Raw genomic sequence first — 218,474 nt, forward strand, 5'->3', positions numbered from 1 at the left:
AGAGAGAGGGTAGGTGAGTACAGGGGTGCTCATAGGGGGCTGAGGGTGTGTGTGTGTGTGGGCACATGCGTGCATGAATTCATGTGAGGCTGTGCTGGGTGGGACCCACTGGCTGAGTGGAGCCCAGGAGGGGAACGCTCCCACCCCACCCCGGTCCCTACTTAGCTGAGACTCCCAGGGAGGGGTAGAGAGGAAGAGACCCAGAGAAGGGAGGGGGAGACTCACTGGACCCCCCTCCCCAGGGTAACTGAGCCCCACATTGTCCCGCAAGATCTCGTGAAGTCCCATGAGATTGCACAGGATCTCGTGGCACTCTGTGGGAACTCCCCATGATTTTTAAACTAGGCCCAGCCATAGTTCCACTCGTTTGAGCCTGCTCCCCAAAGGAGATGCATGAGTTCACACCCATTGTGCCCTCAGGAGCTGAAGACCCAGACCCAGATCCCCCCAGTGAAGATCCAAGAAGTACCTCACAGCCATGACAGTGACCCACCATGCCCATCAACTTCATCTTCTCCCCACTGAGACCTCCACCCAGACAGAGCCCTGGCCCTGGCCCTGGCTGCCTCGTACAGCAGCAGCTGCTGACACCCAAGCATGGGAGCACCCCCAGTTGTGGGATATGCTCCTTAGTGGAGTCCCTCAAGGGCTGAGTGTGGGAGCTTGAGAAAGAGGTAAGCAAGCTACATCCTATGCAAGCTATACAATAAAGACTATATCGACAACTACTGCCAGGCCCTATTCCAGGGAAATGGAGGAGAGAGGAAGAATGTGGAGAAGGGGGAAGAGGTGGCCACAAAGAAGACTGGCCACAAAAAACCCCCCTAGGGATTACCTGGAAAACAGTCATCTCCAGGTCCAGAGCATGCAGAGCTAGGGCCACTCCTCCCCTGGCACTGCATAACAGGTATGCTCCCCTCTCTATGCATGAGGAGGCTCCAACAGAGACATCAGAGGAGGAGGTAAGTATTCAGGAGATAAGTATTCCCACCCCTAGAAGAAAATGCCAGGTGGTGGTGGGACTCTCTCCTGAGGGGTATGGACAGACCTATCTGCCATCCGGACCCCTTACCCCCAGAAGTCTGCTGTCTCCCTGGGGCCCACATACAAGATGCTGTGGAGAAGATCCCCAGGCTGGTCTGTCCCTCCAACTATTACCCCATGCTCCTCATACAGGGCATAAACGACACGGTCTGGCTGGGTCTGGGTCATGAGTGACTACAGGGCTCTGGGGGCTGGGCTCAAGGGAGTAGGGGCTGTTTTTGAAAATGCTAACCAAAAAGTTCTCCCACAGTGTTGCAGGAAACCGAGGGTGTCAGTTGGGAGCCTCAGCTGCCTGTACACCAATGCCAGGAACATGAGAACAAACAGGAGGAGTTAGCCCTCGTGCTGTCCAGTGGGCAATATGACCTGGTAGGGATCACGGAGACCTGATGGGACTCCTCTCATGATTGGAGTGTAGCCATAGAGGGCTACACCCTGAATAGAAGGGACAGAGTAGCGGGGAAAGGTGGAGGAGTAGATCTCTATGTGAGAGAGCAGAACACCTCTCTGGAGCCTGACATTGGCTCCAAAGATAAGCAGATTGAAACCCTCTGGGTCAAGGTTGGGGAGGGGGGGAAGGGCAAAGTGAGAGAAACCTAACCATAGGCATTTACTACAGGCCAACAAACCAAGGGGAGGAGCTGGATCTGAAGTTCTGTCGAGAACTGACAGAGGCCACGCATGCAAGGAACTTCAGTTGTCATGGGTGACTTCAATTACCCAGACATAGATTGGAAGAAACACTTGGCTAGGTCAGATCATTCACACAGTTTCCTTACTGTGATCAAGGAGCTCTTCCTGACCCAGGAAGTGCAAGGGCCAACCAAAGGTAACGCTCTCCTAGCCTTGGTCTTAGCCAAGGGAGATGATCTGGTGTGTGGATTGAACATTGGGGGTAGCCTGGGTGACAGCAACCATGAGCTCATCAGGTTTACTGTCCACCTCAAAGTTGGCAAATCAACTAGCAGGATTGTAGTCCTGGACTCCAACAGGCTCAGGGCATTAGTAGGGGCGGCAGTGAGGGACCAGGGATTGAAAGCGAATGGGGTGCACGAAGAGTGGTCATTCCTCAAGGACATGATTCTTGAAGCACAAAAGAAAACCGTTCCCATGAAGAGAAAAGGTGGCTCAATAGGGACATCAGGGTCCTCTTGAAAAAGAAAAAAGAGGCATACACACAGTGGAAGCTAGGGACAGTCCTCAAGGAGGCTTATACAAAAGTGGTCCACACTTGTAGGGCAATGATTAGGAAAGTTAAGGTAGTGACTGTGTTTAAGTTAGCCAAGGGAGTCAAGGACAATAAGAAGTCCTTCTTTGGGTATGTAGGGAGCAGAAGGAAAACATGGACCATGACCCGCACATCACGACGAGGGACATGCTCAGCTGGGATGGGCTTCACCTGTCCCCCAAAGGTAAGCGTGTGTTTTCTTCTAGGTTGGCGGATCTCCTCCGGCGGGCTTTAAACTAGGCTCGTCGGGGGGAGGGGAGTACGAGGGCAGGGGAAGCTGTGGACCACCAAACCATGTGGCACCCACAAGGACAGCCCAGCCTGAAGAAGGAGAACATTGGGAACCTGAAAGCCATGGGGAGGCCAGCACAACAGAACAGGTAAGGAACAAGAAGGTAAGAAACAATGGGCCCCATGGGACTGGGAGCGGGGGGGCAGCAAAGGCACCAGTCGCAGGGCTCAAGTGCCTATATACTAATGCTAGGAGCATGGGGAACAAGCAGGATGAACTAGCGCTCCTGATTGCACTAAACACCTATGACTTAGTGGGGCTAACAGAGACCTGGTGGGATTCATCCCATGACTGGGCGGTACATATTGAGGGCTATAGATTGTACAGAAAGGACAGGTCGGGGAAGAAAGGGGGGGGGGTTGCATTTTATGTCAGTGAGCAATATACATCAACCCTCATCAAGACAGAATCCAAGGTTGAGGAAGTAGAAGGATTGTGGGTTAGGCTACATGGGGGGCAAGGAGAAAGGGATTTGGTGGTAGGGGTCTGTTACAGACCCCCACACCAAGGGGAAGAAATAGATGCGGGGCTCCTGAGGCAACTCTCGGAGACCATAAAAGCTAAAGAGGCGGTAGTCATGGGGGACCTAAACTACCCGGACATCTGCTGGGAGACGCAGACAGCAAGGTCCCATCGCTCACGCAGGTTTCTAACTTGTGTACAGGACCTCCACCTGACACAGGAGGTGTATGGTCCCACTAGGGGGAATGCCATACTGGATCTGGTATTGGCAACGGGAGATGACATGATAGGGGACCTCCAGATCGGTAGCTATCTGGGAGACAGTGATCACCTTATGATAGAATTCAACATAAGACGGCGAGTGGGTAAGGTAACTAGTAGGGTGAAAGTGCTAGACTTTAGGAAAGCTGATCTCATTGCACTCAGGCGATTAGTCAAGGAAGCACTGCAGAGTAGGAGTTTTGATGGGATGGGTGCCCAAGAAGGGTGGCTGTGCCTAAAGGAAACGATCCTTTGGGCACAAAGCAAGACGATCCCCAAGCGAGGCAAAAGAGGGAAAGGGGCCAGGAGGCTTCCATGGCTGACCAGAGAAATCCAGGGCAGCCTAAGGGCCAAAAGGGGAGCACATAAAAAGTGGAAACAGGGTGAGATCACTAAAGATGAATATACCTCCTCTGCTCGTGCTTGTAGGGAGGCAGTTAGGCGGGCCAAAGCTACCATGGAGCTGAGGATGGCAACCCAAGTAAAGGACAACAAGAAATTGTTTTTTAGATACATAGGGAGTAAAAGGAAGGCCCAGGGAGGAATAGGACCCCTGCTAAATGGGCAGAAGCAATTGGTGACAGATAGAGGGGACAAGGCTGAACTCCTCAACGAGTTCTTTGCCTCAGTGTTCCTAAGTGAGGGGCACGACAAGTCTCTCACTGGGGTTATAGCGAGGCAGCAGCAAGGTGCCAGACTTCCATGCGTAGATCCTGAGGTGGTGCAGAGTCACTTGGAAGAACTGGATGCCTTTAAGTCGGCAGGCCCGGATGGGCTCCATCCGAGGGTGCTGAAGGCACTGGCCGACGTCATTGCAGAGCCACTGGCGGGAATATTCGAATGCTCGTGGCGCACGGGCCAAGTCCCGGAGGACTGGAAAAGGGCTAACGTGGTCCCCATTTTCAAAAAGGGGAGGAAGGAGGACCCGGGCAACTATAGGCCGGTCAGTCTCACCTCCATCCTTGGTAAAGTATTTGAAAAAATTATCAAGGCTCACATTTGTGAGAGCCCGGCAGGACAAATTATGCTGAGGGGAAACCAGCATGGGTTTGTGGCGGGCAAATCGTGCCTGACCAACCTAGTCTCTTTCTATGACCAGGTTACGAAACGCCTGGACACAGGAGGAGGGGTGGATGTCGTATACCTGGACTTCAGGAAGGCCTTCGATACAGTATCCCACCCCATACTGGTGAACAAATTAAGAGGCTGTGATGTGGATGACTGCACAGTCCGGTGGGTGGCGAATTGGCTAGAGGGTCGCACCCAAAGAGTCGTGGTAGATGGGTCGGTCTCGACCTGGAAGGGTGTGGGCAGTGGGGTCCCGCAGGGTTCGGTCCTTGGACCGATACTCTTTAATGTCTTCATCAGCGACTTGGACGTGGGAGTGAAATGTACTCTGTCCAAGTTTGCAGATGACACAAAGCTATGGGGAGAAGTGGACACGCCGGAGGGCAGGGAACAGCTGCAGGCAGACCTGGATAGGCTGGACAAGTGGGCAGAAAACAACAGGATGCAGTTCAACAAGGAGAAATGCAAAGTGCTGCACCTAGGGAGGAAAAATGTCCAGCACACCTACAGCCTAGGGAATGACCTGCTGGGTGGCACGGAGGTGGAAAGGGATCTTGGAGTCCTAGTGGACTCCAAGTTGAACATGAGCCGGCAGTGTGACGAAGCCATCAGAAAAGCCAATGGCACTTTATCGTGCATCAGCAGATGCATGACAAATAGGTCCAGGGAGGTGATACTTCCCCTCTATAGGGCGTTGGTCAGACCGCAGTTGGAGTACTGCGTGCAATTCTGGGCGCCACACTTCAAGAAGGATGCGGATAACCTGGAGAGGGTACAGCGAAGGGCAACTCGTATGGTCAAGGGCCTGCAGACCAAGCCCTACGAGGAGAGACTAGAGAAACTGAACCTTTTCAGCCTCCGCAAGAGAAGGTTGAGAGGCGACCTTGTGGCTGCCTTTAAGTTCATCACGGGGGCACAGAAGGGAATTGGTGAGTATTTATTCACCAAGGCACCCCCGGGGGTTACAAGAAACAATGGCCACAAGCTAGCAGAGAGCAGATTCAGACTGGACATTAGGAAGAACTTCTTCACAGTTCGAGTGGCCAAGGTCTGGAACGGGCTCCCAAGGGAGGTGGTGCTCTCCCCTACCCTGGGGGTCTTCAAGAGGAGGTTAGACGAGTATCTAGCTGGGGTCATTTAGACCCAGCACTCTTTCCTGCTTATGCAGGGGGTCGGACTTGATGATCTATTGAGGTCCCTTCTGACCCTAACATCTATGAATCTATGAATCTATGAAATGCAAGTGTGGGGCCGCTGCTTAACACCTCAGGACAGCTGGTAACCAACATTCAGGAAAAAACTGAACTCCTGAATGGCCATTTAGCTTTGGTATTTCACCGGACCAAGGGGAAAGGTAAGTGAGATAAAGAACATAGGGGACATGCCGGGACTGACAACCTTCCCACTGTGGATGCTGAGCGGGTGCAACATGAATTAGAAAAGCTAGACATTTATAAGTCAGCAGGACTATATGGACTCCATCCGAGAGTGCTGAAGGATCTGACTGAGGTCATCATGGAACCCCTGGCAAAGGTTTTTCAGAATTCGTGGTGCACAGGGGAAATCCCTGAGGATTGGAAGAGGGCTAACATTATGGCCATCTTCAAGAAAGGGAAGAGGGAGAACCAGGGCAATCAGCCTAACCTCCATCCCAGAAAAAATCCTGGAAGAGCTCATTAAAGAATCTATGTGTGATACACTCATGGAAGGTAAGATTCTGAACAACAGCCAGCATGGCTTTGTCATGGGTAAGTCTTGTCTTACCAATATCATCTCCTTCTATGACCAGGTGTCTCACCACCTGGACACAGGAGACATGGTAGACGTTATATACCTAGACTTCCAAAAGGCTTTTGATCTAGTATCCCACAATATCCTTGTGGGAAAACTGGAAGATTGTGGGCTCAGCTGCTCAATGGTTCAGTGGGTGGGAAACTGAATACAGGGTAGAACCTAGATGGTTCTCATGAATGGATCTGTGTTGTCCTGACACGAAGTGACCAGTGGTGTCCCTCAGGGGTCCGTGCTTGGACCGGTGCTTTTCAACGTCTTTATCAATGATTTGGATGGGAGAGTGAAAAGCTCGCTGGCCAAGTTGGTGGATGACACCAAGTTATGAGGCAGTGTGGTCATGTCAGAAGATAAGTTGCAGATACAGGCAGACCTGGACAGGCTCGAGACTTGGGCAGACCAGAATCAGGTGAAGTTTAACACTTCCAAGTGTAAGGTGCTCCATCTGGGAGCAAACAACACTCAACATACATACAGGCTCAGTGGTGACAGCTTGACTTGCACCATGGCCGAAAGGGACCTAGGGGTAATGATTGATCATCGCATGAACATGAGCTGTCAGTGCGAGGCTGTGTTCAGCAGGGCAAACAACATGCTGGCATGCATCAACTGGTGCATCTCATGTAAAACTAAGGAAGTGATATTTCCGCTGTACTCAGCACTAGTAAGACTGCAGTTGGAGTACTGCATCCAGTTCTGGGTGCTGCATTTCAATAAGGACGTGGAAAAACTTGAGAGGGTCCAGAAAAGAGCCACCCATATAATGGGCCTCTTTAGCCTAAAGAAGAGAAGGTTGAGAGGGGACTTGATAGCAGCTTACTGCTATATAAGAGGAGTGCATCAGGAGCTTGGTGAACAACTGTTCACTAGGGCACCCCCTGGGGAGACCAGGACCAATGATACAAACTCCTCGAAGGCTGCTTCAGGCTTAATACCAGGAAAAACTCCTTCACAGTCAGCGTGTCCAAAGTATGGAACAAACTCTCTCCAGAAGTGATACATTCACTTACCTTGGAGGTTTTCAAGAGGAGACTAGACAGTCACCTCTCTGGGGTCACCTAGCTCCAGTTGTATTCCTGCCTAGAGTGGGGTGGGGAGGGGGCTGGACCCGATGATCTGCAAGGTCCCTTCCAGCCCCTAACAATCTATGAATCTATGGTTTTCTTGTGAGAAATGTCACCCCACATGTAATTGGGTATTCTTGTCTTTGATCGATTTTTAGTATGCATTTATTCTGGTACACAGTTGTTTGGTTTCTCCTACATATTTTCCATCAGGACATTTAGTTCACTGGACGAGATAAATTACATTTCTGGACATGCATGTGTAAGCACCAGGAATTGTGATGTTTCTGTTGTGGGGTATAGTTATTGTGGGGTGATGGAAATATATTGGCAGGTTTTACATTTCTTGTCATGGCAGGGTCTGGATCTATTCAGTGTGTTTTGGGCTGTAGGAAATTTCCTTCTGGTGATGCATTGACTGCATCACCACTCACCCATTGATTGCCTCAGTTTGCAGTTTCACTGACTGGCTTTCTCACATGCATACTGGGCTCTGGCTTCTGCTCCATCCAGGAAGAGAACAGACCAACTGCAGATGCTTCCTCCACCTGATGAAGGGTGTTTGTCCCCAAAAGCTTGCAAAGGAGAATTTTTCCTACTATTTTAGCTGGTCTAATAAAAGACATTGGATTTACCCAAAGAACCTTGTCTGCTTATGTCCTTAAACCAACATGACTACAAGCAATACCTTTGTAACAATATAGAATTTCAGGAGAGCGTTAACAAAGGGTTTCTGATATATTTTCAGGTACAAAATAGAAAACCCTTGTGAAACCATAATAGGAGCTGAGAGTACTTACCAGCTGGGAAGGAAAGAAAATACAGCCTGCAGCTTTCAGATCAAAATGGCTGACACAAGGGCACAACTGCTTTCCACTCCCAAATTTAAGAGGCAAGGCACCAGAAAACCACTGTGGGAAAATATCAATCAACACTGGGAATTTCAGGGGTAAATTAGCGATCACAGATTAAGGGTAGTGTTTGGCTTGTTTAATTTGCAGTATCAGGATGGAAGACACCTTTCCCAAGCCTGTGTGTTCAGAATAGTCACATCTAACTGTTCACTTCTGGTATTAGACTACCTTTAAAATCTAGAGGATTGTTGAATTTCAGTTCCCTCCTGTGATTAAGTTGCTCTATTAGTGTAATAGTCCGTTTGAATTGACGTTTGATGCAATTTGGAGCAGACTATGGATTTGGCTCCATATCACTCCATATCTTCTGAGCTTATTTAACCAAAAGTTAACAGACTAACTGGGACCTTGGAGGGACAAACATAAGTTTAAGACAGTTTTTCAGACGTCCCCCTCCGAACTTTGGAAACTGCATTTTAACCTTGCCGTTGTCTCTATGATAGAACAAAACAAAAAAACCCACACATCCCTTACTGGTGTGTCTCATCAGAAAATGGAGGGCACAGGGAATCCTGTTAAGAAGTTTAAAGCTAAGTACAGCTGTGCTTCAAAAGAGGAAAAAGTATGTAGGTAAATGATTACAACACGTATGTAGTGTACTGGTAAAAACACTTTAAGATTTTTGGATGAAAAACTGAAGAAAAAGGCTAAGAATCATAATTGTTTGTTATTTAGCAAAACTGCTGCAATGTTAAGAAAAAGTTAAGTGATTGCATATTAGTGTTTATAAACCAGTTGATTAAAATGTATCCAGATTCTATAGTCTTTTTAGTGGGTAGGCTGTTCCATGGATGAAGTACATGCTATTTTCTAAACTGTTTATAGATTCACAGATTTTTAAGGCCCAAAGGGACCAATATGATCATCTAAATGGACCTCAACTATTTACAAATCTGCTATTCAATAATAGCATGCAAAGCCATTGTCTCTCTTGAGCTAAGATACATCACACAAAATGGCTACATTACCATCAATCATATGGCAAAGGAAGAATAGTGTTATTGTTATAGCACAAAATCAATATCCCCTACTTTGAAAATAAATCTCATTTCAATAAATAGCCTCGGCTACAGAACAGCAGACTATTACACTGTGAAAATATTCTATACTGTTCAAATTATTTCTTAATTAAAGTTTATGGGTTTTCTGTTAAGAAAACAGTTGGGACAGTAATATCTTCTGAAAAACTCCAACTATGCTAGCCTTAGAGCAGGGATGTGGAAAATGTAGCCTCTTTTTGCTGGTTGCTCTTGGTGGTATAAATGTTAACTGTTGAATCAACTAAACTTCTGAGGGGTGCCAATCTGAATGATGCTTTTTTATATTTCTAGAGATATAAATACCCCTGTTTTCTTCATTAAGCCTCCCAGTTAGATCTGGCCAAGTAAAGGATTTTCATTCACACAATATAACATGATATTTCAAGTGGGGAAACGAGGGGAGAGGGTTCATCCAAAAAATAATTCATACAGAATTGAAAGGACAAGAGAAAATGTCAAAAATTTTATTCAAAACAGAAATTAAAAGTCATTTTGGTTTAATCAAAATATTTGGTTTTGATGATTTTATAAGATTTTGTTGCAGTGAAGACTCCATTAATTTTATATATAAAGTAAGTCTGTGATTGAAAAGTACATTTTGAAATACAATGCTAATACTTCTTGTTGTTAACTATTGAAGAGGAATGTTCAAACTATATTTTTACTTTTTTTTTTTAATTGAAAAAAAGGTGACAAAACTGATATATTTGTAAATTTGCTTTCATGGAAATGGCATGTTTGCTCTAACATTGATTTTTATTTATTTATTTATTTTGGCCAGCTCTATTCTCCCTGGGATACAGTAGCAAAATGGTTAAGGTTTCTTGTTATGACTCTAAAGATATCAGTTCAAGCCTTGTTGTATGTTCATATCAAAAGTTATTTTAATTTGACCTAGGTGTAAATTAGCACCTGGTCATTTAGGTAGTTGTGTGTGATATTAACCACATGGTCCTCTTGCTTGATCTTTGGTAGATACCCTCAGCTGTCATAGAGACTTCCTTATTTCATTAGGCTTTGGATCAGAACTAATGAGATTATTATCCTATCATTTTTCCAATGTATCAATTGCAAAGCTAAAAATTTAATCTAGGATGACATCTTGACCTCAAGGAAATCAATGGTGAAATTTTCATTGATTTTAATGGGGCCAAGATTCTACTCCAAGGGTCTGGATTTCCATTCCTGTGTTCTGATCCCTTACTAGACCTTCACTGTTCAAAGCCATCCTTTTTTTTTTTTTTTTTAATTCAGGATACCTTTGTCACAAAATACTCTCTATTAAATTATGCATCCATAACAGTTTATAAAAACAAGATACTCTGGTTCAAATCTTTAAAAAAAAAGGGCAATAGTTGGCCGAGACAGTTCTCTCCTTCATAGGAAATCCATACTAGGCTTGCAAGAACAAAAAATAAGCATAATGGCATTTAAATAACTTACATTAATGGCAATTTGCTCAAATGCTGTGTCTTTGAAAATTTAAGGTTACTGGGTATGTCTATACAAGATGCTTTACTGTGCAGTAGCACAATTTACTATGCAGTAAGCATGCACACCTACACATGCACACACTTACTGCACAGTAAACTTCACTACTCATGTGTGAATTTGCTACCTGCAAATGCAAGTAGCAAATTTACTTGTAAGTAGTAACTGTGCAGTAACACATGTGTAGACTCCAACTAGGATCAAATTTGCTACCAGTCAGCTCTGCCACTAGGGGTCCAGCCTTAGTGCAGCCCCAGGGCTTCTCCTGCCCCAGAGCTTCGCCATCTCTATGGCAGCGTCATCTCCAGGCCCTTAAAAGCCTGCAGGCATTTTGAGCCCTGTGACACATGTGCAGGGAGCCAGCTTTGCCAGCCTGCCTGAACCCTGATGGTGCTCCCTGGCACCACAGTGCCACTCATGGACTGTCCAGCCCTGCAGGGTGCTTCAGGCTCCTGCCAGGCCTGCCAGCACCCAGGCCCAGTTGTAGCCATCCCACTGCGGTGAACTCCAGCTGGCCTCAGCCAACTCCCAGCAGCCTGCCTAGACCCTGAAGATACTGTGGAGCCTAGCCTTACCATGTGACTGCCAGTCCTGCACCATGCCCCCATGCTGGGTACTGCAGGCAACTGCCCAGGCCCAGCAGCAGTGGAACAGTTGCACAGAGACCTGATGACATTGTTGCTGATGCCACACAGACCTTCCCAGAGCCCCAACTAGTCACAGCAAGAGACTGGTGACCTCATGGGGGTGTGGAATGAAGCAGATTTGCAGCAACAGTTCATGTGGGGCAGGCATTCCAACGCTCACATGTATGAGGGGCTGTCAGGCCAAATATGGGAGTACGGACATGACTGGTCGGCACAGCAGTGCTGCATCAAGGTCAAGGCCTTGCGGGCACAGTGGGTCACCATCACCGACCACAACCAGAGGTCGGGGAATGCCTGCAAGTCTATGCCCTTTATGCAGCAACTGGACTCAATTCTTGCACCCTGGGACCCATGCTGCAGCAATGTTGTGTATTCCTGCATGGGTGGCCAGCCTGAGCCCCTGCTTCAGCTTGGCACCCATGGTGACATGTCACTGGAGGAGGACTCTTCAGGCTGCCAGCAGCCCATCTCACCAAACTCCCTACCCCCAGGCTCCTCCCACAGCTCAAGAAGCCTGGGCCACTGCCTCTCCTACCAGTTCTGTGACCTTAGCCCCAACCACAAGGCACAGCCAGCCATTTCACTGCTGGCCAGCAGCAGCACCAGTTCCTTCTTGTGGGGGCTCTAACCCATGCACCCACACACTGTGCCTCTCTGACTGAGGAGTCCACTGGGAGCCACATGTGGTTGCCACCAGATGAGACAGACTGGAGCCACTGGGCATTCCAGCCCCACCTACATGGTAAGCCCTGCACTGGGGATGTCTCCCTGCCCCAGCCCCTGCACCCAGCACCTGCCCCCCATCCCTGCCCAGACTGGGGGGGGGGCAGCAGGCTGCTTGTGGCTTGCAGCCCACCAGCTCTTGGGGAGCGAGTGAGGATGGGGGGCTTGGCTGGTGGCTGCCTGGGCCTGCCCAGCTTACTTACCATGGTCTGTAAGCACTTGTGCATGCATGACCATCAATCTGAGGCTGGGCAGTGCATGGCCCCCTGGTACAGAGCATCTTATCTCAGAAATGTTGCAAACTGTCACAATCAGCTTCTTTCTCATGGCTCTGCAGGTCCTACAGCTGAACGTGGGGGAGCTGGGACATGCTATCAGGGTCACCGCCACCAATGGCCGGGGCATTGCAGATGCACTAGCCCTTTAGGAAGAAGACCCAGGAGTGGACCCTCCTTCTGGACCAGCTGGCGATAGCCGCAGAGGACTGGCAAACAGATGCACAGGTGTGGTGGGTGGAAGACATCACCCACCAGGACAGAATGCGTGGTACCAGGCAGACCAGGAGTTCAGAGCAAAGCTTGTGGCCTTGGAGTCACGGCACATGGAGGCCCTGCAGCAACAGGCTTCAGTTGTGGCTAGGGCAGTGGAGGCCATGGAGAAAGACTGCCAAGTGCTGGACACCACCCTGGCCCTAGTGGTTACCTTTATGCCACCTGCTTCTCTGGTCCTGACCCTAGTCCTGCCTGGCCCCTGGCAGCCACCCACCACCCAGTAGCAAGCCCCCTCATGGGCCTGGGTAGAGGTCTAGCACCACGTACACTGGCCAGGAGCCCCTGCCCCTACCCCAGCCCCCACCCTGGGTCCGCCAGTTGTGCCCAGTCTCACCACTCACTCTGGCTCCACATGGATTTGGAGCAGGAGCTGCCTGCAGGGGGCCAGCACCATGCACTGGCCCTGGGCACTGGCTGCAGGAGGGGGAGCTGCCTGTGCCAAGAGACCAGCACCCACCATCACCCCTGGGTGAGCCCCCCACCCACTGGACTCACCACAGTCTGTGCACCCATGAGGGAACAGCCAGAGGCTGGGGTGCTGTCCACCTGCCCCCAGGCTCCGCCCCCTGGGTGCCCCCACCCCATGGCCTCCCACCAGGAGACCACACACTGTACATATTTTGCATGGGGAAGAAGGTATTTTATTGTTGGTGGGTAGGATGGATGGGTGGTGGAGGGGCTCTTTTGTTGTTGTGAATGAGGGAAGGGGTTCTGGTTTTGGGGAGGGAGGGGGGGTCAAGGGTTTTTTTGTTGTGCAGGCAATAAATTGTTTTTTTGAGAACTGTCTGCAGTGAACATAGTGCTGGAGGTGGGCAGTGAGCCAGCGGGTCCATGGGCAGCTGCCCAGGTAGGCTACAGTGGGAAATGCAGAAGGAGGTGATCATCCAGTGCTTCTCACACCTGGTTCCCTGGCTGGGCAGGTAGGTCCAGAGGTAGAGGGGCTAGAGGCCTAGGAGGGCATGAATGGCTGCAGGGCATGGACATCTGCAGTTCAGGAGTGTGTTAGTGGTACCACTGGGTCCAGCAAATCTGCTTTCAGATATTCATGAGTCCTGATTTCTCTTTCCATTATACAGGTTTTCTCAAGTGCTTAAACTGCGGCAGGCCAGTAGGGGGTACTCCTGTATTGAGACACCCACCTCACTGAGTCCAACCACCTTTCAGGCTCTGAGTGCCTCCTTGGGGGCTCCTCACGCCCGGCTGGCCCCCTTTCTGGAGCACACCTGCAAGCTTGGGGATAACACCACCAGCACCCAGGGTCTGGATTGATCTGGGCCCTGTGCCCCTGGGAAACAAAGGCCTAGCAGTCTTGGAGGGTACTTGACCCACTGCAAGAACTTGGGGTGCTTCCCTCAGTCTGAAGCACAAATAGTGGTGTCCTTTAGTCAGACATAATCTAGACTCTCTCCCAATAAGTCTCCCACGCTAGGTACAGAGGAGAACTTTATAGATTACAAGGAGTAGGTTTGGAATAGGGTAGAGGGTACAGCAATATCAGAGAAATACCTTAGAGCAAACTGTGGCATGGTAGCCTTTGATCATGCATCTGAGTTACTGCAAGATCTCAAGTAGCTTACTCACAAGTACCATCCAGAGGCAAGTGGAGATTCCCTCTGGAGGCAAGCAGTTCACTGAACATAAGTTTCAAGAGAGAGAGCCAGTTTCAGATGGTCCAGCTTCTCTGAGAGTTCTCATCATGGATGCTGCCCCACCTCCTGGGCAGTCCTTAACTTACATAGCCCTTATGACCTCATTTACCTGATCCAATGAAGGCCAGCAACTGTTGGCTGCCAGTCAACCAATTTGACATGCATCACTGGTTGCCAGGTAGACTGGCAAGGTCTCTAGTCCCCTCCCAGTCATGATGAAATTGCTTAGAACAATAGGGAATATAAGCCCCCACCCAGGTGTGTGAGGCCAGTCACATAGGCAGAGGGAGCAGGTTTCCCCCTCCCTCAGGAATGTATCCAGCTCAGGTTGCAACTCAAGGTTATCTAAAACCAATGGGGCCAGGTATGTCTGCAGTGACCATGGTAACCAAGTTGTCAGATTAGGCATCTGCCCGATCGCAGAGTTTGGGGAGAGACAGAGATGGCATTCTGTCACATAGGCTACCTCCAGTGATGTTAAGCTGTTATGAACAAGTGCTCATATTGCATCCCCAAAGATTGCAAAACAGCTCTAATTGATTTCAGTGTGAAATGCATTCAGCTCTACACATTTAAAATGAAGATTCTCAACATGTTTAACTAGAGTCAAAAAGAGTCTGGTGAAGAAAACAGTCAGCCTAAGGTTACTCTTCTCAGGAGAGAGATATGGTACAGCTACAATGTTGGCTATAAAACTAATTTTAATAAATGGGGATTCGTGTAGATGAAGAAATTCGTTAATACAAGTGATGCACTTCAGGAGTCAGGACTTAATTTGAAATAAGAATGATAATTTTGAGATTTTTAAAGTTTCACTGTAGCCCACTTTCCCCAAAAGTACCAGAAGGTTCAAAAGGTTCAAGAGTTAAGACCTACTACACAAATACTGTCCAGAACACATCACTAGACTTTCTTGTCATTGCTTATTCCAAGGAATCATTGGGCAAAACTTACTAAGTATGAAGACAGAAATTATAGACGGTTACTTCCAAAAAGCAGTTGCTTGCTCTACAGTAGTGTTTCTCAACCTTTTTTGTACCAGGACCCATTTGCAAAAATCGCTGGCTTGTCCAGACTCACACCCCCCTGGGCCCTGGTGGTGCCTGACACAGTCCCCCACCCGCTCTGCCCTGCTGCAGCCTCAGCACCCAGCCACCTTCCCCCAGTGCTGACAGGTACCTACCCACCCCCCTACACACATTGCCCATCCCATCCCTTCCACACATGCACACATATATACATACGCGTGCGCGCGCATGTGTGTGTGTGTGTGTGCGCATGCACACGTGCATGCATATATATGTGATGTGAAGTAGAAAGCAGGGTAAATTTGCACCTTATAAACCAGGAAAAGTGCATATATCTGAGGTGCAAATCCATGCTGCCTTCTGCTTGCCTTCAGATTAACATGGCTAAGTACAGCTCTCTGACTTCAGCCTAACCTGGCAAGTAGCCTGTTTCTAAGCCAGTGATTCTCAATCTTTCTGGACTCCAGGTATCCCTCTCTGGACTCAAGGCTATGTGGCCTCATAACTATAGATACTAGCACCTAGCTGCTTGCAGAGGGGCCCAGCCCTGGGGAAGGCAGATCATACAGGTTAGGAGAAACCAAAGCCTGCACTTTTTGACTTAGTTGATCTGCTCTTCTCCTCCCACCCCATTTATCCCCTCACACCTCAGAGCTCCTGAGGGTGACCCTGGCTGGGACCCACTGCTCTAAGCTTCTGGAGACACCCTCAGGACCTTGACTGGTGGAATAAAGCAGCAGATGGCATGGGGGGGGCAGGGCTGCTGGCACAGAACCAGAGCTCCTGCTGCCAGGGCAAGGGAATGAGTGGGCCCCTGCAGCACAACCCAGACTGGGCATTACCAAGTGCTAATTGGAGCTGGGCTGACAGCTGGAGGGTGGGAGTCAGGGCCCTGTGATGAGCTGCCCACCCAAGCTGACCTCTGCACAGCCAGTGGGAGCAGCGCGGCACCTGCACAGTGGGGCAGCCAAGCCCCCATCCCCATGGAGAGCACTGAGGCTGCTCAGCTCAGCACCAGCCATGGGTGCTGGGAGGACAGCCCCCTGCTGCAGTCCCCCAGAAACCCTGTGGCTGAGCAGCATGGCCAAACCACAGTGGTGAGGGGCAGGTGGGCTGGGTTTGGGCTGAGGCAGGTGGCAGTGCACTCACCTGATGCCGGCCACCGGGTTGGGGCAGAGTGCAGCTGGGTGCAGCACACACACTGCCTTTCCCCTACCCCAACAGTTCCCAAGGCCTGGCCCTTCCCCTGCTCCTCCCACACTTACCTTCATCTGGCTCCAGGGACTGCTCCCACAACCCTGCCTGGCGGCATGCTGGCCATGCCCCAGACATCCCCTTTCAGGCTGGAATGCTGCCAGAGAGCAAGGTGAAACCTGCGCTTTTGCATATTTTTCTTCCACTTGCTCACAACCCTTTGAAATATTTTTGTGACCCACTTTTGGGTTGTGACCCACAGGTTACGAAATGCTACTCTACAGTAACTGAAATATTTCAAAATGCGTTGTCGTATGCACATTTCTCTGGCAGAACGGATGTACCAAAACTGATTTTTTTTTCTTTTGGCCAGCAGTGCCCTTTCAATTCACCCTGCTGCTGCTCATACAAGAACATAAAGGGTGAAACATGCCTACCATGCCTCACTTTCCTCTCAGCCATGGAAAAAATTAAGCATGCCAGGCTGAGGAAGATGAGATAGAAGCCAAGATTCCAGCCAAAGTTTATATGGACAACCCATGTGAAAGAACTCCAGTCACTGAGTGATTGTCAATCTGCAGGTTTTTTTTCTGTGGGTGGCTTCAAGTAGTGCCAAAGTCATTTAGTTGGGACCTAGGAAAACAATTACTGAAGTGCTGAATACAGAATCTGATTTGGAGTCATTAAATTCTACCTAAACAAATACATCTTTCTATATTTTTCACAAAACTTCATGCATCCAGAATGAAGGCATCACTTACAATTATTATATATGTAGAACCAGATTGACTTTATCCACCTTAACGGAGGTATAGGCCATTATGATCAGACAGATCAATCTGGAAACGTCCATTATTATCCTGTTCATCGGTAAAAAACACTTTTTTCCATTGAGGCCAAGTGAGAATTTCCACAGGTGTGTATGTTGGCACCTTAGCTTCTTGTTTCAGGATCTGAAAAGTGGCCATCAGACTCTTAACAAGGACTTCAAGTCCTCTCAAGTCATTCAGTGGTATACTCAAGATAACCGCTATTTCATGTGTGGAGAAAGAGGATGGAGTAGTATCCCCACAAACTATGAATGGCACATGCCCCCGGGAGTTGGGGGGGGCATGGCTGCGCCACCGGTGGCAGAAGCACGGCAACAGTAGCCTGGTGGTGGTGAGTGGGGAGCTCCTACAGATGCCACCAGCAATGTTGGTGGCAGTGGAAGAGGGGTGGCGAGAGGCGACCAGGGGTCAGCAACCACCAGCAGGCACCACCAGCAGTGGCAGCCAGGGGCAATCATGGACCACCCACAGGCGCCAGCTGTGATGCTAGTTGCAGGGTGGCGAGAAGTGACCACCCACAGGCGCTGCTGCCAACAGTGTCAGCGGTGCCTTTTTGCAGGGGGTGCACCACCACATGCAGGGGGCGCATGTGCAGCCACATGCACCCCCTACACATCACCTCTGCCCCAAACTCGAGTTTTATGAGCTGGATCATGGTCTCTGCTGCATTCTTTTGCCCTGCATATAGACTAGCCAGTGACAGCACCATGAAATCTGGTTGCCCTGCTGTGAGAGAATGTTATGGGTCCCTTGTCTCTCTCTGGGTCTTCCTGGGTACCCTTTAATGTGCTGTAGCCTGTGCCAAATGCATCAGTATTATAATGGAAATCAGTGCTCTTCAGTCATCTATGGCATCTGGTCAGACACTAGGGCTGTACGAGGCTTCGGACAGAGCTTTGGATCCAGAGAAGCTTTGGATGCTTTGGGGTCTGAAACAGCACATCTGAGTCGAAGCGCTGGCCTCGTTCAGCTTCCCGAAGCAGTTCCGAGATCCCAAAGAGCTTCGGAGCCAACTCAGAGCTGCCTTGGAGATCCAGCCATAGGGTATAATGGGGAAACAATAAAATCTCTATAACTTTATTGGTTTTTGTCTGATTTGGATGAAAGTTTCAGGGATGGTATACTCTGCAGAGAGAATTAAGTTTGCCAAGTTTCAAGTAGATCGATCCAGGGGTTTGGGGAGAACAGCACCCTAAATTCTTGAAAGCAAAACTCATGTCATGTCTAGGCGTTACAACATAGTGGGGTGAAAACTGCAGGGGTGGTAGCTCTTGCTTGAGGCCACAAAGCCTGACAAGGTTCAAGAAGATCGGTGCAGAGGCTTGGGGGGAACTGCCCCTCAAGCTGCAGACAAGCAAATCTCGTGCCATGGGTGCTTGTGGGACTGACTGTCTCTGTCTTGGGGCGGGGAGGGGAGACACCGCTGCAGGCCTGACTGCTAAGCTACTGTGTTATCAGTTACTAATCAATCCATCAATCAAGATTCACTCAGGGACCAGGGACTCAATACACAGGACCTAGCTACTACATAATGACTAAACGAGCATCAATTAGCACCTACAAAACCAGGCTAAGGAGAGGAAAGAATCAATACGGACAATCAACTGCCCCAAGACGGACACAGTCTTGGCACAAGTTTTGCCTGTCAGCAGCTAGGGGTGCAGGGCCCCAGAACCCCCCTGCACTGATCTCCTCCACAGCTAGCAGGCATCATGGCTGCAGCAGGGGCCACCATCCCTGCAGCTGTCACCCCACTGAGCCTTAACACACACAGGGTCACCCATGGCACGAGTTTTGCTTGTCCACAGCTTGAGGGGCAGTTCCCCCCAAACCCCTCCACCGATCTTCTTGAAACTTGGCAGGCTTTGTGGCCTCTGTAAGAACTACCACCCCCTTGTGTTGTAACACACAGCTGTGACATGAGTTTGGCTTTTCAGAATTTGGGGTACAGTTTCCCTCAAACCCCTAAACTGATCTTCTTGAAACTTGGTACGTTTTATGCTCTCAGCAAAGGCTACCACCTCAGCAAGTTTCATCCAAATCAGACAAAAAACAACAAAGTTATAGCTATTTCATTGATTCCCCATTATACCGTATGGCCGGATCTCCAAGGCGGCTCTGAAACTTTGGAGCCACTTCGGATGGATTGAGACCGAAACCCAGCCCAGAGCTCGAGATTGGATCAAGGCCATCCGAAGTGGCCAGATCCGAAGCTGGATCGGATCGCTGCCGACTCGCACAAGCCTACCAGACACTGATGAAGCCAGGACTCAGCAAGAAAGGAGAACTTCAGTTGGGCTCTTTCTGGGATATCCTCATGTCTTTGTTTTACCTTATTGGACACCATTTTCTTCCTGACTTTAAGAGTGAAGATCTGCATGGTAGGAAGCCGTCATTGGTGCCGCTAGGTGGGGGCATGTGCAGGTAGGTTGTGTACCTTTGGATCTGAGTTTGGCCCCATGGATTTGCCCAAAAGGTATATCTGGAACCTTCATTTCCAAGCCTTGTGAGCCTGGGAACTGAGGGAGTAGGGAGGTGAGGGTGAGCACTTCCCTAAGATGTAGGAGTCTCTGAGGTAGTTGGAAAACTTTGAGTGCTTCTATTAGGTAAATCCCTGTCATATAGAGGATAATCATTGAAACTAGGTCACTTTAGGGAAACCATTTGTAGTTCAAGGTATGTTTGTTTTCCCTTTTTTATTTCCTGAAAATAAACATGTTGACAACAAGTAACATGGCAATGAACCCTGCTAGCCTATCTAAATAATAAGATATATAAAGGAGTTAATGGTTTGCTGAAGTCTGTAAATTGACATCAAGAAGCTCCATCAACTACCAAGAAGCAGTTGAGAAGGACTAAAGGATGATAAGCTCACATTTAGGCACAAGACCTCCCATGGAGGTGTTGCTGGCCAAAGGAATCTATGAATCTGAGCACAGAAGCTGCATGCACACCAACAGTGGAAAGTGCAAATGGATAATAATCTGAAAGAAGAAAATATTGAGGCTAAAAATTGTTGTATTTGGGCTTCTCTTTCCTGATGCCAAAAGACAAGTCGCTTCAAGTTACAGCAGGAGAAGAGAAATCAAGATTAAGCATGTTTGTGTCTTGTTTTTCTTTTTGTCCTAGAGAGTGCAGGCTATGAAACACATATTAATTTTCTATGTGATGTCAGGTATGCTCAATTCCCATTGTCTTTATAAGATATATGAACCCTCCCCAACACTAGGACTGTAAACAGAAGGAGTGAAATCAAAGATAATCTGACAGAACACAACCACAGTTTTTGCCTGCCTGGAACAAAAGTAATTGTGGACAGAGGATGAAATTCCTTTGAGCAGGGGGACAGTACAAGAGCTAGGTACTATTTAAATTTCCCTTAAACTCTATGGGAAGAAATACAATGATTTATTTTAGTTAACTCACAAAAGGTGCAGGACTGGGAGAGGCTACCCCAGGGCTTCCCAGGTCTGGTCTTGCTCCACAGAACACCCAGAGGTATGGACCTTTTTTCAGGTCTTTTGGGTTCATATATTTCACTCAGGAAAGTCCTGGAGCTTGTGGCCCAACATTTTCTGTGGTAAATCCTTTAGCTCTAGGATTCATTGCCTTTTGTGGTCCATGAGAGTCCCATTTTGGCAGCTGCTTTTACATATAGGCCACATTTATTAAACCTGGCATTTTACAGTTCTGGGAGATGTACTTCTGAGTGGGTGTGGCGAGTAGGTGTGGGCTGCTAATGGTGGGAATAATTCTACCACCTAGGGTGAGTAGCATTTTTATATGTCTGTCTGTTTATTCTATTTTATCATTAACAGATGCCAAGTCAACGGGTAAAAAAGCAGCAAGCGAGTATTTATTTCCTCTTTACACATTCCTTTCTAGCATAACTTGTAGTCAGTGGACTTATAGCTTATATCAAAGTGTTTTAGTTCTATTGCTCATTAAACTGAAGGAAAGGTCTCTTTTGAAACTTTTTTGAATATGCCAAGGAACTTCCCTTGTAACTTCTTCCCAAAAGAAACACAAAAATATACTTTTAAGAAGGAAATGCTGTCAGTCTCATTTTACTCTCTTGCTCTTATGCACTTGGCTGGCTTCAGCTCACTAGTGTCTCACAAAAACCTCTTCAGGGTAATGGTAGCCTAGTTAAAAGCTCAAAGATTTATTACAATTGTTTAGCTAGATGGCAATAATGCATCATGACAGGACCAATTGTTGGAAAAGTCAGCTATGATACTGCTCCTTTATGAAAAAAATTGAGTTTGAGATAAGCAAAGCAAAAAAGAAGTCTGGTGAATATTATTATTATTTGTTGGAAATTATCCTTAAAAGATTTGCAGTTCCTCTATAGAATATAGCCTGGGTTCATTGATCCACAGACTGTCATCCTGAAGTACAGATTAAAAACAGATGGCCACAGATCTGCTATTAGCTACTTATCTCAAGGAGGAATGAGCAGGAGTACAATGGTAGCTGGCCACAAATGAAACTACAGGATGCCATCCTCAGGGTAGTTGCAAGTCCCTGGAGGCCCCTTCAAAATTCCCCTTTTTCCTTGTTCACTCTGGGAACAGTCTTCCCTTCACTCACCTGCTACCTCTTGATGTCGCTTATGGTTTTAAAGAGGAGGCTTCTCCAGGGCTTCCCAGGTCTGGTCTTGTTCTAAGGAACACCTGGATGTGTGATGGATCTCTTGCCTTACAGGCTAATTGCACAGCTCCATACCATCCCTGTACCATGCCCCTTGCCTCACATATTTTGAATCTCCAGTCAGGTGGGACCCTTGTCCCAGCCTATCCAGGTCACTCCAGGCCTTTCTTTTTCCTTTTTGTTGGGGTTTTAGCCTTCCCAGATGCTGCTCCTCTACTCTGCCTGGTCCCATAGCCCAGGCTCACTGCTCTAAGCCTTCCTTCTGAGTCCCAGGCCTTGCTCTGCCTTGAACCTGCCCCAGTAGGGCTCAAGACAAGCATATACCCCTGGGGATACTAATGGGACCACCAAAACCCACCCCTTACAGTCTTAGCCCAAACCACCAATTTAAACTGCAATATAAACACTAAGCCCCTGAGTTGTAACGTAAGAAAAAAATGAAATCTGCATACCTGCTTGCCCCGTATCTTTTTCTCTCTCTTTCTGAGTCACTCTGTCTTGTGGCTCAAACCCAGGGCTTATATATCTCTGGCCTGAGCCCTCTCCTAATCATGTGATGCCCCAGTCAGCTGACCTGACTACAGGATTGTCTTTTAACCCCTACTCTGCTGGCTGTCTGTGCTCTAAAAAATCTGCCCTTAAAGGAATTGCACTGCTTTCTCATAATAGGTTACAATTGGACCAATTTTTTTTCCAGTTTTGATTTCCCTAGTTTTTAATGGAATCTATGCTACTTAGAATTTAAAGCATATTAACAAAGTGAAAGTATGCAAAGTATACTGAAAATAAACATTATATAAAATATACTTAAAATACACTATACAGGGTTTCTAAAGGGGAGTTGTTAAGTAATTCTACTGCAATAGTATGTCAATGGTGAGAACATGTTTTATGTAAACTGTATGGAATTCATGCTGGGATTTTTGCTGTACTGAGTCAGGTCAAATAAAGTGCAAGAATAATTCATATATCCTCATAAAATGGTAAATATAAACCATAAGATAAGGGGATAATGAGGATTGTTCCCTTTAATATGTTATATAAAGTGAAAATCATCTTGTTCATTTTTTATTTCCTATGCCCATGTATGCAAAATCACTAGCATCATACATCCATTAATAACACGTGTAACGTAATTTTTATATATGTATAATTGATCTCTCTTGCTTGGACATACATTACATTTGTAGTACTATATACTCCCTTATAGGTCTAAAAAACCTAATATGCCTATGTTTAGGATGTCTGCAAGGCTACAGAATTGACCACAAAAATGGTGGGTCCACCACAACAAAGTTCCTGTTTCAAATATAAACCTTTTTTAACATTATCTTTTCTAGCACCACATGCAACATGTGGATAATTATATGTAGCACTACAGGGGGCGTCTTGAAACTGCAATATCCCAGAATTCTCTATTCTCTCTCCTTCCCACTCCAAGGGGGAAGGAGGCTGGCTCCCTGACAGGCCACAGAGAGCAGAGCTGCAGCTTTGCTTGCCTTAGTAGAGTCACTAGAGCCCAATCAGCTGTTACTGCTAGTAAGGCAGCAGACAGGACTCCCTTTGCTATGTAGGCAGCCCAACCAGCTGTCACTGCTTGGCATACACGAACATAAAATTCATATAGAACATTTTCTTAAAATGTTATCATGTGACCATTGAAATATTTTGATATGATGGTGTTGAACCATTTTACTCTGACAAAATGTTTTGTTTTGAAACAATAAAAATGTGTCATTTCAGTAAGGTCATTTGTTTCAGTTTCATTTTTTTCATTTTTAGCACATTCATTTTCATTTTATATTAAAATATATTGCATGGAAAATAAGTATATGACTGTAATTTAACAATAAAATTAACCAAAAGGATAGTAAAAACAGTTTTACCTCATTGAATAAAGCATTTCAATTTTATGGAAACAAACAAAGAAAGACCAAACAATTTTTCAACAGCTGCCCTGTTGACCATAGATAGAGTTAAGCCAATAATTCATAACAATAAATGTATCTGGTAAATTTAGTTTCATTTTTTGCTCATGGAATATCATAGAATCATAGAAAATTAGGGTTAGAAGGGACCTCAGGAAATCTTCTAGTCCAACCTCTTGCTCAAAGCAGGACCATCCACAATTAGATCATTGCAGCCAGGGCTTTGTCAAGCCAGGCCTTAAAAACCTTCAAGGATGGAGAGTCCACCACCTATCTAGGTAACTTGTTCCACCAGCCTCCTAGTGAGAAAGTTTTTTAATCTAATATCCAACTTAAACCTCCCTTGCTGCAACTTGAAACTGTTGCTCCTTGTTCTGTCATCTGTCACCACTGAGAACAATTTAGCTCCATCCTTTTTCATAACCACCCTTCAGGTAGTTAAAGGTTGCCATCAAATCCCCTCTCAGTCTTCTCGGGTGCTTGTACACATGACAGGGTTTAATCCCCAAGGTTTTTTACTATGCTCCCTAAATTGAAACAGTGGGACATAGAATAAAACCCTGAGGACAAAACCATTTAAATTTTTCCCATTGTGTTACAGTGAGGGAACTGATCCTGTTTTCTTTTTATCAGAACTGGAACCTGCTCATGGTTGGGGGGAAGCTGCTGGTAGGCTGAGCAGCTCCTGAGCTGCAGAGCACCCTGGTCCTTCCCTCCATGCCAGCCACACCTCCTGGGACAGTCCCAGCTAAGAGATGCTGCCGCAGCTCAGAGGCTGCACCCAACTTTATCCAACTTTCCCCCGAGCCTGCCTGGGGAGCTATACCCAGCAGACTTCCAGCAGATGGGCTCAGGGAACAGTTGGACAGAGCCAGGTGCTGCCTCCAAGTTGGGGTACCACGGCAGAGGGAAGGTCTGGGTGCCACCCAGGCAGAGAGAAAGCCCAGAGCCTTCTGCAGCTCTGGAACCACTCAGCCCACCAGCAGCTCAACCCCTGACTGTGGGGTGGGAGGCTCTGCAACAGCAAGGATTCAGCCGTTCACCACTTCTGCTTGAAAATAGGGTCTTGTGGTCAGCAAGATGCCTGTGGCAGCCTGGGAATGGGCTGTCTTGCCCCTGGAGCAGTGCAGGAAGGCAGCAGGAGGGTGGCTGGGTTTGCTGGCAGCTGGAGCAGGTGGCAGGGACAGTGCATGGGGTGCTGGAAGCCTGGGCAGGTTTGGGGAAGTGTTGGTTTGGGCACCTCTGCACTTGGGCAGGACCTGGCCAGCTAGCAGCCTGCCCAGTCTTCCAGGGTCCCATGCACCATCTCTGCCACCTTTCTCAGCTGCCAGCAAACCCAGCTGCCCTTGTTCTGCCTTCCTACACTGCCTCATGTAAATGCATTACTTGTGCTTAAATGCATGTGTAGCTGCACCCATTGAATCCAACAATCCAACCAGCTTTCTATCTACCTTACAGTCCATTCAATCAACCCATACTTCCTCAGCTTCCTTGCAAGAATGCTGTGGGAGATGGTATCAAAAGCCTTGCTAAAGTCAAGGTATATTACATCCACTGCTTTCCCCACATCCACAAAGCCGGTTATCTTATCATAGAAGGCAATCAGATTCAGCAAGTGTGACTTGCCCTTAGTGAATCCATTCCTTGGTGAATCTATCCATGAGCAGATCACAGATTCTTCTATTTGTTATGTAATATTATTCCAATTTTCTGTTATTAGTAAATGATAAATTATTTGCCAGGGGCTTCGTTTCCTCTTTTTGTCATTCAAATGGATTGGTTAATATAACTGCTCAGAACAATCAAACAGCATTGTTTCTGTTTTTATTGATGAGTGAAAGGGCAAGGACATGCTGGTCTACCATAGGGTGAAGAACTGGGACCAGGGAAAGAACCACCACAAGAAGTTGATATGTTGTCTCCTGAAGAGGGCAGGATAGAATATGCCAGAGCTTGCACTGCCCATCCAAGACAAAGGCATAATTATCATTTTACTGACACCAAAATGAACTAGTTCTGATTAAAATCGAGTTAACTATATTTCACTAAAATTTCCAAAAATCACTTTATTCATTCATTTATTCATTCATGCATGCATGCATTCATTCATTCTATTTGAATGTTCTTCTAGAAAAAAATGTTCAATATAAAACTTCTTATATAAAAGAGGATGGAATAATTTCAAGGCAATGGAGTTACATTGGGGCAAAACTGGTATAAATGAGAAGACAAAGGGAGTATACAGTTGTTTGCCACACCCTGCCTATGTTAATGTGGTTCACTTTAAGGCATATGAATATAGGCTGGAAGCCTTTTGCCAGTCTGGGAAGCTGTGCAGGGAAACCAGAATAAGTAACTCAGGGTGAAGGGAAGGGCAGACAGGACCCAGGGGGCTAACAGGTCCAGGGTGGAGGTGCTGGTGGATCTAGGTGGGGAGTGGTTCCTTCGGGTGGGAGGGCTGGGGGTCAAAAAATTAGCACAGTCAGGGTTATGCAAGAGGAAAGGGGTAGGAAGAATGCAGCCCCAGGACTGGGGTGAACAGCTGGGCTTTTCCCACTCTAGATCTTTACTCTGAATGTATACAGGTGTTTGATAGGTTGGGCTAACCTGTTCCCTATGTTAAGCCACGTTCTCAGTGACCTAACGTAGATCAGGCCTGCCATTTTTGCCCAATTTAACCTCCCTGAACACCTGTATGATTAGGTATTTAGATCAACCTTACCCTAGTTGGGTCGAATGAAATGTAACACCTGTACATACCTGTCATGTTGAGGAAGAGTTGGTGAATTTTCTAAGAAGCAACAGTAAAAGAGACAGTTGAGGGATAGATCCTAAGTAACCCACAAGTCTGGATTACATATGGTCTTTGAGTGCTTGAACACAAAAGACTTGGGAGCATTTTTCAACAGTTCCTGCCATGCCTGTCTGGCAGCTAGACTGCATCTTCATTCCTGCATATTTAACCATTCCAAGAGATACTAGTGGAGGCAGACTGTGAGGGGGCTGACTCTAGACAATGCAAAAATGCTTCTCGCATTTAAACAGACTGAACCATGAGGAAATCTGTAGTTTCAGCCTTCATCAATGATCAACGGCAAAATCTAGCTGTTGCATACATCTGCTTTAAGAACACTCAGTAATCACTCACATTTTAAAATATGTTCCATTATAGCTGTGCCCCATCTGTAATTACTTTCCATCAGCATTTGAGCAACTGAATTTTATCATGACTTGTGTGTATGAACACAAATATACACTGGTGAGTATTCATACAAGAACTGTTTGTGCATTTATCCAATCTGAGAACAGACCAACCTTCTAAACTTCACAGTGATGGAGAAATTTAGTAATTGCACCAAATTCCAGAATACAGTTCATCATGGATTTTCAGGCATTAAGATGATTTTTGAGAGAATTGTCTAGGCACTAATGTGGATTTTAGCATATCCATTGAACAGACATCACCTGTGATGTGAAAACAAGTGTTCAGAAAACTTATGGAAAACATTAAAAAATCCTAGGCTTTTCTAAAATGTGGAGGATGGGAATGTCTACACAGTCAGGAAATGCTGGGTAATTTGAAGTAAGTGGGATGTATGAAGAGGATCCGCTTGATTTATCCAGTTCAATGCACTTGTGCTAAGGGAGTTTATTCTGATGAATTCATCATAAAACAAGGTTAATATTATTTTCATCTTGATTAATCAGGTTAGGACTACAGTTCTAGTAATGTAAACATGAAGAAGTCAGCTATCTCAGCTGAATAATATCCAAAGGATGGAAATTCAATAGCTTATAATCCTTTGGGGTTTCCTATGATAACCAGGTCCAGTCCTTCAACATTAAATATTAGTTATTTTGGAATTTACATTCACAGTATATATACTTTTGAACTTTATTATGAAGCTGGACAACAATGAAGGTCTTTCATTAAATCAACTGTCATCCAAGTTCACAATGATTCTTTGATTAGCAAAAACGGTTTTGCATGTTATGCCTTGGGATGTTTCTTTGAGTTCCCTTTTCTCCACACTTTCTATATTGGGCTTCATTAACTCTACATACACTGATTTTTTCAGAAGGCACTATGCCTCTCGAATTCTGTTAGCTACAAAATCTAAACATTACAAAGATCCTTGTGGCTAAAGCAGTAAAAATCTCTTTAGATTTTGTCACATTTTATGTACTTTATTGTTCATCTTTTAATACGTTGTCTTTCTTTAATGGATAGATTGATTAACTATTGTACTTTTACTGCACATGTATTTCCTTTTCGGGACTAAAGATAGGGCTGAGGGTGAAATTCACCTACAAATCTAGTTTTCCAAAGATTCAGACTCTTCTGATCCTCAGTATTTGATACAGACCTATAATTGAACAGCACAATTCAGACTCACATTAAACAGAACAGTTAAGTATCCTGAGTCCCAATTATGAAGCTGTTGTTATATAATGAGGAACACGTAGAATCTAAATAACTGAGAAGGAATGGTTAAAATCCACTACTGTCTCACTGAAATTAAATATAATAGCCACTGTTTATCTATGATCTGCAATGTTTCGTGCTCTCCAAAGTCAGCCAGCTAGGAGCGGGAACACATGTTAGCAAACAGACCCTATCCCTGGAGGTCTATTGACATCACTGATGATGCTGTTGCACAAAAAGGAAATTCTCAAAACATGACGGAATGGAGTCATGTTAATATTGAATTAGTTGAAAATATGCCAGGGGACAGACAAAAGGAGGATGAAGATGTGCTAAATAAAAATGGGCAGCAAAGGGAACAACCAAGTACAAGATCATGAAGAGAAATTGCAAATGATAGTAAAATATTTGTTTAAATGGACTGTATAAACTGCATTATGGAGCAGTTTACATTAAAGTCAACTGCCAATACAGGACTGTAGTGGCCAAACCTATTACCATCCAATGGCTTGGTGATGAACTTAATGCAGTTCTTAATGGCAAAGTGGACACATCTCAACATCTGCTACCACAAGTGGTACAAATTGGTCACCTCATTACCAATCTCTGCACAGACCAGAAGGATTGACTGTGCCAGGATAACAGGGTCAAGACCTTGACCAGGAGTTTGCCAGGGAATTGGCTGAGGCCGCAGGCTCCTGGTGCATAATTGTCATGGGAGACTTTAACTACCCAGACAACTTGTGGAAGGAGCACTCAGTCAAATCCAAGCAGTTGCAAACCTTTCTCTCATGAGTGAAAGACCTCTATCCGATGCAGGAAGTCTATGAGCCAATGAGAAGTAAAGCGCTGCTCAACCTCATACTGGCAACCAGGGATGACCTAATCAGCGACCTAACAATTGAAGGGAAGCTGGGTGACAGTGACCACAAGCTGATCACCTTCACCATCTGCCAAAAAGCTGGCAAGTCAGTCAATAATACAGAAGTCCTTGGCTTCAGGAAAACTGACTTTGACAAGCTAAAGAGGCTTGTCAGTGAGGCCCTAAAGGGCCACAACCCAAAGGGGAGGGGAGTTCAGGATGAGTGGTTGCTCCCCAAGGGAGCAATCCTGGATGCACAAGCAAAGTCCATCCCGTTTCGGGAGGAATGGCAGCAAAAGGGCACAACAGCCCCTGTGGCTCTCCAAGGAACTGGCAGACCTCCTGTGTCTTAAAAGGAAGACCTACAAAGGGTGGAGGACTGGATCTACCTCCAAGGAGGAATACCCTGCTCTGGTCCAGACCTGCAAAGAGCAAACCAGGAAAGCCAAGGCTGCGATGGAACTCCAGCTACCTACAAATATCAAGGATAATAAAAAGTCCTTTTTTAGATATGTGGGGAGCAAGAGGAAAAGCAAGGGCAACACTGGACCCCTGCTAAACCAGATGGGACAACTGATAACCGATGCCCATGAAAAAGCAAACTTGCTAAATGGGTACTTTGTGTCAGTTTTTCACCAGTCCCATGGGACGCCAGTGCCCACTGTGGGTCAGGGAGGCCTGGGTGAGGGAGATTCCTTACCCTCCATTGAAGCTGATCTCATGAAGGAACATCTTGACAGGCTGGATACCTTCAAGTCAGCTGGCCCTGATAGTTTACACCCAAGGGTACTCAAGGAGCTGGCAAGCATCATAGCTCAGCCCCTGGCATGGGTCTTTGAGAACTCCTGGTGCTCTGGTGAAGCGCCTGAAGATTGGAAGAAGGTCAACGTCATGCCAATCTTCAAGAAAGGGAGGAAAGTAGATCCAGCAAACTGCAGGCTCATCAGCCTAACCTCTATCCTGGGGAAGGTCTTGGAAACGATTATCAAAGAGGCCATCCTTAACAGACTAGCTGACAGCAATATCCTGAGAGTACCCAGCATGGGTTTGTTTTGGGTAGGTCTTGCTAAACCAATCTCATTTCCTTTTATGACCAGGTGACCATTCACCTGGACAAGGGAGAAGAGATAGATGTCGTATATCTTGACTTTAAAAAAGCCTTTGATCTGGTATCCCATGATCACTTCTTGGCAAAACTGGCTAACTGCGGCCTCGACCTCACCACAATCGACTGGCTGGGGAATTGGCTCCTCAGTAGGACCCAGAGGGTGGTGGTTGATGGAAGCCAATTGTCTTGGTGTACAGTCACCAGTGGGGTCCCTCAAGGCTCTCTCCTAGGGCGTATATTGTTTAACACCTTCATCAATGATGTGGACATTGGTGTCAGAAGCGGACTGGCCAAGTTTGCTGACAACACCAAACTCTGAGATAAAGCATCCACACCTGAGGACAGGAGGGCGATCCAGGCAGATCTTGACAGGCTCATGAAATGGGCAGATGAGAACCTGCTGGTGTTCAACACTGAAAAATGCAAGGTTCTCCACCTTCGGAGGAAAAACCTGCAGCATGCTTATAGGCTCGGCTACGCTAGTTAGCACTACAGATGAAAGGGATTTGGGGGTCATGATTGACCACAAGATGAACATAAGCCTTCAATGTGATGCTGCGGCTAGTAAAGCAAAAAATGATGGCTTGCATCCATAGATGCTTGTCAAGAAAATCCTGGGACGTCATTCTTCCATTTTACTCGGCTTTGGTGAGGCTGCAGCTGGAGTATTGCATCCAGTTTTGGGCTCCACAATTCAAAACGATGTGGAGAAACTTGAGAGAGTGCAGAGGAGAGCCACACACATGATCAAAGGTCAGGAAAACAGACCTTGTGATGAGAGGCTGAGAGCCATGGGACTCTTCAGGCTAGAAAAGCGCAGGCTCAGGGGTGACCTGGTGGCCTCCTATAAGTTTATCAGGGGTGCTCATCAGGATCTGGGGGAACATTCATAGATTCATAGATGTTAGGGTCGGAAGGGACCTCAATAGATCATCGAGTCCGACCCCCTGCATATGCAGGAAAGAGTGCTGGGTCTAGATGACCCCAGCTAGATGGCTATCTAACCTCCTCTTGAAGACCCCCAGGGTAGGGGAGAGCACCACCTCCCTTGGGAGCCCGTTCCAGACCTTGGCCACTCGAACTGTGAAGAAGTTCTTCCTAATGTCCAATCTTCCAATCTAAATCTGCTAATATAAATCTGCTAATCTAAATCTGATCTAAATCAATTCAGGCTCAGGCTTTTTGAATGTCTGCCCCTAGCCTCCGGGTTCCAACAAAAGGGGTTTAGGACCCAAATCTCCAAATATTCAGCTATTTTGGTTTCTAAAAAACTAAGTTACAGCATGGGGGAGTTTATATATACTGGCTTGAATGAGTCAATGATAATAATCTATCTGTCCAGTGGTGCTTCAGAATACAGTCCACTCAAAGATTTTACTGAGCATTTCGGTATTTGATCCCTCCACTGTGGAATTTTACATAGGCGTCAATGGGGAGCTGCCTATTGAACTATCTGAGGATAATTCAGACCCTGCTGGAAATGGTCTGATGATAATTTCCTCTTTCTTAAGATGTTTCTAGTTTCTGTTAAAGAGGTTTAATGTATATTATTGAAGAAGTTTTGCAATGTTTGCTTCATGCTAGGCATTATCCCCAGTCGAGGACAAAAAAGGTGCCAGGTAGAATCAAACTCTTTGACTTTGCTGAATTTTTGTATGGTATCTAGCATCATGGAGGCACAATTCTGCTTGGGGCCTTATGATTATATTGTAATAAAATAAATACATAAATAATAATAATAATAAAATTTTACAACTGTTGAAGCTTTACAAAACTCTCAAAGCTAATACAGCATAATTAAGATGCTTATACAATAGTCTCATGGCCAATGTTTTTCAAATCTGGTGTATGTCTATATTGCATAAAAAAGGTACTTGATGGCCCTATAAATTAAGTATTTGGAGACGCACACAACAATTAAGAATTGAATATATGACAACATTCTTAAGGAGGCTTATTCAAAATCACCTGATGGATTTTGAAGCAAAAAATCCCATTGGAAATCAGTTAACTACTCCCTTTTAGTGGATTCATATTTATGAATAGGACATTATGAGATCTACTTCATCACTGAGATTCATTTGGTTAAGCTATGCTTCTTCAGAAGAAAAATACAATAATTAAATGAAGTTTAAATTGACATAGGCTAGACACATCTGTTCACCAGAGCGCCCCAAGGGATGGCAAGATCAAATGGTCTCAAAGTCCACCATTACCGATTCAGGCTGGACATAAGGAAAAACTTCTTTACTGTCCAAGGCCCCAAAGTTTGGAATAGACTGCCACCGGAGGCAGTTCAAACACCCACTTCGAATGCCTTCAAGATGGATTTGGATGCTTATCTTGCTGGGATCCTATGATCTCTGCTGACTTCCTGCCCATGGGACAGGGGGCTGGACTCAATGATCCTCCAGGGTCCCTTCCAGGTCAAATGTCTATGAAATCTATGAACAAATCTCCTTTTCCTTCAATTGATTTTCCTTTCTGTGCTGAGGCATTGTCACAGTGGGGAATACCCCAACAAGCAACATCTGGGTGGTGAGACTCTAAGAGACACCACTACCAGAGATTGAGGATGGGGTGCAGATACCATTCAGCCATCTGGGGACTGGGACTTACGTGCAGGGCTGGTGGTAGTCCAGACTGGTAAACCCCAGGCACCGCATCTACCCCAGTTTACAAGTTCATGCTGGATGCAGATTGGTCAGCTCTCCAAGATGTACATCACGAGATCACACCCCATGGTGGCAGAAGGGGGAGAGAGACCTTGGACCATAGCAGGTGAGCATGGAGCCTGGCTGAAGGATGCTCTGGCAGGGGTGAAGTGAGTAGAAGAGGAGCCTGCTCACCAGACTAGGGGCTTGGAGGAGTCTCTAGCCCTAGGGACCTGAGCCCCGTGGGAAGTGAGCTATGCCCTGGGAGAGGCCCCAGAGACAGACACCGCCTTCCCCAGTGGGACCACAAGCAGTGACTGTGAGTTTGTTGTGGGAAAGGATTCAGGACATGTTATTGTTTTGAGCTCAGCAGTCCTTTTTTTTGTTTGAGTGTGTGGCATAGCACCTTTGGTGCCTGCCACTTTAAGGGCCAGAACAGGCAGCAAAGCAGCTGGCAGGTGTGAACTAGTTTAATGAGGTGATCACATGACTGCAGGAGGGCCTTGGGATTGGAGGAGGGGGCTGAGCAACCTCCACATTAACCCAGGCCCTCAAAGATGAGCTAGCAGTTTACTGCAAGCAGCCAGAAAATGAACACTGCCCGGCTGGAGCTGCTGTTCATAATATCTTGGAGGTTCATGGCAGGAACTATGGGGATGGCAAGAGGTTCCTGGTCATGGGGCATGCCCTAAAATTACAGCCTGCTAGGGTAGGATGGTGTGGTGGGGCTGTCTGTGGTGGGGTGGTCCCTAGGAAATGCCACACCAGTTGCCTCCCTAGTGAAAGGTGAGAATGGAGTACCTTATAGCCCCAGCCCCCACAACCTGGTGGGTAACCCAGTAGTAGGGACAGAAAAGGAGCCAGACATGTCTCATGGGACACTTGAGCCCCATGGGGTGTAAGGTCCTGGTGGCCCCAATGAGTGGGGCAGTAGAGTGGCCCCAGTGAGGGGGTGGTAGAGTGACCCCAGTGAGGGGGTGTAGTGAGAGAAGAAGGCCACACAGAATAGGGTGTGCATCAGTGACCTGAAGGGCTGCACTGAGTGGGTACAGAGTAGGATTTGTGTGGGCAGGTCTGAAGGGCTACACAGGGGCATACAGAGTAGGGCTGCAGGAGTGGCCTGAAGGACTGTGCACAGGCAAGCCCCAAAGAGTTTAGTGAGCAGTTGATCATCCAGTGAGAGGGCATAAAGCCCTAGTGAGAGGGCATAAGATGGAGGCCCCAGTGAGGGGGCATAAAGGCCAACGTTAGTCTTCAGATGCCTGAAGCCGAGTTTGGGCCTGAGGCTGAGTGCAGCTCAGCAAAGGAGCTGGGAGATTTATAGTGGGTAGTGTGAACCTATGGCCTAGTACTGATTTTGGATGCCATCTGCGAGGCTTGGGACAAGGTATATGGAAGGTCGGAATCATGTATAATGCCCTAGGCTTTGGGGCATTTAATGGGCAATCTCCCATATTTTATATCAGTTTTAGAACAGCAAGATGTGGCAGGTAAGACAGGGCAGACTTCCCTAGACAGGTGGGCAGTCTGACATCAGGACCGGCCTCATGATAGCTCCCTGTCAAAGAGTTAAAGCATGCCAACCTGGCCCCACAGGTCATGGATATTGAAAACTAAAAGAACTGTGTTGATGGATGAAGCTGCTAATCCCCTAGAAGACTGAGATAAAAGGGGACACAATTTAATGGTGGGCCTCAGGGACAGCAAACGGGTTGACATTGTCAGGCTGTGCCAAGAAGGAAGAGACCTCAGACACCTTGTGCAGGGCCCAGGTATGGACTGCCTAGCCAGTGGACCTATAGAATAGATCAATAGGAGGTAGTAGCTGTGCTACAATTGACAAGGAGTGTCGTGACCCAAAGGGTGCACAAACCCAGGTTCCCCTAGGTGAGTGACTTAAGAAAGCTGGAAGAGATTTTTCAAGTGGTCAAGATTACAAGCCATAAATGACCATGGCTAATTGAGTGACCTGCTAGCTGCATGATCCTTCTACTAGATTACTCACGACTTAGAGATCCTGTAAGACCTGGTTGGTGCATAGATGTGGTGTAAGGAGAGGAGGAGCCCCAAGGGCCAGCGATGCAAAATACTCGTGAAAACAAATATAAATAACCAAGATCCTCACTTTCTCCTAAAGGCAGGAGAGGTGGAGGGTGTGCCCTACAAGTAAGAGTAAGCAGAAGTCAAGCTGTTTGGTCCTAAGAACTGGTGCTCAACAGATAGGAGTGCCTGTTCCCAGGGACAGAACCAAGTTGGGCACAGCCATCCACAGGTGTGTTGGCAGTGTAGGGTGGAGGAGCTTGCACTGATCTTATTCTTGTTGCATCTGCATGAATGGTAGACTTCATTTCCACCCCAGTTGTTAATAAGCACTAAATCCACACACAGGCAGTTCCCTTTTTAAGGGAAAACTCCTAACAGCTTGATTTATTGCGAGCTATATTTCACCCATTTCAGACCCATTTTGCCTTTGAGAAGTTGCATGAAACAGTGAACAAATAAAACACCTGGGAGTTTATGCATCAGACAGAAGCCTTCTCATTACCAGTGCTTTGGTTTAAATATAAAAAAAAATTAATTGCCCAGTTAATTTCATTTCTGCTTTGCAGATATGAAATATTACATGGCAGTTTTAGAACTTCTCCTTCTAACTTGCCTGTCTTTATTTGTACATTTATTGACCAGATACAAGTGTCCTGTGCAATAGAAAAATAAAAACATTTTAATGCTGTTTCAAATATCCAAAGGCTTCACTTGGAATGAGAAGCTGTCTGAATATATTTAGTGTAGCAAACTATTCATAAAATAATGCATGGTATGAAACCTAACTAAAATCTTGCAAGATTATACAAGGTTCAATCCTGATAAGCTATTAGTCACAAAGAAGTGCCATTGATTTCAAAAGAAGATTCAATGCATTATATTTTGCAGAACTGGAATCATACTGGAACCTGCCTCTTTAAGAAATCATAAATCTGTAGCTGACTGAACGAATCATTTGTCAAAAGCAACACTTTGCTGCCCATATTCAAACTAACCTAACACAACATAACATAACATGATATATACACAGAGATTCTTGTACATATAGTGGATTTTGCATAGAGGCTGATGGCAACACATTTTATTGAGTTTCAACTAATATGATTTGCCTAAAGAGACCTATTAAATATTGATAAATAACCACCTTACTGTATGGAGCTGAGACATGGATAACTTACAGGTGACATCTCAAGTCTCTAGAGAAGTACCATTAATACTGCCTGCGGAAGATCCTTTGATTTCAGTGGAAATAGAGATGTACCAACATTAACATCCTCTTGCAAGCAAACACCATAAGCATCAAGGCAATAATCATCCAATATTACCTTCTCTGGGCCACATGATCCAGAAGTCCAACTCCATATTCTCAAACCAAGTTTTATTCTCTCAGCTCAGTCAAGGCTCAAGAAAAGGGCAGAGAATGTGTTTCAAGGATGTCTCCCAGGCCAACTTGAAAAAATGCAATTCAACATCTGTCCATGGGAGACTATCACCAAGGACAACCCCAAATAGAGGAAGAGTTTCTTGCAAGGATCTCAGTACTCTGAAACCTTACAAATGGAGATGAAAAAGCAGGAGCGGCAGAAACAGTGTCTCATGGACTGAATCAAGAACCCAGAACCACCCACCTTATGTGGAAACATGTGCCCAAGCTGCAACAGAGTCTGGATGATCCTGGAAAAGCCTTGTCTTTGAACCCACAGACAGGACAATCATGGAAGATAATCACCCTCAACTGTGAGAGATTGCTGATGATGGTAAAATAGCCACTACAACATAAATACTAAAGTAAAAATCTTATACAATCTCATTAAAAGCAGGAGCTTCCAAACAGACAAAATTTCTTTAATTTCAACTCAGGACAGAAGGTATATTTGAATTTACAGACATGCCAAATGGTAATTTTGGCCTCAAATCTTTGAAATGCAGCTCCTGCAGTATGGGTAATAGCAGCATATGCTCTTTTCTGAGTCAGTCTGTTGTCATAGAAAATATCACCAATTAGTTATCGAAGGCATTTACACAGTTTAATTATGAAGTGAGGTCTATAAAATATAAAGTAGGCAGGCTCATGAAGTACATGCAGTTCTTTAAACAAAGGTGAAATTCAGCACTGAATAACTAAAACAGTGAAAATAAAACCTTAAGTGACAAATCAAAGTGGAAAGTGGGTTGCTTTTTCCTTTTAAATATGTCAAAGGACTGTGTATTTTGGCAACCTCCCTTTAAGTGGTTAAGCCTGAGAGAATTAAATGAGACATTTGGCCTTTGCGGGTCTGTGTCAGAACTTGTATGTCCTGAGGAGAAAAGTAGCTGTTTGAGAAGCTGTAAAGGAGCGATGAACAGGCAAAGACTTGGAATGTCTGAGTAAAATTTTATGGAACAGATGTTGTGTCCCAGAGTGCCATGGCAGCCTCAGGCTTTGTCTAGTGTCAGCTTGTGGTAAATGGATTTTCTTAATGAATTTAGTTGTTAATTGACACACAAAAATCTATGTTGAAATAACATTAAGGGACTGTCTTAAATAGACAAAAATCAGGGTATTCAGGATAAAAGCACTGAACTTGACCCTGATGGAAAGTTACCTGATATATCAGAGGTAGTGAAGAAGTCTCAAGTACTGAATGATGTTACATGCTATGACATTAATAATCAGTTGTGTGTTGGGACCCATTAGCGCTATAATCCAATACAGCACTTAGGTGTCTACACTGGGACTTAAGTGGAAAACAGTGCTCCTGAAAACCCTTGCTCAGCTGCTGTTTCACCCCAGAGGTGCCTAAGTTCTAGAGGTGCTTTACTTTTTCACTCTGAATTTCCCACATTGTGGCGAGGGGCGCAGTCTCCACCAGGCAGTCTGTATTGCTGGTGCTCCCCACACTTGCACAGTGTGGGAGGGAAGGCTCAGGCAATGGAGCCAGCTGCCTTCCTTGACCCCCAGGGGAAGGTGCCTGAGGCTTCCCTCCCATGCCACGTAGCCCTGGCAGGGAAGGCAGCCAGCTCCAGCACCTGTGGCTTCCCTCCTGTGCTGTGCAAGTACAAGAGCTGCCTGTGTGCGTGGGGAGCACTGGTAATGCAGATTGCCTAGCAGAGGCTGCACCCCTTGCCAGGATATGCAGCTATGGTTGGCGCTGCACCCTGCAGGGTACCTGCACTGGGCACAAGCACCCTGAGTGCCTCACCTGCTGCTGCTGCCGTTGCCTGCCAGGGCTGTGCACCATGCGAGGAGTATGCCTGGGTCCCCACATCTCCCACCCTCCCTCACACCCATATGCTACCCACCTGAGCTCCATGCTACCACCAGCCCCCTGGGTGTGGGCTCCACATTGCTGCCAGGCCCTGCCCCATGCTCTGCGCTCCTGCCCAGCTGCAGCCACACTCTGATGCTCCCCTTCCTGCTGCCCAGAGCCAGCAGGAGACTGGGGAAGTGGAGTAGGTCCCTGAAGGCTGCAAGCAGTGCAGCAGCAGCACCACCTGGAAGCTGCATTATGGCCAGGCCAGGCCCTTCCACCCATGAAGATGGGAGTGAGGCACAATAGAGTATGTTTGGGGGTTTATATACACGTGACCACCTCACTCCTACCCTCATGGGTGGAAGGGCTGGTTGTGACAGCTGAAAAGTGTGCCTGTGTGATAAAGGTGCTTGCTGAAGGCTCTATGAAGATTAGACAAAGTGTTTTTCTGTATTTGTTAGATATTAAGCTATATGTTGTTGCTAAAAGCCTAATTCAAGTTTAAGATGTAGTGAGGCCTTGTATAAAGTAAGGCCTAGTAAATTTAGCAAAGCCTAGAAGTAGTAAGGCCCTGTGGTGCAGTTAAAATTACCTTATCAAAGGAATGCAAGGCTTGTACTGGTAATTGGTCAGTCTAAGGACAGTTGAAGTAAAAGGAATATGAGTGGTTGTTCGCTATCAGTATCATTCAGAACCTATAAATGAGCTAGAATATTTGGAAACCGTTCAGAAGGAAAAGACAGCTCTGTGAAAAGAATTAGTTAGGTGTTGCTTGGATCAGTGGGCCCGTGGACCTCGAAGAGCCCAAGAACTGCATTCCAGGGTCCTTTCCGGTACCCCTTTGGACAGTGTCGTTCAGGGATGCCTGACTTCGCTGAACTTTGAGGAAAAGAAGCTTGCTGTGTATCAGGCATCAGAGGGGAGTGCCGATAAGTTGCCAACGCAAATTGCTTTTGTCTATCATTGTTTGTTTTGTTACTACGCGTAGTTGTGTTTTTGTTAAGTCAATAAATCTTTCTTACCTTTCTACCCCCAACCATGCTCTCAATCCCGAACCCTCCGCAGGCAGTGGCTGGGACAGCTGGTCAGGGCACAATTCATTGGTGGGTGCTATGGGTGGGATGAAAGTGCTTGGCAGGCCAGGTCTGGCCCATGGGCCATATTTTGCCTGTCCCTGCCTTAGTCTATCAATCAAAGTACTTTCCCAGTTGACTGCATGGTAAACATCTCAGCTTCTACACATGTGCCCACATTAGGCTGGAGTAAACTAATTTACTCTGTAGCAGCATATGTGTACATGCTGTCCAGCTGGCTGCGTCACAAGGGTGCTTTAATGCAGGGGGCTGTCTGCTGGCTACCTATACACTGAATTTCCCTTGTGCCCCAGACAGCCCCTCCACAGTACGTTGAGTAGGGGGGCAGCCCTGGGCTAGCAGGCTTGCCCATAGGGCCTCCTGCCAGCCAGGGCTGCTCTGCCCGGGCTTCATGTGCTGTGCCTGAATAAAATGTGGAGCTTATTGCTCCACAGTGAATTGCTTCTGGGCACACGTGCAAACAGAGCGACCAGAAGCAATTAATCCTGGGGCAATAAGCTTTGCAGTTTATTCAGACACCATAACTGCACAGGTAAATGTGCCCTGGGGGTTCATGCCTACCTCTCCTACCTTCTCCCAGGACAATGGCCTATCCACAAGGCTATACAGACTACGTGAGATGCAAGTGAAACCCCACCCCTCTTGCTGAAGCTGTGCCAATACCAGGAAAGAATTCAGGATACACTAAGAAAAAGAGTGCACACAAGAAAAAGCTGGCATATCTCTGTACCCTAGTAGTTAGGGCAGCCATGTAAAGGTGGAAGCCCTATTTCTGGTCCCTCTTCAGGATTGTTTCTGTATTTAACATTAAACAGTCATTGGAAAAAAATGCACAAACAGTCTGGGGAACAGAACCCAGGATGCCAACTAATTATGTGCCCAAACCACTAAGCTACAGTGGCTCTCTCCCAATGTTCTCTCTTTTGCCCAGTTAATGAAACATGGCTAAGTTGCCATAGTTTAATTTTTACATACCAAGGGGTGGTTGTGGGCAAAGGGACACTTACCACAGAAGTTGCAGTTTGGTAAGTCACTGTCTTCTATTAATTGTGAGCACACAGGACTATTGCAGGGTCAAGGGAATGACAAGCTCTGTGGAGCTCACAAGCCCATTTTAGGAGCTCTGGATCATGAAGTATAAAAGAGGAATGTCCATGGAGCCATGAGTTTAAGTTCTGAGGAAGAGCAGGCAACTAAGCTTACCCTGGTGTCTAGTGTTCCTTTTGGCTAACTGCTGGTACCTCCCTGCTCATCACTCAGATACCAAGGATCTGGGAAGACTATGGATCTCCAATTGACTGCCTTGGAATTCTAGGCACCTAACCCTGTCCATTTGGATCACCATCCTGGGACAAGGCACCTTGTGAGTTTATGTGAAGGTGCCTCCAAGATGCCAGCTCAGGGATATAAATGTATGTGTTTGTCTGTCTGTATGTATGTGTACACACACACACACCCACACCCCCCCCCCCCATAATTCTCTGCTTCAGAGTATGAATCATTTATCAAGGCCTTACCAAGGGTTCACCATGTGTTGGTTGTTTTGTTGAAACTGCCAACCTGAAGAAGAATGCTTTCTCAAATTTTATCCCAACTATACAGTTGGTCTAATAAAATATATCATCCCAGAAAAGTCCTTGCCTCTTGCAAAAATTCCCGACCATCATAGCTACAACATATCGAAAACAGTAGTAATTTACGGGCACTTCTCCATGTGACGGGGATTTAGTCCTTGGGGTTTTATTCTATGCCCCCTAAATTGAAATGGTGGGTTTTTAACTGAAACCCAACATTTCAATTTTTCTGTCACATTACAGTGAGGGGCCCAATCCTTTTTTTTTTTTTTTTTTTTTTTTTTTTTTTTGGCAGAGCCAGAGCCTGCCCACGGCTGGGAGAGTCCTTCCCTCCGTAGTGGCAGCACCACCCCCACCCCAGGCAGGCTGCTATCAGGGCAGGTGCTGCCCCCACTCAGAGGCAGCACCCAGCCTGATCCAATTGCTCCCCAAGCCCACCCAGGGAGCAGCGCTTGGTGGGCTTCCAGAGGGCAGGCTCAAGGAACAGTTGGATCAGGTTGGGTTCTGCCTCCAGGCTGGGGCAGCAACCAGCCTGCTAGCAGCCTGCCTGGGGGTTGCTGCTGCCACAGAGAGAAGGACTGGGGCCCCTGCAGCTCAGGGGCCACTTGGCCCACCTGCCACTCACCCCTCCAGTTGCAGGAAAGATGGGCAGGCTCCACCCAAAAAAAAAGGAGTGGGCCCCTCACCACTTCTGCCTTCAGTAGGTACCTGCTGAAGGCAGCAGCAGCAAGGGGCCGAACCTTTCTTTCTGCAGAGCCTGCCCACCTCTCCCACAGCTGGGGGGGGGAGGGGCCAGAGGGGGCGCAAGCTGACAGCTGCATCATTGCAATTTGAAACTTAGCAAACTAAATTACATCTGGATGTAGTTTAGTTTACAATGATGCAAACTCATCTAAAACCCTCAAAGCTGACACGTGTAACATATGATGCCATTAAGCCACAAAAATAACATTTATGTCATGTGTATATTGTGACAACAATCATGTGTGCAAGCACCCTATTACTCTGTAACGGAGCACTACCATGGTTTAGCTTTCACTTACGCTGGAGTAAGAGCAGGCACTTGGACAAATACTTTGGAGTCACAGATGTTTACCTGAGCCCCTCATTGCTTGAAGAAGTAGAGAAGTAGCCTCTACTGACTCCTTACTTTTATTCCAAATTTAGCTAATTGCACTAGTACCACTGCTGCTAGCATGCTGCATCCACTTGGCTTCTAGCCAACAGAGGAAGTTTTGATTATAGACCTCAATGCCCAGCTGAGGTCTCTAGTGAATGGTCTAAGCTTTTCTGCTCACAGACCTGGAGAACAAAAGTTAAAGTCATTACTATCACTAATGCTGCTGGCCACTTGGTATTAAATAAAGGTTTCTCCTCCTTTTCCTTTGACAATGTTGTGTGTCACCTGATTAATTTATTTTAGGGCCCACGGTGACAATATGCATTTTGCATATTGGCTTCTATACTACTCAGGAGAGCACACAAACACCAACAGACTCTCCTTATGCCTGAAGAAGGGTGCTTGTGCCCAAAAGCTTGCAAAGAACAATTTTTCCAACTATTTAGTTGGTCTAATAAAAGATATCACATCTTCCCAAAGAACCTTGTCTGCCTATGTCCTAGACCAACATGGTTACAACAAACAACCCTGCAGTGACTAGAGAGGTTTCCAGACTAGAAGTCTGGAGGCGTACACACATAAAAGAGGGTAAGAGGTTGCCAGATTGGCTTCTATTTACCATTTCCTACTGAGTTCAGTGAAATTTGAGATTCCTTAAGGGACTGGGCTCAGAAGTATTCTCAGTGAAGGAACAGGTCTTCTATGAACACCAGTAGAGAATAGAACTCTAACGGCAATAACTGTACCCAAGTTAATATGAAATCCTCATGGTATTTTTTTCATAATTTCATAAATTAATTGCTGATCATCTTTTATTCTGTTTTATTTAGATCTTCTCTGAGCTCCAAAATGTCTCTCGCCTATTCTTTTCTGGCTTTTACTACATCCTTTATTCTCTGTTGTTTTCCAGCATCACATTTGCAGACTGATACTGAAGAAGAAAGGACTATGATGCTGAGTACTGTAGCAAGGAAATTAAATGCCTGGGGCAAGCCCATAGCGGCAGCCTGCTCTTGCCCCACACACAGATCCAGGGGGCACGTGTCCCCCCATGCTTGCCCGGGAGTGCACACAGTGGTGGAAACCGCCATCCCCCCATCCCCATGCCCCCCAAATGAACCACTTATGACTCCATCCCATGCCCTGCCCTAGCTAGGCAGCACCTGTTGGCACCCCTTTGCTTCAGTACTTAGGGCGGTTGCTTCACTTGGCACCCCCTCCCTGCCTTTGCTATGGTAGTGATGGTGCTGTGAACAGAAAAATCAGCATTGTCATAATTTCTGATTCCTCTTTTTATGGTATTTGTAATAAGTACTCATAAGAAACAGATCTAGAACACATGCCTGTTCCTCCTTGGGAAGTGTCACCAGAATATAGCATATAGGATTGAAATGAAGCTGTGAGTTTGGTCTTATATCCATTTCACAATGACATTGATGAAACACCTGGTAAACACTTCCTTTTGTCTAAAAAAAAAAGCCTGCTCCAGAACCCCCCCCCCCGCCCCTTCTTTGTTTTTTACTGCAATGAAACACTTTACAGGCTGGTAAAAACTGCATTAATAGGATCAATGGAATTGATCAGGGAATTTTACTTGTGCCAATTAGAAAATATTTCAGAACAAAATAAAACCACATACTTTCTGAACCATTACAAGCCAATTTAGTAACCTAGAATTATATATCATATGTATACATTTATTTATTACATTAATAGAAGTACATACTAAAAGCTTCTTTTGAATAAATATATAAATATTCTTTTTTTTTTTTTAATTGGAATGCATGGGGCTAGATCGCAATCCAGTGAAAAGTATAGAGAGAGCTCTATCAACATTGATAGCTATTCTATGCTACTCTGGTGCTTTGGTTTTCATAGAATTATAGAAAATTAGGGCTGGAAGGGACCTCAGGAGGTCATCTAGTCCAAACCCCTGCAGAAAGCAGGGCCATCCCTAACTAGATCATCTCAGCAAAAGCTTTGTCTAGACGGGTCTGAAAAATCTCCAAGTATGGGGATTCCACCATCTCTCTGGGTAACCTGTTCCTAGTGAGAAAATTCTTCCTAATATCTAACCTAAATGTCCTTTGCTGCAACTTGAGATCATTGCTCCTTTTTCTGTCATCTGCCACCACTGAGAACAGTCTAGCTTCATCCTCTCTCAAACCCTCCTTCAGGCAGTTGAAGGCTGCTATTAAATAGTTTCCATCCTCTCTTCTCTAGACTAAATAAACCCTGTTCCCTCAGCCTTTCCTCATATGTCATGTGCACAGCCTTCTCACCATTTTTATTGCCTTCTGCTGGACTCTCTCCAACTTGTCCACATCCTTTCTGTAGTGTGAGGGGAAGGATGGGGGCAAAACTGAACACAGTAATGCAGATGTGGCCTCACCAGTGATGAATAGCGGGGGGTAATCTGCCATTGATAATTGTAATATTCTGATCCCCTGAAAAAGGTAGCTTAGAAAGATAAAACTAGAAGCAGGTAGACTGCATAACACTTTCTCTTTTCTGTCAATGGCACTTGCCTACAAGATTTGTGTGAGTAATTTTGCAACTGCTTCCTTGCACGTGATGTTCCATATCTGGTTCTGTATGATATATGTTCACATTCAGTTTCTCTAGCATAGTTACCAGACAAAGAATCTGAACAATGATCATCAGATTTAAAAGTGAATATCACTAATGAAAATACCATGAAAATGATCTCAAAGTTGGAATCACCAATGTCATACTTCAAGTCCTAGCTCAATCTTGAAACCTTTCCAAGACCAAGAATGTGTTGCTTCTTATTTGGCAAGATTGTTTTCGTTTGATTTATTTCCAAAACCATCATCCTTTTATAGGTGTTCTAGATTAAAGATGTATTCGATTAAGAATGTATTACATATAGAAAGCAAGAACAATGAGAAGAGCAAACAAAAAGTACCAATGGCTTAAACATACTGGCGGATTGACAAAGAAGGAAATTGATTTTAAAACAAAGAAGATGAGATTGTCTGTTACACTTACTGTAGTTCATAAACAAGTAGTGTGATCATTAAACCCAGTGGAACAGGTGATTTCACAATCTTATTTATAGTTACTTCTGCTATAACCTCCTTTTTTAATAAAGATATTAGAAAAATCTAATATCTGGTCCACTAAGGTGTAAGGTCTACTAATATCTGGTTCACTAAGATGTAAGGTTAGAGACCATAGTTTGGCAGCACAAGTTAAGTAAGGGTCCTGCTGTTTTAAAGTCCAGTGCTGCCAAGTGAGCAGCAACCACAGCTGCCACTGCACTTCTCATTGGTAATCCCTTGATTTGAAGATGATCTGTACCACGGCTCACCGATGGGTCTTAAGGTGACTTACAAATCCAGTCCTTGAGCCACAGATTCATCCACGAAAAAAATACAGAAGAACATGTTGTTTCTTGTGATAAAAGCCGGCATATGACTGTTTGTTGTGAGGAAGCTGGTACACAGAAACAGTAACCATGTGATCTTGACAAGGTGGAGATGTAAGCCTAGTGGCAAGAGAGCACCCTAGATGACAGGAGACCTCCATCTTGCTGCAGCCTTCTTCCATCTTTGCAGCCATTAAAATCCTGATAGTCTTCTTCTACCTGATCAGCTGTTGAGGACTTGGGGTTGGACTATTGTTTGTCTAAAATGTTCCCTCAGGCCTCCAAACGAACTAAAGGAACTAAAAACATGAGAGACACTGCACGCTCTTTAGCATGGAAGCTGGATAAGAGACATGGAAAGCAGTTACTGCTTGCTAGGTTGAATCAGTGAAGACAAAGAAAATGTCTGCTCCTCTCAGCTCCAGCTTTCCTTATTTGAGGGATAAGAGATTTTACCCCGTGCTATACTCCAGAGGGACGAGACTATACAGGATGATTGGCTGCTCAACACTGTATGTAGAAGAGACTGAGAAAGCAGGGGAAGGTACTGGCTGATGGGTATGTGTAGTGATTTGCCCATAGAAAAAGTCAGAAGCTGTTCAGAAGCCACACTGTGCAAAAGACCATCCACAACTGACAATAACTGATAATCATATTGATTATCTCAGCAAAGACATATACTAAATTGGCATGACAACTAAACTCCTTTTAGCTTTAGATGTAACAAACCTATTTTGCTCCCCCAATCTCAAGTATACAACAAAGGTCAAAACAGTGCAAAAAATGTGCATAAATAACATCAGAATCAGGCACAAAGACTCCAAGGCAAAACATTTGAAATGAAAAAAAAATATGATGCTGTTGGTCCTGCCTAAAAAAATCCAAAACATTATAACTGCTACGCTGCTCCTGGATTGGGGGAAAAATCATGGCATTCTTCATTCGAAGTATTCAGTTACAGAGCTGTTCTTTCATCTATTTAGATGAAAAATGACTTTTTAGAAAATAGAAAGTATGAAACAAACTTCTGTTTTCCTGGAAAAAATGGCAACTGTCAGTGAACTACTGACAAAAATGGAGATCTTGAAAAACCTTTTCAAAGAAAACCCAAACATATTAATGGAAGAATAAGAAAATCATTTCCTGACCAGCATTAATAATGGTGCTAAATCTCAGATATGTGATAACTCTTGGCAAGTGGGGATATTTTACTGGTGTCCATTCTACCAGTTTTGTGGATAAAATGACAGATATAGTTTCTCAGCCTGTGGGACCAGACTAAATTCACCCCCAAAATGATGATTTCTACTAAAAATAATGCTTATCAGTTATCTAGATTCTTTAGTCTCACAAATTCTGGAATCTTTCCTTTGGGACACTGTGACAGAACACCTTTGGGTGCCTGTCACTTTAAGGGCCAGAGCGCTCGTCAGGGCAGCTTGCAGGAGTGAGCTGGAGTAGCAAGCTGGTCAGGTGAACTCAGGAGGGCCCTGGGATTGGAGGAGGGGGCTGAGACGCCTCCATTTTAGATCCAGGTCCTGGGGGCTGAGGCAGGGGTTTGATGCTGGCAGTTGAAAGAGCAACACCTGGCTGAGTGGCTGCTCAGGAACACCTTGGAGGTAAGGGCAGGAGCTATGGGGATGGCAGGAGGCTCCTGGTCCTGGTCCTGGTCCTGGTCCTGGTCCTGGTCCTGGTCCTGGGTATGACCAAAAACTGCACCCTACTGAGGAAGGATGGCCTGGTGGGGCTACCCATGGCAGGGTAGCTCCCCAGAACTGCCCGACCAGTTGCCTTCCCAGTGAAAGGTGAGTAGGGGCACCTTATTACCCCAGCCCCCACTACCCAGTTGGTCATAGAGAAGACAGTGGGGCTAGGCACGCCTATTGAGAGGCACCTGAGCCCAGGAGCTGTAAGACACTGTGACTCTAGTGTAGGGGGTGGAGTGTTGGTCACAGTGAGGAGGCAGCAGTGGAGAGTAGGGCAGCAGGGGGTGACCTGAAGGGCTGCACAAGACTGGTAGTAAGAGAGCTCCAGTGAGGGTGAAGAGGTAGCTTCAGTGAGGGGGTGGAAGAGAGTTTAAGGGCCAAAGGCAAATCTGAGCCTTGGCGATCAGGCACATAGTGCATGACTGAGGATACCCGGGCAAGCAGAGCCAAAGGCTGAGGGTGGCTAGTAAGAGGCCAGGGGAAGTCATAGTGGGTAGTTTGGTGCACTGTGTGGTGGAACAGTGATGGCAAGCTCCAGGGGGAAGTGAGAGTTCCAGTGAGACCCTGGAGCACAGGTCACAGTGAAGGACTGTGCCCTATGGATGTCACCTGCAAGACATGGGACATAGTAAGGAGAGGTCGGAGCCATGTGTAAATCCCTTGGCATCAGGGCATTAAAATGGGTATCCTCCCTTTTAATCCCAACAATTCATGGCAGACAAGACTGGGCAGATTGCCCTAGATGGAGGGGTGTCCAGTATGCTGACCAGCCAAAAGTAGGCTCCTTCATCACAGACACACAAACTAAAATGGGAGAAAAGCTAGCTGATAAATGTAGAAACACTTCAGTAGTTTGCTGCCTGAAAAATTGAACGAGTCTCTATTTTCTGAACTTTTAACAAATAAGGTTTTAAAAAATGACCAATCATGAAAGAAGCTTTGTCAGGCACTAAGAGTTAGCTATTGGCAGAGACAGCTTCATTTGGCAGTATACAGCTATAGGATTTGCATGAATACCCAGGGCTCTGCTTGGTTCACCACAGTGAAGCTTTTAAGGTCTAGTTTTCCTAAGGTTTGGCTAGGCTTCAAATTGTATCACAGAACTGCACTCCAACTGCAGTGGGGACATCAAGTATATAGCATCAGCAAGCAGACCAATGTACTGGCAAAGCAGGCCAATTGACTCATGTGATGGTCATGATATCAATTTTTCTCAGCTCTTCAGTTGGAGTTAGATGCACATGAATCTCAATTGCCTTGAGAGGCTCCACAAAACACTTCTGTTGTATGAAAAGAAAATCAGAAAATACAGCAAGACTATCTGGATATCATGCTGGCCAGGGTGGCCTGTCATACAGACTAAAATGCTTCATCAAGGAGGCAATTTCAGAGCCATGACCTCAATGTTTGTTAGGTGCTGTGTGTTACAACCCCTATATGTGTTGCTAGGCCATGTTGCTATTCCACACGCTGATTCTGGAGCCAGAAGAGTGTTTAGCTTTGTCTTTGAATCAGGATTAGTAGTTTCCCTACCTCTTGCTGAACAGAGTACAATGTTGTACTACAGTTCAGAAAAACAAACTTTAGCATCAGGAAGAAACAGAGGGGGCTAATCAATAGTTAGGAGTTTATTCACTACCATATTTCATCTCCTGAAGCCACTTGCACCCATGAAAAATGAGTGTAAAGTGCTACCAAATCAGAATGGTTAGGGCTTTTCACACATTTCACATGAGTATATATGCCTTAAAAGATTGTGTGGTATGGAAATTAGCTTCTTAATCTCAAAGTGACAATTTTTTAAAGAACCTCCATTTGTAACATGAGGTTTTTGGTACAATTTCCTCTATCTATGCAGATCATAGATTTAGATATGCAAGCCCCACGAATACCCAATAACACACATGCACATTCAATAGTGCATAAAGAGATGCACAAAATGATTGTACATGTAAACTGTGTAAATGGAGGCCAAATTTTCTTAAATGCTGCAAGATTAGTATATTCAGCTATATGGAGGTAGAAATATGACCATTTCCTGATAACCAACAAAGAAGCAAGACCTCTGATTATAGTATAACTCTCTTTTCTCATTAATATAATTTCATATGTTATGAGGTTGGAGAAGGAACCATATATCATTATAGACTGTTTAGTACAGTGCAAAACCTGTTAAGTATTGAAATAATGAGGGAATTTATCACATATTTCAATTTATTTCCATATAAATTTATTGTTGCATATGCTAATAGAAAGAAGTACAAACAAAAAAAGAAACAATTAAATGCATTATAAACCATATGAAAATGTGGAGATCTTTACTAAAAATCCATCTTAACAATGAAAGCACCATTTAGCATCCAGTACAAAACTGGATTCATTCACTCATTCATGAGAGCATTTTATCTAGAAGGAAAGAAGTATCCTTCCAAATACATGAACGCTATATTTTCAAGACATACAGTATTTTTATTTTGGTAACCAGTAAATGTCACTCAATATCCATAGCCACTACTGATGCATTAATGTTTTCATTAAACAATGAAGATACCTTTCCTCATTACATTACATATTTATAGCATATGGATCTGTCAAATAAATTATGACAAGGCAGATAAAGCCAGACCTTGTGACACTTGAATCACAGAATCAGGGCAAATAACCTTTAAAATGAAAGACATATGATGAAAATTAGAGACATTTAATTTGCATAAATATAATGTTAACAGTCTTCCCCTTATTGCATATTTTATACCTAATTTATAATTGTCACCACATTCATTTCTTAATGCCAGTTTGAATTCTTTTTTTTTCATCTTCACTTGCTTTGTTTTTGAATGTGTACTATGTTAACACTTTAAGAAGCATAGCCTCACAGATAGGTTTTTATATTGGTGTTGAGGGACACATTTGAAGCTGACAGGGGAAAAATCAAAATTCATGATGGAGAACCTGAGTTTGGGACTGATTTCTAAAAAGTAAGATGATAGCCAAGTGAGAAAAGGAATATGACAGCTCACAAAATATTGACCATCTTTTGACAGCAAATAAGAATAAGTGCCTTCCTATAAAGTGATAAACATAACAAATACTGTATTGCTCATGTTCATGTGCACATAATTCAGAAGTAAAACTACTCATTTCCAATTTGGGAGTATAAAGTTGGTCAACTAAATCAACATTGAAGCACCTCAGGAAGTGCCTTGATTTTCAGAGGTGCTTAGCACCTAACACCCCCAATGCTGCAATTAGTTCATGCCTTCTTATTTGTTAATTAATGTAAAGCTTCCTCAAACCTGTTGTTGTTAGGTACTGAGTTGCCCCAATCCCTTCAGAAATCAACAAGACCTAACAGAGCTCAGAACCTTGCACTGATAGTACAGGACAAATTCATTTATGCAAGTCACATTTATCTCAAGACCCCAGGTAGGACAAGAGCAAGAACATGGGCATTTTAAAGGTGTTCATATAAATAACACAACAAAATGTAAAGGTGACTAGTTCAGCAACCAACACCCCTTAATCCAGTGGGGTCACACTGATCCTTGTGCAAAGGGTCAGTGCAAAGACAATACATACTTAGGAGGGAAGTAAATGGTGCACAAATTTTGTTCTAGCTCTTTCTTCACAAGCGGTCTGTTTAACCTGTTCTATCCTGCTAAGTCAGCTGAGTAACTTTGGCAAAACTCATTGGCAATCTAGTGCTGAAGTGGTGTTAGGACACTTATCTCTTAGTCCTGCTACATCCTGCTGAACCAACTGCTCAGGGTTCTTGAAGTCCATGCTGTGTGTCAATGGCAGATGCCCAATATATCTAAGGTTTATGGTACTTCCAGCAATTTGTGCTTTTAGTCAGTTTTCTCTACATGCCTGCATTCTCATGGGAGAGTTCTTGATTCAGAACACAGCACGCCAGTAGGCGTGCATATGGTAGAGTTAGGCAAGAAGCCCATCCCGTGACAGCTACAACTGTCATCTACAACAGATTCACAACACATTGTCAGTCACACAGCTGGGAGTGATATCTGAAAAGATGGCACCAGATCACCCGTAGAAGGGCAACGTGTGGGTATGGCACCAAATGAGACACAACCCTGCCTGCAAAATGCAAAACCTGTCAACTCATCTTTACTGCTACAACAATCAACACACACCACAATGAAACCAGCAGAATCCACATATCCTACTCTTGTCTATCCCAGTATGTGGTATACCTCGTCCAGTGCACCAAGTGTCCCCACAGAAGCTACGTGGGTGAAACTAGACAAAAACTTCACCAGAATGATTGCAGAAAAAGATAAAGGACAGAGACACTTGAACACAAATGAGAAGAATGTTATTCACAGAAAAAAAAACACTCCCTGACTTCAGTCTTCACACTCAGATAGAATTATAGATTCCCATTCCCCAAAGTCTTGCATTAATGGGTTAGCCAAGGAGAGCAATGAGCTTCTCTACCTAGTAACAAGAAGGAAAAAGCCTTCCAAGCCTTCCTCTAGGATAGACATGCAAAGGGTCAAAAATGATTGGGAACCTCTAGTATCCTCAACCACCCAATGCATACCTATAGAAAACTGCCTCATCAGTTGGAAGTAGCTGATTACGGTGCAGGAAGCAGGGAAAGTCTAGCCAGAGTCACTTCCATTGGACACTGCCTTTGTTCTTGCTAACACTTTCCTATCTGAACAAAGCAACCTGGCAATTCTTTCTTCCCAGCACGTCCAATTTGACCCTTAGAAGTATAGCTGTTCACTTCCATCTTAATCCCCTAACCCCTTTGGCTAGGGGCAGAAATTACACATAAACTGGTATAAGTGATCATAAACTGGTTTAAATCTGTAACATAAAAGAAGTTCAGTTCACATACACTGCTTTCAAAATGGCCGAACCCAGTTTAAGATAAACCTGGATGGATGTAGTATCAGACTTAACTGATTTAGGTTGAATCAGTTTACTGGACTTCTGTCCCAGATTCCCCTCAAGTTAACTCACAGTCCCCCAGCATCCCAAGATGCTTTGCACCTCCCCTACAAGCTCCCCCTCCCAGGGTGGGTGAGCTAACTTTGGCTCAAGCTGTCTGCTCCAGACCAGCAGGGAGGGCTTATCAGTTCAATCTATGCAGTTTAGACTAACCTGCAAAGACTGAGCCAATTCGGTCTCAGGTTTTTTTTGACTGTCTGTGCTTTAGATCTGTGTAAGGGAAGAGAGTGCAATTGGCATGCACAGTTCCCTGTTTCCTTTTTCTCCTTGGCTCATGCTTGATTCTCATATTTCGATGCTGTTGTTTCACAGATCACCAAATACAGAGGAAGAAACCAACATACATACCTCTAACCATAAATAGTGTAACCCATATGGTTTTATATAATCTGTATTACAAAACAATTGTTTGAACTGGTTTCATTGAGCCCTTTGGTAAGCATGCATACAGTTTTATGAGCTGTAGATATGGAAATATCTGGCACCACTGTATGTTGTAAAATTTAAAAACCAGTTCCCATACATAACATATTGTGTTTTGTATTATAAGGTAACTTTTGTATGATGGTTTTGACTGCCAGACTTGCAGATTCCAGTGGCACTAAAGTCATGTTAACCATCAATATTCATGTTGCCTTATTTTAGGGTATTTTGGGGACTTACTGGCACTAAGATTCAGCTTTAGGAAAATGAAGGCAGTTGTCAGAACCAGATAACATGTAGAATTTCATAGACTCTCATTATGACTTTATTTTTTTAACAAAAGAATATAATATAGCAGTTCCTCAATTTTACAGACTAGCAGAATAACATGTGTACTTTGGCTGCTTAGTCCAAATCAACCCACTTAGGCAAAGCAACTACTATGTGCTGGTGAACCAAGCCTGGAATTTATAAGGGCAAACTTTCAAGCTGTTGCCCAAGAAACACAGAAACTTCTGCTTGCATGTACAAGACCCTCAGATATATGTGTAATTGGATGGGTAAATACAAAATTATCCCATCTGCTCATGAAATTGCTCATTTACCTACTGAAATATGTAGGTCTTGCACAGGCAATTTTAGGTTTGCTTTTGATTTCTAGTACAATACAGGGCTTTGGGTAGATCCTCAGCTGTATAAATGAATGCACATCCAGTAAACTTGATGGTGCTACCTTGAGTTACCATATCTGAGGATGTACAATGGCTGGGAATATGGATTGAGATATTGTTACACTAAATGTACTCCACTACCACCATAGAGGATCAAACCTGGAATCTTTGGCGCTGAAAGTGAAAATATTTTCCACTTGAACTAAAGGATGCCTCTAGCTCTTAAAATGCAGCAAAATGGAATCATGGCTAGTGCTAATAAGAAACATGATCACACACAATAAACCACTTTATTTCACATACTTTCTTGGCACACCCAAACTCCCATTTACTTCAGTGGGTGTTTGAAGGCATACAGGAAGAATGTGCAAAAATGCAGAACTGTGCTAATTACACAAGAATATGCTGTAAGATGTTACTGTACATGGTTGATTTAATTAGAGAAAGGATAAATACAATGATCTGAAACATATACTATATCAGTTAAAATAGATCATTTGCAAGGATTCGTAAGGTCTTTTTATCCCATGCACAAAAGTATAGTTTGTGCATTACAAATAAAGTGACTATAAAATAGTGTTAAATCAATATACATCACCCTAATAAAGGTCAATACTCTGTCTTCTGCCTAATATTTTGTATCTAAGTGAGTATGAAAATATTGTATAAAACTACTACCGAATAATCCAACATAGGGACACACTTTGATTGATGGTACTTGAGAAAAGAAACTTTTGACAACTATAGATCAAGAAAAGAATAACTGTCATAACGGACTCTATTAAATAAACCTGGCATACAAAATATTGCCTACAGGATCTCATGAAAAGTTTAAGGAAAAGGTATGGCATAGCTTAGTCTGTATGTTAGCAGATCAAAATAGCCGCTCAGCAATATGTCAGCATCACACTTCACTGTGTTCATTGAGTTTGCTGAAATTCTGAAATTGAAGAAATAGAAGAGTCTTATTGCATGTTACTATATTCTCACTTGCACTGTGCTAGTGTGAGGACATGAAATAGCAGCAGCTAAAGCATTGCTTTAAAAATAAATAACACTGTAAAGACCAAGAAATCAAAAAGGGATCAAAACAGCTCAAGATCAGATGAGCAATAAGCTTCTTGCCATTATAAACAAAATGAAGCCAATGTGATATTAGCACTGGAGACCAGACACAAATAGAAGATTCTTGGTAATTTATAATGATCAGACTTAAACATGGAAAGGGAAGATCATGCCAGCCTGCCCACCTCTGTGACAGGGCTGAATTATTTCCCACACAGTCTCAAGTGGAAAATGAAACAAAGCAAACACTTTCCATCAGGTCCACTTCCTTATTTTCCCATTCATGTGTTGTTTTCCCCATTTTCCCTCCACTGCCATCTTCTCCCATTCAGGTGTTATGGGCAAGGAACATATCAAGCAACATGAATATTCCAAAGAGTCATTAGCAGTTCATATCAAGGGGTAGGGGAAGTTAAAAAAAAAGGGAATAGCAGTGTTAAATTTAATCTAACTTTTAGTGTCTCATGAAATCCTTTTAGAGAACCTCTGAAATTCTGCAGTTTTTGTGTGCACCATTAGAGGACGATGGCATCAGGGATGGTAATTCAGATTTATCGGTTCTCTTCTCAGTTTGTCACCAGCTATCACAATGGCTTTGGACAGTGAACTACGCTTCTCTTGCCTCAGTTTCTCCATGTATAACATGGGAATAATATTACTTAATGAACATCTGCATGTGTAAGAGAGTTATAGTAGCATAACTGAAGGTGGCGTGACTAGAGCACAAAAATAACCATCCCCAGCACTGCCACTTCCTAGTATAATGAGGGTTAATTAATGGTGACGGGAATTTGGAGAGTCTCTAATGAAAGCTGCCAAGTATTATGTTTTAAAACATAACATTCGTGTGAAATTTTGTATTTGGGCAGAATTGGACACAATAACAAATAATCATCAGAGTTTGCAGTGTCACGGTACATTATTTTTGCCCTGCTGTTCTCCATTAAGAGTTCTGTTGTTGGATGAAGGGTAATATGCTAAGTATCACTGAATGAGCCATATTTCCCCTGTCCTGTAATTGACTGAACAAGCACATTGATGCACCTTTATTTGAGCAAATCCAACAAAGACAAATTTTGTCTGGGAGCCAAAAAAGAGGCACTTCTAATGTAATTAGCAGAAAGTGCTGGCTTGTAATAACTGACAAAAGCATAGTCCATTGACTGGTTTAATGTTTTCTGGAGAAGCTGGACTCTGGCCATCTCTGAAGTCATGAACAAAATTATGGGAAAATAACTAAGATCACAATGGAAGAAGTGTCTATAGTTATGAGCACTAACCAGGTTTATGACTCTTCTAACAAGGAATGAAATAACTGATTTTTACCAATAAAACTTGATGTTTAACTTGGCACTTTTTGTATCAAATCAAAGCTGATTTAAGCCTCATTTCTCAAATGAAGCTTTTTTTTCTCTTTGCAGTTTTTTCTTCCATTTCTCAAGATTTTTCTGCTCTCTCATCTACAGACTTTCATGGAAGCAAGATCTACACTGCCCACTGAAATGCAGTATAGAGAGCATGTCTACATGGGAGACTTACTGCACATTGGACTAATAAAACTGTGCAATAGTATGTCATAGTCAAAACCATACTAGGAACCCATCTGCCTGCACTACTGAACAGTAGCTTTAGTTAATGCACATTTAGTTAGTACTTTAAGGAAGTACTAAACTAAATGAGCAGTATCTAAGGTTCATTAAGGAACGTGTAGATGTGTCCAGACCGTCCTAAATGAGCTTTCAGGAAACTAGATGGCAGCACTCTAGGCGCACATCTAGTACAGAGCTCCATGCCGATTAATTTACCTTGCTTCTAGCATGAGTATCCCTACACAACACTGCACAATGCAGTGTAGACATACCTTAAGCCTCTTTTTTCTGTAAAGTTCCTCTGCTTTCCTCAGCCTTTTAGCTCCATGTTGTGCTTTTAAATATGAGTTGAGGAATTCAGCTTCCTCTGGGCACCTTCTGCTTTGGCGTAACCTGTACCATGACTATACCTGTGCTGTGGAATAGATACTTGAGATACCTGTACAAAAAGTACTGTAGGCAACAAGAGCGCAACTCAGTACAGGCCACTTTAACCAGTCAAGAAGCTAGCTCAGATCGACAAATGAATAAGACTCACAAGAAGATTAGACAAATTCATGCCTCATAGCCCCATCAGTGAGGATTAAATGTAGTAGTAGGGCTGCAACCTCCAAAATAGGATTTTCTAAGCTTCTAAATGCTGGAAGCTGTAAGGGAAGAGGAGCAGGGGACAGATGAGTGTGGATATGCCCTACATAAATACTCTCCCCCTTAATATTTGCTCTGTGCTACTGTAAGATAGGACAGTAGCTAGATGGGTCTCAACTTGGACCCAGCATGGTATGACTTATGTTTTTTATAGTCTTATCTCCACATTATATTGTAATTGGAACTGTAGGCACACCCCATATTATGTACCAGAGCACAGCAGGCCTAGAATCCAGGACAAAAGCTACCAAGATATAGAGGTTATTGATAAAAGAAAGAGAGAGATAATGAAAGAGTAGGACTGTCAGATAACTCTTCAGTTGAGCCTGGGACAGCAGCCAGTGGGCATTTATGGGCTTGAACAATCCATCCTTAGAACCAGCTGCCGAAGATACAGAAGAAAGGAAGCTCACTGACTATGCAAGGCCTCCACAGAGTAATAAAGTCCTATAAATAACCAAATTCAGCCTTTGAGACTTTTGATTTCATCTATTCAAACTCACCCTGTTAATCTGAATAGCACCAACTGCAGAGGAAACAGATTCAAAGAAGATAGGATTTTCAGATCCTAGGTTGTCACTGTACTGCATTGCTTTTATCAAGGAAGCTGTAATAAAATATACACATTAACATTAAAAAGTAATGTGGGCTTTAACTCATTCTTCAAAACTTTTCTTGTAAATTGATACTTACCTTTGCAATGTGCTAGCAATACATTAATGTTCTGATTTTTACAATCCATGTAAATCTAAATGAAAAAAAACCCAATGAATTTAGCAAAACTATTTGAAGGATCGCAAGAGAATAAATCAAGCAAAACCAGGTAAGAAACATACTTTAATTCTATTCAAATTACATTGAAAACTACCACTAGAGGGAGCCATTCTATAATCTAAAAACAATGAAGTGTGTTAGGACTGTAGTGGGCATGATTAGATTTTTTTTTGGTATTGCTTTGTTTTGTTTTTTGGAAACCAGTAAATGTGGTTGCAACTGATCTGAAACATTTTTTAAATTCAACATGAATTTATGAGGAGGAGACCGTGGTGAAAATAGTGATGTTTCCCTTACCCACATGTCCTGGGATTACAGCACTAGCCCAAGATGTAGAAGACCCTTGGTTCAAGTCTCACTTGTGTCTGAGGGGATTTAAACCCCTGCCTGTCACTCCCAGAAAACTGCCCTCACCACCATGCTACAGATAACTTACTGGAGGTTGCTATCTAGTTCTCCTGTTGAAACTGTGCTACCATGCATGGAATACATAAATAATCATTGAATCAGTAAGTGAGTTAAGAGAAGAAATGAGAATGACTATGGAGACATTTTATGAGGGCACTCCCTGGAGAGGTGGGACCCCAGGGGTATAGTCCCTGATTCAACAAATACGCGTTTAGTCCATGCAAAGTAGAAAAGCTCTGAGAGGAAATATTCAGGAAAGCCACCTCCAAATACAGAGTCTCCTGATAGTTAAAGCACTCATGAGGGGTTGGGGAAAACCCAAGTTCAAGTACCCTCTCTGCTTGATTCAGATCAGGAATCTGGACCAGCTCTTGCCATCCCAATGAAGCCCATGCCAAGTAAATAAATTTCAATAAATTTAATTCTAACAGCAGTCATATGATTTAATTTCTAAAAGTAATTTGGGGGCTACTATATAGAGCTGAATTGCTATTATAATATTATTATTTGTACTTTGGTATTTATAGTCACATGACTGAACTTTGGGTCAATTGATATGCAAGGTGAATACAGACTTGGACCTAATTTCCAGCACATACATGCATGATGTCATAAATACCTGCAGAAGCACCGAGACTCCAGTATAGTCAAATAAAGTCAGTCCACTGCAGTCTAATATGAAAGCACATCTCTCATTAGGGCATGGCTCTACGGATGACTCACCTAGATATTTGATATGAAATGAGAAAGAATCTTCAGAAAGAATAACAATCACTCATCAAAAAATAAACAACATACTGTGTTACAAAACACTTTGTACATTGGGAAATACCAAGCAAGGGAATGGCTTATTCAAAAAGTACAACAGAAACAGTGATGGGGTAACAGGATAAAACTGAGAACCAAAAAACAGGAGGTCTGGGGAAAACATCTTTCCAATAAAACATACTTGAGTAGTGGAATAATCTCTCATCGGAAATGGAGCAAGCCTTTCTAACTCAGGTTTTCAAAACTAGTCTGGACAAAATACTAGCAAATGTAGGAAAGTATTCTGTTCTGTTCTGCTCAGATTCCTATACCTGTATTCATCACTGCAGTAGTATCTGAATGCCTTTCAATAGTTCAACATAACTAATATTTATTTCATTCTTCTCCTGGGGGAGAAGCGTGTGTCCACTCTTGGTATGTATTTCTCATTTGGTTTCTTTCCGTTTGTTTTTTAATTATGCATGCTACTGTATATGAGTTGAGAAGGTAGAACAAAGAAACGCGTTTTGCAATTTCTAGCAGAAAATGGTGAAGTGTGTAATAGTCTGTATTTCTGAAGGAATCGATTCTACTACCTCAGACCAATCTCACAGTGGTAAGGGGCAGGTGACCCCAGCAAGACCTTACAATCTATGAAAAGGAATGGATCACCTAATAATTCCTGTCCATTATAACGAGAGCTGTGTATCTCTACAAAAAGTCAAAGCAACATACAGACATCAAGGCCCCGATCCAGGAAGTAACTTAGCAAATGCTTCAGTTTAAGTATATAAGTATATAAGTATCATTGAGATCACATGCTTAAAATTAAGCTCATGCATAATTGCTTTGCTGTATCATGGCCTAAGTCAAGGATTCCAGAACTTTCCTCACAGAGAGCACTGTAAAACAAATCTTATTTATGCCACACTGTGAATAAATATTAACATTAAAGTTAGTAAGCACAAACTGCAAAGCACTCAGAAAGACATGGTGGTGGGGCAAGGGGTTGAACGTAAAGAAGCGTTAAGCTTAATAGTTCTGAAAATGCAGATAAAAAGATTTTCAATTCTTGAGAGGGCTTACAGTTCCAACACAGTGGGGATTTATACTGGCATTAATTCCTTCCTCAAAGTAGACTATGATCAAAGTCCACTGGACTTATAGCTCTGGGGGTTTATTGGCTTTTTTAGCTGTATGTTAATAAATACATGGCAAACAAAAATAAAGAATTTCAAAAGAAAGCTCCTGCCTGATACTCCTGCTATAGAAATCCAGCAAAGATTTATGAGGATGACTGGATGGTTCACTGAAGTCTTTTCTATATCACACCAATATTTCCAAAATAAAAGCAGTTTCTCTTTGTGTTTGTATTGAATTATGTATAAATAGAAATGTAGAAGATAGAGTTTTTATATAAACTATTTACATATAAATATGTATACATATATGTATATATAGAAAATCATTATATACATCTATATAAAGGGGAGGGGCAGGTTATGATTAGGACCTTGTGTTCAGTTTGCTTCCCCTTGCTGCTAGTACAGACCAACAGCAAACTACTACTCTCACAGTAAGAAACAGAAGTAGTGTATCTGAATCAAAGTGCATTCCAGGTCCACTCCTGGAGTGATGCTTAGGTAAATGTCTAAAACCAAAAAACCCACTGAACTGTTTAATAAGTAGTCCAGTCCAACTTTCTGGAAAACTTCTGGAGTTACTGTTGGTGTTTAATACTAGTACTGCCAGAAATTCCACTATTAACCCAGTTTCTGGAAACTGTCGTCCTTCTCTCTCGTAGTTTTATCTAAACGCACCTAGGATGAAATTCACCACTGGTAAGAGATCTATCACGAGCAATATTGACAATTGAACAGTGGCATAACTGGGGCAGAGTGAGCAGGGCATTAACCCTGGACTAGCCCTAGACAGGGCATCAATATAGGGCCCTCCTCCCAGGAGTCTCTGCCATGGGCAGGTGCATCCTTTCACCAAACAGTGTATCGGGGGGGTGGGGGGTGGCAAGGATGGTCACTGCACACTTTGCTGATGCCTGCTGCATACCTTGCTGTTGGAGGCACAACCCTGTGCCCAGAGAAAGAAAAGGGCATCAGGAGGAGCCCCAGGGAACCCAGGCTGCTGCCTGTTTCTTCAGAGCAGCAGCAGCATGAGCCTCTGCTGCACAGCACTAGCAGCTGTCACCTACAGAGACCTCTGTCAGATAAGACTCCGCGCCTCACCCTCAGTCCCCTGCCTGCTCTCCAGTAGCCAACATAACACCCCAAACCCCATGCCCCAGATGCTGAAAGTGCTCCCTATGCCTATACCATTTAAGGTAGTGGTGGACAAAATATGGACTGTAGACCGCATCTGGCCAGCTAAGGGATTTTTTTGGCCTGAGGAGGTCCCCTTAGCCCTGCCTGCCCCAGGCATAGGGGGCCGCAGAGGCCATGGTGCATGTGGTCAGGCCTGCAGCCCCAGGGCACACAGCAGGGCTGGGGCAGTGCTGCAACCAGACTCACTTCCTGGCAGCCCCTGCAAGAGCAGCTCCTTTCAGCTGCTGCTGCCAGTCTCTGCCACCACCACCAGACCTGGCCCCACTGGCCTAGGCATCCCATCCTACTGCTGGTGGCACTGGATGGGGCAGGTGGGTGGGGGCTCCAAGTAGACCAGCTTGGGACCCATGTGAACAGAGTGCACTTGGCCAGGCAGGGAGCAGCATCTGGGAGCAGGATGGGCAGTGGGGCTGGGGCCAGGACTAGGATTGGGATTTGGGGGTGGTGACAACACGGGGCCAGGGCCTGGGCCCAGAGAAGACACACTATCCACTGCCCACATGCCCCGGTGATGGGTGCCGCTTCTGCAGGAAGGGGTGTGCAGGGAGCAGATCATGGCCCTGTCCCAGGCTCCAGCCTCATACTGTCACCTCCCCATGATCCCAATCCCAGCCTCAGCCCTGCCTGCCCATCCCACTCCTGAATGCCACTCCCTGCTCCCTGCCCCATAGTCTCATCCACCCAGCTGGGCACGGCCTGCCCATGTGGGTCCTGGACCAGTCTCCATGGAGACCCTGGGACTGCAGGGCAGCTACAGAGTGGGGCCTGGGCCTAGGGCAGAGCCACAATCTGCTCTCCAGCCTGCAGAACCAAAGCCCATCGCAGAGGCATGTGGGGAGTGGATCACAGCACTTCCCTGGGCCCCGATCCCATGCTGTCATCGCCCCATGATCCCAGGGTGCCCCAGCCCCAGCCCTGCCCACCAGTCCTGCTCCCAGATGCCATTCCCTGCCTGTCCATGACCCCATCCCATCTGCCCAGCCGAGCACAGGGCAGAGCCACTTAGGGAGATTTGGTGAATTGTTGTGGGGGGAGAGGGGTGCTGACCCAGCCCTCAACAGCTCACCAAAACTCTCTAAGTTGGCCTCCAGCACAAATAATTGCCCACCCCTGATTTAACGGCTCAAAGTAAGATTGGGTATGATACAAGTGGTGCTCAGACACTGTGAAAGATCCAGCCATCCAAATGAAATCAGAATTTTATTTTGGTCAGTGTCTCTAACCATCTCTCGAGCAATGCATGGATTTTACAGAATATTTTTTCCCTTTACTAGGAGTAGTGTGTGTTGCAATACTTTACAGAGATAGCTACAGACTCCATCACCCTCTAATAAAACAAAGAATGTAATCCCTTAAAGTCATCATAAATATAGTTAATGAATATAAACATTCAGCCAATGGTCCAAATTCAGATTCTTAACTAGAACTTGAATGCTTATAAGTTTGTTGAATAAATGTTATATTTGAACTCCTTCCATGATTTAAGTTACCTGTATAAAGTATCTCCTGAAAAAAGTCACTCTAGTTACCCTATAGGAATGTATGCACTACATTCTGAGGTATCCAGGTTGTAGCTGTATCGGTCTCAAGGAAGAGGCACTCAGGACTCGTAGTAGAGATGATATTTTCTGCAATGATGCAAATTACCTTGAAACAAAAGTGGGAGCTTTGTTTCAAGGTAATTTGCATCATCACAAATCCTCACAGGAGGTGAAAGGCTCCATACTAGCTATGAACTGAATGCCCAGAGGAATTTTCCACCTATTGATTCCTCTGTGAGATCATATGAAATATGAACTTTCATTTCTACCCTGGAGAACTTTTGCAATCTTTTCTCCAATGCCTGATGAAGGGTGTTTGTGCCAGAAAGCTTGCAATCAAAGAATTTTTTTTTGCAAAAATCTTGTTGGTCTAATAAAAGATATCGTCTCTACTATGAGTCCTGATTCCCTTTTTCACTGTTTTGCCATTTTATTAGGTGTATTATGAAATAATTTATATATTTTAAATCTCAAATAAAAAAATAAAACTTTATTTAGTGTCCTTATTCCATACTCTGAGGTAAGGTGATATGGATCATTTTGAGTCATTTCAATTTTCTTAACCTGTATTGTAAATAGACTTAAAAGCCATACAAATTTGATATAGTGTTTCTATTTTTAGTTTTACTTACTGTCTATGCTCCAGCTCTGCAGTAAGCTCTGACCAGGCACAATAATCCACGCAATGCTCAGTTCATTTCATGATTAGGCAGTGTTTCTAATAAATCTGTTGGGTTTTGTTTTCGTTATTTTTAGTTGAGGGACTAAAACCAGTGATTGTCAGCTGGGGTCCCACAACACCCTGGGATGCTGTGAGATCCTTTTAAGGGTGCCACACAATATTAGCAAACACCTACACATGATTGACATGATAAACCAAGAGCTTCCCAATAGGAATTCATATTGTCCAAAGCATTGTGATCTTCCTAGGTACTTTGCAACAGAGTTGCTTTATTACTATTCTATAGTACAAAAATAAGTTAAATTAGTTTTTGAATAGATGGGGTGCCACTAAGTTCAGAAAAGTTGTGGAGAGGTGCCTTGAGTCTAAAAAAGGTTGAAAACCAGAACTCTAAAGTATGTCAGGTTCTTAGTTCAAATCTGGACTAAGGCATGGATAATATAATTTCTCTGCTGTCTCATGAGTAAATTATGGTTATGTGAAATATGTTGGTACCCTCTGAATATTTCCTAGATTCAAAGCTGTAAATCTCTATCAGCAATCTCAAAACGTAGGTTAAGAACTCCATTAGCCCTACATTCTCAACTTAAGAGGGTTGAGAAGCCCTCCAGATCAAAGGCAAAGCATATTGACAGGATACTATAGGGAAGATGGCACTGCTAGTGTTCAAGCTTTACTTGGCATGCGGAAACACATTAGTTTCTGGGCCATGAACATTCATGTAAAAATCAGGAAACATCTGACATACCAACACCACACACTCCATCTTCCTTTCAATTTGTTTCATAAATGCTAAACTCACCATGACAACTGCCATTGGATAATGGATTGAGCAATGTGTTCTGTTCACACTGAAACAAAAGGAAAACTCAGTGTAAGAACTAAGGAAAAACCATCAATGCCTTCTTAATTCTGTCTGCCAATATGGAATTTTTCTATTCCCTTCTAAAGGAAAGCATCAACATTTTCTGTCTGTGAAAGTCTTGTGGATCCTTTTAACATGTGAAATAAATTCAGCAACATTTGTTTAAAAGTTATCTCAACCTATGCATTATTGTTTCACTGCCTCACTTTGGCTTTCTAGGCCAATCTCTAGCCTTCATGAATTGAGATCCATTTTAATCTCCTGGGGGCTACACAGAGCTGATAAAAGGGGGAGGGGAGTAAATGAATAAAGTTCAAAATGTCAACCTTGTTTACATTACAAACAGCTGAAAATATATTAGTTTTCTGTTCTAGGCAAAATAGTCTATGTTAATTGAAATATTTGCTAAAATAATTTCAAAATTATTCATTTACCAAAAACATGTTTTATTTATTCAAATGTGGCTTTTAAAAAATCTAATATTTTGATAATGATTTTGATAAAATATTAAATGTGTGGTAATAAATTATAACAGATATAACATAAATGTATTAAAATTATAAATATATAAATAAAAACCCACAAAGGCATGAACTAGTTTTTGCAAAAAAGTTTTGCTTTTGAATAAAGGTAAAAAAAAAGAACCCCATACTGTGCAAAAAAAAATTTAGCAAATTGTAGAATTAAGCACTTCCCAGTACATATAAAGGACAAAATATCCACCCCAAAGAACATTTAAATTAATTTCTGGCAAATCAAATATGTTTATCTCTACCAAGTTATTTATGCTGTCTTCATCAGAGAATGTCTCCATAGCAGTTAAAGCAAAAAAAAAAAAGCAAAATCAAATAGACTTTTAATTTTTTTACTTGATTATTTGATATTGTTTTGTTTTATCTATTTTCTGTATTATCATATACTATGTTGAGTATCATATCCTATGTTCTCATCTGCAGGGGAGAGGAGTCAAGGAGATCTGGTTGTATTTTAAAGAAACCTTACTGAGGGCTTAGGAACAAAACATCTCAACGTGCAGGAAAAATAGCAAATATAGCAGGCAACCAGCTTGGCTTAGCAGAGCACTCTCCAGTGATCCTAAACACAGAAAGGAAGTTTACAAGAAATGGACGCTTGGACAGATGACTAGGGAGGAGTATAGGAATATCGCTTGGGTATGTAGGGATGAAATCAGCAAGGCCAAAGCACAATTGGAGTTGCATTTAGCAAGGGATGTGAAGAGTAACAAAAGGGGTTTCTACAAGTATGTCAGCAACAAGAGGAAGATCAGGGAAAGTGTGAGTGGTGGAGGCAACCTAATGACAGATGAGGAGGAAAAGGCTGAAATACCCAATGCCTTTTTTACCTCGGTCTTCACAGGCAAGGTCAGCTCCCAGACTACTGCACTGGGCCGCAGTTTGGGGTGAAGGTGAGCAGCCCTCAGTGGTGAAAGAACAGGTTAGGAACTATTTAGAAAAGTGGATGTGTACAAGTCCATGGGGCCAGATGCAATGCATCTGAGGGTGCTGAGGAAGTTGGCTGATGTGACTGCAGAGCCACTGGCCATTATCTTTAAAAACTCATGACGACTGGGGGAAGTCCCGGATTATCAGAAAAGGGCAAATATAGTGCCCACCTTTAAGAAAGGGAAGAAAAAGGATCCAGGGAACTACAGACCAGTCAGCCTCACCTCAGTCCCCAGGCAGATCATAGAGCAGGCCCTCAAAGAATCCATTTCTAAGCACTTGGAGGAGAAGAAAGTTATCAGGAACAGTCAGCAGTGGACATTATATACCTTAACCTTAGCAAGGCTTTTTGATACCAACTCCCACAGCATTCTTACAAGAAAACTGAGGAAGTATGGGTTGGATGAATGGACTGTAAGTTGGATGGAAATCTGGTTGGTTCATCGGGCTCAGTGGGTAGTAATCAATGGCTCTATATCTAGTTGGCAGCTGACATGAAGTGGAGTGCTCCAGGAGTCGATCCTGGTGCCAGTTTTGTTCAATATCTTTATTAATGGTTTGGAAAATGGGATGGAGTGCACCTCAGCAAGTTGGCAGATGATACCAAGATGGGGAGAGTAGTAGATATGCAGGAGGGTAGGCCTACGATTCAGAGTGACCTAGACAAATTGGAGGATTGGGCCAAAAGAACTCTTATGGGGCTCAACAAGGACAAGTGCAAAGTCCTGCACTTATATTGGAGCAATCTCATGCACCATTATGTGCTTAGGAACAACTGGCTCTGCAGAAAATGCAGAAATGCAGCTCTGCGGAAAATGACCCAGGGCTTACAGTAAACAATATGCTGAATATGAGCCATCAGTGTGCCCTTGTTGCCAAGAAGGCTAACAGCATACTGGGCTGCATTAGTAGGAGCGTTGCCAGTAGATCAAGGGAAGTGATTATTCCCTAGTACAGGACTGGTGCAGGCCACACTGGTGCAGCACTAGTGAGGCCACATCTGGAGTACTGTGTCCAGTTTTGTGCCCCCAGTACAGAAAGGATGTGGACAAGTTGGAGAGAGTCCAGCAGAAGCCAACAAAAATGGTTAGGGGACTGAGGTACAGGGCTTATGATTAGGACAGGCTGAGGGAACTGGGCTTATTTAGTCTTCAGAAGAGAAGACTGAGAGGGGATTTGATAGCAGCCTTCAACTACCTGAAAAGTGGTTACAAAGAAGACAGAGCTAGACTATTCTCTTTTGTGGCAGATGACAAAACAAGGAGCAACGGTCTCAAGTTGCAGCCAGGAAAGTTTATGTTAGATATTAAGAAAAACTTTCTCACCAGGAGGGTGATGAAGCACTGGAACAGGTTACCTAGAAAGGTGGTGGAATCTCCATCCTTGGAGGTTTTTAATGCCTGACTCAAGAAAAACCTGGCTGGAATGATTTAGTTGGGGATGGTCCTGCTTTGAGTAGGGGATTGGATTAGATGACCTCCTGAGGTTCCTTCCAATTCTAATTTTCTATGATTCTATGTTCTGTTTTAATTTTGTTTATGCTAATAGATTGTGCAATCTTATTGAATGCTTAGTAACCATAAACTATATAAGTTTATTATTATATTATTTATACTTTTATTGTTCATTTTACTGAATTGTTTTATCAAAAGCTGTAAATAAATTACTGTTAAACAAGAGCAAACTCTGTCTAGCCTTTAAAACTATAATAGGTATTGGCAGGTATACTAGAATAGTCAAGATGTCTGTGGTGAGTGTCCCTAAAGCCAGTGATACATTTTTATTATTTTTATATCCTCTATTTATTGATTTTACCAAAACTATGATAATCACTGTAAAAACTTAAGGAGAAACATTACTTTACAGTATTGTTCCTCAATTTTACACCTGTGTAACTTCCTGTTGCTTTCAAGTTAATTACCGATAATTACAATGGCATAAGTCTAATTATCAGAGCTGCTGAAAAACTGTTGCTCCCATGGACCTCCGTGGCAGATATTCAATCTGTGCACATCTACATGTGCATTTATGGTGCATTAAATTTACTGTACAGTTATTTACTACACAGTAAATGGGTTTAGGCTGGCATCTGCACGTGCAGGTGTTAAAGCACCATAATGCTGTATATGGACCAACTTGAGAGTACAGTTAGTCCCAAGTCAGTACATGCACACAGTGTTGCTGTGCAGTAAGGTGTCTATGCGTGAGTTACTGCACAGTAACTACTCAGGCATAAATTTGATACCCACATGATGCAGGTATCAAATTTATACCCAAGTTGGCATAAGTCAACATATTTCTTGTGGAGTACAGGCTTGCACATGTAGACACCACCTGTACTGTGGAGTAATTTTCAGTTACTGTGTAGTAATTTCAGTTACTGCAGTTAATATGCACATGTAGACATGCCCTCTGTGATGCAAATAGGCCTTTATATACCAAAGCCTGTGGAAGTTCTCCCATGAATTTTTGTGGTACTGGATTGATTCATTAACATCTTTTGTTGAATTACATAAATACATATATTAGATGTATTCCTTCCAAACAGTGATGGGAAAAACTAAATAGATTGAACTTGATGAAGTTTAGGTTTTAATTTTATTATATGGTAAATTGATCATCTATGGCATAATGTGATTTTCTACTGTATTACTGATTGAGTGCTGTGAGATTTGATGGAATGAACATGAGAAAAGCACTCATTATCATTATTGCCATCATTACGACTGATGAATGTAGCATGTCCTACCTTGTTTATATCATCATATGCCTGGTTGCTTGCATTGTCCTTCTGGATTATCTTTATTAAATCAGCATGGAACTTCTTGGCATTCAGAAAGACAAGTGGGTTGTTCACCGAAACTATCTTTACCTGTTGCAAAGATTCCTTTGGGGTGAAATAAATAAAGCACTGTGAAGGTTTGACTCATTCCCTCAGATTTAAAAAAAAGGAAAATATTTTTTAACAATCCTACAAAATATAAATTACTAGTCTTGTGAAAAGATGCTGGGTACCATGGTGCTTTAACTGGAGAATAGTCTTCTCCCTTGACTTGCTTAAATCAAGGAAAATGTGATTAGTTAAAAGGAAAAACAGAAACAAAACCATAATGTTTGGCATGGCTGATCTTAAGAATGACAATTTGGTAAATAAAATGACTGACCTTTTCTGTATTTAAAATTATAACAAATGAAGGAAGCCTGAACTACTCTGAACCAAAGCTGAACAAATTGTAAACTGCAGAAGTCATTTCTGATCTTCTTTCTTAGTACTATCTTGCACTAAGGAGTATCAAGTTAGAATATATAACATAAACCTATACACAGTCCCATGTATAGGAACTTAGAGAATTAAGTTTTCAGGAAATGCTTATTATGAGACCATCTTCTGCAGACAAAAAACCCCCTGAATGATGTACTAACTTCATGCTTTCTGACTCTTTATACTTACACATTGGGTGCATCTACATGAGCTATTGCAGCTCAATAAACTCCAGCATAGTTCACAGCATAGCTCAGCTGCTCCCGGGCAAAGTATCTTCACATGTGCCTGGGACCAAACCAGTCTGAGCCGAGGCAGAGCAGCAGGCTTGGGCTGGGCCTGAGCTAGCAGCAGGCTTGGGCTGGGCTCGGGGTGTCAGCATTAGGTGGCAGAGAGGCTGACTGGGTCACAAGAATGCTGAAACTGCAGCCATGTAGCTGAGCCTGCTGTCAGCCTGGGGCTCTCCAATCTGGCTCAAACTGCTGCGGTCCTGTCAACTCCATAGTAAAATGCATATGTAGATGCAGCCATTGTGTCAAAAGAGACTGAAGTTCTACAGGTATCTGAAAAAAAAAACTATAAAATTGAAACAGGAAAAGAAGAAAATAAGACATCCTATTAACTATGAGGGGCAAAAAGCTGCCACATGTCCAGCAACACCTAGGGATGGGAACAACAGACCATGAAGATCCAGGTAAATATCCTAGAAAGGCTTCATTGGAATTTTCAATCCATGGAAAATGTCATCTATGAAAGGCATGTGTCCAACAAATCTAATCAATCCTCTGAAAAACCAAGAAAATCACAAGGCAAAATAAAGTCTGATTTACCAAATCTAAAAGGTGAAATAATTTGTCACAAATAAGTAATATAGCTGAAACATGCTGGAGCTAAAAATGAGAATACTCAGACAACCCACACTAACTCTTCTGAAAGCCAGGGACATGTGTAAAGCTGGAGAGTAAGTTCACTATGCAGAGTGTAAGTGGAGTAGGACATAGAGATAATTGGTAAGTAGAACAGGGAAAGCATTAAATTACAAAGAAGATGCACAGCATTCTTAGTAGACCTTGGAGCAAAATAAGAATGGAATTTTCACCACAAACCAGACGGACTACCCCATTTTGCAGACTACTATTCAGACTTCTGGGAACTAGTTTAATCAGTCAGACATGACCATAACTACTAGGGCTGTGCAAAAGTTGGGTCCATGATTCAATTCAGAGAAGATTCAGCCCGATTCAGAGGCCAAATCACCAAATACAAATCGAATCAGGAGAAGATAAAAAACCTCTGAATCGATTCAAAGGCTCCGAATCGATTCGGAAAAGATACAGAAAAGACTCAGAGATTCGGAAGACAGTCTTTCAGGGGAACAGAAACTGAGAAGAGGGAGGAGGAGCAGGGGGAGAAAGACTGACATCTGTAGCTGGCCAGTGACTGTGATCATTCCCTGACTCCCCTTCCAATCACAGTGCTCTGGGGGAGGGATGTAGAAACAGCATATAAACCTCTGTCTGCAGCCTTTCTGTGCCTTTTGTGAGCTGTTTCTGCCTGAGCAACAGCATCTGAAAGGTACTGGACTGGCTTGATGTCCTACCTAGTCTGTCTCCTGCTACTTTTTGTTCTTAGAAAGGATTGGATATACCTTACTAACTAGAATCCCTCTACTTATCCCTATCCAATCCATTTTTTTCAATTTATATTTGTTCTTGGTCTTTTTTCCCAACACTTTTTAAGAGAAAGCTGTGTTTTCCCTGGCAGTGTGATCCATCACTGTGCAGGGAAGCACATACATTACGCACACTCATACACATACATCATAGAAGAAGTCAGATATTATTACAACACAGAAGAAGTCAGACATTCATAGAAGAATAGATTATATATAGTTATTAATATTATTAGTTATAGTTACATACAGACTAAAGACAACACAGAAGAAGAAGTCAGAGATTCAGATTAACACAACGCAGAAGACAGACCGAAACAGAAGAAGAAGAGAGCATTTTAGTTACACGCACAACAGTAAATACAACACAGAAGAAGTAGTCAGGGATTCAGATTAACACAGCAGAAGTCAGAGAGTCATAGAAGAAGAAAAGATCAGATTATATATAGTTATTATTACTAGGTATAGCTACAATCAGACTACAGACAACACAGAAGTCAGATAGAGATTCAGATTAACACAACACAGAAGTCAGAGTGTCGAAGAAGAAGAAGAAGAAGAGATATTATTTTAGATACGCACACAACAGTAAACACAACACAAAAGAAGTCAGACACAGCCATACATCAGAGAAGAAGAAGAAGACATATATTATTAGCAGGGATCTTGGTTTTCTCTGATTTAAAAAAATCCCCAATTTTCAGTTTTAAAAAAGTAACCCAAATCCACATTTTTCCATTGTGGGAAAATGTGGATTTTTTGTTATTTTTTTAAACTGAAATTTGGGGATTTTTTTTTTTAAACAGAAAAAAACAGGATCCCTGATTATTAATTAGTTACACACACAGACACATTTTCCAGCACAGGAAAGATTAATATGAAGTGTGTTGGAAAAGCAGGTGCCAGGTCTTCTGGCAGGGGAGAGAGAGAGGCTAGAGGAGGTAGGGGGAGAACTAGAGCTGGAAGTCCCCCCTGCCCCAAACATAGACACATCCACTTGCCTGGAAGCCATGAGTCTTCTGCTGCCAGTGGAAGCAAGGAGGTGGGAGCAGTACCTGTCCCTGTGCCTGCACCCCCTCCCCTAACTCCAGAAATAGGCACTAGCAACAGAATGACTGTCTTCTCCACCCCAATTTCATCTCCCAGCATGAGCCTTCCCCTGCCAGAGGAGGAGCTGGATCTGGAACCAGGGGACCTGAGTGCACTAGCTAAAGAAATTCTGGGGAAACTGAGTTTCAAAGTTCACACCTCTTGAAGTTCCCCTAGACCCAGGTCTCCTTTTCAGAAAGGCACCTCAGAGGAGGTTGTGGAGGCAAGTGGCTCAGCTGAGTTAGCTCCTCCTGTTGTTGTGCCTCTGCCTGCTGAGGAGGGGGATAAGGCCCCCTCAACCCAGAAGTGGGGGAGTAGTGTAGTGTGGGATCATTTTGAGGTGGCAAATCCCAGGTTGCTATCTGCCAGCACTGCCAAAGGCAGATCAGCCAGGGCAAGGAGGTAAAAAACTTCACCACCACAGCGATGCTGCTGCATCTGAGGAGGCAGCACCCCCTTGCCCTTCTTCTTCCTCAGCCTGGCACCAGCAGAATCATGCCCAAAGGGAAGTTCCACACTTGCTTCAAGCCCCCATCCCCACAAAGCAGAGGCAGGCCTCCCTGGAGCAGTGAGGGAAAGCCACACACAAAAGGGAGCATGTTGCAAGGGCGAGCGAGATCACTCAGAGCATTGGGGAGATGCTCTGAGAAGATATAACATTCAACAACTGGGTTAGACTCCACAATAGTGTTTCTATTTAGTGTTTTAGGATTCTTCCCTTTCTCCTATATTCTTGTTTTCAGTCATGTCACTCAGAACATTTCAGGATGCCAAAACAGGAAAGCCTTTTGGGTAAATTCTAGCTTTAAAACCCAAGATATAATTGGGTGCGAAAAAATAAAATATCTGGATGGGAGAGCTTCGTTGACAAGTTAATAACTAACAGATACACTGATCACTGTGTCACAACCAAATTAAGTAGTGCCCATGTCACAAACAAGTAATAACCATTTAAAACAGTTTTTTCTGCACTACGTTAACTAAGGGTTAACAATAATGATAGTAACCGCTTTTTTCTGCGCATGTCAAAAAGAAATTTATTGCTGCACCACTAACAGAGATAAAAACTTTTGCCTTCTTTGCTTTATATAAATCATTATAATTGGTCAAAGAAAACAAGGAGTAACCCTGTGAAAATAACACCCTAGCAAAGACCACTAGATAATTGGCGATTCTAATTAGATTTATGACGTGGCGAAAAACAATTGGCTATCATACAAACAAAACCCGCTTACATTTTTCGCAAAGTCGAAGACAACTCTGCCCACACCTTGGAGTAAATCTGACAAATTGATCAGTTGTCAGCGTCTTCCCGCCGCGACCTCCCTGGCATACCCTTGCCCCGCATGCCCGATAAGCCGACCGCTGGCCCGTATATATATATCTGCAGAATGACTGAACAACGATCTCTAAGCTGTAACTAACTAAGTATCTCTGACCTCCGTCTTACACCACCTTGACGTGAGTAAACAATCTTGATTTGCAACCGATAAGCGTCTGCCTAATTAATTCCACTCCAAGCGTCACAAGTACCCGCCTAACGGCCTTCTAAGGCCCCGGACCCTTATCTGCCCGGGTGGGAGTCAGGGAGAGCTGCTGGCCAGCTGCCCTGGGTCCCGACACACTGAAATAGTAAGCTATATAAATATTTGAAAAGTAAGGTGGACATGATAAAAGAACCCATATTGGACAGTGTTGGACTGATGTTGTGATGGTCCAGGAAATATGTGAGGGGCAAAGATTTTTGTGGTTGATGCCTTTTATTGAACCAACTACCTGGTTGAGATAGACTTAGACAAACTTTCATATGCAATGCGTTCTTCTTCAGGTCACCTCTCACATTATTTCTGGACCATCAAGGCTACAACATCACTCTTACACTAAACGTAGGTCTCCTGCCCCCTAGTCCAGTGCTCTATGCAATAAACCTCATTGCTTCCACTGGCTGCAGTTATAAAGTGATCATATAATTGAATGTTAGTGTACTGACTCTTACAACTTCTATGAAAAAATTATGGGAAATAAAAAGCTATAGATTAGTAATGGACAGAAGAGTAAATAGGAGTTAACTTACACAATTAGCTTCTGTTTTGAATTTACACTCCGCTTCTTTCATATTTTTCAAAATCAGTGTCTCTGCTCTGCAATCAATACATAGAGAAAAGTAAACAAGATAGTCATTTTGAATTAGGGCAGGCAGAGGTGCCATATCTAAATATAGGATAGAAGGTACAGTGTTCTAACAATAGGATTTCTAGGATTTTCTGCACATTTAAAGCATTATTTCATACATTAAACAGGAAATAAAAAGAAAGGAATGGGCTTTTTGTGGGAAAAAAATGTCCTTCCAATGTATAAAAGCTAGACCACTGAGTAGGCTTACGTCTTGTAGCCTCTCTAAATCCTGGTATATTACTTTTAAATTTATAGCTTTGCTTTTTAAATTTAAAGCATAAATAATGGGACTTTTTGTAAAACTAAATTTTCAATTCTGTTAACCTGTTATCCACAGTATGCAGTATTGTGGTACCATCTGAAGATCTCTGGTCAGGATCAGATATTTGCTGTTTGTACAGCTTCCAGAACAAAGTAAAAAACTCACTTGCACCTATATATCTAGTTAGTTTGCTCTTGATTTCCAATTAAATTGTGTAATGTATGTCTCACTTCTTCAAAAGAAATAAAGGAGTCAGATTATTATCCAGCCCGTGATTTATTTACCAACCACAAGGAAAATAAAAACACCATGGAAAAACAAGGTTACTACAGGAGTACAGGTTATGAAAGTTAATGCAATTATAACTAGCACTACCTTACTATGCTTACATCTACATGTTCAATTAATAAATAAATAACACACAAATAAACTCCAGAGCTTATTGTTTCAGAGTGAATTGCTCCCAGAGATGCCTGCCAGCTAGCCCTGCATGGAACCATCTTTGTGCCTCAGCCAGTCTCTCCGTAGCATGTGAAGCCCCGTCAGAGCAGCCCTGAGCCGGTTACTCAGATCGGGCTCCACGTGCTGTGAAGCGGCTGGCTGGGGCACAAAGGGTGCTTCAGCGCAGGGGCTACCTGCTGGCTTGCCCTTCACTGAACCACCCTGTACCCCAGCCAACCAAAGCAGCATCTACACGTGGGCTGCTATGGACAAAATAACTCCGCAAAAGGGTAGTACTTGTATTTCACAAGTACCACCTTGCTGCAAAGTTTATTAGTTTCATGCACCCTAACAGGGGCACACATGTAGGCACAGAGGCACTTACTGCACAGTTAATTAGTCAACTGCACAGCAATGTCTCATGTAGATGCACCCTATCTGTACAAGTGACATAATTTAGAATGGCAAAATGCTATCATTTCAATAGATGCTTCAACATACAGAGACAATCTGCAACCAGTAGGGTGGCTAGACAAACCTTTGTGGGGTTTGTTGCCCCTTCTATAGACTATAGTGCACTGAATGTATTTTTATTCCACTGAATTTATATTTTTATTTGTTCTGAAACTTCCTATTCGTAGGTCTTTCTAGCCATCCCCATCAACAGATAAGGCAAACTCCTTTTTCATGAATGAGTGACATAAAGCATATTATTTAACAGCACAGTCTTAGAGTAGAATAATAAGGACCTTAAGCCTTGTGTGAGCTTTTATTACAAAGATAGTTATATGTGACCTGATTCAGTGCCCACTGAAGTCAATGGAAGGACTCCCATTTATTTCAATTAGTGCTGGATCAGATTCATGGTGCTTTATGCCAAACTACTTTCCCATTTCCCCCATACAACCTCAAACATCTAGTCAGGGCTGTTCCTGGGGGGGTGCAAATCAGGACGACCGCTCCAGGCCCCACAGTTTGGGGGGCCCTACGGAGCCGGGGCAGAGTGGCTGCAGCGACTCCGCGCTGCTGCCAGCTTCATGCCCAGCTGCTCACTACCGCCCCCACACCCTGCTGCTGAATCTGCTGCCAGCTTTCTTGCATTTGGGGGCAGGGCCCTGCACAGGCTGATTTGCCCTGGGCCCCATACCCTGCTCAGATCATCTCTGCATCTAGTCAAAGGGTGTAAATGAAATTAGAACCTGGGCTTTTCCACATTAACAGAACTGTTCCTAAATCTACATTTTGTTCAGTAGCAGAAGGCTGCCAAAATTGCACTGATGAATTCACTCAAACATTATATACAGTAATAATCATCACAGAATGTTACTACTATTTAGTTATTTACACCCCAATCCTACTAATTACCCTTCCAGGAGGCCCCCATTAACTCCAATGGCATTGAATCAAGCCATATATACTAACCAACCCAAGTGGGATTTCAAGTGTGTGCAGGCAACCACCCACATAGGATAAGCAGTTTGCAAATTTAGCAGTTTATGGATTAAATTTACTAGTACTGGCATGACCACTAACCTCAAAAAAAAATTTCCTTTACTCAAAAACAAAAAAAATAGTATTTAGATGTTTTGTGAAAATAATATGTATTCATTTATGCTTCTCCTCTGCTCATTTTTTGTAACTTGTACTTAAAATCTACAGTGTGGTGTTTTCTCTTTGCATATTCAAATCATCTTGCTGTCTGCCTTTATTTCCATATTTTAAAAAGTGCAAAATGTCAACGGGCATTCCCCTTAGTGCAGTATCTAGGGGCCCATAATGAGACTCAATACCTAAGATTTACCAGACATCCTGCATTTTTTAATAAGCAAAAAGGATCTAATGGAAGGAAATTTATATTGATCTTTGAATTGATTTAACGCTAGGCTTGGTTTATGAGTCAGAAATTTGTAATTATTAAAAATCATAAAATAATTCCACATTATGAAATGATTTTATAATTAACTGATGTCCAGTAATTGCATAGGTCTGCCTTTTTTTTTTTCTTATTTGCATGGGGAAATTCCCTTTTATAAAAAACAATAAAACAGTTCATGAGGTCCATTTCAATGCCATTATTACACTTAGTAGTTAGATGTTATGAAGAAGTTAAGTGATCTGTTTTAGTAACCTTATGGCTACAATTTTCTCCTAGTTACAATAAAATGAGATTATTTAACCCAAAGTGCCACACTTCTATTGAATATGAAGCAATAAAAAGCAGACCCAATGATTTGCTTCTAGACCATTTCAAGAGCAAATGATGTCTCACCTGGGGAAGCGGAAAATCATTATCATTATAGTGCAGACAACTCCATACAACAGTCCCACGTTAGCAGCAAAACATATTGTAAACACGTAGGTACTAACCCATATGCTCTTTGAGAAAGGAAACAAAAGAATCAGTTAATTTAAGCTACCACAGTAATGTATATTTCATCAGTTGGAGACAAATATGTTAAAGCACAGGCAGTAGGTTCCCAGTTTGGAGATTTATATTAGAATAATTGAACTGGCAAACGAGGAATATGGAAGTGTGAAAACTATGCCTTTCCCTTGGGGAAGACGAGTGATGTGACACTTTAATAAGCCTAATGGTCACAAAAGCACATTTCTGAAGCATTTAAAATGACATGTTTCTGCTGTGGAAATATTTTTCAGGCTGAAAATAACTGGCTTGCAAAGGTTCTATCTGTATTTCATTTTCTAATTTGGAAAGCTAATGACCACTTGTTTGCTGCACACATTTTAAAAACCTCGTTTTATATAATGCCATTTTGAACAATCATGTAAGAAATAAAGATATGTCATTGAGGAATTGCAGGTCATATTTCACAAGGAAGTTGATTACAGGTGGCAATTCTCAGGTTCCTAAAAAGTATAACTTGCTGGAAAATGGATTATCAATTCAGCAAAATTTTATTTTTTTTTAAATCAAATCCTGAAATGGAAATAAAAAACAAAGTCTCAAAATATTTTGATATTCAATACTCTCTCTCCACCCTAAAATAAATTAATTGGCCTAAATAAAACTTTCAGTTTCAATAATTCTGTGTTGACTTCTAATTTTTTTTAATAAAGAGAAATATATTTTTAAACGTAGTCACTCTGACCTGAAAAAAATTAAATATTTATTTCCAAAATGTTAGAATCAGGATACTTGTAATCCGTTCTCATGGGAAGTTTTAGTTTTGTATTTGTTGAAAAATTCCCGACCAGATTTACTGAGTTTTCACAAAATTTAACAAAAGGCATTATAAACTAATAACTATCACTAATGAGTTTAACTGGTCTATCAGAAGGTTTTATAATATGATTTCTTCCTTGGATGGATGATTGAATATCAAGACATTAGTTCAGAAACACTAAAACAGAGTTAAATACTTTGGATCTACTCTTAGGAATTATGCCTGGGCAAGGACTCAATGATTTAGCTCTCCATTATCCAATATAAACCAAACATCATACAGAAGGTAGAATGTTTCCCTCCATTCTTTACAGGACCAGACTACAGCAAAAGGATTTGCAATCTTTCTTGAGTGATACGTCTACAAAGCATTCTTTGAAAATAATGATAAATTCTAGATGCATCTTAAAATTAAAACTCTTCTACCAATTACTGTGTATGTACATGTACAGAATAACTCTTGGAAAAAAAAGCAGTCAGAACTGGTTGATCAGCAAGTCATTAAGCCTAGAGTTTAGACTTTCCAACTATGCTTGCTATTCACCAAGCTATTGATTACATGCAAAAAGCTAATGGAGAAACTTCGTATACCAAATATAAGTTGAATCAGACTAAGTCTGTTCAGCTAATATGCAATCTTTATTGCTTTTCACACACAATTCCTTGAAGTTAAATTACAAATCTGAGTCTCAGTACTGTATGTTATTAACATCCCACCTAATTTTACCAGAGATATGACATGCAATAGTTCTCTGTATTTCAGCTCTGTAGGGAATGTTTCCTACTCTGAGTCCTCATGAGTCTAAAACACCAGCTGAAGAAATGGAAGAAAGGAAAACCTTCAGCTAATTATAAAAAGTATTAGAAAGGATGGACTGGGAAAAAAATTATGAAATCATATAAGCATTGGGTTGGAGGGGACCTCAAGGGCCATACAGTTCAAACCCCTGCATGAATTCAGGTTACACTATTCTTAACACTCAGAATATGCCAAATGCTGATCCAGCCTCTTCATGAAAATTTTGAATGAAGGAAATGTTATAGTTTTTCTAGGCAACTTGTTCAACTGTCCAACTGTTCTGACAATCAGAAAGGTTTTTTTCCTGAGATTAAAACGAATCTACTTTGTTACAGATTATACCCATTGCTTCATATCTGGCCTTCTGTAACAAATAAGAACAGTTGCTCTCCCTCTTCTCAATGGCAGCCATTCAAATATTTGAAAACTACTGTCCTGTCCTCCCTTAATGTTCCTTTCTCCAAACTAGACATACCTAGTTCTCCCAATCTTTCCTCATACAGCTTGAATTCCAACCTCTTTATCATCTGTGTTACAGGCCCTTGAATCTTCTCCATTTTCTCTACATCCTTTTTAATATGCTGAGCTCAGCAGTGTATGCACTACGCCGACAGCAACACAGAGCCCATTTCTGGGGATTCAAAGCCAAAAATGTTGAGTACTTCTTATCCAACTGATATTTCTTACCCAGTTGATACAACTCGTGTCTAAGCACAGGATCATAATACTATGTTAGCATGTGTTCTCCCCTCAGAATCTCTCTGTGATCATAGACTACAAGGTCTTTGAGAAAGGGACCATTATATGCTTATTTGTTAGTATGACATCTAGCACAATTACCCTTGGGCTTCTGGCCACAAAGGTCATATTATGTAATAAATAATAAAATACTATTTTTCTCTAGTAGAGACAAGGTTAGTGGATACTGCTGAATCTTTCTGTCAGGTTCATTTGTTGATAGGTAAACAATAGGTAAACTTATTGTAGCATCCCCTGCCATTGCAAATGCTTCAAAACTAGAGCAAGATAATGGAAGAGATGCTGGAGGGAACAAAAGCTGTACTTAATTTTAGGAAAGCTGGTGACTGCTATTTGGCAATCCAGCGTTCTTCATCTTAGCTGTAACTGGAGACACCCAAGGTTTGAGAAGATGAGCCAAAACAATCATCCCCTCACCTGCCAATCACCCTCTCCAACATTTATGTTGGCCAAGGATCAGAATTTTGTTATTCAGGGTAGCACCCAGACTCTTTAAAAAGCAGTTTTGTTGATCCTCTGTTGGAACATCGTTAATTCATGGGTAGGTGTAAGGTTACACAGAGAATCATAAAAACATCAAAGATTTTTTTGGCAAGCAACTATCAGAGAGAGATCAGGGGCTGATAATTTAACCATGGCATTCTCCAAATCTTAACAATAATGTACTATAGGTACATGGTTGTTCTTAATAAAACTTTTTCAACATCTGCAACCTGCAGGGCTATACTGGGGCGGGGGGGGGGGGGGGGCGGTTAAGTCTAAAGGGAATAGAAAAGCAGTAGGTTGGATGCATGAATTTATGTTGAATCCTTTGTATCTCTGCACATGTGGAGAGGGCAAAGCACTTAGAAGGGGCCAAGAAATATTGAGGTACCAGGACCAAGGGCACCTGGTGCACTGAAAGGCTTTTTGATCCACAGCTACAGGGTCCTGGAGTACTAGGGTGGAGGGAGAGGGTGTGGGGGAGGTACCAGGCATCCAAATCAGGGTAATCAGGCAGATTTCCCTGGAAACTTCAGGAACAGGTCGGGCATGACCAGCAGTCCCCGTTTTGCAACCAAAGGACTCTCCATGGTCATATGGGACAGGACTAGAAACTATGGATTCAAACTGCAGCAGAGGAAATTTAGATTAGAGATTAGGTGGAACATCTGACTATGAGGGTGATCAATCTTTAGAACAGGCTATGTAAAGAAATTGTGCAGTTGCTATCCCTGGAAGTTTTCAAGAGCAGGTTAGACACTTGGCTGGGATGGTTCAGTTAAGGATGATCCTGCCTTGAATGTGGTGCTGTACTAGATGACCTCAGAAGGTCCCTTCTAGCCCTTCTTTCCTATCATGCCAATACTGAAGTTAAGCATAGCTTATTATGTAGCTCAGTACTTTTCTCTAAACAAACTGGCTACAGCAAATGTTGTCAGTGTACCTATTTAGAGCACATAACAAGTTGACACAGTGACTGTCCTATGGACTGATCTGTTTATCTGAATGGGTACAGAACAAGCAGCAGCGGTGTAATCATCTCATTTTGCTTTATCACCAAAAAGTCCCCCTTCCTCTGCTGCCTGACAAGAGTCTCTTGGATGGCCAGGTGCCTTCTGCCACTGTGTGGCATTCACTGGAGCTCTAAGGAACCAAATCTTTCCTTTTGTGGAGCACTCTCCCACCTCACCACCAGCTGCGCTACCAGGATGGCAGGTGTGCCATGGTGACCCACTGCTGCATTGTGTCCTGGTCAGCACGCATGATGTCCCACAGCCTCTAGCGAGAGTTGCACAGGGTGACAAGCAAGATATGCCACGCCTCCTGGGTCTCTGTGCTTGGGCATGGATGGCAGGACACCATGGCAGGGTGCAAGCAGGCTGGGACATGGAAGGATGTGCAGCTCACGATGGAGGGTTGTCACTCTGGGGCTCTCCTACAAGTCTAGGACTAGGCACAGGGAAGGGTCCACAGTGACACAGCAGGGAGTCGGGGGTGGGATTGCCCATGCCCAGCAGCCAATCAGGCCTGGGTGCCTGGCTGCACTTAGGTGAGAGGAAGGTGAGCTTAAGTGCCCCCAACCTATTGGCCTCAGCCAGTGCAGACAGCCTGAATGCCTCCCCACCAAAGGGTGAACATGTGTTCTGTTTGCTACTGATCTAACCTACACCACTTACAGAAAACTGCATAACTTAGACTGATTCCACCTCATGCACGCTCTTTGAATGTCTGTACTTGGCCACATTGGTTGCCTTAAGTGCAATGTGAGCATATTTCCATCAAGGGCAAATAGTCTATCAGGTTCCATTCACCCACTTCTTACAGCTGAGTCAAGAAGAGCTCAATGAGGAGACAGTTACAAATAGAGGGAGTTGGAAATTAGCCTCTGTGGATTCGGCAGTTGAACAATGTGGGCCTAGACTTTATACTATGTAAGAAGCTACCCAATGCCTGTGCCACTTTGAATCCAGAATACAGACTCACTTTATCACAGAAAATCCAATAGATGTCCAGCCAGTGACTATGGGACTGGAACTGCTCTTGAAAATGACTGTATTAGCTGAGGATATTTTTGGAAGTTTGGATAAATCATAGTATCATAGGGCTGGAACAGATCTCAAGGGTCATCTGGTCCACTCCCTGAACAAATGCAGGAATCATCCCTGTTCAAAGTTTATCCAGCCTCCTAGTGAAAACCACCAAAGAAGATTCCCTGACTTCCCCTTGGCAGCCTAGTTTTAACAGCAAGGACGACTTTCCTGTTATTTAATGCATATTTACTTTGTTGTTATTTACAGTCACTGCATCATGTCCTGCTCTCTGCAGCAAGGAAGAATGGATAAAGACTGCTATCATGCCCCCCCACCCCAGTCACCTTTTCTCCAAGTTAAACATGCTTAGTTCTCTCAATGTTTCCTTATACAATGTCACAGGGCACTAAGGTGTCTGCTCCTCTTAAAGCAGAGATTGCCCGGGGAGGGAACACAAAGAGCCAGATAAGAGTCCAGGTGCAGGTTGCCATGACAATTGGCTAATAAGGGAATTGGCCACACCTGCACCTGCTTAGCTGGCTGGAAGAGGCAGGCCCCTAGGCCCATATAACCCCTAAGGTTGGGACCAGGCAGTTCAGTTCCCTGCCAGCAGCCAAAGGGGAAGGAGCTTTCAGGAAGGAAGGGTTCAGAGCTGCTACAGCCATCAGATATGCTACTCTTAGGGCTAATGGGGCACTAGGAACCCATAAGGTACCCTCACCTACAGAAACCCAGTATTAGAGAAGGAGTTTGCCTCTTTTAAAGGGGCAGAGCATGCCTTGCACTTTGTGTTACGTTATAGCCCAGGGGCTTATGTTTGATTGCTGTTGTTTGTTTGCTGTCTGATAATACCGGTGGTTTGGGTGAGGCTATTTGGGGAAGGAGGAGGCCTCACTGGGGGCCCACTACAGTGTGGGGACCCAGGCACCAGTGAGGGCGCAGAGACGGGGCTGCGGAGAACCCAGGCACCAGTGAGGGCGCAGAGATGAGGCTGCGGCGAGCCCAGAGAGGACAGGGGGGACAAATCACAGCAAGGCCTAGGCCAGACAACATCAATGCCATCTGCGAGGCTTGGGGCATGGTAAAGGGACAGTTGGAGCCATGCATATAGTCCATACGGCTGACAGACTTAGGAACCATCCACCATAACGTGGTACGCCAAGGGGTTTGTGAACCACAGGGTTCAGTAAGCTCTAGCCAGACCGTGTCTAAACCCAAAGATCAAGGGCAGCCTCCCTATATCAATTATACCAACAAGATGTGGTGGGCGAGATAGAGGGTGCCTATAAGGCAAGACTGGCACATTTAAGGAGCCTAGGGGTAACGTGGCCACTCCTAGGGAGCCCACCCTGCTACATACAGCTTGCCTTCCAACTCCTTTATAATTTTTCTCACTCACATCTGGATCCTATCTAACTTTTCCACATCTTCCATAAGATGTGAAGCTCATAACTGCACATAACACTCTAGATGAAGTTCAACCAGTAGAGTGACACTATCACTGTCCATGTCTTGCACCTGTTACTTCTGTTAAAGCAGCCCAAAATTACATGTGCTCACATTTCTGATTCATGTTAAGTCACTTAAAGCTTGAAAAAACTGAACTCTAGCTTTATTCTTCAGCAGGGAAGTTTTTTGAGATTCAGGAGGAAAGAACATGCAGTTTCCTGCCTGGTGCAAGGGGACTAGACCCGATGATCTTGCGAGGTCCCTTCCAGCCCCTTATAATCTATGAATCCATATACATAACAGATATATACTGTACATTATTCACTTACTTAAATAACAATCCCAATTTTTGCCTCCTGGTTAACAAGAATTTGGTATGATGTATCTGTTTATTGGTTAAGTGCATAAACCCCATAAGAGCATAGGAATTTTTCAGCCCTGCTGTCTGCTTAATAGTCTAATTAAACTCCATGACCTTTATAATTCTAAAGCAGCCTTTAACTATGTCCTGTCAATTTTAATGGTATTATTAGAAGCATAAAACACTCTAAGAAACAAGATAATGAGGTGCCTTAATGAGGTGCAAAACAGTTTGGAACAGGCTGTTCCTGTAGCTAATGGCACTGTTTATGTTGAAGTCAGGTTCTAAACTTTTATTTAGTCCCAATACTATGCACTTCAACAGAGCACACTGTATGTATAATTTATAGGTTGTATTATCTTGGCACTCTCTGTCTGCATTGTAACATATGCAGTCATCTCTGGTGATCACCCCTGAAGTATATGTTGTTAAAGCATGAACAAATCAAGCCCAATTCAGGGGTTAGATAAAGGTGGAGTGTGGGCAGCCAACAACCTGTCATGAATTAATACTCTTATGGCCCTGCATGCTGTGAATGCTGATGAGAAACTTTATTTGGTTCTGTGGGAAAGTGAGACTCTAGAAGGGCTGGGCCTTGGGAGGGACCTGGCCAGAGGTTTATAAAAATGGAGTTAGAAACACAAGCCAAATCCATGGAATGATATCTAACTCAATGAATGAATGAATGAATGAATGAATGAATAATTTAGAGAGTGATATTTAAAACGGACTTTCCCCACATTACCTTCTTGTTTCTATTGTAAATTGTGTTGGATTGACAGTGCTGGAACTCAAAGTCCTCTCTGCACCCCTAAAATGACAACAATAAGCATAATAATCTTGATTTCTATGTTTCATGACACACACCCTTTTATATGTTCTCTATTCAGCATCAGTCCCAAAAAAGGACAGCTACTAGCTATAGCCAAATATTTTAGGAGATTTCCCATCTTCAAAACACAAGCTTAGGCAATGGAACTTATTCATTTCCAATATACTGTCAACTATTGGCAGAATCCTTTGCAGTTCAAAATAAGCACTAATGTTGTCATTCACATCACTTAGTCTTGGTGGGACTCCTGAAAGAATTCAGCAACCAAATATCCATGCTTCAGTTTATATTCCTTCTTAGAGAAGGCTACTATCTAGAGTAATATGCTTTACCATGTCAGTTTAAGAACTGAACAGATGTGATAAGACAACATTCCCAGAATGAGTTACTGTTCCAATCTAGTCAACCCATAAGATCCCAGAGGTGGGATCGGGCACGCACACAGTTCCTTTAGGACCTAGCAGTGGAATAGCCTAGCACTGGAGTAACCAACACTATTGTCCCCGAAGACTTTAGCTTTTATGCTAAACCCCATCTTCTAGCTCAATGGCCAGTGCTAGACCCCGACTCCATGTGACGCACAACAACTAGTGAGACAACGGATCGATGCCATCATGCATCACCTGCACACATTGCTCATCAACAGCTTTATTCAAAATGGAGACAGCTTCGGGCCAGCTTCAACAAACTGGGGAGCTGCCACGAACATTAGTTCTTTCTATACTTATACACCTTGGTTTATGCTTATTAACATTTTTCTCCACCTTTGTCCCTCTTTTGTTCCACCCATATTCCCTCCTATTTCAAGCTCCACCTCTGTTTACTGTTTGTTTCATTACCATGGAATTACCTATGCATTTCACTTATTTACATGTCTTTTTGCTATGAGTGCATACCTAAAACCATGACCCCGGCTTCTTTTGGTCATTTGAGGTTTCTTGCTGATTTTTTTCACCATCTCCAAGGTCTTGCTTCTGCTTATCTTCTAATGACAGCCGGTGGTCTGCATCCTGTTCTTCTTACACAGTGAGCTATATATATCTTACAACACTACTACATTGTTAGGAAAATGCCTGCCTAAGCGTCTTGTAACGTTACTTTTAATATATCATTCTGCCTTGTGGTTAGCTGCTTTTATTCAGCTGCAAATCCAATGCTCCCCAAGCTCCAAATACTGTCACCCTAACAGCCAGGAACTCCCATACAAAATAATATATGCAGATGCATTCGACCAACTGCATATGCTCTTCATCTTCTCTTAAGACTAGTGATAGGTGTTAGGGGTAATATGTAATAACTCCTTCTCTAGCTTTCTCTTACAAACATTTCTTCTAAATAGAAATCAATGCTTCCAACCTTCTCACCAAGAAAATGAAGCCTCTGCTAGGCCTGGGAGAAGCAGCAAGTATTTGCTTCAGATTTGGATTCAGCCGATACAGGGGGACAGTGATTTGATTCAGTGATTCGAACCACTGTCCCAATTGAGTTTGGCTGATTTGGATCTGGAGATTCTGGCTCCACCTACCCCATGCTGTGCAGCCCGGCAGCAGGCAGCTGGGGCTAGCCTCCTGGAGTGCAGCCCAGACCAGCCCACCCTGCGTGGATCCAGGGGCACACACCCGCTCCTATGCCCCCCTGGACCAGCTGTGTGTGGTGGCGCGCAGTGGCGGGAGCTCCCCTCCCTGAGTCCTGTGCCCTCCTGCCCCACCTGGGCAGCTTATCCCAGCCCCAATCCCTCCCTCGCTGTGGGGGCGTTGATCTGCCCCCTCCACTCCCCTTCCTTCCCCCCTCCACCCACTACAATAGACTTACCAGCTGGACACAGCTGTGTCCAGCGTTGTTGAGGACTGCTGCCTGTTTAGTCTATGGCTGAATCCCTGAATTGGTGCTGAATCTCTCCAAATCAATTTGAAGGCTTCTGAATTGATTTGGACCTTGTAATGGGTCTCCCAATTTGATTCAGATTCAGAGATTTGGCCACCAAATTGGGCCGAATCTCCTCCAAATTGAATTGGCTACTGAAGCTTCGCACAGCCCTAGCATCTGCCCAGTAAGACTCATGAGCTCAGTCAGGTTCTGGAATATCTTAGCAAAAAACACCATTTAGTCAGACCAGGGATGTCCAACCTTTTTGAATGTGGGGCCAGATCATGAACTTTTTATCACCCGGTGGGCCGGCGAACCATATTCAAAGACCTCACAGGAAGTGGTAACAAATCACCCCACCAAAACAAAAGCACGGTGTTTCCTTTCATTTCCTGTTGCAGCACCTCGGGTCTCAGAAAACAGCTTGGAGGGCCACATGGTGGCCTGCGGGCCGTATGTTGGACAAGCCTGCATTAGACCAATGCAATCATCTCATGGCGCAGAACTGCCTATCTTCCACAAGCCATCATCAATTCACTGGCCCAAAATACAACTTCTCTCCCCATCATCCATAAAAGTCACCTGGGATTGCTAGCAAGCTGCATCAGGTGTGAGTGAAGACCAGACTGCAAGTAATACAACACATACTCAAACCATGAGACATGAGAACTTATGACACAGAATTAATGAAAAGCTATGCCGTACTTGTCAACACCTTATTTGTCCTTCTCTATTACAGAATCTGAAAAATCTCACCCATCTGAACTGTACTATGAAGTGGTTTATCAATCCAAAATTATTATTATAAAGAGATCCTCCTGTGTCATGTGTTATGAGGAAATCCTATTTCAATGATGAAATCTCAGGTTCAATTTTGTTTGCCTATATGATCTACCATATTTAGTCAAACACAAGACAAGATTTTTCCCCTTAATCAGCATGGGGGAGCCCCTTTTCTTACACTCATACACAAGGAAAGTTCACTAAATACATTGGCTATCCTTAAACTGTTGCCAACAGCAGCATGTGCTGAGCAAGAGAAGCCAACTATGAAGTGGATTAAATGAAGCCAATACTGAGCAAGACAAAAACATGTGGCTCATATGGGACAAACATACTGATGAGAACCATTTTTTTTGTGACCCTTAAAAAAAACCATACAGTTGCTCCCCCAGGAGGGAACAAGCATCACACCTGGAGCTACTGCAGCCCCAGGCCAGCACTTGGAGAGACCACAGCATGCTCCAACACCATCCCTTGATGCCAAAAATGCTGCTGGGAACCTACCACAAGGATAAGTTAATACAGCCCATCTGAAGAAGATATATGACAATGCCCATTGTGTGCATACCCCTCAGCACCAACTCTTTTACAAGTCATTGTGAGCCACTACATTGAATACATGAATAAATTTATACATTTTTCATATACAGAATCTAATTATCAGAGGTATTCTTGTACTCAGGGTCATTTTATATTCAACTAAATATTCATTTATATTCAACTAAATATAAACGGAACAGTAGGATGCAACTAATTCACTCAGAACAGAATTAGAGTCCAGCTATAGTTTCATAGTTGTTAGGGGCTGGAAGGAACCTTACAGATCATCAGGCCCAGCCCCCTTGCACTTGGGCATGGACAGATATACCTTTTAAAAGGTAGGGTATTATGGCAGAACAACCGTGAATCATTATGGCTGCTTGCAAATGTTTAAAAAAAAAAACCAACCAAAAAATGGCACTTCACTTTAAACTTGACATGCTTCCACTGAGCCTAGCACAAGCCCAGAAGAGGCAGTATGTTAATTGGACCCAGCTTGCCTGACATCTGTATAGATTGGGTGCTTTAGTGGGGCATTTTTGGTGCTTTTATTTAATATCTGAAGTGCCTGATCTACACAGATGCTATGGAGCTGGGTTGATGTAACGCACTGCTTCTTCTGCTAAGCCGCTTTTTTTAATGTCTGCAAGTAGTCTAGAATCTTAAGCTCTTTAAATGGTTGTCTGTCCTCACCCACAGTCACAGAAACAGATTCTGAAGATCTATAAGCAAATCCAAACCACTACATGTAAGATACAGCCTTGTTGGGAATCTCCGTGTCCATGGCAGGACAAATCGACCTTACTGAAATATGTAATCAAACCAACACCCAAGAAATCATCACTGAGATCTGATTGATTCACATCCATACTTACTTGAATATTTGCCAGGGTTGAAAGGATGTAGACAAACTGAAGAGAGTCCAGTGCAGGGCAACAAAAGTGGTTAGGAGACTGGGACACATGACTTATGAGGAAAGGCTGAGGGAACTGGGCTTATTTAGGCTAGAGAGGAGAAGATAGAGGGGATTTAATAGCAGCCTTCAAATATCTGAAGGGTGGTTCGAAAGAGGATGGAGCTAGACTGTTCTCAGTGGTGGCAGATGACAGAACAAGGAGCAACAGTCTCAAGTTACAGCAAGGGAAGTTTAGGTAAGATATTAGGGGAAAAAATTCTCACTAGGATGGTAGTAAAACACTGGAACAGATTACCCAGAGAGGTTGTCAAATCTCCATCCTTGGAAGTTTTTATGACCCAGGTAGACAAGGCCTTGAGTGGGATGATCTAGTTGGGGATGGTCCTGCTTTGAGCAGGGGGCTGGATTAGCAGGGACCTCATGAAGTCCCTTCCAACCCTAATTTTCTATGATTCTATGAATGCTCACCATCATGTTCAGATTTTACATTGGCATATACCCCTTTATTACAACTCATTATACCCATTTCATTTTCTATTCTGTTTTACATCCCATGCTAATGAGTCTTTTAGTTTTGACCAGACAAATCCTGTTTGGCCCTGAACATCTAAAGTAGAAACCATCCATTGTGCTACTTTCATCAGGATTAAAATCCATGCAGCAGCATGAAATACACTGTTTCTTCCCATATCTTATGATTTTATTTCCATGTCCTGTATATTTCACCCTAGAGGAGTGAAATATATAGAACATATGGAACTGCAAGAACTGAATACTAGGTTTAGAATACCAGCAAAACTGTGCTGACTAGCTATTGTGGTCCTTTATACATATACAAATTTGGACATTCTAAATCCATTCAAATTAATCAGGTCTGACTATAAAGCTTTTTAGTCTTAAATTATGCTTTCTCCTTAATAATTTGCCAAAATTCCACTTCTGTTTCTTATAAAGGCAATTAAAATTTCAAATGCTATTATTTTGAGACTGAGGAAATAAGCTGGTAGTACATAAAAAAATTTACTGCTTGTGCTGGCATATCTCTTCTCAGAACTAGCAGTATTAAGGTTTGTTTAGTAAGTATGTGTTTAAGCCTCTCTCAGGAAAATCTCCTTAGGTTAAATTTCACTTACCCAATCTATTTTATCCACATTCCAATATTTTTTTAAGTCACGGAACTGCATTAGCATCCCCTTTAGACCAACAACAATGATACTTGCTAGAACACACTGAAAAACAACAAAAAGGGGAAAAGGGGAATTAGGGATTTGCTAGATAGTAAAATTGGCATTTTTCTCAAATTAGAAATTAATGTAATCATAGGCACATTAAGGTAAATGTTTCAAAAATATAATGACTACAAATAGCCTATAGATGCCTGCCGTGCACATACCATTCCAAACCTCTTGCATAACTTTTCCTAGAATGAGGAAAATGTTATTTTTTTAAGGAACTAACCAGGCTCTTCTGCCTAAATGGTAATAGCCCAACATCATTCACTCAGGATCAATGAGCTAGAAACTTACAGTTACTGAGAAGATGAATCCCCTACCCAGATAAGCACCATTCCTACTCCCTGCTACTTTCTGCAGATAGCCCTGGTGCAGACATAGGCAGATTAATGCATGGGCCAGCTGGGCCCGAGCCCTAGGGCCACCAATTCAGAGCCCCGAGATCTCAGCAGGGAAGCCAAAGGAAAGTTTTTAACTTGGCATGTGTTTGTCTCCCAGGAGGGAGACAAAAAAAGGCGCCCAGTTTAAAATCCCAGCTTTCACATTTGTTTCCCTGCATCTGGGAGCGGGGCCCCTCTGCTATTGGGGGGGGGGGGGCAGGCTGGGACAAGCCACCTGGGAGTGTGGTACCACGGGTGCGGGGGGCAGGCTGGGAGTGCCATGCTGCACCTCTGCAGGTGGGCAGAGGTGCTGGGGGGGCAGGGGCCTTAGGAGACTATAGACCCTCAGAATTCACCTTAGCCCCCTGTACCCCCAGCCTGGCAAGGTCCTCCCAGCCTCCCCTGCCAGCACCAGGAGAGGAAGGGGCCCCTCCCCCTCCTGCAGCCAAGCTGCCATGGAGGGAGGGGGCCTCCAATTTTGTGTATGCACAGGACCCAGGATCTTAATCCATCTCTGGGTGCAGAGAATCCAATTACTTTAATGTAGGATAAAGGCCAACTCTGAATTAAAGTGTGGGGCTATAAGTAGGAAGGGGGAGGACAGAGAGTGTCAGGAGCAGGAGGAAAAGATTAAACTGAGTGAATACTGGAAGAGGAAAGGATTATAGACCACTGGTTCTTAACCTTTTTAAGGTAACAGCACCTCTCCTTGGATTCAAGGCACTCCTCAGAAAATGCCAGCTCTTGGCTTTCACTTATTTGTTGACTATTAAAAAGTAACAGCAATTCTTCTGTTGCACAGAACTCAGAAAGACCACAACAAGGCAGGATTTTTTAAACCCTCTGGATCCCTATTTAAAATGTCTGGGTTTGCACATCCAATAACGCTAATACTGTAGCACTCTTAAAAGGATCTTGTGATACCCTACAGTGCTGTGGCACCTTGGTTCAGAATCATTAGATTAGACTCAGTTTCATTCATGGGTACACTCCCATTTGCTCTATATGGTTCCTAATACTGTTAGTAGTTCTGTATTTATGTCAAAGAGAGAACCATCTTCCTCTTAAAGGAGTTATTTCTTGTGAAAATGCACAGTGGAACTTTTCAAAATAAAAATAAGGGTTAACTGTACCATAGGCAGCCAGTATAACATTGGTCCCATTGCATAGATCACCACAAGTATGAATATACAAGATATCAGGCAAGCCACCTAAAAACAAACAAACAAACAGAAAAAAACACAACTTTAGTCAATCTGTATAGGAAATCTAAAACCAGCTGAATATGCTAGGTTTGTCAAAAATGCTGAGACTCATAAAATATTGTAGACACACTGTGGATACAATGTAGACAAGCTAAATATTTTGGCTATCAGGATATCTGTAGATTGCAAACATTTGTGGATAATTTCAGTTTTAGCCTCTGAAAAATTACCCTTTGCCCAATTAAGTGCAAATATTTGTATTAAATATCAGTATTGGCCTCGATCTCTATGTCATATACAAAAGCACTATGTAACTTGTAACATCAGTTGCTGAAATATGCATGCGTATCTGGAAGCAGATTTCACAAGATTAATAGCAATGTGTGTTCATTTTGTATTAGCATTTACCAGAGGCATAATTAACAATTTTTTTGCCCTTGGCAAAATGCTGTGTGTAGGAGAAAGTGCTGCTGAGCAACAGAGAACATGGGGTTGGCATGTTAGTTTTACCTAACATAGGGACCCAAAGTCCACGGCTTCGTCTGGCACATAGTTGTCTGCCCACCTGTTTGCTGCAGCTGCTGGGCAGAGTACTTGCACCCAGCTGTTGCTGCTATAGCCATGGTGTGGGGCTGCTACAGCTGCAGTGTCATCCTGGCACCCCACTAAATGGGTGCCTGAGATTGGTGCCATGCTCCCCCACCCCAGGTTTCCCTAGTAGCATTTACAATAACAACTAGGGCTGTGCAAAACAGCAGCGATCCATTTCAACCAGTGTTTCAACGTTTCAACAGAACAACATTTCATTTCAAATTTTGTTTCGATTTGAAACAACTGTTCCGTTTTGTTCTGTCGAAACGGCGAAACTGTTTTGACATTTCGCCCATAGGCTATAATCAGGAAGAACAAAACAGCCTATAACTTTGTCGTTTCTGGCTTGATTTGGAGGAAACATGCAGGAATAGTAGCCCCTTCTGAGGGTATAAAGCCTAACAAGTTTCAGGGAGATAGGTGCAGGGGATTTGGGGAAACTGCACCCCAAAATTTTAAAAGCAAAACTCACGTCATATTTATGTGTTAAGCCACAGTGGGGTCAAAACTGCAGGCATGCTAGCCCCTGTGAAGGCCACAAAGCCTGCCAAGTTTCAAGAAGATAGTTGTAGGGGTTTGGGGGAAACTGTACCTCAAGCTGCGGACAAGCAAAACTCATGACATGGGAACAAGCAAAACACATGGCAGGGGCTTCCAGAACCCCTGTCCCTATCTCCTTGACAGCCGGCAGGCTTTGTGGCCTCAGCAGGGGCTAGCAGGCCTGCAGCTTTCAACCTGCTGTGCCTTAAGACACTCAATGTCACCCATGTAACAAGTTTTGCTTACCTGCAGCTTGAGGTACAGTTTCCCTCAAACCCCTGCACCTATCTCCTTGAAACTTGGCAGGCTTTGTGGCCTCCACGGGGGCTAGCATGCCTGCAGTTTTGACCCCACTGTGGCTTAACATATACATGTGACACAAGTTTACTTTCAAAATTTGGGGTGCAGTTTTCCTGAAATCCCTGCACCAATCTCCTTGAAACTTGCCAAGCTTCATGCTCGCAGAAGCAGCTACCATTCCCGTAAGTTTCATCCAAGTCAAGCTGGAAATGACAAAGTTACAGGCTGTTTTGTCCTTCCCCATTATAGCCTATGGGCAAAACGTTGAAACAGTGTCGAAACAGTGAAATGTTTCAACTAGCTTCCTTTTGTTCCAAGGCTGTTTTGACTATATCTGTTCCATTTCAAGTTTGCTGTTTTGACCTCGAAATGGGTCAAAACAGTGTTGAAACAAAACTGGCAGCAAAATTCTGCACAACCCTAATAACAACCCCTTCATCTTGGACTCTGCACAGATACTTATCATCAAATTTAATAATGCAGTAAGAATATTTTTTAAACTCTTAATCCTATTAATTATTTTGAGCAGGAGGAGTTTTGTACTTCCTTTATTCTTACTGAGAGAAAAACTTGTATTTTGCCAGCTCTCAGTGAGCATCCTTGTGAAGGATCAATGTATTTTACTCAAAATAGATGCACCAGCAATCCTCAATATAAAAAAAAATGGTTTGTGCAGGAAACAGGAATCAAAACAAATGCATACAGAATTCAAGGACTCTATGCTTCTAGGTGATATTGTACTATGTTAACCTGGTGAAAACTGCAAATGAATAACCTAATCCTGTATAACAGGATTATGTCACAGTGCTCATTAGATCTCAATCAAGTTCTATCCAGGTTTATAGAAGGTATTTGGCAATAGATAGATAGGTATTTGCCTGCTTTTGATCCTGATAAAGTGTTTCTGTAATAAAACTGTTAGGCTTCACTTTAAGAGATGAATTAATCACACTCTAGATAAAAAATATTAGGAAATGGTATGGGCAATTTATTTGACAAACACCATCAGTGGAAACAGAGAGAGTGCCCAAAGGAAAAAAAAGAAAAGAAAGAGGTTCACAAGAAATTCTTTTTGTTGAGAGAGAGAAGACTGTTTTTGGTACTGGTTGAGGGATTTATCAAGGCCTTTCACCCCCATTGGCTGCTAAACTAAGCTATCATGAAAAGGTAAATGATCAGAACACTACACAATCCAAATACAGGCAATGAGGAAAACATGAAAATGTCATTAAATGTTGTGATTCTCAGCCTTTTTAAACTCCAGGCATCCCTCATTAGACTCAAGGCACCCCTCAGAAAATGTCAGCTCTTAGCTTTCACTCATTTTTTGATTACAGAAAAATAAAAGAGCAAGTCTTCTGTTGCAAAGAACTCAAAGACCACAACAGGTCAGAATATTTTTAACACACTGGATTCCTATTTGAAATCTCTGAGTTTACCTCGCAAATCGTGTATAGGTGTTTGTACTCTCAGTGCCCTTAAAAGGATTTCATGGCACCCCAGGGTGCCACAGCACTCTGATTGGGAACCACTGCTCTAAAATCAGGGCTGATACAAGTCTGCATGTGGCTCTGTACATTTCCCTGATAACACAGGCCTCAGTCCACTGACTTCTTTCTATGCAGTCATCCTAACCCGCTGTTTTCTCCTCACTAATGATCCCCACTGATGTCTGTCACATCCATCAGCCTCTGATGCTCATCCACTTTCATCCACGAGAGGTTGAACTGATGTTCAAACTTTCAAAAAGAAGCAGAAAAGAATAGGTAAAATAATTTCATCTGTCACGACTTACTAGCATTAGTGTTAGAAAAAGTTACAGGCAAAGAATGGAAAGTGGCAGGTCAAGTAGGGATATAAATTAAAGATCCACAGTGGCGATGCATAGAGGGTGCATGGCCTGTCAGGCCGCATTCCTCACTTAGGTGACAGGCAGGGGGGCAAGTGGGAGTGCCAGTGGCCCCCCCCCACAAGCAATGGTTGGAATAAAGCGCTGGATGAAGTGGCTGCGGCACTCCCAGAAGTGGCTGTGGCTGCTTCCACGAGTTCTGTGGCCACATTCAGGTGAGTGAGATTGGCTGCGGGAGGACCCCCCTGGCCCTCAGTTGGCAAGATTGGCTGCGGGCAGGGGAAGCCTCCCCCATTATAGCGAGATTGGCCATGAGAGGGCCCTCCTCCCAGTTGCTGATTGGTCACTGGGGGGGGCATGTGCCCCCCCGACTCAGATGGCACCAGTCGCCCATAAAGATCCATGCAAGATCAGAGCTCTGTGCAACCATATTGTTTGTGTAATACATGGTGGAATAACATGGAATTAGAGAAGGATCTGTGAGGCAGACACTGACTATCCACTCTTTAGTATAAATGTTCTGATTTTAATAGTTTATTCCATTATGTATTAAATATTATAGAAGTGTTAGTGTTCCAGCATGTTCCAGCTTCATAACTGGAAAGTCCTTTACACTGTGGTAGGCACAGAATTGAAGGAAAATTTCATGGGGAATATTTTACTTGTTTTTTTCAGAGCCTCTAGCCAGATTTGTTCAGTGTGCTGTTGCAATTAACTACTGATGGCTCTTGTTCTTTTGTCTGATGTTATCACCTTTGTATTAGAAATCAGAGGACTCTACTGCTTTCTAGTTACTTTCACCATGTGTGTCCAGTTCCAGGCAGCATGCCAGTGAACTTAATTTTCTCTGTATACATTGTCTATCCTGAATAACCCTGATTGCTGGGCCTAAGGGTCATACACTTTCACATGCACTTTAGCATCACTGAATATATGAAGCAGATTCCTCCCTATGTTAGAGATCTGCTTGCCACAAGACAAACAAGGTGTCAGGAAGGTAGGTCCAGCTGCCTAATTCTGTGGGCCAGTCCCAGCAGCGATGTAATTCAAAGTTGCTGCTGGATAGTGTTATGTTACACCACAGATGTAGCAAAGTGAAGCAAAGCTCCATTCCCTACAGGGTAGGGAAGAAGGAACAACAGGGCCTGCCAAACGCAGAAAAGTACCAGTGAGGAGTTCTGTTACCCCAGGGAAAATCCTTGCTAGAGATGTGCACCTGGCTTTTAGCCATCTTACACTACTCTTACAAAAGAGACAGAACCCCATGAGAGCCTTATGATTTGCTTCTCTTTATAGTTCTCTTCATCCCTGCATGCCTTCAAAGCCTCTGCACCCTTTCTAGAGGATGCCTGGTATATAAGAACTTAAATGAATATCACAGTGACTGAAGTATGGAATGAAGTATGACTCTGAAGTATGGATCAGAATACAGTAGATGTGAATGGGTAATAGACAAAGATGCTATGCTAAGATGATGAGTCTCTGTATGTTGTCACTCAAACTCTGGGACTTGAAACATCTAGTAAATGAAGTACTAGAAAAAGATTCTTGTAATGTTAATGCTTTTTAAGGAAGTTTTTTTTTATTTATTTATTCATTGCAACTTACCTAGCTCGTACTATATTGTGTGGGCTAATTATAAAATATCTGCACAGTATTTTGGAAATATAAAGTGCCGTGTACCTGTTTATTATATACAAGTATTACAGTATTCCAGAGAAATGGTCATGGGATATGATCTGAAAGTTTTGAGCATAATCTGTAAGTGCAAAGTGTGGATAATATTTTGTCCCAATTCTGGGCATGCACTCCCATCAGCTACCATGGTAGTTCTACCCCAAAAGGTAACAGTACACTTGGGTCTCTCTTTACATGAATTCGTCTTGTGCAAATTCGTTTATGTGCAACAACCTTATTTATACCAGAAATTCGCTTTGTGTGAGAAAAATTTGATCTTATGTGAAGAGGCACGCAAAGCGGCTATGCATGTAATAATGGACTCGCTTTACGTGAATTTGCTTTATGCAACCTTTTTTTGGAATGCAACCCTCACATAAAGAGAGACCCAAGTACATGGCCATTCATATGGTTCAGTTAACACAATGCAGAGCATTAGCAAAGTTATGTTTCTGGGATCAGCATTCTGATGTCAGAGTTCATTGTTTTCAATTACTATGACAAGAGCTTTTGTTTTGCAACAGGAACAGATATCCAATATATGCCCTGGAAAAGCTGAACGTGCCAACTCCGCAAGTATACACTTGATCTGAGCTTTCAAGAGGCCGAGAAGCGATACACAATGAACACACTGTGACACAGTACAAGCACACCATCACACAAACCCAAAGCTGGCAAATTAACTTATTCTTTTAGGAATGGTTTTCCAAGTTTATTTTTACTTTGTTTTGAAAATCTACAACTATAAAAGTTGTATTTAAATACTTCCAGACACATTCTAATTCTTTTTTCACTCCAAGCCGGCAAAAATGAAATCCTTCATGCACCACTAGAGGGCACTTTTGTCATGATGGTAACAGTTGCAAATAAAAATGTAAAAGCTCTTACATAGTTTCTGCAGCTTCTCCATACAGGGGATAAAAGCAAGGCCCTTTTCCAAGATTAAATTTCATAATGAATTAAATATATATACTGAGGAAGAAATAAATTTGTTCTCCTAGCATGGTAGTGGCTTACTATACATAAGGCCATAAGGATTATTAAAATTATATGGCAAGTTCAGATCTCTTTCCACCTCAGTTGGTAAACTCAGACTGTGGAATGGGGAAACATGCCTGGATGTTGAGAAGGTGGAATCGGGCATAGAGATTGGTGTATAGGAAGGGTGAAAGAACGGTATTGATATTTGCTTAGAAACAAGCTGATTCCTGAGATTTCCATGTTAGTGGTACAGAGAGAACAGGATTAGGTAATGGATACAATTGGTACAAAATGTAATAGGCAACACAATAAGCTCAATTTTCTTACCTAGTTAGTCTAATGAGTTACCTGAGTTTTTGCTCCAGTGCTGTACAAAAGTGCAGTACGTCCCATTGCTGCAGCACTTGGTATGCAAAAGAAAAATGAAGGAATCACATTGCTGAGGCCATGAGCCAAAAATTCCTGCGAAGTTTTTAAAAAGAATACATTGTTTTTCATCTTATTCTGTCATTTCAATGCTTCTTGCCAGCAAAGGAGTTCCCTATGTAAATATTAGCAATTATAAAGAACAGCAGCCTGTTAAGGGAAAGACTGTTACATACAGTGTAAAAGATCTCCCAGCACAGTACACATTCCTGTGGCATTCAGTACTAATCTGAATGGAATAGAGGCTGAGCCAGATTCATCAAATGCAGAATAGGGAGATATATTTTGATTGCAGAATAAATGGCCTGCCTACTTATTAAAGACAGGCTCCAACCAAAACATTTATATCCAGATCCACATCTGCATTTTGAACAGCCCAAAGTATGCATTATTTAGACCTGGAGTACATTCAGGCCCCTCTATGGCTCTCATTTGTTTATTTTTAATAGGAAATAGTGGAAAGGAATGGTTACTTACCTTCTCCTTGAAAAGAAGGTTTTACTGAGTGTCAGGATTGATATTGATATCTCAAAATTTATAGGGTAGATATCACTACAAATGGGCTTCATGCCTCACCTATTTACTGAAATGCAGGTACTTCTGGGCAAAGATACTCAGCTGAACAGTGTGTTCTAATACACAGTCCTGTTCTTCCTCCCCAGCATCAATGTATTGAGTGGGAAACAGAGCACAGGGACTCCATTTATCCTCTCCAAGCTCAGTGCACAAAGAAAGTCACTAATGCTGCTGCTAGCGCTTAATGCCCCATAGGTGGTGAATGTGCTCATAGCTGATGACTGATCCCTGAAAACAAGGGAATATATATGACATATTCTCTAAATGTGCAGCAAGGGCTTTATGATCATGTTCCCCCAGACGTTTTTCCTTTGTATCCATGCCTATCTTATACCACCACCACCACCACCACTGTACCTTTTCCCATTTCCCAACAAAAAATGGCTCCCTGACACAAACAGAAAGTATTAACAAAGTGCGTATGTAAAGAAATAATTTTTAAAATATTAAGTTGACAAGATCAAAAGTCGACAACCTGAGGCCTGTGAAAAGATTTGATAGTCCCTCAAGCACACCAAAAATAATATTTCTGTTCCCACCACTATTTCATTTTGTATAAGAAGAAACTGTTTAGTGAATGAATACCTAACAACTGCTGCCTCCAGCCCACCTTAGTCGGTGAAAGTTGCCACCTTTGAACAAAAACATTCACACTGTATTTCTCAATGACATAATGACACAAGGCTATGGACAGAAGTTACACCTAAACTGGTCTAAGTCATCAGAAACTGGTTTAAACTTGTAACAGGACAGCTGTTCAGTGCACATAAACCAGTTTCAAAGTGGCCGAAACTGGTTTAAGTGGTTTAAACTGATTGAATGTAGTATCAGACTTAACTGGTTTGGGTCAAACTGGTTCATGAAACTTCTTGTCCCAGACTCCTTCCTGGTTCAAGTTAAATCACAGTCCCTCAGCATCCCAAAATGTTTTGCAGCCCTGGGCTGGGCTGGGCTGGACTGCTTGCTCCAGAAGAGAAGGGTTGGGGAGGGGAAGGCAGGGACTGCCCCCGCCAGGCAAACCCCGGCTGCGGTCTGGGGCTAGGGAGAGGAGTTAAACTTCCCTTCCCCTGAGTACAGAGCTGCCCTGCTCTAGTAAAAACTTACTGATGGATGCAACTGTGAACTACAAATCCCAGAAGCACCTAAAAGCAGGAAAAGGAAGTGATGAGCAACCCTATAGAGTCTTGCTGCTGTGATTGTAGATTACAAATCCCAGAAACCTTAGGGGCAGCAGGAAAAGGAAGCAAACACACAGCCCATGTTGTCTGTGTGCCAGAGAGCCATGGTCTGGCACCCACAGCTTCTGGCCTGAGCCATTGCAGGTATGTGGTTGCATTTTCTGAATCAAAAGTGAATGTCTGTCCAGTTGTTTCTCAATTTAATCTCTGCAGTTTAGACTAACCTGCAAAGATTGAATCAATTCAGCCTTGGGGTTTTTGGCTGTCTGTACTTAGCCACAGGTTTTACAAACATGGACAGGGAACAAAAATTGGGCCCTGTTGCATAGACATTCCAATGTGCCTCCAAGCGTAAGGCCAAATTTTACCATTCAACCTTGTCTCATCCACCCCAGGCTATTGTCCCATGAGGTTGTGTTTGAATTTTAATCCCATGGGATATGGGGCAATATGGCATTTGTCCAGATGCACAAGTATTTTCCACCAAAGCATTTATGTTAGCATTTAAAAATTCTCTGTCAGCCTAGAGTAGCTTAGACTCCCTCTGCTTCCAGGAGAAAGGGTGGAATATTTACTCTTTCTCAGCCTCCCCATTGTTGAATGGGACCCAGAAGGATTCCTGGAGCTAAAGGTTTAACAGCATTGTCTGAACCAGCCCTGACTCTATATAAAAATAAGCTCTTAAATGAGGTTCATGCTTTGCACACACTTCATTCTATGTTATCAGATGAGTCTTTAAGGCCATAAGTACCCAGTTCATTCCAGGAACTGCTCTAATTTCTTAACTCTGTGTTCCTTTTAAAATTCTTCTCTGCTTAAGCTGTGTGGGAAGAACCTGCCTGATGTTAGGACACTAGTAGAATACACTGGCATCCAAGCTTGCTGCTGTCTAAGCTGAATTCAGTATTGCATGGGTGCTACTGTAGACTGTTTCATCTCAGAATCAGTAGCTGCCTCCACAGCCTCATAGACTTTGCAAAGTAATTCTATTTGGATTCAGTGTTTATCTACATCTGGAAAGTCAGCATGATAATATATGAAACTCCTTATTCACCTGCCAGGCTACTGTATTCCCATATATTTCCTTAATTAAAGAGTTCACAGGTACAGAGAGGAAAATGCTTTACCTGATTGTCATCCACAGAGTACCGGAATTTTTTAGCAGATGCTTTGGCCAGGGCTAGTGATGCTACATAGCCAACTAGTGCCACTCCAAAAGCTTCTGTTATTACTTCAGAGAGGACATTCATGGTTGGGGCTTTCAGAGGTGGCATCCTGTAAAGATAAAGATAATCCTTTATATTTTAATGAGCATAAAGCACTTGTGATAAATCCTGCTCAAAAGCTATATAGATATAGGTCTTGTGAGACAGGTTATTTTGCTCTAATTTGCCCATCATGCTACTAGAATTCCAGCTGCAAAAACAGTAACAACACAGGAGTTAATATTAGCATTCCTACTGTTGCTGTTGTCAGTGGCATAAACTCATGTTGGCAAAGTAATAAATTCAGAATGAAAGCTCACCACCCTGAAAATGAAAGATACATTGATCCTAAAACCAGACAGTTTTGTACAACAACATTTATTTTACATGCTTAATAAGCAAATGATGGGTGGGATAGATATAACAAAGGCAACTTGTTGCAAGAGTTTAGGAAAAGACTATAATAGCCATTTAAAAATTGGAGGGAGGAATTCAAATATTTAACTATCTAAGATGGAATCTTCATGTACTACATTTGCATTTTTCATAGATTTCATAGACATCAGGGCTGGAAGGGACCTTGTAAGATCATCGGGTCCAGCCCCCTGCCCAAGGAGCAGGAAGTCAGCTGGGGTCAAATGATCCCAGCAACATAGGTATCCAAGTGCTTTTTGGAAGTGTACAGCATAGGTGCTTGCACCACCTCTGTGGAGAGTCTATTCCAGGCCCTGGGAACTTGGCCAGTAAAGAAGTTTTTCCTTATGTTCAGCCTGATACGGTCTTCCAGGAGTTCCTGACAGTTGGACCTTGACTTCCCTTGGGGTGCCTTGGTGAACAGATGTTCTCCCAGCTCCTGATGCACACCCCACATGTACTTAGGGGTGACTTGGTGGCAGCCTATAAGTCTATGCTTTTCCAGGCTGAAAAGCCCCATGGATCTTAGCCTCTCCTCATAAGGCCTGCTCTGAAGTCCTCTAATCATACACATGGCTCTCTTCTGGACCCTCTTAAGCTTCTCCACATCCTTTCTGAATTGCGGAGGCCAGAATAGGATACAGTACTCCAGTTGCAGCCTCACCAAGGTTGAGTAAAGCAGCAGGATGACTTCCTGGGTCTTGCTGGAGATACATCAGTAGATGCAAGCCAGGGTTTTGTTTGCTTTGCTGGCTGTAACATCGCATTGGTGGCTCATGTTCATCTTGTGGTCAATCATGATCCTCAAGTCTCTTTCAGTCATGGTGCTAGCGAATGTAGCACTGCCAAGTCTATAGACACATATAGTCCTTGAGGAGCAACCACTCGCTGTGGACTCCCCTCCCTGTCAAATTATGGCCTCTCAGAGCCTTGTCAACTAGCCTCCTGAGCTTGTGAAAGTCGACTTTCCTAAAGTCAAGGACTTCCGCAATCCTGACTAACTTGCTAGCTTTGTGGTGGATAGAGAAAGTGATCAACTCAAGGTCACTGTTTTCCAGCTTCCCTTCAATTCTTAGGTCATTCACTAGATAGTCCCCTTTGGCCAGTACCAGGCCTCTTGTCAGCCTGTAGACTTATTGGGATAAATAGAGTCCGTCAATGCATGTGAGGAAGCATTGTGATCGATCGGATTTGGCAGTGCTCTTCCCATGAGATGTCAGGGTAACTGAAGTCACCCATGCACCAAGTGTGTGCAACCTCAGCCAGTTCCCTAGAGAATTTGTGGTCAAGTTCTTGCTCCTGATTAGGAGGTTTGTAATAGACTCCTACCATTATATCCCCTTCACCATGTTCCTCCTGTATTCTTACCCAGAGGGTCTCAAGTCACCTTCCTTGGTTGCCAATCTCCACCTGTAGAGAAGTGTACTGTTCCTTCACATAGAGAGTTTCACCCCTGACCTTTCAACATGATCCCTTGCAACATGATCCCTCCTGTACAAGTTATAGCCATCTATACCTGTGATCCAGTCATAGGTGGAGTCCCACCAGGTCTCTGTTATCCCTATGAGATCATAGTCATTTCTGTTTAGCAGAAGGTCCAGTTCCTCCTTTTTGTTGCCCAGGCTCCTGGCATTTATGTATAGGCAAGTGATCCTGCCATTGGAGACCCTAGGCTTCCCTGCACTCCTGGAAGAGCCCTATCCCTGGGCTGGGGTAGGAGTGAGTTCCCTTGTGCAGCCTGATGAGTTGATTTTGTGGTTGATGCTTGGTTATCCACCCATCCCCCAGTGAACTTAGTTTAAAGTGCGATCAAGCAGGTCAGCCATTGTGGCTGAAAAGAGCATCTTCCCCATTTGAGTGAGGTGGAGGCCATCCCTTCCCAGCAATTCTCTGTCCCTGTCTGTTTCTGAACTGTGTTTATGGACTGTGGTAATAGAAGCTGAAGCTTTCACGATGGCACCAGCACCACAGTCTTCTGTTTACTTCTACAGTTCTTCTCTCCCTCCTCTTCCTGTGACCTGTAACCAGAAGGAACAAGGAGAAAACCACCTGCACCCCCAACCCTCTGAGACCTGCTCCCAGAGTCCTGTAGTCATTCATGACCCGGGACTGCTCTGAGCCGTGTCATTCATGCCCACATGGATAAGAAGCATAGTAGTGGTCAGAGGGCTGTATAAGTTTTGGCTACATCCTGGATATGGGCCCCTGGGAGGCAGTTGACCTCATGGGCTAAGGGGCCAGGGCAGCAAATCACTCCCTCAGTCCCCCTCAAGAAGGAGTCTCCTACAATGACTACTCTGTGTTTCTTCTTAGGGGTGGTTGCTGGTTGTCTTTCTTTTTCAGGTGCAGAAGCTGGTGGCTCTGCTGCTCTACTGGTGCTGCAAGGAGTTTGTACCTGTTGTGTAGATCCATGGGGGTGGTGACCCTGGTGCAGCGAACCTTAGGGCCAGAGATAACCTTCGTTGAAGCAACCCCTGGCTGGACATTACGAGCGCTCCTCTAGTCCACCCTTATCTTGCCAGCCAACCTTGCTCTTCCCTGTTCTTTCTTCTGGTAGAGAGTCTGGAGATAAGAGTCATCCTCCTCTTCATCATCCCTGACGGCACACAGGCCTCTGCACTGTGGCCTGGAGCTCCCCTATCCAGTACTCCAGAGGCTCCAATGCAGAGCAAACCTCACAAGGGGAGGTGTCATTGCTCCTGATTCCATGTGCTTGCAGATGTGCCAGGCAGATCCACAGCTAAGAGCCAGGGGCCCCATCTGAGTGGAAGCCTGAACCATGGGTTCTGTCTGGGTGGAGGCCTCAGAGGTACCTGGGTGGGGGGGGCAGCCAGGGAAGGGATCTTTGGGGTGCAGTGCATCACCACCATGGTAGAGATAGTAGTCTGAGCTACTACTGTGCCAACCCTTCTCTTCAGGCTCACCACCTGGAGCCTTGTGCCCCACCTGCTCACCCTCCTGCATGAACTCCCACACTAACTTTAGCACTGGGTCCAGAGTGCCCCTCCTTGCATGCTGTGTTTGCAAGTCTCCAGTTGCATCGATTTCTGGGGGGCTGGGCCAAGTAGAAGCTGGGTAGGGGTATGAGCCTCCTTGGCTCCTCTCAGCTGCTTCCCGCAGATGACTAGCTTCCACTCACTGTGGGCCCCACCTATCTCTCAGCTACACAGGGGGTCAGGGTCAGGATCTGCCGGGTGTCCCTCCCACTGGGGGTCCTTGGGATCCAAGGCAAATGGGGGCATGATGGGCTTCCGCCCATGTGTCTTGTACCAGAGCCAGACCAAACTGGCTTCTGCTGTTGGCAGGCCCTTTTAAATTCTTTGTATGAACAGTGGGCCCACCACCAGTGCTGCACTGCTCTCAGGCTGTGGGTCACTGCCCTGCCGGAGAAGGGGGCAGGTAAGTGCCCCCCTTCCCTGTCTCTCATGCTGGGTGGCACCGGTTGCATGGCTCCCTGGGGGGCTGGGCCAAGTAGGAGCTGGGGGGGGGGGGGTGATACTCCTCGGATCCTCTCAGCTGCCTCCTGCAGCTGACTTCTACCCACCATGAGCCCCACCTACCTCCCAGCTATGTTGGGGGTCAGGGTCAGGGTTCACTGGGGATCCTGCTGGGGATCCAAGGCTCATGGGGGTATCTTGCACCAGAACTGAACCAAACTGCAGTTTCTGCCATTGGTGGGCCCTTTTAAATTCTGTGCATGCACAGTGGGCCCATCGCCAGCACCGCAGTGTTCTCGGGGGTTGGGGGTTACTGCCCCACTGGAGAAGGAGGCAGGTAAGTGCCCCTGCCTTCCCTGTGTCATACACCAGGTGGCACCAGTCGTGTGGCTCCCTGCGGGGCTGGGCCAAGTAGGAACTGGGGGGGACACGACCCTCCTCGGCTCCTCTCAGCTGCCTCCCACAGCTGACTAGCTCCCACCCACTGTGGGCCCCATCTACCTCCTGGCTAGGATCAGGGTTAGGGTGGGGGTCCCCTGGGTGTCCTGCTGGGGGTCCGGGAGGTCTGGGGCTCACAGAGGCATGACAGGCTTCTGTCTGTGCATCTCACACCGGAGCCAGACCAAACTGCAAACGATTTTTCAACAACCCTGCAGTAATTCTGTATGCATTAAGTAGCATACAGAATGATTTGACCAGAAGCTGCAGAAGTGAAACTCAGCTCTTCATGACGTCTATAAAATAAACACATATATCGCTGTTTAACCCTTGGACACATGAAATGTAATTTGCCCCAAACATTGCACAGAATTCACACTCTAAGGAGCTCCCAACATGCCAATCCCTCACTAGAAGCACATTCTTGGAGTCTACAGAGTGCACAATGACTGTGTCAGAAAAACCCTGAAAATGAATAAAAAAAGTGAAGAGCTAACTTTCTGATCCCCATCTTTAAATGTTATAGGGTGGTAATGATCATGAAGAACAGTTCCAGGATGGATGGAGACCATTGGGTTCATGAACCCTAATGAAACAGGTTCTCTTGATCAATAACATATGTCTCACTTTAATGTCAAGGCACCATATATTAATTTAGGAGCAGGGAATTGAACCAAATTCAATGCCTGTCCCTAATATCAACTGGTATTGTTCTTAAATTGACTAGTTGGGTCCTATACAGTAATGGAACAGCTCTGATGCTATGAGAGAGACTGCCTTTCTTAGGGATATATCTACACGTCTGTCCATTTCGGGGGCTGAAATGAGTACAGATAATTCCTATTTCCTGTTCTTTTATAATTTAGCTGAGCTTTTGAGCAGCTGTACTTAAAATATGAATAAATTTAAAAACCACAAGCAAATAAAAAACATATTACCCTTCTGGAATATGTCCCACAACTTCTAGGCCATAGGTGTATTCCATATCAGCATAGTAGCAGGCAAGGGATGTAGCAATTATCTATTTGATTGAACATAGAAAATATATTAATGTTCTATCTGAGGTATTCATATGGCCCTCACTAGTGCAATATCTAAATACCTTATAGCCTTTAATGTATTTACTCTTTCAACACCCCTCTGAGGTATGGAGACAGTACTATTATTATAAATGTGAGGAAGGCATAGACAAAATAAGATGCCAAGGCTACGCAGGAAGGGAATCTGAATCAATCATAGAGCAAAGGAATTTGAATTAGTTCTCCCACATCCAAGGCTGACACTCTAACTACTCAACCACCTTTCTCCCTAAGGCTGCCTGCCAAAGTCATGAAATATGTCACTTAGCTAATAAAAATACAGTAAAATCTCCGCTCTCTGGCACTTAACTAACCGGAAATTCCATTAACTGGAATTTCCGGCCAGCCAGCCAGCCACGGGGGGCAGACCGAGGGAAAGCTCACACACACGGCCACTGCCACCACCCACCACTCTGTGTAGCAGCCACTCCATGTGTGCCCGCAGCCACACACACCCCCACATTGCATACAGCCACTGCCTCTCTCCCCCGCCCCCCAGCATTATCTGAAAACCCCTGCCAGGGGGTGTCAGATAACCTTAATTTTTACATAACCGGCAATCCCCTTCCCCAGGGATGCTGAATAACAGAGATTTTACTGTCCTTTAATTTAAACATCAAGTGCAATCATCCCCATTAGACAAGGAAGGTTGAAGAAAGAAGAGAAACCTATGGATGTTTATGCAAAAAAAAGATATCTTGTAAGTTTCATTATAGAAAAATATGTAGCAAAAACATTTTACTGCAAAATACTATGTAGAATCGCTCAGAAAATCAATGTACTGTAAAGAATGAGATTGTGTCAAGGTTATGCTGGTGAAATATCTATTTGCACTAAAATTCAACACATTGTAAAAAGTGCTTCAAAACTGATTCAAAGCATTTTGGATATTTGCTTGTTAGTTGAGATGTGGCTGCAGAACTCCAAGATAACCTGGAACTTCCAAGATTACTCAAGGGTCAGTTACTAGTGATAGCAGTGACTTCAATATAGTGTAAAGATACTCAAGCTATCTTTAAACTAATTAGTTTGGGTACCAGTAGCAGTCTAGCTATAGCAGCATGGAGCTCCAGGGGGGCAAATTTACCCTGTTGAAAAGTTATTTCACTGTCCATACCATTAATTATTTTAAAATTACGGGAGTGAAGTGGACCTAGATTGTATATTTGTCTCCCAACCCATGGGATATAGAGCTGAGCTGGTGCAAGATCAACTAGAAAAGCTAGACATTTATAAATCAGCAGGACCAGATGGACTTCACCCAACAGTGCTGATGGAGCTGGCTGAGGTCATCGTGGAACCCCTGGCAGAAATCGTGGCACACAGGGGATATCCCTGAGGATTAGAAGATGGCCAACATTGTGCCCATCTTCAAGAAGGGGAAGAGGGAGGACCCAGGTAACTATAGGCTAATCAGCCTAAACTCCATCCCAGGGAAAATCCTGGAAAAAACTCATTCAAGGATCTATGTGAGATATGCTCATTGATGGTAAGATTCTGAACAACAGCCAGCTTGGCTTCATCGTGGCTAGGTCTTGTCTTACCAATCTCATCTCCTTCTATGAACAGGTCTCTCACCACCTGAACACAGGAGAGAAGGTTGACATTATACACCTAGACTTCCAAAAGGCTTTTGATCTAGTATCCCATGATATCCTTGCGGAAAAATTGGAAGATTGCGGGCTTAAGTGCTCAACAGTTCAGAGGGTGGAAAACTGGCTGCATGGTAGGACCCAGAGAGTTCTCATGAATGGATCTGTGTCATCTTGGTAAGAAGTGGCCAGTGGTGTTCCTCAGGGGTCCATGCTTAGACTGGTGCTTTTCAACATCTTTTTTAATGGTTTGGATGTGGATCAATGATTTGGAGTGAAAACCTCACTGGCCAAGTTTGTAGACAACACCAAGTTATATGGGAGGGTGGCCATGCCAGAAGATAGGTTGCAGATATAGGTGGACCTGGACAGGCTGGAGAGTTGGGTGGACTAGAACCCAATGAAGTTCAACACTCAGAAGTGTAAGGTGGTCCATCTGTGGGCAAACAATCCCCAACATACCTGCAGGCTAGATGGTGACAATTTGACTTGCACCACAGCCTAAAGGGACCTAGGGATAGTGATCAACAATCACATGAACGTGAGCTGGAAGTGCAGTGCTGGCCAGCAGGGCAGACAACACACTGGCATGCATTAACCCTTGCATCTCATGCAAAACTAAGGAAGTGATACTCCCACTGTACCCCACACTGGTGAGACCACAGCTGGAGTACTGCATCCAGTTCTGGGCACCACACTTCAACAAGGACGTGGAAAAACTTGAGTGTGCCTGAGAAGAGCCACCTGTATGATCAGGGACTTGCAAGACAAGCCATACGAGGAGAGGCTGAGGGACTTGGGCCTCTTCAGCCTACAGGGGACTTGGTAGCGACTTACTGCTGAGAGCACTTGGTAGACGCTTACCACTACATCAGAAAAGTACATCAAGAACTTGGTGAACAGCTGTTCACCAGGGCACACCTAGGGAAGACAAGGAGCAATGGATACAAACTCCTGGAAGGCCACTTCAGGCTCAATTCCAGGAAAAACTTGTTCAGACTGTGGAATAAACTCCCTCCAGTGGTGGTGCAGTCACCTACCCTGGAAATCTTCAAAAGGAGACTGGACAGTCACCTCACTGGGGTCACTTGATCACAGTTGTCTTTTCCTGTCTAGTGCAGAGTGACAGGACCCAATGATCTACAAGGTCCCTTCCAGCCCCTAACAATCTATCAATCTATGAATGTGCTTCATTAGGATTTTGCCAGTTTTAGAAAATGTCTGCTTTTTGTATGTGAAATTTCCAAGCCAAGCAGAAGTATAGGGTTGGCCCCACATGTTCTCAACAGGTTCTCCATTCAGTTTTGTTTGCTTTCTGCAAGAGATACAAAGAAACACAGAAAACGTCTTCTGGTACAAGGGCTGTTTCTATAACTCCTTGATATCTGAAGACCTATGATGCTGTCATTGATTTCTGCTGTACCTGCACTGTACATAAAGAAAACAGGAAAAAAAGTTATAGAAAGTGGTAGTGTAGTTGTTCTCATGAATAAATGTAAGAAATAATGTTTAACTTCAGTTGGCCAACATTGGCCTCTCTTACTGCTTCACAACAACAATTACTCCTTTGTTTTTATAGTTAAAACTTCCCATATTTTAACATTTTAGGCCTCAAAGTCTTGTATTTATGTAATAAATAGTAAATATATGAAAAATGTTTTATAAACTGAGAACATATGTGACTTCTTTCTTAATTATTTGGCCAAACTGTTTCTTGTTTTTACATTAACATTTAACAAGGAAAATTAGCTTTAGATTTAATAAGAGGCAGGTGTGACTGTGGGTAACTATAGACAATACAGTAAACTTTGGCAGATTGTGTGAATATCTGACTCCATACTTACCAAAACTAGATCAATGGGAAGAATGACTTTAATGATTCTTTTAAATTTTTCATTCAGTTCTTTAACGAGAACAAGCACCACAATGCTCAGCAAGGACAGAAGTAAAGCTTCTAATTGAACCGATTTGATATTTTCAAAAATGTAGGCATAAATCTATAGTGAATAAAAACAGACAGACAAACAACAACTAGAGATGTAAAATGCTTCATTCTAGAATATATCTTTCATGCTATAGGGCATACCCTAAGTATTCTTGCATATTATTCTCTCAGAATTATCCTTGAGACATGAGCCAATGCTGTAAGAGTTAAGTAATCTGATATACTGACATTTGTTCAAAATTCTGTAGAGAAATAAATAATTTATCTACTATTACAAGACAACCTTCAACAGTTCAGAAAGATGTGAATACCTTGCAAAATATTTAGATATAAAGAGTACTGTACATTTCTAGCAATAAACACACTTTAAATTTAAAAAAAAAATTATCTTGAGTATATGACAAAACAAGCTTACTAGTAGAGGGGCAAGAACTGAGATTTTATTCATTCCTTAAAAATGTAAAGCTCCCACTTAATTCACTGAGATAATGACATGGTAAAACAAAGTTAGAGCCACTTATTTGAGCTTGGGATCACTAATGAAATATTGTAAGTCTACCAGCACATGTCAATGAACAGGTTTTATTTAATTCAAACGCTGATGGTTTAACTATTAAATCTGATTAATCTGTCACTTAATAGCATATAAGGGAACCAATGCAATAACAATATCAAACATTTTCAGGTCACATGGCTCACTGACACACTGAGAAAGCATTCATCCACTCACAAAAATGAACATGTGACTATCTGCCATAAATGCTGGGTGCTAGCTACTGTAAAATGGGTTACATAACTCATATTCTTTTGTTTGTTCACTCCAAAATAATTGATTACCTCCAGTTCAAAATACCCTTGGTTACTTTCTGAGATGAGTAAGACATACTAAAGAAATTTAGCCCCCAGGTAACTGTTCCAAATTTGAAGATTCAGAAAACAAAGGCACAAACCCCTGTGATTAAGATGAAGAGATATCAATGAAGTGCTGTGCTTTTTGATGGACGTTCATTCACACAGGGGGCTGTCCAAGATGTTCATCTTGTGAAGTGTTCTTTTAAAGCACCTGTATCCAGATCTCAGTGCATTCAGCTTGATCCATTCAAGGTCATGCCCACTGGGGGACTCATTTGATGTTGGTATAAAATGCTGTAGAAATAGGTCTGACCTTTCCCAGCAGTTGGCCTGCTCCAATGCTGCCCATAGGTTTGTTTCAGCATCCCCAATCTCTTCCAGCAGCTTGTTGGCTTCATGTACAAACAATTTATGCCTTTTAAGCCTCTTAAGCCTCCATCTGTTCTGGTCTTCAGTTAATAGTTGATGGAGCAGGTGATTTTGGTCACAAGAGGAGATAACAAGATTATCAGGAACAGCCACCTTAGGAGGTAGGGGGTAGGGAGGGCAAATGGAGGGCTGCCAGCATGGCGTAGCATGAACATCTACATGGTATGTAGCCCAGGGGCCTGTGGCTCTCCCTGATGCAGCCTATGGGGTGTTTGGTCCCCAGCCACTTAGAAGCTGGAATCCATGAGTTAGACAAACACTTGACTAGGATGATTTAAGCAGGGATGATCCTGCCTTGAGCAGGTAGCTGGATTAGATGACTTCTAAGGTCTGTTCTAGCCCTGTTTCTTATGATTTTATGATTGTAAAACAAGACTTCACATTATCTTTTCCCAACACCTCTTTCTTTCTACCTCAATCCTCTTTTCCTTCCATAAATAACTTTTAAGCTGGGGACTCTTTTCCCCTGCATTTTTAGATGGTACCATGCACAGAAAAATGGAAATGTTACAGTTTACAGGAAAAAAGTGATTAAATAAATCACAGAATTATATTATTTACTCAGAAATCCCACAGTCCCGAAGTCTTCAAAGTAGATTTGTTCTACACATATACATCTCATTTGTATGTATTTAACTGTGATCTCATTCTTTATAAAAGACTATGTTTCATTGGTTTATTTTGCCTTTGACATTCCTATCACATTTTATTAATATTCTTGGTTCCTGCCTTGCAGTCCAGAAGGGTGTCCAAGCCAGAGAAAAAAATTGCTTTAGTGGTAATAGGTTTCAGAGGAGTGGAGAAAAGAACAGGTTAAATACATGAATTTGTGTGTAAAGAAAATGTACAAAAAAATGGTTGCCAAACTTGCATTTCACTTCTTAGTTACATGTACATAATTATTTGGTGCATTTTTCATATGTAACTAATACCATATTAATTAATATTGGCAATATATCTTGTAACGTTTCTGACTAAAATACTGAAAAGCAATATAAATATGTGCTAGGAAAGTTTCTCATTTTTGCAGCATCTTTAAGGTAAATTCATTTATTCTAATAAACAGATATTTCATCATTCACAATCACCTTTTTAAAGATTTTTTTTTAAACAGTAACTCAGCATTTTTCAAATACGTTGGTCGTGTTTTGTATAACTTGAACATGGGAAGAAACTATTTGATTTCAGCATAAGAAGGTCAACAATGATTATTTCACAGCCACTGGCGGGAATATTTGAACGCTCGTGGCGCATGGGCCAAGTCCCAGAGGACTGGAAAAGGGCCAATGTGGTCCCCATTTTCAAGAAGGGGAGGAAGGAGGACCCGGGCAACTATAGGCCAGTCAGTCTCACCTCCATCCTTGGCAAACAAAGTCTTTGAAAAAATTATCAAGGCTCACATTTGCGAGAACCCGGCAGGACAAATTATGCTGAGGGGAAACCAGCACAGGTTCGTAGCACATGCCTGACTAATCTAGTCTCTTTTTATGACCAGGTTACGAAACACCTGGACGCAGGAGTAGGGATGGATGTTGTATACTTAGACTTCAGGAAGGCCTTCGATACAGTATCCCACCCCATACTGGTGAACACGTTAAGAGGCTGTGACTTGGATGACTACACAGTCCGGTGCATGGCGAATTGGCTAGTGGGTCGCACCCAGAGAGTTGTGGTGGATGGGTCGGTTTCGACCTGGAAGGGTGTGGGCGGTGGGGTCCTGCAGGGCTCGGTCCTTGGACCGATACTCTTTAATGTCTTCATCAGTGACTTGGACGAGGGAGTGAAGTGTACTCTGTTCAAGTCTGCGGGTGACACAAAACTGTGGGGACAAGTGGACACGCCAGAGGGCAGGGAACAGCTGCAAGCAGACCTGGATAGATTGGACAAGTGGGCAGAAAACAACAGAACTGCAGTTCAACAAATGCAAAATGCTGCACCTAGGGAGGAAAAATGTCCAGCATACCTACTACCTAGGAAATGACCTGCTTGGTGGCACGGAAGTGGAAAGGGATCTTGGAGTCCTAGTGGACTCCAAGATGAACATGAGTCAGCAGTGTGACGAAGCCATCAGAAAAGCTAATGACACTTTATCATGCATCAGCAGATGCATGACGAACAGATACAAAGAGGTGATACTTCCTCTCTATTGGGCGCTGGTCAGACTGCAGTTGGAGTACTGCATGCAATTCTGGGCACCGCACTTCAAGAGGGATGCAGATAACCTGGAGAGGGTCCAGAGAAGGGCCACTCATATGGTTAAGGGCTTGCAGACCAAGCCCTATGAGGAGAGACTAGAGAACCTGGACCTTTTCAGCCTCCGCAAGAGAAGGTTGAGAGGCGACCTTGTGGCTGCCTATAAGTTCATCACGGGGGCACAGAAGGGAATTGGTCAGGTTTTGTTCACCAAGGCGCCCCTGGGGGTTACAAGAAATAATGGCCACAAGCTAGCAGAGAGCAGATTTAGATTGGACATTAGGAAGAACTTCTTCACAGTTAGATTCATAGATGTTAGGGTCGGAAGGGACCTTAATAGATCATCGAGTCCGACCCCCTGCATAAGCAGGAAAGAGTGCTGGGTCTAGATCACCCCAGCTAGAGGCTTATCTAACCTCCTCTTGAAGACCCCCAGGGTAGGGGAGAGCACTACCTCCCTTGGGAGCCCGTTCCAGACCTTGGCCACTCGAACTGTGAAGAAGTTCTTCCTAATGTCCAATCTAAATCTGCTCTCTGCTAGCTTGTGGCCATTATTTCTTGTAACCCCCGGGGGCGCCTTGGTGAATAAATACTCACCAATTCCCTTCTGTGCCCCCGTGATGAACTTATAGGCAGCCACAAGGTCGCTTCTCAACCTTGTCTTGCGGAGGCTGAAAAGATCCAGTTTCTCTAGTCTCCCCTCGTAGGGCTTGGTCTGCAAGCCCTTAACCATACGAGTGGCCCTTCTCTGGACCCTCTCCAGGTTATCCGCATCCTTCTTGAATTGCAGCGCCCAGAATTGCACGCAGTACTCTAACTGTGGTCTGACCAGCGCCCAATAGAGGGGAAGTATCACCTCCTTGGACCTATTCGTTATGCATCTGCTGATGCATGATAAAGTGCCATTGGCTTTTCTGATGGCTTCATCACACTGCCGACTAATGTTCATCTTGGAGTCCACTAGAACTCCAAGATCCCTTTCTACTTCCGTGCCACCCAGCAGGTCATTCCCTAGGCTGTAGGTGTGCTGGACATTTTTCCTCCCTAGGTGCAGCACTTTGCATTTCTCCTTGTTGAATTGCATTCTGTTGTTTTCTGCCCACTTGTTCAACCTGTCCAGGTCTGCTTGCAGCTGTTCCCTGCCCTCTGGCGTGTCCACTTCTCCCCATAGCTTTGTGTCATCTGCAAACTTGGACAGAGTACATTTCACTCCCTTGTCCAAGTTGCTGATGAAGACATTAAAAAGTATCGGTCCAAGGACCGAGCCCTGCGGGACCCCACTGCCCACACCCTTCCAGGTCGAAGCCGACCCATCCACCACGACTCTCTGGGTGCGACCCTCCAGCCAATTCGCCACGCACTGGACTGTGTAGTCATCCAAGTCACAGCCTCTTAACTTGTTCACCAGTATGGGGTGGGATACCGTATCGAAGGCCTTCCTGAAGTCTAAGTATACGACATCCACCCCTCCTCCTGTGTCCAGGCATTTCGTAACCTGGTCATAAAAAGAGACGAGATTGGTCAGGCACGATCTGTCTGCCACGAACCCATGCTGGTTTCCCCTCAGCATAATTTCTCCTGCCGGGCTCTCGCATATGTGAGCCTTGATAATTTTTTCAAAGACTTTACCAAGGATGGAGGTGAGACTGACTGGCCTATAGTTGCCCGGGTCCTCCTTCCTCCCCTTTTTGAAAATGGGGACCACATTGGCCCTTTTGCAGTCCTCCGGGACTTGGCCCGTGTGCCACGAGCGTTCAAATATTCCCGCCAGTGGCTCTGCAATGACATTGGCCAATGCCTTCAGCACCCTCGGATGGAGCTCATCCGGGCCTGCCGACTTAAAGGCATCCAGTTCTTCCAAGTGACTCTGCACCATCTCAGGGTCTACGCATGGAAGTCTGGTGCCTTGCTGCTGCCTCTCTTCAACCCCAGTGAGACCCTTGTCGTGCCCCTTGCTTAGGAACACTGAGGCAAAGAACTCGTTGAGGAGTTCAGCCTTGTCCCCCCTGTCCGTCACTAATTGTTTCTGCCCATTTAGCAGGGGTCCTATTCCTCCCTGGGCCTTCCTTTTACTCCCTATATATCTAAAAAACAATTTCTTGTTGTCCTTTACTTGGGATGCCATCCTCAGCTCCATGGTAGCTTTGGCCCATCTAACTGCCTCTCTACAAGCACGAGCAGAGGAGGTATATTCGTCTTCGGTGATCTCTCTCTGTTTCCACTTTTTATGTGCTCCCCTTTTGGCCCTTAGGCTGCCCTGGATTTCTGCGGTCAGCCAGGGAAGCCTCCTGGCCCCTTTCCCTCTTTTACCCCTCACGGGGATCGTCTCGCTTTGTGCCCGAAGGATCATTTCCTTAAGGCACAGCCACCCTTCTTGGGCTCCCATCACTTCAAAACTCCTACTCTGCAGTGCGTCCTTGACTAATCGCCTGAGTTCATTTAAATCAGCTTTCCTAAAGTCTAGCACTTTCACCCTACTAGTTACCTTACCCACTCGACGCCTTATGGTGAATTCTATTATTAGGTGATCACTGTCCCCCAGATGGCTACCGATCTGGAGGTCCCCTACCATGTCATCCCCCGTTGCCAATACCAGATCCAGTATGGCATTCCCCCTAGTGGGACCGTGTACTTCCTGTGTCAGATGGAGGTCCTGTACACAGGTTAGAAACCTGCGTGAGCGGTGGGACTTTGCCGTCTGTGTCTCCCAGCAGATGTCCGGGTAGTTTAGGTCCCCCATGACTACCGCCTCTTTAGCTTTTATGGTCTCCGTGAGCTGCCTCAGGAGCCCCGCATCTATTTCTTCCACTTGATGTGGGGGTCTGTAGCAGACCCCTACCACCAAATCCCTTTCTCCTTGCCCCCCATGTAGCCTAACCCACAATCCTTCTACTTCCTCATCCTTGGATTCCGTCTTGATGAGGGTTGACGTGGCCAAGGTCTGGAATGGGCTCCCAAGGGAGGTGGTTCTCTTCCCTACCCTGGGGGTCTTCAAGAGGAGGTTGGATATGCATCTAGCTGGGGTCATCTAGATCCATCAATCTTTCCTGCCTATGCAGGGGGTCGGACTCGAAGATCTATTGAGGTCCCTTCCAACCCTAACATCTATGAATCTATGAATCTATGAATGACAGCCAGCTCTGACAAAAATACAAGGGAGAAGGGAATAGATAACCTTGAAAATTTTCTGAAGACTTCATTTATGATATTACCAGCTGCCCAAGACAGAAATATTTATTTGCATCATTGCTGTTCCTTATTATTTATTATACTATACTACTGCTTTGATTATTTCTTGGATGCTTTAGTTGATATTAGTCATTTCTACCAAATTAATATATTCCTTTATGAAGATAGGGGCTCTGTGGCTCTGGCACAGCAGATATAAAAAAAAGGTTACATTTTATAGTTAGGATACAAGAGCCATTCAATGGTTAATCTATTTTTAAAATAAAGCTCAATAGGCTATTTTATAGTCATGGCTTATAGCAATTTTTACTTATCTGTTTATAACCGTCTATAACATATATTATTCATATTTGTTAGATGGCTATAACAGCCATTAATAATTTATTGGGCTTTGTAAAAATTATAAATAGGCATTGTGTACAAAATATAACCAACAGAATATTTATAAATAGCAAAATACCCTGTCTTGCAGAATTCATACATTTCCCTATTACCTACAGATTTTAGCAGAGATGCCATTTCAATGTCCCCTCCTGCCAGCCACTCAAAAATGAAAGGTGAATCAGATTGGGAGTAGAAAGCAGAGGTGATTTAAGAAAACATATTCAATGTTCTTTAAATGCCAGTTTCACTTCAGTGGCTAAACAGATATACATTCTAGGGTCAAGGGGCTATGCTAGTATACACAGACCTCATTCATTAGTTGTTCATTGGCTGAATATATGAAAACTATCAGCTAACACAGAGCCACACTAATATATTCCTTTATGCAGATAAGGGCTCCATTGCATTGGCATGGCAGGTATAGAAAAAGGATACAACATGCTTGTGTTGGAAGAATATGGTCACGATACATAAGCTTGAAGATTTTATTACAGTAGACGTTTCTAGACAATGGGTTATCATACAAAAGAACTACAACTCTATATAAAAAGATGTACTAATAATATGGAAATTACAATAAAGATACAAGCTTGAGATGCTGTACGACAAAGTTATACTATGTCATGAAAGAGCAGTAGCACAGCTAAGGTAACTATTTATTGGACATTCATTTCTCTACACTGATAACGAGGGTTCATTTAGCAAAAATATGACAGGCAGCATGCTTAGGATGAAATTTGAAATATCTTGGGTTCCCCCAGACATGACATACAACAAAAGTTAACTGTTCATGTGGAATGGTATAAAACTTGCTTGTTTTTCCTTCTGTTAACATATGAAAAAGATTAAATATTTATAATTGTTCAATCAAATATATGTAACTATTAACAGTCCTACAAAACTGGATTATTTTTAATTGGATAATGTAATGTAACTCAAGGCCTAATTTTGCTAGTTCAAACTCAGGCAGTCCTTACGGGTTCTAAATGCCATTAATGCTAATAGAAGGAGTTTAGTTTGCCCCCAACATGCACATATAACCTCACAAAAAGCTATAGATTTTAAACAAAATGTTAGCAAATAAAAATGCAAATCTCCTTTGGTGAACTCACGTAAAAGAATCCCAGTGGTCCTGATATATATGGCATTTTCATTCCCAAAAGATACTTCACTTGTGAAGTCACGACATGCGTAGCTGCCCCAGTTGTCATTGCACTTATCACTGGTTCTGTTAACAAGAAAGTGGCACTTCCCAAATGAAGCACAAACATTGTTACCTAAGAAACCAAAGATATGTATCAGTGATGATTACATTAAGATTTGGTATTTTGATGTTAATGTAAGGAAAAAGATCCCTTTAAACCATAAGATAAATTATTATCGTTGGAAAATCAAAAGCAGTTTCAGATCCATGCCATGAAAGATCAATGTAGCTTCAAGTGAAATACACTAAGCCTTTCTGTGAATTTCTTACCAGTACTAACTCATTAATTTACCAGCCTCTAAAGCAAGCTCATTTACAAAACCTAATGCAAAATGTGTTCATATAATGAATTCCCCAAATATTGGTTCTGCTTGTTATTCTCTTCAGCTCAAATAAAGAAATGCAAAAAATTGTGTAAGTTATTTACTCATCAAGACAGCATAAAATAGGAGATTTCCATTACTGCCATAGGTGATAGCAAAAGGGTTAGGAGAAAATTAACAGCTTAATTATGCCATCTACTCTACCTGCTGCCATACCAGCTCAATAACACCTGAGGATTTCTCTTATGTCAGGGAATTTTCAGAGCAATTCTCATGCTCTTAGCATAGTTTTATTGATACAAAGGGATGGAGTTGTGAGCTATTTCTAAGCCACAATCCAAAATATAATCTCTCTTTAAAGAATGACTTGGATGTCTACATACCTATTTGCATTCTGTCCCCTTAATATCCACAGGGAATACCAAAACACATGTGCTATTAAAAGAAAGGGACCAACAAGATCCCCTAGCTGAAAAGTAAAACTAGAATAAAAGTCTAGCTAAAATTAAAACATTATAAAGGTATTTAAAATCTATTTTCTGTGTTTCAACAATGCATTTGGAATACAGTTGAACTGACTCAAAGTAGAATGTAGTAGGTCACCTTATGTTCAGAAAGTTTAAAACAATGGGGACAAATTCTACTTCCAGTCATGCTAGTGCAATCCTCTTTTAACTGACAAAAGAAAAGCAGGAATTGGCCTAATTTTGTTTGACTATAAAGTTGATTTCAAACTTTTCAGGAACGTTACAGAAATGCAGGAAGAGACATACTGGGCGTGTCTACACAAGACATGTTACTGTGCATTGGCACAGTGTACTGTGCTGTAAGCATGGCCATCTACATGTGTGCACACTTACTGTGCAGTAAAAATCTTTAATCTTGCTTAAATTTGCTACTTGCAAATGCAACTAGCAAATTAAAGCAGGATTAGTTAAAGCACAGTAAAGCACATGTAGATGCAACCCAGGACCAAGTTAGCTCCCAGGTCTGCCCACCCACTAGGAGGCCAGGCTGAGGCCAGCCCCAGGGCTGCAAGGAGCCTCTCCTGCTCCAGGGCTGGGTTGCCTCTATGGCAGCCCCTGTTTGCAGGCTATAAAAGACTGCAGATGTTTTGTGCCCTGGGGCACATAACACAGGCAGCCTGAGGACACTGCAGGCCCTGTGTGTACTCCTGGCTCTGCACTGCCACGTGGTTGCCAGGGCAGTACCACTGGGGCAGCAGGGTGCTGAAGGGTGCTTCAGGCTGCTGCAGCCCCTGGCCATGCCTGCCACTCCCCTAGGGCTGCCTGCAGACACCTTCTGGGCAGTAGGGTGCACAGGCCTAGCAGGTGGAGGACATGGCCTACCAGGACAGGTGGTGGGTGGAAAACATTGCCCATGAGAAGGTGCGGGACTGGGCTAACCAGGAGTTCTGGACTGAGCTCCTAGCCCTGGAATGCTAGTGGATCCAGGTATTGAGGAAGCAAAACGCCATCCTGGGCCAGGCAGAGCAGGCCACAGATGATGACTGTCAGGTGCTAGACACCATCCTGGGCCTGGAAGTCTCATTCATGCCAGCTGCTGTCCATCCCCCATCCCTAGCCCTGCAGGCCCCTTGGCAGCTTCCTGCCACCCTGCAGCAGGCACCTGCCTGGGCCTGGAAGGAGGTCCTCTGCTGCCTCCAGCCACTAGGAAACCCTGGCCTGGCCCCCTCCCTGGATCTAGTGCTACCCAGGGCCTAGACCTGCCTGTCACCCACCAGCAGCTGTCAGCAGTGGGGGCAGGATTACATGCAAGCCCTGCTGGCCACAGACACAACCTGACAGAGGGGGATCCACCAGCAACTGCTGTCACCCCTGGACAAGCCCCCCACCTGAGGCGTGGGCACCCATGGGAGAACAGTCAGAGGCTAGGATGCTAGCAGCCTGCCTCTGGGCTCTGCCCTCTAGACGCCCCCACCCCATGGCCCCTTATACCACAAAAATGACTTGCCTGCCCTGAGGCACAAATCACTGGTAGCCTGAAAGCAGTGCAGGCTGTGTGTGCCCCATTGGGCAGGCCACAGCTGAGCTGTGCCTGTCTTTCTGGCATCCTTTGCTCCTGTGTGGCCCTATACAGCCTTGTGGCTGCCAGGGCACCGCTGTCAGGCAGGTGGGTGCACATCTGTTGCTGTAGGCTGCTGCAGCCCCCGGCCAGCCTGTCAGCACCTCAGAGTGCCCTGCAGACAGCTTCTGGCAGCAGGGCCAGGCTACCTGCCCCAGCAGCCTACCCTGTGTCTACAACTACTGCAGGGCATTGTTTCTGCCACACAGCTGACAGTCCTATGCTGTGCCCCATGCTGGGTGCTGCTGGCTGCTACCCAGGGCCAGCAACAGTGAGACAGCTAGGCAGGGTCCCAGAAAGCTGGTGCAGGACCCACAATGGCCTTGTCCTCCCTGTCTAGTCTGTGTGTGCATACCCATGCCCTTCACCTGGGGCCCCAAATGGAGCCAGAAGGAGGTTGGCAACCTCATGGTGCTCTGGGGCAATGTAGAAGTGCTGTGCCAATTTGAGTGGGGAGGGCGCTTGAACGTCCACATTTATGATGCCCTGTTGATCAGGGTAGGGAGAATGGGCACTCCCAGTCAGTGCGGCAGTGTCACATAAAGGCCAAGGCCTTGCAGGCACAATGGGTGGCTGTGACCGACCACAATTGTCAGTCTGGCTATGCCCACAAATCCATGCCATCTACGTGGCAGCTGACCTGCATTTTGGCACCCCGGGACCTAGGCCAAAATTATGCAGTTTTTACCAGCATAGGCAGCCTGCCCAAGCCCCCACCCAGCCCTGACCTTTCCAGTGATATATCATTGGAGAAGGGACCCTTGGGTTTTCAGCATCCCATCCTGCCTAGCTCCTTGGCTGCACAGTCCACCAGCAGGGTGCACAGTCAACCATCAGGGTTCCCTGGCCAGCACCTGCCTCAGCAGCTGCTGCCTGCCATGTCACTGTCAGCAGCACCAGCTCCTCCCCAGGCATGTACCCTGGCCAGGCACCTGTACACCATGCACTGAGGGACCAGAACACCAGGCACAGCTGGACACCATTGTCGATGGGGAAGACTGCACCAAGCTGCCAGCCTCACCAGCCCCAGCCACATGGTAAGGCCTACACTGTGGGGAGGGCCCTTTCTGCCCCAGCCCCAACTCCTGCCCCAAGCCCCAGCCCCTGACCCAGCCTCCCCTCCCTACCCGTCTCCCACCTCTAGCATTCAGAGAAGCAAGACACATTATGCCCCCCAGAACTAGATGGGCATGGGCCTCTCACACTTCAAGGAAGGTGTCAATGCTGACGGAAATGTCCTCCTTGGCAGTGGGAGGCAGGGACAAGTAGCACTGCCACAAGTAACTCTCCAGGCAGCAGCAGAGGTTGAGAAGCAGCCCAGGCTTGCCCCCCTTGCTGGTGTAGCTCAGGGTCCCAAACCAGGAGTGCAGGAGCACCCAGGGCACCATGAGGATTAGCAGCAGCAGCAGGATGCAGTGGCTTGGGCACACCTCAGCTTGCACAAACAGTTCATCATGCACCACCTGGGGCACATGCAGCAGAGGCATACTTGGGGCACGATGGCAGTGTGGAAGAAGGCTGGCCCCAGGGCACCTCCCCAGAGAGGATCCCCGTGGAGAAGTTGGGGGCGCAGCCAGCTCCTTATCCCAGTTGTCTGGGAGACTACAAACTTGGGTGCCATGGGCTGGGCAGCAGCACAGCAGAGTGGCTGGCCTGTGGGGGGGAGGTCTGGAGCCATGGAGCCCTGGGGACAGTACGGGGAGTGGGGGGGAAGCAGGTTGCCTGAGGCCAACACCGGATGGACTCCTGGCCCCAGAAGGGCGTGCGGGGATAGGGAGATCACCCAGCAGCTGCCTGGGCCCAGGCCTGCCCAGCCAAATTACCATGGTCCCTGGGCACCCATCCACAGCCAACCCCCTATCTGAGGTGGGGCAGCGCATGGCCTCTGGTACGGAGCATCTTATCTCTGAAAAGTTGCAAACTCTCACAAAACCTCCTTTCTCCTGGCTCTGCAGATCCAGCATCTGGACACAGGCAAGAGGCCACAGGAGTCAGCGGAAATGCCAGGTCAGGGAAGCTGCCACCCAGTGCCGGGTCTCTCTGGATGTGTCAGCTGTGTCAGAGGCACATGCAGGACAGGACCCTCCTCCTCCAGAGGCTGGTGGTGGTGGCTGATAAGTGGGCTTATGATGCATGGGCTTGACAGCAGAAGGACTTAGCCCAAGAGAAGAGGTGGTGGGAGAAAGACATCACCCAGAAGGAGGCATTCCACACTGAACTCCTGGCCCTGGAGCAGCTGCGGCTTCAGGTCATGTGGGACCAAAATAGGATCCTGATCTAGGCCATGGAAGCCATGGAAAATGACTGTCGGACCTTGGGCCTGGCAGTCTTGTTCATGCCCGCTGCTGACTGGCCCGTGTTCCTAGCCCCGCACACCCCCTAGCAGCCACCTGCTGCCCCACAGCAGGCCCCCACCGGAGCCTGGGAGGAAGCCCTGTGCTACCTCCAGTCACCAGAAGCCCCCACCCTGGATCCACCACCACCTGCCTGGGCCCAGGCTTGCTGCTCATCCCAGCTCCATGTGAGCATGAAGCCAGAGATGCCTGGAGTGGCACCAGGACTGCACATTGGCACTGCTGGGCCTGGACTCTGCCAGCCAGAGGGAGAGCCACCCACCCCAGAGGAGCACTGGGCACTGTTGCCCCTGGGTGAGACCTCCGCCCACCACATGTGCTGTGGCATGTGCACCCATGGGGAGCAGCCCAAGACCAGGGTCTTGGCCACCTATCCCCAGGTTCTGACCCCTACGTGCCCCCCGCCCCATGGCCCCCAACTCTGAGACACCAAAACATAGACTTTGCAAATAGTTTTCATACTGGGAAGAGGGTTTTTTGTCAGTGATTGGGGAGGGTAATGGAAGAGATCTGTTTGTTGGGGAAGGAGGAGGAAGCTCTGTGTGTTGAGGAGGGAGGGGTGGGATGGGGGTGTGCTGTGCAGGAAATAAAGATTTCTTCTTTGGACACATGTCTGGCATGACAGTGGTGCTGGGGGGGGGCAGGGGGTAAGGGGTCTGTGGGCAGCAGGGCAGGCAGACTAGAAGGGGGAGTGCTGCAGGAGGTGGTCCACTAGAGTTTCCTGCACCAATGTGCCCTGGCCCCTGCGGGTGGGTGCTTGGCTCTCCTGGTGCCTCAGCGTGGGGATCTGCTGCATCTGGTGTTCCCACTGCCAGGCTACCTCCACCCTGTGCACCTTCTCTGCCCAGGCCTCGTGGAACAGCTCCCCCCAGGCCTCGCAGTTATTATGCAGTACAGAGGCTGCAACAATGACCCAGGGAAGGTTCTCCTCAGCAACCTCTAGGTGGGCAACGAGGGAATGCCAGCAGCCCTTGAAGTGGCCAAAGGAGCACTCCACCAGTGTGCAGGTCCAGCCCAGGCAGTGATTAAAGTGGAGCTGGCAGGGTGCAGCTGGCCAGTGTAGGGCCTCATCAGCCAGGCCAGGGGCAGATAGGCAGGGTCCTCAATAAGCAGGAGTGGAACAGTGATGGTGCCCAGCTACAGGTCTGGCACCCCCGGTGCACAATGCCCACTCTTGGCCAGTCCTGGCAGGCCAGAGTTCCTGAAGGCACAGCCATCATACACACTGCCCAACCAGGCAATGCTCACATGTGTGAACATGCCCCAGTGGTCTATGACAGCCTGAAGGGCCATGCAGTGGAATCCCCTGTGACTACATTAGGGGCAGTCTCCATGGGGTGTGCAGGTGAACAGCATGTGGGCCTTGTCCAGGGCCCCAGTACACTGAGGGGACCCCAGTGCACAGAACCCTGCCACCACCATCTGGGGTCATGGACACCAAGGACTGTGCCTGCCAGTATGTTCTGGAGGGTGCCATATGCCTCCAGAATGGCAGAGGCCTTGTCCATGCTGAAGAGGTGTCCCACATACCAGATACTGGCAGGTGTGGCAAGCTTCAGCAGTTCTAGGGGCAGGTGGATGGCAGCAGGGAGGGTCGGGCATATGCCAATGTTCTGGCACTCTAGGTAGCACTGGAGCTGGTGGAGCAGGTCCCTGAAGATGGACCCAGGTCAGTCAGAAGGTGTCCACTCACTGCTTGTCATCCCAGTTCTGCTGGACAAGGTGTTGCCACCAGTGCTGGCTGACATGGCAGGACCAGGGGCAATGGCGACCCCAGCTGTGGTCTCATGGAGCTGCTCATCAGTGTCCCTGGCAGTGGCAGCTGCATGGAGGTGACGGCCCTGGGAAGGTGAGCTGTGGGTAGGCAGGTGGTGGCTGGTTATGGGGGAGCTAGGCATGGAGAGCTCGCCATGGGCCAGGCAATAGTCAGTGTGGCAGGCCAGCAGGGTAATCAAAGTGGTGAGCAAGATCCTGGGATGCTGTTTGTCACTGCCAGGACCAGGGGCTGGGACAGCCATAGCACAGGGAGGAAAAGTGGACACAAACAAAGCTGCTACATGCTGCCTCTGTGCTTGCCATGCTGCTTCTGAGCACAGGAACTGGCTGCCCAGAGAGTACAGAGCAGGGCTGGCTTTTAAAGAGGGCTGCCAGGCTGGTGTCAGCTGGAGCTGAAGCCTAGCGCTCCCGCCAGTGGCCACAGAGGTGCATTGCTGGGCTGCAGGGACCTGGCAACAAATTTCCTGCCTAGTCTCTGAACATGTAGACACCTACCCAAAATCACTTACTGAGCAGTAGATTACTGTGCAGTAAATCTAGGCTGGAGTAAATACACATATACACATATTTTGAAAAAAGCTGCAGTCACAAAAGAAGTAATGAGTATACAGGATAAATAAAATCCATCCTTATATGACAGGCCTTAAACTGACTGATTTTGATGGTGAAACCTCCTAAAGCAAATGTCTTGGTTTATAATTTTGACAATCTAATCAGCTTTATGTATTTCCTATATCCTTTTGGTCACCCAGGCATGTGAACCAACCTAGGTTCCACTACTTTCATGAATCACGAATCTCAAGCTCACAATCCAAAGGAAGAAAGCATTTTTCTAGCATTATTGTAACTCTGAGGCAGGGTAATGAACTAGAATATGGGAGAATGGCATTTAAAAGCTTTGAAACAGTGCATTCTCAATCACTGAAAAATGCTACTAAGGTAGATCAGTCACAGACACTGAGTCTGGAAAGGGACAGCACCAAGATCCCAGTTATAGCATTCTACAGCTGCTACCTCACAACAGGAGGCTGCAGAGCCATGGAAATTCTGAAAATAGAGAGCGCCTAACTTTGTCTCTAACTCAGAAGTCTTTTATTGCCTTTCCTCAGCTGTCTAAAGTACTGGAACTGAGGTCACTAAAAAGCCTCCATGTTTAAAATCTACTTTTGGTTATTGTCACAGCAAAAGTTAATTTTCTGTTTTCATCTGCAAGTTTTAACAACTCAGTTTCTAATCTGTGGAGTACAGTATATAACATACAATACTGCTCTATATTTTCCCCACAGCTAAGCAAACTACTTTATAAAGATATTAGCCTGATAAAAGTGCACTAGACATTTTCAAACACATTCCTTACCTATCCATTAGAGATAAATAGTGACAATTACACAATAAACTATACAGTACTGTTCCTAAGATATATAGGACTATTTTTTTTCTTTCTGATATGCTTATCAGGAACTAACTATATTTAAGTTTTAAGACATAATACCTTCAAATTTTATTACATCTACTGTACAACTGTGACAACTGATTCTTTTAGTTCCAAATGGATTTGGTCTTCACTCTGAACAGCAATTAGCTTTCTCTGATTATTCATAAATAATACATCAAATTAAATACTGTATTTTAGTTTGCAACATTTGCAAACCTGTTGTTATTTTCGCTGATTAACAGTCATAGTAATGGAATTCTTTTTGCAAGAATAATCTTGCAAAATACTACTCTGAGAATTGAAAATTCATTTCATAACTAAGGTAAATTAGTTACCCAAAAAAGCAAAAATTTGGCATAGAAGTTTACCACATGAGTTGACTAAGTTTACCGCATTGCACTAAGTTAAGCAATAATGAACTGCTAACCTAAATGAAACCCTTTATAATTCAGCATGTGGCTTAAATCTTTTTTTAATTTAAATGTATTAAAAACAAAAATACTGTAAATATCAATATATTTTTACAAATAATATGCACTGAGAAAAGGAAAGGATAAATTTAATCAAATTTTTTTTTTTGCTATAAACCATTCAGTTCTAGATATCAAAAAGCTTTGTGTAGGAATGCATTTCTTTCCTTGAACATTTGCGGTGAATCTCTTCGGACTTCACACTTCATTTCTGAACTTAATGCCATCAAAATCAGCACCCGATCATGGCCACATGCACTGACAATTTCTATTTTTACTACTCTTGCCCCTTTAACTTTCAAGAAATGTATTCAGTACAGGCCTAATCCCAAAGTCTGCCAGAGCAAATTCCATTCTGTTTCTGTTGATCTCAATGACTTTTGGATCAGAAATGTATCTCACAAATTTGTTCTCAAACAGTATCTTCCTATATTGTTCTCAAATAATTTCTTCCTATCTTCATTCTTTCTCATTCACTAGATGAGAGAACAGACTCCAGTAAACAAATCTCCTTTGTCCATTTTATTGGACTGATGCATGGCCTTGAGATTGCAGCAAGTGTGATGAGTTTCTTTGTTTAGAATTATAAATTAAAGTTCAACAAATAATGATGTCTGTGTTTGTCTCTTCCATTTCTTGTTCCAGCAAACTCCATCACGATTCTTTTCTTTAACCTTTAATTTATAACCTTCCTAGGCAATATGATCTTCATCTTGTTCATCTTCAGGATTGTCTTCTTCTATTTTCTATTTCTGTAACATCCATGAAATCTGCTCCATGTCTTTGCCATCTACTGTTTGACCATCTCCTGAAGTACCTCTAGCCTGAAAAAGGTTTATTACCCACCCCACCTTGTAATTTAAAGTTGACTTATATAGATACTTGTAGGGAGCAAACACAAAGCATTCCATTTCTTTTAATTATGTAACTTATTAGGGGGATCTGTAACACAGAGTCTCCTATAAACCTTATAAAACCTATAAGTCTCCTATAAACTCCTGAATAGAGTCTCCTATAAACCCAAAGGCACTTATGGTAAAAATCACACAGGGACTTAGGTGCTTTACACACAACTTTCACAGCATGTAGGTACCTCAACTCAAAAGTGTGATCCTCAAAAGCCTTTAACCAATCCAACAGGCACTGAAACACCATAGATGCCCAGGTTTCACTGGTAAAGTTCCCTGGGTTAGAATGTCTGTCTAAAGTTTTGTTTTGGGGCATGCTTAGAGGCATGCCAGCCTTGCCAGTACTGAGAGACATGGAGCCTCATGATTAAACCCATCAGAATCTACAAAGTAGAGGCCAGATTGTATTCCACCTATTAGCCACCTAAGTTTGAAGTCCTGAAAATCTACAAATGCATCCACATTTGTAACAAACAGTCATCTTAACTTTACGATTAAATCACAACATGCAGTGAAGAGAAGGATGCTAAGCTTTTTTATTAACAGTTTTTTCGGAACTCAAGCAGGACGGCAAACTTATGTTCTCCGGCAGATCTCATTCCAGTAGCATGTGTGAAACACATCTACAGCACATTAAAAATTATGATTCACACAAAATAGTGGTGACTGACACTTTTGTTCAAAAATATGGCTGGAGGAAGTGCTAGTACCCCCTCCCCCACTTTCACCCCTGCTTTCTAACAAGTCTAGTAATAACACTACTCATCCAGAAGGTGGAGGACAGAGGTTCAACTTCCTGCTCGGCTTAAAGTGGATTAAAGTATTTTCCAGCATAGTGTCCTGGCAATTTTGGGAGGAAACTGCCATATTCTCATATTCCCATCTCCTTCTGTTGAAGTCATTTTACATTGGGAGGGGTGGGGTTGTATGTTGTTTATCTAGTGTATAATGGCTTAGTGGTTACAGGATTGCATTTCGCCAAGTGACAGACAACATGAAGTGCAGCAACAGTCTTGGTGACAGGCCCCACCTCCAGGCTCTCAGCTGAGTGCCAGTCCCAACCACAAGGCTAGAGTCTCTTTTGCTCTTTCTCTGTCCCACTGACTATTAAATTCTTTACTAGATAATAGAACAATTTAAATAGCAGGGATTGACAGTTCTCCCAGATCAGACTGTAACCTGGGGAACAGGACACTATTCTAAGAGAACTATGTGAATTTAAAACCAAGTCACCCATATCCTGGATGGGTACTGCAATCACTAGACCACTTAAAGAAAAGGTGGGTGACAGCTGCAGCACCATCACTGCATTTTAAAGAAGGTTACCATAAGCATATTTCATGAGTGTGAAGAAGCTATGGGCCCCTTGGGGTGGGTATCACCTCCGACTCATCTGCCACATCTTTGTTGTTAAGAAGGGGGAAAAAAGGAGGGTTCAGTAATTCTGTTACAGATCCCACTCCTGTTTTGGGGTTACTCACTTAGTGGTGACTTGTTGACCTCGGGCTCCACCTTCCCTACAGCTCATCCACACACCAGCCACACTGCTACTCCAGAAGTCCTTGTTACCTGGTCAGGTCTGCAAAGCTTCTTCACAGGTAACACTGTCAGATGATTACTGGTAAAATGCTGTCCCAGTCTATCCTGGGAAACAGTGTTGTTGTCTGGACACCCACCTCCTGAGTATCCAAAGAAATGTTGTAGAACCAACAAAACAAAAACAATATCAACAGAAATATACTCCGGGGTCACAGTGTGGGGAATCCCTTACTCCTGGATCCTTCCACAAGACAGAGTTTCTATGATTTATCTAGCACCCCAAGCAGAAACCCCTTTTCGGATAAGGGGTCCCCAGTTCTCCCAAGGTCTTCAGTATGCCTTCAGTTAGTGTCCCAGATGTAATGTAAAATAAAGATGAGGTTTTCTGTGTGCCTTTAACTAGTGTTCCTGAAATAACACAACTAAAGATGAGGCTTTCAGTCCCTGGCACCGCTTGTAGATTAGAGCGTAGAACAAAACAAACAAAGCCCTCCTTTGGGCATTCACAAATCAATGCAAAGCGAAAGTAGCACTTTCTGTGCTGTGTCTTCAACTGAGCTGACCCCATCAGCTTCGGACACCAACTGTCCTCAGTCTCCCTCTCTCCCTCTCAGGGGCAGCCCCTAATATCCCTACTTGGGCTGGCTGATTCCCAGGAGTCCTGTGAGGTTTCCAGCCTGTATTTCTTGTCATCTTTCTCTTCCTGAAGACTTCCCAGAAGACTGTAATGTCCTCCAAATGTCAGGCTCTGCCACCCGATTCTCTCCTCTCTCATAAATGGCATTATATCTTCCTTTATAGTTTAGATGCATCATAGTTCTTTGACATCATCGGCCTGGCGTCCATGGAGCTGGAAGGAGCACAAGTTTATATAATGGTGTTGCGGCACCATACACCACTCTGTTGTCAGCTGCAGTGTTCCTACAGGTAACTCTAATGGGCAATGAGCTCATAGTGGGTCCCCGTCAGCTAGCCTGCAGCCGTCAGCTATAATCTTGGCACAGCAACCCAGTGTCTCACACCCGTCTCTCTGGGTTTCTCCATCACAGTGAGGAATACAAAGATTATTGTAACTCAGAGTTTTGGCACCTCCAGTAAGTAGCTAAGTGTGTATTTTTGTATTTAGATCCCTAAATTCTGCTTAAATCCTGCTTTAGGCACCTACAGGCTTGGCAGCACCAAACTGATTAGCACCATGAATAAAAGGGACCCCGGGTTAATAATAGACCACAGTATGAATATGAGGCAGCAGTGTGGTGCTGTAGCCAGTAGGGCAAATAATACTCTGGCATGCATCAATCGATGCATCTCCAGCAAAACTGAGGTTATTCTTCCACTCTACTCAGCACTGGTGGGTCCACAGCTGGAGTACTGTGTCCAGTTCTGGGTACCACATTTTAACAAGGACATGGACAAGCTTGAGAGAATCCAAAGAAGAGCCACCCATATGATAAGAGTCTTAAGCAGCAAGCCATACGAGGAAAGGCTGAGGGATCTGGGATTCTTCAGCCTGAAGAAAAGAAGGCTGAGACGGGACCTGGTAACAGCTTACTGCTACACTACAGGAGTACATCAAGGGCTCAATGAGCAACTGTTTACCAGGGAACCCAAAAGGAAAACTAGGAATAATGGCCACAAACTCCTGGAAAACCAATTCAGGCTCAACATTAGGGAAAACTTGTTCACAGTTAGGGTGTCCAGACTGTGGAATAAGCTCCTTCCACAAAGGCAGAATTTAAGAAGTATACTTTTCCTTGGGGCTTTCTACTGACTAACTCTAAATGAGCTAATTCAGGTCCTGGAAGAATATTCATGGTGGGCATGTCTACACATGTGCTTTGCTGCTCATTAGATTAATTTAATATTCAGTGAAGAGTTACTGTCTACATGTGCCCTGCAATTAGTGCAAAGTAGATTAATTTACTCTGGTGTAGTCCCATCAGACACAAGTACTATCCTATGCCACAGTAAATTACTGTCCTTAAATGTACATGTAGACGGTGACATTGGGATTAATGTACTGTGGCTCAAATAGAACCAGAGCATATTCAGTCACATTCATTGCACCTGTAGGTGCACCAAGTATCATAGGGCTAGGTCGGTGTGTCTACACGAGAATTTATGCACTCCTACCTATACTTAATGCACTTTAGCCTAAGGAGCATTACGGTGATTTAGGTGCGCATCTACACACGTATGTCCTAGGGTACCTTAACGCAGCTCATTGGGCAAAAAATATTGCAGCCTGCCCTGGTCAGCACCCTGGACAGTCCCCCAAAGCCAACAGCAGCATAGCCAGACAGTGCAGCCCAATACTGGCTGAGGGGAAGGGAGCTTCCAGTCCCCTCAGATGCAATTGGCTTGGCCCTGGCCCTGCCCATGGCCCTGTCTCTGACCCCCTCATGTTCCTGCCTCCCCAGTGTCAGACAAGAGAGGGCCAGAGCTGAGCCCGTGGGGCCCTGCTGCCAGGGCTCACCAAGATAAAGTGGCGGGTACTGTTCTCCAAGGTGCAGATGCTGGAGCTGGAGCAGTGGTTCCAGCAGCAGTGGTACCTGTCAGTGTGCTGACCAACTTGGGACTAAGTTGGTAGAGGGGGCAGGAGGCACAAGGGCTCCTGTCAGCACAAGGGAACACCCCCCACCCCCATGACTCCCTGCAGGGGAATGGGCAGCGCAGTGTTCCCCTGTGCAATGCAGCCCTGCAGGGGTTGGATACCTCACTGCCTGCCCAGGATTCAGGTACCCATAGAAGCCCATGCTGGGGTTTCTGCCAAGGACAGCAGGTGAGTTAGAACTGAATCTGCCCCCAGCACCTGGCACAGCTTTCCCTGCTCCACCCATCTCCATCCTGGGCAAGCGCCCAACCTCCCTACTAGATGCTGCCCATGGGACAGGTGGTGTGAGCTCCTGGGAGCTCTGTGCAGCTGAACCCAGGAAAGCTGGGTGCAATGCATGCAGAGGATAGGGTCTTTCATTGGCCCACCTGATCCATGGCCAAGCCCCCCCCCCCCCGACCACGTTGTGCCCAGGCTGAGCCACACAGAGCCCCCAGGAGCTCATGTCACCCTCTCCCATGGGCAGTGTCCAGCAGGGAGGCCAGGCACTTGCTCAGGATAGAGCTGGGTGGAGCACGGAAAGCCATGTTAGGTGCTGGGAGGAGATGCAGACCCAGCCAATCTGCTGTCCCAGGTGAGAGCCCCAACATGGGCTTCTAAGGGCACCTGAATCCCAGGCAGGCAACAAGGCATTCCACCTCTGCAGAGCTACATTGTCTGGCCAGCAAACCCACCCCAAGGGAGAGGTATGGGGGAGCCATTAGCAAAGGCCCCCGACCAGGCTGTGTTGCCCTCTTCCCCTGCAGGGAGTCACAGGGCGGTCTTTCCCATGTTCTGTGGCAAGAACCTTTGTGCCTCCTGCCTCCTCTGTAGGAGGACTTAGTCCCTTAGTCCCGATGCATAATTAATTCTCCTGTAGGGTATCTAACATGAAGTATTGGAATGCACATCATCACAATGCTTACGTTTCTTTGTGGACCAATCTTAGCAGAGAAGATGGAAGACCACATTATTTACAGCTAGCAGAGGGGTCAGATACTGGCAAAAGATATTTCCCAATACTGAAGGGGAAAATGCTGAAAAGCCTCTTCTGCAAGCATAAAATACTGGCAATGGATAAAGAGAACACTGAGGCAGTGCTGGGAGGAAGAACTGAAAAGAACTCTGATAATTTGGATATGCTTTGGATAAGTATTCAAAGACATCTGCCTGACTAATTTATTTCCCTTTAAAGATGGGTGTGTGAGCTCTACAGAGTTTTTAAAGATGTTCCTCCTACTGTTTTTAATTATTGAATATTATATGCTGTTGCTTTACAAATTAAAAGCAATAGAAAAACCTTAAGAACATTTCAGTGCTCATCATGCAGCTGTTCCATATTGTGTCTTTACAAGAAAAAGAGGTGGAGAAGCAACAGCAGCTGAGTGGTAGAGCTCTGTTTTGTCAATTTCAGCTGGTGGGTGGCTGCTGAGTACTTCACATTCTAATTTTAAAGATTTCTTACAATTTCTAGGAGACACCCCCAATCTGTTTGCAAGAGTATTAAGACATCAGGGGCCTTATCCTGTTCCATCTTTTTGGCGTCTAAGTGTGATCCTACTTCACCCTGCTCAAGTCCTTCAAAAATGTTAATTCAAAAAGTGGTGATCCTCCTCCTCTTTCTCCTTCTCCTTGGTTTTTTGGGACTTTTTTGTAATTAAGACTAAGATAATGACACTTAACAAAGGTGGATCTGTTTTTCAGGGTCCTGAGATGGGTGGAATAAGATTGTGCCTAAATGGATATCTGGCAATTTGCCACCTAATAGTCAGAACCAAATCTTGGTATGAAGCTCTTTGCAACATTAGGAGGTTCTTCTCCCATCTGCCTACTATGCTTGGAGTAAGGTGACTACTTGTATACCAAGTGATTCTGGATCATTCAGATTCTTTCTTTGTTTTGCCAGTTTAAATTAAATTGAGCTCACAGGAGCTGCAAGAGGGATCTAGGATTGAAAAGCAAACTGAATTCTTTCCTTTTCAGGTGCCATTAATACTAAAAATAGGTCTGCACTACTAAAAAACTCTCTCTAGATATAGTCACACCTGTGCAGCTCCACTGTGTTCAGTAAATTTGCACAAGAGTAGAAACTTGGTCAACAAATGTGGTGTTGCTATATACCATATTTACTCAAATATAAGATGACCCTGACTATAGGATGACCGCTCAATAATTAGATTTTATACGTGGAAAATTTATAAAAAATTTATAATTTTCAAAACATAGAATCTAATTATTGGAGATTTGCTTTGAATTTCTCCTCCTCCCACAGCTACAAGAGGGAAAATAAATCTGGAGGGTCAGGTAGCCCCCTTGTCTTTTGCTTCCCCCCCAAATTCTTCCCCTTGCAGCTCCTTTCCATCCCCGAACCATCGTTTCAAACCTTGGTGACCCCATAGCTCAGCACTGCTCAATATGTATGTGTACTCCAGATATGAACCACAAAGGATCCATGTGCTAATTAACGCCACACACGGCTGGAACCAGGTGTTCTTGTCACAAGTCCTGGGATCCTCCAAAAATTTATGTGCAGATAAGGGTCAGATCAAGCACAACAGCTAAGCAAAAGCTGCTGCCCTGCAATCTTGGTTAATGACTGGAGAGGCAAGAGCAGAGAATGATGAGATGATAGCAGCTGTGAATGCTTGTGAGCTGACAGCAGAGAAGCAAAGACTGGAGAAGGAGAGAAGAGACCAGATGGATCATGAATATGGAGATTAAGATCAAGAGCTGGAATTTGATTGGCAGCTGGTGCAGCAATGCATGAAGATGAAGGTGAAAGCAAAAGTAGCTGAAACTGCACAGGGAAGAGCAAAGCAGAACAAGAGTGATGGGAAGAAGATGGAGAGCAGCAAGGCTGGGGAAAGCAGCAGCAGGAAACAGAGAACTGAAGAAGAATGGAGAGGAGGAGTCAAGCAATGGAATCCAGAAGAGAAAGGTGAGTGGAGCCAGGATGACAGGGACAAGGAGCCCAGAGAGACTTTGAGGCTCAGGATACATGCAACAATGACTGGGGAGAAGGCACAGGAGAGACGGACCATGAAGAGGTATGACTTTTTCCATTGGATTTTGATCAATGTTTTAAAAGTGAACTCTGAGTACTTATAATACATGATGGTCTACACAAACAGGAGGTCATAGGGTTTCACCTTCTAGTACAGAAGAGCTTATGCTCTGGAGAAATGACAGGAAAATGGAGGAGAAGAAAGAACTGCAAGGACTGATTTTTGCTGCTGAACAAATTCAAGGGAGCAACTGATCATTGGCAAACTGTATTTGGATATCCTTGAGGAAATGGATATGGAGAAATGGTTGGAAGGGAGAGTCCAGAGAATACTATTTGTGAAAAAAGTGAGACAAACATAATGTATAGACTGGGGCATTTTGGGCACAAGTCATTCTAAGAGAGGAGAAGGAGAGCCCAGGGGAGGTGCAGCACCTGCCATCAGTTATTCATGTAGGAGGACACCAGGGTTACCTCATATACCATGGGCAACCACATCAATGTAGTGAATGCAGGCAGGAAGGACATTTAGTGGCCTATTGTAGCCTAAACATTTACTAGTGGTGTGGCGGGAGAGGGCACAGAGCCCATGCATGCCAGGAAGTGCTGAAATGTGGGCTATATCAGAAGGAAGGGCACATGCAAAACAGATGCCCAGATTCTCTCTGTAACAGAGCCCAACCTAAAAAGAGGTTGATTTTGATCAGATGAGCAAGGAGAAGGAAGAGGTGGGGGAAGTCAGGATGGATTTGGAGGAGGAAATGTTGGTGAAAGAAACACCAGAGGTAGACAGGGGTGGAAGGAATGTTGTGGTAGCAGCACAAAAACTAGAGGAGGGGAGGGAAGAGGAGGAGGGATATGGAAGCATGAGCAAGGAAATATAAGTAGAGAAAGGAATCCTGGACACTGACCAAGAAGAAAGTTCTGCTTTAGAAAAATGGAAAGGGGCAGAGCCATGGGTAGGAAAAAGGAAGAAAAAAAAGCCATCACGGTTGCAGAAGACGATGACAGGGGAAGAAGGCAGAAGCAACAATGTTGAGGGGAACAGCACATCAGAAATGGAGACAGAACGGTCTGCTGGGCTGGAACGAAGTAGTGGGGGGAAGGGGACAGCAGCAGCCTCTCTCAATATAGAAGCCTGGGAAAACCTAGTGACATAAATGGGGGAGGGACAGAGTCACTGATCATCAGCAGTGACATGGACAACCTGTAAAACAAGAGAGATGAAGACCAGTGGCTTCCACCTTTTCTTTATCATGGTGTTATGTGTTGCAACTTTAAATGTGAGAAGTGTATTGACAAGGAAGGGATGGGACTGAATGGCAGCACCTTTAAGATCTACCAATGAGGATGTAATATGTCTACAAGGGTGTGGATTACCATAAGGAGACAAATATAAATATCTGGAGAAGAGATGGGCTTTGGGGCTGTCACAGAGAGTGGGAAGAAATGCGAACAAGGTGGCAGGGGTGGCGGTGTTAATTCAAAACCTGGGGGTTAAAGTCAAGCAAGTGCAAGTGTTAGAAGAAAGAAGAATGCAGAGGGCATTGTTGGAGACAAAAGAGATGGAGGTAGAGTTGTTTAATGTATGTATAGGCACCCCCGGAAAGGGAGGGGAGGGTGGCTTTATTCCAAAAGTTGGAAAAGAACACTGTGGAGGGGTAGGGAGGGGGGAGACACAGAGTCATAGTTGGAGACTTCAACTGCATAATTTAGAAAGGAGACAGGGGAAGGAAGAATTAGACAGTTCCTCAAAGATACTGGAAAAATTAACAAGGAAGAAGGTTTCAAGGATGTGTGGGCGGGAGATAAAGTACATACAAGACTGGAGCCAGGAGGAAGGAAAACTTCAAGGATTGATTTTGTTATAGTCTCAAAAGTAGTGGTGGTGAAAGAGAAAGAGATGTGGGTTTTAGTGACCATCGAGTGCTACAGGTAGAGGTTGGAATGGGGGGACAGAACAGGAAAGGCCTTTAGAAATTGAACATTAGGCTACTGCATGACAAAAAAGTGTGTAAGGGTTTACAGAGGAGTACAAGAAATGGAGAACCTTAAAGAATTGTTATAAAGCAGGTGGGAATGGTGGTATACGATTAAGAGAAAAAGAAGCACATTTTTCATGAATGTCGGGAAGAGAAGGGTGAGAGACAAGATGAGGGAGCTGAAAAGGATGCAGGAGAAGGTGCAGCTCTTGATTATGGAATCAGGAAGGGGGGGGAGAGGTGAAGGATAAACTGGAAGAGACAAAGTTGGAGATGGAGGAATGGTTTAAAGAATGAGTCACTAAAAAGATGTTCCTAGTGAAAGCACCGTGGGTGGTGAAAGGGAAAAATGGAACTCATACTTTTTCAGAAGAGTCAGAAAAGCAAAGGGAGAAGTGGAAAGATTGAAAAAGAAGAGTGGAGACTGTGTGGAAAGCAAGGAGGCAGAACACTGTGGCAGATTTCTATTAGGGTTTGTACAGAAAGTGGAAAATCAATAGTGAAAGGAAGGGGGGGGGGTTGGTGGACATCAAGGAGAAGGTGGAGGATGAAAGGAAGAATGAGTTGGGGGTGGGGAATAAGGATAACAAAAAAATGTTTAGGGAACTTTTAAAGAAAACAAGTCACCCAACAGGATGGACTCCCAGTTAAATTGTATGTGACATTCTGGTCATGGTTGGGAAAGAATTTTCTGGAAGTCATCAAAGAGATAATGGAAGAAAGGAAGATTGGGGAGGGTTTTGCAGGTGAACTAGTAGTGCTACTGTGTAAGAAGAGAGATCGAGAATGCATCAAAAACTGGAGGTTGATCATATTCCTAGAGACAGGTTATAAAATCCTGGCAAAAGACATAGCAATCAAAATGAAAAGTGTTCTGGATCAGGTCATACAAGAGGACCAAATGTGTGCAATCGAAGGGAGAAGAATCGTGTAAACACACTGAGTGTTGAGAGATGTGCTGCCATACATAAAGGATAGAAAATGGAATATGGTGCTAGCAAATTTCGATCTCAAGAGAGCATATGACAGGGTATCACACAAGTTTTTGTTTGAGGTACTGCTGAAAATGGGATTCCTGAAAAAAGTTGTTAGGTTGGGTGGAATTGTTGCATAGCACAGCAGAGAGTCACACCCTGGTAAGGGGAAACTTGAATCAGGCCTTTCAGATACATATAGAAGTGAAGCAAGGATGCCCCTTGTCACCCAAGATCTTTATTTGCACCATGGAACCTCTAGTGCAGAGGATAAGGGGGGACAAAATGATCAGTGGAATTAATATTCCCTGGGCAGGGGAGGGGGAGCTGGAGGAGTGAAATGCTCGTTGTATATGGATGACATTAATGTGTTGGTGAACGATACAGTCTCATTAGAGAGAATCCTGAAACATACAGAAAATTATGGGGAAGCTTCATGGGTGAAAGTAAACAAAGCTAAGAGCTGGGTGTTGAGGATCGTAACCTGGGGAGATCTAGGGAAGTTTGGCATGAGGGTGGTTAAGAATCAGATAAAAATCTTAGAAATGGCTCGATATAGAATGGAAAGGCACAAAAGCATAGGAAGAGGTAGAGTCATAGGTTAGGAAAATTTTAGGGTTTTGGAGAACAAGAGGTTCGGCACATTCAGGAAAAGTGAAGCTAGTGAAACAGGTGTTGCTACCCATTCTCTTGTTTGTGGGAGTAGTATATCCTCCATCATGGATTCAAAGCAGGAAAATCCAGAGACTGATTTGTATATTCCTCTGGGGTTCTAAAATGTAATGGATTATCAGGAAGGAATTATATAAAGGGATGAGAATGTGGAGAGTGGGAACTACTGGTGATCAGGGAAGCATCGGAAGGAAGCAGGAAAATGGGAAATTTTTGCAGATCTGGAACAGGGAAATGACTCTGGAGGATGGGCCTATATGGGATAGGGTGAAAGGGGCAGTGGGCTTGAAAACTGCTGACACATTATGGAAGAGCAGAAAATGTAATTAAAGTACAAGGTTTGGAAAGGCTAGGGATACAAGGTTTGAAAAAAAAGGGAAGGATTATGAAGGAAATCAGAGGGAAAGACAAAGTAATTGAGGTGGGTGATTTGTTGGAGCAACAAGCAAAGTGAATGTGGAAAGGGGTAATGCGGGAAGATTTAAAAAAAGGGAACATGCAGACCTAAAGTGGAGAATGGCGAGGAGGGTTTTAACAATAAGAGAGGTTCAATATAGGTGGAGTTTGGGAAGAACAGCAAAATGCTCACAGGAGAAGAATTAGTGGTACATGTATTATGGGAATGCAACTTTGCAGGGGAGGTTTAAAGGAGGGCACCAAGATTTTTACACATTTTAGAAGTGAGAGATAAGATACATTTTGAGACAGTAATGTATGGTTTAATTAAGAAAGGATGGGAAGAAGGGAAGATATGGGCATGGGTGATCTGCATTAATGCAGAACTGTGGAAAGTGAGAAACTTGCTGATCATGAAGGGAATGGATTTTAATAGGAAGGAATATTTACAGTTATGCCAGTTTAAGCTCAAATATTAGATGCAAAGGATGATAAAGAGGAAGATGAGAGTAAGAGGGCAGAGATGTGGAGGAAAGATAAATGGAAATATGTTTTTCACTTGAGGAATGCCTGAGATAGTGGGGTGTGAGAGAGGAGAGGGTAGGAAGGGGGATAGAACGTGATAATGTTGTTACTGCAAACTGTTAAGAGATGAGAAGGAGTTAATACGTTATGAGGCTTTGTTGGATGTTTGATATTTGTAAATATGTATGAAGTTCTTTTTTTTATTAAAATGTTGAGTTTAATATAAAAAGGTTCCCGTCAGCATGTTTGCCCAATATCGGTCACATGTTTTATAGTCATGCTCCGTGTTGGCTTCATTTAATCAACTTCACAGTTGGTTTCCATTACTGAGCGCATGCTGCTTTCGGCAGCAGTTTAATGAGAGACAATGTATTTAATGAAAATTCTTTGTATGCAGATGTAGGACAAGGGGCTTTTTTCTCCCATGATGATTGTGGAAAAAAACTGTGTAATGTATTTGGGTAAATATGGTACAAAATGGAATGGAATCTGACTCAGTTGCTCTTAGTTATATTGGCTTTTAAGTTTTTACAGGAGTAAGATAATGTAAAGATACCTATTTATTAAAGCTGCGCAAAATAGCAGCATTCTGCTTCGACATTCGTTTCGACAGAACAGTGTTTTGTTTTGAGTTTTGTTTCATTTTGAAAGCACTGCTTTGTTCCATCTAAACCGTTTCCTGGTTCAACGCTGTGTTGATGTTTCAATCGGTCCAGTGCTGAGTTCCCTTCCCCAGCCTGATCACAGCGAACTCAGCCGAACTGAGTGGAACTCAGCAGCCCCATGGAACATAGCCCCGTGGAACTCAGCCTGGTGGCAGAAGGCAGAGTGCAGTGCTGGGCTGAGCTCCTTGCAGCTGGTGGAGCCGAACATAGCGCAGCCCGGCAGGAAGCAGGCAGATCCAGCGCTGTGCTCCCATTGGCTCCACCAGCCCCACCAAGTGCAGCCTGGCCACAGGAGGTGGGGAGAGCCAGGGCTCCCCGGTGGGCTGAGCCACATGGGGCTGTGGAACTGCTGGGAGTGCAGCCCTGGTTCTCCCCTGTCTCCCACCACCTGGTTGGCTGCTTCAAAACTCAAAACATTTTGAAACTTTCAAAATGTTTCAGCTGCCCTCGTTTTGTTTTAAGGCTGTTTCAAAGCCCTTTGTTTCATTTCCGTTTCACTGTTTTGAGCTCAAAATGACTCAAAACAGTGTTAAAACGAAACAGCCGGCAAAACTTCACACAGGCCTACTATTTATGTCTCTCTCTCATATATATATGTATATACATATATATATATAAATGTAATGTAGGTATGCATGTATGTATATAATGATTGAACACAGGTCAGAAGGAGGTCATCTGAGAAACAAGGCACCATTTTTATAGCAACTTTCTACAATTAAACTGTATTATAAGCATGATCCAAATCATACTAAGCAACTGTTAAGCTTTGTTTTCCTCACTTAGGTCTTTTTCCTTTTATTAGGAGCGTTCTCTTAATTTCCAACATTCTCATTACTGCAGATTCAGCTTCCCTAGGGCTCCTTTTCCTGTTCATCATTAAGTGCTTATGAATTTAACATTCCTCCTATGTATTACACAGAATCAAGACTTAACTGGGTACCTGGATACTGCTACCTTGGGGAAGCGTTATATCAAACAATATCACTGAAATAGCAACAGTGATTTCCTGGGTATTATTTATCAATGTATAGTACAAAATTATAGATGGCCAATATACGAAATACAGATAGCAACAAATGCCAAGGAATCTGAAAGTTAGGCTAGATATTTCTGTCTAATAGTATTAATCTGGATAGTTGGAAGTATTAGAAAAAAGGCAGTATCCATTAATAGAATCTGATTTTCTAACATTAATATCTTAATTATTTCAGACTTTAAAGAGTTTACATTTCTGTAGCCTCCCGTGCCATTCACCTGTGCATCGAGTATGTGGGGTCCTCTCTGACTTTGCTGTTGCTTTAGGGAAGAAACAGGTCTGTTAGTAGGAGGACTTTGGTCGGTTTCCCAGGGGGGTCTCACCTGTCACGTCTTTGATAGGAAAATAATTTTAATTGGGAGGAAGGTGGTCTGTCCTGTCCCTCCTGGTGCCTTCCTTCAGTCGTCCCAGTTGTTTTTCCTGTTTGGGGCTCCCCCTCCCCTACACCCCACCTAACGCCAACCAAAGATGTCATCACATGGACCGTCAGAATTGGTATACCATGTACCTTGGTGCTTTGACCCTTTAAATTTATGACAGTAGGATCAGAACATTGTTTTGACCTAAGTGCTCCCCACCATCCCTTTGCCTCATCTATGCATCTTCCTGATCCGATGCCATCCTGTCCCCCAGCATCTCACTCCCTACTTGGGCTTTATACTTGCCGTGGGTCAGTCATTTATTAATCCTTGCCCTAGTTAGTCCTGCTGGAATCCAGTCTACGCTGTGGATGTCCAGTATCCACGAGGACTGTGCAGGTAAGTCCTTAGGCCCTCTCTGGCCCTCAGTCCCTACAAAAGTCCCTTCCCTGGCAGCCACCAGGTCCCTGTACTGGGACCAGGTTCCAGATCTGGCCCCTCTGGGCTGGTCGGGGACCTCACTTCTGGCCCTCCTGGCTGGTCTCCCACTGGACTTTTTATCCTGGCTTCAGGGGTTGAGGCAACCAATCAGCCCTGGCACACTGCCATAAAGTGCACCCATGCCAAAGTGGGAGCCGGTCCTGGCTCCTTCTGGCTTGGCCATTTCTTTTCCTCTTTTCTTTTTACTGCAACATCTCTGCCTGCCACAGTTTCACTTTCACCATGCTCCGTTTCCAGCACGGCATCCTGCTGGCTCCACTCCTCGCCTGGCAGAGGTAAGTCTTTTCCACAATTTCCATTAAAAAAGCAGATTTTTTTTGATTGTAGACATAAATATATAAATCAAACCTTGAAGTGAATAATTTGTATCTGATCCACAAACTAATGTTAGTTAAATAATTCATTGTTCATTCCAAACTTAAATTATCAAATTATTAACTCAGAGTCCAGTCATACAAGACAGAGTACCATATATACCCATATAAGACCAGTTCCTCCAAAACTGCGTGATAGATGTAGGAGTAGAAGTGGTCATAAAAACTAGTAGAATATTACACAGAAAATTTACAAAATATTTTGTTTCAAATATTCAAGAAGTGTTTATATTTTTGATAGAAGTTTTCAACAAGAAAACAAAAGAAAACAAACCCCGGCCCACAACCAACAAGCTCAGATGAATTTTTTCACAGTTTTTCCCCAGTCAGCTTTCTGACAAAATGTTTACTGGAAAAAGATAAATTAAAGCTACCAATGAAAGCTTAACATTTGGAAAAATTAAACCAGTTATAAGATGAATCTATTGTGCAATAGTCTGTACACTGATCTTGGATGCAAACAGACTTGCTTTCTTATCTGGCTTTCATACTCTTCATGATTTCAAATTAGTCATGACCTCTCCACCTCTGTTTTTTCACCTTTGGAATAAGGATAAAAAAATATTTCTGTAGCTCATACAAGTGAAAGTTTCATGAAGATTAATCTGTTAATAGTTAAAGATGAAAGCTGCAAGGTGAAATATAAAAGTATCTTTTGTATTGTATTATATTGTCTATTTTAGTATGTTTATCAGTTTTCCAGAAAAGAATGAATGAGGAAAACTTTTTTACCTTGCTATCAGGGAACATAAGAAAAAGGTAGAGTTTTTCTTCAATCACTTTTGACTAAATTAATATGAAACTAAAAGAGATTTAAATATAATGAAATTGAGCATAATATACAATAAATAGCATTCTGATCTCCGAAGCATAACAGAATAATAAATTCTACCTGTTACCAGCTTCCTTTTTGATTGTACTGCCCTCTGAACAAAAGCAAAATGGGATTAATCACACAATGTTTGTTAAATGTTATGATGGAGAAGGTCAGGATACTGTATATACACTTCCACTGGCATAGATGATATCAGCCACTGTTTGAAACAGGGTACTGGAGTAAACAGACCTTGAGTCCAATTCATAATGTCAGTTGTGTTAAGTGTTACTTAAGTGTTAAGTACTATGTAATTAGAACTGAAGTAATTGATAAGTATTTGTATAATACAAATAAAAGTAAAAATAAAAAGAGATGTTCAGATTAAACCCCACTTTTAGTCCTAGTGGAGTTAAATGAGAAAATCCTTTGATTTCTTTGAGCATAGAATTTGTGTGTTCCAAGCTATGGAATATTTTCAATTTACTGTTTTCCACAGCAAAGATATAGTTCTGACATCCCCCAAAATTAAGAAAACACTGATTTCTGGAGAAAACAAATGTAAAAGGTCACAATTTTAAGCAAAAAAAAAAAAACCCTCTAGTTTTTCAAATAAAATTATATAGAATTTTTTAAATCCAAGTCATGTTTTCAGACTCAGATTCACTAGGCTTGAAGAAACATGACTATGAAAAACCTGAGAAAAAATCTTATTCAATAGCAACCTTCCCAGTGGTACAAAGAGCAGAATTTGTTATGAAACAAACCTAAATCACTTCATCACAGAAGTTACAGCTGTGACAAATTTACAGTCTTATGGCTGCATATATATGTTCAAATAATCTGGGAAAATTCTCCCAAGCTTGTTTTCTTGGGAGCAAAACTTACCCAGAGATGCCTGAAAAGATATTTGAATGATGACTCCTGAAGACCAGAGAGCTTGCAGTCTTAACATGAATACCAGGGGCCCCTGTGCACTCATCTCAGCATATTCTCCAAGATCCCTCAGTCTGCCTGGGCACAGATGGCAGCAATGCAGAGTGAAGCCATGATTAGGTGACCCAGACCACTCAGGTCAACCAGTGTCTCCCCTACTACACAATGTGGGGATGACAAAGGGAGTGTGTTCTTCTCAGCTTGATCAGTAGATTTCAGCAAGCAACACACTATCACTTGGGGGAAGAACGGGCCTGAGCAAAGTACCATGGGATGCTGAAGAACTGTTCTGTGGCTTCTCTCAGAAGAGAATGTGTACAGACATTCACTGTCCCAGAAGAAACTCCCCCAGGAGTGATTTAACCCTGGTTGTTTCCAGGTAATTTTTCCTCCCAGAGTGGCCATTTTTACTATGGGAGAAAAATCCTGGGCATCTGTACACTAGTGTTTTCTCCTGGGACAGCAGTGACTGTGTATGTGGCCTTTTAAAATTCTAATATATTGGTAACCTACATAAAAAAAAAAAAATGTTCACTGACTACCTACTTGAATGATTCCTCCTAAAAATGAAACTGCTGCAGCAACTCCAATCCTCTTCATTTCAAATTCTGATAAACCCAAGACTCCTGAATTGTTACTTGTAGTGAAATTATTGCTGCTCAGAGGAACTAGACGTTCAACAGCATTGGCAGATATCAAAGAAGTTAAAGCAAACGTTCCTGAAAAAGAAAGTTCACATAGTAGTTACCAGTAAGTTCACACTCTCACTCTCACTGCGATATAGATTTATTATTAAAGCCACATTTCCAAAGCACAGCCTCTTAGTGACTGTGAAATTTTATACATTCAGTTACTGCAAGTGCAGTTTAAAAAGTACCATCACCTGTGAAATGCAAATATCTACATATAGAATCGTATTTGATTTTTGTCAGTAAATTTGCACAAAGTAACAGGATTCAAAATTGCTCAAGCAAGTGATCTGTTTGCATGCACACATACACAAATAAGGATGCTTTCTCTCAGTATCTGATAGACTCCAAGGGAGAAAAACAAGGCCCTCAAGTACCTAAGAGAATGCAATGTCCCATCAATATTTGTGTTACAGAGCTCTTCTCCTTCTGTGCCTCATTTGAGAATCCAGACAACTGGAAACCAGAAACCACCAAATGGAAGAACTGTAAATGTATCCCTAGACTTCAGAACTAGAATTTCAGTAAATACTGCAAGGTGCTTATAAGTGCAAAAGTCATATTATGGCAATAGACAATGACAGTTAGCTACCTTGAACTGCAAACTAATAGACTAGATAAGAAAGTGCAAGGTCAGTGTAAAAGAATTCAGTGTTCTTAAAGAATACTGGTATTGTTTGGCCCTTTTCAAGCATCTTGAGCAGAGATAGCATATATCAGTCAATCCTTGCTGGGTCCATAAGGGCCTCTTTTATAGAGGGACTCTCTCTGGTAGGGAGAAATACCTGAAGTATATTTACTAGATTATGTGATGGCTCATCCACATCCTCACAGGGATTTACAGTGCCTGGGTAACCCACTTTATGCCATCTGTGAAACATCTAAATCAACTTGCTGAAATGCTGTCAGGGAAAGAACAGCATCATCTGGAAAGGAAGAGCAGAGCAGATTGGCATCAGGCAGCTTTTCCATCTTAGAATTTAGATGAGATAGAAAATATGAATCATGAGAAACATGACTTATGAGGAAAGACTGAATGACCTAGAAAGACCTAATCTGGAGAAGATAAAACTGATGCTGGTTCTAAAGAAGATGGAGATGGAGTATTCTCTGTGGCTGCAAGGGACAGAACTAGGAGCAAAGGTCTTAAACTGCTGTAGGGATTTTTAGGTTAACTATTAGAAACAACTTTTTCAACGTGTTGGTAGTTGAGCATCAGAACAGGCTACCTAGAGATTTTGTGGTATTTCCATCCTTTTTAAGAGCAGGTTAAGATAGTCACTTTATTGGGATGAGTTAGTCAGAGATGATCCTGCCTTGAGGAAGGGGTTGGACTAGATGGGGGTGGCCAGTTTGCTGCAAGGATGTCACAGGTGGCATGGGCAAATGCTGTGTGTGGCATGCAGGCTCTGGGCACTCAATAAAGGGAGACACCAGAACAGAGGCAGGGGCTGCTTGAGCCTCTGGGCTACATGGAGCAGAGGAGGATCAAGCCACTTCTGTGAGAGGAAATACCACTGCAGAGAGTCCTGCACTCTGAAACTGGAGGCCAACCCCATGATTTATCCAGAAAGTAGGCTTGGAGCCTAAATTCAGGCTCTTTTCTTGTCTGGAAGGTGAAAGATCTATTTCCACAGAGTATGATACTAAGATTGAATATGTCCATCTGTAATGGACACGGTTTAAATCCTAGAGATCTGAAGGAAGCCAGGATGATGGTCAGGAAAATAAATTAAAAGGGGAATAAAAATATTACCAAAAGGAAGCCTGGAAAGTATGCGGGAATATAGGGGAGAATGGAGCCTTACTAGGTAAATCTACATGAGACATTTTACCATGCAGTAGACTAATCTACTGCACACTAAAGCATCACAATCTACACGTGTGGGGCATTTACTGCACAAAAATTATGCTACCATGCAGTTGCCTAGTACTTGTAACTACAGGTACTAGATTAACTGCACAGTAGTTACTGCGCAGTACTGCACTTGTAGATGCTGACCAAGAGCAAATTTGCTTCCAGTCAGCATAGGCCCCAGAGGGCCACAGGAAACAGGGAGCTCTCTGTCCCCAGTCCTGGCATTGCTCAGCTCCTGGCTCTCCCCAGGAGCTGAGAACCAATCAGCACTGGGACTGGGGAACTCTCTGCCCCCCATCCTGGCTCCCAGTGCTGAGCTGGGAACTCTGTAGAGTAGGGGCTGAGAACTCAGCCCCTGCTCATGCTCCAGAGCAGCTCTGTGCATTGCAGAGCTGGGAGCTCCAGCCCCCACTCATTTTCTGGAGTTCCCAGCTCCGCACTATGTAGAGCTGCTCTGGGGGGTGGGTGAGGGCTGGGAACCTAAGCAGGGCAGCTGCTAGCAAGCCCCATGCCCCTCTGCTCAGCAACGGTCTGGCTAGAAACTGCCCCACTTGCAGAACAGTTCCTAGCAATCCCCCTTCTGAGCAAGGGGGTACGCCCAGCAGGAGGCTCACTGGGAAGCCCCACTCAGCTGCAGCAGCACCTATCTCCTTGCCCTATGCACATCAGGTCCCATCCTGATGTTCACAGGGCCAGGGAACAGCTGCCAATGCAGCTAGCAGAACTCCCCTGACCCTTTGCACATCAGAACTGGCCCCCATACCCTTTCTCAGCCCCTGGGCTAGCACCCAGGAAAGCCTGGAGCTCCCCGTGGCTGCTACAGGAGGCAAGAGCAGGATAGGAGCAGATCTGCTCCCAAAAGGGTGCATGTGTAGATGTGCTCCCAGGTACTGTGCAGTAATCCTAAACCATATTAATAGCACAAGTAGATGCACCCACTGAGTATATCATTGCCTAGTGCAGATCCAGAAGGGACCTCATTGCACTTAAGGAGATGCCAGAGGACCAAGAAAAATTAAAGCAGCACAGATTAAAAGACAGAAATGAAAGAGCACTCTCTCTCCAAGTGAGGCAAAAGGCCAAACACCATCCATTCAGACTGAAAACACTCCTTGTAAAAAGGCAGTTGAGGAAAACCAAGTAATAGAAAGTGTGCACTATTATTTATCACTCGGGAACCAGCAGCGGGAGGCACTCGGGAACCAGCAGCGGGAAGGACAGGAGGCAGCACACGTGTCCTGCACGCATGTGTGCCCTTCTTACCAACCAACTGACCGGAGGCGGCGGTGGCAGCAGCAACAACAGAGGAATCGGCAGCGGGGGCAGCAGCAGCTGATCCCCCGAAGGTAAGTGTGGCGGAGGGACCCGGCGCAGCTGAGCCGGATCCGGAGGGGAAGCCCCCCGGGTCCCATATAGCTGAGCCGGTAGGGAGCCGCGCTCCCGAGCCGCGCGGCACGAACAGAGCGAGCAAACAGGGAGGGCTAGGAAGGGGACTGTCCCCCCAGGCCAGGGGGCACCCCCGGGGCTAACCCTTGGGGGAGCAGGCTCCTGTGGCAGCGGATCCCCCCAGCGGGGGAGCGTAGAGGCAGAACTGCCGGCAGGCACTTCCGGGTAGACCGGGGCACCTGATTGGCCGTTGGAGCGGGGCGGGTAATTCAAACTGTGGGCTTTAAAGCCACGGAGTGACGTAGTTCCCAGCACTCGGGAACCAGCAGTGGGAAGGACAGGAGGCAGCACACGTGTGTCCCGCACGCATGTGTGCCCTTCTTACCAACCAACTGACCGGAGGCGGCGGCGGCAGCAGCAACAACAGAGGAATCGGCAGCGGGGGCAGCAGCAGCTGATCCCCTGAAGGTAAGTGGGGCGGAGGGACCCGGCGCAGCTGAGCCGGATCCGGAGGGGAAGCCCCCCGGGTCCCATATAGCTGAGCCGGTAGGGAGCCGCGCTCCCGAGCCACATGGCGTGAACAGAGCGCGCAAACAGGGAGGGCTAGGAAGGGGACTGTCCCCCCAGGCCAGGGGGCACCCCCGGGGCTAACCCTTGGGGGAGCAGGCTCCTGTGGCAGCGGATCCCCCCAGCGGGGGAGCGTAGAGGCAGAACTGCCGGCAGGCACTTCCGGGTAGACCGGGGCACCTGATTGGCCGTTGGAGCGGGGCGGGTAATTCAAACCGCGGGCTTTAAAGCCACGGAGTGATGTAGTTCCCAGCACTCGGGAACCAGCAGCGGGAAGGACAGGAGGCAGCACACGTGTGTCCCGCACGCACGTGTGCCCTTCTTACCAACCAACTGACCGGAGGCGGCAGCGGCAGCAGCAACAACAGAGGAATCGGCAGCGGGGGCAGCAGCAGCTGATCCCCCGAAGGTAAGCAGGGCGGAGGGACCCGGCGCAGCTGAGCCGGATCCGGAGGGGAAGCCCCCCGGGTCCCATATAGCTGAGCCGGTAGGGAGCCGCGCGGCGCGAACAGAGCGCGCAAACAGGCGCGCTCTGTAAGAGCACGCCGGCGTTTGCGCAGGCGTTCGTGCCGGAGGGCGGGCCAGGAGGGCCAGGAGTGGGACTCCTGTAAGGGTAGGGCGTAGACACCGCGCAGGTCTACAAACAGCAGCTTATAGAATGGTGTCTACGAGGAGTACTGCTAGGGCCTCTGCCCAGGGGGACAAGGCTACCAGGGGCAGGTCTGAGGCCTCCACCCAGACCGAGCCCATGGGGGAGGCGGTGTCCCCCTACCTCCTGGCCTGTGGGGTATCCCCAGCAGGGCCGGGGGGGGCAGAGATTGGGGGCCTCCACACCTGTCCAGCAGGTGCCCGTCTTAGGGCTCTGGAGGCACAGGTGAGGGAGCTCCGGGAGGAGGTTAGCAGGCTGAGGGGGATCAGGGAGGCGGAGGCTGAAATTGACAGTTATTTCCTTTCCCTGCAGGCCCAGGCACCCAAGGAAGAAGCACCCCGGGGAATACCCTCCACAGCAGAGTGGCAGACGGTCACAGCCAGGACCGGAGCGGCACGCAGTGAACCGGTACCAGCTTCTCCAGTCTGACTGGTGAACAGGTACGAGGCCCTGGCGACCCTGCAGGAGATGGAAGGGGAGGAGGACACCCTTGGGCAAGAAGAAACACCACGTTCTTCACACTCCAAACAGATCAAGAGATCCACGATGACTCAGAGGAGGAGGCGACGAGTGCTCGTCATAGGAGACTCCATCCTGAGAGGTACGGAAGGACCCATCTGTCGCCAGGACCCCTCGGCACGAGAGGTATGCTGCCTCCCTGGAGCAAAGATTCGGGATGTGACAGAGGTAATCCAGGCCAGGATCAAGCCTACCGATTATTACCCCATGGTCCTAGTCCATGTGGGTACTAATGATGCGGCCAGGAGAACCCCCGATCACTTAATGGCGGACTACTGTGCTCTGGGCGGCGTGCTGAAGGAGTTCGGTGCCCAGGTGGTTTTCTCTTCCATCCTACCAGTGACCGGACGAGGAAGACGGCAGGAGAACTGCATCAGAGAGACCAACTGGCGGCTTCGGCAGTGTCTCGAGGCAGGCTTCGGCTTCCTGGACCATGACCCGCACATCACGATGAGGGACATGCTCAGCTGGGATGGGCTTCACCTGTCCCCCAAAGGTAAGCGTGTGTTTTCTTCTAGGTTGGCGGATCTCCTCCGGCGGGCTTTAAACTAGGCTCATCGGGGGGAGGGGAGTACGAGGGCAGGGGAAGCTGTGGACCACCAAACCATGTGGCACCCACAAGGACAGCCCAGCCTGAAGAAGGAGTACATTGGGAACCTGAAAGCCATGGGGAGGCCAGCACAACAGAACAGGTAAGGAACAAGAAGGTAAGAAACAATGGGCCCCATGGGACTGGGAGCGGGGGGGCAGCAAAGGCGCCAGTCGCAGGGCTCAAGTGCCTATATACTAATGCTAGGAGCATGGGGAACAAGCAGGATGAACTAGCACTCCTGATTGCACTAAACACCTATGACTTAATGGGGCTAACAGAGACCTGGTGGGATTCATCCCATGACTGGGCGGTACATATTGAGGGCTATAGATTGTATAGAAAGGACAGGTCGGGGAAGAAAGGGGGGGGGGTTGCACTTTATGTCAGTGAGCAATATACATCAACCCTCATCAACACAGAATCCGAGGCTGAGGAAGTAGAAGGATTGTGGGTTAGGCTACATGGGGGGCAAGGAGAAAGGGATTTGGTGGTAGGGGTCTGTTACAGACCCCCACACCAAGGGGAAGAAATAGATGCGGGGCTCCTGAGGCAACTCTCGGAGACCATAAAAGCTAAAGAGGCGGTAGTCATGGGGGACCTAAACTACCCGGACATCTGCTGGGAGACGCAGACAGCAAGGTCCCATCGCTCACGCAGGTTTCTAACTTGTGTACAGGACCTCCACCTGACACAGGAGGTGTATGGTCCCACTAGGGGGAATGCCATACTGGATCTGGTATTGGCAACGGGAGATGACATGATAGGGGACCTCCAGATCGGTAGCTATCTGGGAGACAGTGATCACCTTATAATAGAATTCAACATAAGACGGCGAGTGGGTAAGGTAACTAGTAGGGTAAAAGTGCTAGACTTTAGGAAAGCTGATCTCATTGCACTCAGGCGATTAGTCAAGGAAGCACTGCAGAGTAGGAGTTTTGATGGGATGGGTGCCCAAGAAGGGTGGCTGTGCCTAAAGGAAACGATCCTTTGGGCACAAAGCAAGACGATCCCTGAGCGAGGCAAAAGAGGGAAAGGGGCCAGGAGGCTTCCATGGCTGACCAGAGAAATCCAGGGCAGCCTAAGGGCCAAAAGGGGAGCACATAAAAAGTGGAAACAGGGTGAGATCACTGAAGATGAATATACCTCCTCTGCTCGTGCTTGTAGGGAGGCAGTTAGGCGGGCCAAAGCTACCATGGAGCTGAGGATGGCAACCCAAGTAAAGGACAACAAGAAATTGTTTTTTAGATATATAGGGAGTAAAAGGAAGGCCCAGGGAGGAATAGGACCCCTGCTAAATGGGCAGAAGCAATTGGTGACAGATAGGGGGGACAAGGCTGAACTCCTCAACGAGTTCTTTGCCTCAGTGTTCCTAAGCGAGGGGCACGACAAGTCTCTCACTGGGGTTGTAGAGAGGCAGCAGCAAGGCGCCAGACTTCCATGCGTAGATCCTGAGGTGGTGCAGAGTCACTTGGAAGAACTGGATGCCTTTAAGTCGGCAGGCCCGGATGGGCTCCATCCGAGGGTGCTGAAGGCACTGGCCGACGTCATTGCAGAGCCACTGGCGGGAATATTCGAATGCTCGTGGCGCACAGGCCAAGTCCCGGAGGACTGGAAAAGGGCTAACGTGGTCCCCATTTTCAAAAAGGGGAGGAAGGAGGACCCGGGCAACTATAGGCCGGTCAGTCTCACCTCCATCCTTGGTAAAGTATTTGAAAAAATTATCAAGGCTCACATTTGTGAGAGCCCGGCAGGACAAATTATGCTGAGGGGAAACCAGCATGGGTTTGTGGCGGGCAGATCGTGCCTGACCAACCTAGTCTCTTTCTATGACCAGGTTACGAAACGCCTGGACACAGGAGGAGGGGTGGATGTCGTATACTTGGACTTCAGGAAGGCCTTCGATACGGTATCCCACCCCATACTGGTGAACAAGCTAAGAGGCTGTGATGTGGATGACTGCACAGTCCGGTGGGTGGCAAATTGGCTAGAGGGTCGCACCCAAAGAGTCGTGGTAGATGGGTCGGTCTCGACCTGGAAGGGTGTGGGCAGTGGGGTCCCGCAGGGTTCGGTCCTTGGACTGATACTCTTTAATGTCTTCATCAGCGACTTGGACGTGGGAGTGAAATGTACTCTGTCCAAGTTTGCAGATGACACAAAGCTATGGGGAGAAGTGGACACGCCGGAGGGCAGGGAACAGCTGCAGGCAGACCTGGATAGGCTGGACAAGTGGGCAGAAATCAACAGGATGCAGTTCAACAAGGAGAAATGCAAAGTGCTGCACCTAGGGAGGAAAAATGTCCAGCACACCTACAGCCTAGGGAATGACCTGCTGGGTGGCACAGAGGTGGAAAGGGATCTTGGAGTCCTAGTGGACTCCAAGTTGAACATGAGCCGGCAGTGTGACGAAGCCATCAGAAAAGCCAATGGCACTTTATCGTGCATCAGCAGATGCATGACAAATAGGTCCAGGGAGGTGACACTTCCCCTCTATAGGGTGTTGGTCAGACCGCAGTTGGAGTACTGCGTGCAATTCTGGGCGCCACACTTCAAGAAGGATGCGGATAACCTGGAGAGGGTACAGCGAAGGGCAACTCGTATGGTCAAAGGCCTGCAGACCAAGCCCTACGAGGAGAGACTAGAGAAACTGGACCTTTTCAGCCTCCGCAAGAGAAGGTTGAGAGGCGACCTTGTGGCTGCCTATAAATTCATCACGGGGGCACAGAAGGGAATTGGTGAGGATTTATTCACCAAGGCGCCCCCGGGGGTTACAAGAAACAATGGCCACAAGCTAGCAGAGAGCAGATTTAGACTGGACATTAGGAAGAACTTCTTCACAGTTCGAGTGGCCAAGGTCTGGAACGGGCTCCCAAGGGAGGTGGTGCTCTCCCCTACCCTGGGGATCTTCAGGAGGAGGTTAGACAAGTATCTAGCTGGGGTCATCTAGACCCAGCACTCTTTCCTGCTTATGCAGGGGGTCGGACTTGATGATCTATTGAGGTCCCTTCCGACCCTAACATCTATGAATCTATGAATCTATGAATTTTTGCCCTTGGAATTAGGAGACAAGAGATGCAGAGTGCATATGCTTTATACAGGTACTACTTGAGCAAAAGGTCTCCCAGCTTGAGTGCTTGAGATACATATGTACCTACAATGGGAATGCAAGCATGGAAAGGCACTTGAACGACAGGCACTTGAAGCAACCACATGTTCTCTTTGTTTTAATGAAAGAGGATACACTAAAAAAAAAATACAAATAAAGGCTATGCAGTAGACCACCTTTGCCTGGCTCCTGCCACAAAATTATCCTCTAAAATGTAAGCTTTCATTTTAATAAAAGTTTCTAGCTTACAGATGAACTGACTATATTTCATTGGTCATTTTAAACAGAAGCATCCAGCTAGCTCACTTGTTTTACAATTCCAGACTGCTTCCCCACGTATCAAAAGTCTCAAACACTGCCTACTTTCAGGGAAGAAAACCTTCAGGTTTCTCCCAAACAATATATACCTGAATAACAGCCTATCTAAATTTAATTCAATACCAGAATACATATTGAATACCAGAATGCTCTGCCTTCTATGTAATTTATGCAATTGTGCTACTCATTGGAAAAATTCGATTATTAAAACAACTTAAAAATTAACTGAGATGGCCACAGAATTTTTAGTTTGCTGAATCATTACTTTGGAATCCAAGGACCCTGATGCAGAATGTAGTTTCCGTTTGCCATGAATTATATGGGGGGTTGAAAAATATACCATGCATGTTAGAATACGAATTCTATGCATTTTAGAACGCATATTGGTTTCCCAGAAGACCACATGGCTCCTACAAAACTGCTAATAGCATTGCTAAATATAGGTTTTGGCACACATTTTCAAAACCATACAACTACTCAAAAGACAATGATTGTTCCTTAGTAAATCTATTAACAAAAGGAAAATGTAGCTCTGCTAAGTGGTGCAGGATTCACTATATGTGTGGTTGCAATTCCAAATTTCCAAGAACCACCTCCTTCTTACTTAAAAGATTCCCACAGCTAGTCTCTCTCCCTCAGAATGAGGGATATCACTCCCTCATTTTTATCTGTTGTTGATTTGGGGAAGGCTAATTTCCTTCACCCAGTCCCACTGTTCTTTTCTCCTGGAGCCATGTAGCTGACCCACTCTTCCCCTGACCTTCAAAAGAACAGAGCAGCATGCTGGTGGTCCAACCTGGTAAATACTCTTCCTTTTCCATAACAGGCTCTCCCTCAGCCAAAAGCAGTAATTTAGTAAGTGCTGAGAAATATTCCAGTCTGGCTGTGGTAAGTGGTTCTGCTGAAAGCAGACAGAGGTGTTCCATAGTCATAGCTACTAAACTCTTCTTGGCTGCCTAGTTACTGTAAAGGGGATGAAGAGACAGCTGCAGGAGTAATATTTTTCTTTAATGAAGTATTTGGAGTTGAGATCATGCCGTTTTTGCAAGAAATACTAGGTTTGTGTTTTAGCAAAGTAAGGAGTAATTAAGCTTTTCCATACTTTAGAAACAGCCAGACATTTTGTTGCTCTTGTTCACATTAAAAAAATCTCCTCGGCTGAGCCTTTGTCTGCTGAAGCTTTAGCCTCAAGCAAATCTGTACTGTGGAGTTAAACTCCTGGTAAAGTACATTTATAAAAGAAGAACTGATGCAATATTAAATTATACTGGCAGGAGTGGCTAAAATATAATCTTAACAATGCCTTTTTCCTTCAAAAAATGTTTCTTAAATATAAAAAGATGTAGCTGTTAAAAGGCAACACACGCACATTATATCTATAAATCTATAAACGTTCATTTACTCTGTTTCTAAGACATTTCCTTTTCTACTGATCCTGCAAGGCAGAATGATTTTCCTAGTTTCAGAGAATGTACCCTGCAACTTGCAGGTTTAGAACCTAAAGTTTTCTAGACACTTACCTGTTGCAACATGGCGTCCCATCCCAAATATGGCATAAATAATGACAGGAAAGAGAGAGCCATATAAACCAAATACTGGGTGGACTGAAGACAAAACAGCAAAGGCCAGCCCTATAGAAAATACAATGAGAATTAATAAATTATACATGCATCAAGACACATTATTGTTACTTTGATGAAAGGAAAAGTCCACAGCTTTTATTAATAGCAAGAATAAAACACTTTTAATGATGACATTATAAAAAGCTAGGGGATAAGCCAACCACTACCTTGTAGGGCTTAGAACAAAATTTCTACTGGCAATTGTTTCCATAAGTGTCTATTGACACAATTCTTGTGTTGAGGCATCTGGTGCCAGATACTGGCAGAAACAGAACACTAAACTATGAAGACTATAGGCATGATTTAGTATAGCAGCCCCTACATTCCCAGGCTGATTAAACTAAACACAAATCCACCACACCAGGTGCTATTAGGAATATTATATTATGGATTCACTAGAGATGACTGACAAATTTCCATCAATATTTTTTCAGTAGAAACTTCAGTTTTGGACAATTGACTTTTTTGTGTTTGCTTTTCACAGCAAAAACAGGATTTCTTATCAAAAAACCAAAATCTATTCCATTTTCAGGATTTCAGTTTTGCAATGCATTTTATGGGGGGAAATGTCCAGCAAGCTTTAATAGCTATTTACATAATTTATACTTCTCATTCCTGCAGTATTTGTGTGTCATAAAATCATCTTTTAATACTGACATCCTTTCTGAAGTAACAACCTTATGGCTAAGGTGAAAGTTACAGGAAGCAGTGAAGAGAGAGATGAAGTACAGAGTGTTTTGCTTGAAATCATACACACTGGTCATGTCTGCACGAGACGCTGACTGTGCAGTTATTACGCAGTCATTTAGTACTTGTAAGAACGATGTAGATGCCAATGAATGTCTTTGTTGTGATGCTGCGGCACAGTAGCCTAATACTACTTTGCAGTAGCATCATATCATGCGACCCTGCTGCACAATAGTATTGGGCTACTGACAGTCAGCATCTGGTGTCGATGCAGCAACTTTGTAAAGTGTACGTAGAGTACAAAAGTGCCATCCAATATGGCTATACTGCTTCTGATACCCAAAGCTAGCTCAAGTATCTCTGCTCAGTATTGAATAGTGAGATGCAAACATATCCTCTGGGACTGATTATACACCTGTACCTGTTTGTTCAAAGTGATGGGGCTATATTCAACTAAAAAGTTCAGATCCTGTTGTTATAATAATACTACATGTAGAGACTCCATTGGTGGAGGAAAATTGTTGGGTGCTCAAGGCCACTGGAAAGTTTGTAGATGGATGGTACTGCCTGAAAAACTAGGCAGCAGGACCATTCAGATAATGAAAGTGGTAGAACTTAGTAAATCTTCATTGGGTCATCAAATGTTAGAGGTCCTGACAGGAAGCAAAGCTGCCCCTGTTCCTATGAGGGACATCAAATAGCAATACTGTGCCTTTATTCTCCTGGGGCTCATTCACTGAAGGAGTAAAAGCACCATAACTAATACAAAGAGTAACTATCCCCAAGAAGATGCTTAGAATGCCATACTGTAACAGGGGGCCTTCTTGGGCCTGTCTACCAATGGCCCTTCCTACCTGTTCTGGGCCAACCGCCCACCTTCTCGCCTGCCATGCATTGTTGTTAATTAATTAATGATCTTAATTAGGCAGGAGGCTGCCCATTTCTTGCCCTGATGCCAGGATAGGGGACACTATCTACAGCTCTGTTCCTCCCCTACACCACAGCTCATGCTTCGCAGATGGCATACACAGATGTTAGTCTCACTGGCCCCACACTGGGCCCCAGAATCCTCCAATCAGGACCTCTCCAAGATACCTCCATTCCGACAGCCTACCTGCCCTCATTCAGGGCTGCCTCGCTCCCTGAAACTATTTCCCCTCTCGGGCCCAGTCCCCCCGGGACCTTTGGCCACACAGCCCCTGGCCTCACCTCCAAAGCCAGTTGGAACCCCAGGCTCTCAGCTCTAGGCATCCCTTGCAGTGAGCCTGTGGCCCTTTTGACCAATCTGGTCCTGGCCCCAGCATTGACCAGTCAAGGGTATTATCAGTCAAGCCTCTGAGCCTCTAGCCCCACTCTCGCTCCTGAGTCCACCTTCTGGCCCTACTAGCAGGTGACCCACCCAGTTGTGGGAGCTGGGATTAAGGTACCCCGACCCACCTTTCACTGGGGTGGTAACTGGTCTGGCATTTCCTGAGGACTCCCATACCACTGAGAGCCCCACCAGGCCACCTACTCCTGGCAGGGTGCAGTTTTAGGTCATGCCCCAGACCAGGAGCCTCCTAGCCATCCCCTATAGCTCCTGCCCTTATCTCCAGGATGATACAAGCAGCCTTGCAGCCAGGCAATGTTGCTACCTAGCCTGCCAGCAGCAAAATGCTCTGCTTATATAGGCAGCCCTGAATCTAAAATGGCTGCCACAATCAGGCACCTGCTGGCTGCTTGGCTTAGGTCTTAAAGTGGCAGGCACAAACAGTGCCCTGCCACACATACCTGTTTAAATTTCCTAATAAATTGAGATCACATGTAAAGCAAAGCACTCACTTTCTATCAGAATGCCACATTTAAATAAATCATTGTATAAAGCAAATGGAAAGAGATACTATATGAATGTTTATGCTTCTATTTGTCTTGATTTAATAAAATACCTGTACTCATTCTGCAATTCTTCACCCCACATACCTTTTGCCTTCACCCTAATCCAACTTTTACTTTTACTAATTAACTAAAAATTCAGAATCTTGAAACATCTCCCAAAGTTATTTTTCAAGGAAAAATTAGAGCACAGCATCCCACTCCCCTTCAAAAGACCACAGGGTACAAGGGCAGAGAAGACATGATTTCTCTGTTGAGTTTCCCCTCATGGATGGCTAAACTTTGTTTCTAGGCCCCTACAATACAAGAAATATTCCACTTCTATTACTTGGCAACCTTATGTTTGAAGTTTTGGTATCTTGAATTCCACAAGTAGGCAAGCTCAATAATGAACATTGTGATGGGAAAAGTCCTACCAGTGGAACAATGAGAATTACAAATAAACGTTGTTGCATTTACTCTTAACGTAGAACCTTCAGGTTATTTTTTTTTCCTTGATAACTGCTTTACTATAATAAAGCAATGGCATTTCACTGTTTTATTCATAAAACTGTATCTATTTTGTAGAATCATACTCCTAGCAGCTTGCAGTATCTGGCTCCTATACAACAGGAATGCATCCTGTTTTGGGTAAAGGCTTCTTTAGTATATTTTGTCAATAGGCAGAGTCCACGTGTTTTCAGGGAATACCTCAATAGTGCTTAGTTTCTTGACTTACAACAGGGGAGAAGAAAGTGGTTTAACCACACTGGAGGTGTTTCCTATGTCCACATCCAACTTGAAGGTCCAATCCAGGTTATCATGTGCATGTGTTAGGCCCCTGCCACGTTACATATATTATGCATTTAACTGGTTAATCATGCAATAAATTTAAACTGGCCACATATGCAAAGTAATTATCACACAGTTAACTGGCTAATCATGAAATAAATTTAGGTCAGCGATACTTGCCAAGTAATTATCACACAGTAAAAAATGATTGTCTAGCTATAAAAAGAGCCAATCACTATGAAGTTAGTGCTTGAAAATGTGTAACAACCCTATAGCTGGTTTTACCTAGCTTTAATTTGAAAGTGTAGCAGGGTCATTAGAGGCCTGTGAGAAATTTTAGGCAGAAAAGTTAGATAGAAGAAATTGAGCCTATTAAATACTCTCTATGTGAATATTAAAGTCTCCAAGAGAACTGGAGTGTGAACCTCATAGTCATGCCAGATGGTTTCTTGCAGCACTTCTGGATAGAGTTTAGAATCTGGAGCACTTTTGTTGTCTGGAGAATTATTGATAAAAACAATGTACAGGGTTAGCTTTGTCTCTGAGTCTATAGTTAAAGTGAGAATACTCAAAGGATTCTGATTCAGTTGCTATAATAATATATGCAAGGCCCTTGAAAGCTGAAAAATACTGCAGTGTTTTGAGAGCTCTGAGCCTGGAAATGAACAGAATGGCTGTTCCACATCTTAGTCTGTTTTGCATTCTGGGTCTCAGCCCATAAAAAGGAAGAGATAAACTCACATCAAGACCTTCAGTATCAGCTAGATTTCTGCAATACAGCCCACATGCAGCAATTACTCTATAATGAAACTGTTCATAGTTAGGGCTATGGATCCCGAGCTAATCATCTTTGTTCATTTTGAGATTGTGGCAAGCAGCGTTGCAAACTGGGACTTAGGCAGACTGCCTGAGTAGTGGGGGCCAAAATCTGAAGAAAAACCTGAAAAGCAGAGCCAAGAGACAGCATGAGAAAGTGAGCTGAGACTCTAAGACAGAAACTGTAATCACACATTGTGTCAGGTGTCAGAAACCAGGCAGTCCAGGGCAATGGCAAGGGTGACAGGGCTAGGTCGGAGGCAAGCCTGGTGACAGAGTCCAGGGAACAAACAGAACAGGAGCCCAGGGGAAAGCAAGAACCATGGCGGGAGCTGAGGAACAGGCTGTGGCAGGTTCCCTGGCAGGTGCTGGGAACAAGAATGAGGCATTAACTAAGAGAAGGGCCAGAATGAAACCAGGGGAACAAGTCTTGACAGCAGTCAGAGACTATGTGTAATTCTAGACCTGCAAAGCATTGAACAGGCATCATTCTGTTTAAAGCCCTGTGCTTTTCTTGACACTGAGCTGCCTGTAGCCAATAAGTCAATCAGGCATAGCTGAACCAAATTAGGAATGTGAATTACAAATAAATCCGGAATCAGGCAGCCCCAAGCAAGTCTTAATCTTTGGGCAATCATTTAGCCCTGAGAAGTAGCCACTTAGTGACTGTATCAGTTTGTTGTGATTGCCTAATGGATCTTTCTTCCATGCATTGGCTGGCATTTCCTGATTAATTCTTCTAGGTAAGATTTGTGTTAGGGAGAGATACAGGAAAGAGGTCACTGTAACCCCTGTGTGTGCCAGTTACCTACAGAATATCCAAACTGCTCAGTTCTCCTAGGGACTAAGTTATGGTGGGAGTGTCTACACATTGCCATATGGTGACATTGCTACAGCACCATGCTTAATACTTCCTTTTGGAAGTATTAAAGCATGGTGTAGTAAGGGCAATAGCTATGCTGTGCATGCAGCTCATGGGTAGATTTTGCCACTCCATAGCTGGAGTGGCATACTATACCCAGGGATTGCACTGCTATGATGACGTAGCTGGCAATCACGGGTAGACACACATGATCACTACATTGCTGCAACGTGCCGTACAATGACGTACTACATCGCTATGTCGCCATAGGGCAGCGTGTAGATGCATCCATTGTGTTGCTAGTATCTGGGGGCTGAGTAAATGTGCTCTGTACCTTGGGACTTGTGCTGTAGAAAAATACAAAGCTAAGAAAATTAAGCTCCCGCGTAACAGAAATGGGAAATCCAAGGGGGAGACACATGTTTTCTTCAAGTTGCTTTCTTTTGTTACATCTCTTCTGACAGACACCTTAAAGCCTTTAAGTCAGAAGAGATGTTACAACAGTTCTACTACAGTGTTGATATGCAGTATTTGGAAGAAGTTCTGAGGGGAAGGAGAACAATGTTCCTCTGTCTAGTAGATGTTTCACACAGGTGGAGAGGATTTTTTCTAAAAGTAAGAGGACTGGTATTGCTGGATAAAAGGAAACTACTGCCCTGTAAGCTCCCTTTCAGGCTGCAGCAATTGTTTCCTGGCTCCCTTGTAGTAAGAGGATGTTGTAAATTAGAACTCTTGGGAAGAGCTATCCTGGGGTATATCAAATTGGTATTTGACAAGAGGCAACAAAAATCTTCCAATGCACAAAATTCTGTCTGCATAGAAGAAAGGGGCAAAGCTATTAATCAAAACTTAATCACACTTTTCTGAGCAATGTATGGAAAAAGTCCATAAAACCTGGCTATAAGGAATGAAAAGCTTTATAAATGTAAGATCCTGACTCAAGTACAAATGCAAACCAGAGACTTACAAATACAAAACTTTTCCATTTAAAAACAAAGTAGATATTACACTCATGCACGGCAGTGCGTGCACACCCCAGAACTACTGGAGGACCCTAGAGAGTGCCTAAAGAGTTTTCCTTAATTTATCTTCTTGCCTATATCCCTGCATTGTATTAGGGTTTTGTAATTCCTTCAGTTCCAGCAATGGAAGCCTAGGACTTGGCCTGCCAGTGAAGATATTTGAAAATGTATTATTAAGTTCACTATAGAAAGGGAGTGGTTCTTTGAATTATTTCAAAGGCTACTCTTAGCTCATTTGCCAATTTGATACTTTATCCATTCTTAAGTTTTTTATTACAGAATTTCTGCAGTATACTTTAATAGGTGTTCATTTTAAGCATATTCATCTTTAATAAGTATTTAGCGTAAACTAATTTACTTTATCCTTCAGTTCAAGAGGAGATAATTTAGGAGTTGTGATGGTTATTGGAAAGTCTTGTAAGAAACCTCAGTATAAGTTAAGTCATTAAATGTCCTGCAGTTGGACCTTCAAATATTTAGCTATGCAAAAGTACCATTTAATACAGGAGTACAGACAGTATACTTTGTTTAATTATGTTCTCTAAACAATAAGAGGGAAAATAAAATTTAGCTACAGGGAAATAATCTGTTACCACCTCACTGTAAATAGCAGGCATACTTGACTCTCATCCATTTCATGCCTACTTCAGATTTCCTTATATGCTTTGAATCCAACACATTTGACCATTGTGGCCAAACTGTGTTTGGTTCAGCACACTTGAACAAGTTATGGGCAGGGTGCAATGAGTAAAGTCCTAGTCCTAGCCTTTGCCATGGGAGAAAACAAAGGCTGAGCAAGTTTAGTGTCAACATCAGCAAAGGGAGCAATGAAGAACAGAGCATCACACTTTGTCCTCTTATGTTCCACAGAGCTGGCCACACAAGGGGAGTCATGCTGATCCATGTGAATGACCTACCACTGTGACCCAAACATCCCCAGAGTGCCTAGAGGAATTTTGCTTGCCTCAAGGAGCCGCTGCTGTATACTTCTAAACGTAGATATATGATCTAGGCATAATGTAACCCTGGGTGTTTTGTTTTTAGGTTAAGAATGTAAGAAATGCGACGCTAGGTCAGACTACAAGTTCATGAAAACCAGAATTTTCTCTCTCATAGTAGCTGAGAGTAGATGCTGAGGGAATAAGTGCATGCCCTATGCAGACTAAACCGTCATCTGGCCCTCTGCCCTACAGCTCTCAGCACTTAGAGGAAAACTTAATTTCGAAGTTTCTCCCCTATCATGTTAATTCCACTGATGGACCCATCCTCCACAAATTTATGCAGACCCCTTTTGACTTTGGTTAACTGGCTGTGTCCTGCTGTGTCCATAAAGTTTCTATAAGTACTGTAGTTTCTAATCCCTTCTATGACAATGAGTCAGTGTCATCCATTGGGTAGGACAGATGGATTCTACCCTACTCTGCTACAGATATTGTGTGCTCTTGGACAAACTGCATGCTTAAAGTTAGTAGTATACACAATGGATAACAGCAGCGGAGGAGTGCTAGAAGATATAATTAAGATCTGAAAAGCCTGAAATATTTTACATCTATGGTGTTATTACATGGTCAAAAATGTGGCATAGTAGATTGGGTAAATGGAGAGCACAGATGTTACTCATTTATTATATGCAGAACTTCAATAGCAATACAAATAGTTTTCAAATAAGAACAGCAAATCACATAGAAAGAACAGCAAACAAAGAACAAACAATAGGTTTAGATACAGTATATAAACACTCTGGTGTGCTTTAACTCATTATCAGAAGATAACACTATGAGATGTGGGTTCATTTAAAACAGCACTCTGGCTAACACTAGGCTGCATGACACATCACATGGTATACTACGCTTGACAAGGAGAAGACATGTGGCCCCACTACAGATAAACTGGCTCTGAACTGAATACAGAACCCTGATGCAAACAAGATGTAAGGCCATGTTCTGAGTAGAAAACATCTCCAACTGCTGCCTTGAGAATTACTGTTGCGTGCACTAGTTCAAACCTACAATCATGACAGTAATATAGTGTCAACAAAGGAAGATATTAAGATTAGTCAACCTAGTCAAACTGTATTTATTAAACTTCCACATCTTAAACTATACATCTGATACATATGGGAAAGAAATGTCCTCTGTCACAAACCCCACAATATTTTGAAGTATTCATTGGAAGTCATGCATGTTTTCTGAAGTTTTACTGACATGATACTGTTGGCAAATACATGGCACAATCTAACAAATTCTGACCCTTTAACTAATCCTGTAGCCAATGGAAAAAGAAGCAGGAAGTTACATTTACATTTCAAAGTAAAACCTGCAAGGGGCAAGAAATTGGAATATGTGAGAGGGGGAAGAGACAGATGTGGACTATGTGAAAGCCATGTCATCCAAGAGGAAAAGGGGGAGTGCAAATCACACATAAAAGCCCAGACAAAGATTAAACCTGTGGGACCACCCTCACCAGCTAAAAAGATCTACAGATTTCCCAAAAAAATCTCTGAATGACTGGCTGAAGACTCTGTCCTCAGGACTACATCAGACTTTCTGTTATGACTTGATTTACATTAAGTTGCATGTTGTTGCTTTGTGTGATTTTGTCTTATTTTGTTGTCTTAGTTTAGGAGAAGTTTTTCTGTTGTTCCTTTGTCTTATGCTTGAAATTGCAAATTGCTCTGCTCAATAAATGCTGTCTTTAGAGAATGAACTATTCTTGTCCAAGCCATGTTTATGACTTCAGTGACACCACTGAATTCACCACCTGAATTCTAATATTAAAGTCCTGTAACAGATTTGGACTTAAGGCAAACTTCCTTATTTTTCACATTGACTGCTGCATACCCTGTAAAGGGATTTCCCTTTTTATAATAGCTGGATTCACTGACAAACCATATTCACCCTGGTTCCTCTTTTACTTTTCCGAACACTCTCCTCCTTCAAGCTACTCTCCCCCCTCCAACCATGATTTTGGTAGGGGGCATTCATGGGTTTCCCTTTCAAAAAGGAGGCCACATGGAACATCTTTCTCTTCATATCCCTTGATAAAATATCTTGAAAACCCTTTCGGTCAACAGAAGACTTTAAAATCATAATGTCTGCAGGAGCAGGCAATTTGGTGATAAGATGTAGTCTCTGCTGGTCAGGACTTTTTTATCCTTTTGTTTAAGATAACTCTTAAGAAACAATTAAACTACAATCTTATTTACTCTTAGTAAAGACATTCCCCGCCTTTTCTACCAATGCATCCCCTTCTAGCAGCAGTAGGTGATGGTGTGGGGGAGAGGGTTAAAGAGAAAACTTCAGCTCCAATTAGACAGCCACTTCATTTCTGTGGATAACAACACCTTCCAATTCACAAACACGTTAGCATAATCAATCAAAGCTCCCAACTCTTTCAGGGTCTATGACCCAAAAAGCTCCCTAACAGCCAGCTAACAACACTTTTTTCCAAACTTATCTGAATGAGTAGTATTTAGTAAAATGTTTAATTCCTGGGTAATGGGCACTTGGGACAGTGTATTGTAAAACCCCTTTAGAGTCAAAAAGCCTGTGGTCGTCCTCCCGTTTCCATTTTCTCTTGGTTCTGTATGTATTATGGAACTGGATTCCTGTGTATTAATTAACATTTTGTACCAGCAACCCTCAATGGTGATACATCTCTGGGGGTGCTCCAAGCATCCAAACTGAATTTAACCAGAATATTTGATTTGAGGGACAGGCATCCCTATACAGTGACACTTCACATTTTTTCCATTTAGGTGGGGCAGAAGGAACTGCAGCTTCTGTTTCTTTCAATTTTATTTTGGGGTTTTATTTTTATTGTTTTATATTTGCTTAGCCACACAGCTAATTGCTAGTATTGTACTCTTTCTGATACTTTTTTATATTAATTTCTCATAGGAGGGACCTACCCAATCACCTGGTTTGCTATTTTTCTCCTTGTTTATGCCTTTATTTCATGACTCATGAGTGTTCCCCCCACCCCCTTTATTTTCAAAGGATACACCAACTTTTTTCACCCCTTGCTGTCCTGATTAATTTAGATTTCCGTTTTCAAATTGCTTCACTTGATCAAGGTACTACTTTTTTTTTTTCCCATTAAACACGTCCATATTTTATTCTTTCACTCATTCCCAGCAAAAGGGTTCTTTTTCATCGCCTTTCTTTATTCTTCCCCTCCTGGTTACATTTTAGAGCCTGCTGCCCAATTTCACAGCCATCTCTAGCATCCTCATAACACCCAGCAGTGGGAGTTCCAACACTCTTCCTTCTAAGCACATTCTTTCAGCCTGTCTACAAGTTTCATCTTTCAAAATCTGACTTTCTCCTGAGCTAACTCCCCTGTTAATCCTTAGGCTACTATAAACAATAATTTTTTAAGCATCCTCCACTTCCTGCTTTTTTCATCTCAACATGGCTTCCTTGCTGAAGCCACCCAAGAGGACCACTGTGTGCACAACAATATGGAGGTGTCCAGTCCACAGAATGCATTTTTATCCCAAAAAACCCATAGTAGTTGTGCCCACCACTCCCTTTTATACCTCCAACAGTTCTTTCCTACCATTAAGCTAGTCTGAGTGGTTTTGCAGCCCTCAAGCGAGTAACCCTGCAGAAAAGGTTTTGCAACTCTTAAGTGCTGTGCACAATAACCATTCTCAGCCCAAGCAGCTTCAGTTGGACTTGCCCACCTAGGGATGCCAAATCTGTTACTGTACTTCAGTATTAGAATTCAGGTGGTGGCACTGAAGTCATATAAAAATGGCTTGGATATTCTGTTTTCTGAAGAAAGGATTTCTTGAGCACAGCAATTTGCAATTTCAAGAATAAGACAAAGAAACAACAGAAAAACTGTGCCTAAGCTAAGATGCAACAAAATAAGACAAAGCAACAACATACAACTTAACCTAAGCCAAGATACAACTGAAACTTTGCATAAGTCTTATGTAGTCCTGAGGATAGAGTCTTTAGCCAGTCATTCAGAAGTTTTTTTCTGGGGAATCTGCAGGTCTTCTTAGCTGGAATGGGCAATCCCACAGGTTTAATCTTTGCCTGGGCTTTTATGGATGATTTGCACTCCCCCTCTCCTCAGGATGGCATGCCTTTCACATATTCCACGTCTCTTGCTCTTCTTGTGTATTCCACCATTTTAAAAGAAGGGATCCATAAGAATAACACCTGTTTATTCAAAGAAGGACATTTCTCACAGTGGGGAAATTTAGTGAGAGGCAGTATCTTTTGGATATGCCCAAAAGAATGCAAATATTCTCCTGGTCCTAATTAGAACAGGAGACACTTCTAGTCTGGTAAATGCACACACTTTGGGGGAACGAAGCTATATGCATAGTAGAGGCTCCCCAAGAATACAGTGAATGACATAAATAAATGGCCACATATATACTTAAGGCATGCCAGGAGAGCACGTTTCGGCCCTAAATTTATTTCCAGGTATAGCAACTTACTTTAGGGTCTCAGCCAGGGTGAATGAAGTAGGCTGACAAAAGAATTTGCAGGAAGCACTGATAAAGTTCAAAGGTAGAAGCTGCTTTCTAACCTGTTGAGCTGAATGGAACCTGCCTTCTTAGTCTTAAAATACAGGGCAAAATCAGATTATTGTTCTGATATTTCCTTTTGTTTGTTCTTATATCTCTGTAGATTATTGTTCTGATATTTCCTTTTGTTTATTCTTATATATTTGTCTATATCTCTTAGCGATTTCTTATATATGACAAAAATATGTATTGTATAAACAAGAGCATCTTTTATTGTCTGCTATAACTGTGATTTCAGAGCATTTGACCATATAGGCAGGCCTCTTCCAAGGAAGTTGGGGGGGGGGGGGAGATTTTCAAGGCATAACCAGACAAGAGTATGATTCTTCTAGCTGGCAAAACCCCCTCTGCTAAGGGCTGGCAAGATCTAGATGAGGAGTGGGCAATTATTTTGGGTGGAGGGCCAAGCTGTGAAGAGCCGCATGGGTAGCCCCGCCCCTTGACAGGCACCCTGCCCCTGGTCACCATCTTGGGACCAGAAGTCCTGCCCTTAACTTCTGACCTTTGCCACCAGAAGTCCCTCCCCTTGCCCCTGGAAGTACTCCTTTGGGGAAGAGGGTTTGCCATCTTAGGGGAAAAAAAACAAATTATATACTAAAAATCAAACACCCATAACAATATATTTGAATTTAATTTTAAAAATATATTTTTGTCCTGATGTGTGTTTGTGCTGTATATGTAGAAGTAATAGCATAATAGCTCAAAATGCAGTCTTACTCATATACTGTGTGGGGTATGCAGGAGTGTGAGGAGGCATGGGTGGGTGGGTGTGGGGTTTGTGGGGAGCTGTGGGTGGATGGGTATGGGGTTTCGTGAGGATGTGTGAAAGCGTGTGTGTGGGTATGGTATTGTGGGTATGGATGTGGGTATGGGAGCCACAGAGTGCAGACCAGCCAGCAGGCGGGCAGCAAAATGGGGGCAGGGGCAGAGGACAGTGGAAGTGAGCAGTGTGTGGGGCCAGTGCCGGTGTCCTGGGGCCAGCGCCAGTGGGGCCCACAGTGGGGCAGTAGGAGCGTGGGACGTGGGCTGGCAAGGGTCTATGGCAGGGGTTCCCAACCTTTTTATAATACGGACCTGCAAACTGTCTAATTTACATCTTTAAATTTAATTTACATGTTTCAATTTAATTTTTACAGGAGGGTGGAGTTGCGAGGATCGGATCAGGTTGGGGCACCGGGGGACCCTGCAGGGGAGGGGGCTGCACAGGCAGTGGCTTGAGGGACCCAACTGGGGTTGCCCAGGAAGAAGGGGCTCTGCTGCCTTGCCTAGCAGCAAGCAGCAGAGCCACTTCCCCGTCCTCCACCCCAGGCATTTCCCTGCTGCGGGCAGGGTCAGGGGGTCCTGCACGGCCCAAAGCGGGCCTGGTGTGCGGACAACACCTTTCCGGGTGCAGCCGTGCTGGCAGGAGTGGGATGGGGTGCACAGAGCCAGCTGCCTCCTTCCTGGGGCTCCCCTCCCACTGCTGCAGTCGGGAACCCCTGGTCTATAGAGCTGAGCTAGGCTGTGCCAGCACAGAGAGAGGGGAGCTATCCCAGCTCCATAGACCCCTGCTTGCCAGGACCCCATGCTCCTGCCACCCAACTCTGGGCCCTGAGCTCCCATCTAGCTGCTGCTGGCTTCTGTGCACCCGCTCACTCCCAGTCCTGCCTGCCGCAGCCCTGCGGTACAGGCCAGGACAAGTGCAAGCGGCCCCAACCCCACGCTCACTCATCCAGGCTGAGCAGTGGTGACGGGGAACAAACTGGTGCTCAGCGCAGGGCAAAAGCACCTCCTCACCCCCATCCCCATGGCTGGCACTTCCTGCTGCAGCCACCCGGACCCCACGTGGGGCTATCCTGCCTCTCCACCGCTTCACTGGAGTGGAGAGCAGGCACAGACAGCCCAGCATGGGCCCCAGGTGACTGCAGCAGGAATCACTGGCCACGGGGGGGGCAGGGGGCTCCATGCTCTGGACCCCACCGGTGCTGGCCCTGGGACACCAGCATGGGCCCTGCATGCCCACTCATTTCCACTCCCCCCAACCTCCACTGATGCTTTCCCAACTTTCCTGCCCACCCTCCCACCCCTTCTTACCTGAATTTCCTGCTCCAGTGCAGGGAGGCAAGAAGCCCTGGGCTTCTGGCAGTAGGGCAGGACTAGGTGGGCCTTGTTATTGCAAGAGTCTGCCGTGCTTCCCCTGGGTCCTACTGCCCCTGGCTCCTGTCATCTTTGACAGGCAGTCAGGGGCAGATAAATATTAATTTTCTAAATTTCTTAGGAGCCCCATGGGCTGGATAGAATGGCCTGGCAGACCAGATCCAGCCCACGGGCCATATTTTGCCCACCCCTGCCCCAAACCCTCATTCCCACCCCCAACAGGATCCCTGGAAACCCTACTTCCTGCCCCCACCCTCTGAATCACCCAAAACAGAGAACATCTTGCCAAAGAACAGAAATGAAAGGCATTTATTGAGAGTGAAAATGTCAATGCTCAGTTCATAGATTTCAGAGACATTAGGGCTGGAAGGGACCTCAGAAGATCATCGAGTTCAGCCCCCCGCCCAAAGGGCAAGAAGTCAGCTGGGGTCATAGGATCCCAGCAAGATAAGTATCCAATTTACTCTTGAAGGTGTTCAATGTAGGTGCTTGAACCACCTCCGATGGCAGGCTATTCCAGACCTTGGGGGCTCGGACAGTAAAGAAATTCTTCCTTATGTCCAGCCTGAAACAGTCTTGCTGGAGTTTATAACCATTCGACCTCGTTATCCTTTGGGGCGCTCTGGTGAACAAATGTTCCCCCAGATACTGGTGGTCACCCCTGATAAACTTGTAGGTGGCCATCAGATCACCCCTGAGCCTGTGCTTTTCCAGGCTAAAGAGCCCCATAGCTCTCAGTCTGTCATCTTAAGGTCTGTTTTCCTGACCTCTGATCATGTGCATAGCTCTTCTCTGGGCTCTCTCAAGCTTCTCCACATCCTTTTTGAATTGTGGGGCCCAAAACTGGATGCAGTACTCCAGCTGCGGCCTTACCAAGGACACGTACAAGGGGAGAATGACGTCCTGGGATTTGCTTGAGAAGCATCTATGGATGCAAGCCAGCGTTTTGGTTGCTTTACTAGCTGCAGCATCGCATTGAAGGCTCATGTTCATCTTGTGGTCAGTGATGACCCCCAAGTCTCTTTCTTCCATAGTGCTAGCCAGCGTAGCACTGCTAAGCCTATAGACATGCTGCAGGTTTTTCCTCCCAAGTTGGAGAATCTTGCATTTTTCAGTGTTAAACACTATCAGGTTCTCGTCCACCCATTTGCTAAACCTGTTGGTCCTCCAGCCCCTCCCATAAAGCAGCATGCTCCTGCAAGAAGTGGTTGGCCAGGGCCTCCCCGGTAAGAGCAGCCTCATAGTAAGCTTGCCCACAAACCTTGAGCAGGAACACCCCCTTCACTGGGACCACCACATGCACTTGGTTCAGGAGGCTGCCTGGAAGCATCAACACCCATCACCCTAGTGTGGGGAAAGGCTTTCTACTTTAACTCACACATATTATGCACGATGCAAGCTGCAGCCATGAAGGTGGGAACATTTTTCAGGTAGATCTCAAGGCAGACCCCCAGGGACGTCCAGCTTGCTTTCAGTTTCTCGAAGGAACATGTGACCACCATCTGGCAGCTGCTCAGTTGGTAGTTAAAGTTCTCCTTCCTGAGGTCCAGTTGGCTGATGTATGGTTTCATAAGCCATGGAAGGAGTGGGTAGGCTGGATCCTGAATGACTAGAGGGGAAGTGGACAAGCCAACCAACTCCATGATGGGAGTGCTAGGGATGAATTCTCCCCACTCCTTCATCTCTGGGAACCCAGAGTTCCTAAACACATGGGCATTATGGACCTGTCATGACCATCCAATATTTATATGGATGAACCAGGCCCTGGTGTTCCATGACAGTCTGAAGGATGATGGAGAAGTCCTTTCTGTTGATGTAATCTGAGGCATGGTGAAGGGGGCACAGGGTGGGGACGTGGGTCCCATCAGTGGCCTCCACACAGTTCAGAAACCCCAGCTGCTCAAAGCCAGCAATCACCTATTCTGAATCCCCAACTGAGGCCACAGCTGCTGCAAAATTCTCTTGCACGCTTCATGCATGACAAGCATTGCCATTGTCTGCCTCATGCCAAACTGGTTGACCACACACCAGAGGCTTTCAGGTTTTGCCAGCTCCCAGATTACCATTGTGACCTGTCTCTTCATGGACATGGGGTGCCAAAGACTGAAGTCCTAGTGCTGGAGCAGGGGGATGAGCTTGAAGCAAAGGTCCATGAACATGCCATGGAGGATTCTGAAATTCTGTCTCCGTTGCTCACCATGCCAGGTCCCAAGCATGAGCTGCTCTCACCAGTTTAAGCTCACAGGTAGAGACCAGCAGCTCAGTGGGATCTGAAACTAGGAACACATAGCTGTGGAGCACCCTGGAGACTATAGTCACTTTTCCTTTCCCACACCCCCAGCCAGCAGAAGCCCCTTTTCCCTACCAGTGCTGAGCTTTTCCAGGTGGGTGGTAACTGCTTGGACCCCACCTTGAGTCCCACAAGCCCCTAGACAAGGCTGAGCTCAGGCAAAGCCCTGTTCTGTGAGCCAGAAGGCAGCTTCATTCATTTCAATGAACCACAGTTACTGGCAGTTAACTGAAATTTTCCCACTGCCACTCCAGGTGGTGTGGAGGATGGCCAGCCAGGTTGCAAGGTATGGACTGGTACAGTACAGGGAGCTGGGTGTGTTGTGGGGCAAAAAACAAGGCTGGGGGCTGCTCAGAGGAGCAGCTTGGGGACTGCAGCCACACCTTTTCTATTCCCCCTGGCCCCCAGCTGGATGGGCCTTTCCTGGCCTGTCCAAGTGAATCCATCCTGATCTGTGCCACTGGGGAGCAGGGGGAGAGCAGTATCCATCCCTAGAGAGCCCTCAGACCCAGGCAGCCTTGGCAATGCCCCATGCTTTGAGCCAGCAGGCAGCCCCATCATTTCTAATGAACTGCAGCTAGACAGTTAATTGAAATGTTCCCATGGATGCTCCAGGTGGTGGGGAGGCTAACCAACCAGGTTGCAAGGGATGGACCTATCTGGGAATGGGGGCTGCAGGGGGGTGGGGAAATGCAGTGGGGGTGGGGGAGGAACAAGGCTGGGGGCTGGATTGGGCTTTCACACCCCCAGCTGCTAGTGGAGTGGCCCAGGGACTGCACATGACTTTTCTATTTCTCCCCCACCCCCAACTCTTTGATCCAGGAACAGTGCCCTGGGGCACCTTTCCCCACCACCACTGTGTCTGTCCAGGTGGGCAGTCACTGCTGGCCTGCTGCTTCCCCTCCCTACCCAAGTCCTGGGGATAGCGTGGCCAGGCCCAGAGAGTCCCCCAGATCTGTCCAGGCTCTAGGAAGCCCTGTGCTGCTCTAGGCAGGGGATCAAGGCTTGGGGCCAGATCAGGTCCTCATGAGCTGGGGCTTCCTTCCCAGGGCAGGGGCAGGGACAAGGACAGGGACAACAGCTCTCCCAAAAGTGGATCCCATCACTGCTCCCAGCCTCCCCTGGAAGCATAACCAGTACCCCTCACACCCCATCCCAAATCATCAAAACATGAATCTTCTTTAATTTACTTTCTCTTTATTAAAACTTTTAAAAATTATTTTAAATTTTATCCTTAAAAGTATCTGACTTCCTTCATTGTATCACTGTTCATCCACCCCCATTTCCTTTCCACCTCCCATTTCATAACCCACCCACATCCCATTACCTCTTCACCTCCCAGTTTCATGTTCCTACCACCTGCAACCCCTCTCTCACTCCCCCACATAGAGCAGGGATAGAAGCCTGCCCTGGCTTACCAGTTCTCTAGTGGCAACTCGCAGGTATAACTCTTAGTCCTGCCCCTGCTCACCAGGCCTCTAATGGCAAGTCACAGCTGTGCAGGTCAGGGACAGTCAGAAAAGGTATCTAGCCTAAGGGTCTGACTGCTCCAAAATCAAGCTAGCACTAAGACTGATCAACATTTGTGTGGCTCAATATGTCATATGTAACAAGGCCCAGATATTGACAGCATAAGAGATACAATGTTTATTGCTAGAAAAAAATAGTAATGCCTTTTCTGTCTTCAGTTTTGCCAAGATTGTGGCATCTAGCTGAATTCATAAAAATGGGTTACTCGTGTTGAGAAAGGATCTGTCCACAGGTTACATTGTATATGCACAAAATACTTCAAAAGACGAACAAATGATTTGTGCAGCAGCATACAGGTATAATATTTGTGAGGTACAAGGCACCACATTTTCAAATAAACCAAAATTGGGATTAGGGTAAAATTCTGTTATCTTTAAGGTGACAGCATATGAATTAATTTTCATACAGAATTTATATGTAACATTATATGCTTATTGACTCTTTTTTGACCTTTCTTGGACATGGAAAGTTGGGAGTCAGATGCTTGTACCTATTTGAAAGTATAGGTGATGCAGCGCTGGGTGCTTGTAAAAGTGCCCAGCACTGTGTTGCATACATTAGTATAAATGGTGAAATACGCATTAGCATTGAGAAAATGGCAGTGCTGTGCTTTTGAACTAAAACACATTGAAGGTGTTTTAGTTTCATAGTGTACCACTGCTATTTTCTAAGCACTGACAACATTTAGCCATTTGTACAGATGTATGCAATGCAGTGCCAGGTGCATTAATTTGCATGCTCCACAGACTCAATTAATCAAGTCTGCTCTGATGCACTGGATGTCCAGTGCATCGGAGCAGATAGTGTGTATGTGTGTAAGTGCCCAGTGCTATATAGTTAATGCACATTAAAATAGGCTATTGTGCATTAAGCATCATTTAAAAACCATGGGCATTTTTACACATGCAAGTGCCGCAGTACTGGGTGCTTTGAAAAGTGCCTGGCACTGCAATGCTTGCAGTTGTATAAGTGGCAAAATGCATGTCAGTGCTGAGAAAATGGCAGCAGCACGCTTTTGAACTAAAACACATCAGAGGTGCTTTAGTTCAAAAGTGCACCACTGTCATTCTCTGCACGCTAACACGCATTTTTATAAACGTACATAACTGCATTTGGCTCAGCTCTGAAGTGGCAGATCTCCAGTATATCATGGGACAGAAAAGTATGTGTATAAATGCCCCATGCTCTTTACTTAATATACATTAGGACATGCTAATGCACATTTTCCTAGTACCTCACAACGGAGGTACTAGATTTAATGCACATTAACTAAAGCGCATTAATGCATGTGTAGACATTACAGTACCGTGCATATCTCCTATTAACTACTTAACTTCATGCATGTAAAGCATGTCAACGTGCCCTTCCAGCACTGCTGCATGTACCAGGCATGTCATTTTTAAGTGTTTCTGTTCAAATGGAATGTCCTAGGGTGGCAATTCAAATGACATGAGTGGCTCACAGAACACAACTGGGATATTGTGGATGAATATTACCAAGTTCTGGTGTAGTGAACACTTGCAAACAAGAACTGGTTGGAAAATGCCACCAAAAATAAAACTTGACAAAAAAACAGAAAACTTTTATTAAAAATGGTCATGATTTTTCCCTTCATTTTTTATCACTGCCATACCAAAAGCAAGAATAAAGGTAACTAAGGCTGCGTCTACACAAGACATTACTGCACAACAGCACTGGGGGGCACTAACCATCACATGACGCCACTGCACAGTAGTCACAAGTTACTGTGCAGTAGCTCATTCCTACTACCCAGTAGTGTCAGAAAAAAAACCATGCGGAGATATTATTGCGCAGTAATGCCGGTTACTGCACAATCATTTAGTATTTAGTTATGTAAGTACTTAATGACTGCTCAAAAACAACTGCACATCCACCACTTGTGTAGATGCGGCCTAAGAGAATCGAACTCTGACACTTGAACAGTAATTGTGTTTTTGCAACAACAATGCACAAGTGGGAGAACAAAAAGCTAATTGGTATAATGGAGGCTTTCTTACCTTTTGCACCTCATGATATTCATTTTCTTGGTCAAATGGACCCAAGTAAAATGCATACAACATTATTATATAATGTTTATTTGGAATAGCCAAATACCTCTGGGCACTTACAAATGCTCTGGGCCCGGATGACAGCCCTTTAATTAGAACAGCTCTGAGAGATACTCTAATTAAAGCACTGCAGTATCTTGTGTATCAGCATCCCCATGCTTAAAAATGGTAGTGGGGGCACTTAAATTAAAGCTCATTCAACAAGCTCATTTTTAAAGCTCATTTTTAAGCATGGGGACGCTGATACATAAGATGCAGGAGGCTGCTGGCGTGCAGTAACTACCATGCTCCAGCTAACTCGATTAATAGTATCTGCTCCAACACTGGAATTCCAGTGTGTCAAGCAGCCTCCATGCTCATGTACAGGCACCCTTTCTATCTTGACCACTAGGGCAGGGGTGGGCAAAATATGGCCCATGGGCTGGATCCAGTCCACCAGGCCATGGGGCCCCTAAAAATTTTAGAAAATTAATATTTCTCTGCTCCTGCCTGCCTGCCTGTCCCCACTAGGACCCATGGGGAGCCAGCAAAACCCAGGAGCACTGCCAGCCACACCACGCCCCACCCTGCCCTGCCCCCAGCCCCCTCCCATGCCTGCCCCTCCACCCAGAAGTCTCTGACTACTGATGCTTTCCCTGCTTCCCTGCATGCCTGCCAGCTGCTCCAGCACCATGTGGCCCACCCACCCTCACAAACCCCATACCCACGCCCCACATATCCACACATACCCACATGCTCCCTGACTCCCACAAAACCCCCACACACACCCACACCCTCCCCCAATTGCCACATACCCACACACCCACAGCCCCCCACAAACCTATACCCACCCCCATGCCACCCCCCACAATATACAAGAGTGAGACTTCATTTTAAACTATTATACAATCACCTCTATGTACCCTATACAAACACATTTAAATCAGGACAAAAATATTTTTTAAAATCAAATTAATGAATGTTGTATATATTCAATTTTTAGAATATAATTTACAGGGGTGTAGGTTGTACCCATGTTGGTCTAAGGACATAGGCAGACAAGGTTCTTTGGGTGACTCTGATATCTTTTATTAGACCAACTTAAATAGTTGGAAAACAATTTTTAAGTAAATTTTCGGGTTCAAAAACCCTTCAGCAGGCTAGGGAAGTTTCAGTCGTTGGTGTGTGCTCTTCCTGGATGGAATGAAAAGTAAAGAAGCCAGAGGCTGGGCTGGTATGCATACAAAATAGGCAGTCAGTGAAGATGTAAATTGAGGAGTCAATGGGTGAGAGACAGGCGGGGTGGGTGGGGAGAGAAGGGGGATGAATAGTGGAGAAGTACCTGGGGAGTCAGATGTCAGGCAGGTTATAATATGTCATAAATCCAATGTCTATATTTAGTCCATGATTTTTAGTATCCAGGAGGTTGATGAAGTGGAGTTCATAGGCTCATCTCTAGGAAGTGTTTTGTAAGTTTCCTTTGAGGATCAGGACTGAGAGATTGGAGAGAGAGTGGTTTTATTGTGAGAAACGTGCCCCCACAGGTAATTGGATATTCCCATCTTTGATAGATTTCTGGTGTGCATTCATTCTAGTGCACAGCTGTTGTTTCACCTCTCCTACATATTTTCCATCAGGGCATTTGGTGCATTGGACAAGATATATTACATTTCTGGAGGTGCAGCTGTAAGATCCAGGAATGCTGATGGATCTGTTATGTAGTAATCGTGGGGGTGAGATGCGCTGGCAGGTTTTGCATTTCTTGTCATGGCACGGTCTGGATCCATTTGGTGTGTTCTGGGTCTGAGGAAGTTTGCTTCTGGTGATGAGGTTAGCGAGGTTCGGTGCTTGTTTGAAAGCTAGGATGGGTGGCTCTGGGAAGATCTCTTTAAGAATAGGGTCTCTTTCTAATGTGGGTTGCAATTGTTTGAGCATTTTCCATATAGGTTCGAGGGAGGGGTGACACGTCATAACCAGCGGTATGCAATTTGTGGGGGGGGTTCTTCTGTACTGCAGCAGTTCTTCACGTGGTATCCGGGTGGCTCTTTCAAATGTGCGATCTATCTCTCTGGAGGAGTGTCCTTGTTGGGTGAAAGCCTTTTTAAGATTGGTGAGGTGGCAATCCGGGTGTTCTCTTCAGTGCAAATGTGGTGGTATCTGAGGGCTTGGCTGTATATCATAGCTTTTTTGGTGTGTTTAGGGTGATTGCTGGTTCTGTGCAGATATGTATGTTGGTCTGTGGGTTTCTTGTATAACGTGGTCTGTATTTTAGCATTCTGGATACTGATCATCATGTCTAAAAAGGAGATGTTGGTGCTGGAGTATTCTAGAGAAAGTTGGATGGAGGGATGGTGATTGTTGAATTTCTGATAGAACTCAATCAGAGATTGCAGGTTTTCAGTCCAAATGATGACGATGTCATCGATATATCTTAAGTATAGGGTTTGATGGTGCAATTCTTGAGGAAGTCTTCTTCCAGGTGGCTCATAAAAAGGTTGGCATACTGTGGGGCCATTTTGGTGCCCATAGCTGTTCCCATCGTCTGGAGGAAGTGTTGGTTATTAAAAGTGAAATTGTTGTGTGAGGATGAAGTGTATAAGGTCAGTAATATCTTTGGGTCTGTATTCTGAGTTGTAATTGGCAGGCCACCTGTCAAGGGGCAGGGCCACCACTGCAGTCCTTGACAGCTCACCAAAACTGATTAAGTGGCCCTCCAGCTGAAATAATTGCCCTCCCCTGGCTTAGAGCATTAGGCCCTTTAGGTTGCATTCCACCAGCATCTCAGGGACACCTCACTGGGCAGCATGCTACCCTTAGCTGGTGCTTGTCTGCTCCAGCTGAACATGAGCTCAGCCTCACTCCTGGGCTGTCACAGACAGGAGACAGAAAAAGCTCGGTCTCCTTCTTCCATGATTGGACAGAGGAACAGACCCTCTCTGCCATGCAGATGGCCCCCCTCCAAACTTGTGGACATAGGTCTGGGTGGGGGCCAGGCCCTATCAATGTGGCAGAGAGGCTCAATTCCCCCCCAAAGCTGCAGCCAGGAGCTCAGGGCTATCCCACTTTTCACCGTGCTGGGAACTGTGGCTGGGGGGCAGCGGGGGTGCAAACAGAGCCTCTCCACTGGGCAGAGATACCCATGCAGCCCTCAACAGCTTGCCAAAACTCAGTAAGTGGCCCTCCACCTGAAATAATTGCCCAGCCCTGGTTTGGGGCCTGGCCTTCTCTGGCATGAGCTGGGGGCATGGGGATTGACTGGCAGTAGCAAGTATGCTCACTGGTACATTCCTATTCTGGACCTGAGGGAGGGCAATCTCTCCAGATATGTCCTGGAAGACTTACAAATTGCTGACATTGTGCTTACAGTTCATGCCCCATAGCAGGAACAGCTTCCCACCATAGTTACCACTATAGTGTGGGGGAAGAGGGAGGGAGGATGTATGTACAGGCTGTGTCTGCTGAGAAAGAAGCCAGCATGGCCATGAAGATATTATAGGTGGGAGTAAAGATCTCGAGTTGCTGGAGCAGGGGGCAGGGGGTGGGGAAAGAAAGAGGGAGCTACACGAGCAGGCTGGAAGGGAGTGTGGGGAACCTATGAGGTGCATTTGGGGCCTCGAGCTGGAGAAGGCATGTGTGCAGGAAGTGCACAAGGAGCTCAGTGTGAATATGTACAGAATGTGCAAACTTCATTTGTTTTCCAACAAACATAAACAACCCTTGCTAATGTGCAAGCTGCAAACTAGAGTGTGAACAGCAAAACATGGTACCAACGACAAAACCAAACCATGGCCTAGATAGTGAGCTGGCTACCACTTCCCCTGGTGCCTGAGTTCTATGGCATGTGCGCTGTGCCTCACCCAGCCTGGCATGGGGCCTCCTTGGAACTTAAGAGGTGCATCTCCATGGTGGGCTTTTCTGACTTGGGTAGCTGAGTCAAGTCATCATCAAAGCTTAGCTGCCATGTTTTGATGGGTCTCCCTCCCTGTTGGGGTGCAACAGGAATGGTAGTAGTGTTCCCTGCCTCCCCTGGAAAGGGAAAGGCTGACCCTTCTGTACATGCCAGAGACCCACACTCCCTGCTTGCCATCCTGTTACCTTGTGGGGGGGGGGGGGTGGCAGCATCACAAGAGTCATGGTAGCAGTAATGTGGGGAGGCATGCACACAGTGCACCCGTGGAGCATCCCTATAGCCCCAGTGACCACCTGGTAGCAATTGCTGTCCAAGTATGGAAGAGCATGGAAGAGTATGGGAAATGGGGGCCACATGGCCAGTCTCCAGGGTAACTTAAGCCAGCTGAAGACTGGGGCCAAGGCCTGTGGTTGGGGAGTGTGGGCAGGGAGGTGGGGAAGGGGGGCTGGAAGGAATAAGTCAGCCTCATTGCTTGGCCATGGTATTACTCTTTCGTGGCAGTAGCTTGGGGTGTCTTGGGGCCTAGCTAGCCCAGTGTGCAAAGGTGTCCACCCCTAAGCTTGGGCCCTAAGACTCTCCAAGCTAAGAAACCCCACAAGCCCCAAGCCCAGCCTCCAGGCCCATTCATCAACAGTGAACCAGCCCCAATGCTGTGCACTGGACTATATGGCAAGAAGCCTATGCCCTGGTCCCTTACACTGCCACCCTCCTTGATTGCCACTCTAATCCCACTTCCCATACCACTTGTGCCACAGGTTGTCCATTCTAGGCTAGAAAATCAGTTGGGTTATCAAAGAACGAAATCAGAATGGCTTATGTGTGACCGTTTCATGTTGCATTTTCCATTAACTCCAAGTCTTTAATTATTCTTTCCTTCAAAAATTGTTCTAAAGCCTTGCATATTGAGGCCAGACCAATGGGCCTGTAGTTGCTCAGCAAACTTTTTCCACTTCTTAATTTCTAGGCAACATATTTATTATTCTTGATATATGCATTACCGCCCCTCACTTGATAGATTCCTTAGACTTTTAATTTCATGCCCCAGTTCTTTCAAAATTGACAAAAGGGGATTACCTGGTTCTCCTCACCCTAACCCACATGCATTAAGTCTTTGGAGGTTTATTTCTGCCATTCCCATATCTATTAACCACCCTGTCTGTAAATCACTCATGTTAGAGTGAATGTTTGTAAACAGATTTGAGATCCTTGAATAGGAAGTTGTCCCAGCCGCCAGTGGGAGGGTTTGGGATTGAGAGAATGGTCGGGAGTAAAAAGGTATGAAAGGTTTATTCACTTAACAAACACAGAATTACACGTAGTATAACAAGACAACAATGAAAAACAATAACAATTCGCATCTGCAACTTATCGGCAGTCCCCTCTGATGCCTGATGTACAAGAAGTCCCGCTTCTATAAAGCTCAACGAAGTGAGGTGTCCCCAATCTTTGCTGTCTGAGGGGTACCGGGAAGGACCCTGGTATTCAGTCCTCAGGCTCCTCAAGATCCACGGGCCCACCAAATCCAGGTCAGCAGCTAATCTTTAAATTAATAGCTTCTCTCACAATGCTGCATCTTCCTTCTGCTGATTTCTGGATGTGCTACCCAATTTATAACTTCTGAGCTATGCTGTTGACTCACAGCCACTCACACTCTCACACTACAAACTTTCCTTATGACTGACCAATAGTAGTACAAGCCTTTGCATTTTTCTGATAAGGTTAATTTTAACTGCATCACTACATACAAGACCTTACTACTATCAAGGCCTCACTACATACAAGGCCTCACTAATCTTTTACTTTAATTAAGCTCTTAGCAGCAACATACAGCTCACAATACATGAACAAACTACAAGAAACACCTGATCTAATCCTCACAGAACGTTCAGAAAGCACCTTCATCACACGTACAACTCTCAGCTGTCACAGAAGTACAAAGTATTATCATCATAAGATAACAGAAGAAGTCATACATATAGCCTGAGACACTCCTGCTTGAGTGAGAAAGCTCAAGAGAAAGCTTGGTTATTAATTTGTCAGGGGCTGAAGTCATCTGCATGATAAAATGAACATCCAAGATTTGATCTTGGATGTTAAGATGGATTTGTGACGTGTCAATGAACACAAGTTGGATAATTCAAATCTTATTTAGTCTTCCTATGAGATTGTAATAGAAATGTGAGGAGTCATCTGTTTTAGATCAGGACTTTACTAAGAACAGGATTTTATTCAAAATATTGTCATTAACCATGCATGTTAGGGGCCAAAGAATTATCTGACTGACATCCCTCTTGAGTTTCACTGACAGTTTTAGTCATGTAGACCCAGATAAGACATTTGTAGAGAAATAGCAACCACAAAAACTACTATAATAATTATTAAGTATATAATAATATTATTACTTATGTTACCTTACCACACAGGAGCTCTGGTCAAGGAACAGAACCCTCACTTGTGCCAGATCATGTACAAAGTCAAAAGAAGACAGGTTTGGAATAGAGATCTCCGAGTCGACAGAAATGGTAGTTGAAATTTTATTTGGGAATGAGGCTACCCAGAGGTAATGTATAGAGGAAGAAGAAATGGGAACCCAGGACAGAGGTCTACGGTATTCCTGCAGAGTCAGAGGGGAATAAGGAAGATCTTCCAAAGGTACATGGAAGAAACAATTGGGACAAAGAAGAGGTGGAAGAAGGCAAAATCACAGAAGCCAAGAGAAGAAAAATGCCAAGAGCATGATTAATGCTGTGAAAGGTGGATGACAGGTAAAGGAAGATTAGGAATATTTATTCTGAATTTTGGCTACAAAGAGGTCATTAAAGGTTTGTTCCACAGGAATGCCAGGGATGAAAATGAACAGGGTCTGGGATAGAAAAAGAGAAGAGGAACTCCAGAAAGCAATTGCACATAAGTCACTCAATTAATTTAGAAATGGAAGGAGAAAAGGGTGATGCAACACAGCTAGAGAAGTGAATGAAGTCAGTGGATATTTTTTCAAGATTGGCAAGATGTATTGTTTTTGTTTCTAAGTACCAGATTTTTGAAAAACCCTGACAAATTAAATAAGTTTTTGCCAGATCATGAATTCTCAAATTCCTGATGAAGGGTTTTTGAACCCGAAAGCTTGCTTAATAACTATTCTCCAACTATTCGGGTTGGTCTAATAAAAGATATCAAAATTCACCCAAGGAACCTTGGCTTCCTCCAAGAATTTTAGGCCAACTCTAAGATTTAGAGCTATGGTGACAGATGAGCTTCTCCCCATAGCCTATGGCTCAGATTCTTGCCCAGAAAAGTTTGCTTCAATTCTTTTTTTCCCAGTCTTCAAGGAGATATGCAAGTAAGAAGTATATGATTCCATGCTTTGAAAAAAGGGTAGCAGTGACACGTATGTTACCCAAAATCCTTATGTAACCTTTTTTCAGATTTGTGAATTGCAAACAGCTTCTAAATGTCATGGTCTAGCAGGGTGTCCAGCCTAGTAGGTAGAGTCAGGAGCGAGACCAAGAATTGCAGGGGGTGGGCTCAGAAGCCAAGAGTCAGGAACCAGATAGTAAGCCAGAGGATTAACTAGAATCAAGGGTCAGAAAGCAAGCTGAGGTCAAGATGAAGTCTAAAGTCTGAGGGGCTGGATGCACAATCAAGGATGCCAAGACAGAAGCCAGAAAAGCTGCCAGGACAGGAGCTACTCAAAGCCTGGAGATCAGTGCAGCTAGGGTCAGGTGCTGGAGGAGTTCCTTAAAAACACACCCAGGACCAATCAGCGGGAAGGACTCAGCTGGCCCTGGTTTAGGTTCAGCTATCCCAGTTAATCAGTCTATACGGCAGGAGCTTCACTTAGCCTATTCCTACAGGCCAGGGCTCAGCTGGCCCTGGTTAGTTTATTAGGATCAGCTGAACCAGTTAATCAGGCTGTAGGGCATGAACCTTACTTAGCTACAATTTTGTGCTAGGAGAAGTCGCAGAAATTCAATCCCAGGAAGTCTCAAAGAACACTGCTCTATAAATCTGTTTGGTTTTGGTAAATAGTGTGTTGTTTTGATCTCCTCAAAGTCAAAAACAATATATGTGAATGCCACAATTGCCAAAGGATGCATATCCTTGTTTGTAATATTGCATCTACCAGCGGAATGTAATGCTGCTGCTGAGCAGTAGTTTACGTTGCATTGCTTGTGTGATTTATTGTGCATGACTGGGAATGTTCTAAACTAGTTCCAACAGTACTTGAAGCAAACAATCAATAATTTGCTGACATTATTATACTCCACAGGGGACAGGTGTTGGCTGTGATTTATGACTCTATATATTGTCTGCTGGAGAGTTTTATGAAACATTAAGGATATCCAGATATCCAGGCTTGGGTTTTGGCAGGCTTCAAAGGGGAGGGAGTTCCAAAACTGAGGAGCAACTACCAAGAATTACTTCCCACATGTTTTTGCCACATGAACTTGGTGCATGGATGGTACTTACAGAAGGTTAGTACCATCTGATCTTGGGGATCATGATGGGACATAAGAGAGAAGGTAGTCCCTTAGGTACATAGAGCCTAGCCCATTTAAGGCCTTATAGGTCAAAACCAGCAAGCTGAATTGCACCAGAAAACAACTGGGAGCCCATGCAGACTCTGGAGTACTGGAATTGTGCTTCTAGTGATCCAACTTTATCAGAATGTAGGCTGCCACATTATGCACCAACTGCAGCTTCTGAGTAATTATCAAGGGCAGCCTCATGTAGAGTTGTGAAAGCATGGATGATGATGGCCAGAGTCAAATCTAACTAAAGGGTAACAGCCCTCTCACCAATGAGGCACTCCTAGCCACTGCTGCCACCTGAAGATCCAGGTGCAGCAGAAGATCTAGGACAGGGGCGGGCAATTATTTTGGGGGGAGGGCTGCTTACTGAGTTTTGGCAAGCCATCAAGGGCTGCATGACAGGCAGCCAGGGGCAGATAAATATAAATATTCTAAATTTTTTAGGGGCCCCACGGGCTGGATAGAATGGCCTGGTGGGCCACATTTTGCCCACCCCTGATCTAGGAGCACCCGAAGCCTGTGAACTTGAGTGACAATGGGAAGCTGAATCCCACATCAGTGATGGTCCCAACCATCACTACTGTCCTGTCCGAATTCAGCTTCAGTTGGTTCATTTGCATCAAATCCCTCACTTGTTGCCAGGCATTGGCAAAATACTAAAACTGAGGAGCCCAGTCTAGATGAGAGAGAGAAAGCTGAGCATCATCAGTATACTGATGGCACCTCAGCCCAAACATCTGAATATTTTCACCCAGTGGCCTCATATACAGATTAAGCAGGAGCGATGACAAGATGGAGCCCTATAGGACCCCACAGGGAAAGTCCCAAGGGGATGACAAACACTCACTCGTCACCACCCTGTGGAACTTCCCTACCAGGAAAGAGCAGAATCAATGTAGAGAAGTCTGATGAATCCAGATCACATAAACACTTTATCAGCACCTTATCTGTATCAAAGGCTGCTGACTCAAGAAAATTCAGCATGCTGCCCTCTCAAAGGGAGGCATTGACAACCCCTACCAGCAATGGCCCCAGTCTCCCCAAGTTGGCTCTTACAAGACAAGATAGGAACAGGTCCAGTTCATAGTTCATCATCCACAATCCCCCAAACATCCTCTGCATGAGTAGGTGACAGCAACCAAACTGATCCACATAAACTGGACAAGACCAAGCCTCTCCAACCCTGACTCTGCAGCAAAAGTGCCAATTCCCATGTTGTGCCAGATACAGACCATTTTGTCTGTAAACTAGGTGGCAAATTCATCACAGCAGACTGCAAGAGACTCAGTTTCTGGGCACAGACAACCAAGATTAACCAGGCCATTCATCACTTGTAAGGGCTCTGCCATCTGGCATTTTGCCAATTCAATATCAGTGGAGAAAAGAAGCTTCTTTGCTACCTACTGCCACACCTTGGTCTTGTAAGAACAATCTATGTCACAATCAGTCAGATTTGACACAGGTCAAGAGTCATGGCACTTCAGCTGCCCTCCTCCCCACCCGCCCACCCCCACTTCAGCTCCCCCTGGTACCTGGGAGATCTGTACTGCTGCCATGATGGGAGTGGACTCCTGAGTGCCATTGTGTATAGGTCACTATACTATTCCACAAATTGACCAGGCCATCAAGGTGAGCATGAATATCCCCCAGAGTGTTCTGGAATCCCACTGACTTCCATGAGTCTTGGGGGACAGACCAGCCTAGCCAGGCCACTTCCCCAGATTGTGTCAGCAAAATCAAGGGCTGCAACTGAACTTGAGAAATACTAAGAATGTAATGATGTACCGACTGGCAAGATGGTATAAGTGAAAAGAAGAGCCTTCTTTCATGCCTTTAAATCTTTGAATATTTGTTCCATGCCAGTGTTATCTACTTTCTGGACACATCTCTTGGTCATGAGCTGACATAGGAAAAAAAATAAATTAGAACAAATTTTAATCAACTTGAAAAAAATTACCAGATTATTGTAAAATCTTTCAAAGGCTTGGTGATTATGATTTTCTGACACTGAAGGTAAAACACAACAGTTTTCTTTATTGAGACTTAACAAAAAGGCCAAAACTACTGCTGATCACTGGTAGCTTGAATCTGCCCTGGAGCTTGAGTCCTGAGGCAGTCCTGATCTACAGTCAGCTGGCAGAGAACATCCCAAGGTTAGAGCCCGAGGGTGGTCCCTGCCAGCTGATGATAAACTGATCAGGACAGCGCTGGGGTTTGAGTTCCATAGCTGTTTCGATCCCCTGTGAGCTGGAAGGGACTGCCCTGGGAGTCAAGCCCCAGAGCTGTCCCTGCCAGCCAACAACTGGCTGACTGGGATGGCCCCGGGGTTTGAGCCCCAGGCCCTGTGTTCTAAGGCAGCTCTGATCTGACATCAGCTGGCAGGAACTTCCCTGAGATTTGAGCCTTGAATTGGTCTCTGCCAGCAAAGAATCTGCTGACAGCTCCAGACTTCAAGCTCCAGGGCCACTCCCATCTACTGTTGGTCAGCAGGGACGGCTCCAGGGCTTGAGTCCCAGGGTCATCCCTCCTAGCTGACATTCAGCTGATCGGGAACCACTCTGGGGCTCAAGCCTTGGGTAAGTCCCTGCATGGCATGCCATATATACAAGTTATGGTGCCATACAAATCAACCACAAAGATACTATATATTTTTGAATAATATCTTTGTGGCTGGTTTGTGATTTCTCTGGTGCCATAAATTCTATGAATGCGTGACCGGTTGCTATTTCTGGCATGATTAAAACCTTATTTGCACCAGAAACATAACACGTGCCAGATTTTGAATACTGGAGTTTTGGAGGTGAAGAAAGGAAGCCTAAGATCCTTTTCTGCCTCTCAATTTTGGGGGAAATGGGCTAAACTGGTCCCTATTACAAGTTAATATTTCCAAAGGTCAGTCTATCCAACACTCCCTCTTTGCAACTATACTCTGACACTGGAGAAAGGGTATGGATGGCATAGAGCCAACAGTACTAGTGATGCTGTTCTTCATGTTTTATTAGTGCCTTTTCCCATGCCCCATCCTGATTTTTGCCAAGCCAACCCACTCTGAATTTAAGCTGCATGCAAAAAAAATAAACATTTGGAGGGAAAACCCTCCTTAAAGCCATTCCTTCCTAAATTCTGGCTGTCACCTCAATGCATACACTCTAGTACACGAGCTGGGCCTAAAGATTTAAGCCAATATTTTCAAAACTGTTAAGTATGAGTAATTGATTTTCAAGTTTCCAGCTGTAGCCCATTTAAAACAGTATAGGACACCTGCCCTCTAAATATCAGTTATCTTTAAGGTGGCTCATGTGGGTACCCAAATGTTGAATGTCCAAAATTGCCGGTCAGTTTGTGAAATTAGACAGTAGCTCTTAAAATCCTTCTAAGAATAAAAGGTAACAAACATGAAAGATAGATCCTCTGTAAAATGAATGGTCAGATGGTGTTTATTTCAAGGAATGATCTTTTTGGCTCTGGTACATATTAAATGCACAAAGATGAAATTTATATCATCTTTTTATAGAGCTTAGCATTAAAGGACACAAAACACACTATTGGCTTATGTTCATTATTGTTTCTTCTCTTAATTTGCTCTTTTTTTATAAAGCAGACAGCAATAGCAAAAACTGCTATCGTACAACAGGTCTGCAGAAAAGATTTCCAGACTACTGTGGGAGTAGTTCTTTGAGCATTATCTTTATTTTGTGAGCTACAGTGGTCCCATTTCTGAATGTTGCGGATGGTTTAAAAGAGGATGCAAAAATTTCAAGTGTGGACCATTATGAAAAATACAGCTGGTAAAGAAGTTTTTTCCTCAATTGCTGTCACGTTAATGAGCTAGTTTATGAGCTCAGACACAAGGGTTAAGTGCAGACAGACAAAAAGCCCGAGGCTGAATTGATTCAATCTTTGCAGGTTAAGCTAAACTGCCTAGATTGAACCGATAGGCAAGCAAACAGACATTCACTTGTGATTCCAGAAAGACAGCCACATGCCTGCAGTTGCCCAGGCCAAAAACCAGGCGGCACTAGAGCATGCCTCCCTGCTGGGCTGGACCAGACAGATTGGGCTAACGCTAGCCTGCCCACCCTTTAAGTGGGGGGTGCAGGTTGTGGGGGAGGTGCAAAGCTGGAGGATTGTGAGTTAACCTGAATCAAGGGGGAGGGCGGGATCTGGGACAGAAGTTCAATAAACCAATTTAACTTAAATCTGATACTACATCCCATCCAGGTTTATCTTATATTGGGCGGGCTAGCGTTAGCCCAATCTGTCTGGTCCAGCCCAGCAGGGAGGCATGCTCTAGTGCCGCCTGGTTTTTGGCCTGGGCAACTGCAGGCATGTGGCTGTCTTTCTGACCACCAGTATCTGGGGGAACGTTTGTTCACCAGAGCGCCCCAAGGGATGATGAGGTCGAATGGTCACAAACTACTTCAAGATCGTTTCAAGATGGACATAAGGAAGAATTTCTTTACTGTCCGAGCCCCCAAGGTCTGGAACAGCCTTCCACCGGGGGTGGTTCAAGCGCCTTCATTGAACACCTTCAAGATGTAACTGGATGCTTATCTTGCTGGGATCCTATGACCCCAGCTGACTTCCTGCCCTTTGGGCAGGGGGCTGGACTCGATGATCTTCCGAGGTCCCTTCCAGCCCTAATGTCTATGAAATCTATGAATTAAACCAGTTTCAGCCATTTTGAAAGCGGGTTATGTGCACTTGTCTTGTGTTGTGTTATAGATTTGAACTGGTTTCCAATCATTATACCAGTTTACGTGTAATTTCTGTCCCCAGCCATAAGAGCTTCTATCACTTATAAAAATGCTTTATCCTAGCTATTGTGTATACTGTTGTTTTTATTACCCCTTAATTATTTCCTTCTTTTTGAATCATAAAACCATCAGATTCAATGTCTGGTGGCAGTGGGTCCCACATGTCACTTCTCAGTGGTTTATAAATTTACTCTCTTTTAACGATTTCAGCATTTCTTGTATCATGAGAAACAAACACCAGAAACACAGAATTTTAAACATAGGGTTTGGGATCTTTTCATCCTTTGTGTTGTACAATTACTATTATTATTTTCCCATGCCGTCCCACTCTGACAAATACTGAAGTATGATCCTGGTAACAAAAGAATCGCAACATCATGAGAAGACTTGGTGCAAATGGATCTGAATATACACATAATCTAGTATTCAAAAGATTTGCAAGCTTTACGGACAAAAACAGAAAAATCCACAGATTTCATTCTCAAATGGTGTTCCTAGTGGGGAGACTGTGTTCTGTAGGAAGGGGGATATAAATGAGGTTGTTTCTCTCTTGTTTTTAAGCAGCAATAGTATTCTTTCTACATTATATAAAACAAACCAGAATAATCTGGAAAAGAGTATTTTCTGCCACCACTTAAGTTTTTAAAAAAGAATTTTTGTAAACTAAAAGCCATTTTAGGACCCATATCCAATGAAGAAAATGCTGGATAAAACTTTAAGTGCTATATAATTGCCTCTAATTCAATATTTTGTTGGATTTTAATATATTATTAGCAGCATTTTAATTATAATTGCTGCATATGAATATACCAGAGAAATTAGATACTTTATAGTAGTATTATGGTCCTTGAAGTTAAATCATGCCAATGCAGATGTTCCTAATTACCTTAAAAGCACAAATACTTACATAAACCAGTTGGTTCCAGCTCCAGAATAATTCAATTAAAGGAATGCTTATAATTTAGCTGCATGGATGATAGCTAAAGCTAGCTAGTTTGTGAAACTGTAAAGAAATAACAATACAGACAGTCTGAGTCAGACAAGAAGCTAGCGTTCATTTTGGCCAGCCAAGAGACTGCCATGTAATTTGCCTGAGACAGGTATAAAGAGTTACCTAAATAAGTTAATACTGTGATGTGAAATAAGACTACATTTTTCAGAAAAAAGCATTAATTAGTTTTCACTTTCTATCTGTGACAACACCTGGACAAATCCAGACTAAAGTTTCTTACCTACAACCAGCCAAAAGAGAATTAAGCTCCACCCTTACTTTATGTTAATGATACAGAGATGTAATAGAAAACATGATATAGTATATCTCATTGGACCAATATGCAAACTGAAATACACAAGATGTCAATGCACACAAGAATCCCATCAACCGATAATGGTTGTGGTAGTAAGCCTCTCATACAAAATTATCTATAACTGCTAATACATTGTATAACTCTAGTATTCATTGATTGTAAGGTTAGTGCACCGATTCATCCTCTGAATGCTCTATAGGAAAGATAAACTCCTGTTCACAAATGTTGATCAGAAATATATATTTCCCCTCTCACCCCCTTGATAAGGAATATATATATATATCCATTCCTTTTTACATTAGTAAATCCCTTACCCACTTATGAAAATAAGGAGTAAAAGCCTCTCTTTTACACCTGGCATTAGATTGTGTCTAATTAAATATGCATTTCTCATTTTCTGTTATTTAACCCAAGCCTCATCAGAACACTAAATAAAGCAACAAGAATAAAAAACTACTATAAATTGATTTAATCTATTTAAAGTGTGAAAATCAGCTTCATTAACTGTACCTTGTGTCACCTGTTGAATTGCCAACATCATTCCAGAAATGGCATCAGGAATCAAATTTTCCTTTACATTGTAGTTGGTTGCCCACTCCAAAATAGGAAACCTTCTTAGGCACCACAGCTTGATATCTTCACAACGAAGAGCATAGATCTTCCAGCACACTGCACTTTTCTTTTTCCTTTTTACCCCTGTCATGCTTTAGCCCACCAAACGTTTCTCCTTCAGAAAAATTTACAGCTGCAGAATCACCCTGATCAATGTCAGTCTCCAGTTTTCTTCTGAGAGTTTAGAGTTTCAGAGCTATAGGGAAAGAGATTAACACAATCACTTAGATTTCTGCAGCTGTCTTCTTATTATATTCAATAAAAATATTTCCTAAATGTGTTTGCTTTTAGTCAAGTAAATGGTCATGTGAAATGGAGAGCCTGTTTATATAAAATATAACATTTTCTGTTCTTTTAAAAAAATGGTCTAGTCTTATGTTAGTTTATGAATCTCCTTCCAGAAATGTTCCCCCTTATATTCACTGTAGTGCTTATGCTTTTGGACTCAGTCCAACAGTAAAATGAGGTGGTGTTGGGCGGTTGTTCCATGTGGGCTGGACTATGCTAATATGACCAGGAAGTGCCCAGCTACACAAGTCTCTCCCTGCCAACAACATAGAAAAGAGCTTAGATTCTTCTCTGAAGAAAATGCTGCACAGTCTCGTATTCAGAGGAATGCATTTGCTATAAATTATTTCCCTAGTATGCATGGAGTTACCAAACATATTACATAATTGATACTGAGCGTATGTATCAGCATCTCTTCTGCTTGTCCAATTTCTGTTACTATTGTTAAATTGTGCTAAGCCTCCAGATTTTGCACCCATTTGGATTTTATAATATATGTCTGATCTGAGTCTTAATCTGATTAATCTTGTTTTGTTGTATGATATTCTTTCAACTGCAATGCCAGAAGGTGTCATGGCCAAAATATTACTTGCAACTCTTTACGTGCCAATTAATGTGAGGACATGGTCAGGAAGGCTAACCACACCTTGTCATGCATCCATAGATGCATCATGAGCAAGTCGAAGGAGGTGATCCTCCCCCTCTATGGATCCTCCCCCTCTGGTCAGACCGCAGTTGGAGTACTGTGTCCAGTTCTGGGCACCGCACTTCAGGAGGGATGTGGATGGCATTGAAAGGGTCCAAAGGGGGGCCACTCACATGGTCAGGGGGCAGCAGGGCAGGTCCTACGGTGAGAGGCTATGGGACCTGGACCTGTTCAGCCTCCACAAGAGAAGGCTGAGAGGCGATCTGGTGGCCATCTATAAACTTACCAGGGGTACCAGCAGGGAACAGGGACTGTTCCCCCAAGCACTACCAGGAGTAACTAGGAATAACGGCCATAAATTGACTGAGAGTAGGTTCAGGCTAGACATCAGGAGGCACTACTTCACAGTCAGGGTGGCTAGGATCTGGAACCAACTTCCAAGGGAAGTGGTGCTCGCTTCTACCCTGGGGGTCTTCAAAAGGAAGCTAGATAATAACCTAGCTGGGGTCATTTGACCCCAGCAATCTTTTCTGCCCATGGCAGGGGATCACACTTGATGATCTGCTCGGGTCCCTTCCAACCCTACCAACTATTTATGAGCCTGGGAACTAGCTGCAAAGTATGACCCAATAAAGGTTTTTAATCTTTTCACTTGTGACACATTACACAAGTGCTTTGCAGGTAAATGATCAACACTAGGAGATATGCTCAGGGGCCTATTTAATTTGCAGTTTTGCAGATTTCTTGGAAACTGTAAAATCTGGGATTGTCTGCAAAATCTGAGAAATCAGAAAATCAGCAACAACAAAAAACCCTTAATAAAATGCTGGCTCCCCAGCAGCTCCCCTGTAGGACCCAGCAGTCCTCACTGCTGGGAATGGGAAGCTGCTGGCAGGCAGGGTAACATAAAGAGCAGCCAACTATCAAGATGGCAGCTGACCCCTCATCCCTTCCCCCTCTCCTCATGGGGCTTCTTTGCCAATCAGCACTAAGGGGTGGGGCCACTGCAAAATGCCCACAAAATCAACTCTCATGCCATGAGCAGGCTGCGAAAAACCCTTTGTGTCGCCACAATTTAGGTAGGACACTACATATGCTGTATCAGAACCCTGCAGAAATGAGTTTCACTCACACAGCCTCAAATGCTATATCACCTCAACGTTACAGCAACCAGTAGTAATAGTAACAAAAGAAAAAGGAGAGTGCTTCAATTAAGATCCTTATTTTATACCAAATATGCAAGGGAAAGAAAATTCAGACATTATCTGTCCTCTTTCCTACCCCATTTTCGTGCCTTCCACATTTTTCAAAGAAGGTAATAAATGTACAAGGGGCAGGAATGCTATTTCTCTTCAGCACTGTGAATGACTATTGATTAACCATTCTTGTACCCACGTATAGGCATTGCTTGCAGTTGTTCTGAAGCATAGAAGCCTATTCACACCACACAAGTATTTGTGGGTCAAGGTCTTTATGGCCACAGACTCACCTAAAAAGTCAGCTCAAAGATTGAAAGTAAGCCCTTCCCAATTTGCAAATACCAAACAGCAGATAGACATCCGTAAGATACAAGTAGTTGTTGGTCAGTTATGCTTATTCTTGATGTAGCATTCAATACATTTACATATAACATTATTTGCTCAGCCAAAAAAATCCTCTATTATTTGTGGGATGTCTTCGCACTCAAGCGCGCACACACACACACACACACACACACACACACACACACACGACGTAGCTACAGATACACATGGAAAGAAGCATCCAAACACAAGTTATCTGCAGTAATATGAATATATAAATTAAAAAAATGTAAAGAGTTATTACAGAAGCAGCTTGTGGTTCACTAGATCCTCATATAGAATCATAAAAATTAGGGTTGGTAGGGACCTCAGGAGGTCATCTAGTACAACCCCCTGCTCAAGTAGATCATCCCAGCCAAGGCTTTGTCTACCCTTAAAAACCTCCAAGGATAGAGATTCTACAACCTCTCTGCAGCCTGTTCCAATGCTTTACTATCCTCCTGGTGAGAAAGCATTTCCTAATATCTAACCCAAACTTCCCTTGCTGCAATGTGAGACCATTGCACCGTGTTCATACCCTGCCACTAAGAACTGTCTAGCTCCATCCTCTTTGGAACCACCCTTCAGATAACTGAAAGTTGCTATTAAATCCCCTCTCAGTCTTCTTTTCTCCACACTAAATAAGCCCAGTTCTTTCAGCCTCTCCTCAGAAGTCATATGCCCCAGTCCTCTAACCATTTTTGTTGCCCTCAGTTGGAAGCTGCCCAATCTGTCCACATCCTTTCTGTAGTAGGAGCTCCAAAACTGGACGCAATACTCCAGATGTGGCCTCACCAGTGCTGAATAGAGGGAATGAATCACTTCCCTCAATCTGCTGCCAATACTCCTACCAATGACGGCCAGTATGCTGTTACCCTCCTTTGCAACAAGGGCACACTTTTGGCTCATATTCAGCTCATTGTCTACTGTAACTGCCATGTCCTTTTCTGTGAAGCTGCTGCTTAGCTAGTCAGTCCCCAGACTGTATCGAGGCATGGGATTGTTCTAAGCGCAGAACTTTGCCCTTGTCCTTATTGAACCTCATGAGATTTCTTTTGATCCAGTCCTCTAGTTTGTCAAAGTCTCTCTGAATCCTTGAATCCTAGCCCTATCCTACAGCACATCTACTACTCCCCCCAGCCTCGTGTCATCTTCAAACTTGCTGGGGTGCTCTCCATCCCATCTTACAGGTTGTTGATAAAGATATTGAACAAAACTGGCCCCAGGACCAACCCCTGGGGCACTCCACTTGATGCCGGCTACCAACTAGACATTTAGCCACTGATTCCTACTGTTGGCTCTGGATTTAAGAGCCAGAGGCCTTGTTCTGGGAGGAGGAGGAGGAGGAAGAGGACCTCAGACTGACCACGACCTTTCCATTCGATAACAGGCAAATGTATTGATACACAGTGATAACAGAAAATAAACAATGCAAACAATCAAGAGATTCTATATAACTACCAAATCCTAGGGCTGTCATCAAAATACATCCAGCCAGAATGCAGTCTTTACTCTGAGGCTGTCTCTTTGGTGTCAGATGCCAGCAGTCTGGAGGTGGGATGCTGAGGTCCACACCCCACCTCCAGTGGGGTGCATGAGGTGGGCTGGTTGTATGCCCTCGGTCCATGGTGGCCTCGGGGACCCTTTCCAGGGGATGGGGACGGGGATCCCTCTAAGGAAGAAGGATGGGGAGGGACAGGACAAAGGGAGGGACCCAGGTGAGACAGGGAGGGACCCTTTGTTATTCTCAAGTCTCCATTTTGTATTGTCCTTTCCTTATTCTTCATCCATGGCTATCCCTGGTTGGTTGTCTCTTTGTGGTCACATGTCCATGTAGCCTTCCGGACCTTCTCCTAATTTGGTCTGTTCCCCAAAATCGGGACTCAGCTCCCCCCTGCTCTGAGGCTTTGTTAGCTGGTGCCAGTTATCTTGTGTTATGGGCAGTATGGTACATACTCCCTCGGTTCCCAGACTTGCTGGCCTTGTTGTGTTAGACAGCCTGTCTGCCTTCAGGACTGTGAGAAACTGTGTGTGTGAGACCAAAGCTTCTTAGAAATCAATTAGCCCCTGTTGCCCATCTTGAAGGCTTATAAAGTATATATCTATAAGCCAATTCCCCAAAAACAAAACTTTAAATACCATTTCTAAGCCAACAACTACCCTTGAGCTCAATGATCCAGCCAGGTTTCTATCCACCTTACAGTTCATTCACCCAACCTGCACTTCCTTAGTTTGGTTGCAAGAATGTTGTGAAAGACAGTAGCAAAAGCCTCTGAAAACACTCAAAAGCTTTAAGAAATGAAAGTACTGGCTCCTAACAAATAAGCATACAAACTCCATAATCTCTGGCATTAAAGTGCTTAAACATTACAAGAAATGTTCTTGAGATTTTCCCATATTGCATTTGTAGTCAGTTGCTTTGGACAGCTAGGGTAAGGCCTAATAGGTAGCCAATCTTCTGAGGTAACAAATCAACAAACTGTGCCCATCATCCATCCCTAGGAATAAGAGTGTGTATGTGTGTATTAGAATTAAAAATTTGAATATACACAGATTTCAAATGACCCAGTAGAGGAAAAGCAATTTCCTTTCACATAAATTATGAGGATCAGTATTCAGGTGAAATTTAACTAGAAACTGAATTTTACTCTAAAGATTAATATTAGAGAGATAGAATTAGCAAGATTCACTCTTAAGAAATATTGTCCTTTCTGGTAACCCAGTACACACTACAATATTTCTTTTAATAGAGATGATTATGAGAATGACACAAAAATATACCACCCATAATAATCTGTACAAGCCTCCAGATACAGGAATCTGGACATCTGGATGAAACAGGTCTGTGTTTAAAACTCAGACATGCCTAAGAGCAGACATCCCAACAATAATACTTGAACAACAAAGAAAGGAGGAGAATTTAAAAAAATCAAATACACATTTAAAAAAAAATATTACCACCTAAATTAAGCACATGAAAAAAACACACAAAATAAATCATCAAGAAAATTCCATCTTAAATGGTTACTAATTGTTTAACAAAAAGCAATGCAGTTCCTTTATACATCAGACAGTACCATCCTTCTTGCCTGAAAGCTCAAGGTACATAAACTGTAGGTGTTACTGTGCGATATGTGAATATACTGAATGTGCACTTGAGAGCCTAAACTTACTTTTTTAATCTGATGATGGCAATTAATTAATAGCTTTACCTTACATTCATAATATATTCTGTGCTGGCCAGCCTGGCAGCATTTCTTTTGCCTACACTTGTAGCTAGAGCACTACTCAACCTTTCACATGCCCCTCTCCCTCCCCAACCCATTGCCAAAAAAACAGAAAGTTGCAAGTCATGGATTCCTTCATATGGAAATTACCTGTGCAGGAAACCATTAGTCTGAGAATGGTTTGCACACGCTAGGAAAAAAAAATGGTTTGAATAAATTTGATTTTTGCATATTGTCAGTTTTGGAAAATCTGTATGCAAATTTAAGTTCAACAGATTCACACTTGGTAAATCTGAAGTCACAGAGATCTGAATGGAGTGTACAGCTTTGTTTGTACCTGAGGTACAATACTAACTAGTAACCATGCTGAAAAGTATTTGCTTTTTTGTAACTTCCCCCCCTGAAGACAGTTTGACCTTTACATTCCCAAAACAACCCCCACCAAATATTCATGTCTATGAAAAAATCAAATGATGAAAAAATGTAGAAAAAGACAGTTTACAAAATCAGCTTAATAAATCACAGCTGGTTTGAGAATGGAAGTCATATTCACACCAAGGCTGATCGAGTACTTTTCTGGTTCAAATAAACCACTTTGTACAGTTTTCACCAAACAGATTGCAGCATATTTTAGAATACTCACAAGCTGTGGAATACTTAACAGAAGGAGGAGGAACAGAGCAAAATAAAAGCATGGCAAAACTAGTTGTTTTAAAATAATTAAACACTTGCTGAAAAAAGTATGAAACCATCACAAAAGTTACAGGAAATGGTACTATATTGAACACTGAACTAAACTGTGGACATTTCAGATCTTTAGACAGTAGAGTAACTGTCATCAAAACATATGCAATCTTCCATTCCTGTATTTTTTGGCATATGTAAATCAAACATAATCCACACACACCAAATTTCCAAATGTCCAATACAATAAAAGTAAGTAAAACCTATGCTTAATACTTTTTTTTTTTAAATGCATCTGGATTAAAACATTTCACACTGTTATATTATTTGACCCTGACATGGCCTAAAATAGATAAATACCAGTCCCCTGAAACAAAGATTACTTTGAAAAACATGACAGTCCCTTTACCATATGGCACTTACCAGAACTGCTGTTTGACAGATAGTTCAGTTCAGTCTGACTACTTATATTAGATAGAATTATCACACAAGAAAACTATACCTATAGAAGAGCCCACACCAAATCCCCAGATCTTAACACATCCACACAATGGAGAAGTTCAGAACCTGATTCAGCTATCTGAGTCTGGGTTCATCCTTGCCTGTAGAAGCTTTTTCACACTATTGGGCTCTCCATGTTGCATGTTGCTTTAGCTATGTGAAGCGACAGTGACATCCAGTGGTCCTGTTAAGTAAAATTCTGTTGATTAAACATGACAGAGAGGATCCCAGGAATACTGTCTAAGCTTAATTGTCAAAAATGTAAGTATCAAGTTTGGCACCCTGGGCAAAATTTCTAGAAAGGGGCAGGGAGGAGTAAGGAGGATGATCAGTCTTACCTGCTGCGGTTCTGGCTCCTGCTCAGGCAACATGGAGCTGCTCTTGCCCTGTCCCTGTAACCCAGATTCTACTGTGAGGCAGCCCCACAAAGACTCCAGTGGCAAGAAGGGGCGGGGGAGTATGTGTCATTCTGTAATCCTCTCTATTGGTTTTGTTATATGGTAATTTTGGGCTCTTAACCCCTGGATTGTCCACATATTAACACCTGAAACTAGTTTTAAGCACTTGTTATGCAGCTCAAAGTTACGCCACTCCAGGGCAGGATAATCTCTGATCTGTGTTACCCAGCTTGTGTTATACTAAGGTGTAGCTATACCTAGTATAAGAGGTAAGCACCCCTACTTAGAGTAGGCACCCCACCAGTCCCCCCGCCTACCCCACTGACCCAGATCAGGCCCACTGCCAATCACCTGCCCTCCCCAGCACCCTAGATCCCTGCTGGCTGCCTTCCCTGCCCCACCTCACCCTCCTCACTTACATGTGGCTGCCCCCACTGTCTGTCCTGGAGGAGCAGGCAGGGAAGGGTAAACCTGCCTGGCCAACCACTGCTGCAGCTACTGTTCTCTGGGCCAGAACAACAGCGGCCTAACACCAGCCACTGTGGGGCAGGCAGGTTGACCCTTTCCCATCTGCTCCCTGGGACAGATGATGTGGGCAGCCACAAGTAAGTAATTAGGGTTACCATATTTCCAGGTCCAAAAAAGAGGACACCTATCATGTGCATGGGAGAGGAGAGGTGGGGATATGATGACGGGCAAAGCAGTAACATACCGATGCCCTGCACCTGCTGTTGCCCCTCACTGCCAAGCCACTGATCCCAGCCTTGTCAGTGCCCCTCACTCCCAAACTATAGTACCCTGCCGCCTTGGGCCATGACAGTGCCTCTCACTCCAGACCCAGGGCCCCTGGCGCTGCCAGTGCCCTGCAGTCCCAACCCACAGTCCAGCCCCCCGCCCCAAGGCCTCTCACTCCCACCGCACAGCCTCCTGGCCCCCCAGCCCTGCTAGAGGGGCCACAGTTGTCCCCATCCTACCCAGGCTGCAGTGCAGTGTCTCTGATACATGCAGGCAGTGGTGAAGCGTGCCCGGCCCCAGTGCAGCACCCCTCGCCCTGGGATGAGGCTGCCGCGCCATACCAGGCAGCCTGGCCACAGCACCCCTGACCCCTTCCCCTTTCCCCCCCCCCCCCCAGCATCTCCTGGCCACTCAGCCCCTGCAGGCACAGGCACCAGCCCCAGTGCTACCAGCCTGGCCAGAGTTCCCCGCTGCCCTCAAAGGTTCCCTGTCTCTTTCCCCCACTGGAGGGGCAGGCAACTCCCCACCCCCCCTGCTTTGTCATACCCCAACCCCTACCCCCCTGCCCTGACCAAATGTCCAGGATTTTGCTTTGCTCCATAGATTCATAGATTCATAGATGTTAGGGTCGGAAGGGACCTCAATAGATCATCAAATCCGACCCCCTGCATAAGCAGGAAAGAGTGCTGGGTCTAGATGACCCCAGCTAGATACTCGTCTAACCTCCTCTTGAAGACCCCCAGGGTAGGGGAGAGCACCACCTCCCTTGGGAGCCCGTTCCAGACGTTGGCCACTCGAACTGTGAAGAAGTTCTTCCTAATGTCCAGTCTAAATCTGCTCTCTGCTAGCTTGTGGCCATTATTTCTTGTAACCCCCGGGGGCGCCTTGGTGAATAAATCCTCACCAATTCCCTTCTGTGCCCCCGTGATGAACTTATAGGCAGCCACAAGGTCGCCTCTCAACCTTCTCTTGCGGAGGCTGAAAAGGTCGTTTCTCTAGTCTCTCCTCGTAGGGCTTGGTCTGCAGGCCCTTGACCATACGAGTTGCCCTTCTCTGTACCCTCTCCAGGTTATCCGCATCCTTCCTGAAGTGTGGCGCCCAGAATTGCACGCAGTACTCCAACTGCGGTCTGACCAGCGCCCTATAGAGGGGAAGTATCACCTCCCTGGACCTATTCGTCATGCATCTGCTGATGCACGATAAAGTGCCATTGGCTTTTCTGATGGCTTCGTCACACTGCCGGCTCATGTTTATCTTGGAGTCCACTAGGACTCCAAGATCCCTTTCCACCTCTGTGCCACCCAGCAGGTCATTCCCTAGGCTGTAGGTGTGCTGGATATTTTTCCTCCCTAGGTGCAGCACTTTGCATTTCTCCTTGTTGAACTGCATCCTGTTGTTTTCTGCCCACTTGTCCAACCTATCCAGGTCTGCCTGCAGCTGTTCCCTGCCCTCCGGCATGTCCACTTCTCCCCATAGCTTTGGGTCATCTGCAAACTTGGACAGAGTACATTTCACTCCCTTGTCCAAGTTGCTGATGAAGACATTAAAAAGTATCGGTCCAAGGACCGAGCCCTGCGGGACCCCACTGCCCACACCCTTCCAGGTCGAGACCGACCCATCTACCACGACTCTTTGGGTGCGACCCTCTAGCCAATTTGCCACCCACCGGACTGTGCAGTCATCCACATCACAGCCTCTTAGCTTGTTCACCAGTATGGGGTGGGATACCGTATCGAAGGCCTTCCTGAAGTCTAAGTACACGACATCCACCCCTCCTCCTGTGTCCAGGTGTTTCGTAACCTGGTCATAGAAAGAGACTAGGTTGGTCAGGCACGATCTGCCCGCCACAAACCCGTGCTGGTTTCCCCTCAGCATAATTTGCCCTGCCGGGCTCTCACAAATGTGAGCCTTGATAATTTTTTCAAAGACTTTACCAAGGATGGAGGTGAGACTGACTGGCCTATAGTTGCCCGGGTCCTCCTTCCTCCCCTTTTTGAAAATGGGGACCACGTTGGCCCTTTTCCAGTCTTCTGGGACTTGGCCCGTGCACCACGAGCTTTCAAATATTCCCGCCAGTGGCTCTGCAATGATGTCGGCCAGTGCCTTCAGCACCCTCAGATGGAGCCCATCCGGGCCTGCCGATTTAAAGGCATCCAGTTCTTCCAAATGACTCTGCACCACCTCAGGATCTACGTATGGAAGTCCGGCGCCTTGCTGCTGCCTCTCTACCACCCCAGTGAGAGACTTGTCGTGCCCCTCACTTAGGAACACTGAGGCAAAGAACTCGTTGAGGAGTTCAGCCTTGTCCCCCCTATCTGTCACCAATTGTTTCTGCCCATTTAGCAGCGGTCCTATTCCTCCCTGGGCCTTCCTTTTACTCCCAATATATCTAAAAAACAATTTCTTGTTGTCTTTTACTTGGGTTGCCATCCTCAGCTCCATGGTAGCTTTGGCCCGCCTAACTGCCTCCCTGCAAGCACGAGCAGAGGAGGTATATTCATCTTTAGTGATCTTACCCTGTTTCCACTTTTTATGTGCTCCAGGAGTAGGAGCAGGGGTAAGGTGATGGGAGGCAGCAGGGAGCACCGCATGGGTCTGCGCAAGCCTCCGCAGTTGCAGGCAGGTACGCCTGTGCTCCCTGCTGCCTCCAATCACCCTTCCCCTACTCCCACCAGCAGAGCAAAACAAAATCCAGGACATTTGGTCAGATTTAAAAAAACCCACTCGGTCAGAGATCAGAGGGCTCAAAAAGGGGACATGTACAGGAAAACCTAGATGTATGGTAACCCTAAAGTAATGCCCTGGGGCTGGGAGGAGGCAGAAGACAGAGGGGAACTCTAAGGGGCAAGAGGAAAGCCCTAGGGGTTGGAGAGGGGGGATACCAGGGAATCCTGGGGACAGGAGGGAAGCCCAGAATGGGAGTGGTGGTATTCTTACCTTTCAGTCCTCCCGCCCCTGTTGGCCTGAAGTGCAATTGCTCCAAACTTGAACAAGCACTAACACACATCAATATTTGTGTGGGTCACAATGCAAGGTGTAACAAGGCCCTATGACAGCGCTCAGCGCTGGTGCCTCTCTCATCTCCCTCCCTCCCCTCTCCACTCCTAGTTATGCTACTGCTGATTGCCCCTCTAAACAGAACAACATTAACTATACAATTAAATAACATAGTGCATTGAAACTAAAGTTTAGTACTGGCAAAGACAGGCTTACTTAGTATATTTCACATACACTCATCAGTGAATGAGTAGAGAGAGCAGGGTCACTGTCAGACTAACGAGATAGCAAGCTACATTCAGTTCTGGCATAAGTACTGCACAGTGGTATAGAGCCTGCCACTTGACCAAAAATAACTAGAGAAAAACTGCCCCAGCTCTGCTTATTGGTCTTTTAAGCCTGAAAACAGATGGTGGGGGAAAAAAATAAGACTCAGTCATAGCAGACTGAAAATCCAAAGATGCAACAGTTCCTTGAACTTCTGCTAATGCAGCTGCTGTAAGTTTCTGGTGTAAGCCAAAACTACATGTTCTTTCCTTTCATGCAGCATGAAAGGAAAGAACAAGTGAAGCAGGGCAGAAGGGCAAATGACATCTGCCCTTCTCAAAAGTGAGGTTTGCTCCATTTGCCCCCTGTCTTATAGCCACTACGCAATAAACAAAACAAAATTATGTCATTTGCGTCTATCAGATAAGAAATTGCCTTCTACACACACAAAAAGGAAACACATTCTAAAATAATTATCCCATCTTTGATCTAAATTGTCCCAATTGAAAAAAAAATTTCCATTATGAAACACAGGTCTATACCTTCAGGTGTGTCTTTGATTTCCTTGAAAAACTAGGCATTCACAAATGTCCTGGACTCCTATTTGGTAGAAGCCCTTGATTTTTTGTGATAGAAGAAGAGGGATGTGAACAACATGCATTTATTGGAAAATAAATACTAGAGCCTTATAGTAAGCCCTAATGATGGACAGGGGTAGAGCACTCCAACACACCTCTACTGAACAAACCAAAACATTTGTAGCAGCAACTCTAACTTTTCTGAGAGACACATTCTTACGTAATCTGCATAGTAAGCTGTGGGGGCACAGAAATAATTCTGCATATCAAAGAGATCAAATGTCCTGCACTGGGTTTGAAACAGACTTTCCAGTTCAGATAAACCTACATTTTCTGTTGTGTAACCATGATACTTACTGGTGAGCTGAAATAAATACTCCTGGGAAGCCTAACTCTTTGAAACAGGTTGATCTACCCACAAAGGCATTTTAGGAAGAAAGTTTTTTGGGCCAGTCTTTTGGGCTCGCCATTTTGATTAACTGTTCTTCAAACCTAAATATTCTGTATCTAGAGTGGCAGAAATCCTAGCCTGTGCTCTGGATATTGCTGCAGTGAAATTGCTAGGAGTCAAGGGAAGGCAGGCTAGATTTGTGCCTATGGTTAGTTACATATAAACCAATTTAAGTGATCAGAAACTGGATTAAACCTGCAACAGAATAAAAGTTCAATACACTTAAACCATATACAAAATGGCTGAAAACAGTTTATGATAAACCTGGTTGGATGCAGTATCAGGCTCAACTGATTTAGGTAAAACGGGTTTATGTAACTTCTGTCCCAGACCTCTTCTCAATTCAAGTTAACTCACAATCCCCCAGCATTCCAGGGTGCTTTGCAGCCCTGGGCTAGCTGTCTGCTCCAGTGGAGCAGAGTAGGTCCCACCCTTCTGCTCCCTAGCTGGAGCTCTATCACGCTCTGGTTGGCTGAGAAGGGGATGGGGATGGGGATGGGAAACCTAGCTCTAAACCCCAGCTGGGGTCTGCTCGGTGAGGGGGGGCAGCCACTCAGTCTTTTCCCCTGCTCCGTGCTTGAGCAGAGGGTCACAGGGTATGGCTAGATGCCGGCCAGGCCAGCAGGCTGAGGCAGAGGAGAGGGAGAGGAGTTTAAACCCCCTCCCTGCCTAGAAGGGACCTCAGCTGAGTTCTGTCTGGCAGAGGTGAAACAGCTCCTGCCTGGCTGTTTCCCTGCTCCCTGCTCGAGCAGAGGGGTGGGGGGCCATGGCCAGATGCAGGCCAGGCTGGCAGGCTAAGGAGGAGGGTGGGGAGAGTGGTTTAAAACCCCGCTTCCACTGGCCTTAGCATGCTAGCCCCAGGCAAGGGCCTCGCCATGCCCCGCCTCACTTCAGCAGGGAGGGGGGAAAAGCCTTGGAGGGCTTCTCTCTTTCCCTTCCCTTTGGCAGTAGCTAGGAGGCATACTCTAGTGCCTACCACCTTCTGGCTGGAGCCACTGCAGGCATACAGCTGCACTTCCAGAATCAGAAGTGAATATCTGTTCACTTGCTTCTCAGTTCAATCTATGCAATTTAAACTGATCTGCAAAAAGCAAATTGATTCAGCCTCTGGCTTTTAGACTGTCTGTACTTAGCCTTATCAACTAACCAAAGTAGACAGATACATACAGCACAAGCTTTCATGACCTGAAGATCACTTGATCAGAATCTGTATAAGGACATGTTCAAAGTTAACACAAACCAGTCTTTGGATGATTTCTTACTCCGCAATTTCCCATTCAAATAGTCTCTTAAAGGTTTGTTGCCAGAGAACAGCCACCCCCAGGGCAGGCTCAGGGAGGTTTAAGCGTTCTGCCACAGGCCTGAATATCTTCTGGCAGATGGTGTCAGATCAGTGTTCATTCATTCTGTCTCACAGTGTTTGCCCTGTCTGCCCAATGTAGACAGCAGAGGGGCATTGCAAGCATGTGATGGTGTATATGGCACTGGTAGAATTGCAGGTGAAGTAAAGGGACTCCCTCCTACCCCAAGCTGTAGAATCAGTCCATGGCTGTAACTACATGGGTCAGATTGCACTAGATCCCAGGGATCTAACATCTGAAGAAAGTTCCCTGAACACTAACCAAAAGTACAGAGGGAATAGGAGAGTAGAATATTGGCGGTAAATGCATCAGAGTTATACCACATTCTTCTCTATTTTTGACATGCACACAGCCACAGTAGCTAGAGAGGCCTTCTAACATTTCTATTTGAATAGAAAGCCACTTCCCAGATCTTTCAGGCGAACTCATAGATTCATAGATGTTAGGGTCGTAAGGGATCTCAATAGATCATCGAGACCGACCCCCTGCATAGGCAGGAAAGAGTGCTGGATCTAGATGACCCCAGCTAGATGCATATCCAACCTCCTCTTGAAGACCCCCAGGGTAGGGGAGAGCACCACCTCCCTTGGGAGCCCATTCCAGACCTTGGCCACTCTAACTGTGAAGAAGTTCTTCCTAATGTCCAGTCTAAATCTGCTCTCTGCTAGCTTGTGGCCATTATTTCTTGTAACCCTCGGGGGCGCCTTGGTGAATAAAACCTCACCAATTCCCTTCTGTGCCTCCGTGATGAACTTATAGGCAGCCACAAGGTCGCCTCAACCTTCTCTTGTGGAGGCTGAAGAGGTCCAGGTGCCCCAGTCTCTCCTCATAGGGCTTGGTCTGCAAGCCCTTAACCATACGAGTGGCCCTTCTCTGGATCCTCTCCAGGTTATCCGCATCCCTCTTGAAGTGCGGCGCCCAGAATTGCATGCAGTACTCCAACTGCGGTCTGACTAGCGCCCGATAGAGGGGAAGTATCACCTCTTTGGATCTATTCGTCATGCATCTACTGATGCACAATAAAGTGCCATTGGCTTTTCTGATGGTTTCGTCACACTGATGACTCATGTTCATCTTGGAGTCCACTAGGACTCCAAGATCCCTTTCCACTTCCGTGCCACCCAGCATGTCATTTCCTAGGCAGTAGGTGTGCTGGACATTTTCCCTCCCTAGGTGCAGCACTTTGCATTTCTCCTTGTTGAAATGCATTCTGTTGTTTTCTGCCCACTTGTCCAACCTGTCTAGGTCTGCTTGCAGCTGTTCCCTGCCCTCCGGCATGTCCACATCTCCCCATAGCTTTGTTTCATCTGCAAACTTGGACAGAGTACACTTCACTCCCTCGTCCAAGTCGCTGATGAAGACATTAAAGAGCATCGGTCCAAGGACCGAGCCCTGCGGGACCCCACTGCCCACACCCTTCCAGGTCGAAACCGACCCATCCACCACGACTCTCTGGGTGCGACCCTCTAGCCAATTCGTCACCCACCGGACTGTGTAGTCATCCAAGTCACAGCCTCTTAACTTGTTCACCAGTATGGGGTGGAATACCGTATCGAAGGCCTTCCTGAAGTCTAAGTATACGACATCCACCCCTACTCCTGTGTCCAGGCGTTTCGTAACCTGGTCATAAAAAGAGACTAGATTAGTCAGGCACGATCTGCCTGCTACAAACCCATGCTGGTTTCCCCTCAGCATAATTTGTCCTGCCGGGCTCTCGCATATGTGAGCCTTGATAATTTTTTCAAAGATTTTGCCAAGGATGGAGGTGAGACTGACTGGCCTATAGTTGCCTGGGTCCTCCTTCCTCCCCTTCTTGAAAATGGGGACCACATTAGCCGTTTTCCAGTCCTCCGGGACTTGGCCCGTGCGCCACAAGTGTTCAAATATTCCCACCAGTGGCTGTGCAATGACGTCGGCCAGTGCCTTCAGTACCCTCGGATGGAGCTCATCCGGGCCTGCCAACTTAAAGGCATCCAGTTCTTCCAAATGACTCTGCACCATCTCAGGGTCTACGCATGGTAGTCTGGCACCTTGCTGCTGCCTCTCTACAACCCCAGTGAGAGACTTGTCGTGCCCCTCTCTTACAGACACTGAGGCAAAGAACTCATTGAGGAGTTCAGCCTTGTCCCCCTGTCTGTCACCAATTGCTTCTGCCCATTTAGCAGGGGTCCTATTCCTCCCTGGGCCTTCCTTTTACTCCCTATATATCTAAAGAACAATTTCTTGTTGTCCTTTACTTGGGATGCCATCCTCAGCTCCATGGTAGCTTTAGCCCGTCTAACTGCCTCCCTACAAGCGTGAGCAGAGGAGGTATATTCGTCTTTGGTGTTCTCAGCTGTCAGCTAGGGATACCTACTTCTGTCACCCCCAAATTTGTGTTGCAATACAATTTACCAGAAGTTGAAAATGACTAGACAAGGAAACTTTTGTAGTATACCACATCAGAAACTGAGAATGACTCCAAGCCATGTGCACATCAATTCAACTCCCTGCTGTCACAGACTTTGAAAAAATCCAGATCTATTTATGGATTTAGATATAGTGATAATGAACTCCTGGAGTAGAATTTGCAAATCTAAATTAGGTGTCCAAGTTCCCCATACAATGCACAGGAAGAGTAAAGTGCTAGAAAATCATGGCTCTCCAACAGTGACCAGCATTGTTATAAACAGACTTAACTATATGCATTCCAGAGAAGCAGTTCTCAAACTGTGGGTCGCAACCCAAAAGTGGGTCGAAAGAAACATTTGGATGCCTACGTTGCTGGGATCCTTTGATGGTAGCTGACTTCCATGCCCCTTGGGCAGGGGGCTGGACCCAATGATCTTATGAGGTCCCTTCCAGCCCTAATGTCTATGAAACTTATGAAATATTTCAAGGGGTCACAAGCAAGTGCCACAAAAACACACCAAAGTGTGGATTTCCTCTTGAAGGCCAGCAGCATTCCAGCCTGCAAGGCAGGGTTGTGGGAGCAGCCCCAGCAGCTGGATGAAGGTAAGTGTATGAAGAGTGAAGGTTAGAGGGCCAGGGCTTGGGGACTGTTGGGGTGTGGAGGGCAGTGTGTGTGTGCGTGTGTGGAGGGGATGGGTGTGTGTGAGGGGCAGGTGCCTGCTGGCATTGGGTGAAGGTGACCAGGTGGCCAGACACCAAGGCTGTGGCAAAGCAGACAGGGTGGGGCACTGTGGGTCTGGCAACAGCAGGGCCGGGGGGGTGTGGGTCGGGACAAGCCATCAATCTTTGAAGATGGGTCCCAGTACAAAAAAGGTTCAGAACCACTGTTCTAGAGAACTACAGCAGAAAGAGCACTGGAAGAAAAATATGCTTTGGACACACTGACAAGCAGTGCTAGGTAAGGTACTATTTTGGGGCACAGAGGTTTTTGATTCTATGTCCAGACCTGCCACTGATTTGCTGTGCAGCAAATTTGCTAAGGGACAGGTAACTCCTCCTAACTGTGCCTCTGTTTCTCCTGCTACACACTACATGTCTGATTTGAACTAACAGCTTTCCAGGGCAGGACCTATCTTTGAACAGTATCTATCATACTGGGCCCTTGGCTCCAACTATGAACAACTGTAACAGCAAAAGTAATAGTAATTACTAGGCCTGTACAAAGCAGCTAGTATTCGCTTTGGATTTGGCTGATTCGGGCAACAGTGATTCAATCCGGTGATTCGAATCACTGTCCCAAATCGACTCGGCCAAATCTGATTCAGACAGTTGGCTGCTGCTGAATCAGACGAATCTCCAAATCAAATGGGCCTCATCCCCTGCCCACTCTCCCAGCCCCATCAATGGCTGCCCTGCCCAGCCCCAGCATCCTGGCACTTTAAAAAAACAAAAACAAAACAAAGTCCCACACTCACTGGCTCCTGCCAGGTGGGGGGGCAATCCCCACTTCCCCACACTGCCCCACGTTGCATGGGGGAACTCTGCCACAAACCCCAGAGGCCTTGACAGTTCCTGCAGCAGCTGGTGAGTGCAAGGCTTTTTTGTATGTTTTTTTTTTTTTAAGTGCCAGGATGCTGGGGCCGAGTGGGGCAGCCATTGACAGGGCTGGGAGAGCGGGTGGGGGTCAAGGGGCCCTGGAGGGCGAGCAGGCAGGGGATGGGGCCTGGTGGGGGCTCCTCCATGGTCTCCCCCTCTTGTCTAGCCCGCTACTTACCAACACAGAGTCTGGGTCCAACTCCCTATGGTGGCAAGTGGGGACTGCCCAAATCTCCAAATCTTCTCCAAATCTTTTCCAAATCAATTTGGAGGCTTTGAATCGATTTGGACCTTTTTACTGGTCTCCTGATTCAATTTAGATTCAGAGGTTTGGCCACCAAATCGGGCTGAATCTCCTCCGAATCGAATCAGCAACTGAAGCTTTGCACAGCCCTAGTAATTACTAATATATGACAGTTACTAAAAGAGAGACAAAGATAATTGTGGGTGATATCTTTTATTAGACTAACTGCATGATTGAGACAGACTTAGGCCACATACAGGTGTCACTGTTCTCTCAATAAAAACTATGAGCATACAAGTATTCATTCAACCAGGTAAATTTATCCCAGGTAAAACATAACCACTCCAGCAGAAACATCTTCCAGGTTGACACCTGGAAGATCTTTTCTTTGAGAGAAACTCTTTTGCAAGAACAAACTCCTATACACTCCCCTCGTGGTCTGGTCTGGGAGGGGAGTGGAACAGCGGGGCAATGCTCTCCACACTTCCCAGATGTGGGTCCAGGGCATGCCAGTACCAGACAAGGTCAGTTTGGGGAATGGACAGAAGGCATTGACCCACTGTTCCAGTCCCCTCTTGGTCTGGAGAGGAGTGGAAAAACTGACCACCACTCCCCACACACCCCCCAGAATGGGCATCCTTGGTCTATGGAACATGCCAGGGGCTTGGCCCCACTGCTCCCTGCACTCTGTTCCCAGCAACCAGGAGTGGAGCAGAGAAGCCACTCCTTGTTCTGCACCCACCCCACTGCCCACGATAACCCTGGTCTGGGGAAGGTACAAGTAACAGGAGAAAGAGTACATTTGCAGGCTCAATATCTGTACTGTTCCCTCTCCCAACAGATTTGTAGCCATGCAAATTTCTCCAAAACTTCCGCCACTAGAAATTAACACTTGTTCATACCTAGACAAGCTTTTGAATGCATTACATTGATGAACTGTATTTATACATTGCATTCAAATGCTTGTCTACGCCTGTCCCAACAATGCAGTTGGTCCAGTAAGAAGTATTACCCACAAAAGTCCTTATCTCTTGCATATTTCCTGGACCATCATAGCTACCAGCAGTGTAATTAGGGGTGAGTAAGAAGGGCACCCAACCTGGACACCAACCTATGGGCACCAGAATTACCCACACCTCCACAAAGTCCACACTCCACCAATATAGTCATATCAGGATTCCAAAACAGTTCCTGGCTGCTATTGCTTTAAGAGCAACTGAGCCAGGGTGCACAGAACGCACGCAACAGCAGCAACTCCTCTCGGAACTGTTTTGGAGTCTCAGCATGGCAATGCTGCCAGAGTGTGGATGCCGCCTCCCCCCCCTCAGAACCCAGATGCCACCTGTCCACCCTGCTCTCAGAACCTTTGTTCCTGCCACCTCCCCACTCTCAGAACCCATGTGCCCCCATCCCCTGTCAGAACCACCCCTTGCTTTCAGAACCACACTCCTCCCTCTGCCCACCCCCCACAGCAGAGTTTGCCCCAGGTGCCAGCTCAGCTTGTCACACTATTGATGGCTACAATATCATTCCAACATGTAAAGGAACATTTATAAGTGACCATAGATGATCTTCTGGATCATTTGAATAGCTGGATTCCAATAGGCAAGCCAAAATGACTCCTATATACAGTACACAGACCTGTAAACTGTTAAAAGGATCATAGAAAATATCAACACTTTATATAAACAATTAAAAATGTTGATGCCTTTAATATCTTCCCATTTTAAACTAAAAATATCTGAAAATGTTTTTCCATAAGACTTCTTACTCTGTAGAGCAGAACACACACTTCAGAAAAGTATGAAGAATGCACAGTGCACACTAAATAAAGAATCCATGACTACCTTTCAAACATGAGCCCAGCAAATGTTAAATGCCTCTCTTTTCCTGAGGATGTCTGTCTTTGAACTGAATTATTAATTATCAAAATATAAAAATGAAATTCAAATGTTTTATATGCAACATGCTTCTGTGAGCGATATTATGAAATCAGCAAGTACTAAATCAGCAAAATACTAATTTTATATTAAGAGTAAACTGACTTGTACAATTAACTTGTACTAGCTCTCAAAATAAGTCCAGGAGGATAGAAATAGACTTGAATAAGTATTTTTTTTCCAAATAATTCTACCACTGAAAACAAAGTCTATATCTTAAACTGTGGCACTGAGCTGCCTCGCTTGCCTGTTAAACCTAAAACTTAATTTTGCATCACTGCTTAAGCCTCTATCCATCAAATGAGATTACTACATTAGACAGAACCAGTTTAAACTAGGCCATATAGTGCTAGGTTCTTGTAAATAAATTCCTCTAATTCTGCCACTTCTCTAAGAAGAAAACAAATCCTACAACAAACTTGCTTGGTACTGCAAAACCAGGAATGTTGCTGGTACTGGTTGTTTCTCTAGTATCATCATCAAGAATGAAAACAATCCAATGTATACTTCAGCTCAGGACACATGGATTCAGCGTGCCAAATCCTTAATATGTCATGAGAATAACAATAATAACAATAACCATAATTAGGACAGCTCATTAAGGAATCAAGGCTGTGCACTTCTGATCAAAATTCTCCATACAAAAAAGTAAAAAGTAAAAAAACCAAACCCTTCTGTCTTTAGCATGAGCCTAAGGTTTGCTAATAGATCCATCAGACATAGTTTCATATTATTTTTGTTTTCCTCAAGACTCCAGAGGTTAAATAAAACTTAAATTTTTCAAGGAAAAAAATTAAAATAACATGTATATTTGACTTGAATATAAAAGATTTAAGATTTTAAATCCCTGCTGATCTTGTTTACCCTGAGTCACGAAGCAGCTTCAGAACTAGTAAATCCGCCATATATGTGATCTTCTCACTCCAACAAACCAAAGAAAAATGTAGGGAACAAAAGAGACCCCTCCACATCACCTTCATTGACCTGACTAAAGCCTTTGACCTTTTCAGAAGAAAAGGGCCTCTTCCAATTATTGGAACAGATTAGCTGTCCACCAAAACTCCTCAGTATAATCCAGTCTTTCCATGATGAAATGTGGGGAACAGTCAACTATAATAAATCAATGGCTGACACTTCTAAGATTTGAAGTGGAGTCAAGCAAGGTTATGTCCTTGTTCAAAGTATTGGGCCAAACTGAAGTACTGCTTAATTAAAAAAGCCTGATTGCTTTTTTAATTAAGCAATCCAAGGACTGCACAAATACGGTGCACAATTCCATATGTAAAAGACATTGCATATTTGCACCTAAAATTACTGCACAAACAGGCAACATATAAACAAACAATCCACAGTAGTTATTTTAATATTTAAAAATTACATATATAAATTAGGCCCAAAATTCCATGTCCACTGCACACCTAACAGAGTGATTCCATGCCTGGTGCCAAACTGAATATTCTGGACTCTGAGGATGTGCTGGATATTTTTGTGCTATGGTGCAATTGCTCCATATTTATTATAAACAAATCTGATCTCTGCCATTTGTTTATGAATGTATTCTGCCCTTACGACTTGGAATATATTAATTTGATTCACTTCAATTATTTCACAGTTACTGGCGAACACTTTTATTTGGGAAGAATGCTTTAAAGTATCCACTTTTTGAAAAAATAAATCAATGTCTTACTTAGAACTGGTTATCGATTATATCACAAATGTTCAGTAACTAATTAATCCATCTATTAACTGTTTAAAGTCGTGCTTTCATATTATTAGCTAAATAATGCAGCTTATAATTTATTTGCCTAGCAGACCACTTCTCCCTTTAAGTTCCAGTGCCCGAGTTGAGCTTAGTGGAAATTCTCAAGCTAAAGTGCTATAGACTGTCAGGTAGATACTCTCTGTAAGGGCTCTGTGAGTTTGGACTCTGCTTTTTTTCCTGGATCCAGCATACCTCAAACCTTATGACTTTCATGGCATAATGTAGAATTTTTTTTTTTTTCTAGGTGGGAAAATGGAAGACAAATCTAAGGTTGGAGAATTGGTGTAGACAGGTGGGTTTAGTTTTGCTATGTCTGGTTTCCTGGTTAGGGGTTATAATGAAGGCCATTGTTGTATGTGAGTTATACTGAAGTGTGCATGGGGATTGAGAGGCAGGGACTAAGATTTCAGTCTTTTTTTCTTTCACTCTTATTTTCACTACCCATTCTTTTATCACCATTTAGCAAAACACTTAAGAAAAATGCTCAGGTTCCACTGAAGTAAAGCAAGTGCTTAAGGCTCTGATTCAATTCACATGGAAATCTATGAATTTTCATTGACCTTAGTGGGAGTTCAAGTGTATGTAGAGTGCTTTGCTGAAGTAAGAAGGACTTAAGCATATGGTTGAGTGGTTTGCTGATTCAGGGCATTAAAGAATCTTTTGCCATTTTTTTTTTCAAAAACAGAACACTCCTCACCCAAGTATTTTCTCCTCAGCAATGTATTTGTATCTATGTTTCTGAGACCATAATGCTTCCAGAATTCTTCTTGACTATTGTCCTAATATGCAGCTTACTTACAGTCTCTTCAACCATTGATCCCCAATACAACAGAACACCAAGGTACCTCCAACAGTAACTGTAAACAGAAGTAAACATGTAAATTTCCATTGCAACTGATCTTCCTTCCCTATTTCCCATATTTTTCTCCATTCATTCAGATATTTGCTGCTTGTTAATTCTGCAGTCAGATTCTACACTTTCTCACCCAATTACTATTACCTTGCCTCAGATGCTTCCTCACACCCAACAGATTCACAATTGTGTTTCCTGCACACTTTTCCTTATCAGATTCCTTTATCTTCATCATTCTAAATGTTCAGTGATCAGACAATCACAGGAGAAGCATCATTTCACTATACTTTCCAAGGACTGCATATCTTGTGGAAAGATTTTCCTGGAGTAGAGCAGCTTTCTAATTATGTGGGTATTGAGCTGCAACCTGGCTGGACTGGCATGGGCAGGAGACACCTCCACAACCTAGCAGGCAGGATCCAGCATGGGAGGGCACAGCGGGACTGCAAGACTCATTGCTGCTGTTCCTAGGACCCCTGTGCCAGCTGCGGTGCAGTGTGAGGAGTAATGGACAGGGGAGAGGTCACACTGCCCTCACCTCCTCCCACCGCTAGCTACTTGTATGTCGGGGTGCAGCTCTAACCCACCGCCATAGGCTGGCCGCCGCTGCCACTCCCCTCAGGCCATGGCTCTGCCCCAAAGGGGAGGTGGGGTGGTGGGCAGCGCAGGCAACCTGAGAGGAGCGATGGCAGCGGCCGGGTTATAGTGGCAGGGTAGAGCTGTGGCTCAGTGCACAAATGACTGGCAGCAGGAGGTGAGGACAGTGCAGCCCCTCCCCCATCTGTTAACCCTCGCTCTGCTGGCAGAGCAGCTGGCATGGGGGACCTGCCACCAGTGGCAGAGGCAGCAACAAGATTTGCAACCCCGTTCCACCCTCCCATGCTGGGTCCTGCTTGCTGGGCTGTGGAAGTCGCTCCTGCCTGTGCTGGTCCAGCCAGGCTGCAGCCCCATGGCCGTTGTGGGCACACAAATCTGGTGTGGGCCATTCTCTCCCTGCCCCACATACCCACCCCCTGCACCACACACTGGGGGGCTGCAGCCTGGGGGCAGCTGGTTGGGACTGAGGAGCACCAGCAGGACTGGGGGTATGGGGCTGTGGATTAGGAGTGAAGGGCACCAGCAGGGCCAAAGATCTAAACTATTTACTGGGTTGGGACTGGCCATTGATGTTTACAGATAGGTTCTGGTACAAAAAAGGCTGAGAACCACTGCAAATCGAGCATGTTTCTGATATTATTGAACTGATACTAATCTGGACCTAAGCTTAAAAGGTGCAGATGCAAATGTGCCGCACACTACATTTGAAAACATGTACAAAACACAGGTGACTTAAGACATCTTTAAATATATCTTATTTTCTTTATAGTTTATGCCAACCTGAACTATGTCAAAGCTAAAGATTTTCCCCCTCAAAAAAGAAAGCCTTTATGAAGTCTTTTTGATCTGATAAAATACACCACAATGATTTACCACACAGTTATTCATTCTTTGCTTTATTGATTTAAAAGGACATTGGAGTATTAGGCTGCTCTGCAGCATGCCTGCAACACTTGCAAGTTCTTGGATGCATGTCTGGCTGGACACTTCTGCTCCCTGCCAATTTTACTCTAGCTGCCTGGGGTCCCACTCTGGGTCCATGGTACTGGAGCCCAAGCTGCCCCTACAACAGTGGCAAGGCCATCCAGTCTTCATGCACCCCGTCCTTAGATACGCTTAACTCACTCTAAACTTAAATCCCCAGCTGGTGTCAGAAGTCCTGCCGGGGCTGCTAGTAAGGCTTGTTCATGAACTAAAAGAAACGTAACTAGAAAGAAGACGTATCTGTTAGTAGTTCAGTCTCTGTGATGTGGCAACTCCTCTGGCTCCCCATTCCTTCAGTTTACATAGGGTCTCCTCACAGCCCCTCTAGGAACAGCCATGGAGACTCCTCCTATCGCCCCCTTCCACCTGCTGCTCTTCTTCCCTTGTTTAGTTTCCCATAGCATCTCTGATCAGCTGACTCTCTAGGCCAGTTGACTTGGGCCCAGCTGTAATTGCCTGCAGCTGAGATGCAACGCAGTGGGCCATGTGCTGTTCTCTGGCAACCCCATTCCCTGCCAGTCCGGTAAGCTCACGCTTTGGGGAAGATAGCTCAGGATTAGGGAAAAAAAAAGAATACACAACAAAAGGAGACATCCAAGTGGTCGGTACACCCTGGCCCACATTCTAGTAATGATTGGGGCCCTGTTACGGAGGCTGATTGTGCAAATGCATATTTAGTACACCTTTAATACACATACCAACTTGTGCAAAACTTAAACAGTCAGTACTCCATTTATACATAAGTTTTTACTTTGGTAAAGCAATTAAAGGGACACAGCAACTCTACCCCCTCCCCCACCAGCTGTTGCCACCACAGAACACAGCCAAGGGCTCCGGAGCCCGGTGTAGCTGTTTGCAGCCTCCTGGCTGCCTGCCAGACCTGGTCCAGGTGCTGGGAAGCTATAGCAGATGACCGTCAGGCTGCAAACAGCTGCACTAGACTCCGGAGCACCAGCACCAGGTCTGTGGCAGTGGCGGCAGCTGCACATGCGCCTTTGGCACAGAGCCAGGCCAGGATTCAGAAGCCTGATGCAGCTGTTCGCAGCCTCCCACCTCCAACCAGCTCAGGGTCTTGGCAGCTGCTGCCAGCCATGGAGCCCAGGGTGCTCACAGCAGGGCTTGCAGTCTCCTGGCTGCCTACTACGAGATGCCCAGAGCCTGGGCTGGCTGTGGTGTGCCGAAAAAAATGGCCGGGGGTTACCGACCCTGGTCTATAATTTAAGGTACCTTCGGCTGTTTTGGGAAATTTGGGGAATTTACTTTTTATCAGTTAAACAGGAAAATGAAATTATGTTTTATATGAACACCAACTTAAATGAGCCACAATCAGCTAAATCCCCTCAATGTTCCATGTACTACAGTGCTGAAAATTCATTCCCGTTAAATTCTGTGCACACTGTGGACAGAGGCACACAAAGGAGTGCAGGTGACTTTCAATTTCTGATAGGAAGATATGGAAACAACCTTCAAAGCCCTAAAAGTCAAGCCACCAATTGTTTCTAGCTTCCTATTAATGCATCCTGGAGTCCTAGATCCAGACTCTAGATGCTAAGGAATCAAGCCAACACCTGTCACAGAAACTGCTGGCATTTTATTTTCATAGATATTTATTAGGGCTGGAAGGGACCTCGGAAGATCGAGTCCAGCCCCCTGCCCAAAGGGCAGAAAGTCAGCTGGGGTCATAAGATCCCAGCAAGATAAGCATCCAGTTTCGTCTTGAAGGTGTTCAATGAAGGCGCTTGAACCACCTCCGATGGCAGGCTGTTCCAGACCTTGGGGGCTCGGACAGTAAAGAAATTCTTCCTTATGTCCAGCCTGAAACGATCTTGTAGTTTGTGACCCTTCGACCTCGTCATCCCTTGGGGCGCTCTGGTGAACAAACGTTCCCCCAGATACTGGTGATCACCCCTAATAAACTTGGAGGTGGCCATCAGATCACCCCTGAGCCTGCGCTTTTCCAGGCTAAAGAGCCCCAGGGCTCTCAGCCTGTCATCGTAGGGTCTGCTTCCCTGACCTCTGATCATGTGCGTGGCTCTTCTCTGGACTCTCTCAAGCTTCTCCACATCCTTTTTGAATTGTGGAGCCCAAAACTGGACGCAGTACTCCAGCTGCGGCCTCACTAAGGCCGAGTACAAGGGGAGAATGACGTCCCGGGATTTGCTTCAGAAGCATCTATGGATGCAAGCCAGCGTTTTGGTCGCTTTACTAGCCGCTGCATTGCACTGCAGGCTCATGTTCATCTTGTGGTCAATGATGACCCCCAAGTCTCTTTCTTGCATAGTGCTAGCCAACATACCACTGCCGAGCCTATAAGGATGCTGCGGGTTTTTTTTCCCAAGGTGGAGAACTTTGCATTTATCGGCGTTGAACACCATCAGATTCTCGTTCGCCCACTTGCTGAGCCTGTCCAGGTCAGCCTGGATCACCCGCCTGTCTTCTGGTGTGGATGCTTTGCCCCAAAGTTTGGTGTCATCGGCAAACTTGGCCAGTCCGCTTCTGACTCCAGTGTCCACATTGTTAATGAAGATGTTGAACAATATGGGTCCAAGGACAGAGCCTTGGGGGACCCCACTGGTCACAGGACACCACGATGAGTGACTTCCATCAATTACTACCCTCTGGGTCTGACCCCGGAGCCAACTTTCCAGCCAGTGGATCGTGGAGGACCCAAGGCAACAATTGGCCCGTTTCTCCAAGAGGCGATCATGGGACACCAGATTGAAGGCTTTTTTGAAGTCAAGATATATGACATCAATTTCTTCTCCCTTGTCCAGGTGATAGGTCACCTGGTTGTAGAAGGAAATGAGATTGGTCAAGCAAGACCTACCCGCAACAAACCCGTGCTGGCTATCCCTTAAGATGTTGGCGTCGGCCAGTCCATTAAGGATGGCCTCCTTAATAAACTTTTCTAAGATCTTCCCCGGGATAGAAGTCAGGCTGATGGGCCTATAGTTAGCCGGATCCACTTTCCTCCCTTTCTTGAAGATAGGCACCACATTGGCCTTCTTCCAGTCTTCGGGCACTACACCAGAGTGCCAAAAGTTTTCAAAGATCCGTGCTAGAGGCTGGGCTATGATGCTCGCCAGCTCCTTGAGTACCCTGGGGTGAAGATTGTCAGGGCCGGCTGACTTGAAGGTATCCAGCTTCTCAAGATGTTCCTTCAAAAAGTCAGCATTAATGGAGGGCAGGGGATCACCCTCACCCGGACTTCCCGGCCCTGTAGCGGGCATGGGCGTCCCATGGGGCTGATGAAAGACTGACGTAAAGTACCTATTTAATAGGTTGGCTTTTTCCTGGGCGTCAGTTGTCAGTTGCCCCATCTGGTTCAGCAGGGGTCCAACGTTGCCCCTGCTTTTCCTCCGGCTCCCCACATATCTGAAAAAGGACTTTTTATTGTCCTTGATGCTCAAAGCTAGCTGGAGTTCAGTTGCAGCCTTGGCTTTCCTGGTCTGCTCCCTACAGGACCGGACCAGTGCAGAATAATCCTCCTTGGAGGTGACTCCCATCCTCCATCCTTTGTAGGCCTTTCTTTTTAGCCTCAGGAGGTCTGCTAGGTCCCTGGAGAGCCAGGGGGGCTGCTGTGCCCTCTTGCTGTCTTTCCTCTGAGATGGAATAGACTTAGTTTGTGCATTGAGGATCGCTCCCTTGAGGAGCAACCACTCTTCTTGAACTCCCCTCTCCCTGTGGTCACAGTCCCTTAGGGCCTCACTGACAAGCCTCCTGAGCTTGTCAAAGTCGGCTTTCCTGAAGTCAAGGACTTCTGTGTTGCTAACTTGCCAGCTTTTTGGCAGATGGTGAAGGTGATCAGCTCATGGTCGCTGTCACCCAGCTTCCCATCGATCACTAGGTCGCCGACTAGGTCATCCCCAGTAGCCAGTACCAGGTCGAGCAGCGCTTTGCCTCCCATTGGCCCATAGACTTCTTGAGTCAGGTAGAGGTCATCCATGCACAAGAGGAAGCTCTGCGACCACTCAGATTTTGCTGAGCGATCCTCCCACGAGATGTCCGGGTAATTGAAGTCACCCATGACAACCACGGTCCTGGAGCAAGCTGCCTCAGCCAGTTCCCGGGCAAACTCCTGGTCAAGCTCAGGACTTTGGGTGGGAGGTCTGTAATAGTTTATAAGTATACCTATAACCTATAAGCCTATAACCTATAAACACCTATAAGTTTATCAGGGCTGCTCACCAGGATCTGGGGGAATGTCTGTTCACCAGAGCGCCCCAAGGGATGACAAATTCGAATGGTCACAAAGTCCTCCATGACTGTTTCAGGCTGGTCATAAGGAAGAACTTGTTTACTGTCCAAGCCCCCAAAGTCTGAAATAGACTGCTGCTGGAGGTGGTTCAAGCACCCACTTTGAGCATTCAAAATACATTTGGATGTTTGTCTTGCTGGGATCCTATGATCCCTGCTGACTTCCTGCCCCTGGGGCAGGGGGCTGGACTTGATGATCTTCCGAGGTTCCTTTCAGCCCCATTGTCTATGAATCTATGAATCTATTCCCCCTTCACCACCCCCGACCTGTCTCTCACCTACTGACCATCTCAATTTACATTTTTAACTGACTGGCTTTTTTGCATAGGTACTGACCTCTGGCTGCTTTACCACTACATCCAGGAAGAGCACAGACATTATTCAGAAGCTTTCTTGGGCTGACAAAGGACATTTGTCCTGAAAAGCTTACTAAGAAGAGTTTTTCCAACTATTTGAGTTGGTTTAATAAAAGATACTGGATTTAGCCAAAGAACCTTGTCTGCCTACTTCCTATCATTAAGCTGAATAAGGATGCTGACTGAAACTACACAAACTTCACACACCAGATGTTGTCCATATCACCACTGATGGTCTCACATTGAGGCATAATTCAAACTTTGTAAAAGTTAATCAAATTCTTCTAAAACTTTGAATAATATGAGGTGAAATTGTTAGATGTTTTAGCATTGTGAATGAAAATGTAATTTCCATTTTACTGTAAGTGTAATGAGGTACATGGCTTCTGGGCTGGAGCCCAGCTGCAGGGGGTTAGAGATAAGCCTACCTGCTAAGGATCCTGGGATCAGCTGGCAAAGCTGATTGACTGGCCAGAGGCGTAGTTAAAGTCTCCTCAGAAGAGTAGCAAAGAGAGAGAGGAGGCTACAGCAGCAACAACAGCAGCTGTTTCACCAGCTCCAACTGCAGCAGCAGCAGCAGTTTCAGAAGGAACAGCAACTACAGCAGGT

The 218,474-nt window shown here is 44.6% G+C and overlaps 1 protein-coding gene across 5 annotated transcripts; it reads right to left on the reverse strand.

Moving 5' to 3' along the window:
- Nucleotides 1-49,276: 49,276 nt before the first annotated feature.
- SLC26A7 (solute carrier family 26 member 7) lies at nucleotides 49,277-196,185 on the reverse strand. 5 transcript variants are annotated; one of them, XM_006268766.3, is made up of 19 exons: nucleotides 196,021-196,185; nucleotides 189,089-189,386; nucleotides 154,389-154,499; nucleotides 143,734-143,906; nucleotides 117,372-117,536; nucleotides 109,112-109,264; nucleotides 105,535-105,617; nucleotides 100,230-100,377; nucleotides 97,271-97,384; nucleotides 90,913-90,990; nucleotides 89,301-89,396; nucleotides 76,435-76,541; nucleotides 73,362-73,428; nucleotides 68,014-68,151; nucleotides 63,739-63,787; nucleotides 58,247-58,350; nucleotides 57,139-57,193; nucleotides 56,949-57,052; nucleotides 49,277-54,083 (listed from the first exon to the last, which is right to left on the reverse strand). In XM_006268766.3, exons 2-19 carry the CDS (start codon nucleotides 189,279-189,281, stop codon nucleotides 54,048-54,050), a joined length of 1,974 nt encoding a protein of 657 aa, XP_006268828.1. In that variant the 5' UTR covers nucleotides 189,282-189,386; nucleotides 196,021-196,185; the 3' UTR covers nucleotides 49,277-54,047. The 5 variants fall into 5 exon arrangements, with proteins under 5 accessions (XP_006268828.1, XP_059579876.1, XP_019342058.1 ...); XM_059723893.1 differs by lacking the exons at nucleotides 73,362-73,428; nucleotides 76,435-76,541; nucleotides 196,021-196,185 and having other exon boundaries at nucleotides 189,089-189,608; XM_019486513.2 differs by lacking the exons at nucleotides 143,734-143,906; nucleotides 189,089-189,386; nucleotides 196,021-196,185 and having other exon boundaries at nucleotides 154,389-154,442.
- Nucleotides 196,186-218,474: the final 22,289 nt, after the last annotated feature.

Source organism: Alligator mississippiensis, chromosome 3 (genome assembly GCF_030867095.1).
Source record: "Alligator mississippiensis isolate rAllMis1 chromosome 3, rAllMis1, whole genome shotgun sequence".
Taxonomy (NCBI): Eukaryota; Metazoa; Chordata; order Crocodylia; family Alligatoridae; genus Alligator; species Alligator mississippiensis.

What these genes read in the sequence shown, in the direction of transcription:
- SLC26A7 (XM_006268766.3), bottom strand. Translation starts at nt 189,281, where the DNA reads ATGACAGGGGTAAAAAGGAAAAAGAAAAGTGCAGTGTGCTGGAAGATC. An exon ending in TTCCCATTGATCTAGTTTTG is followed by an intron (nt 105,618 to 109,111) that starts GTAAGTATGGAG and finishes TCAATCAAATAG; the next exon opens with ATAATTGCTACATCCCTTGC. An exon ending in TGTTATACTGGCTGCCTATG is followed by an intron (nt 89,397 to 90,912) that starts GTACAGTTAACC and finishes GTTGTTTTTCAG; the next exon opens with TGTGTTCTAGCAAGTATCAT.